The 288,358-nt window shown below is 36.5% G+C and overlaps 4 protein-coding genes across 7 annotated transcripts; all 4 read right to left on the bottom strand.

Annotated features, from left to right (window-relative positions):
* Nucleotides 1-8,072: 8,072 nt before the first annotated feature.
* On the bottom strand, nucleotides 8,073-33,811 carry LOC131148829 (anthranilate synthase beta subunit 2, chloroplastic-like). Of its 4 annotated transcripts, none has more exons than XR_009135071.1 (9): nucleotides 33,547-33,811; nucleotides 33,281-33,447; nucleotides 26,487-26,557; nucleotides 26,295-26,332; nucleotides 25,799-25,909; nucleotides 25,157-25,256; nucleotides 18,038-18,173; nucleotides 8,567-8,733; nucleotides 8,073-8,390 (listed from the first exon to the last, which is right to left on the bottom strand). XR_009135071.1 is itself a non-coding variant. In XM_058098761.1 (8 exons), exons 1-8 carry the CDS (start codon nucleotides 33,656-33,658, stop codon nucleotides 8,629-8,631), a joined length of 840 nt encoding a protein of 279 aa, XP_057954744.1. In that variant the 5' UTR covers nucleotides 33,659-33,811; the 3' UTR covers nucleotides 8,412-8,628. The 4 variants fall into 4 exon arrangements, 2 of the variants coding, with proteins under 2 accessions (XP_057954744.1, XP_057954745.1); XR_009135070.1 differs by having other exon boundaries at nucleotides 8,073-8,406; nucleotides 33,547-33,808; XM_058098761.1 differs by lacking the exon at nucleotides 8,073-8,390 and having other exon boundaries at nucleotides 8,412-8,733.
* Nucleotides 33,812-75,010: 41,199 nt separating this feature from the next.
* On the bottom strand, nucleotides 75,011-86,724 carry LOC131149068 (protein trichome birefringence-like 16). The gene is made up of 6 exons (XM_058099134.1): nucleotides 86,359-86,724; nucleotides 78,866-79,098; nucleotides 78,551-78,742; nucleotides 78,231-78,404; nucleotides 77,744-77,939; nucleotides 75,011-76,314 (listed from the first exon to the last, which is right to left on the bottom strand). Exons 2-6 carry the CDS (start codon nucleotides 79,017-79,019, stop codon nucleotides 75,486-75,488), a joined length of 1,545 nt encoding a protein of 514 aa, XP_057955117.1. The 5' UTR covers nucleotides 79,020-79,098; nucleotides 86,359-86,724; the 3' UTR covers nucleotides 75,011-75,485.
* Nucleotides 86,725-89,634: 2,910 nt separating this feature from the next.
* Nucleotides 89,635-227,276, bottom strand: LOC131149465 (uncharacterized). Its single transcript, XM_058099917.1, has 35 exons — nucleotides 226,966-227,276; nucleotides 213,849-214,016; nucleotides 213,632-213,721; nucleotides 212,499-212,635; nucleotides 212,321-212,408; nucleotides 212,005-212,087; nucleotides 211,781-211,887; nucleotides 211,200-211,352; nucleotides 199,144-199,208; nucleotides 184,571-184,658; nucleotides 183,555-183,633; nucleotides 183,359-183,467; nucleotides 181,960-182,019; nucleotides 181,686-181,804; nucleotides 172,012-172,393; nucleotides 171,747-171,931; nucleotides 171,579-171,651; nucleotides 161,262-161,412; nucleotides 161,013-161,182; nucleotides 160,488-160,838; nucleotides 152,878-153,045; nucleotides 152,426-152,719; nucleotides 152,061-152,237; nucleotides 137,459-137,722; nucleotides 131,741-131,839; nucleotides 131,390-131,574; nucleotides 114,949-115,284; nucleotides 109,555-109,708; nucleotides 109,329-109,439; nucleotides 108,982-109,149; nucleotides 99,114-99,240; nucleotides 92,185-92,343; nucleotides 91,973-92,085; nucleotides 91,838-91,897; nucleotides 89,635-90,224 (listed from the first exon to the last, which is right to left on the bottom strand). Exons 1-35 carry the CDS (start codon nucleotides 227,158-227,160, stop codon nucleotides 90,021-90,023), a joined length of 5,472 nt encoding a protein of 1,823 aa, XP_057955900.1. The 5' UTR covers nucleotides 227,161-227,276; the 3' UTR covers nucleotides 89,635-90,020.
* Nucleotides 227,277-248,345: 21,069 nt separating this feature from the next.
* On the bottom strand, nucleotides 248,346-250,054 carry LOC131149254 (early nodulin-like protein 18). The gene is made up of 2 exons (XM_058099540.1): nucleotides 249,610-250,054; nucleotides 248,346-248,986 (listed from the first exon to the last, which is right to left on the bottom strand). The coding sequence occupies exons 1-2, from the start codon at nucleotides 249,845-249,847 to the stop codon at nucleotides 248,472-248,474; spliced, it is 753 nt and encodes a 250-aa protein (XP_057955523.1). The 5' UTR covers nucleotides 249,848-250,054; the 3' UTR covers nucleotides 248,346-248,471.
* Between the last annotated feature and the right edge of the window lie 38,304 nt (nucleotides 250,055-288,358).

Genomic DNA, 288,358 nt, shown 5'->3' with positions numbered 1-288,358 from the left:
CTGCAGTAGTAGACGCACTGAAAATTTGGAGGCATTACCTATACGGCGAGCAGTGCGAGATTTTCTCTGACTATAAGAGTTTGAAGTATTTCTTCACCCAGAAGGAATTGAATATGAGACAGAGAAGGTGGTTCGAGTTGATTAAAGATTTTGATTGCACTATCAGTCACCACCCAGGGAAAGCAAACGTGGTAGCTGATGCACTGAGCAGGAAATCTGGAGTATCAGCGTCGGCAGCTATGAAGATCCAGCGTCCGATCATGATGGATATAGAGAGACTCGGCATTGAATTGATGGAGAGTAATACTTCAGTATGTATTGCCAGCCTAGTGGTATAGCATACTCTGCAGGAGAGAATTAAAGCTACCCAGAAAGAAGATCTAGAATTGCTAGAGGTGATGGACAGAGTGCAGAGTGGTAAGGGGGAGGAATTAAGTATCGCAGATGACGGAGCTTTGCGGTTCTGTTCTAGATTATGTGTTCCTACTGATACCGAGATCAGGAAGACCATTTTAGAGGAGGCTCACAAATCTTTGTATACGGTTCATCTCGGGAGTACGAAGATGTACAGAGATTTGTGAGAGTCGTATTGGTGGAGTGGTATGAAGAGAGAAATCACCGAGTATGTAGCCCAGTGTTTGACGTGCCAGCAGGTGAAGGCTGAGCACCAGAGGCCGGCAGGGCAGTTGCAGCCGTTATTTATCCCGGAGTGGAAGTGGGATCACATATCGATGGACTTCGTGACAGGACTGCCGACGGCGTTACATGGCCAGAATGCCATTTGGGTGATTATTGATCAGTTGACGATGACCGTCCACTTTATTCCTATCAAGATCAGCTACTCCCTAAGCCGTTTAGCGGAGATTTACATTCAAGAAGTAGTTCGTTCTCATGGGGTGCCTATATCTATTGTGTCAGATCGAGACCCGCAATTCAAGTCACGATTTTGGAGGAGCTTACAGGAGGCTCTAGGGTCTCAGTTATCGTTTAATACAGCATTCCATCCTTAGTCAGACGGTCAGACTGAGAGGACGATTCAGACACTAGAAGATATGCTCCGTGCATGCGTTCTAGATTTTGGGGGTAGTTGGACTCAGTTCATGCCATTAGTAGAATTTGCATATAATAACAGTTACCAGTCCAGTATTGGAATGACACCGTTTGAGGCCTATATGGTAGGAGATGTCGATCTCCTTTGTATTGGGATGAGATAGGCGAGCGGCGTGTTGTGGGTCCAGAGTTGGTACAGCAGGCATATGATAAGGTTCGGCTTATTAGGGACAGGATCAGTGCAGCTTAAAGCCGACAGAAGAGTTATGTCGACAATCGCCCCGCAGGAATTTAGAGTTTGACGTGGGTGATCACGTGTTTTTGAAGATAGCTCTGTTAAAAGGAGTTATGAGGTTTGGTAGGAAGGGTAAACTTAGCCCTAGGTTCATCGGTCCATTTGAAATTTTAGAGATAGTGGGACCGGTGGCCTACAGGTTAGCTTTACCACCTTCATTATCCAGAATTCATGACGTATTCCATGTATCGATGTTGAGGAAATACGTCCCAGATCCTTCTTATATCATCACTTATGACGAGTTGGAGCTTAGTGATTCACTAGTGTATGAGGAGGTACCAGTACAGATTCTGGATAAGAAAGTACAGGAGCTACGTAATAAGAAGATTCCTCAGGTAAAGGTTTTGTGGAGGAACATACGGTAGAAGAGGCTTCTTGGGAATCCGAGGAGCAGATGAGACAGAAGTATTCGCATCTATTCCCAGAAGTTCAATTCGGAAAATGTAAATAGTTAAGTTATATTTCTTATTGCAGGTACATGTAATGGTTTAATTAGTGTAGCATTTTAGTTTTGGGAGAGTTTTCTTTTGGTATATGTGATCTCCCAAGGCTTGAGTTGTAACCACGGTATTCCTCTGCCACAAGTGAGGGTAAGTAATAAAATAAGTAGACCATTTTACCTTATAAGGGATGATGAATTACATGAATAGTAAATTTCGAGGACGAAATTTTATAACAAGGGGAGAATGTGACAACCCAATTAAAATGAAATTTGAATAATTAAGAGGGAGAGAAATAGAAAAAAAAATAGAAAGAGGCCGTAGACTGGAGCGTTCGTCGACGAAATTGCATTTGGGAGTTTTGAGTTTCAGGGTATTGATCAGGAAATCATACGGGGGTTAGCCTAGGATATTTTGGGGGTTTCCTCAGTAGCCAAATAAGGGAATAAACTAAAACAGTTATTTTATATGCAAGTTATTATTAATTATGAGCACATTTATTTTCAGAAAAACATATGCTATATTTGTTTATCATATATGAAATGTATGTTTGGAAAATACTACTACTATGATTAAAAAGTATATGTATGTATAAGATGCTAGAAATGATGATTTTAGAATATGAGGTATGACTTTAAATGACATATGTGTGGCATGAACATTATTTTTATGTGAAGTGAATCATGATATGAATGATTTTACGAGTAAAGCATATTTTCAGGTATTTTGAAAAACGAGTTATGCTATATTGAGTTTGATGAATATATGATAAATGAGTTATTTTCAAAATGTAATACTTGAAACAATTTCGACACGAAGCTGTAATTTATGTTATCGGCATGAGGCTGTATTTTATGTTATCCGCACGAGGCTGTATTTATGTTATCGGCACGAGGCCGTATTTATGTTATTGGCGCGAGGCCACGTATTTATGTTTATGGCACGAGGTCGTACTTATGAAATTATGAACGATGCTATATTACCATGTACTATATGTTATCAGAACCCGGATGTTAGTTTAGTTCAGTTTAGGAGCTCGGTATTGTAGCTATATGTAGATCAGATATCTACGTTCAGATTAGTGCTAACAATCCCACGAGGGGATGAAAGATGGATAGTCGATGTGGCTTTCAGTAGAGTGTGGACGTCCACCTGGCAGTCCGGACCAGGGTGTGGCGGGCCCGTCGTACTTACAGATATATTTGACCCGGCAGTGGTCGGCCAGCCATTATCGGGTCCCGCCTTTGGGCTGCACAACCCGTCATGGGGGGTAATACATGACACCAGCTAACTATTCATCTTGGGTATATTTTCAGTACTATTCAGCTATAACAGATGTTTTATGTATGATATGACTTATTAGAAGATATGAAAGCATGTGAATACTCAGTATGATATGGTGAATTTTTATGAAAATATGAAATGTACTGTATATGTATAAATGCCTTAAATGTTCATGTCACCACACAGCTGTATTTAGTTTATTTTCCCTTACTGAGAAGTGTCTCACCCCCAAACTTAATTAATTTTTCAGGAGCCCTTGAGAGATCGGCGGGTCAAGGCTGCCATTGAGCTAGTAAGATTACCCTGTGAGGAGGGTAAGATTTTGTAATAGGGTCGGTGTTATTTTGTGTTTGACCCTAGAGATATTTTGATGTATAAGAGGATGTATAGAAGTACAGTTTTATAATGTTATAAAAAGCTTTGGTATTATGCTTTATGGATGAATGTTTGGATTTTATATTTACTGTTGCGTAGATTTCCGTTGTGTTTGACAGGTGTCCCTGTTACCCACAGGTTTGGGTTGACTTTTGATTTATTATGTTATATTTTATTGAGGGTCGTTACACTCATGGTAACTGTGGTGTTGACAGTCAATTGAGCCAGTGAGAAGGGTAGTTTTGCCCCCTGGGTCTGGACCAGGGTTATGGTAGGCCAATCATACTATAGACACATGGATGGATTTTCTATTTTGATCTAACCGAGTAGGCCAACCGCGATTTAGATCTAGCCTTCAGGCCGCACAACCTCGACCATGGGGGGAAGCATGGCGTGGAGAATATTCTCAGGGCAGCCATGAGTTACAAACGCAGATGTATTGGTTACCGAGGACACTCATGTGCTGGATGATGAAATGGAAATGAAAGAGAAAAGAAAGAGTGTGAGTATAATAACATAAATAAATAAGGCAAAGTAAAACTCTCTGCCCGAGGGCTTATTGAGTAAGGTGAGTGCCCTGATTAGTATCTATTGTAGCAGCACCTGAACTATTCGGGCAAGGTTACAAACGATATCAGAGTAAAGGGGAGCTACATGTATGGGCGTGTAATCTCCCCTATCATCGAGAACTTTCGCTGATAAATATGGGTTGCATGTGCATGAATTGAGAAATGAAATAAAGTTATAAAAAGATTGTGCTTTATATCTATATGATTATGAATACAAATTTGTATATTTTCTCAGATGGTATTATCACTGAAATGAGTATATTATGATATAAAGAAACTCATACTGCCACACTATAAATAATTTATTCCGTCTTACTGATATGTGTCTCACCCAACTATCTAATATTTCAGGAAACCGTGACAAATCAGGTGATAGAGCTCCGTGATAGAGGGGAGCTGGTACCCTGATAGACAAGGTGAGTATTTTGTTTAGGGATAAATGAAACCTAGTGTATATTGTGGGTTTTTGGGGATGTTTATGGTTGTATAGAACTCTGGGTAATTGTGTTCTGGATGATTTATAAATATTGACTTCCGCTGTTAGGATTGTTTGTATGACTGTTTACCATGTACCCCACTTTGGGCCGGGTTATGTTTAAATGGTATCAGAGTTGTTGACGTGACCAATGTTTGATTCATATTTATTATTTACGGAAAAAAATGGTATGAAAATTCGGGGCGTCACATTAGTTCTCCATACTAAGATGAAAAAACAAATAGATTCTAGAGAAAACCTTCAAGTCTCCAACCCCCCCATCTCCACAAAAAATTTTAACTTATATATGTCCCTCCACAAAACCCAAAAAACGAAATAATAAAAAATAAAAAAAAAATGCTGAAAAATTTCCTCTGGTTTCCGGGCTTGGATTGCGGCCCACTTTTGACCTAGTAAATGTTCGGATTAAAGAAATATTATCTCACAATTAATTGTAACTCTTTAAGTAAGTTTTCCAACGCCACTTGAATCATGCTAATTTGATATTTGATGAGAGAGTTATGATTAAAATATGGAAATATGTCCAGGCTATCTGCTAGCGAATTTCGAACTTGGACGGGCTTGAATTGCGGCCCACTTTTGACCCAATAAACGTCCGGATTAGAGAAATACTATCTCACAATGAATTGTAACTCTTTTTGTGAAATTTCCAATGGCACTTGAATCACACTAATCCGATATCAGATGAGAAAGTTATGATTAAAATACGGAAATATGTCCAGACTGTCTCCTAGCGAATTTCGAACTTGAACTTCTTGCAATTTCCTTTTGTGATTTTTTTTTTCTTGATCCAAATTGCTCTCAAACCCCATGAGAGTCCTCCTTTGAATTTGAATGGGCTTTGACTTGCTCTTTTATAAACTCTGAAATTAAACATAAAAATTTGCTTAGGAGTATCCCAAAGTAAATAGAAACTCAATTCAAGAATACACATTAATTCCAATGATTTCTATTCACTTTTTAGCATTTTAGTCCAATAATAGGGTATTTAGAGAGCACTTTCGTACACTCATCACTTGTATCACCAATTTCTTGTTAAGAATATTTTTGAGCGATCTAGAAACGAACATGAGAATGGTGAAAGGGTAGCTAACCAGAGGACAGGGGCAAGTCGCGTGAGGTGCAAGGTTGTAGCGTGATTGGCCTTTAAGCAAAAAGAATGCAAGGAGATTGTATAGGACAAGTTGTCCTACTGAGTTGTGAGCTGCTTAGTGTATTTTATTTATTTGATTTTATGAAAAATCTCAAGGAAGGTTACTTTAAGGAGTGAATATAGGTCACAATTAATCGAACTAATTAAAATCTTATATTGTTCATTTTATTGCATGGATCGTTTACTTTTATCTCAGCTTTGCGATGTTCTTATTATCTCAATGCTTGATTTTTAAAATAGGAGACCTAACCAAAATAGAATTTGAAGGAATCAATTTCATATATAAAATTTGTAAACAATTTTTTCTATTGCCCAATTCACCTCCCCCACCCACCTCCCTTGCACGTTACAAGACCAACAAGTACATTGAAAAAGTTGAGTGGGGAAAGATTACAATGACATTGTTGACTTTTACAAGAGAGTGGTGTGGCCAACCTTGGAAGGGCACGGTCTTCATGGTATGTCATGAAATGCGTTAAATGTAAACATGGATTCGATGTTAGGATTCCCAAATCAATTGGGGTTTTATTTAATGTTATTGTTCCCAAATTAATTGGGATTTCTAATTAATGTGTTATAATTCCTATGTCAATTGGGATTCTATTTAATGCAGGGATTTTTATTTAATGTGTTATGATCTCAAAAGCAATTAGGATTGATTCTACTAAGAACTTGGATTGGGATATTTTACATTCCTAATAAGAGAAGAGGTTCCTTATCCTATATATACAACACTTTTTTCATTCAAGCAATAACATAGTTATAATCTTTGGCTAATTTGGAGGCATATCACCTTGAACTGATCAATCTTATTTTCTCTTTTTATTTTCTATCCTTAAGATTTTCCCAAGTTCTCCAGGGTTTTATCGTTGAGAAATTGGGAAAACTAAAAGGATGGAAAGTAGAAAAAGAAAATAGGGTTTATTACTTCGAGGGGATCTATCTCCAAACTAGCCAAAGGTTATGAATTATGTCATTGCTTGAATTAAAAAGTCCTGTGAGGTTACATATATATAGGGTAGGGAACTTCTACATCTTATTAGGAATGTAAAACATCCCAATCCAAGTCCTTAATACACTCAATCCTAATTAATTTAGGAATCGTAACATATTAAATAAAAATTCCAACGTTAAATTGAATCCTAATTGATCTGAGAATCATAACACAATATATTGAAATTCTCAATTAATTTGAGTGTCCTAACACTTAATTAGAAATCCAATTGATTTCAGAATCCTAGCATTCAATTATAGAGATGTCATAGGATGTGCCTTCTATGTCATATTGAACTTGTGGTGGATCTCAACAAGTGGTGGCAATTCACATGTATGATTCTTTAAACCTGGATGGCTACTCATGCTAAAGCAATAATGTGACAAAAAATTATGACTTCATGGGAAACACTAGATAAGCATCCTATTAAACACTAAGTAACCACCCCAAGAAGCGACAGGGGTAAACTCTTAACATCCTTGAGAGGTGTCTTAAGCTCCCATGTGAGATTTAGAGCCCCAAAGAAGATCCATTAAAGAATGGGGTTGCACGTCACACACAACTCGTAGGTTGAGACATTCAACCTTGTTAACCCTTGGATATACTACTAGATAATGTTATCTTATTCCTAGTTAGATTATTGAACGATGTTGATCATTTGTATCTCTATCTCGAGTAGTGTATGGCTTCAATTCCATAACTCTCGACTTATTGGAGGTTATTTGCAGCTTCCTTAAATGGGGCTTGTGTTGTGAGGATTATAAATTTGATACCCTTACTATTCGAGTTATGGTTCTCCAGTGACAATTTAAATTTGGCTACATAAGTATTTCCATGTCTTTTGATAAATAGAATTGGATAGACCTTGGAGAAGTCTTATTGTTGCATGAAGTGACTACATTAGATTTTAGGCAGATTAGGGCAAAGATGATTGTTGTGGCTTAAAAAATCTAGTGCCTCATGACGCTTTGCCTTTATTTAACTTGAATGTCCTTTCTCATTTACATCATTTGACCTAGTTGTCTTTGTTTGTTTAGTCCAGCCTGAAGTGGATTAAAATGAAACTGATTATATTCAACTTAGCCCCACACAATGAATAAAGACAGCAGTCATCCTCGCATTTGGAGTGAAGATCAAGAAAAAGGAAGCATGAATGATTGTTTAATGGAATTGCCCTACTTGCTGGCTATTAAGGCTTGAAACATATTCCATTTTAGTACATCAAACATTTGACGAGGGTCTCCAAACAAGACTTGAGAGTGGAGGAGATTCAACCGAGCCTGATCATTAATAATCTCCTCTTCCTCAACAAGATATTAATTGATATGTTAGTTCTTAACTAGGTTAATTAATAGGCATCTGACTGAGCTGAGATGCCCACGCAGCCTCATCCAAATCAATTAAGGAGCGCTAAGCTTTGACCGAAATTGGATCAATAATTAAACCTTAATACATGAACTGCATCGAATTAAAATGTACTGACCAAATTGAATCTAAATTATAAGTTCAATAACAAATCTGTAATTAACACAACACTTGCATGTAAAGAAGAGTGTGCAAGTGTTAGGGGATTAGACACCCAACCTCACTCACCTTTAAAGGTGCATTTTCTGACAGTTCCCTAATCCAAGATGATCATTGTGCATGATCAGCAAAAAGTTGTACCCTGCCAATACAGAAATTGAGCTGGAAAGTTGAGGACTGATTTGGTTGGGTTGATCTGTTACCCTCCCTCTGCAATCCGACAAATCTATATGTATATAATGTATAAACATTATTATATTTAAATTGCAGGAAACTGGAGTTCAGCAGTGTACAAATAACATATTAAACTATAGCTAGCTCCAGTGTTTATCTTAAAAGAAAGAGGCAGTGAAAATGCACAATGAAAAGGGAAAAGGCTTGATGACCTGCAAATCTTTATATGCTACATTCATCTTCTGTTTTTTTTTTCATCTGTACAACAGTACTTCTAACTCTGGGAGCCAATCTCCCTGTTCTCTATCAATTTCACAAAATTGCGGACGATTGTCTTGCCTTCACTGGTGATAATGCTTTCAGGATGAAACTGAACACCCTGCAATTTTTTCACTCAGATAAATTTACTAGAAAAAAAATAAAAGATTTTTATTAAACAAATGAGGATTTCAAAAGACAAACCAGGGACCAAATTCTTAGCAAATGTTTGACCTCCTACACTGCTCTCTCTCTCTCTCTCTCTCTGTGTAATCTCGGTTTAGTTCTGAAAGTAACTGTCTCCATAAATTTACAGTCATCATCTCCCTTCTCACACTTTATTTAAAAGGTTATCTTCCAATTAATCTTGGTGTCTCACAATAAGAAGGCGGATTGTGAAATAAGAAATGCACACATTTCTTAAAATATATATATATATTTTGGCCTATTGTTAAGTGGTTAAGAGAACAGTGCAATAAAATAATATAAATGCGACACAAGACTCCCACAGGCCACATCATTGGAGTTTTGAAAGGACAAGGTCTTGTATCTCCATGCTTGGAGAGTTTTTTTTATTTGAACCTATGATGTCCGGATAATAACCTTACCATAGCAGTAAGGCTCGCCAGCTCGCCCTAAAATTAATAAACAAATATTAAAATATATATTATATATACCCATCATTCTGCACTGATAATCAAATCAAACCAAGCAAGACTATTGCCTCAAACTGAACCAAACAAAGGTGTTTATATATTTAGAAATGAAAATCAATGGTTTTGAGGCCAAGTTGAAATAAAGTGGACCACATTATCAGGTGATGCAACTCTTTCCCATGCTCCTTCACTCCTTCCCAGTAGTAACCAGAAAAAATTTGGCATGCTTTCTAATAATTCAGAGTAGACCATCCTTTTTCTACTTTAACATCTTGCCATCTGATCAGGAATTATGTACAGACAGAAACATAAAAAAACATTTGTAACAAAAAAGAGGTAAAATAAAAAAATGAAGATATAAGGCATGACACACCTAATAACACATAGTTCTAAGATCAAACTTGAAAAGTTTGTCACAATAAAATAAACAGACATGCTGGTTTGTTAGCAAAGAGAAAAGTCCTTGAGCTTTTGAGGGGGATAAAATCTATTTGGATAGACAGAAAGGGAAATAGTTGTCTTAATAACTTGATTCTTCTGTCAATTTTGTGAAGAGAGTGTTCTGTGGATTCTTATAGATATAGGCCATTTCTTCTTTGCAGTTTGGTTACTCTCTTGGTGCCCGTTTAGATTATATATATATATATATATAGAGAGAGAGAGAGAGAGAGAGAGAGAAGTAGCAGCATATGCATTCACACGAACCTCAAAACTACAGTTCAAAGGCACAATCCTTATACCATATGCAACTTCTTTTATTCTTTTCAGACAAAAGACGAAATTATATAAGACAGATCTACAATATATCAGAAGACAAGAAATCTTCCTCAAAAAATAAAGTAAAAGCAAACTAAAACAACAAGGTTCTCTGGTTTTGTTGCACATCGATAAGCTATAACCCAGAAACAAGCTGTCAGAATACCACTACCAGGTTACCTAAAAGTTTAAAGCGTTAGGTTGTGGACCAAAAATGCATATTGAACCTTAACACTCCACTGCATACAATCTGTATAGCAAGCCTTAACACTCCCTCACATGTGCAGCCCAATGCATGTGGAGAGAGAACAGTCAATGACATCAATTATTGGAAGCAAGGTAATTTTTTTAACAGAAGCAAAAATCGCGGGCAATGAGACTAGAACCTAGGACCTCAAGGCAAGCATGGCTCTTATATCATGTTGTGAACCTGAAAATCTAATAAGATGAAGAGAGTACGGTGGAGAAAATGAAGGCTATCAGATGATGCTAGAAACAGCAGGAACAGCACCTACTCAGAAACAGCACCGAGTAGAAAACAAGGCACGCACAGACCAGAACTTTGGAAGCATGCTAAGGCTTCAACAAGCAACCAGTAACATAAGAAAACACAGCACCACAATACACCAACTATTGTATAGTCTGTGGAGGCTGGCACATAGGGAGAAAACTATGCTGGAACTTCAGAAGACCAGCCATAATGTCACAAACACCATGGGTTCTCGAAGATCAGCCCTGAAGCTCATAAAACAGAGGCTGACATCGACTGGATGTAGATGCAAGCACAAACAGGAAACAGGGAAGTCAAACATCTATGACAACCCCCAAGGACAACAGACAAACAGGTGCAGGTAGGACTAAACCATCCCAGAATTTCACACAACCAAAAACAACAAAACCAACCTGGGGGATGCATCCACCAGCAACTGCTGTTAACACTAACAGCATTCACTGCTTTCGCATCAGCAGCAACTTATAACCATATATATTGCATCCAATAATGGATGCACATAGCCCAACCAACAAAACAAGGGGCTATAATGATTCTTAAAAAATATGGGGCATCAGATTTATTAGCTGACTGAGGAAGAAAACAGAAACAAGAAAAGAAAATTTTGTCAAAAGCCAATTTAGATCAACAGCAGCGAGAAACTGGCAGTGAAAGAGATGCATAATTGTAACAGCAATGGATAGGAGAAATGAAAAGCGACCACAAAAAGTAGCAATTAACAGAGAGAATGAACAGTATTAGCAAACTATTAAGGTACCACTTGGTATGAGTAAAAAATTCAAAAACCGAAACCAAAAATGGAAAGCTAGAAATAAAAACTAAAAACAAGAAGTGTCTGTGAAAGTGAGTAAAATTCGAAAACCTGAAATGACAATCGCAATCTAAAAACTAAACCCAAAAATCACAGAATTGCTTCAAGGGGAAAAAAAAGAACCCTTGGCATGAATGTTTGAATTGTTATTAGCTATGTAGTGTCCCAAAAAAGCCCACAATAATAATATGAAAATTAAACATATGGAGTTGCTTTAGAATGTGGCGCTGTCGTTTGCTCACTGGGGCAAAAAAACAAAAAATCACAACAAGAATCTGGGAAAAAAATCTTGCTCATTCACTGAAGAAGACAGGCAGATTGGTTGACGGGAGGAAAGGGACCATGGTTGTAGGACGTGTGAACCCCTGAAGTACAGCCTATGAACAATAACTGCTGCAGCGTATTAAGGGCAAACTCTTGGAAGCAGAAACAAATCCAAAAATCATGATTTGCAGTGTGTTGATTTGAGAGTGAGAGAAAGAGGATTACCTGGTAGTATACAGAAGAGATGTCCAAGTAGGACTTGAAAGGAGAAAATGATTATTGGGAAGAAAAAGGAGGATGTGAAGTGCAATTGCCCTATCATTTTTCATGGAAAAAAATAAAATAAAAAATGCACTTCAATGTTGCATTGGGGAGATTCAAAGTTGCAACATTGGGGCATTATTTAGAATGACCGTTCAAAACAAGTTGCATCAATGAGTGAAAACCACTTTTTTGGTTTTCATTTGTTGGAGAAAAGAGGAGAACCATTTGTCAAATGTAACTTTCATTTTTATTACATTTCCATAAAATTGAGTACAAGATATAGAGATACAAGAAACTATTTTAGGAAGCTATTCTATGTCTGTTCAATATTTACGGCTATAATCATGTTTGACCCTTGAATGAAGGAATTCCTAAATCTAAGATTTTCATAGCTGGCTAATTGCGGGACTCACGCCAACACTCCCCCTCACGTTGGTGTGTAGATATCTCTAACACCTAACTTGTCAAGTGAGTCATTGAAGTTTCTGCTGGAAACGGCCTTGGTAAGAATGTCAGCTAACTGATCTTCAGATTTAACGAAAGGGAACTGAATGATCTTCTCTTCCAGGTTCTGTTTGATGAAATGTCGGTCTATCTCCACGTGCTTGGTGCGGTCATGTTGAACTGGGTTGTGAGATATGTCGATGGTAGCTTTGTTATCACAGAATAAATTCATTGTAGAGTCAGGAGGAAAACCGACCTCTGTTAGCAAACCTCTAAGCCAAAGAAGCTCACATAATCCTTTTGCCATGCCTCGGAACTCAGCTTCAGCACTGAATAATGCTACTACCTTCTGCTTTTTACTCCTCCATGTAACTAAGTTTCCTCCAATAAATGTAAAGTAGCCTGAAGTAGACTTTCTATCCAAGATATTCCCAGCCCAGTCCGCATCCGTGTACCCTTCAATCTTCAGATGAGCATTCTTGGAGAACATTAGTCCTCTTCCTGGTGATGACTTCCGATAGCGGAGAATTCGAATTACGGCACCCATATGGTCTTCACTCGGATTATGCATAAATTGGCTTACCACACTTACGGCGTAAGCAATGTCTGGACGAGTGTGAGATAAGTAAATGAGCTTCCTCACTAGTCTTTGATACCTGACCTTATCAGCTGGCACCTGGTCCGAATATTCTCCAAGCCTATGGTTCTGCACAATCGGCGCATCCACAGGTCTACACTCTAGTAATCCCACTTCCGTTAATAAGTCTAGTACGTATTTCCGCTGAGAGAGGAATATGCCTTTTCTTGACCTCGCCACTTCTATTCCCAGAAAATACTTAAGCCCTCCCAAGTTTTTCATTTCAAATTCAGTAGACAATTGTTCTTGTAGCCTCGAGATCTCATCAGCGTCATCCCCAGTAATTATCATATCATCCACATACACTATTAATGTTGTCACCTTGCTTTGTCGGTGTTTTAGGAAGAGAGTATGGTCAGAGTTACTTTGGCGATAGCCATACTTCCTCATAGCTGAACTAAGTCGGCCAAACCATGCTCGCGGTGACTGTTTTAGTCCATACAATGCCCTCTCCAGTTTACAAACAATTTTGTTCCCAGCTGATCCTGTATATCCTAGCGGGATATCCATGTATACCTCCTCGTCAAGGTTGCCATGAAGGAAAGCATTCTTCACGTTGAGTTGATGTAGTGGTCAGTCCAAATTTGCTGCAAGAGATAGTAATACTATAACGGTATTCAATTTAGCTACTGGTGAGAAGGTTTCTGAGTAGTCTATGCCATACGTTTGGGTAAAACCCTTCGCCACAAGTCTCGCCTTGTATCGGTCAATTGACCCATCACCCTTGTACTTTATAGAGAACACCCATTTGCATCCCACTATTTTTTTTCCTTCCGATAGTGGGACCAACTTCCAGGTATTATTTTTCTTTAAGGCTTCTAGTTCTTCTTGCATTGCTTGCGCCCACTTTGGATCAAATAACGCCTCTTCAGCTCTATTGGGAATATGGCAGGAGGATAGTGTTTGAGTGAAAGTCTTGAGCGGCTTGGACAAAGCTTGAGTAGATACATAATTTGCAATTGGGTATTTGGACTTCCTTCCTTCTTCATCTGGGCTATATCTGTTCGGTGGTTTCCCACGATTGTGTCAAAAAGGCAAAACATAACCAGTAGAGGAATCCAAAATATTAGCATGTAAAGGTGCAGCAGGAGTACTTACCTCAGGGACATTCTCAGGAGGAGGAGGGTCTTCGGGTACTGAGGAGTGAGGGGACTGAGGGTACTCTGTATTTTCTGCTTCTTCATTTCCATGTTCTTCGGCTTCTTCATTCCTCAATTTGACATATTCAATCTCTCGTGGTACCTCATGCGGTTCAATCTCTCTATTTCCAGTTCCATGCTCACCTACGGGGGCCATCAACCAACTTGTCTCTTCTACTTGAGTCTCCCCTTGAAGGGAAGAATTGGGTACCCGTGAAGGATAGAAATGCTTGGACTCAAGAAATGTAACGTCCATGGTGATATAGGTTCGGTTGGTAGTAGGGTCATAGCAACGGAAGCCTTTTTTATGTAAACCATATTCCAAAAATAAGCACCGAACGGCATATGGGTCCAGTTTGGTACGTTGATTCTTGTGGAGGTGGACAAAAGCAACACACCCGAAAATTCTAGGAGGAAGCATCAATATTGAGGGAAGGGATATATGAGTAGAGAGGATTTGTAAGGGGGTTTTAAAGTGTAAAATTTTAGATGACATACGGTTGATTAAGTACACGGCAGTAGTCACAGCATCCCCCCAATAGCAACTCGACACCATTGCTCCAAGGAGTAGGGCACGGGATGTTTCCAAAATATGCCGATTTTTCCTCTCGGCGACACCATTTTGTTGTGGTGTTTGAGAGCATGAGGTCTCATGGAGGAGGCCATGTTGTTGGAAATAGGCCTGAAATCTTTGGTTGATGAATTTGCCACCATTATCTGAACAAAGAATTTTTATCTTGGAAGAGAATTGAGTCTGAACCATGGCATGAAATGCTTGAAAAATGGTGAAAACTTCGTCTTTGGTTTTTAGCTGATAAAGCCATGTCATTCAAGTACAATCGTCGACAAAAATTACAAACCAACGGTGACCAGAGGAAGTAGGTATTGGGGATGGTCCCCACACATCATAGTGTATCAATGCAAATGGAATATTAGTTTTATTCAAGCTAACTGGATAAGAAACTCGTTGGCTTTTAGCCTTGATACATGTATCTCATTTAAAGTCCACATTCTGTAAATGGGAAAACAAAGATGGGAGTAGATGCCGGAGATAGCCAAATCTGTCGTTCATGGAGACTGGTTTGATGGTGTGTGTGATTTGCTTTGCCTGGACTGAAGTCATCAAGGTAGTACAGTCCCCCCCCCCCCCCTCTTAGTACCACGCCCAATAATCTCCTTACTGAGAACATCCTGAAGAAGACAAAAAGTAGAGTATATCAGCACAACACAATTAAGTTCTTCAGTAACTTGACTCACAGACATCAATTTGTTGGAAAGAGATGGAACAAGAAGTGTGTGAGTTAGAGAGAGAGAGGGAGATAGGGGCACGGTTCCAGCCCCTATGACTGGGTAAGTGGCCCCATTGGCATTGGCAATGCAAATCCTCCATGGCTGAGTTGTGTTGGAGAAGTCATTTGGATCAAATGTCATATGATCCGTCGCTCCGGAGTCGATAATCCAGGCACCATCATTCCGAGTAGTAGAGGTGCAAAAAACTTGACCACAATTACCTTGATTTGGGGTTGAGGTAGATGGTTCAGCCACGGGAATAAGAGAGAGTTGAGATTCAGCCGTGGCCACCACTGCTCGACCTAGAACGTCTTCAGTTGCAGGAGCATCTCATTTCTTTCGGGCTTGTAATTCGTGCCACCAGTCTGGGTAGCCATGTAATTTGAAACAGGTTTCCCGAGTATGTTTTGTACTCCCACAGTGAGTGCATTTATTCCCATCAGAATGACCTTTGGATTGTGAGGAGGACCCAGACTTTTGTGACTGGCCAGATTTCACGCCTTTGATGGCCATAACAGCACCACTAGCCACTGCTTTTGCTCCAGATATCATCACAGATTGTCGGAGATCTTCCCTTCGAACGTGAGCATATGCCTGCTCAATTGAAGGGAAAGGTTTCAGGCGAAGAACATCGCTCCGAACATCATCCAATTGATCATCTAGTCCATCACGAAAAGTGTATACTCGCTCCTCTTGTAAAATGGAGCTGTAGCTTTGTATGTCAGTTGCACATTTCATTGGATTCGATCGACGAAAATCGATCTCTCGCCACAAACCCTGTAGATCGTTATAGTATTTTTCTATAGATCCGCCTGCTTGTTTCATTCGAGATACACGACGTTGGAGCTCGTATACCTATGAGGTGTCAGTTCCATCGAAGTATGTTGTGGCTGCAGAATCCCATACCTGCTTAGCCGTTGGGTAGCGAATAAAGTTCACGACCAAGGAATGATCCATGGAGTTGATCAACCAGCCTTTCACCATGGCATTCTCAGTGCACCACTTACGAAAGGAGGGGTTGGTTTCTGGTGGTTGGGGGTAGCCTCCATTGATGTATCCCAGTTTGTCTTTTCTTGAGATATACATCTCAACAACCTGGGACCATAATCCATAGTTGGAACCATCCAACTTGATGCTGATTGGAACCATCGGAGAATCAGTGATGGGAAAGGAAGAGGTCTGGACCCTTGACAAAACCTCCGTCATTTTTTATGTTAGATTATCCATGATTTTTTTGGAGTCAGCCATGAAGGTCGAGCAAAATCTTGACCCCTGCCTGATAAAAAAACATGGAACCCAAGATTATGCTCTGATACCATGTCAAACGTAACTTTCATTTTTATTACATTTCCATAAAATTGAGTACAAGATATAGAGATATAAGAAACTATTTTAGGAAGCTATTCTATGTTTGTACAATATTTACGGCTACAATCATGTTTGACCCTTGAATGAAGGAATTCCTAAATCTAAGATTTCCATAGCTGGCTAATTGCGGGACTCACGCCAACACCATTTTCTTCTAGAAATCTGGGCACAGCACAACCAGCATGTTCTTGAACATGGCTTTTGCGTTTTGAGGCAATGAAAACAAAAAATGAGCAACAGCAACAATACCAAATGCATCCTAAAAAAATGAGTGGTTTTAAGCAGTTACTATATTTAAAAGCAAAAATAAATAGACAGCAGATAAAAAAAAATTCCCCTGTATATGGAAGAAAAAATTTTCTTACTCTAGAAAGTTTGCGCACTATTTTCTGCAAAATATAGTCTAATCACAGATTTTTGAGGCAATCAGAAGCATGGTCTTAAATTTCCACGAAATTGTCGAAATTTCCGATTTCCATCACCGTCGAAATTGAAATGGTAGTCGATTTCCGTCTTGCATAATTTCCGTCAAAATCTCAAAGAATCATCCGAAATTTATCGAAACCTCGAAATTTTAGCGAAATTTGTCAAAATTTTAACTATGCAATGAAATTTTGTCGAAATTCAAACAAGAGATTCAAGAGTGAAGTGAAATTTCTCTTTTAATTTATTTTATTGAAACAAAAGTTTATCACAAGTGCTTTTGAAATTATATGAAAAAATAACCTTATAGCAATATTTTATTTAACCATTCATGTCTAAATTATCAATATTTGTTTAATAAATAATTTTTAAATGATTTATGAATTTCATTTGCATTAACTGAATATGTTAAATGTACATTATCTTACAAGCATGCTTGATACACATACTATTTTACGACTTTTCCACTTCATACAAAACATAGATGTATTTAATTTGTAATATATTAGTCTTAAAACTTATATTAATATGTTTGTTAACCATTTCTAAAGTTTCACAAATAATTTCATGCTTTACTACTAGTTTCCGTTATTTTTTCAAATCGAAATTGAAATTGACATCGAAATCGAAATTTTCGTACTTTTGGAGCTTCGAAATTTGAGTCGAAATCGAAATTTAAGACCTTGATCAGAAGTAACCAAATTATCTTGTCTCTAATAAAAGTGGTTAATCACTAGAAAGTATTTGTAAACACGTGTAAAGTTTTCTGATACAAAATCTTCTAATTCATCAAATTACAGTCAACCTATAAAAAACCACACAATGCTCATGGCTTCATCACTTAAGGAAACCACATTCATACCTGCAGATGCTTATATTTTTTGTGACGAGCAGCCATTATTAATCCATCTTCCGTCCATGCTGTAACCTCAAGTACTTCACTAGGAAAACTATCTTTGTCAATCACAAGGCTGTGATATCTACCAACAGTGAACGGACTGGAAACAAGTACACAGGCCATATCATAAACCATGTCACAACCTTAACATAATACAAATGCTCATGTGTCCAAGGTAAAAAATACAGGTTAGACCGCTAAGAGTCCTACAAGTTATGCTACTAGATCAACATATTATTGATCTGTTTCAAACTAAATAAACACACAGCATAGATTTTCAATAGAAATAAGGAAGTTAAAGAGAAAAATCTCATATAGTCTTGATATGTAATGTAAAAACTTGCAATTATATTTATAGCATTCTAGTTTAGCAAGATAGCAGGCACCTAAGGCAACAAGAAGCAATGTTACAAGGGGTTGAAAAAGAAGCAATAAACTAGGATTAGATTAATACAAAGCAATAGACTAGGATTAGATTAGCAACTTGGAATATAGGGACACTTACAAATAAAAGCATTGAAATTGTGGACACAATGATTAGAAAAATTAATATAGTTTGCCTTCAAGAAACAAAATGGGTGGGAGAGAAAGCTAGATAAATTGATAAATTAGGATTCAAACTTTGATATACTGGAAAAGAAAGACATAAGAATGGAGTAGGAATTATTGTAGATAAAAATTTAAAAATAGCATTGTTGATGTAAACAGAGTAGGGGATAGAATTATAAAAATCAAGATGGTATTAGGCCAAGAGATAATAAATATCATTAGTGTTTATGCTCGTCAAGTAAGCATAGCAGAAAATATTAAGAGACAATTTTGGAAAGATATGGATAGTATTTATTATACAAGGCATACCAAGGATTGGGAAAATATTCATAGGAGGAGATCTGAATGGACACGTTGGAAGGGATAATAAAGATTATGAGAGGATAAATAGAGGATATGGATATCGAGACAAAAATGAGTCTGGGGAGATGATCTTAGACTTTGCTATGTCATACAATTTTATTACAATGAATACTTGCTTTAAGAAGAGAGAACATTTAATAACCTTTCAAAGTGGACAAAATAGAAGTCAAATAGATTGTTTTTAACTAGGAGGGTAGGTCGTTTATCATGCAAGGATTGTAAAGTTATTCCAGGTGAAAGCCTAACAACACAACATAAAGTTTTAGTGTTAGATATATGTATTAAACAATGGAAGAAAAATGATAAAATAAACCAGTGTAAGAGAACTAGGTGGTGGAACCTAAAGGGGATAAAATAAACCAGTGAAAGAGAACTAGGTGGTGGAACCTAAAGGGAGAAAATATAATAAAATTTAAAGATAAAATGATCAAAGATGGGGATTAGACTATAGAAGATGGGATAGATACAAATACTCTTTGGAGTAGTTTAGCTAACTTTATTAAAAAATAGCAAAAGAGACTTAGGTGAATCAAGAGGATGATTCTCAAATAGTAATGAAAGTTGGTGGTGAGATAAAAATGTTCAAAAAGTCATAAAGATAAAAAAAAATTTGGTATAAAACGTGACAAAAATGTAGAAACATAGATAACTTTGAAAAGTATAAAAGGTGAGAAAATATGCAAAAAAGGCCGTCAGTGAAGCTAAACACAGATCATTTAATAGTTTGTATAATAGATTAGATACAAAAGATGGGAAAAGACATATATTTAAACTTGCTAAAGCTAGAGAAAGGAAGAGTAAGGACTTAAGAAATGTAAAATGTATAAAAAGTGAGGATGATATTGTCTTGGTTAAGGACGAAGACATAAAAGATAGATGATGAAATTACTTTAGTAAGTTGTTTAATGAAAACCAAATAGAAGGCTTAAACTTAGAATTGACAAATGAGGAAAAGACTAAAAATATGATATTTATTCGCAAAATTAGAGTAAAATGAAGTTAATTTTGCACTAAAAAAGATGAAAAATGGAAAAGCTATAGAACCGGATAACACCCCAATTGAAGTTTGGAAATGCTTAGGTGATAACAAAATTATATGGTTAACTAATTTATTTAACACAATTATAAAAACTAAGAAAATGCAAGATGAATGGCGGAAAAACACTTAAATACCTATATACAAAAATAAAGGAGATATTCAAAATTGTAATAACTATCGTGGAATTAAACTTATGAGTCATACAATGAAACTGTGGGAAAAGGTGGTTGAACAAAGATTAAGGCTAGAAATGAAGGTCTCAGAAAGTCAATTTGGTTTTATGCCTAGGAGATCAACCACAGAAGCTATATCTCTTTTAAGTAGATTAATGGAAACATTTAGGGAAAAGAAGAGGGACTTGCATATGATATTTATTGACTTAGAAAAAGCATATGATAGAGTACCTAGGGAAGTTTTATGGTAGTTTTTAGAAGAAAAAAAAAAAGGTATATGTAGTAGGTATACCAATGTCATTAAGGATATGTACGATAGAGTAATGACTAGTGTAAGGACTATAGATAGAGAAACTAGAGAATTTTCAATCACCATAGGTATACATCAAGGATCTGCTTTGAGCCCTATCTTTTTACTTTAGTGATGGACCAACTGTCTAAGAGCATTCAAAATGAGGTTCCATAGTGTATGTTGTTTGTGGATGATATTGTACTAATTGATGAAACTAGGGGCGGAGTAGAGGCTAAGCTAGAATTATGGAGAGAAGCTTTGGAATCTAGAGGCTTTAGGATAAGTAGAAATAAGACAGAATATATGAAATGTAATTTTAGTAATGATAGAAGGAATATTGGAACAAAGTTAAACTTGATGATGAAGAAATAAATAACACTTGAAGATTTCGATACCTTGGATATATTATGCAAGCTAAAGGAGAAATTGAAGATGATGTAATGCATAGAGTTAAAGCAAGTTGGACAAAATGGAGAAGTGCTTCAAGTGTGCTTCGTGATCGTATAATACCCTTAAAATTAGAAGGAAAGTTTTATAGAATGGCTGTAAGACCAACTATGCTACATGGATAAGAATGTTGGGCGACGAAGAAACAAAATATTCAAAAAGTAAAAATTGCCGAGATGAGAATGCTTAGATGGATAAGTGGTATAACATTGAAAGATAAATTAAGGAATGAACATATTCGTGGTAAGTTAGGTGTAGCTCCTATAGAAGATGAGATAAGAGATGGACGACTAAGATGATTAGCGCACTTACAACGTAGGCCACATAGTGCGCCAGTGAGGAAGAGTGAGTTAGTTATTGTGGGGGAGGAGTAGAAGTGGTAAGGGTAGACCTAAAATAACTTGGAATGAGATAGTGACTAAGGACTTAATAGCCCTAAATTTGTCAAAAGAAATGGTCTATGATCGCATTAATTGGCGGAAAAGGATTCATATATCCCACCTAGTGGGACTTAAGGCTTGGTTTTGTTGTTGTTGTTGTAATTACTCTTATTTCCTGTATCTACTCTCAACCTTCTATATGCGTACATATTATTTCCTAACAAAGCCTATTTTTTAGGGAAAATAAGTTAAAATTTTGGTAAAAGAAAAGAAAAGTGCAAAAGAGAAGGGAATCTCTAACCATCAGTGATTTGATTATTTCAAAACAAAGCGAGGATTGAGAATTTATTTAACGGACAAAAAGGATATTTGACACCAGACAAAGGTCTTTTTATTACTATAGAGAATGAGATAAGGAAGTTGTGAATAATATAGATTTTGATGAAAGAAAAGGAAAATTCTAACAATGATGTAAAATTTGTTAACACGCAGTGATGTCGGGCAGGAAAAGAAAAACAGAAACCGGGGGGGGGGGGGGGGGCGAGAGAGAGAGAGAGAAGAATACATGAGAAGAAGAAAGACACACAGCCAGACAGAAGAAGAGGAGGAGGGGAAACAGTTTTGGAATTCTTCTGGAATTCTAAATTCAAATTATAACAGTACAAAAGTACTTATGAACCCAACATAACAACTAAAACATATAATTGGAAAAAACAGCCACAAAGTACTTAACATATTGATTAAACTTATAAAATATCTAGGATCTTCCAAACTAAAATAAAAATCCTAACTTTTAAAGCTATAGCTGACAATCCTAGAATATAAACATCTAAAGTTGGTCCTCCATTAAATTTCCATTTGTTAGAGAAAACTCGACCTCAATTTCTGAAATGGCAGTCTCTTTAACTAATTGAGCAGGAACAAAATCAAACATGTAGGCAAATCAAGAGGTACCACGAACTACATTGCATCAACAATCACCATATGAAAGAATATCTAAAAGATCCTCCAACTACAACTAGCATAGAATGCTACAATGTCCTCTGATAAAATAACAAATTCCCCAAACAAGATATCAATTTAACATCCAAATTTAGGAACAACTTAAGAAAATATGTGTTGAATCCATATTCTAAAAAGATGGAAAATGTTTCACTATGTTTGATTAAAGAAGAAATGGGGGGAGAAAATGCAAGGGATGGAGGCACATCTTTACTAGATGTAGGAGAAATCATCTCAGGGGTTTTGAACAATAGGTTCCATGATTAGAGATTTTTCAACTAACTCTGGCAAGAAAGGGCCTAAAAATTATTTCCATTTTCCATTTACCTCTTTTAATTTTCCAAAGAACAATAAAAATTACAACTTATTTTTTTAGTTTTCGAACTTTTGTTAAAGAAGTAGAAAATATAGAGTTTGTCTAGTTATGCAAAACAGTTTTTTATTTTCTATTTGTAGATCAAAATAATTACAAAATCGATAAGTTATTTTTCAATTTTCAAAAATTATATAAGTGCTTGGATCATGGATTTTCGGACTTGGATTTAGATTTGAAAGAAAAGACAATTATACACTATATTTTGTCATAATCCACCCAAACCCAAACCCAAAATCCAAATTCCATGCTTCTAAACACAGAGTAAGAAATTAGAGATCTAGAAAATAATAAAAAGATGTTTTCCAAATTTTCTATATAAATTTAAAAGTTAAACAAGGTGGCATTAGAAATGGTGTTATGGTGGATAGCTAGGGAAATCGCTCAGCTTCCAAAGCCAGGTGGTAAGCCTCAAATAGAGTGGTGGGACATTTTTGGTTTTGCAAAATAATAAGCTTTCTAATTTCATCTCTCAACCTTTTCTTGAGCATAATTATCACTCTAGGTTTCTCACTAAGAGCACACCAATGCGTGAGATCTTTGAACCCAAGGCAATAATTTATGACACTAGAATAGAGCTGCCTATAATTGCACAGTTGGTCCACTAATTGCTCCCTATAAGAACATGGGGCATATTTCTATCTTAAAATACATCTCAATTCAGACCATAAGGAAACAAGTGGTTCTCCAATATAATTTTTGTCCCTTTTCAACTTTTTGCTAGTACTGCTTTGCCAAACCTAGAAATTTTAATCTAGCAAAGTAGACACTCTGGACACAATCCATAGCAATAAAAATAATTTTCCTTGTAATTCAACCAATCTGAGAAAAACCATGACTTGGACAACCATCAACATCACAAGGGCATCTAGGTTTTGACAATTGTAGGGAATTGCCGACTAGGTGGGAACTAGACGTGTGCAATTGACTCACATTTTTTTTTTTTTTCAAGTGGAGACCAAATACAGGCCTATGCCCTATGCAAATTCAAACAAGTATCAATCATATAAGTAAAAAAATATCAATTTCTGTGGAGTCCAATTAGTGTAAGTTTATGCAATGTTAGCAAAAGGTCCTTATGCCGACTTCATAACCTTAAGAGATCTTTTAATTATCTCTCTCGAATTGAACCCAAATGCTCCGTCAATTTACCTTAAATAGGAAACTGACAACACTGGATCTTGCTCCAAAATATCAATGGCACGATGACAGAACTAAATTTATCTACCAAAACATATAAAAAGCACTACAAGCTAACATCAAAATATTGAGGAAATCCAATTTATCATGGCCAGATTCAACTTTCCTCAGTTCTTGAAGTTGCACAAGGTTCTGGAAGTCTGAATTTATCATCCAAAATGCGAAACAAACTCAATCAATCAGTTTTCTATCAAAATGCTTTAAAATTTCAGGGAAAAAACCCAAATCTTGAAGGATGCAACCATTTTCTCGTAGGTATGGAAATAGCAGAAGGTTCTTGTTCTGTTTCACTTGAGCATCCTGACACACTGGGTACATGCGCCACCAGTGACAGTCCTCCAGCTATGGAGTTTCAGCTGGTGGCAGATTGAGGGGCATTGAATCTGTTGGGGGTGGCAGTGAATCAAAATAAGTCCAGCAAATGTGGGATTTTCACTGGGTCAGCTGCAATAACTTTAGGTGGTTTATGGGGCCTTTCCAGTAGTCGGACAACAGTGAAACTTTAGGCAGAGTGTATCTGGAGGTTCTACCTTTAATAGTGATGGTGATTGCATGAAATTATGACTAGAACGTGGAATTCAAAACTGAGGAGCACAGCTTTTTTTAGGAAGTAAGGTTGATTGAACCTCCAATATTCATTGGTTTCTTTGCCTAAACCATGGGAATTCTCTGGTTTGAAGCAATGTTGGAAACAATGGAAGGGACTACAAATATGGCTGTGGCATTATAAGACAACAATGGTTGCAATTAAGTGATTGAAGAACAATTACAGACTGCAACAAAGAAGACTGTGGGACTGGATTGAACTTTGCTTTGATAACAAATTGATGTAGCATGGGAACAAAATCAAAAACAGAGAGAGAAAGAGAGAGAGAGAGTTAAGGGAGAGACAGAAAGAGAAGGAAAGAAGAAGGGAGAAGAAGAAAGACACAGAAAAACAGAACAGAAAATAGAACAGAGAGAGAGAGAGAGAGAGAGAGAGAGAGAGAGCATACATCCAAGTGAATTGGGCATTCAGATAATTCAAGCCTAGACGGCATAATAACATTTCTGATAATTATGCTTGCATAATAACATTTCTGATAATTATGCTTGTTTTATTCATCCCACACATTAATGATCATATTTGGAGTAATGATTTCCTGTTTCAGTGAATGAGGATTATCCATGCTCACATAGATCCAACAAAAATTTTGTTCTGAATAAATTTCATCCCTTGAAAAATAGATGACAACCAAATATTGTTAAGAGAAATATAAACTTACTTCGATAAACCAAAAAGCAAACCATCTTCCCCCTTTTCATCATAATATACAGGGGAACTTTTCCCATGCATAACACCAAAAGGAGAACGCACAACCTTCCCTGCAAAGGGAGGGAAGAACATGAACTGAATTAGAAATCACAAGCTACCAGGTTTTCTGGGAAAAAAAAAGCTAGAAGTAAAATAACGATTCATGAATATGGAAAATTTTACAGAAAGTAATCCAACCTAGCACATCAAACCTCTTGGCCAAATATTTACGTCATTTGTATAAAAATTTGACCATTTTGCTTATAGTTTGAAGCAAAATTTTCTCCTCAGTGATTCAAACATGACCACATCTTTTTATAACAGCTCTAGCTAACATTCTCGCATTCTCAAAATCTCAAACCATACAACTAATACATACTGCACCAATTTTTTTTCTCTCTGAACTCTAAACAGAAACAAACTATCACTGGTAAACACTGCAGATCTATAAAAAAGTGTTCATTATGAAGGCAATCGCACAGATATACATTGTTACAACCCAAAGGGGTGTGCATGCATGCACACTCATAATACACACTCATCGAAGTGGCTATAAAAAAGTTAAATACATTGTGTATTAAAAAAAAAATTGAATACATAATGCAAAACTCACCTCCAAATGCCTCACCAATGCACTGCAAACCCATACACACACCAAATAAAGGCACAGTAGGTCCAAGTTCCAAAACAGTTTGCAGTGATATCCCAGAATCTTGAGGTGTACCTGTAAAAGGAAAATGTGACTTGTTAAGATTTGAAATACACTGTTGGCCAACAACCCAGCAACTTAAGCTTTTAGGTAAACAGTAATTTAACATGGTATCAAAGCCATGGTTGCCAGGAGGTCCTAGGCTCTAGTCTTATAGTCTGCACTTATCATAAGTTTGCTTAAAAACTATTGCGTTCCTAAATCCCAATAATAGGTGTCAATCATTGTTTATCTCTCCACATGCTATCAGGTTGCATGCATGGGGAAGTGTTAAGGCTTAATGTACATTGCTGGCCCATAACCTAACAACTTAAGCTTTTAGGTAAAGCAGTAATCTAACATGACCAACCTGCAGCATGTTGATTGACATATTAAAGTGCAATGTAGCTAGAGCTCTCACCTGGCCCAGGGGATATAAGCACTCCTCTTGGATTTTTCCTATGAAAATGAATAAATAAATAAAAGTTACACAAAATTACATAAAATCACTTCTGCAAAGTACTTCAATATGATTCTTTCAGCACCCAAAAGGCCATCATGTTATATGCACAAATTAATGACAATTTACCCATTAAAACAGAATGTTTTTTACCCTTTCAGTTCCTCTACTGTAAGCTCATCATTTCGGTAAACTTCAAAATCGCACCCTAGCTCTCCCACATACTGCAGAAAGCATACAAAGTACAATTACAGTAATAAATTTAAAAAAAATCAACACTGCTGTAAACTTATATGAAGGCCATTGTAAAAGAGCAAATAAAATCCAAGGCTATCAAGTGCAATCACAAAGGACCAGGTAAAACAGATTAGATCTAATCAGATAACCTGTGGGGGATCAGGGAGGTTTAAAAAAGATATGAGAGAATGCAAACAATAGAGGACAAAAACTCCTCAGAAAAGAAAACTAAAAAAAATATCAGCAAAAAAAGAAACAAATGGGACTGCCCACCATCCATAAAAGACATAAAATTTCTGCCCAAAAAACTCCTTTTCAACCCCTTCCCATTATAGTCAATAGAGCACTGCAAATTAACTAATTACGGTGGTCCCTTTTAGCCTTACTTTTACCGCCCTCTGATGGACATCCTTCCCCTTTGGGCCAACTAGCCGCAAACACTTTTTTTCCAGCAACCATTGAAAAAGAGACACAGGGACAGGCAAATACCAGAGAGCTGGCCAAACTTATCTCTTTCCTCGGCAATTCTATCATTCCCCGATATAGAAGTATCACCCAAAACATCTGATGAAACTGAGTCAACCCCATATTCTTATCAAAATTCATCCAATAGCAATCCACCATCACATGCCTATTGCAATTACTATCATCATCAGAAGCATCAGCCCAATTCTTTTAAAGTTCAACCTCTCGCGCCTCCCAGCCTTCTCATCTGACAAAACTTTCACCTCCATGTGGACTCTTACAATAGAAAAGCTACCTGCGCTGTTCCCCTCTAAAAAAATTCATTGTCATCACATCAGAATTGGTTCGTTTCTTCAAGCATTTTTCGACATCTCAGCATCCACTTGAATAAGCTAAACTTTGGAACATCCAGCCCCAGCTGATTCCTAAACAACCGCCAAAATGTTCCCCACACCTACTTTCGGTTCTGTGATCTCTGTCACACTTGATTGTGTTACTAATTGACTTACAAGTGGAATCCGGCTGCTGTAGACTTTGATAGTGGTTCCTCTGATTCTCTGCTGAACCCAAAAACAAAAATATAACATCATTTGGAGGTCTATTTGAAGATTCTAAATGCTTGCTGGTCTTCCCACGGGAAGACCCATCTTCAATGGCCTTGCAAGCAGGAATATCACCTCACCAGAAGCTGGATAGGATCCTTATTCCTTACTGCTACTCGAAGAACCAAGAGTAAACCCTCATTGCTGCAACTCATGCTTAAAAAAATCCCAATACAAATTCAACTCATTTAGATGAAGGCTGAATGGTGGTTCAATTGGCATAATTCATGATCCATAGTTTCTTACTAGAAAATTTCAAAAAAAATTAAGAATGGAATTTCCGGACTTTAGGTGATTCTTTCATATCATAACGTGATAATTATAACAAGAACAGAAGCACACTTTACGCCCATTTAGTTCATCATGCAGGTTCATAAGCCACAAGAACTCACCCCTTCTTCAGCATTGACTTCCACCACACAATAACTTGCTCAAGTTTCAATTTTTCCAACAAAAATATCCTTTTCGCAATTAACTCTTTTGTTTTTTGTTAGATTACTGCTTCACCTAAAAGCTTAAGCTTTTAGATTGTGGGTATATCAAGCTTTAACACTTCTCCACACAAGCAGCCCAATTGCACGTGAGAGATAAACAAATGACAAATAACACCCATTACAAGGAATAAAATTATTTTTAACCACCACACAATCAACACGAGCAACAATACTAGAGCCCAGGACCTCTTGGCAAACATAGCTCTAATACCGTTTTAAATTACCACTTTACTTAAACTTAAACTATTAGATTGTGGGCCAACCATGTATATCAAGCTTTGTGGAGTTCCTTCACCTTCTGATCATTAAGATTTCTATTAAAATGAAAATCCCAAGAAGCAGAGATCCCAACAATAAAAAAAATAGATAAAAGTTTAGTCCTTCAAATGAAAACAGCATAAAAGTTTAGTCCCCACCAATATAATAACTTCTTGTTGATGTGTTGTGCACCAGTGCCACATCAGACTTCCGTTTGGCCTCCAGTACTTCTGAGTCAATAGTCTCAGTATTGTAAAATTTTCAAAGTTCAATCTGTCCAATAGGAAAAATAAAATAGCAATAGGGTAAAATCTTAGTCCACCCTTGTGCAATTATCCTATTTTAATATAATGGAGAACATATTTAAATAACTAATGAATTTCAAGAGCAAATTAATTCTACGACTCAGTTTTAAATTTAACTTGATCTGGTTGCTAAATCTAAATATTGCATTATTTTAATTGTTTGATATCTAATATTTGAATATGTGTTGTTTTTCAATTTTAACCTCCTAAACTGTCAAGGACATGACTGTTTGGTAAAACTTGCAAGCAATTACAAAAATAAGTTTTAATTTTTTTTTTATAGCAAAGGAAATTTCATTAATAGGGAAAGAATTTATGGGGAGGGAGAATAAGTTATCTCTCGAAGAAAATATACTTCAAACCAAAAAGAAAAAACTAAATCCTGCTCCTCCAATCCTGTTCTAGAAAAAAACTAAAACAACAAATATCAAACCAGTCAGTTCCTCCAATCCCTATTTAAATCTAGAAAACTAGCTTCCCTAAAAAATTCCAAACCCAACACACCATAAAGAAGTCATATACTGAACCTTTTCCCACAAACCAATGACCAATTTAACTTCTTCCCAAAAAGTATCCATGCATTATGCTCCAGCCATATATCCCATAAGACTGAAAATTTGGGACTCTTCGATAGAGCTGCACTATCCTTCCTTCTCCCAAGGCCAGCAAATGAGATGGTTGACAAGTCTTCCACTGAAAAGGGGCAAACCCAGCTCTCTTTTATAATACCAAACATTTTGTTCCATATCCTCCATGCAAAATCACAATGTAGAAAGAGATGGGATGTTGTCTCGGAGTTCCTATAACAAAGCATGCAAACACCTAGAGAGAGCCTTCAAAACAGAAGTTTTTAATTAAATATAAATAATATTTTCTTGTCATATAATTAATTAATAATTATAAATAAAAATAATATAATTATTGTTTGACAAAATAAAATTTATTATTTTAATTTAAACCACTTGGGTTTTTTGTCATTTTCATTCTTCATAAGGGATTAATTTGAAAAAGAGACCCCTAAATTTCCCATTACTAAATAAGACATGGTTTACACGCCAGATTTGGTTCAGATGAAATTAAGAAAATTAAAAAAAAAGGTCACCAAATGTTAATGTGTGGCTGGTTCACTTATTTACTCAACTAAGCCTCAATTCAAAGGCCATGTAGATCAAACACCCCCATCATCTGAAAAACTAAGTGTTAAATTTCTTCCACCTTCTCCATAAAAAAATTTATCTAGAAAAACAAAGCCCTAGATTATTGACCTTTTCTTTCCATTTAATTTGGAAAAAGTACTTCTAACAGTCTTTTTTCTTCAGAGAGGATGGATTTTTACTGGCCAGTTGAGTGTACCAGAAGAAACAGGAAACAGGCACGCTAAAAACTGAAAATAAAATACAATCAAACTTGGATGAAACATTCTAATGGCAAAAAGCCCTTCAATAACAAAACATCAGAATATAAGTCAAAACAGAATGAGAAGAGATTCTCCAGAAACAATTGCAACTCCTCTGTGACCAACGAGTAGAAGATGAACTGACCAACTAACTTACAGCTTCTAACCCAAAGAAAAAAGGCTTCAAAAAGAAAATCAACAGAAATTCAACCAACTGTAAAATGCACTTACTTCCCTCAAGGTTTCATGAAACAACACTAAGCCTCCCTAAAGGTTTTCTTAAAAACAGAAACGCCCTTAACTTTTAGATGTATCCTGAAAAAAACCTCCCTGACCTAAAATTTAAGCGTGCAGTCATATTTTAGTAGTTTCCTAACAAATAACAGCAACATAGAGTTTATGATAATTTATATGCTAGACTAGATACAAAAGAAGGGGAAAGAGACATATAAATATGCTAGAGCTAGAGAAAGAAAGTGCAAAGATTCAGGAAGAAGACATAAAAGAGACGTTATGAAGCTACTATGATACGCTGTTTAATGAAAGCCAAATTGAAAGCTTAAATTTAAAAGTGAATTGAGGAAAAAACTAAAAAAACTTAGATTTATTCACAAAATTAGAGTTTCTGAAGTAAAGATGGCTTTAAAATGGATGAAAAGTGGGAAATCTATAGGACCAATAACATCCCAATTAAAGTTTGGAAATGTTTTGGGGATAAAAGAAGTATATGGTCAACTAACCTATTCAACACTATTATAAAAACCAAGAAAATGCGGGAGGAATGGAGGAAAAGCATGTTGATACCTATGTACAAAAACAAAGATGATATTCAAAATAGTAATAATTATTATCATGGAATTAAACTTAAAAGTGATACGATGAAATTGGGGGGAAAAGGTAATTGAACAAAGAATAAGAATAAAAACAAGGGTCTCAAAGAGTCAAGCTAGTTTTCTACCTACATACAAAAACAAAGGTACCATTCAAATTATAATCAGAATTAAACTTATAAGTCGTACAATGAAACTGGGAGAAAGGGTTATTGAAAAAATAATAAGAATAGAAACGGGGTTCTTAGAGAATCAATTTAGTTTTATACCTCGGAAATCAACAACAGAAGCTATTTATCGTCTAGGAGACTAATGGAAATGTTTAGGGGAAAGAAGAGACTAGTAAATAATTTTTATCGACCTAGAGAAAGCCTATGATAGAGTACCTGGGAAAGTTTTATGGTGGGTTTTAGAAAAGATGGGGGTATGTAGTAGAAATACCGATATCGTTAAAGATATGTGTGATTAAGTACTGATTAACATTAGGACTGCAGGATGAGAGTCTAAAGGATTCCAATCATAATAGGTGTACATCAAGGAACAACTTTGAGCCTTTATATGCTCGCTTTAGTGTTTGATGATCTCACTAGGATGTATGTTGTTTGCAAATGAAATTGTTTTGATTGATGAACGTAGGAGCGGAGTAGAATCTAAGTTATAAACAAGGAGAACAACTTTAGAGTTTAGAGGTTTTAGGATAAGTAGAAATAAGACAGAATATATGAAATGTAATTTCATCCATGTAAAAAGGAATATTGAAGATAAGACTAAACTTGATAATCAAGAAATCAATAGCACAAGTAGATTTTGATATCTTAGATCTATTATGCAAGCAGAAGAAGAAATAGAAAAGGATGTAATACATAGGATTAAAGCAAGTTGGATAAAAAGGAGGAGTGTTTTAGGTATGTTGTGTAATTTTAGAATAAAATTAAAATTAAAATTAAAAGGAAGAGTTCTATAAGATGGCTATTAGACCAACCATGTCATATGCATTAGAATGATAGGCAACTAAGAAACATATATGCAATAAGTTATGCATAGCATTAAAAGATAAATTAAGGAATGAACAATTGAACATATATGCAATAAGTTAGGTATAGCACCAGTAAAAAATAAGATAAGGAAGAAGCAGCTTAGATGGTTTGGGCATTTGAAACGCTAGGCAACTAGTGCACTAGCGAGAAGGAGTGAGCTAGTTGTTGTTACTAGTATTAGAAGTGGTAGGGTAGACCTAAAATGACATGGAATGAGATAATGAAGAAGGATTTAATAGCTATTAATCTAGTCGAAGAAATGCCCTCAATCGTGTGAATTGGCAGAAAATGATTCATGTATCCGACCTCACAGTGGGGCTTAAGGCTTGTTGTCATTGTTGTTGTTGCTATTGTTGTTGTCGTATTTTGTTACCGAATCACCTTTTTTTTATGCAAGGTCAACTTTATTTAAAAGCAAAATAATTCACTTTACCCTTGTTCTTAAAAGTAGAACTGTATGTAAATGAATTACACACAAGTCAATACCTTGTATACGTAATGGATCTTAAAGTATTGTTTCTGCATCTCCCTAACCCTTATTGATATGGACATAGTTATTTGCACATAAGATCCTCTCTTATGGATCTAATTCAAAATTAGTCCTCTCTCGTCAACTAACTCAAAATTTCTTGAGAATCTATTTTCAAAACTAATAGGATGGTTCATTGCAGGCACGCATTTCTTTTACAATTACAATAGTATGCAGAATAACTCACTAACCCTTGTTCTTCAAAGTAAAACCCAGTGAATGAAAACAAATTACAACCTCGATTTAGTGATTTAAATATATATATAAATTATGTTTATGGAAATGGACATAGTTTTGTCCCCTCCAGACTCCCTTGACTCAGTACTAACTCAAAAATTCTATGAATTTCTCTCTAAAGCCAACAATGTGTAATGACGAGAGATGATGAGCGAATAACTTTGTTCCATTGCCATAAAGCATAATTTATATACATTACCGAACAATGTGTAATTTATTTTTGTTTATCAATTCTACTTTAAAGAACGTGAGTAAGTAAATAACTATGCTTTTACATAAATAAGTTAATGACATAAAAATGATGATTTAATGGGAAGATAGAAATTTTAAATTAAACTTAATATGACTCTACGCCTCAAACTCTGGCTTTGAGAGTTTTTGTCAAAATAGTTGAAATCTTCGACATTCAGTTTTATTTCCTGAAAAATTTCGAGGAAGCAAGTGGATTATACCCAAAATGCATGCATTCGAAAAGAGAATAATCTTCACAAGAAATAAATTTAATCTTGATGGAACTAAAAGAGGAGGGTGGAATGTGACAAGAAAAATCATCAAACCTGGCAAAGATTGTAAGTAAAACTGTCGTAGTTATCTATAACGATAATTGGATTGCTCATCTTCTTGCCAGAAACAGGAGACTTCGAATTCTGCTCCGTGATTGCCACAGATGCTCTGGGTACGAATGCCTTTCTCTCTTTGGCAATCACTGACCCATTGGGACGTTCTGCACGGGGAGCGTAGCATTTCATCAGTCATACATACACACGAAACACATGAGTGACAGAGAGAGAGAGAGAGAGAGAGAGTAAGCTAATGGACTAACGAGGTGGAAGAGAGAGCTCGGAGAGGGCGGGAGAGGCTGCCTGTAGGGTTCTGAAGGGCAAAAAGCGTTTGGGTTGAGTAGAGGGAAATTGAGGAGAAAGCACAGCTGCCATTGTTACACAGCAGACTCTTTTTTGGAGAAGGGAGTTTCTGATTCAGGCGGATCAGCGGACACCGGAGAGCGTTCCGTCCAGCCGGCTTAAGTATAGCTCTAAAACGACAGTGCAAAGGGGGGACTTTTGACTCTTAGAGATGCTCAAAACACCGGTTTGACGTTGCGTAAGATATTTAATTATTATTATTATTATTTTTATGCACGTCCAATATATTTATGTTTTACGATTTATCCATTAAATATTATGATAAAAATTATAATTCAAAAAGCTGTTTTCTTTTTTATTTCACCTCATCTTAAGAGGGAATTGTTCAATTTATTTTAATTAATTAAGTTTGAAATTATTGAATTAAAAAATATATTTTTATTACATTATCAACTAATTTGGTATGCTTTGTAAAGCATACCTACCAAAGTGAGTAAAGAAAAAAAAAATTAAATTGATTAATTTAAGAGAATTTCTAAACAAATGCACTTAAATTAATGTGTGGGTACATGCATTGGAAGGAACCATGATTTTATAATACAATCTTTTGTGAGGATAAGTTGTAGGAAATTCTTAATCTTAGATGCATCTTCCTTGATTCCAAAACACTTCAGGCGTAAAAGCGAATCTATGCAAAAGTTAAATCATTTTACTAGGGATCGGCAATCATGGTCCTTTACTTGTAGGTGTCTTCAGTTGTAAACTCGATGCCTTCCTATCACTTATCTCAGCCTTCGTTTGAGGGCAAATTTTAAGGGTATTGGGGATACCATGGTTGATGAGTTTAAAAAGAAATTCGTTGGCTAGAAAAAAGAACTTTTTGTCCATAGGTGATGTTGGAAATGGTGTGATCTCAAGATGATTTTCAAAGTGAAGAGTAAATAAGAGTATAGAGTTTTGAATGAAAACAAAATGCCCAAATAAACACTCTCTTGTAAAAATGATTTTCAAGAAATAAATAAAAGAGAGTTATTGGAGAGTAAAAATATTTGCCCCAAAATGATTTTTGAAATGAAAATGTAGTTGGGGGAACTTTGATTAACTAAAAGATTTAAGAGAAAACATTGCTAATCAAAGTTGCAGTTTAAACAAATGAAGGGGGTATATATAGAGATTATGAGAAATATGACCCCGTTAGGGACCTATTGGGAATTTTTAGAAAAATTTAATTAAGTTTTACCTCAATTACTGCAGTTAAAAATGAGCAACTTGAGAGTTTCGATCGACCAAACTATAAGTTTGGTCACCCGAGCAGACACAATGGAAAAAACAGGTTTTCCACGTTCAAGTGCCTGAATTTTGGTTCGATTTGCTGAACCGAGGCGATTCTCCAAAAGAGCTCGATTCGGTCACTCGATCTAAAGTTTGGTATGCCGAACTTGAACTTTCGGTCGCTCGAGGCATATTTGAACGTGAAGTTTAGGCTACCGAGTTGGTGGAAAAAGTACCTAACACGAGTTCGGTCGACTGTGGACACTCAAGTCGTTTGAGTTCGGTCGCCCGAACCTTAGTCAACTTTTTGACCGATTAGCAGTTCAGTCAATCGAGGCAATTTGACTTACCAGGTTCGGTTGCCCGAAGTCCTTTTGATTTTAGCCTAAGGTCCTATTTTCATATTCATTTAAGTGTAGGGACCTAAGGACCTTTCTAGGGTCTTTTTGAGCTTATACAACCATGTGTGAATAAGCCTACAACAATTTAGTTAAAGGGTATAAAATCTCGAGATCGGTCGATCAAAGTCTACCCTAAGGTCCATCTATAGCCTATCTGAGCACTCAAAACATATAATGCATATGCATGCATTATTATAAACCAGAATAAAAAATAAATGCATTACAAATAAAATAAACAAATGCATTCATCTTCCTTTTGCTCTTCAAGACTCCATGGAACGCGCCAGAACGATGATAAACTTGAAGTTCCTCCTGTATTCCACTTCCCCTTATATGTGTGTTGAATTATAATCTGTTCAATCACTAGATTACACACATAAGTAACACATGTGTTTGTCAGCATCAAAATAAAGATCAGACTCAAAAAGCTAATAATCTCCCTCTTTTGATAATGACAAAAGCACATGAGCAAAATGAGTACAGCCCGAAAAGGCTCCCTCTTAAGAATATGCATAATGTAAAAATAAACATAATAGCTCAAGCATTTTCATGAAAGAAGACACAACAAAGATCATGAATTTAAAATTTTGCATTAAAGCACACGCTCGGATATTTGCCCCTATTGTTTTTTGCCAAAAAAAAAAAACTTCTCTTTAGGTTATAAACATTTTGCTCATTAAATTCTCTCTCTTTTGATGTCAGCAAAAATAGTTAAGTTAAGTGGAAAACATTTTATCATTTAACACAAACTTAGCAAAGAGAACTCCCCACTTTTGAAAATAATTTTTATTTTTCTTATAAAAACTCTCACTCTTTTTGTCATAAGATTTGGGCATAGAAAATCATTCTTATATTTTCTTGAAAAAATATGGCAATAAAGCACACAATAGTATAACTGGTCAATAAGAAATTGAAATGCACATGATAAATAAGATCAGAATAGAATTATCCACAAACCATGACAATTTAAACATATCATAAGACTCATGAAAGATTTGAGTTCAACACACATGACATATGATAGCAAATGTAGGTTTGAACATAAAAGCGATCTAATTAGTTTATATGCATTCCATATATGATCCATGAACCAGCTATACAACACCCTTAAAAAAAATTTATAAACAACATAATTTCATGACATAAAATTTCAATACAATAAAAGCACAGTCATGAAAACATTCAAGCACAAAAGTAAGAAAACATGATATGTTCTATGTAAGTTCATTTCTTGCAAATAAATAAATATATATATATATATGTATATAAGTATAAATACATACATATATATATATATATATGTATATATGAAAATATATCACTTTAAATTTTTCGATAAATACTGGGGGTTCATGCTTGCTGAAAAAGAAACTTTAATTTAAACTTAAGTAAGTGTTATTTTTCTGGTTTATCATTTAAGTACAAATCACAAAGTACCAGAAAAAACCACCATATAGATCCAAAGATATTAAAAAAAAATTAAAGCATGGATCATATGGCAAAACCAAAGTCATTGTGGCAAACAAAAATTTCATTTAAAAATTTTCAATAAAATTGACATGTTTAAGCACAAGCTACAGTGAATATGAAACAGAACTAAGCCAAAGTGTTGGAGAGCAAACCAAGATGGAGATGCTCCCCCTATCAATGTGAATATGTGCTTAGATATTGTTGGCTACCTATACAGATATAATTTGTGAAAATTCATTAAAAGTCCCAATAGTATAAGTATTGATTTTAGATTTTATTGGATAAATGAATATCACTAGTAAATTGTCCTTAAACACACATGCGCTAAATATCAAGCAATAGGTCTTGCATGGTGTTCATCCATACCGTGAACAATTCATATCAAGGAATGATTTAGTGAAGACAGAATATATTGTTCAAGGTACCGAAAAGATTTCGAACTAAAAAAGTAGAAAAAATGAAAATATGAGTCCATGGAGCAGGTAGTTTTAAATCCTTATTGCAAGGATGGGGCTTAAACTCCCCGGTGTAATCTCAAGCACACATGAGTGCATTTGAGGGCACAGATGAATTTTATTCTCACATGTTCATCCCTCTTAATATTACTTAGCATGCAAGAGATTTTAGGCACTAAGTTCTTATTTGTTTTTCCTAAAAGTGGGGCTTAACCCTCCCTGTATATTTAGGTGCACACATACTTGCATTAAAGTTCAAGGATGATAGTCATTTAAAAACATTCCTCATATTTTCATCCTTTCTAAGGATTTTAGTATGCAGCAAATATTGAACATTTAGAACACAACATGACATATTGCATTTCAATTTAAATACATAATAGTCAATCAAGGTTATACTCAAGGGTAATGCAATAGGGGATCAAAGAGGATGACACACCTCAAAACACGATAAGAGTGCGTAAAATGAAAAACTCCCCTCAAGTTATGCAATTATCCAAGTTTATGGACCATCATCAAAATATGGTATCTTTAATTAAAAGGATGATATTTTACCATTTGAGTCCTGAGTAAAAGTGCATAACCCAAAAGATTGGACCAAACGGTGTCCATGAACTAGTCCCTCATAGGATGACAGAATGTGTGCATGGTTTTGATTTACATAGTGGTTTGGATTTGACATGTACTTTACATATATAGTTAATTTGCATGCATTTTCAACAAAGAGTGAGAATAATAATTTCATTATGATTCACTCATCCTTTCAAAAATGTTTGGGCATGCATTAAACTATCTATCCTAATCTATGGTTTCATTTATGGGAAAAATTCTACCGAAACTTTGGCAGCATTTCGTCTGTAAATCGAACATTTTCCCAAATTTTCATGTACCTGAAACCTGATAGATTCAAATAAGCAATATAAAATAATCCGCTTCATGCAGATACCATTCAATTAAAGGCATGCGAAAACCTATATCCACTATTAGCATGCAATTTCCATCAACTGCATCTGTCATGCATGAGACATTCTATATAAGCATGCAATCAAGTAGTTCAATCAATATATCAAATAAAATATAAACTATCCATTAAATAATGCAAACATTTAACAAACACAAGATAGTGGCATTCAACTCAAATAACAGATTTAAACAAAAATACCTTGCTCCCCCTCAATTATGCAATCAAAGAATTTCATATTCAATAACAGTATTTGACATAACAAAATTTTCAAATATGGGGATGAACATATGAATTCCTTAAATTAAATTTATCATTTCAAAATGATTATCGTTAAGCTCAATGATGAGATTAGGATTACAAGATATATAGCGTAAGATTTATTTCCTAAAACTCAATTCTGTGCGTCGGGCAAAATATGCTATATTTAAGACATTCATACTAAAGCATATATAGTATTATTAAAAGAATACTGTCCATTTGAATGAAATTTATTTAAACATACTTATGAGGTTTAATTCCAAAATTGATAATGATATAAGCATGTACTAACCAAAATTATCATATATTAACCAATCATATTTGTATGTATATATATTAAGCTTAGATTGGATAAGATCATTAAAACTCACATGTTGGCTAGATTTTCTTAGGGTTCTTAGTATAACAATAGTGTATATTAAGGTTTAGAATTTGAAGCACAAAACACTATTTGAGCGCTCAAGGCATAACAACCCCTTTATAACAATTTCTAAAATCTTATAAGTAATTATAAAAAAATATTCCTATTTAGCTTCTCATAAGATGGCATGCAATCACGAAAATATTATATGATTCACAATAATATTCTAACACAAAATGCATCAAGTGAACTATAACATGAACTAAGTAATAAATTAGGAGGAGGAAAGATATACCTTTATGTTTTACTCCTCCATAATAGTTTATGCTTAGAGTAGTGTCCTTTTCTCTCTCAATTTTTCAAAATCCTTATGATTCCCAAAATCCTTAGCACATAGAAATATATAAACTTGCAAAAGTATTAGTGACTAAGGCATAGAAAAAGTATACATGACACACAGATGATGTGCATTAAAACACATGTCATGCAAATTTAATTCATTTTCAAATTTGTGGAAATTATGCATTTTTAAAATCATTTTTCAATGAGATATGATAACTTTGACAAACACTTTCCAAATCCTCCAATCAATTGATTTTAAAAAATCATTTTCAAATTTCAAACTGTAAAATATACACAATAAAATCAGGGAAGGATTTGCAATGACTTGAGTCCGATGTCTGTTTTGATGCTGACAAACACAAGTGTTACTTACGTGTGTAATCTAGTGATTGAACATGGTATAATTCAACACACAAATAAGGGGAAGTGGAATACAGGAGGAACTTCAAGTTTATCATCATTCTAGCGCATTCTATGGAGTCTTGAAGAGCAAAAGGAAGACGAAAACATTTGTTTATTTCATTTGTAATGCATTTATTTTTTATTCTAGTCTGTAATAATGCATGCATATGCATGATATGTTTTGAATGCTCAGATAGACTATAGACAGACCTTAGGGTAGACTTCGGTCGATCGACCTCAGGTTTTTATACCCCTTAACTAAATTGTCGTTGGCTTATTCACACAAGGTTGAATAAGCTCAAAAAGACCCTAGAAAGGTCCTTAGGTCCCTACACTTAAATGAATATGAAAATAGGACCTTAGGCTAAAATCAAAAGGACTTCGGGTGATTGAACTTGGCAAGTCAAATTGCCTTGATCGACCAAACTGTTGACCGGTCAAAAAGTTGACTTGGATTTGAGTGACTGAAATCAAATGACTTGAGTGTCCACGGCTGATCGAACATGTATTAGGTACTTTTTCCACCAACTCGGTAGCCCGAACTTCACGTTCAAATATGCCTCGAGCGACCAAAAGTTCAAGTTCGGCATACCGAACTTTAGACCGGGCGACCGAATTGTGCTCTTTTGGAGAATCGCCTCAGTTCAACAAACCAAACCAAAATTTAGGCACCCGAATATGGAAAACCTGCTTTTTCCATTGTGTCTGTTCGGATGACCAAACTTATAGCTCGGTCAACCGAAACTCTCGGGTTGCTCATTTTTAACTGCGGTAATTAAGGTTAAAACTTAATTAAACTTTTCTAAAAATTTCCAATAGGTCCCTAACGATCATATTTCTCAGAATCTCTATACATACCCCCTTCATTTGTTTAAATTGCAACTTTGATTAGCAATTTTTTCTCTCAAAATCTTTTAATCAATCAAAGTTCCCCCAACTATATTTTTATTTCAAAAATTATTTTGGGGCAAATATTTTTACTCTCCAATAACTCTCTTTTATTTATTTCTTGAAAATCATTTTTACAAGAGATTGTTTATTTGGGCATTTTGTTTTCATTTAGAGCTCTATACTCTCATTTACTCTTCATTTTGAAAATCATCTTAAGAATAAGCTTTGAGATTTCTCCATATATTTCCATGGTAAATATGTTGTTGGAGAAATATAGTTTTGCATTCATGCTTTCATTGAAAAATATTTATAGTGTAAAAATCATTTTGAAAACACCCTTACTCTACTGAGCATTTATTTCATATCTTTTGAAAGTGGATGTTTTATGAGCTTAATGTATACATTTCTGCTTGTATGTTTTAGAAGCATTTTCATGTATTAAAATGTTTTCCATGTACTGATTGGATTCATTCCGTTAATTGAACTGGGGAGTCTTAGCCCCGTAAATGAAATTGATTCGGTTCAACCCAAAAATTGAACTGGGGAATCTCAGCCCCGTAAGTTAGATTAGTTTGACTTAGTCTAGTAATTAAGCTAGGGTTTTCCTCACCCCGTAAGGAGATGATGTAAACGGCTTCTGCTTCGCCCGTTTAAGTGAGTAGGTGTAGCGTAATCCTTGGGGGGTATGCCTAAGGTAGGGACGTAGGCTGCTTTGGCCAAACCTTGATAACCAATATCTTGTGTCACTTTCTCCCTATCTCATTTAAATTACTACACTTTAAATTCAGTATGTGTATGCCTATTCATTTACTATTATGTTATTTGCATGCACACATTTATTTTAAATGAGATATGTTGCACATGTGTATGTCTGTACTCACAGTTTAATTATTTTACATACACATTTGCATTATGAATGAGATATGATTTGTGGTGAATCATCAAAATGCTTAATTAGCCAAAAAGTTTTTTACAACCCAATTGACCCCCCTTTTGGGATCACACCATTTCCAACAAGTGATAGACTACCTATCATTAAAAGTACTTTGTACAATCTGCTAGCTTACTTAATGTCTCGTTGCACAATCTTTAGTGCAATGGCCAAGAGGTTAGAGGGCATCTAAATAAGATTCCTATGGGGGAACACAGATGAAGTTTTCAATATCATCTTGTTAAATGGAGATTGGTTAAACAACATTTACAAAAGGGTGGCCTTGGTCTCAGATCCCTTATTATCTTTAATAAGGCCCTTTTGGGAAATGGATTTGGAGATTCATGACAAATAAAAAAACCTCTAGAGGGGTGTCATTGTTGTTAAGTATGGTCTCTATCATAAGGGTTGGACCTCAAAAGTTTCAAAGGAAGCTCATGGAATAGATGTTATATGCTCATGGCATAGATGTTTGGAGATATATCAAAAGGGTATAAGAGAATTTCTTCCCTCTCATATATTTCCATGTGGGGAAAATGCTATTGTTTTCTTCTGACATGATATTTGGTGTGGCGATTCACAACTCAGATCCTCTTTCCCTTCCATTTTTAAACTTGCATGCAACAAAATGTCGTTATTAGCCAACACTTGGAGTTCACTAGTCAAGGGATTATTCCTTTGAATAGAAATGCTTTTGATTGGGAACTAAGTAGTTTTATAGTTTTTTTCAGCAATCTTTATAAGTCTCATTGTTAGACCAGTTTTGATGAGCCTAAATAGGTTTTGAGGAAAGATGGGATATTCACCATTAGCTTTTTCTATAAACACCTTATGCTCCTAGTTGGGAGCACTAAGTTGGGAGCAACACTAACTTCCCTTGGAAGCTAATTTGGAAAATGGTAGCCCCTTCAAAGGTTTCCTTTTTCACATGGGAAGTTACTCTTAGAAAAATCCTTACTGTGGATGATCTTCAGAAAAAAAAAAAAAGTTTCCTCGTCAATGGATGTTTTTTTATGTTTGGAGCCTATGAATTGGTTGATCACACACTCCTACATTGTTCATGGACCTTAAAATTATGGAACTTAACCATCTCCATTATAAATCAAAAATTGGTCATTGGATGTAGTGGGATGTGAATTGTGGGCTTGGAAAGGGATAAGATCTAATAAGAAAGAGAGAAGATCTCTCCCCCTCATTCAATTTGCAATTTTCTAGGTCGTGTGGGAAGAAAGGAATAAAAAGAGCCTTTTAAGGCATTATCTCTCCTATTTAGGTTATTATGGACCATTGGATTGATATGATCTCTAGTTGGCATTTTGGGCTAGTTGAAAGGGACCCCTTTGCAATCCTTGATTTTCTTGATACTTTCCAATAAGGGTTGTTTCTTTCCACTTGAGTAAGATCCCCTAAATGCTTCATTTTACATAATTTTTCTTTGTTGATAAAAAAAAAATGTCTCTTGAACTAATAAAGTTATGGAAATAACAAATTATTCCACCATAATTTGAACTTACAAAATGTTAAAAGATAAATGAAATTTAAACTTTAAAAAGCAAGAGGAAAAAAGAACCTCCATTGAAGCATCTTTTTTTATCTTTCCTTTAGCTTTAAAATTCTTTTGCACAACAGAATAAAAAACAACTTGAATACGTTAAGCATACCTTTTTATCATTAATAATATAAATTTCAAATTCACATAAGTATTTTGTGTACTTCGCCTGTGTAACAAAAATTCTTTGTACACACAACCAGTCCTAAGTTAGGATAAAGGAGCAAGGTTGTGTCAGGTAGATGATAGCCAATGTAAAACTTTGTCAGATCTTATTATCATGAATTCTTATCAAATTTACCTAGGTCAAGGGAATAGACTAGGTCAATGTAAAAGGGAGAGGATAAATAAGTTAGCACAAGAAGTTAAGATTAGATTAGCAACTTGAAATATAGGAACTCTTACGAGAAAGAGTATGGAAATAATGTTTAGGAGCAAAATTAACCTAATCTATTTTCAAGAGACGAAATGGTAGGAGAGAAAGTTAGAGAAATTAAAAATCAAGATTTAAATTTTGGTACACTGACGTAGAGAAACATAAAAACAGGATCGGTATTATTGTAAATAAAGACCTAAAAGATAACGTAGTAAATGTTAAAAGAATATGAGATAGGATCATTAAAATTATAATAGCTTTAGGCTTGGAAATAGTGGACATTATTAGTGTATATGCTCGCTAAATAGGACTAGTAGAAAAAAAAAAAAGACAATTTTGAGAAGATATGGATAGTATTTTACAAGGGTTGTAACGCCTCGAACCTGCCAAGTGGGCTATGGGGTGTTATGTGCCATGACCCTATCTCTGATACCATAAATATCATTCATGCAGTGGAAAATTATTAAACTACCTCAAATAAAATACCAGAGTTTTATATTGTACAACCAAAAAGAGTTTCCATCTGCCCATATTACATAACTAGCATTTAAAAAAAAAAACTTATATGTTACAGTATCTTACATTCACTCACAGTCACAAAAAAACTAAACCTTGCCCAGACTTTCAAGCCCGATCTTTAGAAGGATATGAAAAGTTAATAAATCGCTGAGGTGAAACACTTCTCAGTAAGGATGTAATAAATTATATCAGTGTGTGGAAGACGAGTTTTAGTGTAGTCAAAATATAACAGTTTAATTATTCACCAATAACTGAACAGACACTTGCAGACAGTACTCGCACATGCATCATCATCCATAACACAGAAATCCGCATTCACATATATCACACATATTGCCATAGTACATCCACCATCACAGATCAAACCACAACATATCCACAACCACGATGCATTCAATTCATATACACTATTATTTATAGCGAGAGTTTCCGAGGATTGGGGAGTTTACACGCCCATACATATAACGCCCCTTTGCTTTGATACCTTATGTAACTTTACCCATTTAGCTTGGGTGCAACTACAAATGATACCTATTAGGACACTCACCTTACTCAGCAAACCCTCGAGCAGAGAGTTTACCTCACTTCAATCATACATAATGCCACAGTATAAAATTACATTTAAAACTTTGCTATAATTAACTTTCATTTGCCAACTAGAACCCACACACATTCAATATCAACCATACCACAGAATCTGCATACATATCTACCACATCACATCATAATTACCATACATTCAATTCATATTCATGCATGCACATCCATAATTGAAATGCACATCTATACATCACACCTTTACTGTCTGGCCTCGTCGCTGTGTACTGAGCATCCCTTCCCATCGTTCTCAGTATGTGGCCCACACAGGGACTTTCATATCACACAATTGCGCACTGAGCATCCCTCCCCATTGTTCTCAGCACGTATATCACAACCGACATCCACTGTTACACTTTCACAATGACCAATTCATAGTAATTCAGTAAAACGAACTCCCTAGGCCTACCAACGTTTTATCCCCATTTATATAAATGACAATATAACGAACTCCTCAGGTCTACCAATATTATATTGTGAAATACTCGAATAACCATACAAAACAAATCACCCAAACATATCAATTCATTTACCACAGTAATCACAACCAGTTTATTATGAAGAATTAATCTCATGCCACACGGTTTGAATGTCATATCATACCCCTAATAATTTGACTAGAGAAATTATATCACATAATATTTAGTTTCAATCGGTTGGATTTTGAAAATACAACTAGCATAACGTTTCTAAAATCATAAATTACAATTTAATCAGTTCAAATTTAATTAAAAATCTGGCATAATTTATTCCCCTTACTTGATCTTGAGAAAATGCCTAAAACGATCGGGAGATGAAGATCGTAACTTTACGAAACTGCCACAGAAACTTATTAGACAACTCGAGAGAGATGAGAAAGACGTTCCGGGAGCGAGAGCGGCTTCGGGTGAATGTAGAATTGAGAGAGAGTCACGTGAGGGATGGGAGGGAGAGAGAGAGAGAGAGAGATTCGGAGCCGAGAAAGAGAGAACTGGTTTTTATAATAATAAAAAAATGGCCTAATGTCTATTTATAGGCAAGCTCTCCCCGCACAAAACCGTCGATGATTTCCTAAAATCGTCAACGGTTTGGCCATTTGCCAAACCAAAAATGCCCTTATATGCTCTTGATAGTTTGCCCTGTAGGAAAACCATCGATGATTTTTTTTGAGTCCCACGAAACCGTTGATGGTTTGGTCATGGACAAAACCTTTTCCTTCTCTTTTATTTATTTTTATTTTATTTTCTGGGTTTGGGTCTCTACAATCTCCCCCTCTTATAGAAATTTCCTCCTCAAAATTTGTTAATCAATCATTTGACATAACTATGTTTTTGCCTAACTAACCTTATACCAAAATTTCATCATACTCTATATACACGAATAACTATGTTATCTTAGTATTATTGCTTAACTCAATTCATAAACACATTACCTGCTACTGTGCCACAAGCAATATCTGCTTCAGTTAGGGTAAGTGTGTAAACACGCGTGGGGCCTTCGCGAGGTACTAGATTGTTCCTCTAGTTCTGATCAGGAGTGGGTGCGTTGTTCGGTGGTCCATGGCAATCTCGAGCAATATGGCCGTACCTACTGCACGGATGGAACATAGTACCCCCACCCTGACATTCCCCCCAATGCCTCTGATTACATCTAGCATAGTGGGGGCGTGATGAATTTTCTCAGTAGTCTCGATCAGCCTTATCTGACCTTTAACCCATAGTATCTCTATCTCACCTCCATGAACCTAGTCTTGCATTTGCATGGGAGCTGGAAGGCATAGGTCTCTTCCTCTACTTTGACATCTCTGTAGGCTCAACTCTACTATGGTGGCTTTCTCCACCAGCTTTGAGAAGTTCTGTACCTGTTAGACTACCACCTGCTCGTGGATCCTCTATTTCAGGCCCCTTTCAAATCTTCTCGCCCTTTGGTAATCATCTGGGACCATGAAGGGGGCGAAGCAAGAAAGTTATACGAAGCTAGAAGCGTACTACTGAATGGTGAGGTGCCCCTGAGTCAGGTTAAGAAGTTCCTTTGCCTTCGCATCCCAGGTGATGGCGAGGAAGTAGCGGTCATAGAAGACCTCCTTGAAACGACTCCATGTCATAATTGTGGGTACCGCCCGCTGCTCTTCTAGGAGCTTCATCGAATATTGCTCGACCTCTCTTGTCCACTTGAAGGTGGCAAAGAGAACCTTCTGCTCCTTAGTGCAACTCAACACTATCAGTATCTTCTCCATCTCTTGTACCTAATTCACAACCATGATTAGGTCAGCGCCACCCGCAAAAGTGGAGGGTTTCAGGCAAGTAAATTGCTCGATCAAACAGCCCTGGTTCATAGGTGGGTAGTTCTGTCGCTCATGGTCCCACCTAATATCTTCCCTAACCTATCGAGCTAAACCTTGCAGCAATCTAGAGGTTTCAATCTCATCCTCGCTGGAAGCCCCTAAATCATTATCCCCTCCAGCGTCCACATTTTTACCTCTAGGATCCATCCTGAAGATAGGGCAAAGGCGAGTTTAGAATTTCCATATCTTAACATAACTGATATAGTTATAAAGCAAAGAAACCAATTTAACATTCAAATCCTCAATTTAAACATCAAACACCCAATTGACCTCAATTATCAAATCACAACACCTAAATTACCAAAATTCTCTTTCAGAGGCTTATTCCCATAAATCAACCATCCGAACCTTCAAGTTCTAATTTCAAGTTCCAATCTCTTTGCTTGGAAACATCACCGTCAATGGATTTACCGTGGTTTTCTGAAACTGTAGACTGATTCAGAAAATCATAGAAATCCGTCAACGAATTTCTGCCTCCATTCTACGAAACACTATTCAAAATTCCTAATAGTATCTTAATCTACTCATTCCTATCCTCCTAACTCAAACCTATACTTTGGAATTAATCTGCCCCAAAGTTTGTAGAACTTAACAACCTAAAGCTCTTATACCACTTTGTAATGCCCCGAACCCGCCAAGTGGGCCTCGGGGTGTTATGTGTTCCATTAACTTATCTCTGATACCATAAATATCATTCATGCAGCGAAAATTTATTAAACTGCCTCAAATAAAATACCAGAATACTACACTGTACAACCAAAAAGAGTTTCCATCTGCGCATATTACATAACCAGCATTTAAAACAAAAACTTATATATTCCAGTATCTTACATTCACTCATAGTCACAAAAAAAACTAAACCCTGCCCAGGCTTTCAAGCCTGATCTCCAAAAGGACCTGAAAAAATTAATAAATCGCTGGGGTAACCTTCTTCTCAGTAAGGATGAAATAAATTATATCAGTGTGTGTTAGATAAGTTTTAGTGTAGTCAAAATATAACAGTTTAATTATTCCCCAATAACTGAACCGACACTTGCAAATAGTACTCGCACATACTTTCATCATCCATAACACAGAAATCCACATACACATATATCACACGTAATACCATAGTACATCCACCATCACAGATCACACCACAACATATCCACAACCACAATCCATTTAATTCACATACACTATTATTTATAGTGAAAGTTTCCCGAGGATTGGGGAGTTTACACGCCCATACATGTAACGCCCATTTGCTATGATATCTTATGTAACTTTGCCCATTTATCATGGGTGCAGCTACAACTGATACCTATAAGGGCACTCGCCTTTCTTAGAAAGCCCTTGAGTAAAGAGTTTACCTCGCTTCAATTATACATAATGCCACAGTATAAAATTACATTTAATACTTTGCTATAATTAACTTTCATTTTCCAACTAGAACCCACACACATTCAATATCAACCATACCACAGAATCTGCATACATATCTACCACATCACCTCACAATTATCATACATTCAATTCATATTCATGCACGCACATCCATAATTGAAATGCACATCTCTACATCACATGTAGTAACCCGATCAAATATATATATATATATATATATATATATATTAAATAAATAAATAAAGAGATATTTTGGAGAAGATATTTTGAAATGAGATATTTTGAGATATTTATATATAAATATCTTGGAGGAGATATTTATTTTGATTAGTTAAAGGTAAAGTTAGGTTTTTCTTTATAAACTCTCATTCTCTCTCTCTCTCTCTATCTCTCTAGACACGAACTCCACTCTTTCTCTCTCTAAGATTTTCTGGCCGTATGTTGCTGGAATTGACGATCCGATGTTACTACGTGGATTAGGGAAGGAATCTCTACAGTTCTATGGATTAGAATTTCAACTCAGAGATTTCTGAGTTTTTCCTAAAAATCGAGGTAAGGGTTGGATTTTGCTTTTGGTCCAGTAGATCTATAGTATATAAGATTATATTGAAGTGTTGTTCTTCGAGTATTAGGTTTTGGGGTTTTTGCATCGTTGTTTCGAACCGTCTAGGTTTGGGGTTCGGAAAGCTAGGGCTTGAGTTCCAGGTTGTTTCGGACTCCAATTCACATGCAACTAAGGGGGTTATGTTAATACAGTGATTTATACGATATGAATTGATTGAAATGTTGAAATAAATTTTAGATATTGAGTTACAACGATTTTAGGGTTTTCGAGCCTCGGTTCAATAAATCGCCATTATTCAAAACCAACTGGTCAAATTCAAATGTTATATTTTTAGAATATTATACTTGTCATTCCGGACCTTTTCACTGGTTGGAAATGTTGTTTTTGTTGTTTAAGACCCATACTGTGATATTAACTGTTTATATTTCCTTTCGGGTTGTTTTCGAATGTGGAAAATTGTGTGGCAGGTGTTGATGTTATGCAATACTGGAACTGTTGTGAAAATGCAGGAAGTCAGATTTCACGTAATGATGTGTTTTTTGAAATGATTTCAAAAGAGTGTTTAAATTGCTTAAATTGCATGATATGTTTTAGGAACCCTGGGGACTGATAGTGTAGGCACGAATTCATTGCCAGTAAGGGCACCATACTTTTGATCTATATGAACCCAAGCTGTATTGAGACAGTAGGGGCAGTCAACCCCAATTGTGGGGATTTATACATGATATAGAGTTTGAGGGTGTGTCCTATCATGCATATTTGTGCATTTTTGTAATTGTTGTTATATATTGTGGGGATGTTCATATGATGAAAATGGGCTACGTATTTTACAATTATGGAAACGATGATTATATATGTTTATGTTTTTGTTAAACACATAAATTATGTTGGCCACACACTGTTATTAGCTTAATCGTCCCTTATTGAGAGGTGTCTCACCCTATCATACAAACTGTCTTTTCAGGTCCTTATCGAGGTTGAGATTTGTAAGGACTGGAGTAGGGTAGCGATCTATTTTTAAGTGAGCGTCTCCACGAGCTCGATTTTGTAGGTTATGTTATAGGTTTTTAGAACTTGTAAAATGTTGTAAGACTCGAGGATGCGTCAAGTATCATACAGTATTGTATACGGATGTTGAATAGTTGTATGTATCTATCAGGTGGTTAGAACTTTGGTAATAGTTTGATGGATGTTTATGTTTTCCACTGCATATATATCTGTTGAGAAGTATATCAATTACACATACGTTACTACAGTAAGTTGGGACTGGGGCGTTACATCACACCTTTACTTTCTGGCCTCCTTGTTGTGTACTGTGCATCCCTCCCCATCATTCTCAGTATGTGGCCCACACTTCTCATACGTGGCCCACACAGGGACTTTCATATCACACAACTACGCACTGAGCATCCCTCCCCATCGTTCTCAACATGTATATCACAACCGACATCCACTGTTACACTTTCACAATGACCTATTCATAGTAATTTAGTAAAATGAACTCCTCAGGCCTACCAACGTTTTACCCCCATTTATATAAATGACAATATAACGAACTCCTCAGGCCTACCAACATTATATTGTGATTTATATTCAGGGCAATATAACGAACTCCTCAGGCTTGCCAACGTTATATTGTGAAATACCCGAATAACCATACAAAACAAATCACCCAAGCATATCAATTCATTTACCACAACAATCACAACCAGTTTATTATGAAGAATTAATCTCATGCCACATGGTTTGAATGTCATATCATACCCTAATAATTTGACTAGAGAAATTATATCATATAATACTCAGTTTCAATTGGTTGGATTTTGAAAATACAACTAGCATAACATTTCTAAAATCATAAATTCCAATTTAATCAGTTCAAATTTAATAAAAAGTTGGCATAATTTATTCCCCTTACTTGATCTTGAGAAAAGGCCTAAAACGATCGAGAGATAAAGATCCTAGCTTTACGGAACTGTTGCAGAAACTGATCCGACAACCCGAGAGAGATGAGAAAGACGTTCGGGGAGCGAGAGTGGCTTCGGGTGAGCGTAGAAGTGAGAGAGAGTCACGTGAGGGATGAGAGAGAGAGAGAGAGAGAGAGAGTTGAGAGAAAGAGAACAAATTTTTCTTTAAAAAAATGACGTAATGTCTATTTATAGGCAAACTGTCCTTACACAAAATCATAGATGGTTTCTTGAAATCGTCGACGGTTCGGCCATTTTCTAAACCAAAAATGCCCTTATATGCTCTCGGTAGTTTGCCCTGCAGGAAAACCATCAACAATTTTTTTCTGAGTCCGACCAAACCATCGACGGTTTGGTCCTACCAAAACCCTTTTCCTTTTCTTTTATTTTCTAGGTTTGGGTCTCTACAAGGGTTATAAGGGATATCTTTGTCTGAAAAGATATTCATAGGAGTTAATTTAAATGGTTGCATTGGAAAGGATAACATAGTGGAGAGGATACATAGAGACCATGGATATGGAGGATAAAATGAGGTTGGTGATACAATCTTAAATTTTTTCATGTCTTGTGATTTGGTTGTATTCAATACTTGCTTTATAAAAATAAAAGAGCACTTAACAACCTTCAAGAGTGAGTACAATAAAAGTCAAATAGTTTTCTTCTTAACTAAGAATGAGGATTGTCTATCTTGTAAGGATTGTAAAGTTATTTTAGGTGAAAGTTTTGTTATACAACATAAAGTCTTAGTATTAGATATACATATTAGAAAATAGATGAAAAGAAGTAACATAAATCAACCCAAAGAACTAGATGGTGGAACTTGAAGGGAAATATATAGTAAAATTCAAAGATAAAATGAATATAGAGTATGATTGTATAGTAGAGGATAAAGTTGATGCAAATATAGTTTGGAATATAAAGACAAATTCTATCGTAAGGATAGCAAAAGATGTTTTAGGTGAGTTTAAAGGAAGATACTCAGGTAATAAAGAAAGTTGGTTGTGGGATCAAGAAGTTCAAATAGTTGTTAAGACGAAAAGAGATTGTTATAAAATATGGAAAAATTTGAGAAATATAGGAAATCTTGAAAAAAATAAAAAGCAAGATAAAAATGAAAAAAAGACTTTAGTGAAGTTAAACATAGAACTTATGATACTTTATATACTAAACTAGGTACAAAAGTAGGAGAAAAAAGCATTTATAAACTTGCTAGAACTAGAGAAAGAAATACAAAGATTTAGATGATGTGAAATGATGTCTTACTTAGAGAGGAAGATATAAAAGAGAGGTGACAGAGATACTTTGATAAGTTGCTTAATGAAAACCAAAATGAAAGATTGAATTTGGAAGTGACATGATGACAAGACTAAAAATTGAAGATTTCTTCGCAACATTATAATCCTTGAAGTTGAGACGACATTAAAAAATATGAAAAGTGAGAAATCTATAGGACCAGATAAAATACCAATTGAAGTTTAAAAATATTTAGGAGATAAAAGAACTGTTTGGTTAACTAATCTATTTAACACTATTATAAAAATCAAGAAAATGTTGAAAGAATGGAGGAAAAATACATTAGTACCTATGTACAAAAATAAAGGCGATATTTAAAACTATAATAATTATTGTGGAATTAAGATTATGAGTCAAACGATGAAATTATGGGATAGGCTAATTGAACATAGAATAATATTATAAATGAATATTTCAAAAAATCAATTTGGTTTTAAACATGGAAGATCAACAATAAAAGTTATTTATCTTTTAAGAAGTTGAATGGAAAAGTTTAGGGAAAAGAAGAGGGACTTGCATATGGTTTTTATAAAAACTTGGAGAAAGCTTATGATAGAGCACCTAGGGAAATTCTTTGGTGGGTCTCAAAAAATAAGGGATATTATACTAGATATATGAAAGTCATTAAGGATATATATGATAGAGTAGTGACTAGCGTTAGGACTGTAGGAGGTGAATCTAGAGATTTTTCAATTACAATAGGTGTACATTAAGGTCCTACTTTAAGTCATTATCTTTTTACTTTAGTAATTGATGAACAAACTAAAAATATCCAAAATGAGACCCCTTGGTGTATGTTGATTGCAAATGATATCATGTTGATTGATGATAGTAGGAGCAGAGTGGAATCTAAGCTGAAACTTTGGAGAGCCACATTAAAGTCTACAGGGTTTAGGATAAGTAGGAATAACACATAATATATGAAATGTAATTTCAGTAATGTAAGGAGTTGCTAATTAAGAGATTAATATCACCAGTAGAATTCGATATTTTGGATCAATTATGCAAGATGAAGGGAAAATTAAAGAAGATTGATGTAGTACATAAAATTAAACACGTGCTGGGTAAAATGGAGGAGTGCGTCAGGTGTGTTGTGTGATCATGGAATACCCTTAAAATTAAAAGGAAAGTTTTATAAGGAAACTATAAAGCTAGCTATGCTTTATGGTTCAGAATGTTAGGCACCTAAGAAACAACATCTACAAAAAATAATAGTTACTGAGATGCGAATGTTAAGGTGGCTGAGTGGTTTAACATTAAAAGATTAAGTAAGAAATGAACATATACGTAATAATTTAGGCATAACACCGATTGAAACCAACATAAGGGAGGGACAACTTAGATGGTTTGAGCATTTGAAATGTAGGCCTAGTAGAGTACCTATAAGAAGGAGTGTGTTAGCTTTGGTGGCTACACTATCATGGTTTATATGTTTTGATGATATTAACCTATATGTCGTTCCTAGTGTTCATCCAAATTTATAGATCATATTAGTACAGGTACACGTACATGAAGTACTAGATCAAAGGTAAAGATAGGATCGAGTTGACGTTCGAATAAGAAGATCAAATGGACCCTCACTCGGAAAGGACTCAAGCATAACCAAAGGAAGCTTTTTGTTTAATTATATGCAATGGGTGTGTGTTTGAGGTAGTGTATTTTGTAACTCTTGCGATATTGATTCTTGCATGATTTATGAGCAAGAGTTGAAAAAAATTGCATATGCATATTAGGACATTTGAGTTTATAGGTTTTCACATAAGTCACAAACTCACATTTATAGTTTTCAAATATAACTCAAAGAGTTTGTAAAAACAATCATAAACTCAATTTTGTTTTTCAAAGGGACAAGTTGTCAACATCTTGGTTTCATAATCATTTTCATACTTGGTCCCGGTCTTATCAAAGCATGGTTAATGTCCTAAAGCTTCAAAGAAGTCAAATACTTTCAATAAAAGGACATAAAAGTATATAAGATATCAAAATGATTTTTCAAATGTGTTTTTATTAACAAGGTATCTTATATTCAAGGGGAAACTTATTTAGACAAGTATTAAACTTTATTAGATTTAATATATTTCATATACTTTTGTCCAAGAATGTTTTAAGTCATCAAAAGGCTTTTTGACAAGGAAAAATCAAGCAATCGTCGTTTAATGTAGTGTAGCCTCGAGTCCTGAACACTTTTCGGTATTTAGGGCATTACTTTTGGTAGGAAAGTCCTGATAGGATGATCTTGGTGTTTATAGAATTCTAAAAATAAATCCCACAACTTTCATGTTGATGAATTTTTCTGATTTTGGGTAATCGTCGACGTATGCAGGAAACCGTAGACGATTTCAGAGAGCCTAGAAAAATCATCGACGGTTTGGGATGGTGATAGAACACCAACGGGCGAAAAATAGCTAGTTTTTAAAATATTTTTTTTTAATAAAACCCCGTAACGGCCATAAAACGGCTAGTAGCCCATTTTTTCCTATAAATACAAGTTCTTAGACTTGTTTAAACATGGTTTTGATCATTCTTAGTGAAACACATCTTTGATTACAAAACCTAAGCACTTTGCATTTAGTTATTCATTTCAAATGCTCATTCTCTCTTGCTATCTAATCTTGTGTGAATCATTACTTGAGAGATTAAGTGTGAGGTTTGCTTTGCATTTGATATTTGCTCAATCAAGGAGCATTTTTATTGTAATCATCTTCTTGTTGTAAGGTTCTTTGTGAACCATTGTGAAGGTTCTTGGTTAACTACTTGGTTAAGGCTCTTGGTGAGCACGATAAGGATTTGTTCTCGCGTTTAGGGTTTGGTACCCGAGTTGTAAGACTTCTCCTCTAGTGAAGGAGTATCCTTAGTGGATTGTGGAATCCTTAGTTTGGTGCTAAGGTGTGGACGTAGGCTTGGTGCCGAACCACCTAAAAATACTAGTGTTGATCTTTCTCTACCCTTCTCTTTATTTTATTTGTCTTGTGCTTGATTTACATTATATATATTGTGATATAATTGCTTGAATCTTTCCAAAAGTTTTATTTTGTTGAGAAAAGCTAAATACACTAAAAGAGTCTATTCACCCCCCCTTTTGGACTCCATTGTATATACTTCTGAGGTAATTTGGAATGAGGTAGTGAGGAAGGATTTAATAGCTCTTTTACTTAAACACTATATCTGGCACCTCGAACCCAGAAATGGGCCCTAGGGTGTGATTTAGTAACCTAACATGTCCCTGTATTATACAACCATCCATGATACTACACAATATAAGGGTCCAACTCCATAGGGTTCACGTATACCCTATCCACAATCACATACATAATACACGCAGCAGAATAATTCAACTTAATACATTCATAACACAATATCAGAGTCTATACAATACCAGGATCTAGTCCCATAATACAATACATACCCTCGAGCACCTACATAACCCAAAATGACAACTTGGCCAAAGATCCGTACTTACACAAGTACTTAGACAATGCTAACCAACAACCACACACCTGAAACGCTAGGGCGCTAGTGTCGTCTACTTGAAGGACTTGAAAAATATTTGTATGATAGGGGTGAAACACCTCTCAGTAAGGGAGAAAAAGGTTATATCAGTGTGTGGATACATGAGTGTTATTTCAACAGTAAAATATAAACATTTCACAATTCCAATATTTTCACAATGCAGTTCCAGTATATCTCACAAAACACAATCGATCTATCATGTGTCGTCACACTCTTTGGTCTAAGTTGGCCACATTACACGATGCCCCTGATAACCTAGCATAGCATAAGCTCCCACGGCATTGTACTAGTGCTAACATGGTGAACTCACACCCTTCGGTAATCAATCGGTATAGAAAGTGATATTTCACACTCTCAGCCTACGGTATTATTCCGACCCGCCTCCACATCTCAACCTTTGGGGATAAGCAGGCGCGCTTCAATTATCCTCGGCGTTCGGGCTGATTTTAACTCGTCAACCTATGGTAGTTAACCAACTCAGCATTTTCACAAAACCTAGAACAATTTGGAACTCCTCTTCCTATATCTCATTTCAACAACTCGCAGCCTACGATAGTTAACCGACACACTTTTTCACAAAACACATCATTTAATACATCAGCTCATTCCACACTTATTTAGGTAAACAAATAATCTCATATCGAATACTCCAAAAATGAAGTTTAACATAATCAAGGCATGGTCATCTCTATATTACAATTTAATCATACATATAATTTTCCAACAGAAATGGAGATGATACCCGAAACCTCAATTTTCCCAAAAACTGTAAACCCAAAAATCCTGTAATTTCACTTGATAGATTTTCCCAAATAAGTAACCAAAACATCCGTAGAATCATAAACCATAGTTTTACCGATTCAGATTTCACAAATAACTGATATAAACAGAAACCCCTTACCTTTTCCCCGAAAATCAATACACGAACTATACGACTCCAAAATAGTGAACCAAGTTCCCAAAACCTAAAAACCGAAGAACTAAACTTTAATACAATCCCATATACTATACATGTACCAAACTAAAAACAGATTTAGACCCTTACCTCAATTTTGGGATAAAACCTAGAAATTTTCGAAACGAAGATCTGATCTGCTATAAATGTAGAGATTCTCCTCCTGATCCTCGTAGCAACGTCAGATCATTGATTCGGGTAATAGACAACCCAAAACCTTACAGAGAGAAAGTCTCCTTTGAGTTTTAGAGAGAGAGAGAGAGAGAGAGAGAGAGAAGATTTTTTGTTTTTTAGCAACTAAGTAAGAGAATAAGATATTTATAGACCTTTGACCTGGCCAGACTCATCGACGAAGTGGAGCGCTCGTTGATGAGTAGAAGAAGAGCGTTCGTCAACGACAGCGTGGCCTCATCGACGAGCCTGAGATTTCGAAATTCCTAAATTTTCTCGGTATTCACTCATCGATGAACCTCTGAATTTCGTTGCCAAGTTGTAGAAGAGACTTCGTTGAAAAGAGAAGGAGCCTCGTCGATGAGCCCTGTTGTTTTATCTTTTTTAAATTCCTTCCCTTTTTTTCATTTATTTAATCCAAAATTCTCAGGTCAGGTTCTTACAACCTCCCCTCCTTACAAAAATTTCGTCCTCAAAATATGCAATCTCTCACTTGTTAACTCACCAATATACCTAAACGCATACTCGACTCTAGGAAGAGTCGCCGACCACCCACATAGCAGCCCCGTCCCAAATATATTACATACCCTCACTTATGGCAGAGGAATACCGTTGTTACATACACAACGTCTCGGGAGCTCACAATATCATAAAACTCTTCCAGAGACTAACCACACATCACTCTAAATAACAAATACATCACATACTTACCTAAACTGTTCCTGTAAACATCACTCCTCAGAATAGTTCTGGATATTTTCGGCGTATTTTTGTCTCTAATTCCCAAGAAGCTTCCTTAACCACATGATTCTGCACAACACTTTCACTAACCGTATCTCCTTGGTACGCAACTTCTAAACTTTCTAGTCTAGAATCTAAACGGGTATCTCCTCACACGCCAAAGCAACCCCAATATTTAAAGATTCATAACTAATCACGTGCGATGGATCTGACACGTACCTCTTAACATAGATACAAGGAAAACATTGTGGATCCTAGAGAGCGTTGGAGGTCGTACAATCCTGTAAGCTGCCAGACCCACTCCTTCAAGTATCTCAAATGGTCCAATATACCTCAGGCTCAACTTGCCCTTCTTCCCAAATCTCATCACTCCCTTCATCGGAGTAATCCTCAGGAATATCTTTCCCCCACCTCAAATTCCAATTCCCAACGACAAACATCCGCATAACTCTCCTATCGACTCTAAGCTGATTTTATTCTATTGCTGATCAAACTAACCTTCTTAGAAGCCTATTGTATGATTTTTGGACCCAATACTTGTCATTCACCAACTGACTCCTCCAACCATACAACGCCTCAAACAGTGCCATACCAATACTAGCTTGGAAGTTATTGTTATAGGCGAACTCCACCAACGATAGGAATGGCATCCAACTACCACCAAAGTCTAACACACAAGCCTGTAACATATCGTCCAAGATCTGGATTGTCCTCTCTGACTGTCCATCAGTTTGGGGGTGGAACGCTGTATTGAAAGTAAGCTTCATCCCTAGTGCTTCCTGTAAGCTCTTCCAGAATTGAGAAGTGAATCTTGGGTATCGATCTGAAACAATGGTCACCGGTACCCTGTGCATTCTGACTATCTCCTGCACGTATAAATCTGTTAGCCTACTCAAGGAGTAGCTAACCTTCATTGGTACAAAGTGAGCAGATTTAGTCAAACTATCCACGATCACTCAGATTTCATTCTGCCTGTGAATTGCTGGTGGTAACCCGGTGACAAAGTCCATGGAGATGTGCTCCCATTTCCACTCTGGAATGCTCAATAGTTGCAACATCCCTGTCAGCCTATGATGTTCAGCCTTTACCTGCTGAGACATCAAATATTGTTCCACAAATCGAGTAATCTCCCTTTTCATTTTACTCCACCAGAAAGATTCGGGCAAATCCCGATACATCTTCGTGCTACTCGGATATATCGTATACAAAGAATGATGTGCCTTCTTTAGAATTGTCCTCCTTATCCTCTCATCATTTGGAACACAAAGTCTGGTTCCAAACCTCAATAAACCTCCCTCGGAGATGTTAAAATCTGTAGCCAACCGCTGCTGCACCTTCTCTACAACCTCGACTAACTCTTCATCATTAGCCTGTGTGGCTTTAATCCTCTCTAATAATGTCGGCTAGATCCCTAAGCTAGCAATGAAAGCCTGATAATTACCATCTACCAATTCCATGCCAAGAATCTCTAGATCCCGTCTGATATGATGCTAACCTACTACTGCAAATGCTCTGACTTCCGACTCAACACATCAGCTACCACATTAGCTTTCCTGGATGATAGCTAATGGTGCAATCGTAGTCCTTGATCAGTTCCAGCCACCTTCTCTGCCTCATGTTCAACTTCTTCTACGTGAAAAAGTATTTGAGATTCTTGTGGTCCATGAAGATCTCACACTGTTCACCATACAAGTAGTGTTTCTAGATCTTCAGCGCATAAAGTATTGCCGCCAACTCCAGATCATGCATAGGGTAATTCTTCTTATGCTCTTTGAGTTGCCGAGAAGCATAAGCAATAACTTTCTCCTGTTGCATTAGCACACATCCCAAACCCTTCAAAGATGCGTCACTGTAAATCACAAAACCACCATCCTCAGATGGGATGGTCAACACGAGAGTAGTGACTAGTCAATGTTTCAACTCTTGGAAACTCTGCTCGCACTCTTTGGTCTAATCAAATCTTACATCCTTCCTCATTAACCATGTTCATTAGGTCCATAAATACTGCTGGAGCGTTAGTCAACCCAAAAGACATGACTAGAAACTCGTATTGACCATATCTGGTCCGTAAAGCAGTTTTCGTCACATCCTTAGTCTTAACTTTCACCTGATGATGCCCTGATCGTAAGTCAATCTTCAAAAAGACTTGAGTTCCCTGCAACTAGTCAAACAAATAATTTATACGAGGCAATGGGTATCAGTTCTTCACTGTTACCTTATTAATCTCACGATAATCAATGCACATTCTCATTGACCTGTCCTGTAATGACTCAAATAATAATTGTATTTAAATAATAAAGAGGGAGGGAAATGGAAACAGAAACAGAAGGAGGCAGTAGGCTTCGTCGACGAATGCTTCGGGTTCGTTGATGACATTGCGCTTTTGATGTAATAATCCGAAAGATTTACATAGGGTTTCGTCGATGAGCTCATAAGGAGGCCTCGTCGATGAAGCCACCCCTTATCGATGAAGCCAAGCCTCATCGACGAGAAGATACCGAGAGGGGTTTTTAAGCAGTTTGAAATTCGTTGACGAGGAAGGAGGGTTCGTTGATGAAATTCCTTAAGGACTCGTCGACGAGATGACATGTCTCGTCGACGAATTCGGCTCTATAAATTGCTAAAACTCAGATTTTTCACAAAATTTCAGCGCAAATCATCTCTCTCTCTCTAAAACGCACCCCTCTCCTTCTCTCTTCGATCCTGGCCCCGTCTCTCGCCGGATCGACGATTTGAAGCCACCACAACGCACCTGGCGAAGTTCTCTACAAGTCTGTCAGAGCAGATCGTCAATGGAAGTGGTTTGAAATTCATCCCAAATTTAGGATAAGGTGTTTTATTCAGAATATGCTTTCCTTGCAGTTATAAGAAATGTTGTATGTATGAAAATACTGATGTTTTGTTCTGGAAGATGTCGTTTTCAGGGTGTTGAGTGGAGAACCCTGCGGGCGTAGGGCTAGAGTTCAGTGAGGGCTTTTTAGGAACTAAGTAAGGGAAATATGCTATGATAGGAAATTTGATTATATTAACAGAAATTTTACAGTTGCATGTATACAAATTATTATATAGTTTTTACAGAATATGATATTATAAAGTATGTGTGGCCTGAGTAGATATTTTTGATGTAGAATTTTATATAGATTTCCCAGTATATGATGTTATACAGAACATATAAATATAGCCAGATATTATACAGACAGATATATGTACATATACACTTTTATTCAAATAGTTTCATAGATGTATATATATATAGTATCATATCCCTATGGAAAGATTATAGAAAGATACAACTTATAGAGCACGGTACTGTTGCTATATACAGAATATAGTGCAACCACATATCTCAAATAGTGTGTGGGTACCGTCAAACCGTGCTTGGAGAGGATGCAACTCCCCAGTTCACTGGGTTGAGGGGGCCAGTTTGACGAGGTAGTAGTTAGTCTTGAGCTTAGGAGTGGACGTAGTTTGGCCGGACTAAGGTAGTGTAGAGTATGATGACTTACCTGGAGGGCCGACCAGAGTTAAGTCCCGTCTACGGGCCGTACAACCCTGTCATAAGGGATCAAATCATGACATACAGAATCCCAGGGAAAGAGCACAGTTATGTATAAGTATATGTATACAATTTTATAGTTTTTGTTGTATATAGTATGATATAGCAATATGAATGATAGAAAGTTCAGATGATACAAATGTTTTAAACTACTATACATGTGTTTTACAGATTTTCTAGCTCATGCAGTTTTAAATATTAATATTATAGTTTTTCAACTTGGGTGCCACACGCTAGTAATAGCATATTTTCACTTACTGAGCATTGTCTCACCCCATTACTTTACCATTTTTCAGGTGAGCCAGTTAGGCGAGCAGATCAGGCTCGCGGATAAAGAGTTGACTTGGTTACTCTGGTTGTAGGGTAAGTTTGTGACAGGGTTTAGTATTTTTGGGGTAGATGATACTGGAGGGAGTTATTGTATATGGTCATGGTTTGAATGTACTGAATTTTGATATTGAATTGTATATATGGTTTTATGACTTGTATATCCACTGCGTAGATATGAAAAAAAATGATATAAATTTTGAGGTCGTTACACGTCCTTCTTCTTCATAAACAATACTGGAGCTCCCCAGGGCGAAACACTAGGTTTGATAAAGCCCTTATCCAATAGTTCCTGCAACTGCTCCTTCAACTCTTTAAGTTCCAATGGGGCCATCCGGTATGGAGCTTTAGAAATCGGTGCCTTGCCGGCAGCAATTCAATAGCGAACTTCACCTCATGATCAGGAGGTAAACTAGGTAAGTCTTCTGGGAATACGTCCGAAAATTCGTTAACCACTCAGATATCTTCGAGCTTCAAATCATCCTGAGGTGGTTCCTTCATACAAGCTAGGTTCCCCCTGACACCCATCCAAGAGTAATCTTCTCGCCTGTATTACAGACAAAATCTGTGGCATCGAACATAGACACGATCCTACGAACTTATACTCCATTTCGCCAGGAGGTCTGAACACCAACACCTTCCTATGATAGTCAATCACAGTAAAACTGGAGGATAACCAATCCATCCCTAGTATAACATCAAAACCGAACATATCGTACACTACTAGGTTCACAAGTAGCAGCCTTCCCTGAATTATCACTAGATAGTTCTCTAACATCTTCCTACAGACCACTACATTCCCAGATAGTGTAGCCACAGACAACCCCTCATCCATCACTTGGGTTTCAACCCCACACAGTTTCATAAAATTTATAGATATAAAGGAGTGGGTTGCTCATGAATCAAATACAATAACAACTTTATTTGAAAGTAGTAACATGGTACCTGTCACCACGTCGCCCACGTGCTCAGCATCTACTAGGGTAAGAGAGTACACTCTCTCTTGAGCTGTGTTTCCCTGAAAGTTTCCCCGAGGCACTTGATCCTTTCCTCGGCTTTGACTCGGTGCTAGCGTATCGTTCATCTGCATACGACAATTTGGGATCCTATGGCCCGATTTGGCACAACGGTAACAGTTACCCCAAACGGCTGACATCATGCCATCTTTTGTACTTGGTACAACGCGCGTGATATGGATCCCCCTATAGACCCCGCGGTTTCGCACCTTGGCGATTACTCGCACCATAATTCCTCTCCTTCCATCGCCTTTGACGAGAACTAGTCTGAGAACCAGAAGGCATTAACCTCTTCTTTTGATCCTGTACCACCTCATCCTCCAAGAGACCAGCCTCAACCACAGAAGCTTTATCCACTAGAATAGGAAACTCCGAAATCTGCAGCATTCCTACTAGTCTACGAATATCCTTCCTCAAACCCTTCTCAAACCTTCGAGTCTTTTCATACTCGTTTGAGATCAGACACGGCGCAAAGCGAGACAACTCGATGTATCTAGCTGTGTAACTCTACACTATTAGGGTCCCTTGGGCCAGACTCGAGAATTTGTTTGCCTTTGTGTCATGGGTAGAAGCCGGGAAGTATCTCTCGAAGAACACCTCCTTAAAACGGCTCCACGTCATCCTAGAGGGGTTGTCCCTTTGCTCCTCAAGAGAACTTACAGCCATCCACCATCTCTTAGCTTCTTCTTCCAGCTGAAACGTAGCATAAAGAACTTTTTGCTCATCTGTGTAGTGCAATACATTCAAAATTTTTGTCTTTTGTACCTAGTTTTCTGCCACTATCGATTCAAATCCTCCAATAAACATAGGAGGATGTATGCGAGTGAACTTCTCATTGGTGCAACCTGTAGCAATAGGTGAATGCTCACATCCCCTAACACTTCGCCCGATCTCTCGCATAATCTGCCTAGTCAAACCCCGAGGCACAGAAGGAGACCCTTCACTCGCAGTCCCTTCTGAGCTACTATCATAGTTGCTATCCTTGGGCTCCATTCTAAAAATAGTATAGGAATAGATTAGCATTCCTATTTCATAGAGAAATTAACACAATCATTGCAGAATAATCATGTTAACTTCTAGACTCTCAGGCTCAGGTCTGCCTCACTGCACTAACACAAAACCATCAATGGTTTGCCGTGATTTTACTGAAATTTTCATTCTAGGAAAAACACAAAACACTGTCAATGAAGCCCTGTCTAGTTACAAGACAACCCTCGACCTACTCTACCCATTCCCTACATCCCTATACTCTGGTATGTTCACCTAATCACATCTAACCAAGTCTACAAGACCTAACAACCTGGTTAGCTCTGATACCAAGATGTCACGACCCGAACCCGGAAATGGGCCCTAGGGTGTGATTTAGTAACCTAACCTGTCCCTGTATTATACAACCATCCATGATACACAATAGGGTCCGACCCCATAGGGTTCACATATACCCTATCCACAATCACATACACAATACACGCAACGAAATAATTCAACTTAATACATTCTTAGCACCATACCAGAGTCTATACAAAACCAGGATCTAGTCCCATAATACAACACATACCCCCGAGCACCTACATAACCCAAAATGAAAACTCGGCCAAAGATCCATACTTACACAAGTACTTACACAATGCTAACCAACAACCATGCTCCTGAAACGCTAGGACGCTAGTGTTGGCTACTCGAAGGACTTGAAAAACATTTGTATAATAGGGGTGAGACACCTCTACATAAGAGAGAAACATGTTATATCAGTGTGAGGATACATGAGTGTTATTTCAACAATAAAACATAAACATTTCACAATTCCAGTATTTTTACAATACAGTTCTAGTAGTTCTCACAAAACACAATTGATCTATCTAGTGTCGTCACACTCTTCGGCCTAAGCCGACCGCATTACACGGCGCCCCTGGTAACCTGGCATAACATAAGCTCCCATGGCGTTGTGCCAACGCTAACGTGGTGAATCCACACCCTTCAGTGATCAACCGATATAAAAGGTGATATTTTGTACTCTCAGTCTACGGTATTATTCTGACCCACCTTCATATATCAGCCTTCGGGGATAAGTCGACGCTTCGATTATCCTCGACGTTTGGGCTGATTCCGACTTGGCAACCTACGATAGTTAACCGACTCAACATTTTCACAAAACCTGGAACAATTTAAAACTCCTGTTCCTATATCTCATTTCAACAACTCACAACCTACGGTAGTTAATCGACACGTTTTTTCACAAAACACATCATTTAATACATCAGCTTATTCCACACTTATTTAGGTAAACAAATAATCTCATTTCAGATACTCCAAAAATACAGTTTAACATAATCAAAGGTATGGTCATCTCGATATTACAATTTAATCATATATATAATTTTCTAACAAAAACGAAGATGATACCCGAAACCCCAGTTTTCCCAAAAACTGTAAACCCAAAAATCCTGTAATTTCACTTGATAGATTTTTTCAAATAAGTAACCAAAACATTTGTAGAACCGTAAACCATAGTTTTCCCTATTAAGATTTCACAAATAACTGATATAAATAGAAACCCTTTACCTTTTCCCCGAAAATCAATACACGACTATATGACTCCAAAACAGCAAACCTAGTTCCCAAAACCTAAAAACCAAAGAACTAAACTTCAATACAATCCTATATACTACAGATCTACCAAACCAAAAATAGATTTAGACCCTTACCTCGATTTTGGGATAAAACGCGGAAATTCTCAAAACGAAGATATAATTCATTATAACTGTAGAAATTCTCCTCCTAATCCTTGTAGTAACGTCAGTTTGTTGATTCGGGTAATAGACGGCCCGAAACCTTAGAGAGAGAGAGAGAGAGAGAGAGAGAGAGAGAGAGAGAGAGAGAGAGAGAGAGAAGATTTTTGGTTTCTTGGCAACTAAGCAAGATAATAAGATATTTATAGACCTTTGACTCGGCTAGACTCGTCGACAAAGTGGAGCGCTCGTCGACGAGCAGAAGAAGAGCATTCGTCAACCACGACGTGGCCTCGTCGATGAGCCTGAGATTTCATAATTCCCAAAATCTCTTGGTGTTCACTCATTGACGAACCTCTGAATTTTGTCCCCGAGTTGTAGAAGAGACTTCGTCGACGAGAGAAGGAGCCTCGTCGACGAGCCCTGCTGTTTTCACCTTTTTAATTCCTTCCCCTTTTCTCATTTATTTAATCCAAAATTCTAGGATTGGGTTCTTACAATATCAATTCAAGTGCATGCACTCATACATACATGCATGCATGGATAAATACCACACAAAACATTCTTATGCACACATATGCATGTATGCTGGCCCCTAAACCCATGCATGTACCTCCATGCATCATATAAACATTTATACATACTCTCTCTCTCTCTCTCTTTGTCTCTCTCTCTCTCTCTCTCTCTCTCTCTCTCTCTCACACACACACACACACACACACACACACAAATACATACACCTGATATTACACACACACATTTTTATATAATATACATACACATTTATATATAATACTAATAAATGAGTAGTCATAATTTTTTTTTTACTTAAAGGGTGTTCTTATTTCTTAGACTGAACAATTTCCTCATCAATAAATTATTTATAAATGATGCTACCAAACTTGTTAAATTGTATTTGACCTATCAATGATAGGGAATAAAAGTTGATCACCCAATACCATATCTAACTTAAATTTTTGCCGACGAGTTTTCCAATCTCTAGATATCTAAGTTGAGATCATCCTCCAATGAAGATTATATATATATAAATATATTAATTTAGAAATAAAACAACATTGCAAGAGTTTATTTTATTTCACCCTCTATTAAATAAGAAAAAATAGATATTCTTATGATAAAATTTTAAAAATAATTACTCTAAATATTCCTTGTTATGAATTTACTATTTGCTCTATAATATAATAATAATAATACATTTGTTTATTTTTTTAAGCTACCTCATTTTATTTCAAAAAATAAACATTCTACTAACCAAATGTAAGATTTTTACATTCACCATCCATCACCAATTATCACAGTAAAAAATTTAGCAAGTACCGAATGTGGACAAGCATATATTGCATGATTTGCAATATACATTGATAAGATACATTATATAAAGTTGGGTTCAATCACACTTTAAAAATAATAATTTTTTTTATATATATTTCTTATTATAAATTTATTAATTATTTGCTTCATAATAATAATAATAATATATTTTTTATGTTGGGGATGTGGCTCATATTGAGTGGAACATATGCACCGGGAAAAGTATAGTAATGCAAAGAACAAGGAAGCTGGTTGCGGTAACAGTCGATGGTTTCCTTATAACCGTCGACGATTTCGTTCGGTGTAGGTTACGGTTTTTTGAATTTGGTGATCAGTAGATTGGGGAGTTTGGAGGATTTTCCTCCGGGGATTACTACATGAGTGATTTAGATAGGTTCTAAGACTTCTGTACGCATAAGGGTTCGTTTATATATATATATATATATATATATATATATATATATATATATATATATATTATTTTATAACCCTTGATCTAACCTTGACATTGTGATAGTGAAAATTCAGTCGCTGCTCTCGTGGACGTACGCACATTACCAAACCACGTAAATCCTGTGTCTTTGATTATTGCTTTCGTTGATTCTTTTAGTGAGTGATTGTTTGTTTCGTATATTCATCATTGAGTGTTTGCATTACTTATTTTGGATTCAATTGTGTGGTTTTCGTTGTGCATTTGCATAAAAAAATTAGTATCAAAGCAATTGGTTGTAATGAATGGGATCTCTTCAGTGAAATTTGATGTTAATAACTTCAATGGAATGAGAAATTTCAACTTTGGAAAAGGAGGGTTAAGGACTTGCTAGTGCAGCAAGTATGGTGAAGGCACTATATGGAAAGAATACGGAAGGCATGGACAACACGACTTGGAAGAAGTTGGAAGTGAAAATTGTGTCCACTATCAGGCATTGTCCGACTAACGATGTGAGGTATCACGTCATGGATGAGGAATTGTCGGCAGTAGTTTGGCTTAAACTAGAAAGCCGGTACATGTCCAAGTCATTGACGAACAAGTTTTATATTAAGTAAAAAACTATGTTGGCTTAAGATGGCAGAGGGTTTAAACTTGAATCAGCACATCAACATATTCAATTAGATCATTAGTGATCTGAAGCGAGTTGATGTGAAGTTTGAGGAAGAAGACAAAGTGTTGATGCTACTTAATTCCATACCTACGTCTTCTATATACAAGAATCGTCGCTCTGACATGGAGGAAAGAAACCCTCGAATTGGAGGATATCACAAGTACATTATTAGGGTTCCATTAGAGGAAGAAGACTAGCGATGAGAGTTCACAAGGTGAAGGGCTCGTGGCAAAGGGTAATCAGGATCATGGGAGAGGCAAGTTCCAGGGTGGATTGAGCAACAAGAGGGCTTGATCCAATTCCAGGAAGAGGAAGGATGTGCAATGTTTTAAGTGTGAGAAAAAGGGGCACATAAAACTTAATATTGTCTTGAGAGGAAGAAGGCGAATGCTGAAAAAAAAGAAGGGTCATCAAACACGACGAATGTAGTAGAATAAGGGGACTTTGAGAGCGATGACAGTGATATGCTCTCAATTTTATTTGGGTTAGATGAGTATTCTTGGATCTTAGACTTGGCGTGTTCTTATCATATGACGCCCAACAAAGACTAGTTCATTACGTACAATTTGGTGAGTTATGGTTCCGTTCTGATGGGAAACGATGCTACATGCAAAAGTTGTCAGGATGGGAAATATTAGAATCAAGATGTATGATGGTGTAGTGAGGACGTTACGTGATGTTAGACACATACCGTAGTTGACGAAGAATCTGGTTTTGTTAGGCACTTAGATTGTAAGGGGGTTTAGTTACAAATTTGAAGGTGGGGTAATGAAGGTGAGCAAGGGCTTTTTGACTATGATGAAGGCGAAAAGAGTACTAAGAAATATATACACACTGCTGGGTACTACGGTTGTAGGTGAAGCTGCAGCCGTAGAGTTTGAGTTTGACAATATTGTTTTGTGGCACATGCATAGGTGAGCATGGAATGAAGGAACTCTACAAGAGAAATCTTTTGAAGGGGGTCAAATCATGTAAGCTGGATGTCTACAAGCACAGTGTGCTTGGAAATCAGAATAGGGTTCAGTTAATGAAAGTCACGCACAAAAAGGAGGGAATAATGGACTATATTCATTCGGACGTTTGGGGGCCGGTAAGAGTGGCATCATGAGGGGGCATGTGTATTTCGTGAGCTTCATTAATGATTACTTACAGAAGGTCTGTGTGTAATTTATGTGGCACAATTCGGAGACATTTGCCAAGTTCAAACTGTAGGAAGTTGAGGTGGAAAACTAGATCGGGAGAAAGATTAAGTTCCTCAAGATAGACAATGGAATTGAGTACACGAACTCGAGTTTCACATAGTTTTGCGAGCAACATGACATAAACAGACATTTTATAGTACGCTAGACACCACAATAAAATGCTGTGGCAGAAAGAAACGAACCCTAGCTGAAAGGGCTCGGTGCCTCAGGTTAAATGCTGGACTCGCTATGAATTTTTGAGCCGATGCGGTTAGTATGACTTGTTTCTTGGTAAACAGATCACCAAGGGAATCATGAGATGGGAAAGTTGCCGAGGAGGTGTGGACAAGTAACAAGGTAGACTATTCCAGATTGAGAGTATTTGGGTGTCTAGCCTATGCACACATTCCTGATGAGGAGAGATCAAAACTTGAGGTGAAGTCTAGACGATGCATCTTTCTGGGATATTAGAAAGGTGTGAAAGGGTTTATGCTATAAAATCTAGTGGCAAACAAAGTGGTGATCAGTAGAGACTTGGTTTTCAATAAGAAAGCCATGTTGTGGCGTACTCAAGAGGAAATAGAGAAACAGGTGTCAGAAAATTGCTGTAGCAACAAGCATGTGATTCATGTGGAGTTGGAGACTCACGGTAGAAATGCAATGAGTTCTAACTCGAGAGATCAGCTGATAGTGCCAGTTGAGTTAAAAACTTAGGGTGGAGATGATGATGTTCAGAACAAAAGGAGTTCTAGCTCAAATAACTAGCAGCTATGTCGCAGTATAGCTGTACACATACCCAGATGCATTGTCAAGCCACCCCCAGGTACGGTTTTAACAAACTGGTGTCTTATGCACTTAGCACTAGCAATGGGATCCTACTACCTTTCAAAAGACCGTGCACATCCAGGAGAAAGGTAGCTGGATGGGAGCTATGGTGGAGGAGATTGATTTGTTGCATAAGAACCAGACGAGGGACTCAGTGGAGCTTCCAGTTGGGAAAAAGGGCGATTGGATGCAAGTAGGTGTACAGGAAGAAATAAGCAGTTTTAGAAAAGGAAAGAGATAAGTACATGGCTCACTTGGTAGCAAAGGGATACTTGTAGAGGAAGGGAGTTGATTATGATGAAATCTTCTCCCCTGTGGTTAGACACACTTCTATCAGGGCAATGTTGGGACTAGTTATGCAATATGACATGCATATGGAGCAGATTGACATAAAGACAACGTTCCTCCATGGTTATTTAGAGGAGCTGATTTACATGACACAATCAGAAGGGTTTTGCCAACCTAGAAAGGAGCACTTAGTTTGTAAACTAAAGAAGTCGCTTTACGGGTTGAAGCGGTCTCCGAGGCAGTGGTACAAAAGGTTTGACACCTATATGATCCGTATTGGCTAAAAAAGGTGTGAGTACGATTGCTACATCTATGTGAAGAGTCTTTAGGATGAGTCTCTAATATTTCTGTTACTTTATGTTGATGACATGCTAATTGTTGCTAAAGACATGACTGAGGTAAATCCGTTGAAGACTTTGTTAGGAAAAGAGTTTGACATGAAAGACTTGGGTGCAACCAAGAGGATTCTTGGTATGAAGATTAGTAGGGACAGAGCTGTAGGGAGACTATGGTTATCTTATGGTAGCTATGTGGAGAAGGTGTTAAAGAGGTTTAGCATGACTAATGCTAAACCGGTGAGCACACTATTGGCGAGTCATTTTAGGTTGTCTGCCACCTAGTGCCCTAAGATGGATGATGAGGTTTGTAATATGTCGAAGGTCCCCTATGCTAGTGCAGTAGGGTGTCTAATGTATGTCATGGTATGTATGAGGCCAGATCTGGCATAGGCTGTCAGCATGGTGAGCAAGTTCTTTTCGAATTCGGGTCGACAACATTGGGATGTGGTCAAGTGGATTCTCAGGTACTTGAGGGATACAATCAGATATGACATTATATTCAGCAGCCAACAGAGTAATCCATTAGTGGTAAGGTTTGTAAATGTTGACTATGCAAGAGACTTGGATGACAGGAGGTCTACCACAAGGTATGTATTCACCCTTGTGGAAGGCCTATTTGTTGGAGGTCTATGGTGCAGTCGCTCGTTGCCTTATCTACTACTGATTCGGAGTACATGGCAGTGGCTGAGGCTGCTAAGGAAGCGTTGTGGCTTATAGGGTTGGTCAAGGAGTTGGGTGCCCAGTAAGGTGGAGTTCAGCTGTAATGTGATATTCAAAGTTTCATCAACTTGGCAAAAAATCAGGTGTATCATGTGAGGACAAAACACATTGATATGAAGTTTCACAGGATCAAGGAACTGATTGCTGCAGGTGAACTTCTACTTAAGAAGGTTCACACATCTGACAATGCAGTTGATATGTTGACGAAGCCGGTCACAACGGACAAGTTCAAGCATTGCTTGGACTTGATCAATGTCTCCAAGTGTTAGACGGGAGACAAAACCCCCAATCTACTATCCCGAGTGGAGCAGCAGGTTATGATTTTAGATTTCTCCTAAGTGGTGAATATTTGCTAAGGTGGATATTTTTGGGGATGTGGCTCATATTCAGTGGAACGCATGCATCAGGAAAAGCATAGTAATGCGAAGAACAAGGAAGTTGGTTGTAGTAACTGCTAACGGTTTCAGTTTAGTCAGCAGGATTCAGCTCTTAGCATAAAACCGTCGACGGTTTGGCTAAAATCGTCGATGGGTTTGTTTGGCACAGGTTACGATTTTTTGAATTTGGTGAACAGTAGATTGGGGGATTCAGGGGATTTTCCTTTGAGGATTGCTACAAGAGTAATTTAGATAGGTTATAAGACTTCTATACGCATAAAGGTTCATTTATATACATTATTTTGTAACCCTTGATGTAAGCTTGACATTGTGATAGTGAAAATTTAGTCGCTGCTCCCATGGACATGGACACATTGCCAAACCATGTAAATATTGTGTCTTTAATTATTGCTTTCGTTGATTCTCTTCGTGAGTGATTGCTTGTTTCGTATATTCATTATTGAGTGCTTGCATTACTTGTTCCGGATTCAATTGTGTGGTTTCTGCTGTGCATTCACATTAACATTTTATTTAAACAATCATTATTTTATTATAATCATTTTATTCCAAAAAAAAAAAACGATTAAGTAACCAAATATAACATAAAAGTATTCACCAGTCATTGTCTGTCATATTACCACTTTACCTAAAAACTTCATACCCATGCATTATTACCTATTGTGAATTGAAATATGAAGTTCAATTACATAATTTGGAGATGCACTTCTCTGTATCGATGCAAACAAGCGCTCCATGCCAAATTTACAATGCAACTAATTTTGAATTTATACTATGTATCAAAAAAATAAATCGTACTAGCTTTAGAATCCTACAAACTCCAAATCCTAATATCATAATTTTGAATTTTTAAAATTTTTAATTGGTTCAATTCTTCTATCTTAGATTGCTATCAGTACTTACTATTAATTAGTGTATTTTTTTTTTAAACTTGATTTGAGAAGTAGATTTAATTTGTTAATGGTAAAGAAAAAGATAGGATGGACAAAACAATATCATGTGGACGTGCCAAAGTAGTTATTAGGCACGAGTATCAATCATGTGGACTTGCCTCAAGTATATTTGAATCATACTACTGGCATGTTTCCTATTTTAAATTTTTTCCTTTTTTTTTTTAAAAAAAAATTATAAAGAAACAAATACTTATTAAAAACAAATCCTTACTTCCCTATTTAAAAAAATTAATAAGCATATTTAGATACAATTAAAGAATGCATTAAATGCATTTTTTCCCAAATGAATGGAAGCAGAAAGAAAAGGAAAATTTTAGTTTTTATTCTTATTTTTATTTTATTAAAAAGTCAAAATTAAAAATGTAAACATTTATATTTGTGCGTGCGTGTGTATATGTATATATATAAAGCAAATCCTTTCCTATTTTAAATGTTTAATAAATATATTTATTCAATGCAATAAAAGAATTTATTGTCTTGAAATGATTAAAAGTATGTTCAAAAGTAAAATTTATTTGAAAGATTTATGAGCAAGAGAGTAAGTGTACACTTGAAAGATGAACTAAAAATGCAAAGTACTTGAAAAAGATTTTCAATTGAAGATCAAAAGTTTGGATGTATATGATAGATGTATGTCACCTTTAAAACAAGTCAGAAACCTTACATTTATAGGCAAGATGATGAACTAGTTGTTTTATGGTTGTTGGACTTTCAGAATAATTTATTATATTCAAAATTAGGCATTTTCTAGCTGTTGCGGGTAAAATTCCACATATTTGTTTTCCCAAATTGGGATTTGATTGCTCGAATTCCTTGGAGATGGAAATTGTGAAAGTCAGTAGCAACTTTGGTTGCCTGACCTCTGAGGTTTGATTGTCCAAACTTCCTAAAATACAAATTGTGCTCATTTAGTGGCGATACCATTGACAGAACTTCCTAAATCCTCAAGACCCTTAGTTTTTCATTCCAAAAATAATTTTGACACTTTGAAATAATTTTTGTACTTTTAGAAAATAATTTATCATTAAATATAGAGTGCTTAGGGTCTAACTAAAGTCACCTATGAGTTTCTTCACATAATCAATAGTAGTGTACTTACATAGGTCCTATTTGCAATATACATGAAGAACAATTTTGTTAGTCTTCAAGCTTGATCTTTATAAGCTCAATTGATCATATCAATAGTCTTCAAGTTTGGTCTTTATACGCTCTATGATCATAGCAATAGTCTTCAAGCTTGGTCTTTATACGCTCCATGATCATAGCCAAATATAATCATCTTGTATGTTTCATGACTTTCCAATTTGTATATTTTATTGTGCTTAATACTTTAATACTTGTGTACACACTTAATAACACAATTAGATGTCATGGTTTGTCAATATCAAAATGCAATGAAACTTTGATAGGCCAACAATGTGTAGATTATTTATGATTTTTTTTTCTATTTATGAAAATCAATATATATTTTTAGTTCATGCATCGATTTTAATGAATTGTTATTAGATATTAGATAAATCAAACTACAAATTTAATTATAAGATGGTTTCAAAATATTAATTATTGTATATAGAGTAGTTTTAAAATGTAACTTATGAATAAAATTTTGCTTTCATAATACATACAACAACAACAATAACAACAAAACCAAGCCTTAAGTTCCACTAGGTGGGGTTGGTTATATAAATCATTTTCCACTAATTTATGCGATCATGGATCATTTCTTTTGATAGGTTCAACGCTATTAAATTCTCACTCACTATTTCCTTTTAAGTTATTTTAGGTCTACCCCTACCCCTTCTACTACTCCTGATAGTAAATAACTCACTCTTCCTCATTGGCGCACTATGTGGTCTATGTTGCAAGCTAGTGTCCATACCATTTGAGTCGTCCCTCCCTTATCTTATCTTCTATAGGGGCTACTTATAATGGACCGCGAATGTGTTCATTCCTTAATTTATCTTTCAATGTTATACTACTCATCCATCTAAGTATTTTCATCTCGACAATTTTTACTCTTTGGATATTCTGTTTCTTCATCGCCCAACATTCTGATCCATATAGCATAACTAGTCTTATAACTTTCCTATAAAACTTCCATTTTAATTTTAAAGGTATTCTAGAATCACAGAGCACACTTGAACCATTTCTCCATTTTACCTAATTTACTTTAACTCTATGCATTACATCATCTTCAATTTCTCTTTTAACTTACATAATAGATCTAAGGTATCGAAATCTATTACAAGTGCTGTTTATTTCTTCATTATCAAGTTTAATTTTGCCTTCAATATTCCTACTATCATTACTAAAATTACATTTCATATATTCTATCCTATTTCTACTTATCCTAAAGCCTCTAGATTTCAAAACTTCTCTCCATAATTCTAATTCAGTCTCTACTTCGTCGCAAATTTCATCAATTAATAGAATATCATCTACAAACAACATACACCGTGGAACATCCTTTTAAATACTCTTAGACATGAGTATAAATCATGTGGACATTGCCTCATATTTGAATCTTACCGTTAGCATGTTTCCTATTTTAACTTTTTTTCCCCTTTATTTTTTTGAAAAAAATTTTAAAGAAAAATATATATATTAAAAACAAATCCTTACTTCCCTATTTAAAAATAATTAATAAGGATATTTATATTCAATTAAAGAATGCATTAAATGCATTTTTTCCAAATGAGTGGAGGTAGAAAGGAAAGGAAAATTTAAGTTTTTATACTTTAAAAATTAAAAAAGCAAACATAATACATATATATATATATATATATATATATATATATTAAAGGCAAATCCTTTCCTGTTTTAAATGTTCCATAAAAATATTTATTCAATGCAAATATGCAATTAAAGAATTTATTGTTTTGAAATGGTCAAAGGTATATTCAAAAATAAAAACTTTTCTTCCTCATTTCACTCTCTATACTAATAAGAGATACTATACAAATTAAAAGATTCAATCACATTCTCTTTCCCATTCATAATAGATTCCAACACTAGCATGATACAAAAAATCCAAAATTTTCTCCCGCCTAGCTTCCCTTACTCCACCCATTCTCCCGATTAAAGCATGTATTTCTCTACTGCACTAATTTTATAGGAAAGCCAAATTTCACTTCCATAGAAGTCCTAAATCTATGGGAGGGCTGACCAACTAAAACGATATTAAGAAACAAATACATAGTTAACTGTGATACGAATACAACAACTACACCTGTGGAAGGGTGGGTAGAAAGGACGAGCCTATGAACCATTTAATGGGGGAAGTTCTCAAGGGATCAGAGGCCTGGAATGCAAACACCAACCCTTCAAGAATAATTTCCAAATACTGCTTTTGTTCCAAGCAGTGAAAACTTCAAGAGATTCTCTCCATTTAAAGGCATCCTGTGTGAACTCTTCATACAAGCACCAAGCAAGTTGAGCTAAATCTGTGCAAGGAGGATTTCATTCCATGTATCAGGAACACCGGGCAAGCACCAATGCAAGCAATCCTGCATTCCTGTGGATGCTCTGATGCTGTATCGGGAAATATGACCCTCATCACGCAGTTGGGATAGAGCTGTTATGTCCAGGAGATTAACCTTGGTTCCCTTCACCGCCCCTGCAACAATGGGATCACTAGACTCGTCCTGGGAAAGCTCTTTCCCTACGGACAAAGGAGTGGTATTGTCACAGCTCCCTCCAGTGTTCCAATCCCCATTAACAAAATGACGAGGTGAGATAGTTCGAAAGAAAGCTGTCAAGCCTGGATACTTGGGAAGTTGCCAATTTACCCAGTTGGCAATACTATAGATTGTTAAGTTCTTCGCACCTCCAATTTCTGCAATTTTCCTATTTGTGTTGGGAACACCCCCAACATGCATCACCCACCGATTTGCCCTCAGCTTCCCTCGGTTCCAATGGTGGCCCGTGTTGAGAACCAGGACATGAAATCTGTGAATGAACCGGTGCAGGAACGCCGGTGGTCGATCCAGGTGCATGGCATAATCAGTGTTAGGGTTTGTGATATTAAGTGGCTGCAGGTCACAGAGGCTGGCTGACCAATAATAGAGAATGGTAGTATTGGTATCTGGGAAACGATAAGCCCACCCATCAGGGCGTACAGCACCTCGAGCTTTGACAAGACCATACTCGATTCCCACATCCTTCACATCAGGCCTTTCTTGGCCATCTGTTAACATGCACATTAGAGACTGGAACTGCTGTCGGCCTAGTGAATCACCAATGAAAGCTAGAGTTTTGTCTTGCATCCTGGATAATCACAATTAAGAGTGTCATCCAACACAAGAAAATTCACGCACGTAAATAATAATAATACAAGAACAAAAAGTGAAGTCACTTTCCACATAAATGGTGGGTAGAAGATGGCCAAGAGGTCAATGATAGGAAAGATAAGAAGATGCATATGCATCACATAAGTGCCATGGATCATCAAACTATCACATTTAATAGTGCAGGAATGGTATGTACTCGAAGAATTAGATAGGAATGGCAAAAGCTGCTCCTAGAAAAGGAGCTGAAACCATTTTAGTAGCATCCTTAATTTTTTGAAAAAAGTTGATGATTTTTTATAAGCATCCTCCGAACTTTAACAAAACTGCCAATAAAAAAGGCAAGCAGGTTCGGCATATACACCATCCATCATGTGGCCTTTCGATGGAACTATTAACTAAAATCTAGCTCAACTTCCAAAGAAAGAAATTATGCCTGGCCTGAAAATTTTAGACTATACGCACTCAACAAAGGTCAAGTCTAAGATGACTAATACTCCACCCTACATGTTCAGATTTATATTTGAGGTGTAAAGTTCTCATGCAGGTTGGCCAACTTAAACTAAAATTACAAGAGTTTTCAATATATTTTTCATTAATATTAAGTATCTTTCAGCTGAAGTGATACAAGATATCAATATATCACAAAACCATTATTTATCCTGCTAGGTATGTTCACCCAGATATGAATCAATTCAGGTTGCTTAACACATCAACTCTACAACAACAACAACAAAACCAAGCCTTAAGTCCCATTAGGTGGGGTCGGCTATATGAATTCTTTTCCGCCAATTTATGCGATCATATACCGTTTCTTTTGACAGATTCAGAGATATTAAATCCTTACTCACTATCTCTTCCCAAGTTATTTTAGATCTACTCCTACCCCTTCTACTACCCTCCACAGTAACTAACTCCCTCTTTCTCACTGGTGCACTATGAGGCCTACATTGCAATTGTCCATACCATCTGAGTCGTCCCTCTCTTATCTTATCTTCTATAGGAGCTACACCTAACTTACCGCGAATATGTTCATTCCTTAATTTATCTTTCAATGTTATACCACTCATCCATCTAAGCATTCTCATCTCGGCAACTTTTACTTTTTCGATATTATGCTTCTTCGTCGCCCAACATTCCAATCCATATAAGATAGCTGGTCTTATAGTTATCCTATAAAACTTCCCTTCCAATTTTAAGGGTATTCTACGATTACAAAGCACACTTGAAACACTTGTACATTTTACCCAACCTACTTAACACATCAACTCTGGCGGCAGCAATTCATAACCCAAACCTGACATTTTAAAGAAGTCAATTTGAGTCATGCCCAAATTGCTTCAAAAAGAAATCAGAAAGTTGGATGACATGTTGTACAAAAATGCTTCCAGGAAAAAATGCAAAAATACCTTTTCAAGAACTTTGATGCTCTAAAATCTTCCATTTTACAATTTTGTGGCTGCCACCTCAGCTTCTCATAGACAAAATCAGTCCGTTGAGTCAATCGGCAAGCCCACATCCCTGACAGCCATTGCTTACAGCCGAACCCAGAGTACAAAGGCCGATTGTCGTCTATAACCCATTTTCCTTTGGCATAGTTGCAAGCTGGAGCAGAGATCAAATAAAATAATGGGAAGTGAGCAGTAAAATTTTTTATTAGGATAATTGTCGAACCATTTTTTTGGCACAAAAGTAAGATGTTTAGAATTGCTTTAATTTGAAGGTAGTCCATTGATTGAACACTAAATTGACAAGCATGTAAACTGTCTTTCCCTTTGATGTCATTTCATACATACTAGAATATAACTTTAGGTAAATCTTCTCCCACATTTTCCAAGAACGCTGAACTCAAAAAGAAAACCATAAAATCTCCGAAATAGGAGAGAAAAATTCTACCTTGATCACCCGCTAGCGTGATAACTTTATTATCTTTCTTAGTTACTGAAGAACTTGTATTTACAGCACTTATTGGTGCTACATCATCTATGCTTATTTCTGCTTGTCTTGAAGGAATGCGTTCTGGCATTTGCTTGTGTATTGGTTTTTCCTTTGGGACACTTGCAGGAATATCTTCATCAACACAACAAAATACACAAATTATTTCCTACCCAATCAAAATATGTATACTCAAGATGCCAGAAGCATAATCCAAAGACGGAGCAATATAATTTGCTAACAAGTTATCCTGGAAACAAGAAACAAATGCCAGATGATACCTTTCTCCAAAGCAGGGGTTGCAATTAAACCACTGTTATTATTGGCCTCTTCATGAGAGCTTTTTGCAGGACTTGCATCAAAATGCTCTTCTTTTCGTTCATTAGTAGCCACTCTTTCTGTGGACTTGGATATATTTTTTGCATATGGCTCTGTGGTTCTTGAGCTCACTGAAGGAGCACCCATAATCACATCTACACCACATATACATTAAAGGAAAAGGGCAAATAAAAAACAAATTTCTAACAGAAAACAATAGTTCATGCCATTTGAAAAATGTGGCATGCAAGTGAAAAGGTATATAATTGGAGGCAAACCTGAAGACAACTTTAAGATCTGACTGTGAGGTGGGAGAAGGGAAGTAAGAAGTGGGGTTTTCTCCCATGTCCAAATAAAAATGGTTGTGCAAACAAGAGCAATGAGGGTAAGAGAAAGTTGTGTACCCCTCATCCCATAAAAGCTTCCTTTCATTCTTTAGTACATACCAAAATATGAACCTGAAGTTGGGGAACCACGATAAAAGGATATTGTGTTTCTTATAATGTATGGTCTGCAAAAATGGAAAAAGAAGTTAAATAATTAGAAATAACAGGTTAAGAGACACAGATTTGCACAAAATGTGTCACATTCAATTAGCTTGGCTTGAGCACCGAAGCGCGGGTGCACACATGCATGTGTGTGTGTGAGAGAGAGAGAGAGAACAAAATCTATTAAAACAAGAGTCCTACATGTAGGCTTCATATACAGTGAGCATCAACTTAATCTAAACCCTTAAAAATTATGTCTTGGGCAATCTACGTATATAAGTCACTCCTCCATTCTTTTCCTATGTGGTACAACTTACAAAATGGAATTCCCAACAGTCATGGCGCCCAAAACACAATTCACACAAAATCAATTTATATGTAAATTGCTGATAATTCCAAACCTTAAGATGTGGAAAAGGAAAGAGAAAATACAGTTGAAAGGTGGTAAGCATACCATTTCAAAAATAGACTAGAAAATAATCCTGTTATCCATTTGCCCGGACCATACAACACTTCCTAATTTCCCTTAAGCAACTTCATCTAATCCTCATTCAAGATTCAACTACATCAATTTAACAAATTCATCCCCCAAAAATATATGGAGAGTTTCTGTAGTCAGTAAAAGAAGTTCAGCGCATCGCAAAACAAAATTTAAATCCCTAAATTAAACACTCAATAGCTCAATTCATTCAGAGCAATAAATATTTCCCACATAAAATTGCCCCAGTGAATAATCACAAGCATCAAATCCATCACATTCCTTTTGACATCGCTAGTAGGGGAAAAAAATCTATTTCTTCAACCAAATTCATACTCCAAAATGAATTTTGAGCTTCTTCGGTGTTTTCAACTCTATTGCAAACTCAGAATACTAAAAAGGAAATTCAAATCACAAAATTAAATATTTAATAGCTCAATTCATTCACAACAACAAAGAATTTCCCACATTGAAATGCCAAAGGGAATTATGACAATCAAAAAACCAATTACATTCCTTTTTGACACTTCAAGTTTAAAAAAGAAATCACTTTTTCTTTTATAGCTAGGCAAAGAAATTCTATCCATGATGAATACTACATTAACACAATACGCATACACTTCAACACACCTACACACTCTCCTCGTAAAACTCAACTTCGATCTTGAATCATATATTTCATTTTTATAAATGAAGAATCATAGTTTGTAAAGATTTAGCATTTATCAAAAAATTTAATCATCTATGGCTAAAACATAATCACTGCGAGAAAGCAAACGCAAAGAGTAAAGAGATGAATCAAAGGAGGATTAGGAAGATTATATCACCTCCAAATCTGCCAGTTAATTAATAAAAAAAAAAAAGATCAAATCGAGACTGCATCCCAATCTATCAAAATTGATATTGAACATGAGTAAAACATTGAATTTTCCGCTAAAAAAAGATTAAATTTGAATAAAATACAAAGGGAGAGAGAGACCAACCCGAGATGGAAACAGGAAAAATAAACCCGAGATATCTTAGAAAGAAATAATAATAATAAATTAATCAAAGAAAGAAATGGGAAATAAATAAGGGGATGGTGTCGGTACTATGGTCACCACGTGGCAGAGGAGGAGGAGAGGAGTCTATATGGGAGATTGCAGGGAAGGAGAAAGAAAATCGCGAGTATTTTACATTTTGAGAGGAGTCTATAGTTTGTGTGGCCACATGTACAGGCATCACAGTTTTTGTAGTTTGTGATGCGAGACGCATAGGCTCGGCAACATTTACCGTCATCCATCCATGCATTCAAGTGACCGTAGGATATATCGCGCCCAACCTTCGCTTGCAACATACTCCCTCCGTAACTGTTGACGAAATGAAGTGTGATCCCCCATGATTCCAATCGATTAAAAATTACGTTTTTCTTTTTTTTAAATATGGAGTAATGCTACCATTCAGACTGTGACTATTATGAGCCTACAAGACAGCAAGAGAGTGGGCAGATATATAGAAAAAAATTATTCGATTATGCATCCTAACTACGTCATATTTTAAATAACCAATCATATACTTAGATTTTAAATGGTTTTGATAATGTATTTTAGTGCATGCATTTTGGGACTAAGATTAGACAAATCCAAATCAAAACCTTGAAATCCATGTTCCAAAATTAAAGTTCAAATTAACTATCATCCAATTTCTCGGATACACAAGCCTATCTACCTCCCTGTCTATGATAGAACGCATGTTCCTTAATCATCACTAATACTAGAAGGGCAATGTTGAAACTCAAGGTCAAGGTCATATGGCAGCAAGAGAGAGGGTCAAGCGACATCGCCCCACATGTGCTCTCCTCTCTCCTCATGCCATGTGGGTTTGTGATGGTAACGGATTGGTGAAAAATAGAATTGCTCTACATTTATGCTAGAAAGGAGATTTCTCAAATTTGGTTTGAATTTTTAAATGTGCAACATCTATATTTACAGACTAAAAATTTCTAAAAGATATAATTGTAAATTAACTTGAGGAAAAAGCATCCTTATTTTTAAAAGTAAATTTCTACAAACCAACATTCCTTCAAAAAAAAATAGAGTAAATTTTCATACTATATATATAGAAGCATGAATTGTATTAATCATCTTATTGAAAAAAAATTATTCATATCTTTTGTAGACCAAATATTCTTAGAAGAAGTAAAATTTTATAATATTTATAAACAGTAAATTCAACTAAAATTAGATAAACAGTAATCTCATGCAGCAAAGGCGCAAAGTAGATTTAATATGATAAAAAGATGAGAACTGGAGGAAGAGATGTTGGTGGATGAGGGGGAAATCAAGAGTCATATTTGCAAATTTTTTAATCCTTGTACACAGAACCAGAGTCTTGGAGACCAACAGCTGATAATAAGTTCGGAAACCTGAGCCTCTCCAAAGCCCGATTGCTCGAGAGACCTTTTGAGGCAGAGGAAATCATTTGAGCCCTTAAGAGTTGCAATTGGGGATAAAGCATCCGGTCCGGATGACTTTAATATGGATTTCTTCCAAAGTACTACGATTTTCTCAAGTAGGACATCATTGGGGTTTTCCAAAGACTTCCATAGAAGCGGCAATTTTGTGCCAGTATCAACTCAACCCTTATCTGCTTCATTCTTAAGAAATCAGGGGCTAGCAATATCAAAGTTTTTCACCCAATCAGCTTGATCGGCAGCTTATGCAAAATCCTATAAGAAGTCCTGGCAACTAGGCTCAAACATGCAATCTTAGGAGTTGTTGGTAATCACCTGAATGCCTTCATTATGAGTAGGCAAATCATGGACGTTGCTCTGATAGCCAATGAAGTTCTTGATGCCTATACTAAGGATGGGAAAAGAGGAGCAGAGTGTAAGCTGGATATGGAGAAGGCTTTTGACCATGTTAAATAGAGAGCTTTCTGTTATACATGCTTAGAACAATGGGTTTTGGGGAAGCTTGGTGCAAATGGATCTGGCAGTGTATATCAACACCATCTTTTTCAGTTTTGGTTAATGGTTGCCTTACTGATTTCTTCAGATTGTCTCATCCCTTGCCCCCCTTTCCCCCATTCTGTTTATCATGGTCATGGAAGTGCTAAGTCTTACGATAACTAGTGCAAAAGAAGGCAACCTTTTAAAGGGTCTTAGCATTGGAAGGGACAATGATTCTATGGAAATCACCAACCTCCTTTTGCAAATGACACTATAATTTTTTGTGAGGATAAGCTAAAGCATATTTGTATCTTAGATGCATCCTCCCTGGTTTTGAAGTAGCTTCAGGCTTAAAAGTGAATCCATGCAAAAGTGAAATCATTCATTGGGGACTGGTGATTGTGGCCCTTTAATTGCATGTATCCTTGCTGTAAACTCAGTGCCTTTCCTATCACCTATCTCAGCCTCCATTTGGGGGCAAAATTTAATGACAAGGGCATAGTTGTTAGAATTGAATGATTCTCGATTCAAACCATACGATTCGTACCGAGAAGGGCATAAATCAGTTTGAATTGCATGAGAGAATTGCAAATGGCAGTGAATCACCTGGTGATTGGTGAATCGAATCAAACCATATGAATCATAAGATTCATATGCAACTCCTCTATTTTGAAACTTTTTTCTATTTTGATTGTGGCCTTCTATTTGCTATTTACATGAGTTTTGTCCTCCAAGTGAGAAGAAAGAAGTGTGTTGGTCCTCTCATTCAGCACCTCTTATTTCTGCCATTAGATAAGATTACAAGAAAACCAGAGTTAGAGAAGGAAACCTGTCTTGAGAAGAAAACCGAAGTCAATTAGGTAGGTGAGCTTTTGGTTGGCACATAGCCCTCTACACTCCTCTAGATTTACAGATCCGATTTTTGTTAGTTTTTATATTTTAGTAAGTTTTTTTTTATGTTTTTTTATTTACTTCCTCTTCTTGTTTTAATTATTCAAGCAAACCCATGCATTAAAAATGACTTTTCTCATTAAACACCATGACGTTTAATTTTTTATTGCTTTTCATTGCTTCATTCCCTCATAAATCATAAAGTTCATTTTTTCATTAAGTTTTTCTAAAATCATCTCCTCATTTTTTTTTTTCAAAGAAAGCATACACATGAGTTTTTTTTATTGTTAAACATGTAAACATACACCATAAGCATGAAGTTCAATTTTTTTAAAAGTTCTTATGGGTCCTTATATTACTTTTTAGTGTATTTTTTGAACTCTTAGAGTTAGTGCTTTAGTTTTGACATCATATAACAAGAGTTATAGTTTCATAGAAACTAGCCTAAATTGATACTTGATAGAGATGGAATGGTTAGATCATGGTACATCTAACTTATATGGATAGTTTCCTAATATATCACATACATTAGTTAAATAGATTGTGGTAAAATTTAGACCTACAAAACTTGCTTCGAAGGCAAGTGTCATTCCAATTATCAACATGGATGATCCATATTTGTTGAAATATCAATGTATTTTACTATTTTGCTTGTTGCACATATATAAAAATCATTAGGAATCAATTTTTCAAATTTTGCACAAAATCTACCGATTCGATTCTACTCTCAATTCATGAATTTGGGATTTTGATTCACGATTCAAATCTTGATTTGACAACTATGGACAATGGTATTTGGGACCCCTTTGTTGACAGTTCAGAATAGAAACTCTTTGGTTGGGAAAGGAACTTTGTATTAAAAGGTGGCAAACTCACTCTCATTAAAAGTATTTTGTCCAATATGCTAATTTACTTCATGTCTCTTTCCCCTATCCCTAGTGCAGTGGCCAAGAGATTAGAGGGTATCCAAAGAAGATTCCTTTGGGGGAACACGGGTGAGGTTTTCAATATCATCTTGTTAAATGGAGACTGCTTAAACAACTTTTACAAAAGGGAGGCCTTGGCCTCAAATCCTTTATTATCTATATAAGGCCCTTTTGGGGAAATGGTTTTGGAGATTCATGACTAAGAAAAATCACCTCAAGAGGGATGTCATTTCTGTCATGTATGATCTCTATAATAATGGTTGGACCTCAAAAGCTTTCTTTGAAGCTCATGGTACAACCATTTGGAGGAATATCAGAAGGGGATGGGAAAATTTCTTCCCTCTCATATATTTACATGTGGGGAGCAAAGCTAATGTCTCTTCTTGCTTGATATCTGGTGTGATAATTCACAACTCAGCTCCTTTTTCCCATCCATTTTCAGACTTGCGAGCAACAAAGATGCCCTTTTTAGCCAACACTTAAGAGTTCACCAATCAAGGGAGTGTTTGGGATATTCCTTTCAACAAAAATGTTTTTGAATGGGAAATTGATATTTTTACAGATTTTTCCAGCAGTCTCTATAAGCCTCATTGTCAGCCCAGTTCCAATGAGCCCAAATGCGTTTCGAGGAAAGATGGGATCTTCACTATCATCCCTTTCTATAAACACCTTATTTCCCCGTCTGGGAGCAATACTAACTTCCCTTGGAAGCTGACTTGGAAAAATGAAGCCCCTTCAAAGGTTGCCTTTTTCACATGGGAAGCTATTCTTGGAAAAATCCTTACTATAGAAGAGCTTTAGAAAAAAGGTTTTGCTCTTGTCAATAGATGCTTTCTATGTTTGGAGTAAGAGGAATCAGTTGATTACGTACCCCTACATTGTTCATGGACTAAGAAATTGTGGAACTTAGCCATCTCCATTGTAAATCAGAAATGGGTCTACAGTGGGAGGTGAACTACAGGATCGGGAAGGGATCAGACCTAATAAGAATGAAAGAAGATCTATCTCCCTCATTCCGCTTGCTCTTGCCTGGGTCATATGGGAAGAGAGGAACAAAAAGAGCCTTTCAAGGAATTCCTCTCCTATTCAGGCTGTCATGGACAATTGGATTGCTATGATCACTATCAGGCATTCTGGGCTAATTGAAAGGGATCCCTTTGTAAATTGCAATCCTTGATTTTCTTGATACTTTTCAATAAAGGGTGTTTCTTTCTTGTTGTTTCTTTGTACTTGGGTGGGGGATCCCCTTGATGCCTCATTTTACATAATTTCTCTTTGCTGATAAAAAAAAAATAATGTTACTTGAAATAACAAAGTTATGTCAGTAACAAATTATTCCACCATAATTTGAACTTTCAAAATGTTAAAAGATAAATGAAATTTAAACTTTAAAATGCAAGGGAAAAAGACCCTCCCCTGAAGCATCATTTTTTATCTTTCCTCTAGCTTTAAAATTTTTTAAACATAAGAGAAGAAACAACAACTTGAATACATTAAAACTGCTTTGGAAGCATGGATTTTGAACTTGAATTTAAATTTGAGTGGATTTGGACAAATTTCAATGCAATTTTATATTACATCTTATCCAAATCCAAGGCAACTCCAAATCCAAGGACTCTCTAAACATAAGAAAGCATATTTTTTTTATCTTTTATAATATATATTTCAAATTTGTTAACTTTAGCACCAAAATATTTGTTATGCTTTTCATTTCAATTTTCCAAGCCTTTAAAACAACGAACTTTAAGCAATGGGGCCAAAAACGCACCTTGGGAAATTCAAAGACTGATGCAGAGAAAGCTTTAAATCAAAAACACCAATCCACAAATTATCGACAAAAAAAAAAAAATTGAAATAGCAAAAAACAGAGATAAAAATCAAGTTAGATCCTTCATCAATCTCAAAATAGATTGATCGAGATTAACTTAGAAATTGCCCAGATTAAACAAAGATGAAGATTACAACTTTCAAAAAAAAAAAAAATGAAGATTACAACGAGAAATAGATTACAGTGAACAAATCCTCAGAATAGATTACAGAGAGAGAGAGAGAGAGAGACCTGGTGAGAGGCGGCCGAAAGAGGGATCGAGGGAGACCGTAGGGGTCAGGCAGGGAGGAGGGCGGCGAGCCTGGCGGCAACGGGGAGAAAGGCCGAAGGTCGTCGAACTGCGGCAGGGAGAGAAAAAAGATCGAAGTAGAGTGAGGGATCCGCGGGTTTCTTGATCTGCGAACAATAAGAGGAGGAGGTTCGGTGGCTCTAAACGGCGTAGGAAACGGACGGCTTCGGCAGCAATGAGGTGATCGAGCTACACAGAAGAGGAGGGTAGGGGCTAGGGAGGGAGAGGGAGAGGGAGACAAAGAAAAGTGTTCATGGGAGAAAAAGGAGGGGACGGGTCACGAATGTCAACATATTTTATATATATATATAATTATGTTTTTAAATATATATGTTATTATATATACTATTTTTAAATATTTATATATAATTATTTAAATTTTTTTATTATATCTCCATTATATAAAAGTGTGAAGGATTACGTGAAAGTAAATTGTTTTCTTGTGCTTACCAATTTTACCCTTATTTCACCATTATTAGAATGTGCTTTCTTGGGCACTTTTGTGAATTTGTATAAGGAGCCGTCTCCTCTCTACTTTACAGCTTCTCATTGTGCACTGTGCACATTAATATTTCTAAAGTATTTCATTCAAACATTTTACATCTCCGTCAAGAAAGCATCTCACATCTATGGCTGCCAACAAACAAATCGCTCATGAAAGGCTCAAGCGCTCGGCTTAGTAAGAGCCCCTTTGACCTTGTTTATTATTCAAATGAATGATTCCCAAGTCCAATTTCTCAACTTGTTTAGTTAATGAGTCGAGCTTGAGCACAATTTAGATTGATTTGTTTCAGTTCATAAGTAACTCAATTAGGCTCAATAATGAGCTTGATTTTAAATTTAGTACTTAAATATTTTATTTATTTGTCTGTTTTTAAATTAACTATTGCTTCAAACACAAACCAGCCAAACTATTAACTTTAATACTTAGCATTATTAATTAAACTACTTATAACCTAAAATTTGGTAGTCGTAGGCAACAAAAATCAAAATTCTAAAACTATCCTTGCGTTTTAATTATTATAAAATTAAAATTCCTTCTATATCCCAAATCCCAAAACATAGTAGTCCTTTCATCTTCCATGTTCAGCCATTGATGACCTCCCAACTCCCATGACTCTTCAGCTAGATCGGACAGCTATGACACAAGATATCTAGTAGTTAGTGTTAGACCTTCAAAATCCCAAGCATCTTCTTATCTTTACGGTTTTTTGGCTAGATTAGGCAACTATGGTGCAAGATATCTAGTAGTTGGAGCCGCACCTTTGAAATTCCAAGCATCTCATTTTATGGGCATTTGGCTTAGTTGGATGATCCTTCTTGTTTGTAAATTTTAACAAATTTATTCGTTTGAAAACTCCAAGTCCATATAGATTTTGGAGAATAAGGGATTTCACTAAAAATATTCAAACTTATTTTATTTTATTTTTTTAATGTAATTGCCTCCTTAAGGTTTATAATGAAAACTTGTATTTCTACCTTTTGTCTTCTCACTTTTCCACCATGGTTGCATCGAACACAAGTCTCCTCAATTAAAGAGGTTGAATGTGACTGCTGGTCGCAGTCTCTTTGGATTACAATGTGCATAGTAGTGTTCTCAAATTTTGGAAGATTCTCCATCAAACTTCCAATCTTAATTCACCCTAATATATTTGAAGGGGCATAGATGGTCTTACAAAATGTTAGCAAATACCATTTACTAAGATTTTTTTTGGATTAATCCATACATTAAGTTAGCTTGACTAAGTCATGAAAAAAAAATTCACGGCTGATTAGATTGTACATCATCTATTCTTGGGTTTGAAGTTGACAAACATTTTCAAAGCCCAAACTCAAATGAGGTAATGTTCAATATACTAGTTAGTTAGAAGATTAGTCACTAGGGTTTTAACAAATCAGAAAAATCCCATTACTAGTATCAAATTGATCATACTAATAAACTCTGGATTATAATTTTTTCTATACAGGGAATGTACAAATTTGTCTCCAAAGTGACAACTCAAATTCTCAATGATTAGAACTTCACACTTTCATATAAGAAGTTTCAATCTTTTAATCTTGGAAAAGAGAGAAGAAATGTTATAGAGTATGGACTACCCTCTTGTTATAACTAAGCTTCCTATATTTACAATTAAACCAAGAAAAAAACACAAAAGTTTTAGTCAGTTTGTTTCAACAAAAAAAGACACACATACACACACAACATTTATCTAAGGGCATGTTTAGTTCAAAAAAAATAATTTTAGCATCCATTTTCAATTTTCTAAAGAATTACATAACTACTACAATTTTTTTTACATATAAATTTTAAAAGTATCCTTATATTGCTTTCGAATTTTTCTGTACAGCAACTGAAAAAGTGAAAAAGAAAATGTTTTTGTAATTTTTTGAAAAACATGGAAAAATAATATAACTACTTTTCTCAAATGAACAAGACCTAGACTTTCCTTGCATTAGAAACATAATTCTTCATTTGCATATTGTGCAACAATAACAAGTAATCGAACATTTCTACCAAATATTTTCAAAATCAAATTTAACGTACCTACTATCAATCGCAGTAGTCCCTTGCCATTAGTGCCCAGACATTCATTTGATTAATTCAAAATTCGATAGATTATCAATTTTGGAAGGAGGGAATAATGTTCTTTTGCCTTATACATAAATGAAGAATAGTCCAAAACCATACATTCCTTAATGAAACATAAACCTACAACAAATTACATTGCACTAAAGGTCAGTTTCACTCTACCAAGCCCCCCATACATTTTAAATGTCCATTGCTTCACGAGTGTTACCATCTGTCTTGTACTTGTTTTTTGAGTTTAACCACATAAAACACAGTTAAATATCAAGCTCAAGCATGACCAGTAAAATGGCCACTTAAACACACATGACATTATTTTTAATAGACTGGTTACATTTAAACCCCATTAAAAACTAGAAATTTTTTTTAAAAATTATAAAAATATGCTTTTTCCTGTTCCGCTATGGAAGAAAGTGAGAAAGAAACAATATATAAAAAATTAATAAACAAAATTTTAGTTCTATGCATCATTAACATTTAATTTTTCTTAATTTTCATTCATATTATAACATATTTTCAATTCCAATCAATTCGTTTGATGGCAATGAGAATACACATAAAAGATCTGAGAGACAACAGCACTGGAATAAACAAGCAATAAAAGGGAAAACAGAAAGCAGACACTGAAATGTAACAACCAGGCAATAATATGCCTGATGTGTTAGAAATACCATGCCCCGTTCATATAAATAAGAACGTTATGCCAGATAACATAAATAAAGCTGGGAAGAATCTGAGATTCATATTGCAAACTAAACTGTTCAAAAAACTAATTTGGCAGGGTGAGTTTCAAGCAGTTAGTTCCAATATTTTCTTACAAAACCCTCAGCACCACTCCGCCCCTTTCCTCTCTAATTGCTTTCATGTATACAGTAAGCATTGTGTACGATACGAATTGCTCTATAGATGTTCACTGCTCTCAAATATATGAAGTACTATCATGCTAAATATGAAGCAAAGGCAACTCATTAGTCATCCGTTTCTGAGCCATTGGGTAAACTTCACACCTCAAGCAACTCAGATTGTTTGTACATTTTCTTGCTCCAAGCCTTGGATGATGTCAATACAACTTTTTAACAATGATCTTGCCTGCTCATTTTTTTCTAGCTCATACTGATGAAGCAGCTCATCCTTAAAACCTACACTAGTCGGCTGCACTGGCATATGTCCCTTGTACAGATTGGTCACTTCCACAAGGCACTCAGAAGCAGCTACATGAACCTAGATTTAGGAAAGAAGTTACAAGGTACAAAAATGAGACTAATCATAACAAAAGTAGAACTTAGCATTCATTACATATGATGACTAAGATAGCAAAGTACACAAAGAAGCATTTAGAAGTGGAATGATCAATATATTTTTTTCCAGCTATTTAAGATGTTATCTGGGGACATTATTGGGTGAAACATGAAAGGGGAATATTCATCTGGATTATGATTTAATATAAACTTCAAAAGTAACTTTAAAAATTAATTGTTACTAATCTCATGATCACAAATTTATGTCTGGGCTAAACACACCCATCCTTGAAATTTAGACTCCAGGTTCTGATTTTCATTATGTGGGATATTGCAGGCCAAAAAATGTCCAAAATTAATGAATCTTAGGATTACAGAATTTTGAGTGTGTAAAGTGAAAAAGCAAATTCAGATACAGAGCACTAGAAGGAATTCAACAGGGAAATCTACTGCTATGACTGAAGATAATCATCATTGCCATAGTCTTAAATTTCGATTTCGATTTCGACTCAAATTTCAAACTCCAAAAGTATATAAATTTCAACGAAAATTTCGTTTTCGATGTCAATTTCGATTTTGATTTGAAAAAATAACGGAAATCAGTAGTAAAGCATGGAATTCTTTGTGAAATTCAGAAATAATTAGCAGACATAATAGTGTAAGTCTTAGGACTAATATATTACAAGTTAAATGCATCTATGTTGTGTATGAGGTGGAAAAGTTATAATATAGTATGTGTATCAAATATATTTGTAAGATAATGTACATTAAACATATTCAGTTAATACAAATGAAATTCATAAATCATTTAAATATTATTTATTATACAAACAATGATAATTTAGATATGAATGATTAAATAAAATGTTGCTGTAAGTTTATTTTTTCCTATAATTGCCAAAGCACTTGTAATAATCTTTTGTTTCAATAAAATAAATAAAATAAATTAAGATAGAAATTTCAATTCACTCCTAAATCTCTCATTTGAATTCCTAGGAAATTTCATTGTATAGTTAAAATTTCAACAAGTTTGCTAAAATTTCGAGATTTCAATTAATTTTAAATAATTCGTTGAGATTTTGATGGAAATTATGCAAGACGGAAATCCACAGCCATTAAGATTTTAAGGGTGACGAAAACCAGAAATTTCGACAATTTTGTGAAAATTTAAGGTTATGATCATCACATACTTATTTTACCATGTAGTTCAAAGAATTCAAATGGCATCATTGAAGATATTTATTTTTGACCATGTAGAATAATAGGATTATGTCAGTCTAAAATCATCACATCAAGCCACTTGCAACTATACCAACTGCCACAATGTCCTGCTCTCTCTACAATTTTTTTTTTTTTTAAAAAAGACAGATAATGAAAAAAGAAAATTCACACAAGCACAAAATCTTTAGGCCACTTTAATGCAACCAATTTACAAGGAGCTCCTAACGATCAAGATGGCAGCCACAGGCAAAGCAGTACAAGGAAAAAAGGTGCAACAAAAAGGTCTAAGCAATTGCATTTGATACTCTCCTCGAGATGAAGGTTTGCTAAAAGTAAAGTTGATGCAGAACCAAACAAGAAAAAAAAATGACATACCTGTGCTATCTTCACTGTGCTTATGCATTCAACTACTCTAGGCGACACTGTGTGGAACAACTGTTACAAGAAGAAAGACAAGTCTGAAAATATGTATTTAGGAAAATTAATGACAACTGTCAAGTCTGACATTACCTCATGGACTAAAGATATTCTGCTGGCATTAACTGAGGATTCCCAAGAATTATTTGCAGTGTCATGCAGCCTTGAGCAAAGTTCTTTAATTAACGAAAATATTGACATTTTAACTGCTCAAAATAGTTCAAATAATAAATACAGGGAAAAATAAAACAAGGTGGCAATCATGAACTCTGATGCTTTCAAAAGGAAAACTAGGGGGAAAAAACCTGTCCATGGACGCCCAGCTGAAAAGGAAACTAAGAGAACATGCATCAAGTTCTTCGTCTGTTCAAGAACATCGCTTACATTTGCCACATGGATGCAAGATGTTATGCAGTCCAAAATTTTATGATGGGAAGTGGAAGCATCTTCTACTTCATCTGGCTCTGCATGTGAGTAAATGCTCAGACAACAAGCAGGCTCTAATGCCTTATGTTCAAGAGGTTGTATCACAGTTACACACCTATTTAAAATAGAAAATTACCTGTAATACGGTACAAGTAAATAAGCTAGTGGGTAAGAAAATGGTGAGGCCATTACTATTAGACATGAATACACAAAAACATTACTATTTGTGCACCGGGCTGCCCTTTTTTTTTTTACCATATTCTTATCATTGCATACAGACTCTTAAATTTCCAATATCTCATTGAATATTATTATGCTAATTTTTTGTTAGATTACCACTCAACTAAAAGCTTAAGGTGTTAGGTTGTGGGCCTACAACATATATCAGGCCTTAACAGTTGCCCACATGTGCATCCTGACAGCACGTGAAGAGATAAACAAACAATAAAAAACACCTATCATAGGGAATACAATAATTTTTAAGCACAAACAATAAATATCACCTATTACAGGGGATACAATAGTTTTTAAACACCACAAAATAAACGTGGGCAACAAGACTTGAACCCAAAAGCTCCTAGTAACCAGGTCAGATACCATGTTTGATTACCACTTTACCTAACTCTTAAGCTGTTAGGTTGTGAGCCAACAATATATATCAAGTCTTAACATTATTAAAGAAGGCACTCTCGAATAACTTCATGATATTTACTTTTATGTTTTTATTCCCCGTTTCTTTTTAAATTTGTGGCTGAAGTTCTGAATAAGTTATTCCCATGAAAAAAGAAGTATTGAAGAAATTTATGATATTTATTTTTATGTTTTTATTGTTATGCCTACTAGCTACTTTAGATTCTTCTTGTTTATTTATTTATTTATTTTTTTTATGCAATGAATGCACCTTGTTCATGTGTTATTGTGCCATTATTTCAGAGTTTATACTATAGTTTGGACGATACATTAAATTTTTGTTGTTGTAACAGCATTTTCAATGCAATGCATGGTTGGCAACTAGTTCTCTTTGAAAATGTAGCGAAGATGTTCAATGCAATCAACATATTGTGTTGGGAATTAACAACAAATTCCCGAAACCTATGAGAAACAAAATAGAAAAAGAATACATGTCAAAGAAAAATTAATCACACGCACAAGATAGTATTTACGTGGTTTGACAATTTTGCCTAAGTCTACAGAGTTGCAGGGATTTCACTATTATCAGGAAGAAAATACAGAGTGCGGTGGTACAATACTCTCTCTCTCTCTCTCGCTCTCTCGCGAAGTGTGACGGCTTTAACCTAATCACCCAAAAAACAATCGTTTTATATGCTTCGCACAGGGTTCCGAATGGGCTACAAAATGGGCTCAAAAAATTTTCTCGAGGGCACCACGAGTACGGCTTGGGCCTTATGGCCCAATCCTTTGCTCTATGGACTGAGCCTTAGAATAGAAATCTCTCATTAAAAAAAAAAGTAGGGTCATCATCTAGATCGAACGCAACTAGGCTCCACAAAGCCCAACAAACCTCCCACTTGGAGACTAGTTCAATCACCAATATCAACCGCAAATCCTCCAAATGAACAATCCCTCATCCCTGCAACTCATCCTCTTGTCCTCAAGTTAGAAGACCAACTAAAGCTGCACAAAGCTTCAGCTTCTCAATAGTGACACCCTTAATCAACATGTCTGCTGGGTTCTTAGATCCACAAATCTTCTCAAGTATTACCGGCTTATCTTCAATAAGGTAACAGATAAAGTGGTATTTTGTCTCTATATGCTTCGACTTTGAATGAAAAACTGAATTTTTAGCAAGAAAAATTGCACTCTAACTGTCATTGTGTAGAATGCCCATCTTCTGCTTCTTACCCAATTCTTCTAAGAAACCATGTAGCCAAATCATCTCCTTTCTAGCTTCAGTTGTTGTAACATACTCAACTTCTATATTAGGCAAAGTAACAATCTTTTGCAGATTTGAAGCCCAAGATATAGCTGTACCACCCAGAGTAAATACAAACCTAGTAGTACTCTTTCTACTATTATTATTACTAACAAAATCAGCATCCACATAACCCTATAGTTTCAAACTTGCACCTGTGAAGCAAAGACATGTATCTGATGAACCCCTCAAATATCTCAAAATCCACTTGACTGCCTCCCAATGCTACTTTCCTGGCTTACTCATGAATCTGCTCACAACTCTCACTGCATGTGCAATGTCTGGTCTTGTACATACCATAGCATACATCAAGCTGCCAATAGCTAAAGCATAGGGCACCTTGCTCATATGGTCTCTTTCTTCTTTTGTCTTCGATGACTGTTCTTTGCTTAGTTTGAAATGACTACCCAAGGGTGTGCTCATTGGTTTAGCTTCATTCATGTTGAACCAGCTGAGAATTTTTCTTCACATACTCTAACTGTGAAAATTTCAATGTACCATTAGCCTTGTCTCTAATGATTCTCATTCCAAGGATTTGCTTTGCAGCTCCCAAATCCTTCATTGCAAATTGTTTTTACAATTGCTTCTTCAGATTATTAATCTCCTCAATGCTAGACCCTGCAATGAGCATATCATCTACATAAAACAATAAAATGATGTAAGAATTGTCAAATGACTTAACATAACAACAGTGATCAGCTTCACATCTCTTGAACCCAATTTTATGCATAAAACTATCAAATTTCTTATACCACCATCTTGGAGCTTGTTTTAGACCATACAAGCTCTTTCTCAGTTTGTAGACTAAATTCTTTTGTCCCTGGACAATGAACCCTTCTGGCGGGACCATGTAAATGTCTTCCTCCAAGTCACCATGAAGGAATGCCGTTTTCACATCTAACTGCTCAAGATGTAGATTTTTTCCAGCCACCATTCCCAGTACCAGTCTAATTGTCGACATCTTCACAACTAGAGAAAATATTTCTGTGAAGTCAATGCCCTCCTTCTTCTGGAGCCCTTTGACAACTAATTTGGCTTTGTAACGCTTGTTACCATCATGTTCATTCTTTATTCTGTATACCCACTTGTTGTACAAAACCTTCTTTCCTATTGGCAATTCAATCAGTTCCCATGTCTGATTTCCCAACAAGGAATCCATCTCATCCTTCATGGCTAACTCCCACTTGCTTGAATTTTCATCCTGCAAAGCTTCATCATAACACTTTGGCTCACCACCATAAGTTAACAGGAGATAATTTAGAGCAGGTGAATAACGCTGTGGAGGTCTAATGGTCCAGGAAGATATACGGACCGTAGCTACAGGTGTACTCTAATTTACCTGTGATTCTACATTCTCCTTATCCTCTTCACCCCTTTCCTGGATAGTACTTTTAGTCAACTCATCTAAGTTAACAAACTCATATTTCTATTGATCTATCTCTGTGACATCTGACACTACAGTTAACTTGTCCTTGTACATAACTTGTTCATTAAATATCATATTTCTACTTATGATGATTTTCCCATTTTGTTCATCCCAACATCGATAGCCAAATTTCTCATCACCATAGCCAATGAAATAACGTATTTTAGACTTACTACGAGCATCAGAATCAATATGAACAAAAGAAACACAACCAAAAATTTTTAAGTGAGACAATTTTACCTCTTTATCACTCCAAACCTCTTCAAGAAGTCTGAACTCCATGGGAACTGAAGGTTCTCGGTTTATTAGGTAAGCTGCAGTACTAACAGCATCAACCCAGAAAGTTTTTGGTAGTCCAACATGCAACCTCATACTCCTAGCATGCTCATTGAGAGTTCTGTTTTTTATGCTCTCGGCTACACCATTTTGCTGTGGTGTTCTAGGAATGGTTTTTTCCATTCTGATTCCATGTGCAGCACAATACTCTTTGAACCATCCATCTATGTACTTTCCTCCATTGTCCGACTTCAAACACTTTACTTTCAAACCTGTCTCTGTCTCAACCATAGCTTTCCACTTCTTAAAAGTTTCAAATACATCAGATTTATTTTTCAGAAAACAAACCCATACCTTTCTAGTTGAGTCATCAATGAAAGTAACGTAGTACTTTGAACCTCCAAGGGATGCAACAAGAGAAGACCCCCACAAGTCTGTGTGCACTAACTCCAATTTTTCAGCCTTCGGTGTCCTGCCAATTTTCAAGAAGCTCACCCTATTATGCTTTCCTAAGATACAACTTTCACACATGTCCAAATCAACGTACTTCAATTCTGGTAGTTTCCCTTTTGACAGCAACATCGTCATCCCTTTCTCACTCATGTGACCAAGTCTGCGGTGCCATAAGCTCGTATTGGTACTTGCTTCAACAATTGCAATTGTATCTCTTGGACTTGAGGTCATGCATAAAGTACCAGATTTCTTTCCACAAGCCAATACTCTGGCTTCCTTTGTAACCTTCCAAGTGTCACCAACAAACAACATTGCATGTCCTTCATCATCAAGTTGTCCGATAGAAATCAGATTCCTTCTCAAGTCCGAAATATGTTGTACCTTCTCTAGTAACCAAACATACCCATTGGGTAACGACATTCGGACGTTTCCCATACCCACAACATCTAAGGCTGTACCATCAGCCAAATACACCTTACCAAAATCTCCTGCTACATAGTTCTGTATGATTTCATGGCGTGAAGTGGTATGAAAAGAAGCTCCCGAGTCCAAAAGTCATCAAGTGGACTATCTACTGCAAGAAGTAATGCATCTTGTACCTCTTCTATTACAGCATTAGTAGAATCATTCTCATTCTTCTTCTTAAGACTTTTGCATTGTCTTTTAAAGTGACTCGTTTTCCCACAATTCCAACATTGTCCTTTTTGGTCAGATCTAGATTTACTTATGTTCCGATTATAATTTCTGGATTTTGATCCGCCCTAATTTGAATTTCGGTCATTACGTCTACCTCTTCTCTCAAGGTTTAGGGCAAAACTAGATCCTGAGGTTTCACCTGCATCTCTTCTACGAATCTCCTCAGATAGAATTAAATCTCGTATATCATTGTACTTCAGTTTTTCTTTTCCAGTAGAGTTGCTTACTGCCATCCTCATTGCCTCCCAACTATTTGGCAACGAAGCCAAAACAATCAATGCACAAATCTCTTCATCAAAATCAATTTCTACAAACGACAATTGATTTGTGATAGTGTTAAACTCATTCAGAAGTTGTGCTATTGATGCATTCTCTGCCATCTTCAAATTAAATAGTTTCTTCATCAGATGTACCTTGTTATTTGCTGAGTTTTTCATACATACCAGACAAAGCTTTCATCAGATTTGCTATAGTCTTCTCGTTCACAATGTTGTGTGCAATAGACCTAGACAAAGTTAATCTGATAACTCCTAGTACCTATCTGTCTAGGAGAGTCCATTCCTCGTACTTCATAGTAACAAGTTTTTCTCCTAGAAGCGGCAGATGCAACTTCTTCCCATAGAGATAATCCTCAATCTGCATCCTCCATAATCCAAAATTTATGCCATCAAACTTTTCTATTCCAGACGCCTTTCCTGTTTCCTTTGCCATTGCTCCCACTCGAACCTAACCCTAGGCTCTGATACCAATTGTTGGGAATTAACAACAAATTCCCGAAACCTATGAGAAACAAAATAGAGAAAGAATATATGCCAAAGAAAAATTAATCACACACACAAGACAGTATTTACGTGGTTCGACAATTTTTCCTAAGTCCACGAGTTGTAGGAATTGCACTATTATTAGGAAGAAAATACAGAGAGTGCGGCAGTACAATACTCTCTTGCTCTCTCGTGAAGTGTGATGACTTTAATCTAATAACCTAAAAAACAATTGTTTTATATGCTTCGCACAGGGTTCCGAATGGGCTACAAAATGGGCCCAAAAATTTTCCAAGGGGCAACGAGTACGGCTAGGGCCACTTAGTCCATGAGCGGCTGCGGCTTGGGCCTTATGGCCCAATCCTTCGCTCCATGGACTAAACCTTAGGATAAAAATCTCTCATTAAAAAAAAAGGTTGGGTCATCATCCAGATCGAACGCAACTAGGTTCCACAATGCCCAACATATTGACAAACCAGAGAGTGCAAAAATAAAAATGAAATTTCGGGGCCCGATATGAAACTTAACAATTAAAAAAATGGTTTGAATCAAAGCCGTAGTTTTCTCTGTTTTCTTCTCTTTTTCATCTTTGTCTTCAGAGACAGCATTTGGGTGGAATTCAGCCAGCAGCAACATCCAGAAGATGAGTATCCATAATTTTGCAAAATTGTCTTCCCATGGGAACTCAAGAAAAAACTATGACAGAACAGTGAAAATATTGACACTTTAAATTTGGACTAAAGTAAGCCATAGTTTTCTTCTACTTTTCCAAAAACAGCATGTTGGTGAATCTCAACCAGTAGCCACCTCCAGCTGCAGGACCAAAATCCATAATTTTGACATTTTTGGTTCCCATGGGTATGAAAACAAAGCAAATGCTAAGGCTTGATATATTTTATTGGCCCATAATCTAAAAGCTTAAGTTTTTAGGTAATTGCTTGATCAGAGCCATGGTTGTCAGGAGGTCCTGAGTTCTTGTCCGCTGCCTGTGTTCATTTATTTATTTATTTTTTAAATTAGTGTTCTCAATATGAATGTTATTCATTGTTTGTTTTATCTGTCCACATACAATCAGGCTGTACATGCGGGGTAGTGTTAAGGCTTGATATACATTGTTGGCCTTCAACCTAACTGCTTAAGCTTTTAAGTAAACTGATTGTTTGACACAGAAGCTAGATGGAGGCTCAATGGCACAAGGTTCAATATCCTTATGGTGAATGAAAATTCAAGATTCTTAATGATAAATTGGAGCTGCCTAAATACCTGCTGTACTAGCCTCACTTGCCACGTTTGCTTGTCTGGACTTGATGAGGGTAGCTGAAGTGCACATTTCCAGTAATAATGGAAAAATTATATTGAAGAACTCTGGATTACCAAAGGCTTTTATAACCTGTATAAAATGTTTTAAAAATGGAAGTAAATATCTTTTTCTAGAAATATGAAACACTGCAGATTGATTCTCACATCAAACATTAGAATGGATGCCTCAAAATGTTTATAATTGATGTGGAGACATCCCAAGAATTTAAGCACAGATATTAAACATTAATGGCAAAGATATATCAGTATAAGACCATTATCTCAAGCAATGCTTATTAATAGGCCTTAATTGCATTGACCATATATACAGTGCTAACAATGTAAAAACTCATTTTGCAATTTAATTGCATACATATTTCTCCCAAATATATGACCTGAAGGACATACTGACCAGTGTGGCCCCATTTAAACTTTATATACTCATATATGGTTATTAGCGGACATAACAGTGGAAGCATTAGTTCAAGCAATGCTTATTAGTGGGCCTCAATTGTATAGACTGCCTATGTTAACAAGTTGAAATTCATTTTGCAATTTAATTGCATACAGCTTCCTCCCAGAAACATGAGCTGAAGGACATACTGACCAGTGTGGTCCATTTAAATTCCATATGCTCACATATGGTTATTCATCACACTTTTTATGAATTAAATTATGATAGAAATGTGCTTTCAAAATAAATAGAATATCTACATCAAGAAATGACAAAGATTCCCCATAGAACGATGGAAATGGCCCATGCTTCTTTACCCACTTTCGAGGCTTCCATCCCTTTGGTAAGGCTTGGGAAGTGGAAGAATCTGAGGCCAGCGGGCGGAACAAGGAGAGGGCCTGGCAATCATACCACCGCAGTTGAAGGACATGACAGTGGAAGAGCATTAGTTCAAGCAATGCTTATTAGTGGCCTTAATTGTATTGACTGTGTATGTTAACAAGTTAAAATTCATTTTGAAATTTAATTGCATACAGCTCTCTCCCAGAGACATGACCTGAAGGGCATACTGACCAGCGTGGCCCATTTAAATTCTGTACACTCATATAGTCATATATGATTATTCATCACAATTATTTATGAATTAAATTATGATAAAATGTGCTTGTGATGAAAGACTTTACCCAAAGCAGCACAATTCTACTCCATCAAACTTGGAAACTCCTTTCACCAAAGCCTTAAATTTCGATTTTGACTCAAACTTCGCAGCTCCAAAAGTACAGAAATTTCTGATTTCAATGTCAATTTTGATTTTGATTTGAAAAAATAATGGAAATTAGTAGTAAAGCATTGAATTCTTTTATGAAACTTTAGAAATGGTTAATATATGAGTTTTAGGGCTATATATTACAAGTTAAATACATCTATGTTGTGTATGAGGTGGAAAAGTTGTAATATAATGTGTATCAAACATATTTGTAAGATAATATGCATTAAGTTACATATTCAGTTAATACAAATGAAATTCCTAAATCATTTAAATATTATTTATTATACAAATAATGATAATTTAGACATGAATGATTAGATAAAATGTTGTTGTAAGTCTATTTTTTTCATATAATTTCAAAAGCCTTCAAAATACTCATTTTGTTTCAATAAAAAAAAATAATAATAATTAAGAGAGAAATTTAATTTTGTGCCTAAATCTCTCATTTGAATTCCAAGGAAATTTCATACTTCAGTTAAAATTTCGACAATTTTTGTTAAAATTTCGAGATTTCAACAAAGTTTAGATGATTCATTGAAATTTTGACGAAAATGTTGTAAAATAGAAATTGACTGCCATTTCAATTTCAAGGGTGGCAGAAATCAGAAATTTTGATGGAACTTTAAACAATTTTGTGGAAATTTAAGACTGATTATATATATAAAAAAAAAAAAACTTACAACAACATTTTATTTAACCATTCATGTCTAAATTATCTATATTTGTGTAATAAATCATACTTTACTGATTCATGAATTTCATTTACACTAACCAAATCTGTTTAATAAACATTATCTTATGAATATCTTTAATACACACATCATATTACAACTATTGCACCTCATACATAACATAGATGTATTTAGTTAGTTAAATATTAATGCTAAAACTTACATTATTATGTCTGTTAACAATTTCTAAAGTCTCATAAAAGAATTCATGCTTTACTACTAATTTCCATTGCTTTTTCAAATTGGAATCCAAATCAATATTGAAATCAAAATTTCCATAGAAATTTCTGTACTTTTGAAACTTCGAAATTTTAGTCGAAATCAAAATTTAAGAACATGCTTGTATCACCAAATAATTCTTAAAGCCACAATCTTTGCACTTTAGATGACTCAGATTATTGCAGTTCTGTCCACTAGTATCTGAAATATTATTTGTTTTACAGTCTTCACATATCACCACTTTAAAAGCTTTGACAGACGCCACCAGCCTGATGCTTCATCCACATCTTGAATTTTTGCACAGAATGACTACCACCTGCCCCAAGGATTTTTTCATGAATCAATGGAGATGAAAGAATCGAATTTATGTTGAGTAGCCATGACCAGTAGGAATCCAGGAGCTCTAAAATTTATAAGCCAGCATTTTCCAATTTTGCAGATCAAAATAACTTCATCGGCTCTATCACTCAAATAATAAGGCTGCCTACAGTCATGAACAGGTGGGTTGGTTATATTTTGGTTGAAGATAGATGACTGGTAATGGTTTCAGGTTATACGTTGCCTAGAGTAAAAAGAAAAAGTGTGTTGGAAATTTTCAATGGCAGGAAAGACAGGATTGAGCATGAAATGATTTTTCTGAACTCCTAAATATAAATAAGGAAAGGATTTTATAAAAATCAAACAGACGGCAGAAAAAGGAAACCTCATAACCAAACACCTAGCAACTTCAACAGCCATCCTAAACTTGTAAACTCACCATAATAACCTTAATAGAATTAAGAAAAGCTAAATAAAAGAAATCCATCCACCTACAAAAACTCAATGGCAGTTTGGCATTACTGTAAAAATTTATAAAAACAAAAACCAAAAATGAAAAGTAAAAGCCAGAAATATAAGCTAAAAATCTAAAACCAGCAACTTGTTTGGTTAATATTGTGGAACTTAAACAAATTAAAAACTTGATTAAACAAATGCTCATTTTTGTCCTTGAATCAAATAAAAATTGCAAAATATGATTAAAATAATAGAAGTACAAAGTAATATAAATTAAAAATACAATAATAAAAATAAAATTAGTATAATTATTTTAGTTAATTATTATATTTCAAGATTTAGTTTACAGGAATAATTATTACATATGACAATTGAAATATAGTAAAAAAATTTGTAAATAGATTTTATTATTTTTTATTTTTTTGAAATTTTAAGGGCATTTTTTATTTTAATTATATTTTAAATTAATATGATCGTTTCTAATTCAAAAGTAAGGATAAAATGAAAGATTTAATCCAAAAAAGTTAACTCTGGGTACTAAAATATTTCTGCAACAAGTTGCCAAAACAACTAAAAACCATTCAATTTGGTTTTCCGTTTTTTCTCAAACAGCTAAAAAACGTAAAAAAAGAAAAAGAAAATCCACAACGTAAACTAACATGTTTTCATAATTTGTTTCTATGCTGTAAAGAAACAAAAACAGAAAATCGAAAGTAGAAACAATACCAAACAGATGCTCAGAATCTAGTTTAAATGATGGCAGGTTTTGTGCATCCAGAATTTTTCATGCTTCCTCTCCCTGATTCTAGGAATTTAGAAGCGCATCTTTTTTGGGATTATGTTTGAAACTCGGCCTCCCCCTAGATTTTTTTATTTGTCATTTCTCAAATACAGTCCTTTCTTGTTAAAAGAATAATTTGCATAGAAAATTCAGAATTATTTCCCCAACATAGATTTTTTTCTTGAATGTGTTGGACAAACATTTGACGGTAATAAATTGAAGAATATTTCAACATTTGCAAAGACAAGAACATATATAACTGTCCAAAAAGGATCTCCACATAGTGTAAAACAAGTGGTAAAATGCACCTGTGAACACTGAAGATTAAATGCATTGAGGTCACTAAACTTTTAATTTTTGCAATTAGGTCACTCATCTTAGCAGAGTGTAGCAATGTCCCCTTTTCCGTCCAAGACAAATGCCCCTCTATTAAAATTGCTCATGTTGCAGTTCTCAACTTAGCAATGTGTAGAAATCCCCTTCTTTTTTAATTTTTTTTATCTATATAATAATAATTTGACAGATAAATAGAAATTATTGTCTACAACGCTGCCACCACGACCACCAGCACCAGCACCTTCACAGCTTCACCAAGATTCCCCTTCCCATTTCCTGTTCCTGAATGAAGTACTAGAGCTTCTTTGCCACTGATGGAGTCAATTCTTCAGCCAGATTTTCAACCTTAGCTTCTGACTTGAATGGAGGAAATCTTTTCTGGCTGAGTCTTCTGCTTATATTTGATTAATAGCCTCTGCTTGCAAATTAAGTTCCTAAAAATCTTTGTCAAGATTTTGATTGCAAGAACCAATAAATAATCTGCTGGAACTCCAAGGCTAGTATCAAGATTTTGAATGAAAATATTCCCATGTAGAATTCCAAAATGCTCACTCCAAGGCCCCATATGTTAATAACGACCGTTACGTATCAGAAAATGATGGGGCCGTAACTAATACAGACTGATATTGCGGAGAAAATCCGTAACGCCACCGTAATGGTTTGTAATGGACGTTACACCATGTTTCACTGCGTAACGGTTCGTTAAGGACCATTATACTGGCCAACAGTCTGCCACTCCGATTCTTGGCCACTTTGCTTGTCTCCTTCGGGTCCACCTATGATTCCCTGGGTTCCCCCTCTTCCAACCACTCATCCTTGGCAGATCTACCATTCCAAAGACTGAAATCAAAAAATAGTACCTTTGATTTTTTGTTGGAACTTGGAAGCTGAAGAATAAGAAGGATTGTTCGTTGCAGTCAGCCTTCACCTCCTCCATTTCTCCGATTTCGATCTTCGAAGCCTAAGATCTGCCCCCCTCAAGCAGCCATAGCCTCGCAGGCCATCCTTGCAGCAGCTCTGCGAGTTGCCGCCAACCCTGCAGCAGCTCCACAAGTCGTCGGCAGTACGTCTATGTCCTGCAGCAGCTCCCTCCGCCAGTCGTCACCACTCGTCAGTGTTAAAGAGAGTTCTCAAACATAGTGATGTATGCCTCCTTGGGATTTTCTTATTGCTGCCAGCATATCAACATTTATTTTAATGCTGATGGTCACGGACTCCAACATACAATATGGGCTCTTGTGATGTATTATTGCTCATGCAGTATGGGCTCTTGTATTTGCTGCCTGCATGCCAACACGGCAGCATGGTAGCAGCTCAGGAGTGATTTATTATTGCTGCCTGCACACCAACACAGCAGCATGGCTGCAGCTCAAGAGTGACGGCTAAGGAATGCAAAATGTGTATATAAGTCTGTATTTTGGCACAATAAGGTGTGAAGAAAAATTCATAATCAATGGAAATAATCTGAGGCATTTTGTCAAGCATTTACTTTGCATTCTGTTCATTACTTTAGCAGCCAGCCCCATCTCTGTCTTCGAGAGTTGAGAGAGAGACTTGATACTTCGGGGAAATGGGTGTTGATTGTCAACGGAACAGCAAACAGCAAAGCAAAAGATTTCTTTCCTTTCTTCAGCCCACATTTATTTCCTTATACTTCAATTCATTATTTTGTACAGTTAGCATATAGTTAGTTTACATGTATAGGGCGTGACAGATTATAGTTTACTTGTATAGGGCTAGAATCATGTTAGACCTTATTTACTTTCCATGTATAGCATTCTTGTAAAGTCAATATATAATATACAGAACTCAAGGCCAATTCATTTGGCCATTCACAAAATATTTGACGTGGAATCAGAGCCAGCCGACTGCTAGGTTTTTTTTTCCCATCGATTTTTTTTTTGTCTTCTCGGTTTCGTGGCTGTGGTGGTTTTGTTTTCTCTTCTGGAATTTTTCTCTGTTCTTTTGATACTTCTGTGGCTGTTGGCACAGCATGTTTCTGGGTTGCCATTTATTCCTTCAGTTTATGTCCTTGTGATTCTCTGCAAGCAGGCAACAGTTTTCTGTTGCTGTTTGTGACTTTAGGCAAGCAGGCACAGCAGGTTTCTGGTTTGCCACTTATTTCTCCAGTTTCGGTTGCTGTTTGTGACTCTCGGCAAGTAGGCACAGCAGGTTTCTGGTTTGCCACTTTTTCTCTAATTTCAGTTGCTGTTTGTGACCTTCAGCAAGCAGGCAACAACTTTCTGTTGCTGTTTTCAGCTACTTTTAGTGCAGGGAGGCTGTTCTTGGTTTTTCTTTGTACCTGCATTGTTTATTTTGGGCTTCTAGATTTTCTGGTGGTCTGTTTCTTTCGGCACAGTCTGTTTTTTTTGGGCTTCTCGATTTTCTCCAGTATTTAGCATGGAATCCGCACCTGTGTGTGCCAAGTTTACGGGCAACAATTGTTCTACGTGGGCTTTTCAGTTTGAACTTTTCTTGAAGGGAAAAAATCTTTGGAGTCATATTGATGGCACGGATTGTGCACCCAATCCTGATAAATCCAAGGAGTCCGCAGCTTGTCCTCTCGGATTATGTCTTCGCTTCTTGGCTCTGTTAAGCCACATATTGTCCCCAAGTTGCGACCTTATCGCACTGCTCAATCCATGTAGACTTATTTAAAAATAGTATATCATCAAGATAACGGTGCCTGTCGTTTTTAGTTAGAGCATGCGATTGCCATGTTTTACCGTGACAATCATTCCATTCAAGACTATTATTCGGGATTTCTAACTCTTTGGAATGAATATTCTAATTTGGTTACTGTGGATGTTCCTGTGGCTTCTCTTCCCATTATTCAAAGTTTTCACGAGACTAGTCGTCGTGATCAATTTCTTATGAAACTCTGCCCTGAGTATGAATCTTTTCGCTCGTCTCTGTTAAATCGTTCTCCTGTTCCTTCTTTGGATGTTTGTTTTGGTGAGTTACTTCGTGAAGAACAATGACTTAGTACTCAAGTTACTCTCACACAATCTCATGGTAGTTTCGGGCCTGTACCTGTGGCTTATGTTGCTCAACGACGAGGACTGCCTGTGCATTCTAGCACTTTGCATTGTTTTTGCTGCAAGGAATTTGGACATATCGCTACTAATTGTTCCAATAAATTTTGCTCTTATTGCAAGAAGAAGGGTCACATTATCAAAAAATGTCGTATCTGCCCACAGAATCATTAGGCCTAGGCATTCTAGACTTCGGTTAGTGTACTCCCCCACATTGACTTTTGTGGCCCCTGGCTATTCTTCAGGTGACTTCTTTGTTCTTGCACCTTCTCTAGTGAATTACTACACACACGAAATGGTGCAACAAATGCTAATTTCGGCATTATTAGCAATGGGGCTCCAAATGTAACAATTCTACTAATCTCTGGTATGTAGACTTGGGTGCCTCTAATCACATGACGAATAATCCACTACCTTGCGTCATGTTCGGCACTACGCTGGTCAATCTGCTATTCAGACTGCCAATGGTAGTTCTTGGCCAATAGCTGTTGTCGGAGATGCCTCTTCTAAGTTCACTAATGTGTTTCTTGCTCCTTAGCTTTCCATGAATCTTATTCATTGGTCAATTAGTTGATAACAATTGTGCTGTTAATTTTTCTGGTAATGGTTGTGTTGTGCAGGACCAGGTCACAAGGGAGCCAATCACGAAGGGACCTAAAGTGGGGCGCTTGTTTCCACTACTTTTGCCTATTCTAACATGTTCTCCAGTTTCTTCTATTAAGTATTTTGCTTGTAATAATGCTTTAGATCTTAGTATGGTGTGGCATCGTCAATTAGGCCATCCTAATACTCAGATCTTATCCCATGTATTGAACTCTGGTGTACCTGGTAATAAAGAACGTTCTTATTTATCTCTTGAGCGTGCCTCTTGCAAACTGGGTAAAAGCAAAACTCTTCCCTTCCCTTTAGATGCTAGTAGAGCTTCTCAGTGTTTTGAGCTTATCCATAGTGATGTTTGGGGACCTTCCCCGATTAGTGCACATGAAAAATTTAAATACTACGTGACTTTCATTGATGATCATAGAAAATTTACTTGGGCCTACTTTCTTTGCTCTAAATCTGAGGTTTTTCGTACTTTCACTGAGTTTTTAGCGTATGTTGACAATCAATTATCTGCTTCTATTAAGACATTATGCACAGATTCTTGTGGTGAATATGTGTCTATTGAGTTTCAGGCATTTTTGGCTTCTAAAGGCATTATTCATCAACGTTCATGTCCTGCTACTTCCCAATAGAATGGAGTAGCCGAACGGAAAAATCGTCGCCTCCTAGATGTGGTCCATACTCTCTTGCTGGAATCCTTTGTTCCATCCTTGTTCTGGGTTGGGGCTTTGAAAACTGCTACTTGATTAATCGTTTACTTTCTCAAGTCCTACTCATGAAGTCTCCCTATTTCCGTTTATTTGCTAAGCAACCTAGTTACGATAACCTCCGTGCCTTTGGTTGTGTATGTTTTGTTCATTTACCTCCATATGAGTGACATAAATTATCTGCTCAATCTATTCAATGTGCACTCTTGGGATGCAATGTGTTTCAAAAGGGATTTGTTTGCTATGATCCTACATTACATCGTACACGCATTTCTAGGAATGTTATTTTCTTTGAAAACCAACATTTCTTTCCTATGTCCTCTGTACCCTCCTCTCCTACTGTGATTTTTCCCTCCTTTGAGGAGCAGTTCTCAGATCCTCATCCAGTCAGTTCTTGTTTTAAACCAAGAATTGTGTATACGTGGCGCCCCCACCCACAATCTCTTCCGATATCTGATCCTACCATGCCCCAAATTCAATCAGTTGCAGCACCTCCAAAGCCTTTGGTACGTCGCGCTTCGCGAGTGTCTGTACCCCCGAACAGGTATGGATTTCCCTCTTCAAGTCCTGGTAACTCTATTTCAGCTCTTATTGCTGCGTTGTCTAATTTAGATATTCCCACTTCCTACTCACACGCTAACAAGCATGATTGTTGGCGACAAGCTATGCAGAAAGAAATTGCCACTCTAGAGGCCAATCACACCTGGGACATTGAGCCTTGTCCTCTCACCATTGTTCCTCTGGGTTGTAAATGGGTTTACTCAGTCAAGGTCTGATCTAATGGAAGTCTAGATCGTTACAAAGCTCACTTTGTTGCACTTGGGAATAATCAAGAATAGGGTGTCAATTATGAAGAGACCTTTGCTCCAGTTGATTTGTGGAAAAAGTTTAGGAACTCGACCAGAGATGGGAAGGGGAATCTTGGTGAAACTGTGAAGGTGGTGATGGTAGCGACGGTGATCGGCTGCAGAAAGGCACTTGAGAAATTATTCTTGGTGGACAATAATTTTTGTTTATCTTTCAAATAAGAATAATATTATTATTATAGATAATTTTTTTTTTTTTTAAGAAAAAAAAAGAGAACTGTGGGATGCAGGAGTCTCATTGCTGCCCCATAAGAAATTTTAATGGAATGTTGCTTGTCTTGGAGGAAAAGGAGACATTAATAGAATTTGTTATGTTGAGTGACCTAAGTGCATAAAATTAAAGTTCAGTGACCACAGTTGCATTTTACCCAGAAGAAAAGAAAGAATAGAAAGCCAGAGAAGTTGCCTATAACTGCAATTGAAGAAAAAGGTGTTCCGGGAAGCTCAAATGCATTGAAAAAACAATAGTATAAAACTCTTCAGCTCAAAAAGTTGAATATTATCTCAGTGAAAGAAGCATTTGATAAATTTCAGAAAGCAATTGCATGATTCATTACCTGCTCTATACATGAAAGAGCTGCTTCACGGTATTTCTTAACTTTCTTTGTGCATGCAGAAGATAACGCACTCAAAATTGCATTTGGTGCGGCGGGATCTTCATTGGAAATTGCTTTATGGCAAGATGTACTAAGAGCAGCTATTGCAAATAAAAGGCTGTCCTTTCCCTGTCAAGCTCTAAGAATTATTAATAAAGCAACTAAGACACAAAGCAATAATATTTTAATATCTTAAAATAATTAAGAAATAAGAACACAAGGATGCCAAAATATGCAGTAGAACTAAGCCATTTTAAGTCGTACTGAACATCAGTGCATAATACAAACACACACACACATGTACCTACCTCCCATAAACGACCAGGAATTTCTTTCATTACTGAGCTGAGAAGAATGTGATTGTAAGGAGACAGGGATTCACCCAAAACATCACTAAGCTTGCTAATTGCCTGTGCTGACTGCATATATGATAAATTGGAGTGAGAAGAGGTCAACAACAAAAATCATAAGAATAATGCAGGACCAGGAAAAACAAGATTACTAGGAAGTAATAAATGCAGAGATAAAGCAGACCTTTCTTTTACTTGCCCATGATGATGATGATATACTCTCACAAACAAGAGAAACAATTTCCCCCATATACAGCTGAAGAGTGATCCGCTCACCACTGGTATTATCCTCCCACAACTCCTCAAATAGGTTAGCAACATATTTTTCATCCTCAAATCTGCATAAGACTCTGTGTTAGGTTATACATAAAAACGTAATTTCATCTGCAGAACCTATCTCAGTTTCTGGATTAGTTACAGAGATTAAAAGAATGATTGTTATGTTTTTGATTAAATAACTAAGCAATTTCCTAAATTAAATTACAGTTATGGAACACATTTTACATTGGCTGGTTCTAGAAAGATAAAAGATTAAAATGAATTTAGATGGTAAAAGGGAAGTGGAAAAATCTAGGAGGCCCATCTACAATCTGGAGCTTTGGATTGACTATAGCAGCAGAGGTGAAGGGGAGCCTAGGAACAGTAGAGTTGTCACCATGCAACTTGGACATCACAGGTTAGAGGCGTGGAAATAGCCCCTTGCAAAAACTGTAAAATAAGGCTGCATACTTTAGACCCATTGTGGTCCACCCCTTGGACCCTCAAATGCAGGAGCTTTGTGCACCAAGCTGCCCTTTTATAGCAGCAGAGCTACAATTTCCAGAAGCTGCAGTTGAACCCCACCAAAAAAAAAAAAAAAAAAAGTCATCCTGGTCATGTACCATGGTGCCTAACTTCTTCCCATGCACATAACCAATTGGTGCTTCATGGATTATAAAATCTCATGCAATTTGTTCAGCACACTTCCAGTCTGAAGTCAGTTGTTTTCTTGTCTACAGCCAATGCATGCTGGCACCCTTCTTATTCTGATCAAAGTATATATGAAGATCAATGACACCTTGAAATTTTGTTCGACAATGTCATTTATATGCAGCTTGCTGTTTATTGCTTTCATCTGCCAAAATCACTTAATATAAATTCCTCTGTTTAGTCATCACAGAACCGACCAACTCATCACAAATTATGTAAACTCTAAGGTCAAAATTTCCCACTGAATTTTTCTTCCAACTAGTAAACTTCACTTTTCCTCTTCACGTGTTTATTTCAGCAGCCCCTAGTAGTCAGCAGCTCTTCCTATCAATCTAATTGCAATTAATTTGATCTAATTATTATGTATTTCATAAATGAAAATTACTTTGACAGTATTTGTTCAGTCAATGAACTCAGGTTGTAATCAGCTGATGTAGAATTCTATATACACACATATATAATATTACAGAAAAAGAAGACTTATTGAGAGAAGAAAGAATAAACAAGGAGGATAACAGAGCCTAAAAGAGCAAAAAGAAAAATAGATCATATACAAAGTACAAACTAGCAATAGATGTAAATCAAGCTAGAAGAAACAACCAATCTAACCGTACATCAGAAAAACCAACACTAAAGCAACCGGACGAAAAAATCCACAGAGAAGTAAAAGAAAATCCAATTCCAGATGAAATTTCTAGACAAAACCTAATTTCGGAAAACATGGGCATTTCTCTCCAGCCAAATCACCCAGACAACAGCAAAAAAAAAAAAAAAAGACCACCAAATCCTCTGAAATCAACCAATAGTCCTCCAAAGAACCAGGGCATACCCAACACTCTCAACACACCAAAATCCATGTTCCACAAAAACCAGCAATCGAAAAATGAAGAAAAAACATCAGCATTTTTCTGGCCACTTCCATCACATCACATGCACATCAGCAGAAACAGCCTTGTAAGGTCTTCTGATCTTTAACATATTGTTGGTGTGGAATCCATTAAGAATGGACATCCACACAAAAGATTTAACCTTAGAGAAGGTTCGCTTCCACAAATGACTTGCAAGAAGAAAAGAATATGAGGACCAGTAATTTGAGAATAGAATGACACGAAAAAAAATGCTAGAAGAATCCAAATTCCGAACCCTAACAACCCCACAATTAGAATAACAAAAATGACTCCAGCATTGTTAGAAGTAAATAAAGCTCCTACACCTCTTTATCATTAAGATTTCTAGAAAAATGAATAGTCCCAAGAAATAAGGTCACCGTCACAACTATAAAAGAGATAGGTTCATCATTAGATAAAGAAATGAAAAAGATAAAACAAAACAAGTGAAAGACACTGCTCCCCACGCCAAAGATCCTTCCAACAATGAGCTTGACAACACATAAGAGGCTCCTGCATGAGCATGAAACAGGTCATCAGTTCCCATATGACCCTTTATCTTCCCCATTTTGGATTGAAGTATCCTTGATGTCAATGGCATCAAAAGAAGGAAAAGTAGAAGGGTCTACGACTCTACAAGTTCATGACTAAGTCTTCAAGAGGCCAGAGCAGTATAAACACCTGTTAATCAACCTTTGAATTTAATAAACAGCCAGAATAGGAGAAGGGTCCAAAATTTAATTGCCAGTACGGCTCTTAAACATGTGGAAGTCAATAAACACTCTCAAAAGAAGGTCTGTGGAGAAGAAATTACAGAATTGAATAATGATTTCAGCCAACAAAATCTCTCTAGAATTTTCATTGATGTTACACATTGACATTTGACCTAAACAAGGAATAGGGAAGAGGAAGAACATCATTTCCTTAAATATTGAGCTTTAAAACCTTATCCAAACTGATGAAGTAGTCTCTCACAGAATTGTTCACCCCAATACTATTTGCTTCAAAATATCCTTTAAAAACTTGTAGGCACAAAAAAAACAACCCATACCAAAAAAGTGTCTTAAGTTAAAATTAAATTCCATAACAAAAAATAATTCAACAATTAGAATAAAATCCTAATTCCTAAGTAGCATATCTTCATTAGAATACTTGGGGCCACGGAAGTCCTCATGGGCAGGCTTGCAATACATGGGTGCGTACCAACTTGACCCAAAAGCTTCCAATCATGTACATAAGCTCCCATCCTCCGCTTCATTTTTTTTTCAAAGTGGGACATGCTCACAAGTAGAATTCTCAACAATCTTAATTAGAATAAAATCCTAATTCCTAAGTAGCATATCTTCATTAGAATACTTGGGGCCACGGAAGTCATGGGCAGGCTTGCAATACATGGGTGCGTACCAACTTGACCCAAAAGCTTCCAATCATGTACATAAGCTCCCATCCTCCACTTCATTTTTTTTTTTTCAAAGTGGGACATGCTCACAAGTAGAATTCTCAACAATCTTCTCTTCACTTGTCAATTCCAACCGCTCACCTTCGAATGAAGGCCATTCTTGATCACTTAATTCATGCAACCAACTAGGAGCCATTAAAACCATGGGATTCCACTCATCTATAGGATTAGGAATTTGTAGGATCCACCACTCCTCTTCAACGGGATCAACAATCTGGAGGAACAAAAGCACAAACACTCGAGTTGAACTCGAACCATGTTAGTTGACCACTTTACCTAAAAGTTTAAACTGTTACATGGTATTAGAAATGAAACGGTAATCTAACATGGTACCAGAGCTGGTTACCAAGAGGTGTTGGGTTCTAGTCATGTTGCCCGCAATTTGAATGGTGCTTAAAAATTATTGCATTCCTTGTAATGGTTGTTATTATTTATTGTTTTTTTTTAAATCTCTCCACAAGCTGTCAGGCTGCTTGTGTGGGGTGGTGTTGAAGATTGATATACATTGTTTCCCCACAACCTAACAACTTAAGATTTTAGGTAAATTGGTTTTCCAATGTGGTATCAGTGCTAATTACCAAGAGGTCCTAGGTCTAGTCTTGTTGCCTGCATTTTTTGTTTGTTTGCTAAGCATTATTTGTCCCTACAATGGGTGTTGTTTATCATTTGTTTATCTCTATATGTGCTTCAGACTGCATGTGCAGTAGAGTGTTAAGGCCTGATATACACTATTGGCCCACAATCTAATAGCTTAAGCTTTTAGGTAGAGTGGCATTCTAAAAATCTTAAAATGAAAACAATTCCCAAATCTCATTTATCATTAACATCTCACTCACAAACACACATACAGGAGGAAGGTTCAAATGGAATGATGCAAAACTATTTAGTTTTGCAATGTTTTTTATGGACCCAAAGTATTAGAAAAATAGATCTTTGCTAATGGAATAAAAATCTACCTTTATATTTTGCAAGTCAATTGAATTTGGACTCCCACTTCTTCCACATTTTTTGAATTAGGCACTCATGGAGCGTCCAATCATAAAATGGCCAAGACTAGACCCTATTCTTCATTCAATGGAGCTCAAATTTATTAAAACAATCCATGATGTCAAAATTGGATTGAACAGTGAAGCTGCCATTTCTGTGGCTTCATTAGGCCCATATAAAGCAACATAAAACTAGATAATTTTACATCCTGTTATTTGATCTCTATAGCTGGATTATCATATCATGGATTGTCTATTGGTCAAATTTGGGCACCATCCAATAAGAGACAGGTATGGCCTAAAAATTTCAAAAGATGCTCTAATTTTGAAAATTCAACTAGGGCCATTTGTGAAGTTAGGTATGATATAAGGTTTCAATTCAAAGGTCAGGATCATTTTATTATACCTCATGTGGGCCTGACAAGGTGTCACCAAGCTTGATGACGCCTGTTTATGGAACATACACACACACATATCCACTCCCCCGAGCCCGTCCACACACGTCGATTGATTACAAGAGTATCATGTCATTAAGGGTTATTTTTTCATTACTACCCTACCCGAAAACAAGTTTCAGCTATTGATGTAGCCTCTTGTTGCTACCTAACAAGACATTCTCCAATAATTCAATGTGACCAACAAAATTAAGGAAAATGTAGCTCTCTAATGTATCAAAGCAAACCAATCTCTCTGCAAATTTTCTAGAGAAACACCCGTAAACTACCTGTTTTCTGAACACCATAGAGATGCAAGAAAAGTCACTATGTCTACCACCATTATTATTTGATGTTACAGCACCCTTAAAAATCTGGCATTTCTTTCCAACCAAATATACCAAATAATGGCAAAACCTGAACATCTCCACATAACTTTCCTCTCATTCCCCTCCCGAAACCTCTAAAATTAACAGCACAAAAATCAGGCATAGGACATATCAAATATTCCCAAGAAAAATCAAAACAAGTCAATTCCAAAGAAGAAGTGCAATGGAAGAACAAATGTGAACAGCGAACAAGTCTACTTACACCGAAAACAAAGATGCACATATGATGGCTGTGCTTTTATTTGCACACACACACACACACATTTGTATGCTCCAGCTTGAGGCTGAGTATTACGTGTTACCATCTTACTAAGGGTACTATTGCCCTTTTTTATGTATATGAGGTATATTAAAATGGGTGACCAAATTATCTAAAGGCTCTCCAATTTTAAGTGACAATTTCCACAGCAATATCGCAAAATAGCAGAAAAAGAACAGCATATCCAACTCAAACCTAGATAGAAAAATAGCTGGAACTATGATAGCATGATATCCACTCAGAACATCTGCAGCCATCGAAGAATAGCTTTTCAGTAAGATTGCACATGAAATTTGAGCATTCCGGTCACCAGCATGCAAAGCCACCGTGTCCTCAATTAGTTTCTGGGCCTGAGAAGGAACTGCATACTTCAAAACTATTGCACAAGCACTCGCAAAGGCACGCTTTGCTGGGCTGGCTTTCTCTTCCTCAACAACTGGAAGCATGAGCTTTAATAGCATGCTTGTAAATGGTTTTATATCAACCCTGACTTTTTGAACTAATAAGCTAATAAAGTTGGCAACACCGACCCTGCAACAGTAGCAGAAAATATCAAAGAGATCAGTACCCATTGATTCATCTAGTATAAGTTCAAGAACAAGGATAATCTATTTTCATAAAAAAATTTCCATGCATAGCCCATGTAGCTGACAATTTGAGCTTTTGTTCAAACAATTGTTCTTTGACAATAAAAATTTATGCATGTGTGCGTGTGTATATATATATATATATATATGTATATATGAATGAATGTATGTGTTATTTCACTTCTGAATAGCTTTTCAAAAAATTGTTCACAAACCAGACCAGGATAAATATTTCTTCTATTACGTAGATGCCAAGAAGTTTCAGCATATCAGAATCGCAAAATAGTGCCTTCCAGATACTTATCACTTATTCAACAATTTCTGCATGTCTCTAAATTTCTTCTGCTTTGCAATGATTTAAAAAGAAAATATGCCCCTGTTCATATTCGTCATCAACAGTTCAGCAACAGATAGCTGGATAGCATCCATAAAAATTATTATTTTATGTTAATCTCTCAATTAGCAGGAAAAAAAGCAAGTGCTTGCTCATTTTAAGTGGACTACAATTGCTAAAACTAGTTATACATTGTTGGCCCACAACCTAATAGCTTTAGCTTTTGGGTGAAGTGGTAACCTAACTACCATTACTTAATATATATTGTCAGAGTTTTAAACTATGGTTTCAGGTTGATCTATTGGTTGCTTAAATGAAGTTACCATGTATTAGTTAAAAGCTTAAGCCAAGAGACAGAGAAGCTGAAGCAGCACTTAAGCATCTTTTAAGCCCAATATCTAACCAATATCGGATTTAAACTCCTTAAAAGCTACATGTCCATGCCAGATTTATGGATGCACTTGAGTCACTTGACAGGCTTGGACATGGCATTGCACGTTGAGTGAGATTTAGGAGTAAGGCTGATTACCAAGCTATGGCACATACAATCAGCCAGTTTACTGAGGTCTCATGTTAAAACTGACTCTGTTTTGGGAGAATCAAGAAGCTATGTTAACACCAACCATTTGCTATATTGGAGCACAAAAACATACGGAGACTGACTAGCATTTTGGAAGAGACATGGTCATGAAGAAAGTTGTGGCTAGCACATTGTACAGTCCTGATTATTCACAAAATCTTTGTTTAAACCTGCCTCCTTTTCTGATTATTGCATCAAGTTGGGGTTGGGTGATATTTATGTACTCCCAGCTTGAGGGAGTGCTAGAGTGGGGCAACGTCATAAAAAATAAAAATAAATAAATAGATAAAAAAAAAAAAAAAAAAAAAGCCAGCCTGGTGCGCCAAGCTCTAGTGTGTGCTGGATCTGGGGAACGAGCGGGTCACGACGGGTCTATATTACACAGCTTTAGCTTGCATTTTTGCAAGAGGCTGTTTCTAGGCCTCGAACTCATGACCTCCAGGTCACCCAGCAAAAACTTCACCATTGCACCTATTTTCTATAACTGTTTTAAGTGCATTTCTGTCATCTGCTTATGTATATACCTATAATGGTTAACTGATATGTCTGAGAAAATTCTCTCATCTGGCTGAATCTCCTGTCGCCTTCTTCCCCTCTTTTTCTACTTTTTAACCCTAACCTTAATTCTCACACTACCTTAATAATCAAATTAGATCTTTCAGGTTTGTTAACCATTATTTGGTCATTTAACATTATTAGTATGTGTTACAGTTATGTTATTAAGTGTGAGTTAGTAAAGGCATTATGGTCATTGGTATTGTACTTGACATATGTTATAAATAGAGGGAGAGACCTATCATTGACTTTAGGTCTTCCATTTTTTACCCAATTGTAAAACATTGAGCTAAACACTGAGCAAGATTTGACCTAAACACTGAGCTCAAACGAAAACCAAACTCTAAATCAAATCCTAAACCTCAAACCTGCTGCTGTAGAAGGATTATCTGCACCATCAAAGACTAGAGGCAGAGTCCAGGAGCTGCTGTAAAATGCTGTAGCTGCCAGAAAAATCCTAGACGCTGCTGTCCTCTTCAGAAACAGAAAGAAACATCTTATATTATGCAAAAATAACCACACAGCAAGCCTCAGAACCTGCCGATCTTGTTTCCTGTGAAATTTCATAGCCGGAGAGTGCCCCATGCGCCGGCCAGAAGCTGGAAGCTCTGACTCCAAGTGCTGATGCATGAGATTTTTTTTATCATGATTTCTGCTCCCATCCTTTTTAGAATGTTCTAAATACCTCCATACACCATAATATATCAAATCATTTGTTAAGTATTTTGTTCAAAAAGTTCAACTTTTTCATTGTTCACTCGAAGCACTGCGCAAATGATTGTTTGGTACTGTTAGAGCTGTGTGCTGGTTTCGTGTAAGGTTTGTGTGTGTGTGTGTGTGGAAGCCTTATGCAGGTTTAGTTATGACTCATTCATGGGTTCACCTTGTTTGTGGTTGCTCCAATTGTTCTGGTGCTGTGTGTTGGTTTCTCGGGGCTGTGCCTAAGTTTCTTGTTGCTGTGGAAGCCTAGTGCTGATTTATTTTTTACTCGCTCATGGTGGGTCATCTTGTTCATGGTTGTTCCGATGGTTCTAGCAATTAATCTTGTTATAATTGGTCTAAGTTTGTGAGTGTTGGCTTGGAGTTTATAAATCCCAAAAGTATGGTTTCATCATTAGTCACTTGTTTGAGTCAACTGTGTACCTTGACTATCAGAGGAGGAGTACTCAAGGTTTCTATAGTATCAATTGTCTCAACAAACATCTTATCACATTGCATCTTTAGCCCAAAAAGGTAATCCTCCAATTTGTATGTCATCTAGTATCTCTCTCACTAGTCCTTGGGTTATCAATTTTGTTGCCACTAACCAGATGATAAATGCAACCAAATTCTTTTTTGCACCCTAAAATCCTAAAAATCTACCTCAAGTTACCTTTGCTGATCAATCCACTACTACAATTAAGGGGATAGGAACAATAAATCCTACTCCCTCCATCTCTCTTTCTTCTATTTTATACATTCCTAAATCCTCTTTCGATCACATGTCAGTTAGTAAGCTTACAAAGTCACCAAATTTTCTATAACTTTCTTTCCTAATTCTATGATTATTCATGATCTGTAGACAAGGAAGACAATTGGCATAAGACGTGAAGCTCATGGATTTTACTACTTCGACCCGCTCTCTCCTCCCATTTCCTGCACAGCCATTGCTACACCACTTCAAATCCATCGTCGCCTTGGCAATCATTCCTTGGACAAGTTGAAACAGCTAGTTCCTACCTTGACTTCTGAGTCTAATATTGAGTGTGAGTCAAGTCAATTAGGAAAACATCATTGTGTTCCCTTTGCTTCTCAAGTCAACAAATAGCTGGTTAGTCCTTTCATGCTAGTCCAATCCATGTTCTTGGGGTCCTAGTCATGTCACATCGAAGTTGGGGTTTCAGTACTTTCTTACATTTGTTGATGACTACTCTAGGATGACTTTGTTGTATCTAATGGAAGATTGTTCTAAGTTGTTTAATATCTTTTATGCCCTCTGTTCTCAAATAAAGACTCAGTTTCATATTCCAGTCAGGATACTTCATAATGATAATGCTAAGGAGTACTTTAGTACCTAATTCACTACCTCTAGGACTAATTTTGCTATGATCCATTAGTCCTCATGTGCCCACACTCAATAACAAAATGGAGTCATAAAGAGGAAAAACAAACATATTCTCGAAGTTACTCGTATCCTATTGTACCAAATGAATGTCCCCAAAGTTTTTTGGAGTGGTGTCATGCTCATAGCTTGCTCCCTCGTCATCAATAAAATGTCATCCTCTGTCCTTGGTGGTAAAATCCCATATTTAGTTATCTTCCCTAAGGCTCCTTCGTTCTCCCTTCCTCCTCTAACTCGGTTGTGTCCTTTGTCCATCAGCTAACCCTAGGAACAGATAAGTTGGATCATCGTGCTATCAAATGTATTTTTCTAGGTTATTCCCATACTCAAAAGTGATATCAATGTTTATCAAAAGTGATATCAATGTTAACTTCTATTTTTGTGCTTGTAGTTCCCTCGTCGGATGATCTTATTTCCCATGATGTTGATCCTCCTATAGCTGTTCAGAAAGGTAAATACACTTGTACCCGTGGTCTTAAATTTCCACGAAATTATCGATTTCCGTCGAAATTTTCGATTTTCGTAAGTTGTAACCAAGGTCTTAACTTTTGATTTCGACTCAAATTTCGAAGCTCTAAAAGTACGAAAATTTCGACGAAAATTTCGATTTCGATGTCAATTTCAATTTCGATTTGAAAAAATAACGGAAATTCATAGTAAAGCATGGAATTCTTTGTGAAACTTTAGAAATGATTAAAAAACATAATAATATAAGTTTTAGGACTAATGCATTACAAATTAAACACATCCATGTTTTGTATGAGGTGGAAAAGTTGTAAAATAGTATGTGTATCAAACATATTTGCAAGATAATGTACATTAAAAATATTCAATTAATACAAATGAAATTCATAAAACATTTAAATAAAATTTATTATACAAATAATGATAATTTAGACATGAATGGTTAAATAAAATATTACTGTAAGTTTATTTTTTCATATAATTTCAAAAGCACTTGTAATAAACTTTTGTTTCGATAAAAAAATTAGGATAGAAATTTCACTTCACTCCTAAATTTCTCATTTGAATTTTGACGAAATTTCATCGTATAGTCAAAATTTCAACAAGTTTCGCTAAAATTTCGAGATTTCAATAAATTTCAGATGATTGGTTGAGATTTTGACGGAAATTATGCAAGACAGAAATCAACTGCCATTTCGATTTCAAAGGTGACTGAAATCAGAAATTTCGATAATTTTGTGGAAATTTAAGACCATGGCCGTAACCCTTGAAATCGAAATGGCAATCAATTTCGGTCTTGCATAATTTCCGTCGAAATTTCAACAAATCATTTGATAGTTATCGAAATCTCAAAATTTTAGTGAGCCTTGTCAAAATTTGAACTACACAATGAAATTTCCTTGAAATTCAAATAAGGGATTTAGGAGTGAAATGAAATTTCTCTTTTAATTTATTTTATTTATTTTCATTGAAACAAATGATTATTACAAGTGCTTTTGAAATTATATGAAAAAATAAACATACAACAACATTTTATTTAACCATTCATTTCTAAATTATCATTATTTGTATAATAATAATATTTAAAAAATTTATGAATTTCATTTGTATGAACTGATTCACTAAATATGTTTCATGTACATTATCTTACAAATATGTTTGACGCACATATTATATTACAACGTCTCCACCTTAAACACAGCATAGATGTATTTACTTGTAATATATTAGTCCTAAAACTTACATTATTATGTCTATTAATCATTTCTAAAGCTTCATAAAAGAATTCCATGTTTTACTAATGATTTCCATTATTTTTTCAAATTGACATCAAAATTGAAATTTCCATCGCGTATTTTTGTAGCTTCAAAATTTGAATCGAAATTGAAATTTGAGACCTTGCTTGTACCCAACATCCAATCCCTACCCCATTTTGGGTGGAGGACTGTAATGGTTGAAGAGATGTGTATGCTACATGATAATGATACTTGAGATTTGGTACCTCTTTCTCCTAATAAGTTTGTGGTTGGTTGTAACTGGGTGTCCCAAGTGAAAGTCAATCTTGACAATTCTATGGCTCGTTTGAAGGCCCATCTTGTGCTAAAGGATATACTCAAGCGTATAGTTTGAATTATTCAAACACATTTTCTCCAATTGCTAAACTTGCCTTGGTACATGTGTTCATCTCCTTAGCCACTACTTGTCATTGGACTCTACATCAATTAGATGTGAAGAATGCTTTCCTACATGGTGATCTTTATAAGGAAGTCTATATGGAACAACCACGTAGGTTTGTTGCTCAGGGAGAGTCAGGCTTAGTGTGTCGGCCTAAGAAATCATTATATGGATTAAAACAATCTCCTAGAACATTGTTTGGCTGCTTGAGTGTTGTAATACTCGAGTTTGGCCTTCGACAGTGTGAGTTGATCACTTTGTATTTTATTGTCATACTCCATTTGACAAGATTTTGCTTACTGTGTATGTGGATGACATTCTGAACACTGGTGATGATGATCAAGGCATCTAGGACGTAAAGATTTTCCCACAAAGTAAGTTTCAAACCAAGGACTTGGGACCGTTGAAGTACTTCTTGGGTATAAAAGTATCAAGACCTCGTACGAGAACCATTTTTTCACAAAGGAAGCATGTTCTTGACCTTTTTTATAAGACTGTGTTGTTGGGGTCTAAACCTATTGATACACCCATGGATCCCAATAGTAAGTTAGTGCTAGATATTGGTGATTTGTTGCCTAACCCAAGATGGTACTAGAGACTTGTTGAAAAGTTGAATTATCTCACATTCACTTGACCAAATATTTCCAAATAAGAGTTGTGAGTCAGTTTCACGATTCCTCGAGAACAAGTCGTTGGGATGCAATAATACGCATTTTGAGATATCTCAAAGGCACAACCTCTTATATCAAGATTGGGGTCACACTCATCCTCAGAGATATGTAGATGCAGATTGGGCTAGGTCACCTTCCGACTGAAGATCCACAACATTGTATCTTTGTTGGTGGTAATTTAATTTCTTGGAAGAGTAAAAAACAATTAGTAATGGCCAAGTCAAGTGTTTAGTCAGAGTATAGGGCTTTGGCTCACACTACATGTGAACGGACTTGTTTGAAGAACATGTTGGAAGAACTGGGTTTTTGACATTCTCAGCCTATGGACTTGACATGTGATGATCAAGCTGCTATTCATATTGCCTCCAACCCAATCTTCCATGAACGGAAAAAGCACATTGAAGTGGATTGCCACTTTGTTCCGGAGAAACTTGTATAGAAGCTCATTACAACCATTCATGTGAAGTCTTATTTTCAGCTTGCTAATTTGTTCACTAAAGCCTTGGGAGGTGCTCGTGCGAAATTCATTTGTAACAATCTAGGAGCATATGATATATATGCTCTAGCTTAAGGGGGAGTGTTAATGGTTATTTGGTCATTTAGCATTATTAGTATGTACTAAACAAAATTGTTGTTGGGATAATGAAGTCCAAAAAGTCATTAAGAAAAAAAGAAACTAGTATAAAATATGACATATCTATATCAATATAGAAAACCTTGAATAGTATAAAGAGGCAAAAAAATGCAAAAAAGACTATTAGTGAAGCTAAACATAGAGTTTATGATGCTTTATATAATAGATTAGATACAAAAGAAGGAGAAAGAGACATTAATAAGCTTGCTAGAGCTAGAGAAAGAAAAATGCAAAGATTTAAGTAATGTAAAATGTATAAAGGATGAAAATGATAATGTTTTAACTAGAGAAGAAGACATATAAGAGAGATGGCAAAGATACTTTGATAATGTAGTAACCCGAACCAAGAAAATAAAAAAATAAATAAAAGAAAAGAGAAAGGAAAAGGAAAAAGAGGAAATTGGTTTGGCACAGGACCAAACCGTCGAGGGTTTCAACTGCGGGGAACGGTTTAAGTGCCAAACCATTGACGGTTTTGTCAAGCACAGGGGTTTTCCTGCGGGCCTACTTACTTAAGGGCTAAGTTATGTTTTTGTTTTCTTAACTCTCACACTCAAATCTCTCTTTTTCTCTCTCTAAAGTTAGGGTTTTGACTCTTTCTCTCTCTCTAGCCCGAGAACTCTCCGCAAGTGCTCTTTGAATCTCTCTCCCTCCTCCCAGCACGTAGGCCGTCGATCTTCGGCGGATTCGTGCGGTTAGGCTTCGGTGGTTTCGAAGGTTTAGGCATTTTTCTTCAGGAACAGGTAAGAGGATTAGATTATGTCAGTTATTTTTAAATATGAATCGATTAAATTGCAATATATGTATACAGAAACGGTATATATGATTTTTTGAACGAATCAGGTATATGAAAATGGTGGTTTTGACTTTTATATGTTTTGGGGAAAACTAACGTGAATGGTTTGAACATCTCCTATTTTCAATAAAATGTATAGTTTAAGTTAAATAAAACCGTGGAGATGCTCATACCCCTACTTTCAGCAACTTATAGATTTTCTCAGACAGTTTACCTTATTTATGATTTATCAGGTGAAAAATTGTGTGGCATGAGTATGGTTTAAATTGGCATGAATAAACAGATTATGTAAACTACTGTGATGTGACGCTCTATGCCGATATGAGAAATGACGGCTATAAGCCGATATGTGATATGACGGCTATAAGCCACAATGTGATATGACGGCTAGAGGCCGGGTTATGATATGCCGATTTTTATATCGAGGCAGGATATGATAGATATGGTATAGAACAACGAACAGCTTATGTTTTGTACAGATTTATAGAAATGAGTTATGATTTCAGTTTTATTATGTAAATTGCCATATATGATTTAAGAACCCTAGGGATATCATATGATGTTATGAGCACGGTACCGTAGCTATGTATTGGCAATGAGTGCAATCACACGGGGATGGAAGTGTGATGCAGGATAGTCGGTTGGAGACCTGGGTATAGTACTACCCCGAGGCAGTGCCGGGGACCCCATCCGATGCAGTTCTGGGTGACCCTTCCCAATGCAGTTTCAAGTTAAGGGTAGGCACATTCATACTTACTACCTTTTTTTTTTACTTAGCCATGGTTGGTCGGCCATATGTTAAGTTCAGCCTTCGGGCCGCACAACCCGTCATGGGGGGAAGCATGTCGAGGAGAAAGCGTGACGACGCTAATTCAGCAGTACAAGGTGTTTTCTTTCAAGCATATATGGGCAGATTTACTATAAATGGGCTATATTGAGCTGACAATATTTTATTCAGAAATTATGTAATTCTAGAGATACAGTTCAGTACAGTTTTAAAAATGTCATTTTAGATATAGTTAAATGTATGAAGATATTTTATTCATACTAAAACTCATGTTAGCCACACAATGACGATAGTCTGGTCTTCCAAGCTGAGAAGTGTCTCACCCTATTATCCATCTCATTTTTCAGGTTTTTAGGGAACCGTGCCTAGCTTACTACGGGGCAGGGATTAGACTTTTGGGGGTGATAGACAGAGCTGGTGAGCTACCAACTGTTACATTTTGTTATTTTGTCGGGTTGTATTATATAGACAAGTAGTTTTATATATGTATTTGGGAACAGTTAGAACTCCGGTAATATGATTGAGGTATTTTCTTCTGCTATATGGTTTTATTTTCAGTAATTATAGGACCACCCGGTTCCCTGGTTAGGGTGAGTGGTAGTATTATGGTATCAGAGGGTTTATATGTTTTACTAGCACTCCGGACCCCACGTGGCAGGTATGGGGGTTACAAATAACCTATTTAATGAAAACCACGTTGATTGAAGTTGGATGTCACAAATAAGGAGAAGACTAAAAATAGACAATTTAATCGCAAAATTAGAGTCATTGAAGTTAAGATGACTTTAAAAAAGATGAAAAGTGAGAAATTTGTAGGACTATATAACAAACCAATTGAAGTTTGGAAGTTTTTAGGGGATAAAGGAAATATATGGTTAACTAATCTATTCAACATTATTCTAAAAACGGGAAAAAAAAAATGTTGGAGGAATGGAGGAAAATCATGTTAATATATATATAAACGATGTTAAAAATTGTAATAACAATCATGGAATTAAGATAATGAGTCATACGATCAAACTATGGAAAAGGGTAATTGAACAAAGAATAAGACTAGAAACAAGGGTTTCAAAGAATCAATTTGGTTTTATGATTGAGAGATTGACAATAGAAACTATTTATCTTTTAAGAAGAATAATGGAGAAGTTTAAAGAAAAGAAGAGGGAGTTGCATATGGTTTATTGACCTAGAGAAAGCGTGAGATAGAGTATCTAAGAAACTTCTTTGGTGAGTTTTTTAAAAGAGGGGGCTCTATAGCAGACATATTCAGGTCATCAAGGATATATATGATAGAGTTATGACTAGCGTTACGACTATAGAAGGGGAATCTATAGATTTTTCAATCACAATAGGTGTATATCAAGGTTCTACTTTGAGTCCTTATCTTTTTACTTTAGTGATTGATGAACCCACTAGGAGTATACAAAACGAGATCCCTTGGTGTATGTTGTTAACAGATGATATTGTCTTGATTGATGAAAGTCGAAGTGGAGTGGAATCTATGTTAAAACTTTGGTGAACCACTTTAGATTCCAGAGATTTCAGGATAGTAGGAAGAAGACAAAATATATGAAATGTAATTTCAGTAACGTAAGGTGGAGTAGTCGAGAGAAGATTAAACTTGATAAAGCACTCATAGATTTCGATATCTTGCATCTATTATGCAAGCATAAGGGGAAATTAAAGATGATGTTATATAAAATTAAAGTAGGTTGGGTAGAATGGAGTGCGTCAGGCACGTTGTGTGATTGCAAAATACCCTTAAAATAAAAAGGAAAGTTCTATAAGACTGCTACAAGACTAGCTATGCTTTACGGTTCAAAATGTTGAGCAACTAAGAAACATGTACAAAAAGTAAAAGTTGTCGAAATGTGAATGAATGATATAACATTAAAAGATAAATTAAGGAACAAGTATACATAATAATCTAGGTATAACACCAACTGAAGGCACAGTAAGGGTGGGACGGCTTGGATGGTTTGAGCATTTGAAATGCAGGCCTAGTAGCACACTTGTGAAGAGGAGTTAGTTGTTGTTTCTGACATGAAAAGGGGTAGGGATAGGCCTAAAATAACTTGGAATGATGTAGTAAGAAAAGATTTAATAGCTCTTAATCTAGTAGAAGAAAATGCTCTCGATTGGGTAAATCGGCAGAAAAGGATTCATGCAGCTAACCCCACCTAGTGAGGCTTAAATCTTGTTGTTAGAGTTATGTTAGCAAATGTGAGTTAGTAAGGGTATTATGGTCATTATAATTGTACTTGACATATATTATAAATAAAGGGAGAAACCTATCATTGATGTCAGGTCTTCCATTTTACCTAATTATTCAACAAGGTTTACAACAATGAATTACTATCCAAGATTATTTTTGTTATCATTAGTCGTTAGACTCATTACACACAAGTGCAGATGCACATTATTGTCCATGTTATTCTTTTGGCTGGCCAAACCCCATTCCTTACCTTCTCCCTCTCTTTTTCTTTCTAACCCCAAACTTAACTTGATTATTCCTATAATTTTTTTTATACGAAAAGAAATGTATAAATAAGAGAGTTTACAGAGATGATGGGGATTCCTCAACAACTGAAAAAATACACAAGAATACAAGAAGAAACCTTAAACTAAGTCAAAATAGCAAGCCAAACCCACTGAATGTCAGAGAAAGCCATACTACCAAAACACAGTGGAGAACGCTCACAAAGACACTAAGCCCAAAGCACCTCCACAGAAGACCCACTGTCTCAAAAAATCCAGGCATTTCTCTCTTACCAAATAACCCAACTAGCAAAAAAAATAGCACAAAATCCTGATTCTTTTATGCCTCCCAAACTATCAAAATCAAACAAAGCCTACAAACTATAGATATTGAACCCCTGAAATTCTCCTGAAAAACCAAATTGTTTGTTCCACAAACACAACATGAAGGGGCAGTTCAAAAATAAAGAGGATGATCCTCGTTACTTGGCACCACACATATATGGAGATATGTATGGTCTTTGAATCTGCAATAGATCATTGGTATTAACTAGTATTAAGAATGGCAATCCATGCAAAGTCTTTACCATTGAAGGAACTTTAGCAACAAGAATAGAATGAGAGACCTCTCAAATGAGAATAGAACAATATATAGGAGAAAACATTTGAGTTATCCCAACCCTAGATTCAATCGTTGCCATGATGAGAATAACACAAGGAATTACACGCTTGAAGAGTGAAGAAAGTTCTACCACCTCCCTATCAATAAGATTGCAACAAAACTAGAAATCTTAAAAAAACATCAGAGCCTTCCAAAAAAAGAGAAAAGAAACAAGAGCCAAAAATGCAAAGAAAGAAGAAAATGGAAAGAAAAACACAACTAAATTTCTTTCCAAAGTTGAACCCAACACTTATCCACAACTTTATACTTGATACAAGGGAAAAATAAAAAGTTACCTGCTAGATGAATTTCTAGGGACTTCCATGTATGCTCTAGCTACAAAATTAGCTCAAACCCATCCTCTTGCAACCCAAATTTAATTTTAATAACCCTATGCCAAAAGAGGATCATTTTCAAAGGGAGCCAATATAACCCATTTACCCACCAATTAGACACCAAATTACCATGACCCAAACCACCCTATTCCGTAAACCTAGCAACTATTAACCAACTTACAAGATGACCACACCCTTCCACCCGTCTAGATGTTTAGACACCTTAGTGATCATTGGATCCCAAAATGGATTTTCACCTAAACGAACTCTTAAATAAGACAAGGCCACTGCAAAATCCCACACCCCACGAGCGCAGCTAATCTAGAAGTCACCACAGGAATCAAATTAATAGCAGCTAAATAACACCACCCTATATTAATCTTAAGCCCAGAAACAAACTAAAAAACCTGCAAAATAGTGAGATTATTACAAAAAAAAGCTCCTACCTCTCCTCTAGGTCTTGATGGATCCACTCAAAGTTGGTACGGTAGAGGATTTCACAAATCTGTGGAGGACAAATTCTACAAGCTGATGCAGATCAAAAGAGAACTTTAAGTCTACACTTGGAAAAAGGTGGGAGTAGGAGGCTTCATTCAATTAGAGGAGAAATCTCAGTTCCATCCCTGGTGGATAAGACTACCTTATCTGCTGCAAGATGAGTATGTGAGTGTGTTATTGTTGTTATCTAGGTTGGAACAGGTCATTCGCTACAGGAAATTTCACAAAATTCAATACTGGGTGGCAATTAAATCAAATATTCGTGGTTTTTCTTTCTGGAGCTATGACTACGATCAAATGGCAAGGGTCAATCAATCTTCATTCCTGACAGCATGGAAGGGGAATGCAGGACTAGATTATTGCAAGAAATGTGAGAGTTCATAGGGTTGGGGGAGACGAGCAAAATCCAGGCTCAACCTTTGGGGGATCAAGATCACCGAATTTGGAAGGAGATGCTTTCTGTTACTTCAGATACAGCAACGGATGGATGGGGTTGCAGGAGCTATGGATGTTAACCAATCAGTAAGTTTTGGAGCAGCAGCAAGCCAGCAACTGATGGTTCAGGAGGCTCTGGGGAAGCCAGGGTTAGCAAGAGGAAGGGGATGAACATGTGTGCGGCAGAAAGTGGGTAAGCCTCGAATGGATTGGCCCAGGGATAATCAACATTTGAATTAAGCAGGCTCAGCTTTTGGAGGACTCACAGGACATTCAAATAAGGCATACAATTGAACCGTCGTCAAACTCAGTTTTCCCTCCAGAAGCCCGGAAGTCTGGGAGAGGATCATGTAGCAGTTTCGTACGATTGAATGCAGAAGAATCGGCCTTTGTCAGAGGACGGGGTAGAGAGACAACATTGCGGTACCTCCTCCCCAACTGGGGTGGTCAACGTGCATGAGCTACATGAGCCATTTTTTAGAGGACTGAGAGATGGGAGGAGGGAAGCATTGAAGAAAGTTGAACTTACCAGAGAGGTTTCTAAGGAGGACTGTTGTCAGGAGGCCCACAGGGTAGATAATGGTATGGCTGTTCACATAGGGAACCAGAATGGTGGAAATAGCAGCAATAATAAGGTGAGGTGTGATAGGATGAAACATCCTCAGATTGCTGAAAAATCAGCAAATTCAGTTAAAGCTTGATATACATTGTTAGCCCACAACCTAAGCTTTTAGGTAAATTGGTAATCTAACATGATATCAGAGCTGGACCATCTAGTTGCCAGGAGGTCCTGGGTTCTAGTTTTGTGGCCCACATTTACTGTGTAGTGTTTAAAAATTATTGTATTCCCTGTAATGGGTGCTATTTATTGTTTGTTTATCTTCCAACATGCTGTTGGACATCACATGTGGGGAAGTATTAAAGCTTGATATACACTGCTGGCCTACAGTGGAAATTTCATGGAAATTTAAGACCATGCCCCTATCAATGGCTCCTCCTCAACACATCAGGGACCAAAATAAAACGAAAAGGGATGAAGATCCCATTGTAAGAGTCTTAGGTTGACAATCGATTATCCTACAAAAGGAAGTAGAACAAAGACAGCCCCTCCAATCTAAGACCCTATCTAAGAACTGCCAACCAACCCTGCCGTAGGTCTTCTGAAAATCAAACTTAAAAATTAGACACTGTTTCTTAAACCTCCTAAGATCCTCCACCACCTCATTAGCTAAAAGGACAACATCCACAAAGGCCGCCTGACAACTAGAAATGACACTTCCTATCATCTCTATCCTATCAGCAAGAACCTTAGCAATAATCTTAGACTCTTGTAGTCAAGCTAATAGGTTAAAAATCGCAAACTCTAATGGAATGATCCGCCCAAATCACATCCCAACATTTTTGGGGGAAAAAAAGAAGCTAAATCAGAACCATTTGAACCAGGAGCTTTCTACCTATCCATACTAAACACAGCCCATTTATTCACCTCCACAAAAGATATACCCACCATCTTGACAAATCATCAGAAATAGGCCACTAGTCCAACCCTCAATCATAGGTCAACAAGCATTCTCCTCATAAAGATTCCTAAAGAATTTAGTTTCTGAAAGAGCATCTGAATCCCTAATCACATCACCCTGATCAGATTCCAACTCTTTTATCACACTTCTACACCTACCTGAAGCCACTCTGAAAAAAATATAGTACTACAATCACTCTCCTTAGTTCACTTAAATCTGACCATTTACCTCCAACTCATTTCCTCCTCCAACAATGACACCTCAAACTCATTCTTAAGAAAAAGTCAAAGCTAACTCCTATGAATGCTACCAACTCTTCAACTGATCAATATTTTATATTTCCCTCAACATACTGGTGCCTTCTTGATCCTCATATCACCAAAGACTCCCTAATCCCACCATTTCAAATCTACTATTAAATCTTTTTCAACCTCTTCATAAACCTAAAGTCCTAAACCCCTCCGAACCTCACCAGAGCTATTACCCCAAGATTTATAAACAAAAGACAGAAAAGAAGGATGAGAAAGCCATATGTTTTCAGAATGGTAACTGGGACCCTACCTTACAGCAGAAGAACCGAAGATAAGAGAGAAATGTTTTGAAACCAAATATAAATCTCTTGACCAATGCTAGGGAAGACATCCCCCCCCCCCCCCCCCCCAAGTCAGTGCAACACAAAAATCTAACCTAACCTAACCTTAATTATCATATTACCTTGATAATCAAATTAGATCTTTCAGGTTTGTGATACAATTCAATCCTCCCGCATGTCAGTCAAAGAAACCCCTCTGAAAAAGTTTTTTGCAGAGCATCATTACCAAACAAAGTGAGGCGGACTAGAAGGAATAAAACAGATGTAAGAATATTGCGCTTTAACAAAATGCACCAAAAATGAGCATTTTCAGAGTCTTTCCCTCTTCCACAAAATCAAAGCCCCAAAAGTGATGAAAATAATCTCTAAAGACAGACAAACCCACTGTTTCCTAAAAATTCCAGACAAATTATCCAACTAATACACAAGAGAATAAAATACAAGAAGAAATGAAAATCAAACTCCACTTTGATAACACAACAGACGCATAGGCAGAAAGAGCTTCATTTGGCCTCCTCTATAACATAATTTAATTTTCATTTTTGAGTTTTGGATGCAAATATTAGGCAAGCAAAGTGCGGCAAAACAGACAAATGTGGACTGGGGAGGGGCTTCTACTAAATTCATTTTTTAATAATTATTTTTGTTACTATGTCATTTATTATTGTTAGTAAAATTCAGAAACATTTTATTATAATTTTCTCGACTCACTATTAATCTAATGACCCAAAGAAAATCTCTTAAATTTAGAAAGACCTCAACAGCAATTCTTAGATATATAAGTATTTTTACACTTTTTTTCTCACATATAATCTCTACAAGTATACTAATATACTAGCTTTTAGAGCAAAAAATATGAGTAAGTCTTAACAGAATCAATGATACTTCCTATTGAAGTATAGAATCAGGTTGGGATTCTGCATACGAACATACCTAGTGTTAAGGCCAACTCCAGATCGAACCAACTGAGCAAGACGAGGAACCAGAAGACCCAATGATTGGCTATCCACAACTTCTACACAGAGATCCAGAGTTTCCCACATAGGAGAGCCTTTTGCAATTGAAATTCGTAAATTTTCAAGCTTCTCTGTTTGTATTCCAACCTTCGCTGCATGTAGCTAAAAGAAGAATAAAGTTAAAAGCATACGAACAGCAACCAGACAAAAAAACACCTTCATAAATATTTCTGCACATCAAAATGCAACACATAAGATCTTAAAAGAAGTGCAAGCTTGAAAAAAATAAAAAGATGCTTAAAAGTTGAATATACAACATATGTTTAACCTCAACATAATTGAGCCCTTGGTCTTCAAGGCTAGATAAACTTTCAAGCATGCAACAAACTAAATCAGGTAAATGTGGACGAATTGCAACCCCAGCACCCTGCCAAAAATAGACAAACTCCAGAATAGTACCTTCGGTAAAATAAGAAACATAATTTTTAACACTACAAATTAGTAAAACTAATCATCCTATAATTCTGACTAGGGAAAAAACAATTACATATAAACGAATACTACTTGATAAAATGCAAAGCTATCTAACAAGTGGACCAAAAAAAACTAATCATCCTATAGTTCTGAATAGGGAAAAAACAAGTAGATAGAGACGAATACTTTCTGATAAACAGCAAAGCTATCTAACAAGTGGACCAAAAAAATAAACTAATCATCCTATAGTTCTGAATAGGGAAAAAACAAGTACATATAAACGAATACTGTTTCATAAACTGCACAGCTATCTAAGAAGTGGACCAAATTTAATATGCACAAACAAAGCATGGCATCATGAGAGACGCAGATGAAACACCGTGCCAGATGAACTAAAAAATATGATAAACATATAACTAATGCAGTAGTTGGAAGAGAAACCAGATAAAGTTTAAAACAAGTAAATCGAGTTAAATATTTACAAATGGAATGGAAAAAAATGTGCTGCCAAACTAATATAAGGCTCTTCTGATTTATTCACATGTGATATCACCCCGTAAATCTCTCAGGTGAGTGGTTACTTTCAAATAGTAACTGAAAAGGAAAACAAATTATGCCATTATATAATTATTCTCCACAACCTTTTGTACACAACAGAACTAGGGGAGGGAAGGCATAGTTTAGATAAGCAGTTAACCTCACCAATATAACAGTAGAATTGTCCATCATTTAGGGGGTAATGAATGTCATAAATTAGACTGCAACAATAGAAGATCCAGAGTTTTGTGAGATTTTTCTTTGATAGAAAAAGAAAATTTATTAAGAATATGAAAGAAGTACAAACTAGTGGACTAGAAGTCTTAACAAATAACGAAGAAAAGAAGAAAAGACAGCCATAAAGTAAGAGAGAGGGAAGTTTAGGTTAAGGTAATTTGGTGCCCAAAAAATGTTTCCTTGGCATGGAAGTAGTCATGGTGTTTTCTCTTAGAATCTAACTCTATTTGGCATTGGGCCATCCACAGTAAATTTGGACTTCAATTGTGTTAAGGCTTGATATACATTGTTGGGCCACAAATTAACATCTTATGCTTTTAGATAAAGTGGTAATCCAACTTGGTATTAGATCTAGGTTGCCAGGAGGTCCTGGGTTCTAATCTCTTTCCGGGTTAAAAAAAATTATCTTATTCCTGGCAGTGGATTTTATTTATTGTTTATCTCTCCACATGCAATGCGGCTGGACTGGGGAGTGTTAAGGCTTCATATATATGACCTAACAACTTAAGCTTTTTGGTGAAGTGGTAATCTAACAAACAGAATAGGTGGGATGCTAAAGTCGGTGCTAACATTACTTAGGCCCTTGGAAATTCCACAGAACTCTCTCCTTTGCCAAAGATCAAGGTTTTTTACATGGGTAGTGATCCTTAATAAAATCAACACTAATGACTTGCTTCAGAAGTGAAGATCAATAAGGCTTTGTCAATGGTTTTACATGTGGGGAGACTTGTTCATGTCTATTTTTACATAGTCCTTTTGCTTGGATTCTGTAGAATAATTTTGTACAGATTTCTGGTTGAGAATGGGTTTTCCTTCCATCTGCAGAGGATTTGCAGTTAGTTTTGGAAGTTTCGGAAGGGGAAAGAAGAGGAATGCATTGCATCTGTACACTGTTCTTGCTATCATTTGGTGTACTTGGTTGGAGAGGAATGCCAAAATTTTTAAGAGTATCGCCACATGGATCACAATTCACTACTTGATTTGGAGCAAAGCAGATTTTCTTTCTTTCTTGCATTGCTTTGGTACCCTGCAAATGGCTTGTTTAGGAAGGTTTCTCTAGAAAATCTGCAACATGATTGGATTGCCTTTTACTTCATTAGATTTTCGATTTTTTGTATTTATTTATTTTTATTTCTATTTGCGCCTTTTTCCTTTTCTTGTTGGACAAAACCTTGTTTTCAATGTGATCCGTTTTTATATATTCTGAAAGCTGCAATGCATCTAGTTGATTACCCAAACTAAAAAATTTATGCCTCCAACACAGATTCCAAGCCCATTCCACCAAGGCAACAGTTCAACATAGAAGCTTAAGCGCTTCTTATAGAGAATGGTAATCAAACATCTAAATGCCTCAAAAGAAAGGTGAGCTGGACAATCATGAAAATAAATATATGGCATCATGTGTCATCAAGACGGTCTGATAAATCAAAATTTTCATGCACGTAAATATTAATCTCTGAATCATATTCTCACTAGATGGTTTATGCATTCCTCAGTTCGGGGCTTTTGGGGAGAAGAAAGAGGAAAGTTCTATGTGGGTGTCGTGCTTTTGAGCATCTGGCCAGAGCATAACACTTAAAACTTTAAGGGTTGTTTTACTATTGCTGCATTGGCTGGGAATAGGGTGATCTTTCTTATATTACTTTGGTGCTCTACAAGTAGCTTCTTAGAATGTCTTTCTCTGACTGACTTGCCTAGAGATTGAAAAGCATTGCTACATTAGCTACATCATGTTGTCAAGTTTTCCCTTTTTCTCTTTTTTCACTTACTGGCCAGGAGGATGCTGTTAAGAGCGTTTGGTAAATTGAAAAAAAAAACATAATCACAGGCTCACAGCAATAGGTCTACCTCTCTATTTATAGTATGTGTCAAATACATCACAATAACTCACACTAACATGAGTATACTACTAAATAACCAACAATACTCTCCCCTAGTTAGAGCATAGATATCATATGCCTGTAGCGTTACATATCAATTCAACCCAAGCACCCCCAAAGCTTTAGTGAACGCATTGGCAAATTGGCATTCGGACTTCAAATGGGTGGCTGCAACGAGCTTCCACACAAGTTTCTCCGCAAAAAAATGACAATAAACTTCAATTAGTTTCATTCTCTCGTGGAAGGACTCAATTGGAGACAATATGTGATAACCACGTTATCATACCCTTTAAGCCATGGTAAATTTAAGTTACTTTCATAAAATTGAATGTTTGTTGCATTTGCTTTTGTATTGAACAAGTTTATACATTAATTTAGTTGATATTGAAATATTCATTTAATTTCTCTTGAATATAGTATCAATGGAGGGAGAGAACAGGTAATAGGGTTAAGAAGAAAGGTCAAACCAGCCTTGCTCACAGGGTCGAAGGACGATGTTGGGAAAGCCATTGTGCTGAGGGACCATTGCGACGTCTCAATAAATAAATACATTTGATAGCATGAGGATCCAACTTACCCACTTTTGGAATTAATTGATGGATAAAGGATACACATGCAAGTACACGGGGAGGTATTAAGAACAAAAGATCTTTCAGCAGGACCAAATAGAGTATTTTACCACCAAGGATGGAGGATGAAATTTTGTTGATAAGAGAGCAAGCATTGAGCATGAAATCACTCCAAAATACTTTTGGGACATTCATTTGACACAATAGCGTACAAACTTTGAGTATATGTCTTTTCCTCCTTGACCTCCACTTTTTTATGGAGTGAAAAAATATTTACTACCATACCAGCTTTAGTCATTAAGGTATTGAAGTATTGTTCAATTTACTTGTTCTAGCATTTGCAGTCTGTTTTTTCTGGCATGCAAATGCTTCTAAATACCATGCTACTTCACATTTTGGAAATCTGCTTTCATTTTTTACACTAAGGCAGTGACATGGAAGCTCTAGTTGTCGATGGTACAATTGAAAGATTTTTACTATAGATCTATGTTCACAAATCATGATTTATTTACCGATAATTGGACAACAAAAATGAGACTTGTGATGCATTATTCTTCTCTTTTTAATATATATATATATATATATATATATTTCATTGTACAGTAAATATTTTTATTGCTCAAAAAGTTGTTGGAAGCATAGTTGTTAGTCTTACGATTCACGATTTGACTCATACAATTCGTAACAATTTCATACCAAATCGATTCAAATCTTAGAAACAAATCTAAAAACAACTGAATCATTGCCAAATCTATCAATTCACCTCGTGAATCTCAGTTTGGATCCATCGACAATTCTAGACCTATCATATCTTGACAGAGCCAACTAGTTTTTTTTTTCTTTTTTTTCTTTTTAGCAAACAAAATTCAATGGATAGAGTAAGAATGTAAACAGCCGACTAGTTTAAAAACCAGAAAATTTTTTTTTTTTCCTTTTTTTTAACACAATTATCTTCCATCCTCATCTGCATTAGTTTTATGCTGAAATAATGAGAAAATACAACTTTAGCTCTTATATTGCCTTCATAAAACCATTCATCACTCTAGAGGAGTATGGTGTTCTACTATTATGATGGAGTAGAACACTCATCTGCTAAGGTGGTACTCATGTTCTGTTGTGCTGCTAAGATTCAAAAGTTGGTTGTTTTTAGTAGTTTGTCCAATTATTATCATTTTTTGAAGTTAACTACCTTTCGTCTTTTTAATTCCAGAAAGTCACAAAACATGCATGAAATACCATTTTAAAAAAAAAATTGCTGATGAACACCAAAAGTTCAGTTCTTTATTAATTTTCCTGATTCCTTCCCTTCAACAGCATAAAGCTCATTTTTTTAATTAATATTTCATGACTCATTCCTTAATTTTCATTTGTTTAGGGAAAACATGCACATGAAATATGAATTTTTTATTGTCAAAATTTAAATGTATGATACCATTTTGCGTGCCGTTTGTGTATCAATATATCCAGGTCACGGGTTCAAGGCATGGAAACAGCATTTTGCAAAAATGCAAAGGCTGCTAATATAGACCCATTGTGGTCCACCCCTTGGACCCCGCATACAAAGGAGCTTTCTGCACTGGGCTGCCCTTACTTTTTTATTGAAATTCAGAATTAATTTTGGAAATTTGTAGTGAAACTTACGTTTCGAATCGATTCAGGATTTGAATTTTGTTATATGTGCTTTCCCCAGCTATATTTGTTATAGCGCACTTTGTTCCATTTGCATTCAACTGCATATGCACCTGTTCGAATTTAGTTGTTTGCCTCTTCATGTGAGGCCGTGCCTTGGTGCGATGGCAAGTGCCTCTGCTCTCGGTACGGGTGGTCTCAGGTTTGAGACTTGGGAGTGGCCTCTCCAAAAATGGGGGTAAGGCTTGCCAACATCCACCTCTCCCAGACCCCACTCAAAGTGGGAGCCTTGTGCACTGGGTACAGCCTCTTCATGTGCGAGAGATGTTGCAGTCTTGCACATGAGTGAAAGTGTTAAATAGCTTGATCACACACATTGTTGACCCACCACCTAACAGCTTAAGCTTTTAGTTAAAGTGGTTGCTTAACAAATCCGAACTTAACTTTGCCTTAAAATGTCCCTTGTAGATCCATCATCCAAACATGTTCACACACTATCTAAATAAATTGTCTTGCTAAAAACCATAGACTCCAACATGTCACAAATTTGCTCAGAAGTACGGACTACCCATAGCATGTGGATATTCTACATCATGAAACCACACAGAATATTTTACAGGTGCACACTTTGAACTAATTTAAAGAAACCAAGCATATCAAGCCTCATCAATTAAATTATATAAGAAAAACCCGTGTCAGCAAAGCTTCATAAGCACTGACCTTAGCAAGCTTCATAACCATGGCAATAGATGCCTTACGGATACTGTCAACTTTACTCATTATGCCCTCTGCTAATAGGAAAGGAAGAACAATACCCATTGCTTGGCTTGCTTCTGTTACATCTGTAAGTAAGACATCACATAGCCTTATTGTCAGTGAAGTTAGAGCACGGCATAATTTGTCACCAGAATTTCGAACAGTTTCTTTTATATCATCCATTGCACGAAATGCTGCAGTCCATATTCTTTTCAGATGCTTCCCAACCTACATGGCAAGAAAACATTGTATGAGATCTTTGAATTTTATGAATTGTTTGGATTGTTAAAGAAATAACTAACCTATATCTGGACATTCTAAACAGCATGCCAACTAACTTTTGTCATGTTCCAAGATATTATTTGAATGCAGGTAAGTAAAATTCATAATATCATTAGGTATAAAATAACAGATGAATGCTATTGGAAGGCCTAAATTGTAATTGTCAAAACTCAGATGTGCATTTCCGAAGTCTTTGAAAAAATAGAAAATGTCTCAATTCCTAATTTTCTATTTGATCTTATAATTCAATGCTATAATGAAATATAACTTTCTTAAAAAAAAGGCTCAAATTAAAATTTCAGGACATATTGGAGATGGTAGACCTTGGTGCATCAGTAAGGTTGCTCCATTAAGACAGATGCAAAAAACAGCCTCTCCGCATGCAAAGGCGAGGTTTTGTACATAAGACTGAACCTTGTACCCTAGGCTTTTTTTGGGGGGTCAAATACTGATTCTGAAGCAATTATACTGCACCTTCAGCATGCAGAATACTGAATCTGGTATGTCAAAGGGATGAAAGATTTGTACTTTCTCAAAGTTATTATTACATTTTTTTAATTATTTTTTTGATTAAAATTTTTTAGAATTATTATTAACTTATTATATACATAAGCAGAATTCTTTTTACTTGTATTTCTTTGGAGACGGGATGGAGGGAAGTATGATAGAGTTGGGAAAATATTGCAAGTGACAGGCACATACATGTCTGAAGAGGTGATCGTTTAGGAGATGAGGAGCTGAAGGCAAAAGATCAAATTCAAATGGGCTAAAGATGGTGACTGTGGCTCCTCTTACTTTCATAGACAGGCTAAATAATGGGAATACAAGTTAAAACTTGATTAGGGAGTTCAATATGGGGGATCAAAGTGTCACTACTGACCATCGTCAAATAGCATCCATTATTACTTATTTCTTTCATAATTTGTATTCGAAGGAGGACCATTGTCGACCGATGAAGAGAGATTTGAATGGAATCCTATAACCGATGATCAAATGCATTGGTTAGACACCATTTCACAAGGAGGAAATGAGGAGATGGTTTTTTGGATTGATAGGGATAAGGCACTGGGCCTGGATGGTTTTAACATGACTTCCTTCCAAGATTAGTGGGAGATTATTAAGGGTGATTTGGTGAAAGTTCCTAATGATTTTCATGGAACGAAAATCTAAGTAAGAGCATTAATTCCTCATTTTATAGCCTTGGTGCCTTAGAAATCCAAATCTTTCAAGGTTGAGGACTTTAGAACTATTAGTCTTGTCTCTAGTGTGTATAAGATTACACTAAAGTATTAGCGTCAAGTGCGGTGCTCAGCGCTACTATCTCTACTGCTCTGAGTGCATTTGTTGTGGGGAGGAAAATAGTGGATGCTATTTTGGTAACCAACTGGGTGATGGAGGATATTTGTAGGAATAAGAAGGGGGGGTTCATTTTCAAAGTAGACTTCAAGAGATTTTATGATAGAGTGAGCAAAAGCTTCTTGGATAAAATTTTTGCAAGAAATGAATTTGATGAGGGTAGGTGCCGGTGGATAGGGGCTGTTTGTCTTAAAGTGTGGTTTTCAATGATTGTGAATGATGAACCCAAATCTTGGTTAACTACTTTAGGGGCATTAGACAAGGAGACCTTTTATCTCTTTTTCCGGTTTGTCCTTACAATGATGTATTAAGTAGGACGGTGGATACGACTATGAAGAGGGGTAAGAACTTAGAAGTGAAGCGAAAGAGTGTGGTGGTTTCTCATCTTCAATTTTCTGACAATACTATTTTCTTCTTAGATGATCATAGCCCTTCATTTAGTCTCATCTTGGGTATTCTCCAAATCTTTTCGAGAGTGTTTGGGCTTAAAATAAATATAGGGAAGAGTGGTTTAGCAACCTTAAAAAAATGTACACATTGAGAAAGCTAATGACAAGGCTACTTATGTGGGGTGTGGTTTACGGTATTAGCCTTTTGACTTAAGGATCCTCTGGGAGGGAAGCTGCAGATTTTCGGAATCCAGTAGTGGAAAGGGTGACAAAGAGATTAGATGGTTGGAAGGGAGCTCTTTTCTCTCTTCAGGGTAGCATAACTCATATTCAACCCTATCTTTTTAGCATTCCATTGTATTTTTTGTCCGTTTTAAGATTCCAACAGGGTTTTCTAGTAAATTTGAGAGAATCATGAGAGAATTCTTGTGGTTTGGTGTGAGGAGTCGAGGGGCCATCCACCCTTTTAGCTAAATAGTTTGGTGTTGCCCCTAAAAAGATACTTCCCTTTGGCAGAGTTATAAAAAGTAAGTTTGGGTTGGATGAGAATGGTTAGGATACCATTGCTAGTTTAAGATGTTCTTTGGGGCGTTTGTGGAGGTTTATTCTCTATTCACTCTTCACACTAAATTTGAAGAGGGGAGGGGTTCCCGGATTCATTTTTGAAAGACCCTTGGCTTGGGAATGTTTATTTTTCCCACATCTTTCCCTCGTCTTTTCATATTAAGCTTTGAGCCAAATAGAGTTATTTCTTTCTTTGCTATCAATTTGAGGTAGTTCTTCAGTTTCTTGGGATCTCCAATTCAGGAGATCTCTGAACGATAGGGAGATGGAGGAGTTGTCATCCTTGTTGTCCTTTTGAATAATTGTAACCTGTCCTCGGGGAGGAATATTTGTTCAAGGTCTTTGGATCAGTTGGGGGGGTTTTCTTGCAAATCATTCTTTGAATTCTTGATCCATTCCAACTCTTCATACCTCTCTATCCTATTATATGGAAGACTAAAGTTGCCCCAGAAATTAAGGCTTTTACATGGTTGGTTGTGTGTAGTAAAATTAATACCAATAACTTCTTGTAGATCAAGAGACCTTTGAAGGCTCTCTCTCCGAATGATTGCAAGCTCTATTATAGGAATTCCAAGACAGCATCTGATCATCTTTTGCATTGCAAATTTTCTTTGAGAATTTCAAACAAACTGTTTGGTATCATGGATAAGAGTTGGGTTTGTCCTTTTCCAGTGGAAGATTTGTTAGCCACTTCCTTTGCAGGTTTTTCATGAAGGATAGGGCAGCATTGTGGAAGTGTGGCATATTTGCAGTCTTATGGGGTTTACGGTTGAAGCATAATGCATAGGTATTTTCTAGGAAGAAGTTAAAACTGGGTGCTGGTGTGAGAAAATATTTAGTATATGGCTTCTTTGTCGTGAAACAATTTTGGAAGTTTATGGGGCACTAGTTTTCCAGTTTTGCAAAGAGATTGGAGGAACTTGTTGGCTTGATCTTTTTTCTCTTCATTGTTCATAGATCTTAATTTCTGTTTTTTCCTGGATTTTTATCAGGTCTGCCTTATTCTCGCTCTTGTAAATTTGTTCCCTATTAATGAAATTTTCTTTCGCCAAAGGAATAAAATAAAATGAACTGCTGGTATGTGTTTGGACAACATAAGCAGCATATTGTATGAACTGAAGTAGCTTCACAAATAGAACTCACTTATGAGAAAGATGTGAACAGACACTGAGGCACATCAATATATTCATGAGAGGTTGTGCATGTACATGCATGTAGATGGTAATAATTAACAAGTAAATCAGTTTAAATATTTCAAAGAATTGGGTTTGAAGTCAGTCTAATAAAAATTTACAGGTGAAAAAAACAATCCATCATGTATAAGGGGAAACAAAAGAAATGTGATGCTACACCCAAAAAAATAAAAAGGAAAAAGAAAAGTATGATGCAAGCTAGGTTTTCTTTATATAGAAAAAATAATAAATGGTTAAATGGTTTGAGCATTTGAAACGCAGGCCAAGTAATGCAACAGTGAGAAGGAGTAGAGTTATTTATTGTTTATGTAGTAAAAGGGGTAGAATAGACATAAAATAACTAGAAATAAGATAGTGAAGAATAGTTCTTAAGCTAGCCAAGGAAAATGCCCTTGATAGTGAAATTGGCAGAAAAGGATTCATATAGCCAACCTCACCTAGTTGAACTTAAGGCTTCTTCTTCTTCTTCTTGGTTGTATAAAAAAGAAGAATACTAATCAGTAGATAAATAATAATAATAAAAAAATAAGGACAAAAAGTGCTCCAAATGAAGAAAGTGAAAAATTAAAACATCAAAATAAAAAATAAAGCAAGCAACAAAAGTTGCCGATTTCAACTCCAGAGTATGTTTTAGTAGAGTCTTCGGCAAAAGCATTAATTCTAATTTCATTACTTTAGCCCCTATGGATTGGGCTTCAAAAGTTGCTGATTTTCAACCTATCAGTCCAACGACAATGTTTAAAAAAATTGTTGCAAAAATGCTTGAGGATAGGTTGAGTCAAGTGATACGAGATACTAGATCCAAGGCTCAAAGTGCTTTTGTTGAGGGAAGACAGATTGGATTATTTTTTTGGCCAATGAAGTAGTGGAGGATATTCGTAGGAGAAATAAGAAGGGGGTTATGTTTAAGTTCAATTTTGAAAAGGCTTATTATAGGGTAAATTGGAAATTTCTTGGATAAAATCTTTACTAACAAGGTGTCTGGGAAAAGGTGGCAGGGTTGGTGAGGCGGTGTTTGTCTAATGCTTTCTACTTGGTCATTATTAATGGGGAGCCTCAGGAGTGTTTTAGACCTTCAAGAAGGATTACGCAAGGGGGTCTTGTATCAGCTTTTTTGTTTGTTTTAGTTGTTGATACTTTGAACGGGTTGATTATACAGTTGTGGATGCTGTGGAGAAAGGTTATGTGAAGAGGATTGGATTGGGTAGTGAGGGGGTGGTTGTGTCTCCTCTTAAGTTTGCAGATGATGCTATTATTTTCTTAAATGATGAAAGAGAGTCTTTCCTGTTTGGATCTATAAACAAATTTGGGTAAGAGTGGGATTGCTACTATTAATCTTAGTAGCCGCAGGTATTTGAAGTTAGTTTCCTTAACTGAGTGCAGCATTCCAGAGTGACTCTTGTTTTATTTAAGAACTTCTTTGGGGGGTAATCCTAGATCTATTGGGTTTTGGGATCTGATAAGGAAGTGTCCAGCGTTTAGATGGTGGAAAGGTGCTTTATTTTTTCTAGGTGGTTGCCTCCCTCTTTTCCAGGCTCGTCTCTCCAGTGCACCTCTTTATTTTTTTGTCCATTTTTAAAATTCCTGCTGGGGTAGCTAGGAAAATTGATACTCTGAGATTTCCTTTCAGAGATCATTTGGTTAGTTGGGAGGGTGTGTGTAGATCTAAGGTGCAGGATGGTTTGAGTCTCGGAAATTTGGTGTCTAAAAACACTGCCTTATTGGGTAAACAGCTGTGGCATTTTCCTTTAGAAGGAGAAATTCATTGGCATAAAGTTATAAAAAGTAAATTTGACTTGCAGTCTAATGGGGTATGCTAACTGGGGTTTAAGATGCTCTATGCAGAGTCATTGGCAAAGTATCGCTCAAATCAGATTTATCTTTCGATTATTCCTTACATTAAATATCTTGTAGCTTTGAGGGCAATGGGTCTTGGATACTCTTTTGGGAAGATGTTTGCGTGAGGACTTAGGTGCTTTCCATTTCATTCCCTCACTTATATCATCTTTCTTTAGTGCAGAATAATGCCATTACTTCTTTAATTCAAATTGATCAATTTCTTCTTTAGATTTTCATTTTCACAGGCCACTAAATGAAAAGGAGTTAGAGGAACTATCTTCTTTGTTGGTTCTCTTGGAGAGCTGCGGGCTGCCATTTCTCATGTGAGAGGAATAGTAGCTGGGATTTGGATTCCTCATCTCTCTATTTTTCAAAATCTTTCTGAGCATTTGAAAAAAAATTTTAAATACCCTTCATCGTTTTATATGGAAAGCTAAAGTCCCCTATAAGATCAAGGTGTCACTTGGTTGGCTACTCTTAATAGAGTTTTTTTTTTTTTTTTTTTTTTAATAATAAATTAAAGTATATTAGATAGGGAGAATGAAGGTACAACGAGCAGGGGCAAGGAGTTCACTAAAAAACTAGAAAGCTGTTCTTACTGGAGTTAACACCAACAATCTGCTGCAAAGCAGGAGGCCTTCAAAAGCATTATCTCGGGATGTTAGTTTCTTGTGTTTTGATTGCTCAGAATATGCTTTGAATCTATTTTTGCATTGCATTTTCTCTAGGGGACAAGGAATAAGCTATTTGTTGTTTTTGGGGAGGATTCGGTTTGCCCAGATTCAGTAAAAAAGTATTACATATTCCTTTACAGGTCCTGGGGGAAGGTGGTGATGATTTTGTCCAGTGAACTTGTGACATTTTTGCAGTTTTAAGTGGAGTTTGGATGGAAAATGGAAAGAGGAATTCTGGTACTTTGCTTTGGGATAGGGTTCAGTACTTGGATTCTCTCTAATCTTTTGCAACTGGCAGTTTTAAAGAGTGCCTTTCTCAGATTTTCACAGAGATAGGAAAGCTGCTTTATTTTGATTGTTTTCAAGTTTATTTTGGTGTCTTATTTTTTATAGGAGGATTTTTTTCTCCCATTTGCACATTCTTTCCTCTTCAATGAATATATCTTCTTTTTCTATCAAAAATAAATAAATATATAAATAAAGCAAGCAATAAAGCAAAGCTTTCAGTTCGCACTCGATGTGAGTTGAAGGAACTCCTGCAACCACCACTAAATACCAAAGAAAAACAAACAAAAAACCATTCTATCCCTTGAGAAGGGGGAAAATCATCCCTAAGGAACCTAATATCTCTTCCCAACCAGATGAATTAAATAATAACAAACAAAAACAATAAAATGAAATCATACTCCTTCCTCCAGCCAAAAGCCAATATCCCAAAAGAAACAACCCCCCGCAGAGATCAAGATCAAACACACCCAACTCTCCTCCCCATGGCTAAAGTAAGAACTCCACAGCTGCTAAGCAAAAGGGCAATGCAGAAAAAAATGGGCATTAGATTCAGTCTCATTTCTGCTAACCAGTGTTTTAAATGGCAAAGGCGTAAGGTGAGGCGTTTTACCCTCCTTCAGGCGAGGCGTAAGCCTCAAGGCGTTGAGGTGTAAGCATTTTGGGACTATTTTTTAAAATAATTAATAAATAAAATCAATTATATATAGTAAAAAAAATGAGAAAAAATTTAGAATAATGGAGAAAAAAGTAAAAATATAATTTTTAAATATCATATAAGCCAATTTTAGTTAACAAACATAAATAATTAATATTAAAAAATAAACATAAGCCACGTTACCAAAATAATAGAAAAGCCAAATTAAAGCATCATCCAATAGAAAAATCCAAATTGAAGTCGTCCACTAATTTCTAAGAATATAAAACTAAATGAACAGAGGCAGATCAAATTGGAAGGTCCACAACTCGTCGGAGAGAGACGAGAAGCTTGGAGGAATCGTCAGAGAGGGAGAAGGCACTCCAAGAAAGCTACGGAAGCATCGTTGAGTCGTCGGAGAGGGAGAAGGAGCTGGAGGAAATCTACGAAAGCTTCATCGACTCGTCAGAGAAGACTGGAGGCTTCGCCGAGAGATCTAAAGCTTCGTCCAGAGGAATTGTTGAGAGAGGAGAAGATTGGAGGCTTCGAAGAGAAAGCAGAGGCTTCGTCGACTCGTCGGAGAAGAAGAAGCTTCGCGGGAGAGAAAGGGAGGTGAGCATACGCCTTGACATTTGAGGTGTAAAAAGGCGAGCCTTCTCACCCGATGCATACGCCTTTGTGGAATTATGCATTTCCACTTACGCCTTAGGGCATTTTAGGCTCAAATCGCCTCAAGGCGCGCCTCAATTACGCCTTTTAAATCACTGCTGCTAACGCAACAGAAATTGGGAGATAGAGCCTTATTAGGCCCATGGCATTAAATTTCCACAAACTTATCGAAATTTCCATCAAAATTTCTGCTTTCCATCATCCTCGAAATCGAAATGGCAATCAATTTCCATCTTGCACAATTTCCATCAAAATCTCAATAAATCATCCAAAATTTATTAAAATCTTGAGATTTTAGCAAAACTTGTCAATATTTTAACTACATAATGATGTTTCCTTAGAAGTAGAATCTGAGATTTAAACGCAAAGTGAAATTTCTCTCTTAATTTATCTTCTTTTTTTTTAAATTGAAACAAAATTACAAGGGCTTTTAAATTACATGAAAAATTAAACTTTCAATAACATTTTATTTAATCATTTATGTCTAAATTATCTTTATTTGCATAATAAATAATATTTAATTAATTTATGAATTTCATTTATGTCAACCCAATATGTTTAATACACATATTATATTAAAACTATAACACAACATAGATGTATTTAAATTATAATAAATTAGCCCTAAATTATTATCTCTATTAAGCATTTCTAAAGTTTCATAAAAGAATTCCATGCTTTACGACTAATTTCCTTCAAATTTTTTTTTACAAATCGAAATCAAAACTTCCCTCAAAATTTTTACACTTTTGGAGCTTTGAAAATTTAGTCAAAATTGAAATTTAAGACCTTGATTAGGTCTCCCCATTTGCAAACAGTCGTTATTGTTTATCTTATTGGGAACCAAACACCAACCAAAAGCATCAACTTGGAAAGGAACCTTAGCCTTCCAGGTAAACTTCTCCAAAGGGAAAGAAATATCAGAGGTTTGGACAAGATGCAAACCAAAAAATTTACCAGAGAAATAATCGAAGCAACCAATAATGTCTCTTGTCAGGATCAAAGGAACGAACCTTGGCATGAATCAAGAATAGAGTACTCAAAAGAGCTAAATGCACCCATTTTTCTATCATTAAGAAAATGAAAGAGCTGAAGATTCAAAGAGATAACAATCATCTCAAGTATTGAGAAGTAGATGCATCATGGATGGAAGAAAAGTTATAGATGAAGAAAGCTATCTCAGATGGTTTTGTCTAGACCAATGTCAGACCAATTCCCTATTATGTTAGACTCTAGCAAAGTTAAGTGAGGCCCCTTTCTGCTTATGTTAGAATATACATGGCTTGGTTATTAAAATTTTCCAATCTTTGGTTAAAAATATTTTAAAGTGAGGATGCTGATAAGGGTCGGGAAGGTTTAAGCTCAAGCATCATAAGAGTTTAAAAAGTGAGATATTGAAGCTTTAGGAGATATTAGGGTTAAGGAGAATAACATTCTTCATAAGCATATATATGTTGGACAGGAACAAAGTAGAAGGGGATCTTGAGGAGAGTGATAAGTCTAAGAGAGAACTAAATTTATATGAGCTTGAGGAGGTGATTTATATGTAAATGAGGACTTGGAGACAACTAAATTTAAATGGATTAGGGAAGGTTCTCGTAATTCTACGTTCTTCCATAGCTTGGCTAATAACAACAAGAGAAATAATATGATTATAGATTTGGAACCAAGGGGGTTGAGGTTTATATGAGTTCTTGCTTGATAACGAATAAGACTACAAATATCCCTTTTTTTTTTTTTTTGCTAATTTTTTGTGGTGGAGGATGTGTGCAGGCCTACGTTTGAGGGGTTTGACTATTCAAGTAGAGTAACGTGAAGCAATTGTGTTTGGGATAGATAGGGATTAGGTGTGGGTCCAGATAGGCCTACCGTGGCATTCTTTGAAGATTGTGGGGGTCTGGTTAGAGAAGATTCAATGAAGATTATTAATGAGTTCTATTTTAGTGGCACTTTGGAAATTTACTCTACTCTCATCACTTGGTGCCTAAGAAGAATGTCTACTAAAGTGGCAGATTTCCGGCCTATAAGACTAGTTACTGGTCCATATAAGATTATTAGGGTTATGAAAGATAGGTTGATTTCTGGTAGGTGACACTATTTTTTAGGCTCAAACTGATTTTGTGGAGGTAAACTGATTGTGGATGCTATTTTAGTAGCTAATAAGGTAGTTGGTAATGTTTGGAGGAGGAAAGAGAGGGGAGGTTGTGTTTAAAGTTTATTTCAAAAAGACTTATGACCAAGTTAGTGGGAATTTATAGATAAAGTCTCATGAGGGAGCGATTTGGTGAGAAGTGGTTGTCACGTCCCTATTTTCGGCACATGACTGGCCATGACTCCATCTAACATCTGATGTGGCCACCAAGCGTAGGCAAGAATTTATTTTGCAAAACCATCATTTAAAAGAAGCCAACTAAGGCAAATATTTGTTGAAACATAAGATACATATATTTCATAAAGCAATTGAAAGAATAGAAGTTTTATTTTAACTGGCAAACTCTTTACATTGAGTTATACTTTATATACAACACTTTTCATACTTCCTAGACTAAAACACAACCAACAACAAAATACATGCTTAGTATCTCTAATATCTTCTTGCCAACTTGTAGTACATGTTGAAATGGCAATCCCTTCTAGAACTTAATAAGTAGGACTCTCCTTTGATTTGAACCAAAAATTGTCAAGAAGTAAAGCGAGCAACCACGCACTTAGTAGGCATTCTTAATTTCCCCTTATTCAATTAAGGATCTCAATACTTTAAGTTATGCTTTCGTATATGCATGCATAATCATATGGTGCATGAACACACTGTTCTAAGCAATATGCATGAAAATACTCTTTATTCTGAGCAATCTCTTTATCTACCATCACAAACATTCAAAGAGCATGCATTTCAGCATTTTTTTGTTTTCAACATAGCAGCGCTGTCCCAACCAAGTGCAATTTTTATCTCAAATCAGTGCCAATTTCCAGCTTGCCCAACCACTGCCTTACACAAAAATACCCTCTAAAGGTTGAGGGCCTTTCACCCAAGGGAGACAATCCACTTGCTCAAATCCCACAAGATCACAAGCCACAAACAGCACATGGTGCCAGCAATTTCACACAATAGCAGTTAAATGTATGAACACACAAGCTATTCCATAGCAAGTCAAACCATCATCCTTACGAGGTGATTATCAATCACATGGAAATTTCCCAACTCAACAAAATCTCTCTCTCTCTCTCTCTTGTTTTAGGCTGTACAGCAGGAAATTACGGTATGCTTATTGTTGGAAACAGATTAGAACAGCAGCAATCGCAGTGTTGCCAGCTGTGTGCCAGGTGTCTGCTGCTGGTGTGCAGTGCTTCCAGGTGTTTGCTGCTGGCAAGGTCTAAACTTTTGACTTCGAATCAAATTTCGAAGCTCCAAATGTACGGAAATTTTGACGGAAGTTTCAATATCGATGTCAATTTCAATTTCGATTTAAAAAAATAACGGAAATCAGTAGTAAGGCATGGAATTCTTTGTGAAACTTAAGAAATGCTGAACATACATAATAATGTAAGTTTTAGGACTAATATATTACAAGTTAAGTGCATCTATGTTGTGTATGAGGTGGAAAAGTTGTAATATAGTATGTGTAGCAAACATATTTGTAAGATAATGTGCATTAAACATATTTAGTTAATACAAATGAAATTCATAAATCATTCAAATATTATTTATTATACAAATAATGGTAATTTAGACATGAATGGTTAAAGAAAATATTGTTGTAAGTTTATTTTTGCATATAATTTCAAAAGCACTTGTAATAATTTTTTGTTTCGATAAAAATAAATAAAATAAATTAAGAGAGAAATTTCACTTCACTCCTAAATCTCTCATTTGAATTCCGAGGAAATTTCATTGCATAGTTAAAATTCCAACAAGTTTCACTTCGAGATTTTGATCAATTTCAGATGATTCGTTAAGATTTCAATGGAAGTTATGCAAAATGGAAATCAATGCCATTTTGATTTCAAGGGTGACGGAAATCGGAAATTTTGAAAATTTCGTGGAAATTTAAGACCATGGCTGCTGGGCTGCAGTGCCTGCTAGGTGTTTGCTGCTGGTCTGAGATGCTGCCAGGTGTCACACCTGGTTACAGCATGCCCCTACTTTGAATTTTTTTTTCCCCTTCCCCGTACCCATATATTGTTAGATTACCACTTTACCTAAAAGCTTAAGCTGTTAGGTTGAGAACCAACAATGTATATCAAGCTTTAACACTCCCTTGCACATGCAGCCTGATAGTACGTGGAGAGAAACACACAATAGATAACACCCATTACAGAGAATACAATAATTTTTTAAACACCACACAAAAAATGCAGGCCACAAGACTAGAACCTAGGACCTCCTGGTAACCAGCTCCAATACCATGTTAGACTACCACTTTACCTAAAAGCTTAAGCTGTTAGATTGTGGCCAACAACGTATATCAAGCCTTAACATACGTTATTTATGTTTTAGCATGGCCTCATAATTTCCTTTCATTTAAGCATCTCCTACCACTAATACATTGAATGGGATTTCCATAACTTAATTAACGAGTAACATGGCTAGTACGCACATGTTCAATGCAAAAACAAAACAAAATCATGCAAATGTGTCAAAAATAATTTAAATTTACCGTGGCCTAAAGGGCACGGTTATCACAATTTTTTTTTTGGGGGGGGGGGGGGGGGGGGAGGGGTGGTTGGATGAGACAGTCTCCTATTGCCTAGGCAAGGGGATCCACTTTATACTTTTTTTTGGTTCTTGTGTTCGATATCTTGAGTAGATTGGTTCATAGGGCTGTATATAGAGAGCTAGTGAAAGGAATTAGGGTGAGGAAAAAGGGGGTAATGGTATCTCATCTTCAATTTGCGGATGAACTGTCCTTCTCCTAGAAAAGATCAAAAGGCGTCTCCTGTAAATGTGCTCTATTTTACAAATGTTTGAGAGGGTTTCCAGTTTAAAAGTTAATTTGGGTAAGAGTGGCTTAACTTGTATTAACTTGAGTGATTCTAGATCTGCTCAGCTATTTCTGTTAGCTAGGAATGCTGCTTTAGATTGGCTTTGACTTATCTAGGTGTGCCTTTGGGTGGTAATCCTAGATCGTTTGGGTTTTGAAATTCTATAGTGGAGAAGGTATTGAAGAGTTTAGATGGTAGGAAGGGTGCTACGTTCTATCATGTCTTTCTATTTCTTGTCTATTTTTTAATTCCTGCAGGGGTAACTAGAAATATTGAGAGAGTCATGAGATATCTTGTCTGGTTAGGGGTGAGGGAGAATAAGGATCATTTGGTCAGTAAGGGGATTGTTTGTAGGTCAAAAAAGGAAGAGGGAACTTGGTGTCTAAGAACATTGCTCTAACAAGTAAATGGCTTTGGCAATTTCCTTCAGAGGGTAGCCATTCTTCCATGAGGATGGACCATCAATCAGAGGTTCTTGATTCTTTGGGCAAGTATGCTTGCAGGTCCTTTTCTGTGCTTTTGACCCAAGAAATGTATCGTTTCTGCTTCATTGTTTTATTTGAAAGTCCAAAGTCCCCCCTAAGATTAATGCTTTTATTTGTTTAGTTCTTAATAGAGTTGACACACAAAATTGCAGAGAAGGAGGCCTTTTTAAGTCCTTATCTCCTTGAGTTTGTTCTTTATGTTTTGAAAGTTCAGAATATGCTTGTGACCAAATTCATTGTTCAAGTTTTGGAGAGAGTTGGGCCTGTTTGGAGTCAGTGTTAACTATTTCTTTAAAGGTTTTGGAAGTAGTAGAGATGGTTCTGCACTGTGGAGGTGTCGGTTTTTCGCTGTCGTGTGGGGCATTTGGTTGGAGAGAAATGCTCATATTTTCTCAAGAAGATGTCTTGCTCTATGCTCTGGGATAGGATTCACTTATGACACCGTTGTTTGCATTTCCACCTGGTTGTTTTAAGAGGTCGTCTTTTCCTAATCTTCAGCTTGATTGGACAGCAGTGTTTTGACGTTTTGTCTGTTTTTAATTTTGGGTTTTTCCCCCCCTCTGATTTTTTCTTGAATTTTTTCTTCTCTTCCATAAAATTTCTTTTCTATTGGGGAAAAAAAATGTCCTCCCAAACCAACCACAGAAGCATACAAAGCTATGGGTTATACACAGCATTTCAGGGCAATTATTCTTGATACACATCATAATACTCAGATGGTTATGATTTTTTACAGGCATTTAGTTGAGAATATGGTGGTAAGGACAGAAATCTACAAGTATGCTGAAACTTGATTGTCTAGCAATTTCCTTAATGATGAACTAGAAACATTTTTATCCACTAGAAGGAGATTCACAATAACAAATAACTACAAACCATTACAATACAAAAACAATATTAACTACGATCAATGATAGCATTTTCCAGTAGACAGGTCAATCGAAGCGTGGCACTTAAGCAGGCCATGATAACAAAATCAGTAAGGCAAGAAACTGGAAATATCATAGCTCACAGTACTTCACAGAGTCTTCAGCATTATGATATCAAATGTTGTAAGACAATAAACCAGAAATATCATAGTTCATACTTCTTTAAATGGTCTTCGGCATCTAGGCTTATAACTAAAATATTCATAAATAATCATTCATGCCAATCATTGGATATCACGTTGGTCTGTGATTTCTCATGGATACAGCACTGGTCTTATCACCTGATCAAATTTGCGTCCTTGAATTATATCTGCAAGAGCAAGACAGGATGCCTCACGAGAACGCCAAAGCCTAGAACCACATTGAATCAATAAATCATCAATAACAAGGTCCAAGTGATCGTCAATGGTTTTCTTTGAGTCAGCCACCAGCGACTTCCAAATGTGTGCCATTGCATCCTAGAAATGTACCAGGAACTAAAAGCAATGAGGAAAAGGTACCACAACTTAATGATTAAACATTTATTGATAATTTTAAAAATTCATAGGAACAAGACAATCGTGCATCACATCAAGATTAAAAAATCTGATTTATTGATACATATAAATTAAGTAACAACGTTCGCATCAAAAATGATTGTGTATACCTGCACATTCTTATCAGGATCATACTGGTAACGAACAAGCCTAGGAACCAATAATCTCAAGTGTGGCTGAAGAGCATCCCCTGCTTGCTTGGCAATCTTAGAAAACCCAAATGCAGCACCCCTCTTCGAATTTAAAGAAGCTTGATAATTAGCGAGATCCATAAATTTATAAATTAAGTCTGGCTGCCCCATATCATTTGCCAGACTGCAGAGCTCCTTGTATGTACTAAGTTTTTCTCCACTTGGACTTTGACCAATAGATCCCTCTTGGAACACTTCAGAATCTTCCACAAGCTGTGAAACAAAAATCTGAACACTTCAGATTCACAAAACCCCTCATCACTACGATCCTCCCTCAGGTCCTGGGCTGGGGAGGAGATATTTGGTGGGGAAGGGGAGGGGGGATATGAAGTGGAAGGACAGGAGAAAAAACAAAATTCAGTACTCCTCACCTTCACTGCTCTTTTTCTCTTCCCTGAACCAGTCAATGTGCTAACAAGTGCATTTACCAAATTTTTCTTCATTGATGCATCACCAATTTCATAAACAATGCTCATGCCTTGGGATGCCAGCTCCTGTGTAAGTTCATTCTGCTCACCAAGCAAATGTGAAAAAGCTTCCTGCATTCATATATGAAATGTTAAGCTTGCTCACATGTCCCCAATTCATATACTAACCAGGAATAAAAATTGATGGGCGTAAATGGCTTTCATGTTTACCAGTTCCTCAAGATCATTAATCTGAATTTTTTCCTAGATAAGAAATAATGTGGGTTTTCACGCAAATAGATGTAAATCTTACATAAACTAAGCACACTTTCTTTATACTGGTACAACTAGATGATGTAAAACAATTAAATTTTATGGCATTACTGAAATCCCAACACCAAGATTTACAAAAATTGATTTATGTTTCTGATGGGCCAAAATTTTGAATGAATCACTGAACAAGTGAAGTTCAAAACATCAATATACACAACATTTTGTTAGAAATCTTGTCAATAGGCTTCTCAAGGTCACAATATCCAAAGAAAACCATGTGTGACAAAACATATAGATAAACTCACGAGGATTTTATGGTTCATTATAACCCTCAAATGCTGCAGAAAAAGTTATTTCACTAGAGGCCGTATGTGAGCACAATATAAACATGATATTCAATAAATTTTAAGTAATCATCATGTAACCTAAATAATTTTTTTTAATCTACATTGATTATTATACTATTTGATATCTAAAACTTCAGACTTGTCTGCTAAATGCATAATATATAATACTTTCTTTATTTTGGCACATGCAATTACAATACCGCATCTAGCATTGTGATTCTATTTTTTAAAAGTTAAAATTTTAGAATAAGATCTAGTATGCGCATCTAAGCCTTTGGAGAGATATTTCTTTAAAAATATTTTTCCGTCAGATCATTTGATCAAAATTTCATACATGAAAATGAGACTTCATCTATAGGCCCATATAGAGGTCTTTTTATATTTCTTTCCAATATATTATGGTACTTAGGCAGGTCTACAAGAATTTCTTTCCATGTAAATGAATTTTGGGAAGACTGGATGTTTTACCAAAAATGACATCAAACTTAAGTAGGCCCATACAAAGATATTCTTAAATGAACTTAAAAAATAAGGATATTGTTGAATAATATACTTAGGAATAGACCAAATATAATAGTTTTTTTCCCTTTTCATTTTGCCTGTGAAACTATTAGAAAAACTGTACATCACAAAATTAGCACAAAAACAAAAAAAAAGAAAAAATCATAGATGAATACACATACTGCATGGATGAGTTTTATTTCTCTAAAAATTTTTGAAGAAAAAATACTAACCAGGTTTGGCAAAAAGATGCGGACCTCTATGAGGTTCAGTTTAAAAACGGACTTCCCACGAGGTTTAGAAAATTCCATCGAATTCCCTTCACATTTGATTCTTTGAGATACTTATATACCCCTTCCTTGAGCTTGTATTTTTTCCAAAGCTCAAGGATGTCTGTATTTTTGCCAAAATTTAGGTAGGTTTGTGTAGTTTTTAAAACCTTTTTTGTCAAACTTCAAGGGAGTTGTATGGAATTTTTCAAACCTAACTGGAGGTCAGCATCTTTTTACCAAACCTCAAGAAAGTATCTTTTGCTCAAATTTACATGTATTGTCTACACAATGGTCATGAAACCAGATTGGACCAGCCAATACCTGGCCGGTTCAGTCAACCCTTCAAACAAAAAATATTGTGAACCGTTACTGACCCGGGTGCCCTGGTCAAAATCAGATTGAACCTGAACCGAAGTTAGCTGCAGGTCAACCTGGCTCCTCATCCAGCTACTCAGTTACCCTTTCTAAAAACATTTGAAGGGCCAAGTGCAGCTCCAATGATTTGAACCTATATCCCCATTTCCCTAGTGCAACTACTGTACGTGCACTGCCACTGTACCATTTCTGTTGTTTGTTTCATTGCCCAGGAAACAACAAATAAATAGTTAAACTCACCAAAAATTAAATTATAAATTTTAGTTGAATGAAAAAAATTCACACCATATATAAACTAAATTTTAAATATTTGTTTGACTTCTTAATATAAGAAGCTTAAGAATTTTTTTAAATACAAATTCTATCTAAAAGCTGTTAGTAACTATACTTTTAACTGATTAATAGATGATATGACCACAGTTTTGCAAAATATTATCTCGGATTGGTGTATAATTAAATTATTATTAGACACACACACATAATGTCATGCTAACATCACCAGTACGACCACTGATTTAACCAACGGTCCAGCCCAACCAACCCAGTGTCTTTTCTGGGTTGGACAGTGGTCCGGGCTTTAAAACCACGGTATGCATATTTATGAATCATACACACAAAATTCCACATCCATGTAGTGGCATGTGCAATTTTTTAAAAAATAAAATCAAAAGAAAATGCATAGTCATTTAGAATGTCAAAAGAGGTAGATTTCCACTGTAAAATACCAAAACTAAAAAAGAAAAGGCAAGGGCCCATTTACTTTTGGAAAACAGTTTTCATTTCCATTTTAGTTTTCCAACAAACTACAAAAATGTTAGCTAATTTTTCATTTTTACAACATTTGTATGAAATAAATGAATAACAATAAACAGTTTTGACACTATTTGCTTGTGAAAATAGTTCTATTTTTTATTTTTCAAATAATTAAAAAAAATACTATGTTTTCCAATTTTTCAAATTTATATAGACAAGTTGGAAAATATTTTCATTATTTTTCTAGATTTCCAACTCTTACTTTACATATGAGAGCATGGGATTCAGATCATAGACTTTAATTTGTGTGGGCTTCTTCTAAGTGGGTGGGGGAGAAAGCTAGAGAAATTGATAAATCAGGATTTAAACTTTGGTACACTGGAAAAGAAAAACATAAGAATGGAGTAGGCATTATTATAGACAAAAACTTAAAAGATAGCATTGTAGATGTAACTAGAGTAAGGGATAGAATTATAAAAATCAAAATGGTATTAGGACAAGAGATAATAAATATCATTAGTGCTTATGCTCCTCAAGTTGGCTTAGCAGAAAATCTTAAGAGACAATTTTGGGAAGATATGGATAGTATTATACAAGGCATACCAGGGACTGAGAAAGTATTTATAGGAGGAGATCTGAATGGACACGTTGGAAGAGATAATAAAAATTATGAAAGGATACATAGAGGATATGGATATGGAGACAAAAATGAGTATGGGGAGATGATCTTAGACTTTGCTATGTCATATGATTTTAGTATAATGAATACTTGTTTTAAGAAGAGAGAAGAACACTTAATAACCTTTAAAAGTGGACAAAATAGAAGTCAAATAGATTTTTTTTTAACTAGGAGGGTAGATCGTTTATCATGCAAGGATTGTAAAGTTATTCCAGGTGAAAGTCTAACCACACAACATAGAGTCTTAGTGTTAGATATATGCATTAAAAAATGGAAGAAAAAGGATAAAATAAACCAGTGTAGGAGAACTAGATGGTGGAACCTAAAAGGAGAAAATATAATAAAATTTAAAGATAAAATGATCAAAGATGGGGATTGGACCTTAGAGGATGGGATAGATTCAAATACTCTTTGGAATAGATTAGCTAGCTCTATTAAAAAGATAGCAAAAGAGATTTTAGGCGAATCAAGGAGAAGATTCTCAAATAGCAAAGAAAGTTGGTGGTGGGATAAAGATGTACAAAAAATCATAAAGACAAAAAGAATTTGGTATAAAACGTGGCAAAAATATAGAAATAGAGATAACTTTGAAAAATATAAGGAGGCAAGAAAAGATGCAAAAAGGGCCGTTAGTGAAGCTAAACATAGATCATTTAATAGTTTGTATGATAGATTAGGTACAAAAGAAGGGGAAAGAGATATATTTAAACTTGCTAAAGCTAGAGAAAGGAAGAACAAGGACTTAGGAAATGTAAAATGTATAAAAAGTGAGGATGATATTGTCTTAGTTAAGGACGAAGATATTAGAGAAAGATGGGGAAGTTACTTTAGTAAGTTGTTTAATGAAAACCAAATAGAAGGCTTAAATTTAGAATTGTCAAATGAGGAAAAGACTAAAAATATAAGATTTATTCGCAAAATTAGAGTTAACGAAGTTAAGTTTGCACTAAAGAAGATGAAAAATGGGAAAGCTATGGGACCAGATAACATCCCAATTGAAGTTTGGAAATGCTTGGGTGATAACGGAATTATATGGTTAACTAATTTATTTAATACAATTGTAAAAACTAAGAAAATGCCAGATGAATGGAGAAAAAGCACTTTAATACCTATATACAAAAATAAAGGAGATATTCAAAATTTTAATAACTATCGTGGAATTAAACTTATGAGTCATACGATGAAACTATGGGAAAGAGTAGTTGAACAAAGATTAAGGTTAGAAACGAAGATCTCAGAAAATCAATTTGGTTTTATGCCTGGGAGATCTACCACAGAAGCTATTTATCTTTTAAGAAGATTAATGGAAAAGTTTAGGGAAAAGAAGAGGGACTTGCATATGATATTTATTGACCTTGAGAAAGCATATGATAGGATACCTAGGGAAGTTCTATGGTGGGTTTTAGAAAAAAAGGGTGTATGTTGTAGGTATACCGATGTCATTAAGGATATGTACGATGGAGTAATGACTAGTGTAAAGACTATAGATGGAGAAACTAGAGAATTTCCAATTATCATAGGTGTACATCAAGGATCTGCTTTGAGTCCTTATCTTTTTGCTTTAGTGATGGACCAATTGACTAAGAGTATTCAAAAGGAGATTCCATGGTGTATGTTGTTTGCAAATGATATTGTATTAATTGACGAAACTAGGGATGGAGTAGAGGCTGAGTTAGAATTATGGAGAGAAGCTTTGGAATCTAGAGGCTTTAAGATAAGTAGAAATAAAACAGAATATATGAAATGTAATTTTAGTAATGATAGGAGGAATATTGGAGACAAAGTTAAACTTGATGATGAAGAAATAAATAACAATTGTAGATTTCGATACCTTAGATCTATTATGCAAGCTGAAGGAGAAATTGAAGATGATGTAATGCATAGAGTTAAAGTAGGTTGGGTAAAATGGAGAAGTGCTTCAAGTGTTCTATGTGATCGTAGAATACCCTTAAAATTGAAAGGGAAGTTTTATAGAACAGCTATAAGACCAGCTATGCTATATGGATCAGAATATTGGGCGACGAAGAAACATAATATCCAAAAAGTAAAAGTTGCCGAGATGAGGATGCTTAGATGGATGAGTGGTATAACATTGAAAGATAAATTAAGGAATGAACATATTCGTGGTAAGTTAGGTGTAGCTCCTATAGAAGATAAGATAAGGGAGGGACGACTCAGATGGTATGGACACTTGCAACGTAGGCCTTATAGTGCACCTGTGAGGAAGAGTGACTTAGTTACTGTGGGGGGCAGTAGAAGGGGTAGGGGTAGACCTAAAATAACTTGGGAGGAGATAGTGAGTAAGGATTTAATATCTTTGAATCTATCAAAAGAAATGGTCCATGATCGCATAAATTGGCGGAAAAGGATTCATATAGCCGACCCCACTTAGTGGGACTAAGGCTTGGTTTTGTTGTTGTTGTTCTTCTTCTTCTAAATCCATACAAATCAAAATCAAGCCCCAAAATCCATGATTCAAATATTACCTCATATAAAATTTGGAAAATTGGAAAAGTTGTCTTTTTGTGATTAATTTAAAATCTATAAAAAAAAAATAAAAAATTGTTTTAATTCGCACATGAAACAAACTCTATATTTTCTGCCTTTTTGCTACAAATCTTGAAAATTTTAAAAATAAGTTAAAATTCTTATAATTATTTGGAAAACTGAAAATTGGAAAATGAAAAATGTTTTCCAAAACTAAACAGCCCTAAAATTTTCTAATATTGCATTTAAAAAGATATTTACCTTTCAACAAGTAAATACACACAACTGCACTCAATCGTAGGATTTCAAGGATAATAATTGAAACCTTAAGCATCAGAATTGTTTTTATTCTTATTTATCAAAAAATAAATTTGTTCTCTAATAAATGAAATACTAATAAAAATATTCTTATTAATTGCAAAATCACAAGACTAAAGAACTTTATGTGAAGTGAATTCCATAAGAAATTAATCAAGTCCAAAAAAGAGTTCAAGTTAAGCACCATCAAATTAATCAAGTTGAATGACACAAAAAAAATTTTATAGCTTATAATAAAAAGGATTATTACAGTCTTTTGTCTTACCGCTAGGTTTTATACATTTTTTAAATAGTAAAACTGATACAAATTAGAAAAGGAAGAAACTAAACACCGATTGGAAGCTAATAGAAATTAAACTGGGATCAAAGGCAAACTGTAATAAAACATCACAGTTCCAGGTGTATCATATACCATGACTTGGAATGTTTTATAAGTTCTCTTCAGAGAAACATATTTACTCTTTCTTCTTAAAGGGTTGTCTGTGAATTCACATCAATCCCAATATACACAAGATCAAGTGGGTAAATGTTTGCGCCATGGTTTACATGCAATTCTATTTCTATCGCAATCCAAATGTTAAGATTTAAGCTTTATTTTTCTTAACTTGTTGAATTTTCGGATAATACTCAATTTTTTATCCTCAAATTTAACTTAGTATTACATTAATAGTAATTTTTTTGAATATAAATAGTCGTAGCATACTTTTTTTTCTTAGGAAAATAATAAGGGGAGTTCAAGGAGAAATTTGAAGGTTCCAGCATAACTAATTATTTATCAAAGGTCATCTCACCTGTATGTCTTGACAACTTAGGAGTTCTTCATGAACTAATCAGTTTTAAAAATAAAAATCATAATGCAATCCATACTATTTTATCCATAATTTTTTTACCAACAGGCCACAGGCGAAATGGAAAATAAAATAGCACTAAGGGCAAAAGGGAAACAAACTAACATAGCTTTTTTTTCAGTATTTGGTTTTGTCCAGATTCACATAAATCTGAACTCCAAGTTCCCAAAAAGCATAACGAAGTAGGTGTAATAGAACGTATCCAAGTCTAAAATCAAGGCCTAAAATCCATGGTCACAAATGCAACTGAAGTGCTATACATGGAAGTCAGAGGGGAGTCTTAAATTCCAGTAAGGTTAAATTTGGAATAAAAAGGAAATAGAAGCAATTTGCAAGTGCCCAAAATGGCAATCTAAAATTTATGTTGAGTTTGGATCATAAAAATAGTAAAAAAGTAATTTTCGGGCGCCTAAAATGGTAAGAGCGAACTTTTCAGAATTAATTAAGTTGGCCATCACAATGGAGCTGCATCAAATTCGCAAGATTCTCAATGAACAAATGTGGGGGGGGGGGTGGTGTGGGGGTGCAAAGTTGAAGAACCTCAGCTTAACAAGTGCAGCTTTTTATAAAGGGGTAATATAAACTATAGAGTTACAAACTCCATTTTTAGATGAATAATTGATTATTTGATTGTCTAAGATATTAAATCAATACAAGCTTCTTCAAAGAACATTGATGAGATTTTTAAGTTAGTAATTAAATTGAGGCAATAATGTCAAACCTGAATTTCAGGGAGCAATTGTTGGATGGTAGGATGATGGCTACAATACATTGTCAGTGATAGTAGCCAAACAGTTCCAGCACAGCGCTCTTCTTTCCTGCTACTATAGAGGAGAACATCAAAAAGTTTTCTAGTAATTGCCTCTCTAATCATAACATGCCAATCTTCATTAGCTTGATTTTCATTCTTAGATCTATATCTCAACAGCGATGATGGTACATCTCCTGTTAGAAAATTTGAAATCATGGAAAGTGAGCTGTAATTTGTTTTGAGAATCACATCAGCCGTCACAGGAACACCACCCCACAGAAACGAGAGAGCCTCCCCAGCAGAAAACAGGATATCCTCAACCTGCACAGTTCCACCACTGCAGACTTAAAGGGTTTTCCACTTCTATATATCATCAAAACCACACAAAAACACAAGCTAAAGACTTCGTGCACTCCAACAAAACAATAGAAAGCATTACTGCCAGAAAAGAAACTGAAAAAAAAATAAATAAATAAATAAAATGAAGGCAACCACCTTTGACCGGCAAAGACCAAAAATCAAATCAAGAGCAATATTTAAATGTGAAGATGATGTTTCTCGCAAGCCGATATGCCCCAAAGATATTACAATTTTTTGAATCGCTTTAGCATCATCACCAGAGAGTATCTTGCTCAACTTTTCACGCAATACCATCAAAATGGCCACTGAACATTAAACAGTAAAAGAATGCGGTAAGAACATCAACAATTCATAAGTTTTAATGAAAACTAAAAACATTTTTACCTGAATTAGAATCATGAACAAGCAGAGGTAGGGGAGCACGCAATCCAATATGACCAAGCGCTTGCATTGCAATGGAAGCCAGTGTTGCAGTTTCAGAATTAACAACATCAATCAAACATTTAACTGTGCTCTGAAGCAATGTCTCTGGGATCTGCAGTTTAATGGATATCAGATATTATCTTCTGTGTAGTGTTAAGATCAAATTTTAATAGTTGAGATTAATAATTAAATATAAAATGCTCTGAAAAAAAAAATCAATCAAAGAAAATAAACAAATCATGTTAGTTGGGGTTTCTTAAATAACGTTTTAGGCAGGAAGAGCTTTGGGTTTAAGTGGAGCAAGTGGATTTGAGGGTGTCTTTCTTCTGTTTCTTTTCCTTTTTTAGCAAAATGGAGAGGCCAGGTCGAAGTCATGGCCTATAGTTTCAAGGGGTGTTGGACAAAGGATCCATTATCCCCTTTTTTATTCACTATTGTGATTAAGAGAGGAGTTGACACGAACCTTGTAAATGGGAATAACGTGGGTCATGGGGATTTATCCATCTCATCTTTACAGCTTACAGATTTTTTTATAAGAAAAATATATGTATTAAGAAAGAAAGAAGGGAGATTACAACCAAAGTGAGGACAGGAAATCCTCAGAATAAATAAATAAGAGGAAGAAAATAATAATCTAGCAAGAATTAACCAAGAAACCCCTCTTCTGCACTGTAGTTTCTAAGATCAGATAGACACAAGCTGATCTTATTCATCAATTGTTGAGCTTCTAAATACTTCCCAGCAATGTCCTCAACAGGGGTGGGTGGAATTCCATTCATGCACAGTTGCTTCTTATCCATTTCATCATCCTCAAAAATAGAAATCCCCTCCAATCCTTCCATCGGAGGTGGTGGCACATACAATATATTCTCCCAAGTAAATCCGATAAGTCAGAACCATACCTTTACTGTACGTAAAACTCATCCAAAACCAACCCACCGTCGCAATTAAACTCACTAACAACTTCACTGTCATTACCCTAGATTTCCCCCATATCTTCTTCTCCTTAGCATCTATAGCACCCTTAACATTTTGATCTTCCACAACACATAAATTTTCTTCTTCATTTCTCAGTAAATTTTTTTCATTATCCCACCAGGGAATCTCTTTCCCATCTGTACTGCCTTCTGATTAGCATAAACCTTCTGGCCCTAAACTTACCAGAGTAGGTTCCCTTACCAATAGAATTGTCGCCCAAAACAGCAAGTTTGCCCTGAATCTTGTCTACACAAGCTACTTTGTCTTTACTAAAACTACAACCCCCCCTTCAACAGCCACCACTGGAGGCTCACTGGGTTCTCTCTTCATCACGGAGTTCCTTTCCCACTAAAGCTATAGAAACATCAACCAAATTCCCTGACTCGTCAGTACCAAATCTGGCTTTTACCTATTTTTTCCCTTCAGGATTAACTTGATTGATCATACCAGTGAAGAAGTAGCCGACTGCTCTTTCACCAACGGTTGTAATAGAGTTCAACAGCTTTTTGCTACCATTATGAGGTTTTTGAGCATGTATTGTACCCTCTGGTACATCAACAGATTTAATTTAGGCCCCAACATCTTGCAAATGGGTATTGGGCCTACTTTGGAAAAGGAAATTCAACTGACCCAAGGTCTGCCCATTAAAGTTATGCAGTTGGTTTTGGGCTTGATTGCTAACAATTAGATTTTGCAAAACTTGAGATGGATGTTGGGCCTGCTTGAAGGTAATTTTACTGAAACCATGGGCTGCCCATTAATTTTATTTTTCAGATCTAGCCCATTAGCGCCCCAAATCTGACCGAAGTGCAACATAATGTTCAGAATACCAGGTCCACCCCATGCCAAGCCCATGCAATTACTCTTGAACTCCAGGCTTTAACCCTTCCCACATCACAAACCTTAGCTTCTACAAAGTTCTCTGGACTAGTGGTCACCACCACATCCACCAGAGATGGCAACACACCTCCATTGGTGCCACAGCACCAACCACCTGCTGGAACTTTGGTAATGAACCTCCCACCAACACATCCTTCCAAACCCGTTGATAAATAAATCGTAAAGATTTATTCCAAACCTCCCTCACTCGGAAGGTTGGAACCTTCTCTGTATCTACAACTGACTTCAAATTTGAAACAAATCTAGCCAGACCTCCTCTTTCAATTCCCCTGGAATTAGGACAGAGTACCTCTCGCTATTCGAGCACACCCCCAATTCCAAAAACTTACCTTAACGATTCATTCTAATCACCACCCAATATTGAGTTCTGCAAAATCTTTCTGTAATGAGTGAATCCAGTCTATAGAAAACCCAAGACAAATCGCACACCTACTTTGTAACCAATATAGTGATCCAATCCATCGACTCCTAAGTCAAGATCTCTCCTCCAGATGAACAAAACCTCCTCCCCCAACCTTTTTCAAATGCAGATTGAAGTTCTTGCTTTCAATACGCAAAGATTTGAGGAGATTCTCCTCCATGCCAACCTATGATCAGGCCCATGGATAAGGAAGGAACAAGTGAGAAAGCAAAAGCAAGAGCTAGTGGGGCAATTTTCTTAAAGCTCATATGGCCATGGCAACATTTATTGTTCACAAATTCTAAGAAAATCTAGAGGCCGAGAATCAATTTTATCAAGAGTGGGAATTGTAGGAATTGGTATTGTGTTGCATACTCTTTCTTCTTTTCTTAGAACAGCACATTATGGTGTTTTGAGTTTGCTCTTTACCTATTTAGGTGGTATTGCACCTTCTTTTGAGGCTCAGTTTATGAAACTGTTTGTTGAGATTGGATGGGTGGAAAGGAGTTTCTTTTACATTAGGAAGTCATATTACTTTAATTCAGGCCTATGTCTCTTCTATTTCAGTGTATTAATTGTCACTTTTTAAGATATAACTATATAAGTGACTCTGGCTCAAAGATTAGAGAATCCATCAGGGATTTTTTTTATAGTTGACTATGGGAGGGAGGGATAGAAATCATCTTGTAGGTAGGGATTTGGAGAGTAAACCTATCAGGGAAGGGTGACTTTTTTGGCCAATAAACATTTCCTTCATGGGAAAATGGTTATGGAATATCTCTTTAGAACCTTACTCTCTTTTGCATGAGGTGACTTGCAGAGGGTTTAAGCTTTCATAGAATGGATGGGGAGCTAAAGTTGGAGTCAATATTACCTATGCGACTTCGTGGAAATTTGTCCCATAGATCTATAATTTTTACCTCAATGTTTGATATAAGACTGGCAATGGAAGAGAATTCATTTGCGGGAAGGTCACTGAGTCCAGGAGGCTCTTTTGGCAGGAGTGTATCCCCATTTTTTCTCTATTATATACTCTTTATGATACTCTTAACTTCTGATTTTCTTTTAATTAAGAGCAATGCAGTCATGGAACTTTGATTTTGTTAAAAATATAGATGAAATAGAAGAATGATATTATCCCTTTATTGAATGAGCTTTTGATTCTTTTCATACTTACTTTCAGAGAGAGAGAAGAAATTGGGATTCAGATTCCTCTAGGGACTATTCTTGCAAATCTTTCTTTTTCCAGTTGGTTCATGCTCCTAATGCTAAATTTTTCTTAACTTCTTTTATCTGGAGAGCTAAAGTTCCCTGAAAAATAAAGGATTTTACTTGGATTGTGAAAATCAATACTAATGACTTGCTTCATAAGACAAAAACAAATATGGCACTGCAGTCAATGTATGTGTCCCTCCCTCTGTTTTAGGACTGTTAAGACTTGTTTGATCTAGTCTTATATTGTCTTTTTCAAGATTTTTTTTTTCCAGGTTAAAAAAGAAATATTATATTAAGAGAAAGAATATAAAAAACACAGAACAAGAAACCACTCAAAACAGGAACAAGAAAAAGTCAAGTAACACAATGAGCAAAGCAAACCTCAAAACAAAAATGAATGCAACAAGATTGCCAGTCAATCTGAATATGAGACATGGAACTCTTGCAAACACAGCAGCCATCAACGCCCAACAAGAAGCATAAAGAACCATCGACTACAAAAGCAAAAGCCTGGAAAAGGTCTTACCCTGAAATATTCTAGAATTCCTCTCTAACCAAGTACACCACACCATGGTCACTAAAGCATGGTGGCTTGAAATTCTAGCATCTTTCCTTATGGAAAAACCGCAAAATCTAGTAATAAGCAACCCCTCCTCAGTGCTCAGGCAAACCCAACACTCCTCCTCAGCAATGTTAACAAGAAATTTCATAATTTCCAAGTAAAATGACAATGTAGTAAAAGATGAGCAATAGTCTCACTATTTAGACTACTCCGCTTGCACAAAACATATAGATGAGGTGATAGAACCTTACCAGGCCTCTCCACTTCTACAAAGAATCACTATGACCATAATGAATAGTGGAAAATGGAAATATTGTACATGGAAAGGCATCACAGAAGGGAATATTCCCCTTCCACAAGTCCTTCCAAAAACGAATTTTGGAACCATCCAAATAAATGGAAGTGGGATAAATTTAAGAGAGAAATTTCCATGGACTAGTAAGAAAAATATTCCTCCCCACTTTAGCGTCCCAAGACTCCCAACCATTCCTATGGAGCTCATACTCCTAATTACCTCATGCCAAGAGATCAACCTCAAAAAGAAAACACCACAACTGCTTCCCCCCTGAAGACATGTTCTTGTACACTAAGTTCCTCATCCCCAACCCCTCTTTAGGTTTGGGCTTCCTCACAACAACCCAACTAACTAATGGTCCCTACCCTCCCCCCTATCCCTATTCAAAGAAAATCTTTCATCAACTTACCTAAACTCTAAGCCACCTACAAGGAATCCTAAAAATGGACAAAAGATAAATAGGAATCATAGACAAACAAGCTGAAACAAACGTTATACAACCACGTAAAGACAACCACTTCCAAGTTCCATCCAACCTTTTAGCAACTTTATCAAAAATGGGGTTCCAAAAAGAAATCAAAGGCTAGTTCTAAATAAGTCGAAGGCCAGTCTTTTACAACCAGCTGAAGAAGCATAATGAGAGCACAATCAAATTTGACCCAACCAAACCAGATTGGGACAAAGAGGTTACACAACCTCAAAGATCCGTAAAATAGTTCAAGCATTCTTAAAACCCAAAATCCATCTTTTATAAATTAAAAAGTATAGATGGAAAAAAAAAAAAAACAAAAGCCTATATTTCCTGCCAACATTAATTTCTACTGAGAAACCTAAAGAAACACAGAGAAACAGTGGCCAACTCAAAACATCCACCACTGAAAAAAACAAAAAAACAAAAAAAAGGGGGATAAAGAATCACCCTGAGCTCTCGATGCTGAAAACAAGCTCTCAGATGGCCATTAACAGTCACTCAAAACATAGAAGACAAAAAGCCTCTAAGCCGCTCCTCCAATTAGACCAAAAACCATATTTACTCAAAATCGTGTCCAAGAAACCCCAAACTCTATGTCTCTATCATCAAATTTTTCAAAATCCAATTTAACCACAATCCCCTTATTAATTCTAGGGCTGCAAATGAACCAAGCCATTCGTGAGCAACTTCGTAGCTTGGCTCGGTAAGGGCACATTCAGCTCATTCATTTGTATAAGTGAATGATCCCCAAGCCTATTTTTGAAGCTCATTTATTTTTGTTGCTTTTTGTTTTGTATGTTAAATGAGCCAACCCTAAACAAGGTTAAGCTCAACTCATTTAGGCTCATGAACAATCCATTTATGAATTCATTTGGGCTCATTTACAGGCTTGGATGAGCTCTTGCTCATGGAATTGTTTAAAGGCCCAAATAAGACTGGCGATAAACATGTCAATTTACAACCCACTCTTTTAGTCTTCATTTTTCACTCTTTCCGTAATCCCTATATTTCCAGTTTGACCAACCCAACCCTAACTCTACACTTAGTACCAACATTTGCAAATTCATTCACATTCTAAACTTGCTATCACTAGTATGATAAAAGGATTTCAACACGGAAGCAATACCACATAACTCCAAGTTTATATTATGTATGTTCATTTAAAATAAATAAATCAAATATGCATGTGCTTGAAAGAGTTTAAAGCCCCAAGACTCATCGTCTAGCAGTGGCCATGCTGGTTTTAACTTAGATTCAACCATCGTGTGGTATCCAAAGGTGTTCCTTCACCTACTTAGGAGTTCCTGTAACTGCTAAGCCTAGGTTGGTACATTTTGTGGACTGGTTGAGAAATTTTCTAAGATGTTAACTTGAAAGAGCACATTCAGTTCTTCTGGTGGTCAAATTATCATGATTCAAAATAGGTGGTCACATTACCATGATTTATGTGTCACATTACATCTCCTTGACAAGATTCCAATTCAAGAACTGACAAAGACAAAAAACCTAGTCAGAGATTCTCCATGGTTTAAGATAGGGGATAGCAAAGTAAATGATCTTGTTACTTTGAGGAGAGTTAGTAAATCCAAAATCAAGGATGATTTGAACCTCAGATACTTGGTAACCAAAAAAATTGCTCTGGAAAAATAGTTGGAGCACTTGCCATTCGAACTCAAGTCCCTTTAGGAAAATGTTATAAAAGCAAATACAGCCTAAAAAATTAATTGGATGCTAGGGTTAAGAGTTTATGCCACTAGCCAATTCACACCAATCTGGAATTTTTTTTCTCAGATTCCTCATATTTTCTGGGATGAGATATAAAGCTGGTGCAGGATTTTTTTTTTGCTTTTTTGCAATTTTTCTCATTTTCTTCTCTTAATAAATTTTGGAAAGACTTTTTCTATATATATATATATATGTTGATATAGGCGAAGAAATTACAATCTGAACCAGGACAAGAAATCTTCAAGAAAATAAAAATTAAAAATGAAAAAGAATGAAAAGAAAAGCCCCTCTTCTAGGCCATTCCCATTATAATTCACCGAACACCACAGGTTAGCCAATCCCCTCAGTCCCTTCTTTATCTTTCTTTTATGCCAATCCAAATGAACTTCATTACCTACAGGATCAGATAATCATTGATCCCATCTCATCCAGCAACTGTGAGTTACTAAGTCCATCCCATTAATCTCCTTCACAGGAGTAGGCAGAATCCCATACTTACAGTACTGCTCCTTACCCATTCTATCATCCTCAAATTTGGGAACACCCTCCAAAACTTCTTTCAGTGATGGGTGAACATATGCTAAATCCCCAAGTAAGCCAGACGAATCAAAATCATAGCCATACTGTTACCAACTCATCAAGAAGCAAATCACCATCATGATCAAACTAGATGATGTTGTCACTCTCACAATCAGACATGTCATCCCATTTTTATCCTTTCCTTTGCTTATACCCTCATCTATATCCCTCTTTTTAGCACTCAAAGAATCCAGAAAACACAAGCTGCCCTCATCATCCTGTCTTAAAGTTTACTCTGATCCCCCATTAAAATCACCTAATTTGCACTCAAAACCTTTTTTCTATATCCATAGATGCCTGCCCAGCCCTCTGACAAGTGTAAACCTCATTGCTAGTATCATTTGCACAAGAACTTCCCTTATCATTGACCCCATCCCCTACATCATCACCTCTGCCCTGAAATTCCTCTTGTTTTTTTTATAAAAGAAGAAGCTATATATATATATATATATATATAGAGAGAGAGAGAGAGAGAGAGAGAGAGAGAGAGAGAAACAAAGAAAAAATAAAAATAAATAAAAATGGTAGTAAAAATAAAGCTACACAAAAACCAACCAAGAAAGCCCCTTTTAATCCCTTTACATCATAATTCACCAAACACCTTAAATTTGCTATTTCCCTCTGACCCTTCTTAACCTTAGATTTATCATCTATCTAAATGTCATTTCCTCCACAATCTCACATGTGTAAACCCAATTCATCCAATAAATTTTGAGCTTCAACATTTTTCCTAGAGAACACATCTAAAGGAGAAGGCAAAATTTGATCCATACCCAATTGCTTTCCATCCATATCATCAATTATCAAAAATAACAAATCCCTCCAACCCTTCCAAAGGAGGTGGCACATAAATTAAATCCCCAAGCTTATCAGATGAATCAGAAACATAAGCATACTATTCCCGAATCTCATCCAAGAGCAAACCCCCATCACTATCAAAGTCATTGCTGTCCACACTATCATTATCCAAAAAATCTACACCTCAACCCGCTCTTTTTTTCCTTGCGATCACCCACCCCTCATTGGTCCCCCAACTCTGAAAAATTGGTTCTTCCATTATATTCAAACTATCACCAGCATCTCTCCTTAAAACTTTTACGGTCATCTCAGTAGAAGTAACTGGCTTTTCTTCAAATTTTTTACTCATTTCAACACCCCATATGCCTCATATTTCGACAAGGGTAAACCTTTTGACCCCTGAGCTTATCAGGTTTTTCTTCCTAACCATTTGATTTTCCCTTCAAAACATCATTATTCACCTGATTCTCGACTTCACAAGAATTGGGATTTTTTATTGAACCCCTTCCTTTCTTGACCACTTTAGAAGACCAACAGGAGATCCCTTCCTACTCTAGTAATCTCTGGCTCCAGAACACAATCATCGACTAAAACTCCAGAATTGTTTGGAACAAGATTTTCCTGCATCTCCTCTTTCCCTTTAACCCTTTCAGTACTGTAGCTTCTTTCTAATGAAGACAGCAAACTCTCTTCCCATCAAGAATCTGCTTAGAAACTGAGCATTGCAAGATAGGGTTTGTACTGGGAATCTGCTTGGAGGACAATAAACCTGCTAAGCCCCTTGTCTGCCTACACCAGTTAATGGGAGAATGCTGGGTTAGAAATGCAGGAATCTTCTGAACTTCTTCAATTTGACCTCCAATTACTGGTAGTTGCTGCTCCGGCTGGAAGATCCTTCAGTAACAGTTTCACACAAGTGCTCTCTTTTTAATCCATCATTCCCATCCAAAGATCCCTAGTCTTTAGAAACTCCATTGGAAGGATCCTCTTGGGCCTTACTTGAGATCTAAACAGCTACTTAAACATTTACACCAGCCTCTTGGGCCCTGTCCACATTGTTCAAACAATGGGCATGTTTAAAAGAATGTCCCATCTGAGAATGACCCATCTCAGAAGAAACCTCTTTTGTTTCCAAAGAATGGCCCAATTCATTTTTACCAAGACTATGATCCGATTTAATAAGTTAGCCCAACTTAGTTAAAAAACAAACTGGTCCTTTATCAATTACTTGGCCCAGGTCCAAGACAAAAACAAAACTTCCTGGCCCAATATTCTTTGTTGCATAACATGCATCTTCCCCAAGCAAAACCCTAACCACCTCTACTAGCTTTCAAGCTTCTTTCGAAACCCCAGATACCTGGACTGTATGGACATTCTTCTCCGATCAAACAGCCGTGGTTTCTGGCAATGAAGCCCTAAGCTCCTTTAGTTGCAACTCAACCCCATACTGAAAGCAGATTTTGTCTTTCCCATACTACACACCCTGATTCCAAGCTTGAAAACAACTTTTGCGACTTCTCCTTTACCAATCTTGACTTCCATCACCACCTAACTCCACAATCTGGGAGCCGAAAGACTCGCTTCACCTTTTTCTCCAAATTCAGTATGAAATCCCTTAGCTATCTTACAAAAATCATTCGTAAACCTTCGTCATCCACCACTTTTAACGCCACCAGGGACAAACACATAATTCTTACCTTTCCACCCATCCTAACTCAAGAAATTTCCCCACCTTTGTCCACCTAATCGACAACCAATGCAGCATGTTCCTTAGAAGACCACTTTGATATTCCCTTTCCATCCTACTGAAGATTCATAAACCATTAGCAAACCAGATTACGGACTCCTCCGAGAGTCGTACACACCTATTCCGAGAAATATTGTTCTCCAACACAAACAGATAAGGGATCTCCCCCACCTTGTCAAATCTAAGATCGAAGATCGAAGGTCTTTCCTTCAATCTAAATCGAACGAGTTTTCATCATCTACTTCTGCAAGGCCATAGTTCAGTCTGTGAAAAAGAGAGAGAGAGAAAGAGAGAAGAGTTTCATGGGAGGCCATCGTTGCTATTAGAACTATTCATCATCTCATAACGATGCACTGAAATTCCATGTACCCCTGTTTCCTAACACTTTTCCTTTCTGTAGCTTTCTCCCAAAAGACTATCATTTCTCTTGTATTGTTCCTTCTTTTCTTAAGAATCTTTAATTTTAAAACAATACAGAAAAACAGACAAAAATGCATACTTTCATCATTTTACTTATGAAACCATTCACTCATATTCTAAATCTCCTAGAAGTATTTAAGCAAAATCATCACCCTACAGATTATGAAACAAAAATGATATGACTTACAATAGGTGTTCTTGACATGCAATCTGCAGTAACGTATCCTAATGCACACAACGCTCCATGCAGCATTTCAAACCTAAAAACATATAAATAATTTCTAAGTGAGGAATACTCTATGACCATATAAGAAAGTCCAATTTTTTTCAAATATATAAAGCACAAACTGCAAACCTTAGCTCGTGGGCCCCACTTATAGAGGAAATCAGTTTGCTAATAAGGTCAGATGACTCCAAAATAGGAAGAGAACCAGAAGCTATTCCAAGGAGACGTGCTGCAGATTCGCGAGTATCCAAGTCTACGTGACCCAATAATTGCTCTAACCATGAAATTTTCACAGCATAGCGTGCTGCTAAAATCTAGAGGGAAAAACAATGTCAAAAATAAAAACGTAACTAGGATAGATAAAAAAGAAAGCAAAGAAATAAATGGTAAAAACCTCCGGAATATAAGTTCCAATTGTAATTAATGCTTTGGAGGCACTAGCATGCAACTCGACAGAGCCTTCAAATGCCATAGCATGTTCTAGCAGCAAACACATTGTTTCCACTGAAGAAGAAAATGCAGATGTTCCTACTATAGAATTGTTTTGCTCCACATCTGCTTCAAAGCACTTCATCAAAAATTTAATCATAGCCACATACATTTTTGATGGAAAAAGAAGCTTTTGTTCCCTCATTTCACTGGAATCTAACAACTTCGGCTGCTGCTCAAGAATATAATCAAGCATGTCCCCAAGTTTAGGGCATTTAAGATTGAATTTTATGCTAGCTGTCTGTCCTCGCTCTTTACCAGGAAATAGGCCATTGAGTGCCATCTCTCTACACAAAATGAGAACAGAAACTTGTAATTAACAAAAGGGAATTTAAAATATTTATTAAAAAAAAAAAAAAAGAACATAAGAAAAGGAGTTTTCACTTCACAGAGGTTAAATAAAGCATTATTAAACAAAAATTACATTAAATTAAAAAACAATGATAATGCAGTGGACTCATTAGACAAAGCGTATCTGCCAACCTTCACTTTTTTAGCATTCCACAGCATTTACACATTTTGAAAAAAAACTAACAAGAAGCTATAATAATAATTCATGGTTCTTCAAAAACTTTGAAACTAATTGGCATAATTTTTTTAGACATAACACATGCCCAGCAATTAAGAAAATTCTAATCATGCCCAAAATGCCAAATGAATTAGGCAGATTGCAAGATGAAATGATCCAAGGACAGGAGAGCCAAGAAGGAGAAGCAGCATGGAAGCAGCAAGTGGGTTAAAATGGCACCCTTCCATTGAGATGATGGACAGCCAAGAAAGAGATGTGGGACAGGACCATTAAGTGAGTTAAAATAGCAACCTTCCCTTCATATAGCTTGCGTTTTAACATGAAGTCTTCAATTCATGAATCCTGCAATGCCAGTGGGAGGTCTTTGCTTTTAAAAACCTGTCCAAGCTGCAAGGACTGATCTTGTTTGAGCATGATCATACATCAGCTGTGTTAACAGTGACAATTGTCTTCTCCAGAAGGAGAATGCATCTTGGTTATCATGAGGTCTGGGCAAGAGGAACCCTCTTGAATTCCAAATAACCAGGAGTTCCTCATCTCTAACCAGCAATCCAAGACCAAATTCATTCAAGGATATGAAGGCAATAGCCTGTGACTGGATATGAAGGCAATAGCCTGTGACTATCTGCCTATGGAGAAGAAGCTATACATTTTCAGCTACCGCGAGTTCTGCTGCTAGGGATCATCCCCCTAGCCCAGTAAAATGTTAAAGAACTAGAGCTAAAATTAAGGGGTCGGAGGAATATATGCTACATCAGGCATACCACCTTTTGGGGGCACCATCCATCCCATTTGATGTTTTCCTATTCAAGGCAAGGGTTAAAGCCTAATAGCATCACATTTTATACCCTGAGAAGCAGCGACACATAACATGGATAAAACATAATATTGGCACCGCGATATGGAAACTTCAAAAAAAAAAAAATCTAGCATAGAATATGGCAGGGGCACATCAATCAATAAATTACAAAAATTGATAAATTAATAAGTATATCAGCTGAATCATTCATAATGATAATAACTTCTTACACTGCTTTATTTGAAAAGCTAAAGTCATTTCAAAAGCAAAAGCTTTTAACCCAGACTGTGATCCATAATATTAATACTAATTACTTGCTTCAAAAGCAAAGACCAAAATAAGGACATGTTTGTGTCCATTGCTTTAGAGCTTTCATATTGTCATTTTCATGGAATATTTGGAATAACTTTTTTAGCATTCTTGATGAGAACTAAGAATTTGGTTTGACCTTCATCATTGACTGGAGATGCACACAGTTCTTGCTATCATTTCATGCATTTGGCTACGGAAAAATAACTGAATTTTTGAAGGGGCATTTGGCCTGCAACATCTTTCAAGCTTCCCAAGAATGCAATGCCCACGGCATCTCATTCCCACATTTGTTTTGAGCATGGGATTCTAACATGCAGCAATGTTCACATTCCTAGGAATGAAGCATTTCTATGAAATATGGCCATTCTAGTCCCACCCTCCCCCATGGGTAACTTTCGTGAGAATCCAAGCTACTTTTAAACCAAATTGGCCCACTATATTGATGGGTTGGACAACAATGCCCCTATATTATGGTATTACCACACGATTATATATTTAACTTAATAAATTATTAGTCGGGTTTTAAGGCTTGGTTTTGTTGTTGTTGCCGTTGTACTAATTTCATATAATAGCTAATAATTAGACACTATATTGCCCTCAATTATTTCAAGTTAATTGATTATTTAAGTGTTAAATTTTTTAAATTATGATTGCTGCAAATTCTAAGATATGAATTTAATTAAGTACATCTTAATAGGTTTTTTGCGTCAATAATATAATTATTCTTTACATATTGATTATACACACATCAAGAGTATAATGGACATTTTATTAAAATGTCTGCCAGGATTCCCATGTTGAACCAAACATTGGCATGGGAATCCTCTATGCATTCTTGGGAATCTACGACATGAACCAAACAATAGTCCCATGTGGCAAGCATTTGATTCCGTGGGAAAATTTTCTATGTCGCGAACCAAATGCCCCCTAAGGGCATTTTTACATCACAAAATTTGGTTTTAAGAAGAGTGGCTTTTCTTGCATCTCTATGATTCTCCATAAATAGCTTTTTCAGAAATGTTTCTCTAGAAGACTTGCAGTGAGATAAGGTTGCTTTTGCTTCACTAGACCTGCACTGAAGTTACTTTTCTATTCCTTTCAATTGTTATTATCACTACGGATGCCTTGTTCCCCATGCTGTCTAGATTTTCTTTTGTTATCCTTCCTTCCTTTCACCTTTTTTCTAACAAAATTCTTTGGGTATTAAAAAGAAGTGCAAATGGATTTTGAAGTGAAGAAAAAGTACGAAGATAAGCAAGTTAACTCTAGGGAGATGACAAAAAAAGTTCTACGGAAATATTCAGGGGAAGTTTAAGTATAATGTATGACCCAATTGTTCAAAAGGATGATAGAAGTGAGAGGGTTAGTTTTTGCAAGGAAAAAAAGAATTGAGAGGACATCTCAAACAATCATAGTCTCGACTCCTGTGATTTTGATCGTGATGGGGGTTTGCTTTTGGATGAGAATCTGAGCAGTATGTGTATGTTTTTTATCACCCTATATGCTTAGGGATTTAATGTATTCGTCGCCACCTCCAATGAAAGGATTGGAGTGGATACATTTTTCAAAATAATGGTTTGGATTCAACCCAAATGGGCAATGAGGGAATTTTGTACACCCCTGTAGAAGAGATTCTGAAAAAAAATCTACAAGCTCAGCTCACCATGAGTTGGAAAACTTGGGTTTACGCGTCTGATTATGGAGGAAATGAGATCCTACTAGATGGTGGTAAACTAAGGTGAAAAGGGTCAAAAGGAATTAGCTAACTTGAAGTGTTTGGTGAATTACAGAGGGAAGGGTTTAAAGCGGGGTTTTCTTGGTTGATTATTGTTAGCTTTCATTTTTATTTTTATTTATTTTATATTTTGTTTCTGTTATGTTCTTTTCAGGATCTTGTCCCCCCTCCCCCTTGGGATGTAATTTCTTTCTCTCTCTTAATATAACTTCTTTTTTATCAAAAAAATGAAAAGTATATCCACTCAAATGCGCCAAGATGGCCAAAAGAGAAATGTTAGACTACCAAATACCTAAAAGCGTAAGCTATTGGATTGTGGACCAACAATGTATATCAAGCCTTAACACTCCCCCACACATGCAACCCAACAGCACATGGGGAGATAACAACAACAACAAAGTCCCACTAGGTGGGTCGGCTCCACGTATCCATTTCTTCCAATTTATGTAACTATGGGCAATTTCTTCCGAAAAATTCAGGGTTATTAAATCCTTCTTCACTATCTCATTCCAAGTTATTTTAGGTCTACCCTACCCCTTCTACTACCCCTCAAAATAGCTAGCTCACCTCATTGGCGCACTATTTGGCCTACATTGAAGATGCCAAACCATCTGAGTTGTCCCTCCCTTATTCCGTAAACCCACGATAAATAAAACCCACTACCGGGAACACAATAATCTTTTTTAACACCACATAGTAAATGCAGGCAACGAGACTAGAACCCAGGACCTCTTGGTAACCAGCTCTAAGAAAACACATGGCACTATAAAGAGGAATTCAAAAAGTATATTAAATATAGTGGAAGAGCGAACCCTTGAGCGGGCAAAGTTGATTAAGGAAAGTAAGAGATGGGAGATGTTTCAGATGAGGACAGCATAGGGAGTAAAGATTTTTTAAGTGAAAAAGGTCTACTTTTATTGATTGGCTCAGGGATTCATCTTACATACCTCGTCCTCCCTTTCGAAGGTTTAGAAGGTATTGATCTCTTTGAAGATGAGGCTCATAGAGGTGATAAAAAAGTTAAGAAGGTTAAGGGAGGAATTCTGCCTACACCTGTTCAAGACGATATTCCTGGGAAGAATATTGATACTCAGAGCTTGTTGGATGACTTGGGCCCAGGGTTATCCGATCAAGGAGGTAATGAAGTCAGGCTTGATGGTGGCAAGTCCAAAGTGAAGAAGGTCAAAGAGAATTTGCTAATTTGAAGTTTTCGGTGAATTATGATAGGAAGGGTTGGAATTGGGGATATCTTAACTGATTATTGCAGTTGTTTATTTTTTGTTCTACTTTTATTCTTAGTTTTTCCTCTCTGAGTTTTCTTTTCTTTTCCTTTTTTTTTTTTTTTTTGGAGGATTTAGTATCCTCACTTTGGTCATACATTTTCTACCTCAATATATTTTCTTTTATTAAGGGGGAAAAAAAACCCAGCTCTAATATCATGTTAGATTAACACTCTACCTAAAAGCCTAAGCTATTAGATTGTGGGCCAAAAATGTATATCAAGCTTTAACAAGAAAGAAATTGCATATCAGAAAAGTTAACCAGCCAAGGAAATCTGGAATAATTACTCCCATAGTTCTAACAAAAAGAGTTCCAAGAATATCATTTTTTTCAAAATATGTACAGCCTTCTCATTTTTTTTTTTTTTCAAAATCTGTACAGCCTTCTCCTCCTCATCAAAAGTTCTCCCATTTCTTGCCCTCCAAAAATCACACAAAGGGGCCATTTCCCAGTCTCTAATTTTACTAAAAATGATAAATTACACAACACCATAAAGTTTGACCGAATTGTACTTCACTTCCTGAAGTTTAAATTGTGACAGTTTGTCCTTAAGTTTCAATATTTGCTTTGATGAGATCCATGAATAGGGACTTCGCCTGAATATCGCAACAAACCTGCAACAGATGCAACAAGGACCATAAAATCTGGAACTGATGCCAGCAGGATCAATTTATTGCAGCATTTTGAAAATCCTGCAGCAAATCTTCAATTTATTGTGATCAGATTCAATGTCTCTTCAGTTATCTTGAAACTTTCACAAACAAATTCCAATTTACTTTTGACAATAGAAATATTGCAGTTGCAGTCAAAATGTCACTCTCAGGATTAAAATTACCTGGCTTAAGTCAATTTATCTTCAGCAAATCTGGAGTGGATGCTAGAAAGATCAGAAAATCAGGAAATGATGCAACCTGGATCAAAATCTTCTCTCACATGGGCTTAACCAAGGTGGATTTAGGAATTTTGCAAACTGAAGGCTGCAAAGGCAAGGGCTGTTGTCTCAATCGGCTAAAATTGGCTGCAACAACTGGGAGGGGTTCAATTGCTCAAGGGTTCCAGCATTGTGCGGGCAAATTTAGGAAATTGGTGCAGTGATGGAAACGAACAATAGTGGAAAGGACTTCAGGGATGGTGAAGGGCTGCAACAATCACAGATAAATTCGATGGCATGACTGCTGGTTCTGACAGCAAGGAATCCCGCAAGCATTGAACTCCTGTTCCAGATGACAAAGCTTCTAAGTAGAAGCAACCTTGTTTTTTTCTTCAATGCCTTTTCAGAACTGGCAGCAGCCAATTTTTTTCTTTTTATTTTTCTGGCTGCCTCCTGCTTCTTTTCTATTCTTCACAGCAACAACACTTTCTTTTTTTTTCAATTGAACAGCTCTGCAGATTTAGGGGATCTTCTGAAGCGGAAAAGAAGTATGGCTCTAGCATGTGGCTGAAGGGCAGCTATGAAAGGCAGTGATGGCTGTGGTGGATAGCTGGATTGATGAGGGGCTTGAAATGGTTGAAGATGGCCTGGAATGGAGGTGGGATCAAACCTGGACAGTGATGATGATGGCAACAGAGGATCTTGTGCATGGAAAAAGTGAGCTTTGACACCAATTGAAATAGGACAGCCAAGGAGGAAAAGGAGACGAACAAACACACAGATAAGAGAGAAAATAGGGAAAGAAGTGAGGATAAAGAGAGAAGAGAAGAGAAGAGAAGAGAAAAGAAAGAGAAAGTAAAAAAAAAAAAAGTGAAAACTGGGAATTGGAAAAAGATATCTAGAAGTGAGGGAGAGGAAAGGAGAGAGACAGTTGCAGAGAGACCAAGAGACAGAGAGTGTGGGACTGTGCGTGTGTACTCGTAGATCCAATTAATCATCCAAAATTTAACTCTCCATATCCATGAGCCTATCCTTATAGGCAAATAAGAAACCCAAAATATAAAATAATCAAAAATTACAAAATAACCTCAAAGTAAGCAAATAAAATAACCACAAAGTAATTACATACCAGCATAAAACTGCAAATTAACTAAAATATCCAAAGCAACACTAAATTAACTAATATTTCAAAAATATCCATTTTCCTAAACAAAGAAAAATCCTTGATCTCTAAATCTTTGAGTAGAACATGATTGCCTAGAATTATTGATAGGCGCTACACCCTCAAAATTTTGTTCATTCGCCAAGTTATTTCCTACAAAGCTCACATTTGATTTCTTTTGACAAAACCCCAGCGTTCAACTCCCCTAGCCCTTGGACAAAATAGTCAGAATTCTTCTAAACAGCTTACCCATCACCAGAGAGGATAACTTCATTCGGTTGAAGATGAATCCAAAGATGAGTGTTTTCCAGTTCCAATTGCATTAAAGGCCTGGTACCAGAAACAGTTGAAGTATTTGCCTAATCTGCCTTAAAGCCCAGAGTGTTGTCCTGGGCTTTTATGCTATGATGAGTGTTTTCCAGTTCCAATTGCATTAAAGGCCTGGTACCAGAAACAGTTGAAGTATTCGCCTGATCTGCCTTAAAGCCCAGAGTGTACAGCTCTGAAGCTGCTATCCTTCCCAATTATGCCTTGAAGCTGCTTGACGTGTACAGCTCCATTTGAAACATCAACCTGGACCCTAATCGAGCCTGTTGGCCCATAAGCTACCTGAGCATATTTAAATTATCTCTACACCTAATTGGCTTCCCTTTAGGGTAAATCTACCCTAGCCAACAGTTGGCTCAGCTGTTCAAATCGAAAGAAAAAGAAATAATACCCAGCTCACTCCAAAAGAGCTTTCACAGCCAGCCCAGCACCATGCAACTCCTCTTCTCCCATTGCTGCTGTATTAGCAAACCCTGCCCACAGACCCTCTTCTCTTGCTACCAGCTTCTCACACTGACAAGTGTCAAACCACCACAATTGAAACATTGGCTACCATTTTTTGAGGATGGTGCCCAATCAACTCCCTTCCCCACATCATTCCAACCAATTTCTTTCTTCACAATAGACAATCTTCTTCCCTGCCACACAGGAACCCTCAACTTCTCACAGTTCACGGGCAACTGAAATGCATCAACTAAACCTCTCCATTGACACCAGGAATGATGGCACAAAACCCTTTCCCCTTTACCCATCAAGCTCGACCCTAATTCGAAACATTTTCCACTTCCCATTGACTAGTGAACCACCCAATAACAGAACTTCTTGAAACTCTTTCAATGAGTGAATTGCTCCAAACCAGTGTTTTAAAAGGCGTTCTTGAGGCGCACCACATTTTGGGCCTAAAACGCCCTAAGGCATTAGTGGAAATACAAAACTCCTAAAAGGCGTATGCCTCAGGTGCAAAGTCTCACCTTTTTACGCCTCAAATGCCAAGGCATATGCCCTTCAGGATTCTTCGTTTATAACATAAATTAAACAGGGCAAAACCCAGAATGCATCGAAAGCCCCACCTCCCTCTCTCCCATGAAACTTCCTTTGTTCTGCTCCCTCGATGAAGCCTCCAGCGAGTCTTCTCCTAGATGATAGCCTCTGCTCTCTCTCTGACGATTCCTCCAGCACCTCCTCTCCCTCCGACGACTTGACGACTGCTTCCAACGATTCCTCCAAGCTTCTCATCTCTCTCCGACGAGTCGACGTTCCCTTCCAAACTCTGATCTGCCTATGACGACTCCTTCTCACGTATTTTTTCCCTTCGACGAACCCTTCGGAGCTGTCGTCTCTCTGCAGCGACCCTCAGCAGTCTATCGCCTCTCTCCGCGACCCTCTCACCCTCTCGTACTCTCTACCACTGTGTTGGCTGCAGCTGGCTTTTAGAAATTAGAATCTTGAGACATTTTTAATTTGGCTTTTTCATATGGCTCATGCTTATTTTTTTAATATGTATTATTTGTGTTTGTTAGTTAAAAGTTAAAACTTAATATTGGCCTATATGATATTTTAAAATTATGTTTTTACATTTTCCTGTATTACTTTAAATTTTTTCACATTTTTTTTATTATATATAAATTGATTAAATTTATTAATTCTTTAAAAAAAATATAGTCCCAAAATGCTTACGCCTCAACGCCTTAAGGCTTACACCTCGCCTTACACCTTCGCCTTTTAAAACACTGCTCCAAACCAACAAAGGCGGGTGAAAGACAGTCTAAAACCAACGCGCCACTGTCATCAAAACCCTCATCCTCCAGTTCATCCAAGGATTTTGCTCCAACACAAACATAATCTCCTACCCAACCTTTTCGGTCTTAGATCAAAGGACTTGCCTCCAAAACAGACTGTTTTCAAATGGACAACCTCTGCCATTACAACCAGGCAACACCACCATGAACAAGCATTAAAGGCCATAAGACGCCATAAGAGGGCATCAAGAGGCGAGAGAGAGATATGTGAGGGGAGCAAAGAAAGTGTTACTTAGCTAAGTTCAACAAGTACACACAAAGAAAAAGGAATTATATTAAAGAATAAATTCAACACCATACAATAAATTATAAGAAAATTACATGATTTCCTTGTCCTTCTAGATATGGTGAAATTTAAATGAACATCAACTAGTACAAAATAAATGAATGAGAGAGAGAAGAGAAAATATAATATTAAAGAAGTAAATTTCTTTTCATCAACAAGTCAAAATCTCAAAAGAGCATAAAATATGCACTAATATCCCTAATCACCCACACCCGTAAGTCCTCAAGCCACCACCCAAAAAAAGTAAAGGAAAGAAAATGCACCATAAAAAGAAACAGCAAAACAACAAGTTAGTATTGAGCACATATCAATATAAGCCATATAAATCATGAAAAACACGGAACTGTGAATGAGAAAATCCAAATAAAGAGTTGCTTCCATGTCACTCAACGTGGCATGAAAGTCTTGTGCGCAAAGTGATGTATTTTCTGCTTTATAACGAAGCATAAATTTGGTTAACTATGAATATATAAGCTACCTTATATCCAACTTAGGATCTGCTGCCCCAAGCATGCAAATAAATCGGCTTGGACAATGCTGTAAATCAAATAAAGATGTTGCCCATCTTACAGCACAGAAGCGTGCTTCACTTTGTTCCTTGCAAGCACAAATATAATAAATGTCTGAGGTGCACGAAGAATTAGACTAGAATGCATGGCAAGCATTCCAACAAAGAAACTCCAATACTTAAATAATAGGGCAGGTTGAACAGTAGGAAAAAAAAAAAAGTGCCAATTGTAAGAGGGCGGTACCACTTGAGAATTTATTAGCAGAAGAGCCTCCAAATCCTTTAACACGGTTGCTGGTGCACCCTGATGCTTAGGTTAGAAACAACCATAAAGAACTCCATATATAAAAGACAAATGACTATTAATGCAACAATTCAGAATTTCATACTAGAGTAGTGGAATGTGTTCAGGAGGGAATAGGAAATATTTAGTGCAAAGATTATACAAATATCAGACTCAAGTATCACAGTACAAAGCATTACAAAACTAATTGGGCAAGCAGAAGGCATAACAAGCCTATTCGAGGAAAAAAAAAAAAAACGAGTTTGAGTTGATTCTGAGAAATGATGGAAGTTGAAGAACAAAAAAAGGAAATAGACCGTGCAAGAAGAAATCATCAATACCATGCAGCACCATCCATATGGCTGTGCAATTCTACCGAATAAGAATAAAAGCCATCTGATTTTCAATTTTTCAACCAGGCTGAACAAGTTATGGGAAGGGCTAAAGCAACCAGCCAAGCTATATGTTAACGATTGTTGCTAAAGAAAAATTAGAAAGGAAAGATTTAACATGCTCCCAGAGAAGAGAGAGAGATTTAACCATATTCAACAAACAATTTTTGCTGTAATGGTTTTTCTCATTAAATTAAATTATCCTAAACATCATGTATTGGAAGGCCAACCAAACACAGACAAAGACATCCAGCTTTGTTGAACTCCTATGAAAATGTAATCAAACATGTTCACCTTTTTGCCTTCTTTTCCTTCCTAATCAAATGACCAATAAGTTTGGATAGGGAGGAATAAATGTTGTGTCCATGGGAACAAGAGCCACCACAGGGAAACAGGGAGATATAGAAGAGTCAACATTCAGAAGTGTTTGAGTGTCTACGGAGTCCATAAGTAATTATGCGTATAATTTTCTCGAACTATATAACAGAAGCACTAAATATATGTCTCTCTTGCTAAATCAAAGACAAAAATAAACACAATTACATAAAGCCAGTATTTAAGATTAAGAAAAGCTTAAGTTGCAAAATTACATTGCAACTCCATTTTATTTAATCAAAAAAAAAAAACTCTTGGGCCTAAAAAAGTTTTTTTCTTTTTTTTTTAAAAATTTTGGTAAATTTGCAATGATGGGAGTGAGGTTATACCACAGAGGAGGTGAGATTCTGTAACTGTTGGGGCAAGGTTTTATGTTGGAAGTTCTAAAAAATGGTTTCAAATAGGGTGTTCCCTTCCCCACCTCCCCACCCCCAGGGTCCTATCATTATATAACGCAACCAGAGATACACCCAATTCCTGTTCACAAGCTAATTTCCTACAAATTGAACAATTAAACAGCCTGGATAACCCCAAAAAAAAAAAAAAATAAATCAAGAAAGGTATCTGAGTTTAACTGAAGTCAATTGAGCTACCTTGTATGCAATGGCGACGGAATTGGTTGCCTCTTGAACAATTAGACGAAGAAATTGAGCCTCAAACTTTAAAGCATCAAAAAGCCGAACTGCCATGTCAATCTTATCTCTGAAAGGAGCAAAAAATGCTCATTGATTTATTCAATCAGGGGGAAGGTAAATAAACCATGACAAAGCATGTCAAACAGGCCAATACCTGAAAAGTTGAGGCAAGCGCTGAGCAAGTAATCCAATTGCTTGAAAGGCAAAAGATTTAGTGTCCCTTGCAATAGCATCTGATTTAAACAACATTACATGGATCAATAGGAAACTTCAAAAAATCCTTCTGACTACAGCAGAGTATAATAACGGATTAGTCTATGGGCCACTGACCATGCATGCTGGATCAATGTGGTCATAAAACTTGTAACTGACTCAATGTTGCCACTATTTTTGGTTTGTGTCCAAATTAACGAAAATTATGCAGGAGGCACCTGAGCGTGTCATACACATGCCGGTTGCTGCCACATTGCGAGTACGACACTCCCAAGAGCTCTAGAACAATTTGAGTTAATTTGCACATAAATCAAACAATAACTCAGGCCAATTAAAAGTATAGTGGCCATATTTATGGTTTTTCATAGAAAAAGAAGAAATATTATTTAAAGAAAAAACAATGTACAAACAAGGAGAATAAGGAATCCTCCTAAGAAAATCAGGGGAAAATAAATAAATAAAACAGAAGATAACAATCAAAATAATGCAGACAACCATTCATGCTGTACATCCGGTAAGAACATCCCCTTATAACAACCTGCTGCACAGCCCATGAAGAACCCAAAAATCCTATCCAAAACCAAAAACAAAGGAGCCCTCCCCTAAAAATGTGAGTATTCCTTCCCATCCAAATATCCTACAACACAGCATATAATGCACATGTCCATAACTGACCTGTATTTAGTCCAACCAAAACCTAAAAATGAAATGGGCAACATATCTTCCACCAAGTCCCAACAAACCCAATCGTCTCCAATAATACCAAGTAACTTGTTCCATATCTTCCATGACAAAGAAAAATGCATAGCAAAAAGTTCAGTGGTCTATATCTTAACCCTATACCAACATTGATACCCCTCCACCCACAACAAAAAAGTTTAAAAACAAAACAAAACAAAAATGGAAGAAGAAGAAAGAAATAAAGAAAGAAAGAGAACCTATAGCATTGAGGCTGACCTGTTTCTGAAGTAGTATAACTATTAAGGGACTTCAAAATTGCTGTTAATATAACAGGACCCATAAGCTTCAGTTGTTCCATTTTTGCCTGCATTGAGAAACAGCATAAGTAATCACACCAGGGAAAAAGAATGTCAAAACACAAATTTTAAATGTTTCACAAAATTATAAAAATATCAACATGAGGCATGGTTGTTAAATCGTGAGCATGATCCTAAAATCCTACTCTACTAAAATGATCCTAATTAAATTAGGACACAAAAATTTACTTTCTGGTTCATTGGTGATTATTAAGTGGTGCGAACTTTAAGAATGAAGACAGGTAAATAAAACATTGATGCGTTTAACAATAATAATGATATTGATAGTGATGATTTTAATGATGGCCTTGATTAAGTCATTGATGAAAGTCTTAGTGATATGGATACCAATGAGACAAATGGTGGCTTGGATGCTGACATTTAAGGTAGAACCTAGCATGATAGTTAGCTTTTGTTTGTTAAGAATAATTTTGAAAAATAAAAATGGATATTCATGTTATATGATTGTTTGTTGACTGATTTGCGTTAAAATTATGCTCTTGTTTTTTGTAAGTGATTATTTCATTTTCTTTGTAAGATGGTTTGATTAAGTTAGGAATGTAACAATTTGAAGACTTCATATTTTCTTCTTTTTGCAATATGGAGGCCCTACCATAGATACTTGTAATTTTTTGAGTCTTCAACTATGACAACCATGCCTTTAGGCCACAGTAAATTTAAATTACTTTGATAAATTAGCATTACTTTGCTTTTTTTTGCATTAAACAAGTTCATACTAGTCGTGTTATTCATTAATTGAGTTGTGTTAACTGATATTGGAAATTCCATTTGACTTACCTAGTGGTAGGAGGGGCTTAGATGAAGGAAATTATGCAGGATACGCCAAAACATTAACAACATGAGAGTTGGGGCAAAGAGAGAGAGGGAAAAAAAAATGGGGCATGCTGAAACCAGGTGAGACACCTGGCAGCACTACAAACCAGCAGCAGCTGCCTAGAAGCTTCGCAGACCAGCAGCTGACACCTAATGCACAGATGGCAGCACTACAGATCAGCAAAAGCCACCTGGCTGCACCTCAGACCAGCAGCAAGCATCTGGCAGGCGCCGCACACCAGCAGCAGACACATGGCACACAGCTGGCAACGCTGTAGTGGCTACTGTTCTAATTGTTTCCAGCAATAACCACACCATAAATTCCTGCTGTGAACCCTAATTCTAGAGAGAGAGAGAGAGAGAGAGAGAGGGAAAAGTCTGCAGGAAGTCGGGGAAATTCAGGAAAATCAGGAGGAAATTCAGAGGGAAGCTTAAACTGAGTTTGAAGAAACTGGAAATCAAGTAGGTGTTCTTAATTTTCATTTATTCATCTAGGGTTTTTGGGTATGATAAAGACGATGCTTAGAATAAAGAGTGCCTTCATGCATGTTGCCTAGAATAAAGAGTGTATTCCTGCACCTTATGATTATGCATGCATGTAAGAAATCATGTCTTAAGTATAGAAATCCTTAATTCCTAAAGGAGAGCCGCACTTGTTAAGTTGTTCAAGAGACTTCCATTTTTAACATGTATTACAAGTTGGCAGGAAGATGATAGGGATACTAAGCATGTATTCGGTTAGCAGTTAAGTATGTAGACTCGAAAGTGTGAAAAAATGTTGTACGTAAAGTACAGCCCAATATAAAAAGTTTGTCACTAAAAGTAAAACATTTTAAGTTGCTTTATGAAATATATGCATGTAACAACATTCACCCCTAATTGATTCCTAACTTGTTTCCAAATGATGCTCTTGTAAAATAAATTCTTGTCTAGGCCTAGTGCCTCCATTGGATTAGATGGAGTCATGGCGTCACAAACCAAAAATAGGGGCATGACATCAACACTTACTAGCCAATTTTGTAGGTTTGTATCATAGAAGTTCATGAAAAAATAATACACAATGCATTATTAATATTTAATTATGTATTTACTAGAAACTTTCGATCCTAGAACCAATTCTACAATCTGATCCTGCAAACCATCCTAGCAAGCCTACATAGGATACCAACAATTGGCTCCTCCACTACACTTGTAATTACCATCTGAATCTCTTGTAAGAAGTTTCTTAGTTTTCTCACCAAAAAGAATCTCTACTATCTTAGAATTTTTCCCCCATTCAACACTCATCCGCACTTCCTTTTGACAAGCACAAACCTTCTTCCTCCTATAATTTACAGAATTTACTCCCATACCAATAAAATTTTCATCTGACAATTTCCAATGAACCTTCCTTTTTTGCATATCCAGCAGACAGCCTGCTGACTATCCTCTCCTCTAGAGGAGGAGACTTTCCCTCTACCAAAATAGAATCATCAACAAACCTGAAACTGCTGTTTTTAACCTCTTGGTGGTCGCAAACCTACTTCGTAGACAAGCTACTAGCATCCTGAATTTTCTCCAAAGCTTCATCAGTTACACGCACGCCTTGGAGAACAGGAGAAGGAATTTGGCCTTCATTCACAATAAAATTTTGCCCCTGTAGTCTAAGCCCCAGCAGAAGCACCACAGACGTCATCAAATTACTGAAGAAAACTTAAAAGAAAAGGAAAGAAAAACTCAAGGGAATCAAACTAACAACAACAACAAAACCAAGTCTTAAGTCCCACTAGGTGGGGTCAGTTACATGAATCCTTTTCCCCCAATTTATGCAATCATAGATAATTTCTTTGGACAAATTCAGGGCTATTAAATCCTTACTCACTATCTCATTCCAAGTTATTTTAAGTCTACCCCTACCCCTTCTACTAACCCCCACAATTACCAACTCACTCTTCCTCACTAGCGCACTATGTGGCCTATGTTGCAAGTGCCCAAACCATCTGAGTCGCCCCTCTCTTATCTTATCTTCTACAAGAGCTATGCCTAACTTACTACGAATATGTTCATTTTTTAATTTATCTTTCAATGTTACACCATTCATCCATCTAAGCATTCTCATCTCAACAACTTTCACTTTTTGGAAATATTTCTTTTGATAGAAACCAAAATACATAAACTTCAAAGTCTAGAATAAATCAGCAAAAAATGTTCATGTTCAATGCTCCTCAAGATGGTGGTCATGTCCAACCCCAATGCTCGTGTAATGAGGCCTTGAGGACCACACTTCACATGCATAGAGAACATTAAAGTGTTCTTTTGGCCTTTTAGACCACTCAATGTGCATGTATGACCACATAAGATATATTTTCCTTAGGTAGAGATTACTTCCCTTAGCATTTCATATATGAACTATGCTAGATGGGACCACTCTACGTGCATGTATGACCACATAAGATATATTTTCCTCAGGTAGAGATTACTCCCCTTAGCATTTCATATATCAACGTATGCTAGACGGGTGCATTTGAGCTACAAATTTTATGTGTTAATTGTTATCAAGCAAGAGAACAATGTTCTATGTATCACACTAATCTCCACATTCCAAGCTTTTAAGAAGAAGATGCATTTAACTCATGTTCAAAGAGATTGGAAGACTTTTCTTTGTTAGTTTTGACTTTTGGTTGTGTTTCTAGTTTTCTTATCCTTATGGATGGATTCATTGTCCTCCATCTTTGTATTTTATCCTTGGCTTCAGTTAATTTGAAAATTTTATTCTGCCTGTTGCATGTTTTCAAAACTCATGATCATTATCTTCTCACTCAAAGGTGTCTTGCTCCACTTTTTTTCTAAAGATTTTTATTTTTGGGGTTAGACCTAATAAATTTAAGAACTTTATTGAAAGAAAGAGAGAGGAAAAAAAAAACAAGAAAGGGACAATTAAACATCCTCCTCGTTTAAAAACAACAGAGAAGGAAACAAAGAAAATCAATGAAACAGAGCTTTCCAATCCTGCTGAAAAATAAGACATTCTAAAAGGCTCCAAAAGTCCAGAAGCAAAAGCTCACAAGCGGGCAAAAAACATTATCGAAAGAAGATACTAAGGCAAATGTTGACCCTTACTCACTGTCTGGCTCTAGAATTATGTTTAAGAAACATAAACGACAAGAAAATAAGGAGAAAATTCATTTTTTATTGTATTTTCGCCTGAAATAAAATACTATTAAAAATAAAAATTTGTTCTAATATGAATAAAAATTAAGAAAAATCACAGCTTAATGACGCGCAAACTCAATTGAAGAGGGGGTTTCTTGTTTAATGTTTGTTAGATTTAGAATCCCCCCCCCCCCCACCGTTCTAGCTATGAACATTACTATCCTCTCATAATTGTATTCTTTCTCTTCTCCGTCTAAATAATCTTCTTTTGTCATAAAAAGTATGACGTGCAAAATCAAACCTCCGTTCAATGATTTACTATCTTATTCCTTCTCGACTTCCTTGATAACTAAACACAAAAAAGTGGATTTTTCATATTTCTTATCCTTTACCTAATTTTTTCCCAAGTTCCAACAGGGGCTTAAAAATTATCAATCAATTGCTACATTCATTACTAATAACATGAGCTTACGCCTTAGCACCATCTCTCACTCATTTTCTTTTGTTTTTGAACCTAGGATCCTTTCAAAGATGACCATCATGCCTAAATAAGCAATTGGGTAGCTTGGTCACTTGTGCTGGCTGCTGGCATTAACATGGAATTTTCTGGCATCTATATCCATATGCTTTTACCATAAGTTATCTAGTTGCACAAGTGTTATTCAGAAGGATGTTTCATTATCCATATGGGTAACCAAGCAGATCCACTCATCCTTATAGGTTCAGTCCTGTCAGGTGGGCTGTGATAGGAAGTCTCTCTCTAATTAGAAGGGGAAGAATAGGTTCATCACCCTATCACTGAGGAGTATGTTCCTTTGCTTTCCATGAATAAGAAAAAAAAAATTACGAAATAAAGCTAAAACAGATGATGGCCTACAAGACTATCCCAACAAGGAGCGATGCACTGAAATATGCAGTATTAGTAAAAATCTAAGGATTTTTACTCTTGTTATTGGTTATTTAGTGGTATTACTGTATGTTAGTAAGAGTGAGTTGCAAGGGTATGATGATCATTGTGATGAATGTGACATACATGACATATATTACAAACAGAGAGAGAGACCTATCTGTGTGATTGGGTTTTTATTAAAGCCTAAGTGCTGCAGGCACCACCAAATCAAGCCCTAAACCGAACAACCTTGTGCATTTTTACCACCATAGGAGTGTTGTCCACCAATTGCAGGCCTGAAACAGTTCCACGAGCCACCAGAAAACTCAGTAGTCGCAGAAAGTTCCTGGACAATGCAGCATATTCAGATTCATAAAATCCGTCGAGATTTTGCAAAACTAATACCACAACTACCCACAAACATTGCTGATCTGTGGAACCCTGAAATCCCATTGCTGGAGGTCCCCCATGCCCTGACGCTCCAATCAAAGAGATATAGCTCAGACGCCACATGCCAGTGTGTGGGGCTTCATAAAGCACCATTTTCCACATGGTTAGATTTTTTTTTTTTTATAACAAAAGATGATATCATTAATAGATTAAGAATTTACAAGAGGGAGACTGAGGAGTCTCTGGAGACAAACTGAGACATCCCAAGACTAAACAAAAAACATTTAAAAAAAAAAATACCCAAGAAAAAAAAGAGATTTTCAAGATAACATCTTCCTCCAATCTCTTTGAAACTCCTGAAAGCTTGCCACTTTAAATAATCCATAACCAACACAGCACAGAGAGTCCGAGTACTTCATTTTTCCCAAACCAGCATCTGGTTTAATTTTTTACCTGAAAAAATCCAATACCTACAGTCCATCCAAAAACCCCATATTACTGAGAAAAAAGCCACACTTCCATAAAGTTGTCCTATCCTTTCTTCAACCAAAGCCTAGGAAAGACATTTCTAAAAAGTCTTCCACTGAGGGAGGACTAACCCAGCTTTCTCCCATAATGCCAAAAAGCATATTTCATATACTCCAAGCAAATTCACATTGCAAAAGAAGGTGAGAAGTTGTCTCATAGTTCTTGTAACAGAGCACACATACATCAGGAGAGGGAGCCTTCATAGGTCTCCTAATTCGCAACAAGTTATTAGTATTTATCTTATTAAGCGCAACCAGCCAAGTGAAAGCCTTTATTTTTGGGGGAACCTTAGCCTTCCAAAGAGTAGAGTATAGCAGGGAAGAAGAATTGGAACGAATGGTCCAAAGACCAAGAACGAATGTCCCACCCTGAAGAAAGGTACTCCCACTCAATAAAGGTAACAAAGATGCCAATTCCTCCATCTCCCTATCACTGAGAGGTGAAGATTCCAGGAAATCAACTGACTACTCAAGTCACCAACAAAAAAAAAAAGAAATGACTTTATTCTGCTCAAAACTTAGACGAATGAGACAAGGGAAACAGGTGAGGAATGGTGCATTTCCCAGCCAAGGGTCTTTCCAAAAACGAATATGAGAACCCCTCCCCGCCTCAAGTCTAGTGTGAGGGATGCAAGAAGGATAGATATGAGAAATGGAACTCTATGGACTCCCCAAATAGAATCTTAAATTAGCATTGGTATCCTACCCATTCTCATCCATCCAGAACTTACTTCTTATTACTTTATGCAAAAGAGGCAATTCTTCTAAAGGGAAGCACCATAGCCATTTAGCTAGAAGAGCAGTGTTTTTAGACACTAACTTGCCAAAACCGGACCCCCTTTCCTTTTTAGATCTACAAACCTCATTCCAACTTACTAGATGGTCCCTATGACTCCCGCCATCAGACCACAAAAACTCTCTCATAATCCTCTCCATCCTGCAAGCAACCCCCACTGGAATCTTAAAAATAGACAAGAAATATAGCGGGATGCTAGCAAGACAAGCCTGAATCAAAGTAATTCTAACCCCAATAGAGAAGAGGGCTCCCTTCAAACCATCTAATCTCTTTGTCACCCTTTCCACTACCAGGCTCCAAAAATCTACCACTCTAGGGTTACCCCCCAAAGGGACACCTAAGTAATTCAAAGGCCAATCCAATATATCACATCCCTAACACGCTCAACTAGAACATTCATAACCGCTAAACCACTCTTACCCATATTATTTTGAACCCGGACACCCTCTCAAAAATATGAAGAATACCCAAGATTCTCCTAAAAAGAGACTGTGATCGTCTAAAAAGAATATGGTGTCATCAGCAAATTGGAGATGCGAAACCACTACACCCTCTCCCCACTTCTAGGCCTCTAACCAAACCCCTGTCCACCACCCTATCCACCATCCTACTCAAAAAATCTGCTACAAGGAAAAAAATAAGGGGGGGTGGAGGGGAGGGGAGGGGATAAAGGGTCTCCTTGTCCAATACCCCTCGAAGCACCAAACCAAGATTCAGGCTCACCATTCACAATTACTGAAAACGACACATTGGACAAACAACCCTTGATCTGGCAACACCAAAGCATACCAAAACCCTTTCTCGCAAAAACTCTATCCAAGAAACTCCAACTCACTCTATCATAGGCTTTCTCAAAATCTAGTTTGAAAACGAAACCCCTCTTCTTATTCCTACGAATATCCTCCACCACCTCATTGGCAACTAAAGATCCACTATCTGCCTCCCTCCTACAAACGCACTTTGAGCGCTAGAGATGGTATCATCAAGCACCACACTCAACTTATTAGCTAAGACTTTAGTAAAAATCTTGTACACACTAGAGACAAGACTAATATGTCTAAAATCCTCCACTTTAATAGAATTACATTTCTTTGGTGGCAAGGCTATAAAAGAGGAATTAATGCTCTTATTAAGAACATTTTCAAAGAACTCTCTAAAAACTTTCAACAGATCATCCTCTAGCATTTTCCCACAATCTTGAAGGAAGCAATGTTAAAACCATTCGGGACTAGAGCCTTATCCCTTTCCATCCCAAAATCCACCCCCCTAACTTCCTCCTCATCACTTATCAGCAAATATAGGGTTCCAATCTAAGCCCTCTATCATCGGCCTACAATGACCCTCCTCCGAATACAAGTTCTAGAAAAAAAAATTGTGATAAAAGAAGCAATCTGACATCGATTATTAGACATTATTCCATCCTCCACATCTAACTCCCTACTCAAATTCTTACTTCTTTTCCCATTAGCTAGTCTATGAAAGAAAGAAGAGCTGCATTCACCATCCTTAACCCATTTGAATTTGGTCTTTTGTATCCAACTCCTCATTTCCTGAAATATCACCTCTTCTAAGTCATTTTTCAGGGTAACTCTCCTAATCTCCTCACTATCTATAAGATTAAAATCCTACTCCTTCCTATCTAATGAAGTTAACTCGCACAAGATATTAGATTTTCTAATTCTAACATCACCAAACACCTCCTTGTTCCAAACTTTTGACTTCTCCTTCAAGCGTTTCAACTTCCAAATGAATCAGAATCCTCCCCAGCCCACTTCCAATTGCTCTCCCCAAGAGTCCCTAATCAAAGGATTGAAGGGTGCATGATCCAGCCACCCTTCCAATTGCTCTCCCCAAGAGTCCCTAATCAAAGGCTTGAAGGGTGCATGATCCAGCCATATATTCTTAAACCTAAAATGCGTAGGACCCCAAGACACCTTTCTAGATTCAAACAAGAATGGAAAATGATCAAGCATAGTCCTAGGAAGAACACAATGAGAAAGGTTCAAAAATTCATCTTCCCACTTGCTGCAAAACAAAAACCTATTAAGTCTACTAGCCACCGCTCTAGCCCCACCCCCAAAAAAAAAAGGCCAAGTAAACGGAGCATTCCCCAAGGGAATCTCTCTTAAACCACAATCTTTGGTAAGCAAATCAAAATTCTGCATGCTAGCAGCTACTCTACAACCCCCTTTTTCTTCTTATTGGGAAATCTCACTACATTAAAATCACCTCCCACAATCCACCTAGGGGAGCATATGGTTAGATTATAAACCATTATATCGAGCCATGGGTAATGGATATTAGTCGAAACATTCATCCATTTACTTGTTCACTCACGGTGCTCCGTTAATGATCCTTGGGTACCATTGGGGGTTGTTTGTCAATTGCAACTAAGTTCAATGATGATGCTTATTAAAACCAAGAAATTGAATGAAATTAACTAAGTGCAATGGTCTAAGGCTGTTAAAATCTATTTGACTGGCTTAGGCAAGCCCAAACACTTGTTCAAGTTTGGACCCTGTGATGATAGATGGAAAGAAGTATGGTTCAGAAGATGCATTGATTGTCTCCCTATTAAAAACTCCAGGTTGCACGAATGCATATGCATCTGGATGTATGCAAGAAGATTTAGGACTATATCAAACTCCTATACTCTAGTAACATAACCCACATGTACGATATATGTTCAGCTAAAACAAGAAGACAGGGGTATCACTGAGTGTTTCATGGAGATGAAACATGTCCATGAGAAACTCAACATTGTGCAACCCATAAGAGCAAATGTATTTGAGCTGCAAAATCAAAGGGAGCATTGATAGTTCCTCAGATCCTAGCAAGTTTGAAACCCATATTTGAAACTTTTCAAAAGATAGTAACTCTAAAACATTGTTTTAAAACTCAGACTATCTGATCTGACCACATACCAGTCACAGGAGCAACTCAATCAAACGGAATAGAATCGAAAAATTATGCAAACCAGCATAGACATGGTGGATCCAGTCCAAACTAGATTTGAGTTTACACCAAAGTCGATACCAAGCCAATCCTGTTCTTTGTTTAAAAATGAAAATTTCTGTTGGTCATGCTGCAAGTGAAACCTAATTTGAACCCATGACCTTAGTGACTTGCCAATAACCAGTTGCATTTTTTTGATTTAAATATGGGTTAAATAATACATGCAATGCAAATAACAAGCAATACACATAAACACTAAGATAGCATGCACAGCAGCTTCAAATATATATTTTTAACTAATACTAATACAGATAATAAATAATAATAAGTTTTAAGGAATATTTTGGAGAAAAGAGAAAAATGGTAAAAATTTTATTCAGATGGCTATTAGTAATTGCTTTTGGCTTTCATTAGCTGATATAAATGATTTTAATCAACATCTACGTAATATTTATACACAATCCATGTAGTACTATCTTCTCTATTTTTATAGCAAAAGAAATTTCATTAATAGGGAAAGAATTTAAAAGGAGGGAAAATAAGAAATCAACCAAAAAAATCTGGAACAAACCAGAAAAAAATTTAAAACAACAAAAATAAAAAATCAAGCCAACCAATTCTTCCAGACCCTAATTAAATCCTGAAAGCTAACTTCCCTGACAATTTCAAACCCAACACACCATAAAGAAGTTAAAAATTGAATATTTTCCCACACTAAATACGAATTCTGCTTCTTCCCAGAAAAAATCCACGCATTACATTCCAACCATAAACCCCATAAAACTGCATACTTGCCACATTTCCAAAGAGCTGCCCTCTCCTTCCTTCTTCCAAAGCCAGTGTATGAAGTGACTAACAAATCCTTCACTGAACAAAGGCATACCCAACTCTCTTCCATAATTCCAAACAATTTATCCCAAATCCTCCATGCAAAATCATAATGCAAAAAGAGATGGGAAGCTGTTTCAGAATTCCTACAGAGCATGCAAACATCTAGAGGGAAAGCCTTCAAAGTCTCCAAATCTGCAGCAAGTTATAGGTATTAATTTTGTTAAGCACAAACAACCAAGTAAACACTTTAATTTTTGTGGGAATTTACCTTCCAACTAAAAGGATAAAGTGGAAAGGGAGAGTTTGAATAGGTCAAAATTCAAAGAATGATTTACAAGAAAACAGCCCCGAATGATCTAGATGCTAAGAATGAACATCCCTGCCCAAGGAAAATTTGCAATTGTTAAAAATGGACAAGGACGAAGATGACAACACCATCTCCCTATCATTTAGAGGTCTCCTGAAATGAATAGGACCAGTAGTTTGGTTGAAGAATGTAATGGAAGAACTTGGTTTTCCCAGTTCTCAAAATCTCACCCTATAGAGTTGATGTGTGATAATCAAGCAGCTGTTTATATTGCCTAGAGAATGGAACACATTGAATTTGATTGTCATTTTACTCAGGAGAAACTTGGGCAAAAAAGATCATCGCAACCACTCGCGTGAAATCCAAATACCAACTTGCTAATTTGTTTCACTAAAGCCAGGAGCATACAATTGAAACCAATACTCCATCTCAAGGGGAGAAGTGTTGTCAATTATTTAGTATTATTACTGCATGTTAGTAAGCATGAGTTAGTGAGGGTATGATTGTCATTGAAATGTACATAAGCCACATGACATATTATATAAATAGAGGGAGACCTATTGTTGTGCTTGGGTTTTCCTTTGCAGAACACTGAAAAAATCTTATAAGTTTCACAGTTCTTGCTATTATTTGGTGCATATGGCCAAAGAGAATGCCAGAATTTTTAAGGGGGTTGTTACTTCTACTCAATTGGTAAGGAGCAGAGTGGTTTTTTCTTGTGTCATTATGGTGTTCTCCTCAGAGATTGGAGCACTTTGATTTATTAGAGGTTTATTGGAATTTAATTTTTTTTATTTCACTTTCGTTGTCTTTTTGGAGAGGATTCCTTGTCCTCCTACAGTCTATTTTTTCTTTACTGTAATTGTTTCCTTCTCTCTTTAATAAATTTCTTTTTCATTAAAAAAAATAAAAATATAGTCACGTTTCTTCACATGAAAGTAAATCTCTTTAAAAGACAGCCAAAACCTAACTAGGTTGACAATATGAGAATCATTTTTAAATTCAATTTACATGGAAAATAGCAAATATATTGAGGTTCATTGTTTGGTAAATTTTTTTATGTTTCATGCTTATAATATAATAAAATCATCACAAAACTACCAGAAATGGAAATTTCTATTTTGCTTCCAAGCATGTTGATTCATTCCAATTTGTCTCATCCTCTAAAAGTGGTGGTTGCAAATGAGTTACTTCTTTACAGGATTAGATGACTTGATCAGGGAGGACTCTAATATGGACTATAATGTAGGCTAGATGTTCTTAGGTTAAGAAAGAAGGGCTTTCCCAAGCCCAAAATTCATTGATTCAAGTTTTGATGAACTGACCCTTCTGACTAGGTTTTAGGAAAGAAGATAATTTTAGGCTCAAAATGTATAGTAAGGGGATGATTTTAATGATAGTAGTAGAAAAACGGAATCTTTTTTATTTAAACCCTTCCCAACATTGTTCACCAAACATGTCAAATTAGCTAATTGCCTTCGACCCTTCTTCACCTTAGATTTACCAATATCAAGCCTAACTTCATTTGATCTGACAAATTGGGGCCCAAGTTATCCAACAAATTTGAGTTTGAAGGTCCTTCCCAGAAATTTCTTGAGCCGGAATGGGCAGAATCCATATTATTCTTCTACGCTTTGTTAGAAACATCATCCTTACTAGAGGAGGCGGGCACATAGAACAAACCCTCAAGGCAATTAGAAGAAGAGTAGGAAGAATAACCATGCTAATACCAAATTTGATCGAAAAAGAACCCCCTACCACAATGAAAATCACAACTGCCTACACTATCATCATTCGTAATATCCCCCCATCTCTTACAATCCTTGCAAGTATTAGCACTCTTCCCAATTGGCTCCTTCATTATACTAAATAGATGAATCTCTCCTAAGAATTTCTTTGTTTTCTCACCAGATGAATCTCAATTTTCTTCAAGACATTTCCTCATTTGAAAACCCATTTGCACTTCCTTACAACAAACATAAACCTTTTGACTCCTCAAACTATCTGAATTTTCTCCCTTACCAGCCAAAATTCCTTCAGAACCAACAATAAAATCCTGAATATCATTCTCACAAGAATTAATAAGCTCCCCCAATTTCATCCTTGAAACCCCACCCACTAACATTCTTCTTCTGAAGAATCTGAACAGGAGAAAAATCACCCTCAAGAATATTAGCTGAACTTTTAGAAACCCACCTTTCTAATTTCACCTCCTTCTCTTCTATTTTTGAAACAGCTACTTCCCTCCTCTTGACTACCATGGATCTGATTTGACATCAAGCGAAGCACAGAAGCAGTCGCAGCTTACTTTTGCTCCAAAGGTGACAAAGTCCCATCACCTCACAAATTTTAAGAAAAAGACTATGGGCTTCATTCTGATTGGGGAGTCGACATTCAATCGGGATATTAAAACCAATAGGAATAGACGTTTGGGCCTGCCCATTCAATTGGCCCAGCTGAGGCTTAACCAAAGGGTTTTCTTTCTCATTAACCAAGCCCAAAGTAGAACATAAATTTGACTTTAATCCTCCTTAACTGACAGGCCCATCAGAGGTTTTGATAGGACTTTAATGCTGTCAAACAACCAGCCAGGTCTAAAGTAATCATCAAAGACCCAAGCCGAACTCACCCAACCTTCATCAACCCTTCGTCCATGCAAGAAACCCCCCAAGTCTGAATCCTTGCCCTTAGCAACTTCAACTGATCGAGCGAAGCACGCCAAAAAAATAAAGCTTAGAAGTCAAATGAACAACAGCAACATCAGTACTTCCTGAAACTACCTGGCTTCAAGAACAATTCTTAATGATCATTTTGCCATCTTGACCAGCAGTGCCACGAAGAAGAAAGCTTACCAGAGCACAAAGTTCTTCCTCAAATCCAAGCAACCTATCGCCTAGACGCCTATGGACCCTTCAGGAACAAAGATAGGGTACCTTTTGCCTCTCCATACATGCCCTAATTCCAAGAACTACCTGCCCTCATCACATGAATCACCATCCAATAGTTGACAAAACCCACCAGAAAGCTTCGGGAACCCTTGCTTAGCCTTCCAACAAGAGATGAAATTCCCACGAGAACCATGTTGCAGCAGCCAATTAAAGTCTAACCCATTGATTGCATTGCCCATTCCTATAAAGAACAAACAAAGATGCAGCCTTCCCCAACATTTCCCACTTTATCCAATCTCAGATGAAGGATTTAACAGCACCATGACAAAGCACGATAGCAAAATGAGAAATGGAAAGATTTTTGCACAAGAGAGAAATCCATGGCAAGAATGATGAAAATGAATTAGCAGAAACAAAGCTTGTGTTTGAGGGGAAAAAAAATCATATGTTCATTTTAATTTTGATCTTCTCCTCAATCTCACAAATGCTAGGAAACCCAAGTCTAGGTAAAAGTGGTGTTGTGGCTAAATGAAATAAAAGGGCTTCTCTTTTCTCGGTCATAACCTCAAGTTCGTAAGGCTTGCTGTATTTTTGAGACAAAAGGCTAAGATACAACCAACAGAAGGTTATCAATCATTTAATCCCAACTCTAAACATAATAATATTAAAATTTTCTCTTACAAAAAGCTCTAACATAAAGCATAGAGACATGAATATATCATTATGTGTTGATTTATTTTTATTTTTTTGAAAATGAATTTTCATTAATATCTTGATTCAGCTTACAAACTTTATGCACCATATCTTTATAGAATTTAATAAATAGAATTTCTCCATTCATTTAATTTCTAATGATTTATTTCTCAGCTGTTTGCAATCCATCCTTGAATCTAGAAATGAAAATATTAAATCCAATACTAAACCATAACTCAAAAGCCACTTACATGCTTGAAAACCCAAACAGTGAATTCCATTCCCAACTGCTTCAATCTTGAGGTGGTACCATTCCCTATCACATGCCCAAGTTTGGGTAAAGAAAAATAAGAATTAGCATCTGACATAAAGTACAAACAAAACTATGATAATGAAATAATAAATGAATCAATATGCATAAGAAAATGAAAAGTTAAACGGTATCTATGAATTACCAAAAAATAAGTATTAGAACAGAGTCTTATTAAAACCAAGGAATATAATATACAACAGGAATGGTATTCTTGGGATCTTCACTTCCACAGATCGTTAAATGATAGGTAGACAGTAGAGTTTTCTTCTTTGCTAGTCTTATTGAATGACTGCCAGATTTCTTTGGAGGATAGTCAGACTGGGTCCTCGGATCCTTTGGGGGTTTACTCTAGCAAATATTTTTGAGAATTTTTTACTAGCTCTAATTCTTCTTTTCCTCTCTATAAATCCATCAAGGCTTTTATCTGGTTGGTTGTGCTTGATAGAATTAATACCAGTAGATTGATGCAGAACAGGAGACCTTTGAAGGCTCTCTCATTCTCTCTCCAGACGTGTGTACTTTGTTTTGACTGTTCATAATCTGCATCACATCTTTTTATACATTGTGATTTTGCTTGAAGGGTATGGAAGAAGTTATTTGGTTTTCTCAGAAAATGTTGGGTGCGTCCAGATGCAGTGGAGGACTTTTTGACAGTTCCTCATGCAGTTTTGGCAAGAAAAAGGAGAAGGCAGCACTATGGAAATGTGGTTCTTTTTGCAGTATTTTGGGGGTTGTGGATGTGCAATGTGCATATTTTTTCAGCAAAGAAATTGTTGTATTTTCTGGTTAGGGAGAAGGTTCATTATTTGGCTTCTCTTCAGTGTGTGGATCATGGGAATTTTAAGGAGGTGAAATTATATAGTTTGATTTTTAAAAAAAAATTACAACCTAAATTTATGAATTAATAAACAAAAAACAAAATAGATAAGGTAATACAAGAAGAAAGTAAAGAATGTACAAAGAGGTGAATATGATATCCTAAGAAAAAAGAAACCAAACCAAAAAATACTAGAACAACATCAAAATAAAACCGCCTTCCAATCTTGCTGAGGATCCAAAAATAGTGCCCCCTCTAACGGCCTTCTGCAAGAGACCATAAAGAAGCCAAATACTGAATCCTTTCCCATAGTAAAGAACAAGAATTCTTTTCCTAACAAAATATGAATGTTCCCTTCATACAAATTCCCCAAAATACTGTATAGACTCATAAGTCCACAAAATCAAACCATCACCATTCTTCCCAACTCCAGTAAAAGAGAGATGTAATAATTCCTCCACTGAAAATATGAGTGTTCCTTCATACAAATTCCCCATAATACTGTATAGACTCAAAAGTTCACAAAATCAAACCATCACCATTCTTCCCAACTCCAGTAAAAGAGGTATGTAATAATTCCTCCACTGAATCCGTACAAACCCAATTCTCCCAAAAAACATCAAAAACTTATTCCAAATACCATGAGAAAGAAAAAGTGCAAAAAAGGTTATACTGCAGATTCTGAACTTTCAAAACACAAGAAATAAACATCCAGAAAAATAAGGAGGCTGTGCAGGAGGAGTTTTTCAGAATGGTGGGGGTACTGAATATTCTGACTATTGCCATAAATACGGAAAGATGAGATGAGCAAGGGGAATGTTAAGGTTAAGAGGTGGTGACAGTGGTTGCTGAGTGTAACTGATAGAGGGCTTCTGCCGGATCATGGTTTCAGAGATGATTTTGAGAGCAATGGAAATAAAAATTTAATGAGGCGTCAGGCTCGAGCTCCATGGACTTGAGGGAGTTTGACTTATTTATTCAGTTTTGGGGGGGGGGGGGGTGCGCGCTTTGGACTATGGGAGGAACTCTAAGAAAGCACAGGTTGGTATTCGCCATTTGAAGGAAGCTGCAGGCCTTCAAAATGCTGAAATTGAGGAAGGATCTTTGGCTATTATTCCATATAACTCAGATTCTGTTTTTATTGGTCCTGAGGTTACTTTGATAAAGTCTTAGGTTTACCTCAAATGAGATATGACTGCTCAAGGGGTTTCTATATCTCTCAGAGGCATTCTTACCATTCCAGGTGATGTTCTAAGTTATAAAATATTTCTATGTGTCAGAGGGAAGGAGCTAAAAGGGCAGGGGATCTAACTATGTGTCCTTTGGAGGGTGAGAGAGGCAAATGAGATCCACAAGTCTTTATAGAGGACATGAGGTTTTAATTGGCGTCCCCTTTAGGAAAGGAGCTTAGAAAGGAAAAAAGACTCAGAAAGTGTTGAAAATTTTAGAATCTTCAATTAATGATGGGAGAGGGAAAGGGTAGCTTAAAGGGGTAAGACTGTTAGAATATTATGTTACTGAACTTGAATATTAGAGACTTAGGTGATCGCAAAAGGTTCAGAAAATGATGCTGAGATACTCTCCGAATGTGCTGCACCTTCAGGAAACTAAATAAGAGGGTGTAGATGGGAGTATTTAGGGAGATTTGGCCTGGTAGACGAAGTTATCCTATCTTCTTGTGGGGCATCTGGAGGTACACTAGTAATTTGGGACACTCAGGTGGCTACTTTGGTGGATCTTATTAGGGGCTTCTTTTGCTTGCCTCTCTTGCTGAAGGTGAGCAGAAGAGGTCAATAATGGGTTACTTCAGTTTATGGTCCTTCTAGGTCTTAGCTTTGGGAGGAGACAGGGGTTGTGTATGGGTTGTGCTATCCCAGATGGGTAATTGGGATTGGCTTTAATGTAGTTAGATCCCTGCAGGAGAGCAAAGGGGGTGGGACATTTAGTTCTAGCATGCAGTCTTTCAATAGCTTCATTAGGGACTGATTTGAGAGGGATTCCATTACATAAAGCTTTATTTACTTGGTCAGTTTTTTTTTTTTTTTTGGGGGGGGGGGGGGGGTTGTGAGCTACTCAGCTAGATTGATTTCTATTTAGTAACGAGTAGGAGAAGGAGTTTCCTATCTCACTCAAGAGATCTAGCTAGATCAATGTCTGATCATTTTCCTGTGAGTTTGTAGTCTAGGAAAGTTGATTCAGGTCCTACTCCTTTGCAGTTCGAAACTATGTGGATGGATCATCATGTTGTTGGTAATTTAATTAAGGAAACTTGGACTAGGTGTCATGTTGTTGGTGAGAGGATTTTAGATTTATAAAGAAATTTAAGGGTACTTAAAAAGTGCTGAAAAGGTGGGACTTTCATATGTTTAGAGATGTAGAGCAAAAAAAAATTTTTTAAATAAAATAAGTATCTTGAGTGAGTTGAGTGTGTTCGATAGGAAAGAGATTTCTAGAGAATAGGAAATTAGGTAAGTTTGAATAAAAGAGGTTAGGAGTTGAAGGCAAAAATCTAAGTTTAAATGGGTTAGAAGAGGCATTGTATTTTTAAGTTTTTTCACAACGTGGAGATGAGCAAATGAGGTGCCATTATATTAGAGTATTGGAGTTGAGAATTGGAGAGTTACTTTCCCATGTTAGGTTGATAGCAGAAGAGGCTAATGATTCTTCAGAGATATGCTTACTAGGAAGGACTTGGAAACGTCAACAAATGATGGAAGAGTGTTCATTCTACCCTTATTACTTTAATGCCAAATGAAAATAGGTCTATTTTGACCAATTAGTTTAGTTCCTAGCATGTACAACATCATTGCTAAGGCCCTTAATAATAGGCTGAGTTCTATCCTTAGTAATACTATTTTTTCTTTTACAATAAAAAAAGTATATTAGATAGGGAAAAAAGAAGGTACAACGTGTAGGGACAAGGAGTCGGCCAAAAAATAAAAAAATAAAAAAGAAACCGAAGTCCGCACCATGAAACTAGATAAAATTAACCAAGAAAACCCCTTTTCAGACCCTTTCCATCATAATTTACTGAACTCTTCAACTTTGCAAATCCTCTTTGACGCTTCATTATGACTTTTGCCACCATCCAAGTGAACCTCATTTCCTCCAATATCACTCAACTTTAAATCCAACTTGTCCAAAAGATCTTGAGCTTCTAAATCCTTCTTGGGAATTTCCTCCACATGATCCCTAAGCTGTGAATTTTTTACTAAACCATCATTTCCAAAAATAGATACTCCCTCCAAACCTTCCAACGAGGCTGGATGAACATAAAAGAAATCCCTACTTCGTTGCAAGAATCAGAAGCGTACCTATATTGTTTCCAAATCTCATCCAACAATAAACCTCCAACTCAGTCAAAACTCGAATCATCACTTTCTGAATTCAATATATCTCCCCATTTCTTAACCTCCTTTTCTTTCCTTTCCACATTGATGCACCAAACCTCCTTCTTAATAGGAGAATCTCATCCAACAGCAACCTCCCACCACAGTCAAATCTGCCAAAATTCAAACACAAGATATCATCAATCTCCCCCATAGCTGCTCCTGGGTTTTTGCATCTTACCTCCCCATTTTTCAAACACTTCTAGCTCCAAACTATTAATATTCTGGACATGTACCAGAGTTCGATCAGCACGATTTGAAGTTTGGAGTACTGGACTCTGAACGTGAAGTTTAACCTCCTCCTGAGTAATACTATTTCTTTTGCACAAAGTGTTTTTTGTGGGAGAGAGGCAGATTGTGTATGCTATTTTTAGTAGACAATGAAGTGGTAGGATGTTCATCGTACAAAGAAAAAGGGCATTGTGTTCAAATTAGATTTTCTGATTTTGAGAAGGCGTGTGATTGAGCTAGTTGGGAGTTCTTGGCTAGAGTGCCTTTGAGGAAGGGGTCAGGTGTTACGTGGAGGAATTGGAGAAGGGGCTGTTTATCTAATGGCTAATGCTAATTTTTTGTGATTATTAATGGGTGCAATAGTGGTTATAGATCTTCCAGGGGTTTACGCAAGGAGATTCTCTTTCCCCATTTTTATTTGTTTCTTATGGAGGATGTTTTGAACGAAATGATAGAAAGGGCTGCTGATAGGAAGTTGTGAGGGGGATCAAGGTGAGCAGAGAGAAGGCGGTACTGTCTCATTTGCAGTTCACTCATGATACAATTATTTTACTTGATGGCATGTTAACACATTTTTTAACATCCTCACAATTCTTCAAATTTTTTAGGTCTGCGGAAAAAAAAAAGTGGTGTTGGGTCAGTTAGCTTAGCTCTGAAAGGATTGTGTAGCTGACTTCCTAGCTAGATGTGGTATTTTAAAGCAGCCTTTGGCTTCCTTAGGGGGTCTTTTTGGGAGCGAAACCACACTGTTTAGCTTTTTGGGATCCGGAACTAACCAAGGTTGTGAAGTGGCTAGAAGGTTGGAAATGGATGTTGCTCTCTTTAGGTAATAGAATCACACTCATTTCACAGCAGCCTTTCTACTATTCTTCTATATTTTTCCTGGTCTTTTTAGAATTCTTGGGGGTGGCTAAAAATCTTGAGAAGGTTATGAGGGATTTCCTGTGATGTGGTCAGGTGTAGGGGAGACGAGATCATTTGTTTAAGTGGGACGTGGTGTGTAGGTCAAAGGAGGATCGGGATCTAGGTATTGGTAATGTGGTGTCTTAAAGCACAGCCTTTTTTGGTGAATGGTTATGGTGGTTTCCTTGGAGGTGAGTTACCTTCAACACAAAGTAATACAGAGTAAATATGGCATTCATAAAAATGGTTGGCATGCAAAGTTGGGCTTTAGAAGCTCTTCCCCTGACAAAGTTTCAATTGGGTAGAGGCAATAGTATTAGGTTTGAGGGGGATGAGGCAAGTTCCATTATCCTGTTCTTTTGCTTCTTTATATGATCTTTCTTCTCACCACAATAATGTGATTTCCTCATTTCTAATTTTTTGAGAGGATTCTTTTCTTGTGAATTTCATTTTAGAATGCCTTTAGTGGATTAGTTGTCATATTTGCTTATTGCACTGGACGGTTGCCATATCTCTGGTTGGAGTAATAATGGTAGGGTCTGGTCTTTGGACTCTGAGCTTTTTCAAGTAAATCCTTCTTTTCTCACCTTATCAATGCTGATGTGGTATTTCCTCTCTATTGAGGTATATGGGAGCCTAAAGTTCCTCTTAAGATAAAAGTGTTTGTCTGGCTGGTGGCACTTAATATAATTTTTTTAAATAGCAAAAGTGATTTCATTTACAGGGAAATTACGAGGGAGAAAAAGAAATCTCCCAAAAAAATCTGGTTCAAACCAGAAAAAGGAAAAACTAAAACAACGTGGCAGTTAATATAGTTAACAGCAATGATCTGCTGCAGAGTAGGAGGCTACTAAAGCAGTGCCTCTTGATATGTGTTCTATGTGCGGAAAAAGCTCTGAAAATGTGACTCATTTTGGGGCTTGTGGAATTCATTTTTTTGGAGCTTTTGGTGGAGAGTGAGTTGTCCAAAGTTAGTGGAGGACTTCTTGCTTGTTTCTTTTACTGGTTTTGGGAAGGGAAGGATGTTAAGAAGCTGTGGGGGTGTGTTATATGTGCTGTGCTTTGGGGAATTTAGCTGGAGGGGAATGCTAGAATTTTGAAGATACCGTTGCGGTTTCTTTGGGACACAGTGTGATATTTGGATTCACTTCACACTTATAGTGCAGTCTGTCTTTATGGGCTGCTGCTTTGGGATGTTAACTGAGATTGGGTGGCTTTATTATGTTGATGTATTTTTTTCCCTTTTTCATGTGCAATGACTTCTTGTTCTCTGCTATTGCATTTATTTCTCTCTTGGTTTAAAAAGCTTTTTTTTTCCTATCAAAAAAAAATTTAAAGAAAATTGTGTAGAAAAGGAGATTTTATTGCGAGAAGAGAGACACGGAGAGGAGAATAAGATATCCTAAAAAAAAAATGAAAGTAATGAAAAGGAAACCAAAATAAATAAATAAATAAAACAAAATACAACAAAAGTCAAGCTAACAAAGCCATTCAATCCCATTGGAAACCTGAGAACCAAGCTCCCTCAAACAGCCAAATAATATGCTCACAAAGAAGCAAAGAAAACAAATATTGTTTCAAAGAACATGCAAAGGCAAGATACAAGCATTTCCCTCTATCCAAATGGCCCAAAGCAACATATAGACAGCAGACAACCACAACCGGCTTGCTGATGAGAGGATTCGAACTGATGAAAGAGGGTGTAGTGGTTTCTCATCTCCAGTTCACTGACTAGCCCTTCTTTCAGGAAAATCTTGGGTGTTCTCCAAATATTCGATAAGGCATCTGGGCTTAAAATTAATATGGGGAAGAGCGGTTTAGCAGCTTCAACTGTGCCCATTGAGTGTGCTAGGGAGTGTGCAACTAACGTGGGGTGTGATATACTAGATTGGCCTTTGACTTACCTAGGTGTCCCTCTAGGGGCTAGAGCTATGAATTTTTGCAATCCAATGGTGGAAAGGGTGATGAAGAGATTGATGGTTGGAAGGGAGCCCTTTTTTCTCGAGGAAAGACTAACTCTTATTCAGGCTTGTCTTTCTAGCATTTCATTTCTTGTCTGTTTTTAAGATTCCAATTCGGATTGCTAACAAACTGGAGAGAATTATTAGAGACTTTTTGTGGCCTATGTGGGGGGTCATAGGACCACTTAGTGAGCTGGGAAGAGGTTTGTAGGCCTAAAAGGGAGGGGGCTGGGTCTTGGTAAGTTGGTGTCTAAAAACACTTCTCTTTTAGCTAAATGGTTATGGCGCTTCCCTTAGAAGATTCTTCCCTTTGGCGTTAAGTAATAAGAAGTAAGTTTGGATTGGATGAGAATCATTGGGATATCAATGCTAGTTTGTGATGTTCTTTGGAGCATCTGTGAAGGTCCATTTCTCAAATTTATCCTTTATTCACTCCTCACACTAAATTTGAAAAAGGAAGGGGTTCTTTCACAGATCGGTTTTTGGAAAGACCCAGGGCCGGGAAATGCTTCTTTTTCCACATCTTTCCCTCTTTCAATTGAGTTCTAAGTAGAATAGAGTCATATCTTTCTTTGTTGACAATTTGAGCTGTGGTTTCTTGGAATCTCAATTTTAGGAGACATCTTAATGATAGGGAGATGGTGGAGTTGTCATTTTGTTACCCTTATTGAATAGTAGTGACCTTTCTTCCAAGAGGGATGTTCGTTCTTGGTCTTTGGATCAGTTCAGAGTGTATTCTTGCAATTTTTTTCTTGAATTCTTGATTTATTCCAATCAATGTCTTAAAAGACTCACCTAAAGCTCGCCTTGAGGCTTGCCTCAAGGCAAGGCATGCCTAAAATGCCTTGAGACTCAACCCAAAATGCCAAATCCCAAAATGCCTAACACATTACATGCTAAGGCTTACACATTAGCACAAAAGGCTCTTTGTTGAGGCTTACACTTTTAGAGTGTGAGATTCTTAAGTTAGATTTGGCTAGAAAATTTTTAACTCCGTATATACATTAAAGGATTGTCGTATAATACGAGTTGATTTCTAAAACTTTTGAACCTCAACCTTCACAAAATAATTGAGAGTTGTATCTTGGATCTTCAAAATAATTTGAACTTTATAATGTTCTAGTTATCTCTTGTCATGATTTACGTAATGCATTCAAGTTAGCAATTTTTGAATGTCCAAAAAGTAGTTTGCAAACTACATTTGATTTTTTTTTTTAACATTATATTCATGATTGTCTTAACTTTTTCTTTATTTGTAAACTATATGTAATTTATTTGCATATTTTTATCCAAAAATAAAATTGTCAAAGGCTTACGCCACAATGCCTTAAGGCTTATGCCTCGTCACTTAAGATTAGAACACCTTTGCCTTTTAAAATAATGGTTCCAATTCTTCGTTTCCACTCAACCCTATTACATGGAAGGCCAAAGCTTCCAAAAATTAAGGCTTTCACTTGGTTGGTTGAGCTTAATAAAATTAATACTAATACCTTGCTGCAAATCAAGAGACTTTGAAGACTCTTTCTCCAGATGTACATGTGCTCTGTTATAAAAACTCTAAGACAGCTTCTCATCTTCTTTTGCACAGTGAATTTTCTTGGAGGATTTGGAATTAGCTTTTTGGTATTATGGGAGAGAGCTGGGTCTGTCCTTTGGTGGAAGACTTTTAGCTACTTCTTTCGCATGCTTTGGAAGGAGGAAAGATAAGGCAGCATTATGGAAGTGTGGCATATTGCAATTTTATTGGGAATGTGGTTGGAGCATAATGCGCAGATATTTTTTGGGAAAAAAATAAATTGGGTGCTAGTGTGGGATAAGATTCAGTATTTGGCCTCTGCGGTGTGTCAGGTTTGGTTTTTTCTTTTTTCTTTTTTTATCATAAAGGAAGATACCTTAACAAAGAGAATGTACATACAGAGTGAGGATACTAGATCCTCAAAAAGAAAAGGAAAAACAAAAGCAAAGAACAAAAATAAAAAATAAATAAAAAGCTAAAAAATTATCCTAGAAAGCCCCTCTTTAATCCCTTCCCATCATAGTTCACTGAACACTTCAAAATCGCTAATTCCCCCTGACCCCTCTTTGCCTTAGATTTACCACCATCAAGCCTAACTTCCTTTGTCCATGATCGCCCAAGCTATCCAACAAATTCTGAGTTTGAATATCTTTCTTTGCAGCTTCTTGAACAGGAGTGGGCAAATTTCCATTTTTTACCTTTAGCTCTTCTTTAGAAACATCATCCTCAAAATCTTACCTTCTAGAGGAGGTGGTGGCATATAAGATAAATCACCGATACAATCAGAAGAAGAGTTCGAAGAAAATCCTTGCTGCTCCCAAATTTTATCCAAAAGTACACCCTTGTCACATTCAAAACCACTATTAAGTACTCTGTATGCTATCATCCTCTGAAACATCGCCCCATCTCTTACCATCCTTACTTGTATTAACCCTCTCAACAATTAGCTCCACCACTAAACTTAAAACACTTTTAGAATCTCTCTTAAGAAATTTTTTTTTTTTGTTTGTCACAAGATGGATCCCAATTATCTTCAAAATTCTTCCTCCTTTCAAAACCCAATTGCACTTCTTTACAATGTGCATAAACCTTTCGATGCAAGAATTAAAATTCTTAGAAGAAGATTCCCAAACTCAAATAAGTAAAATTTTTAGCAACCCACCTATCTGATTTCACCTTTTTTTTGTTTTCAGAGCAGCTCCTTCTCTCCTCTTAACCACCATAGATCTTGTTTGAAGATGATTTAAGTGCTGAACTGCACACATCTTTGTCCTGTTCTGAGAATAGATTAATTCCCATAACCTCACAAGTTTTCATAAAAAGGCCTTTTTTTTACCGGAAACCTAAGCACTTGGACCTGCCCATTCAATTGGCCCAACAGCCATTTACCCCCCCGAATTTTCTCCTGTCTAATCTGGCCCAACATAGAATCAAAATTCTGATATTGGGCCTCCTTAACCAACAGGCCCATCAGATATTTTAAAATGCCTTTATTGCACCCAAACAGCCAGCACATGTCTATATTAATTGACAAAAATCCAGGCCCAGCCCACCCAACCTCCGTCATCCCATCGCCCATGCAGAAACCCTAGTATCCTCTGGTCTAGCCTCCTCCACCAGAAGCTCTCCCTTAGCGACGTCAATTAAACGTGCAGAGCTGTCAACATGATCTCCTTTTGCATCTTCCCCCCACATCGAACATAAACCACCTCTGGCACATCCTTAGAGATAGAGCGAACTCCATCCTTAAGAATCAAGCAAACTCCATCGTTATGAATCAAGTGAGCACCAACTTTAGGAAGCAAGCGAACTCCATCAGCATCAGTTTTTCCTGATACTATCCGACTCCAGGATTGAATCTCATTACTCTTTTTACCATCAACTCCATCAATGACTGACAGACAAGAACTCAGCAAATGATCAAACCCTTCCCCAAACCTAGACCACCCATCACCTTTGGATCCTTCAGGGACAGACAGAATATCTCCTGCCTCTCCATCCGTGCCCTAATTACAGGAATTGCCCTCCCCTCATCCCATGAGTCACCATCCAATAATCAACAAAAACCACCTGAAAGCTACGAAAACCTTTGCTTAAATTTCCAGCAAGAGGTGAGAACCCCTGTGAGAATTATTTTGCTGCAGCTGAAGAAAAACTAACCCACTAATTTGGCTGCTGATTCTTCTCAAGAACAAACAAAGCTCCAGCCTTACCTATTTTAGCCAATCTCAGATCGAAGGATTTCCCTATTGATCTAGACTGAACAAATACCATGGTCTCAATCAAGACAGTGAGGAGAGTGAGTGAGAGTCCACACGAGACAAAGAGAACCATGACTAACCTCCCAGCTTGGATTTATCTTATGTTTGTACCATTGTACAAGGTTGGACTTGCAGCTTACATCTGCAACACATTCCCCACCCACTTTTAAAACAAAAGGAGAAAAAAAAAATTATGAGACAGAGAGGGGGAAGGAGGGAGGGAGGGAGTCGGGTTTGGATTTTTCAAGGGTTCTAGTTTTCAGGAGATACAAAGAGATTGAAGATTTCTTATTTCTCTTTGTTGTTCTTAGTTTTTTATTTGTGCTTCGTCCCAAATCTTTCTCGGGAGATGTCTTATCCTCCCTCTTGTAAATTTTCTCCCTATTAATGAAACTTTCTTGTGCTATCAGGAGAAAAAAAAAACATAAAAAAAACAAAAAACAAAACCACAATCAGCTTGCATCCGTAGCCTCCCAAAGCCTCTGAAAGAGCTCATTGGCCTTGAAGGGAACCTTAGCTTTTCATTTGCAATCAACAAGATAGAAAGAGGTAGAATCCCACAACTTGGCAGATAAGCAAAAGTATAGATCACATCTAAACTCAAATTAATAGTGCCTAAACTACTCAAACTCTTGTTGATCCTTAACCGCAAAACTCTCTCAAAAACCGAAAAAGGGTAAGTGCATTACAAAAAGATAACCTATCTTCAGAATAAAACAAGATGATGTACAACCCAGTACAAAAACTCAAGCAAATAAAATAACCTATCATCAGAATAAAAGAAGATTATGTTCAAGCCAATACAAATACTCAAGCAAATAATGTTGCAGCAAATGACTTCAAGGAACCACAAAATCTGGTCTCGTTGTTAAGAACAGTTTGATTATGAAGCAGAAGGAAAAAGCGTGCTACTGACCATAAATGCAGCCAAAAATGCACTGCAAAGTTGATGGGAAACTATTTGCAGCCTTAATAGATCGGCAAAAGGTAGACATCAGTCTGGCTCTCAAAGCAAAATTCCCAGGATTAACTTTGGACTCTGGGGCAATATTTTCAGCACCACCAGTACCTGCATAAATTGTGAAACAATAACATATTGAAGATGTGCTAGACAGAGCACAAAGAAAAATAGTCCTCGACAATATCCATCAATTCAAAGTAAAAACTGAATAATAGTATGGGATGGAGTACCAAGTTACCAACCAAAATTCAATAGGAGCTAGACCATACACACACACACACACACATATGCATATATATATAAATGTAAACTAATAGACCACAAAAATTTACCAAATATATTTTCTTCTCCAGACCACCTCCCCCAACCCCAAAAAATAATAAGAAGAAAAAGTAAGAACAGAGATGTTTGTCAATGATTCAACATTAAAGGAGTTCATAAGATTTAAGATGGCCTAAATATGAAAATGCATATATATTTTTTTCCAAAAAAAAAAAAAAAGGCCACAGAAAGAAGCATAGCTCCCATTTCCATACCATTGAATAGTAAAAACAACTTGCTTATTAGGTTTGCATCATCTAAATTAGCATTGGAAGCTGCCTTCTTCAAAAGCTCCTCTCCCCTCTTAGCAACAGGCCCTTGACTTGAACAAAACAGCAATTAAATAACATCATAATCCACAACTATAATGCATGAATGTTTATAAAAATAAGAAAGGATGTTGGTTTCAAAGTAAATACAGTGGGAAATTGAAAAATACCAGTCTGCATAAGCAGCCACATAAAGAGGGTAAACAAACTCAGAAGCCAGTTCCATAGCTTCAACAACATTCAATATCCCTAACTGTTTTTTATACAAGAAAGAAAAACAATAGATTAAGAGACAGAAAAAGGACTACAAGGAGGAGGACAAGGCATGCTCCAGGAAAAAAGACAAGGTCTTAAACTGTTGCAAAATTTTAAATAGCAGAGTATACATCATTAATATAAGAATTACACGATATTACGTAAAAGGCAATTGTCAACCGGATTGACATAGCCATTTAGATTTTCAATTATCTTAAACTTGTGAATCACCTTTCTTGTTAAAAGCACATCACTTGTCACTGGATGCTTCCCTGTAACACGGTTGCTTTGAGCAATTGAAAGGCCTGGTGTGCATCCTCTGGAAAAAATTGATTTAGGAATAAATTTACAATAGACAAGAAAAACTCTGAGAGGATGTATTAATATAATTGCAAATATAGTTCCAGACCCTTGAGATGGTGGAGTGTACAAAACTGCATGAAGGCAAAATTCAAGAAATATCTCACAGCCTGGAGTACCACAGACAGATCTATATCTCACAGCAACTTCATCATCAATTTTACTTGAATGACATTCTCCAATCACCTGAATCCAAGAAATCATTTAAAACCACGAACAGCCCATGTGGCATAGAAGATAGCATAGTTCTTCAGAAATAATGTTAGGTCAAAATTGAAAAAAGAAATGAATCCTAGAAATTTTGAAGGAAAAAAAATTAACATCCTAACGTCTCAACAACTACACCTACGGGTGTTCCCCTCACCTTCATGAAATCAACTACCTCTAATACAATCAATAAAACAACCAATATGTCATACATTAAGGTGACATACATGGAATTGTGGAAGCATGAAACTCCCTGGAAAATCTTATATATCAATAATTAAATGTCAATATGGTCAGGTCACACGTACTTAAAGAACCAACAAGAGCTTTTAAATGAGTCAAAGCTTTCAAATTTAGGCCCAATTGAACTCCTTAGTTATACATTTATTAAAATATATTGCACTACTACCATTCCAGAGACAAAAGGCCAAACTTTCCAAACTACTTACCTTTCTAAAAGTTTCACAAACTTCAAAAGGCACTTCCGAGAGGGAGTTAAAAAAGAAAAGTGAGAACAAGCTGATGAGAGATGAGGCCAAAGCCAGAGTTTAGGGCTATGCCAAACTCAACTTAGAAACATCTGCAATATAAGCTGCACTACCTAGTCCCCACCCCAGCACAACAAAAACCCTCCTGGGCCTCCGATACACAGGTATGTGGCCTCTTGGATGATAATGAACTAGCAACATATCGATGTGTCGTATAAAATTTAAATAATCAACCTATATTAAGAAGACATCAATTAAATAATATATTTTGCACGGTTCATGTAAAAATAATTTATATGGCAAATACTATGCAGCAAGAATTAGAAAAAATGGAATAAAAAAGAGGTCTGCAGGCTATAAGCTTAGTTAAACTGACTTCTGCACCAAAGTACTAAGCAAAGGGTACAACAGTGCACAGAAATTGGGAAAAGAGAAAAGAAATAACAACTTGTTATTCCAGTTGATATACTTAAATGTTAAATCATACCTTTATAATGATTCTTAAGATTATCTCTCGGTGTTGAGAAGGAAGCTTTGAAATGTTGGCCACAAAAATAGGCGCCATGTTTTCCTTTTCCTATAACGAAAGTGTTGGGTATCAGAATCAATTGCAAAAATGCTTCTACGGCAAGCAGCCATTCCAAATTAATTTGAATACAAAAACTTCTCACAACCAATTTCAAGTACCAAAGAAACACACAAACCTCCACACTTATTTGTTCAAAAGCCATCTCAATATACACAATACAGAAGTTCTTAACCATTGGAGCAGCGTCATCTCGCACATACATGCTCCATAATTCTAAACATGGCAAACCAATTTCCTTTTGGTGTTTCAATCGCTTATTCACATGACTCAAGATCTCAATAACCTACAAAGATGATAGCAGAAATTAGTGACATAGAAGATTCAATGACAACACACAACAGTTAACGTACTGCAATTGAAATACCATCGATTCAGAAAAGGTTGGATGTGCAGCAGAAAAAGAAGTTAAGTATGGAGCAATACAAGTAACAAAGGCAGATCACACTTAGCGTTTAAAGCAAGTGAGAAAATTTAGAAATATGCATATCAGTCACTTCATCAATATCTCCAGCCAGCTTTATCTTTCTATTATGTTCCCTTCTCTCCCATTCTTATTCACTGATCAAACGAAAAACCATACTAAATTGTTTCAATTAGAAAACATAGGATCTAAGAAACAGCATATCTTCCATAGGTGCTAGCTAACTTACCAGTTACGAAAGATCTTTTCATTCATTCAGTATATCACTCATTCATCTTTAGTGTTCTCATTTCTACTACATTTACTTTTTGCCTTTTTGGATATATTATTTCTAAGGGTGAGTCCTTCCCCCCCTCCCCTCTCTTTCTTTGGAAGAGCTTCTCCTTTTAAAGTAAGAGCTAGGTACATGTTCTGTAAACAGCTTTTTCAGCTTTCAAAAAGCCTGCCTTTAGCTATTTTTTTTTTTTGGGTGGGGTGGGGGGGGGGGGAGACTTTTAGAAGTTAGAGATTTGGAGCTTCCAAAAGCTAAAAGCTAGCTTTTCCTAACCAATTATTTTTATCTCATGGGTATCCTTAGTTTTTTGAAAATATTACAAAATTATCTACACATTTATTATGTTTCTAAAAATGGCATATCCATTTTGGTCATTTTACACATTTTTTTATAAATGTTAACCAACCACTTTACATAAAAGCTTAAGCTATTAGTTTGTGGCCTAACAACATATACCATGCCTTAACACTACCCTGCACGTGCATCCCAATTGCATGCAGACAGAGAAAAAAACAATGATTAACAGCCATTAAGGAGAACCTAGGACCTCCACGTAACCATGGCTCTCATACCATGTTAAGCAAACACTTCACCAAAAACTTAAGCTGTTAGGTTGTGGTTCAACAAGGAAATGCCTTAACAATTTCAAACATTTCACAACCTTTTTACCAAACATTCAAAATCAACTTTTTTCTTTCTAACAACTCCTTTTCGCATATGCATGCAAGAGGTGGTGGTTGTGCAAATAATTTTTGCAACAACATGAATTAGCTCTTTTTCATCAATTCCTTTTCATTAGTCACATAGGAGAAACAAATAGAGGATACTATCTTGGTGGCTAATGAGGTGGCTGAGGACATCTGTAGGAATAAGAAGAGGGGATTCGTTTACAAAGTAGGATTTGAGAAAGCTTATGACAGAGAGAGCAGGAGTTTCCTCAATAAGGTCTTCATGAAAAAGGGTTTTGGAGAGCGTTGGCATAGGTGGATTAGGGGTTGTTCGTCTATGTTCGGTTTTTTGTTATTATTAATGGTGAACCTAAATCTTGGTTTACTAGTTCACCTAAATCTTGGTTTACTAGTTTGAGAGGCAGTAGACAAGGAGACCCGTTAGCTCCCTTTTGTTCATACTTGTAGTTGATGTTTTAAGTGGGATGGTGGATAGGGCGGTTGATCGAGAATTGGTTAAAGGATTAGGTGTGGGGAATGAGGAGGTGGTGGTTTCTCATCTTCAATTTGCTGATGATACCATTTTCTTTCTTGATAATCATAACCTTTCATTTAGAAGAATTTTGAGTATACTTGATGTTTTTAAGAGAGTTTCTTGGCTTAAAATGAATATTGGAAAAGTGGTTTAGCAGCCCTAAATGTACCCAATGAGAGAACTAGTGATTGGGCAACAAACATCGGGTGTGGTTTATTGATCTAGCCCCTAACTTATTTAAGGGTCCCTGGGAATCCTAGAAGAGCAGATTTTTGCAATCCATTAGTGGAGAGGATTACAAAGAAATTAGATGGTTGGAAGGGTGTCCTTTTCCCTTGTGAGGATAGAATTACGCTTATCCAGGCTTGTCTCTCTAGCATTCCGTTGTATATTTTATCTATTTTCATAAATCCATTAGGGGTCACTAGCAAGCTTGAGGGAATTATGAGAGATTTTAGTGTCTAGTTTGAGGGATTGTAGGGAACATTTAGTAAGTTGTGCAGAGGTTTGTAAGTCTAAAAATTAGGGAGGACGGGTTGGGTCTTGGTAACTTGTTGACTAAAAACACCACTTTTTTAGCTAAATGGTGGGGCCCTTCCCCTTAGAAGATAATTCCCTACGGCTAGAGTTATTTGCAGTAAGTTTGGGTTGGATGGGAATGAGTGGGATACCAATTCTAGTTTGAGAAGTTCTTTGGGAGTCCATGGAGGTCTATTTCCCAAATTTACTGAGGTCTATTTCCCAGATTTACTATATTTTCACCCCTCACTCTAAATTTGTAGTGGTAGGGGTTCCCGGTTTCATTTTTGGAAAAATCCATGGCTTAGGAACAATTCTTTTTCCCCTTCTTTTCCTCGTCTTTTTAGATTGTGCTCTAAGCCACACAAAGTTATCTCTTTCTTTGTGGACAATGGAAGTGGCTTTCCAGTCTCTAGGAATCTTCATTTGGGAGACCTCTAAATGATAAGGATATGGTTGAGTTGTCTTCCTCGTTGTTTGTATTGAATAATTGCAAATTATCCTTGGGTTGGGATGTCCGTTCTTGGTGTCTGGATCATTCGAAGATGTTTTCTCGTAAATCATTCTTTGAATTTTTGACCTCTTCAAACTCTCCCTTTCCCCTTTATCTTGTTATTTGGAAGGTCAAAGTTCCCCAAAAAACTAAAGCCTTTACTTGGTTGGTTGTGCTTAACAAAACTAATACAAATAACATGCTGCAAATTAGGAGACTTTCGAAGGCTCTCTCTCTCTAGAGGCTTGCATGCTCTATCATAGGAATTCCAAAACAGCCTTTCATCTCTTTTGCATTATGATTTTGCATGGAGGATTTGGAATAAATTGTTTGGTTTTATGGAAGAGAGTTGGGTACGCCCCTGTTCAGTGGTAGACTTGTTAAGCACTTCTTTTGCAGGCTTTGGAAGAAGGATAGGGCAGCTCTATGGAAGTGTAGAAAGTATGCAGTTTTATGGCACTTATGGTTGGAAGGGAACGTGCCACTTTTTTCTAGGAAGAAGATGAATTTGTATTTGGTGTGGGAAAAGATCAAGTTTTTGACTTCTTTATGGTGTCTCAGGATTGTAATTTTCAGGGAAGCTAGCTTTCAGGATTTAAATAGGGATTGGAAGAACTAGTCTGATCAATTTCTGATTTTTGTGGTTTCAGTACTTTTTCTAGTTTGTTCCAATTTTTTTTGGAAGACGTCTTGTTCTCCCTCGTAAATTAAATTCCTATTAATGAAATTTAAAAGATAAAAAAAACAATATAGTTGGTCTCATGACTGTCTTATAGAACGCCCCTTTTAATTTTAAAGGCATTCTACAATCATGCAGCACATCCAATTCACCACTTTCCCAAATTTTTTTCAGTTTCTCCTTCAAGTTGCTCAACAAATCCAAGGCACTGAAATCTACTACTATTGCAAATCTTAACCATCAAGTTTAATATTTTCTACATCATTCCTCATAGAATTACTGAAGGTTAATATTTCCTGTACTTTGTCTTATCTCTACTTATCTTAAAACATCCAAATTCTAAAATTTATCTCCATAAAATTCCAACTTAGATTCAACTCCATGTCTAGTCTCATCTATCAAGACAGTGTCGCCTATAAACAACAGATACCATAGAACCTCATTATTCGATAGGGCTACAAGCGAACCAAGCAGCTCATGAGCAGCTTGGGAGCTTGGCTCGATAAGAGCTCATTCGGGCTCGTTTATTACATAAATGGGCAATTCCCAAGCCCAATTTTCAAGCTCAATTAGCAAACGAGCCAAGCCTAAACACGGACAGGCTCAGCTCATTTCGGATCATGTGTAGCTTGATTAGGCTCATTTACTAAGCTTGGATTAGACTCATTAAAAGCCTCAAATAAATTTTGGAGCGGGCTTATTATTATAAACTGGTCTAGGCTACACATGGGCTTGGTTAACCCAAGGCAAATTAGCCCAGTCCAATCCCAAGGCAAAGGGCTAAGAGCCTAAGACACTTGCACGCTGCACGCTTAAGCTTAAAGCTTAATAGATCAAACAAAAATGAAACCTACAGAATGATTCAAGCCTCCACTCCACTCTCTCTCTCTCTCCTCTCCAAACTCCAGTGCTGCCACCATTCTTTCTCGATCTCCTCTGTAGCTTGACTCCACAACCAGAAAGGAAGGTTTGGAGCCTCTCTAGTCTCCATGCCCACCGTCACAAAGTCACCACACGACCTCCTCTCCACATCTCTCCACTGCCTCCGGCCCTCCACAAAGGTCGAAAGCCCTCTTTGTCCATGAATCGTGAGGTGAGTTTTCATGAATCATTTTTTCAATCACTATTTGGAATATTCTTTTTAAATGGTCTAGATCTGGGGGTAGAGAAAGCTCATTCGCTGCAGATAGTATATAGCATATGCTTTTAGATGCTTGGGGGGTATCAATCTGTTTTATATTTGCAGTGTGAATTGAGCACAAAGGATTGCCCATGGAAGCACCAATAAATAGAATTGCAATGAAGCACTGACTTTACTAGACCATTCTAATTGCAGACCTTTTGTAGTGGCAAGGATGCATCAGTAATCTGTTGTGGAGGTCTTTTTAATTGATGGAAGGAAGATTGCATCGCAGCTATTCCCTGCTTTTCTTTTTTTTATTTTTTCTTTTTTTTGAAGAATTGCCCAAACAATTTTTTTATCAAGATGCTGCAAGCCTCAGTTCATAGCATAGATAAATTGATATGCAATGGAATCAATTTTGGGTTTAATTTATTCTGCTGACGCATGACATTTGTTGGTTCGACTTATTTTTTGTTGTTTTGCTGGTCTGGATTTATCTACAAGTGATTATCTCTCTTTCACAGAACCAATGCATTTGCATTGTGTTAAGAATTTAGTTTGTGTAGGTGCATATAATACACTTGTGCATCTTGATGATTCCCGAGCCCAAGCCTAAGCTCGATCTTGCCAATGAGCCAAGCCCAAGCTTGAGCTCAAGCCGACTATTTAATTCTCGAGCCAAGCTAAAGCCTGACCTTCTGAGCTCTAACCAAGCTATTACTATGTCGAGCCGAGCCTGAACATGTTAAAGCTCAGCTTGGCTCATTTGCAGTCCTAATTTTGGGTAAGTTCATCCATAACTTAAACAAAATCGTGCGGAGTCAAAGTAGATCGCTAATGGTACAGACTCAAGCCCCTATACCTTTCCATTAATCTTCCCAATAAATATATAGCCTTGATAGTTGATCTAGCAGACATAAAATTAAAACACTTTTCTAAAACTCCTTTTCTAACCTTAGTCTTTATTCAACTACTCTTTCTCAAAGTTTTATTGCACAACTCAAAAGTCTAATTTATGATAAGTGTTGCAATTTTTGAACATCTCACTCATTTTTAGGTAGAAGTGTAACGATTAGACAGTAAGACCTCATAATTTTGATAAAGAAACTAGTCAACCATATCACCCAATTATCATCTAAACATTTCCAAAGTTTAATAAGGATGCCATATGGTCCAACACCATTTAGGTTTTTCATTTTTTTAACGAATTCATGTACTCTAAACTCTGTATTTCTCCAATTCCTCATTTCACAATTCAAGTTTAGGTCATCTACTTGGTTTTCAATTACTGTGTGTTAAAATAAGTCCATCATCTGCCTTTTATAAAATCGATAACTTGGCAACATAAAGATCTGACAAGATTTGGGTCCTTATCCTTTCGCTTAGCTATGGTTCAGCTAACTACGCATAACCAAAATGAGGTTCTATGATGTATGTAGTTTGCAAGTGATACGTCTTGATAGATAATACTAGAGGAGGAGTAGAATTAATTTGGAATTATGGGGAAAGAATTAGAATCCAGAGTCTCTAACTTTCTAATATAAGTTGAATCAAAATAGAATAAATGAAAAAAGTTAGAATTTAAAGGTTTTAAGATTAACAGAAGCAGGACAGAATATAGAAAATGTAATCTCAGTCATTCTAAAAGGAATGACTGATAAAATATTAAACTTGGTAGTCAAGAAATTCTCAATAGTAATAGATTTCAGCATATTGCATTTTGTATCTCCTTGGATCTATTATGCAAGTTCAAGGAGAAATTGTTGGATGTAATGCATAGAGTTAAAGAGGATAGGGTAAATTGGTGAAGCACTTTAAGCGTGTTGTGTTGCCATAGAATCCCATTAAAATAAGAAGGAAAGTTAGACCAGCTATTAAATATAGATTAGAATGTTAAATAACTAAGAAACAACATATCCAAAAAGCAAAGGTTGCATAAGTGAGAATACTAAAATGAAAACTCTAAAAAATAAAACAAGAAATGAAGACATCCATGGCGAGCCAGTTGACGCGTGCCATCCAGCAACTTCAATTCTCGATCCCCTAAAACTAATATATAGGCATATAATGCTAGAGAAATAATGAAACTAAATTAAGAAATCTAACCAAGCCAAAATATCACTTCCCAAATGATAACAACCTAGAATCTTAAATATATAACCTAGAATCTTGCTTCCTAAATAATAATATCCTAGAATCTTGAAGATATAACCTTCATAAAATTACCCTAAATAAAACAAACGAAAATATAATAAAAAGTAGGAAATTATCCTGTTCACACATTGTATCATTCTTGCCCAGTTAGAAAGAATTCAACATGTCAACCTTGAATTTTAAAAATTCAAAGGATGAAGAATAGAGACCACAAATAAGCTTTGAAGGAGATCAAGGCAAATTGCTGACTTCAAAATGTAGGATTGTATGATGACAGAGCTCATGGAGTTGTCGTTGGCAAAATTACTTGGAACAATGAATTCAACAAGCTGGGGTTCATGCTCCCAAGAAAATGATTCTTCACTCTCAAGTCTCAACAGTAGCTTCCTCAACTACCTTAACATGTGGTGCCACCCACTTAATGCATGACCAACACCGAACAAAATTAATTCTCAATTCCAATCTCCTCAACACTATTACAGAGGAGCCTTTTATATAAACTTACAATGCTTGCAAAAGAAGGAAACTGATTTAAGAAACCTAAAATAAATTAAAATATTAGTTTCCTAAAAAATAATAACCCAGAATCTTGCTTCCTAAAATAGTAATATCCTAGAAACCCAAAATATATGAACCTAACAAAACTACCCTAAATAAAAAAATAAAAATAAAAACTAAATACGATTAAAAAAAAAGGAAAGTAAAATAGATACTGTTCACATGCTACTTGTAGGCATCATTTACCACGAACCCTGCAAGTTTAAGTGAAAACTCACTTACAACTCTGTCAAACACTGACAAGCTGACAACTATGGCGATCTGAGTTGAAATCGGGCAACCTTGTCAAATAACATTGATGACCATGTCAAATCATAGTTTGCTCTGATACCACTTGATGCAAGACCAATGCCCAACAACTTCAATTCTTAATTCCCCCCTCCTCTAACTAATACTGGAATGCATAAGGGCCTATTAGGAGGCTTACAATGCTTGGAAGAGAAGCAAACTAATTTAAGAAACCTAAATGAACTAAGGAGCCATTTGGTATCACCATCGAAAATTATGAAAATGAAAACTAAAAACAAAAACTAAAAACTGAAAACCAACAAAATGGTTTCTTAGTTTTTCTAAAATTAAAACAAATTAAAAACTTGATTGAGCAAATGCCATTTTTTTGTCCTTGAACTGGGAAAAATTAAAAATTTTGATCAAAATAATATAAATATAAAAAAATGCAAATTAAAAAAATATTATAGTAAAAGTAAAAATATCTATTATAATTATTTTCCTTAATTATTATATTTCAAAAATCGTTTTTCATTGCTACGAGAACAATCTTATTATACATGACAATTAAAAAATATTAAAAATGGTTTCTAAAAAGACTCTCATCATTGTTTTTTCAAATTTTTAGAAATGTATGGCTATTTTTATTTTTAATTATATTTTAAATTCACGTGGTCATTTTAGTTTACTTTCAATTATAAATTATGTACAAAATGAATTATTTAATCCATAAAAGTTAATTATAGATATTAAAAAGTATTATGGCAATAGGTTGTCAAAACAACTGAAAACCCATAAAATCTTGTTTTCAATTTTTTCGAAAACAACTAAAAAACAAAAGCAAAAAACTAGCAAGATATAAAAATGCATTGTCATAATCTATTTCTCGTACAAAACAAAATGGAAAACAGAAATGATACCAAACAGCCCCTAAAATACTACTTCCTTAAAAAATAATGCCCTAAAATCTTGCTTCCTAAAATATTCTAGTATATTGACGATATGACCCTAATAAAAATATCCTAAATAAAACAAACGAAAATACAATAAAATTAAGAAGGGAAAATAGATCTTACAGGCATAGCACATATGGAACATAAGATAATGGAAAAGTGGTTAAGGTGATTTAGCCACTATTGATGCAAATCAATTGATGCACTGATGAGTTTGTTGTTATTAGTGACAGCAGGAGCAGAAGGACAGACATAAGATAACTACGACCAAGATAGTGAGAAGATTCTGTAGAACTACAATTTTTTGGGGATAATGTCCTAGATCGTGCCAAGTGGCAAAAGAGAATTCATGCATCTAACCCTACGTAGTGGGGCTTAAGGACTTTGGTATTGCTATATCTTTGTTTTATATATTCTTTAACTAACACGTTTTTGTCCTCACTTTTTATCGATTTTTTATTGCCTAAGTCCCCCGTTTTCTTTCTCTAACCCTAGCAAAACACATCTTTAGTGTCTAATATTTAATTTATGTTTTGAATATCTCCTTTATATTAAAATATAGATACTACAATGTTTTCCTCCATTTAGCTGGCATTATCTTAGTCCATATAAATTTTATTAAATAAATTAGTCAACCATATTGCCCCATTATCTCCTAACATTTGCAAACTTCAATAGGGATTTCGTCCAGTCCAACAACTTTTCCATTTTTCATCTTTTTTAAATCATGCATAACTCCATGGACTCTAAATTTGTGAATGTCTCAAATTTTTTAGAACTTTCCTCATTTTTCAATTTTTGTGTTTAGGCCTTCTACTTGGTTTTCATTAAAAACTTTCTTTTATATCTTCTTCTTTAGCCAACACACTGTTGTCCTCACTTTATACATTTTAGTAAAAGAAGAATTTCATTAATAAATTAAGAATATACAGCCAGAAGAATATAACATATCCATAATAGAGTGTAGAAAATCAGGAAAAAAAAAAAACAAACAAACAAAGAAACAACCTGAAAAACTTTAAAATAAAAACGAGAGAGAGAGAGAGAGAACAAGCTCAGACTAACAATCCAACACATAATGCCAATCGAAGCTCACCCCCTTAAAATTCCCCTACCCCACACACCAAAGAGAAGCCAAAGAAAGTATCTTTTTTCCCAAACCAACAAATCTGATGACTTTTCCCCTAGAAAAATACGCGCATTACGCTCTATCTGCAACCCCCAAAAGACTGCAAAAAAAGCACATTTCCAGAGCACTGCCTTTTTTTTCTTGCTTCCAAAACCTACAAAAGAAACCGCCAAAAAAATCCTCCACTGCCTCTGAATTCACCCAACATTCGCCTAAAATACCAAATAGCTTATTCCATACCCTCCAAGAATAAATCATAATGAATGAACAAGTGTCATGCAGATTCTGTACAATTAAAACAAAGAACACAGACGTCTGGAGATAGAGCCTACAAAGGTCTTCTAATCTAGAACAAGTTATTGGTATTAATTCTATCAAACGTAACCAACCAGATAAAAGCCTTGATTTTAAAGGGGACTTCGGCCTTCCAAATGGATCTATAAAGAGGAAAAGATAAATTAGACCTATTCAGAAAATCATAAAAAGATTTGCAAGAGTAACTCTTGAAGGATCCAAAGACCAATACTGAGTATCCTCATTTAAAGAAAACAACAGTTATTTAACAAGACTAACAAAGAGGGTAGCTCAACCAACTCCCTATCATTTAATGCTCTACGAAAGTAGAAGGCAAAGGACCACCTAGATCAACAACAAAAGGAGAAATGGAACCATCATGCATGGTCTTAAATTTCCACAAACTTATCGAAATTTCCAATTTCAGTCACCCTTGGAATCGAAATGGCAGTCGATTTCCTTCTTGCATAATTTCCGTCGAAATCTCAACCAATCATTTGAAATTTATTGAAATCTCGAAATTTTAGCGAAACTTGTCAAAATTTTGACTATACGATGAAATTTCGTCAGAATTCAAATGAGAAATTTAGGAGTGAAGTGAAATTTCTATCCTAATTTATTTTATCGAAACAAAAGTTCATTACAAGTGCTTTTGAAATTATATGAAAAAATAAACTTACAGTAATATTTTATTTAACCATTCATGTCTAAATTATCATTATTTGTATAATAAATTTTATTTAAATGATTTATGAATTTCATTTGTATTAATTGAATATATTTAATGTACATTATCTTGCAAATATGTTTGATACACAAACTATTTTACAACTTTTCTACCTCATACAAAACTTAGATGTATTTAATTTGTAATGTATTAGTCCTAAAACTTATATTATTATGTTTTTTAATCATTTCTAAAGTTTCACAAAGAATCCCATGCTTTACTATGAATTTCTGTTATTTTTTCAAATCGAAATCAAAATTTTCGTCGAAATTTCCGTAATTTTGGAGCTTCGAAATTTGAGTCGAAATCGAAAGTTAAGACCTTGCCATCATGTCTAAGCTCAAGCGAAAATGCGCAGAAAAAAGTGGACAAACTACATTCCCCAACCAAGGATCTTGCTAAAAACTTACTAGCTCTTCCTACCAGGAGTTTATTAAGTGAATGAAGAGGGGATAACTCTGAGAAATAGCTTTCCACAGACTCTCCAAAAAACATCTAAATCTCAAATTAGTATCCCACCCATTCTCTTCTATTCCATACTTACTCTTAACAACTATATGCCACAGAAAAAAATTTCTAGGAGAAACCACAAAAGCCATTTAGCCAAAAGAGCAGTGTTTTAGACACCAAGTTTCCAAAACCCAAACCACCCTCCATTTAGACCTACCCACCACTTCCCAACTTACCATATGATCCCTAAAACCCTCTACCCCACCACAAGAAGTCCCTCATTATCTTCTCAATCTTGCTAGCAAGTAGCAACCCCCACCGAAATCAAAAAAATTGAAAGAAAGTAAAAAGCGATATTTGAAAAAACAAGCTTGGATGAGCATAATTCTACCATTGAGAGAGAAAAAAGCACCATTCGACCCCATCCAATCACTCAAAAACCCTTTCCACAACAAGACCCCAAAAGCTAACAAATCTAGGTTTACCCCAGAAGGAACATTTAATCTAGCCAACGTCTCAAAGTATTTCTTTCTTTAGCTTGTGCGAATTTTTACATGCCTTTCTCCCCATTTTATTTAAAAAGGGCAGCCCAATGCACAAAAATCTCGCATGTGCAGGGTCCAGGAAGGGGCAAACCATGATGGATCTATAATATGTAACCTTACCTTACATTTTTGTAAGAGGCTATTTCCACACCTTGAACACATGACCTCCAAATCTTGAACACATGACCTCCAAATCATACGGAAAGAACCCTAACATTGCGCCAAGGTTCTCCTTCTCTCCCCATCTTTAAGTTCAAATTCATCAATAGCTCCTTTCGCATCTTTTCTTGCCTTTATGTCTTTCAAAATTTCCCTACTTCCACATTGTTGCCATGTGTTAAATTACATTCTTTTTTATTTTAACTACCTTCTAGATGTTCTCACCCAGCCACCAACTCTCCATTAATTTTTCATTAATAAAACCTCTCTTTATTTTAATCTTACTTTGTATTCATTAAAAAAACCTCTTTTCCTGCATGCCCAATAGAAGTAGCCATGCCATTACAAACGTTCTTGAAATTATACCACAAAATTTGTTATGGTCCATTTGGATGCAATGCCTAATTGAATGCACCCATTGCATTTCACATAACATTATAGCTAAAAAAATTATCATCCCTAGAGTCGCGAAGACAATGGCAGCCATCTCATCCAAAAAATCAAGAAGCAAAACAAAACAAAACCAAAAATAAATAAATAAATAATAAAACAAAAAACAAAAAATTGCATGAGAGGTTTAAAAAAATGCCCTTTTAAGAAAATCTGAAAATGGTTATATACAACCTAGAGAGGAGTGAAGTTTTTCATGTTCTTCAATGGTGGCCATTCAAGAAGAAAATTGTTCATGCCATGTTCAGTATTGACTGCATGCAGTAATTCAAATTCAAGATGTCCCAGCTGAGCCTCAATAACAAGCAAAAATCTAGTCTATGTTATATGATGTAGTAGCTTCAAAGTCATTCATGACTATCACAAGTATTTATTGAGAATTTGCGAACTATTTTTCAGAAACTCCCATACTGTTTTGACTTATTGTGAAATAGCGACGCATTTTCCTTCTCTTTGAGTTTTAACATACATTGCATTTACGGCCACCAATCCACTTCCAAATGCTTCAAATAATTTCAATACTCAAACGAACAATTAAATGCTGAATAATTATCAAACCCCAATTTGTTACTACATTCCCAACCAAAACAAGATTCAAATGAAAAACTTTAAGATTCCAATACTATCAAGACTTCCACAAATAAATCACAATAACATATAATATTCTCAATTTCAAGCGACAACAATCGAAAAGGCATTTGAATTGATTTTGATATGACAGCAGCAACCTGAAGGCAATGTTTGACAAACAACCCCACTTGGTTTCGAAATCAAAAGCTGCATATAATAAGAACCAAGGAAGCACTTCTAAAATCCTAACCGAACAGTACCAATTTATGCTTTTCCACTCAGGGAGAACTAAAGAGAGAGAACCTTTTTCCGGACGGCCATGGACTGGGAGGACAGCGAAGAGATGGAGAGGGGAAGAAGCTTGGAGAGCAAGGGTTCGAGCTTGGAGTCATCGCAGAGAGCCAATCGAGTAAGCATTCGATCCAGCATTTCTTCCACCTCTTCGTCCGATTTCTTCCCCACGGAAGGAGAAGCAGCAGCTGATGACGATTCCGCCATTGTTCCCTCCTCTTCTGTGTATTCTTTTCCAAGGCAACGACTCCGAAGATGATGGGCGAGAGACTCAGTAGTCCGTCTACAGCTTGCTTTTATATTGCTTGGAACTTTGAACAACTCGCGTCTTCCCTTTTCTTGCCGTCGGTATTTTTAAAGATTACAATTGAGAATTGTTGTAAAATAATACTGAATAAATAAACGGGATAATCAGAAAGTGATGAAGACAAACAAAAAATAAATAAATAAATAATGAGATCGAATTTATATGGTTCGGTTTATACTTACTTCATGGACGGATGATATCAGTAATCCACTATGTTAAAGATAAATTACAACAGTATCTGGGTTTGTACAAATTTCTCATTATCTTATCTTATATTTCTTAGTTTTTGTGTATTTTTCTTCCCACGCTCTGCTCTCTGCTCATTTTGTTTATCTTATGCATGCATTCTTCTCTATGTATGCACTATCTCATTTCTTATTCGTTTCTCATCTTTATATAACTGAGGAGCAGTTAGTGATGGTTTAGATTTATTATCATAATGGAGGTAGGTGTATGATAATGGATGAGAGAGAAGAGGAATGAGGGAGACGGGATAAGAGAGACGAGGGAGATAGCTGGGGAACTGATAAGAGGGAGCAGGTGAGAGGTGATTGTCAGTCATGTGATTGACAGTCACCATACTTTATTTTATAACACTCCCCCTTGGCTGTCAATCATACATTCACTCCTTCTGCTAAAATCTTTAAGATGTCTCATTTTGATAAGATGTGTCGGTCTCTTGAATGTTATAGTTGGCAAAGTCTTGGTAAATAAATCTTCTAGATTATCACTTAATTGGATCTGTTGTACATCTATATCGTCATTCTTCTGGAGTTCATGCATATAGAAGAATTTCGGAGAGATATGCTTTGTTTTGTCACCCTTTATGTATCCTCCTCTTAGTTGAGCTATACATGCGGCGTTGTCTTTATACAAAATTGTTGGAATATCCTCGATTGATTGAAGACCACAATTTTCTTGAATATAAGAAATCATTTATCTAAACCACACACATTCTCTACTAGCTTCATGAATAGCTAGTATTTTAGAATGATTGGAGGATGTTGTTGTAATCGTCTATTTCACTGATTTCCAAGATATAGTAGCTTTTCCATAAAGAAATACATACCCAGTTTGAAATTTAGCATTGTGATGATTAGATAGATATCTAGCATCTGCATATCCTACTAGTTGAGATTTGGAATTAAACGAGTAAAATAGACCCAAATCAGATGCACCTCTCAAATAACGTAGAATGTATTTAATTCCATTCCAGTGTCGCCGAGTAGGAGCAGAGTTATATCTTATTAGTAGATTCACAGCAAATGCAATGTCAGGTCTTGTACAATTTGCCAGATACATCAAAGAACCAATAGTACTTAAATATGGTACTTTAGGACTAAGTAATTCATCCCCCTCATCACAAGGTCAAAATGGATCTTTTTTAACATCAAGTGATCGCACCATCATTGGAGATCCCAGAGGATGAACTTTATTCATATAGAATTGCTTCAATACCTTTTCAGTATATTTAGATTGATGAACAAAAAATTTCACCATTTAAATGTTCAATTTGTAGGCCAAGACAATATTTTGTCTTTCATAAATCTTTCATCTTAAATTTTGTCATTAAATAATTAGCAACTTTAGTAAGCTCTTCGGAAGCCCCAACTAAATTCAAATCATCAACATAAATAGCAATTATAGCAAATCCGAATTCTGATCTTTTAATAAAAATGCATGGACAAATTAGATTGTTTATGAATCTTTCTTTCATTAAGTACTCACTTGATCGATTGTACCATATGCGCCCAGATTACTTTAATCCATATAAGGAACGTTGGAGTTTGATTGAATATAAATTACTAGGTTTTGCTTCAGGCAACTCAAATCTTTTAGAGATTTTCATATAAATTTCACTATCCAACGATCCATATAGGTATGATGTTACTACGTCCATAAGATGCATGCTCAGTCGTTCAGCGACTACTAGTCCAATTAGGAATCTAAAAGTGATTTCATCCATTAGGGGAGAATATGTCTCCTCATAATCAATTTCAGGTTCTTGTGAGAAACCTTGTGCCACAAGCCTTACTTTATATCAAGTAATTTCATTATTTTCATTTCGCTTGCGCACAAATACTTATTTGTATCCAACAGGTTGGACATTTTCTGGTTTCTGGACTACAAGTCCAAAAACTTTTCTTTTTAAAAGAGAGTTTATTTTTTATGTGATAGCCTCTTTCCATTTTGCCCAATCACTTTTGTATCAACATTCATCTACAAATTTTGGTTCAGGATCTTCATTACTTCTGGTAATGTCAGTAGCTACGTCATATACAAATGTATTATTGACAACAACTTTATTTCTATCCCACATTTCTCCTATGTAATGTATTGAGATCTCATTATTAGTTCCAAGTACCTGTCCCTTTTCAAAGGATGTCTCTTTAGGAGTTTTCTCTTCAAGAGATTCCTCTACAGGAGGTCCATTTTCAGGAGGAGATTTCTCTTTAGGAGATTCTATAATAGGGATTTCATTTTCAGAAGAAATGAATTTGTGAATGTTGATTGGGTTACTTACCTCTACACCTTTTCTTAAGCATTTACAGATTTCAATTTTTTTTCTGGGAGTCTTATCTTTTGTACCAACAGGCCTTCCACGCTTAACTTGCGACTTAGATTTATTAGCCGGTTGTAGTCCTTCAGGGACATCAATATGCGCTGGAGTATTTGCAGCAGGTATATGAGATATATGAGATTTTAGTATTGCCTTAGTATCTGCAAAAGAATCAGGTAATTGATTTGCAATCCCTTTCAAATGTATAATCTTTTGAACTTCAAGTTCACATCGATTTGTACGAAAATATAAATGAGATAAACTCATGGCATTCCATGTGATTTCATGTTGTGCTTTAAGCACTAATTTTGCAACCCCTAATGTAGGGAATACCGTTTCATCAAAATGACAATCTTGAAACTGTACTTTAAACAAATCACTTGTTAAAGGTTCAAGATATCTAATAATAGAAGCAAAATCAAAACCAACATAGATATCAAGTTTATGTTGAGGACCCATTTTAGTTCTTTGAGGAAGGGCAATAGGAACATATACTGTACAACCAAAAATTCTTAAATAAGAAATATCAAGTTGTATGGGCGAAAGATTATTGTAAGCAGTTGGTCTTATACAAACTAAACATGCAGCATAAAGAATAGCATGTCCCCAAACATATATGGGCAATTTGGTTCTCATAATCATATGTCTAGCAATAAGTTAAAGTCTCTTAATAAAAGATTCGGCTAAACCATTTTGTGTATGGGTATGAGCAATAGGATGTTCAACATCTATTCCAAGTGACATGCAATAGTTATCAAAAGTTTGGGATGTAAACTCACCAGCATTATCCATACGAATCGATTTAATTGGATAATCAGGAAAATGAGCTCGTAATCTAATCAATTCAGAAAGAAGTCTAGCAAAAGCAACATTTCAAGTAGAAAGCAGAGAAACATGTGACCATCTAGTAGATGCATCAATTAAGACTATAAAGTATCTAAATGGTCCAAATGGTGGATGTATTGGTGTGCATATATCACCATGAATTCTTTGTAAGAAATTGGGTGACTCAAAATTTACTTTCGAAACAAATGGTTTGACAATTAATTTCCCTTGAGAGCAGGTAGTACACATGAAATCTCTAGACAAAAGAATCTTCTGGTTCTTTAGTGGATGACCATATGAGTTCTCAATGATTCTTCGCATCATTACATATCCAGGATGTCTAAGACGATCATGCCAAAGTGTGAATAACTTTAGGTCATTGCACTTCTGGTGCAAGACATTATATGATTCAACTATTTTAATCTTTGTATAATATAGTCCAGAAGATAAGGTTGACAACTTTTCTAAAATTTGTTTCTTCTCATAAATAATGGAAGTAATGTAAAGAAATTCTTTACTATCTTCATTTGTGGTTTCAATATGATACTCTTTGAGTCTTAAATCTTTAAAACTTAACAGATTTCTTATGGATCTGTTAGAATATAAAGTTTCATCAATTTGTAATAAAGTACCAATAGGTAACTTTATATTAGCTCTTCCGGAGCCTTCAATCATATTTGCAGACCCAGATATTGTATTAACATTTGTTGATGATATTTTCAAATAATAGAAATCTTTTCTATCTCGAAGAATTGTGTGTGTTATAGCAGTGTTAGCTAAACAAACTTGTTCCATAAACATCTTAGGTTCGTTCAAAGCTTTAAGACAATTTTCACTACAACAAATATTTTAAAAACTCATTACTATAATAAAAGCAACAATTTATCAAAATATAGTATTACTTACTATGTCCTAAAATATTACATCATTATTTTCATCTGGGTTTACAAGGAAATCAGCAATATCAAGATACATAGAGTTGGACTGTTCAGTATCAAGGTCCATTGGAACAATATTATCGGCAAAATTTGTTTCAATTTCTTTACTCTTTTCCTTTTCTTTTATGGATGCTTGGTATAAATCTACCAAGTGTAATGGGCCAGAAAATTTTAATGGTTAAATAATTAGGAAAATGATAAATGGAACGGATAAATAAGGAATAAAGGAAAAAAGGAAAAATTTTGAAAGAAGGGAGCAGTAGACCTTGTCGATGAGTTTCATGTCCTTGTTGACGAGTGTTCTACTAAAAATTGTCGACAAAGTTCAGTTCCTTGTCGACAAGAAGATCCCGAACAACAAATTTCATATTTTAAGACTCGTCGACGAATGAATCTCCTCATCAACAAAGTTCTTCTGTGACTCGTGTTGACCTTATAGGTCACACTCGGTTTTGATAATGACAAATACTTAGGTATTTGATGGTTTTCAAGTGTTTGTACAGGCTTAGATGAGCATCTCAAGGAATTTCTCACACCCCACCTCATGCCACTTCTCTCTCTCTCCCCATTTACTCGACCAATATTTGGCCGATTGTAAAATGGAAGGTACCGTTGGATTTCTAACTCTACCACCGATATTTATACCAGAGTGGATTTGTCATGGGAGCGGCGTAGGTACCATTCCTAGGGTAAGACAACTTTTCCCTAATTTCTTAATTTCTTTTCAAATTTGCCGCTGTATCGACGATCAGACACCACCACATGATCCTAGTCACGATTGTCATCATTTTGGCGTGAGTAAATTTTCAATTTGGGTTTTCTAAGCCCCACTCCAAAGCAAGAGTGGGATTTGGGGAATTAGGTAAATTGGTTATATTTGAGGGTATAACTATTTATTTAGAATTTATGACCCTAGGAAATATTAAAATAGTATTTTATTTAGGGTTAATTTAATGGAATTAGGATTTTTGATTCAGGGTTCGGGAGAGCGCCACAGACATTTTTCGGGATCCTGTCGGCGTAGTTCAGGATTCAGGTGAGGGGAAAAATATATATTAGACCAGATTTTTAATGAATTTAATGGAAAATGAATTATGTTATATATACATGTATATGTTTCGGTATGGGTTTAAAATGCCAACCATTTAAATTATGATTTTCGAGTCTAAGGTCGTTTTATTAGTTATGTATATGTGAAAATGAACTGATGAAAATGGAAAATATTTTCAAAATAATCATGTAAGAAATGAAGGTATATTTTCAGTCAATAAACATTAAATATTAGTTGGTTTATTTTATAAACAATATATGAATTTTACTGCTAAAATGTGTGGCATGAGTGGATAGTAATGTTGTTTGAACATATGTTATATGTATGAGATGCAAGCTATGTAAGAAATGCACTATTAATGAAATGTTATAAGGACCATGTTGCTTGTATTTGATAATGCAACCATGTATGCAATGACAGCTAAAAGGAGCTGTACGATAATTGATGACAGCTAAAAGGAGATGTGTTAGTAGATTCTAATGCATATCTATGTGGACTAACTGATGTACATCTAAAGAGCAGCTATAGTATGAGTGAATGAAATGAAAATGGAATGAAATGGCAATGAAATGACAATGGAATGAAATGTGAAATATGAATGATGTAAATGAGAATGAGTCACTTAAAGTGAAATGAAATGAAATGTTAAAACTATGAATATGAACAGATGTGAATGGTTGAATAATGACAGAAAGAATAATGTATTATGATATTAGAAGTATTTATGCTAATAGAATATGTTACAACTAGAGCGAGGCATACTCTTCGCACGGGGGCTTGCTGAGAAAAGTGAGTGCGCTAGTAGTATCAGATGTAGTAGTAGACTGCATAACACACTAGGGCAGAGGGAACTTACTTATATGGGCAGGTAGATTTTCCTATCCTTGGGGCCTTCGCTGGTAAACCTTTGTTTGAACTGTTTGAGTACGAGATCAATCTAACACTAGAAGGTTTACTGAGTAAGGTGAATGCTCTGGTATGCTTCAGTAGTGACCTTCGGGTTGCCAAATGTATCAGAGCATAGGGGTGCTATTTGTGTGGGCAGATAATCACCCCTATCCTTGGGTAATCCCGTGGGTTAAATATTTTGCATGTGATTGATTAAGTTCAGAGAATGATTTCAGAAATTATGTTAACGATTTTCAAATGTTAAATACTATGTTGTTATATAAACTCATGTTAGTCACACACTGTTTTTAATATATATTGTTTCTTCCCTTACTTAGATGTGTCTCACCCGAATACAAATGTATTTTTTTTCAGGACCTCCTCAAGATCGAGCTTAAAGAGCTCAAGGTTTTATAGCATTTTTGGGAGATATAAGAAAAAGGGTATAAACATTTTAATGATGTTTTTTTGGGAATGTAAATATTTTATGTTTTATGTCTTCTGTTTTAAGGTTGATAAAAAAGAATGGTTGTGAATACTGGATGTTTTTGGGGATATGTATATATGTTGAATACAGGTGGATGATTAATTTATTATGGTCGATAGACAGGTATAGGAAAACTCTAGTATTATATCATTGATGATTATATTTATATTTTTCGCTGCGTATTGATTTATGGATTATCAGGATTTTATCAAGTATAATGCACCGAATTAGGTTTAAGGGTTTGGGGCGTTATACATCACCTGTTGGGTGACGCTGCGCAGTACCGCCTCAGTATCTCCAGCTCTTATACTGGAGGGTCCTGCTCTATCACCCTAGTATTCGTACCACTGCTCCCTGGGTCCATCCTGAAAAGACAAAGAACACCATTTAAGGACCCTATCTCCTATATAAATCTAATTTATTTCATCTTATCAAATTCTCATATTCACGATTAACAATTCTCCCTGATCTTAATTCAAAATCAAATCCTATAACCTAGACACACGACCCGACAATAGTTTACTATGACTTTCCTAAAATCGTCACCCTAGGAAAGACACAGAAACCACCACGAAAATCCTGTGCCGAAACTACATAACAAAACCACAAATCCTTTCCTATACTCTGGTATTGCTTCCACTACACTCTAAAGTCTACAAAACCTAACAACCTAGGTTCTGATACCAAACTATAACGACCTGATTTTTCATGCCCTTTTTTTTCCTACATGAATTAACTATAAAATTTCATTGTTCTAATACCTTTTAATATAAATTAAACCATCATCACTGTAACGACCTGCTATTTAAATGAGTTTTTTTATTTTTTATTACTATGACATTTAACATGCTCTGATACCATACTGGATAAACCCAATCATCAACTTAAGCAGCGAGAAGCAGAAATCACATAAACATAACCATATGTAAATATATACAATACCAGAATACTAAATTGTTTCCCAAAAATATACATGTGCGACTATTTCCCAAAATACCCTCAATTGGGCTGGGACATACAAAAATACTCCAAAAACATACTCACTATCTACTGACAGGGCAGTACTGAAGCCCCTCTACCTACGAGTCTGATCTGCTCGCCTACCTGGATCACCTAAAAAATGTTGAAGTAATTGGGATGAACCAACGCTCAGTAAGACGAAATATGCTATTACTAGTGTGTGGCAAAGAGTTATAATATTATGAAAATCTGTTTCTATAAAATCATGTATAAGTGGATCTGTAAATACAGTGTAAGTAATAGAAATCATCCTCTTTTTCCATGTTGCTTAACATGTCAGTAATTTAGGTTACTAGTCAAAATACTTTTAATGTACATAAGTATATTCTTTGTCTCTGTAAATCTGTACATACATAATAATAACTAAAAACTTTCCCTGTGGATAACTGTGTGTCATGATTTAACCCCTCATGACAGGGTTGTGCGGCTTATAGGCGGGATCTACCCTGGCTGGCCGACCAAGGTAAACCACTATACTCCCTCGGTCTGATCTACCCTCCTCAACCCATATCTGATGGGGAGCTTGTCCACGTCTAGGGCACTATATGATCGACCTACTACCACGTATTATCTAAATAGGTGGTTGCACTCTCTAAACTGTATGTAGCTACGGTACCGTGCTCTGTAACTGTATGGTCCAATAGGGTCTGATAGTATATAATACATCTATATATACAACTATCTGATTTACCATGATTCTAAAATAGTTGTATTAACCATGACAATGAAATAAACTGTAACGAACTGGGATTGTATCATCTGTATCTCTGAATTGAACTATAATCTGTAAGTCATGGAACTGAAAACTGTATAATCATGGTACTGTATATTGTATAATCATGGTACTAAAAACCATATAATAATAGTACTGTAATTACTATAAAACATAACTACTGGTTGTATATTCTGTAAATCATATCCTGAAAATATTGTAGAACATGTTTTTTTACTATACCCATATCCTCAAGCCACACAGAAGTTTTAAACATATTATATATAAATAATAAACTATACAAATTTCTATCGTGAATAATCATCTGATAAAAATATATAATTTATATTGAAACATAGTAAAATTTGCCTAGCATAGCATATTGCCCTTACTTGATTCCTGCTAAAATCCCCCTATTGAGACGGGTCCTACACCCGCAGGGTTCTCTACTCAACACCCTAAAAACCATAAATCTCATAACAAAATATCAATATTTCTTTGTCTGCGTCATTTCTTACAACTGTCAGAAAGCCAAAAATTAAATAAAAGACCTTAACCTGGATTTGGGATGAATTCTAACTTCGTTTCACTAACGATCCGCTCCGGTAGACTCGAAGAGAACTCCGCCAGGAACGTTACGGTGGCTTCAGATTGTCAATCCGGCGACTGACGGGGCCGAAATCGAAGAGAGAAGTGGGAGAGACTGTAGGAGAGAAAGAGAAGCACTGAAATTGGATAAAAATCTGAGTTTTCACTATTTATAGGGCCAGATTCGTTGACGAGACACGTCACCTCGTCGACGAGTCCTTAAGTAATTTCGTCGACGAACCTTACCTCCTCGTTGACGAAATTTAGACTGCCCAAAACCCCTCTCGGTATCTTATCTTCGACGAATCTTGTCTTCGTCGACGAGGTCCTCTTATGCCTTCATCGACGAATTCCCTGTGTCCGTCGACGAGGCCCCTAAAAAATTCTCTTCCTTTTTATTATTCAAATAATATTATTATTCAGGTTGTTACATTCTCCCCTCCTTACAAAATTTCGTCCTCGAAATTTATTGTTCACGTAACTCATCATCCCTTAAAGGAAAATGGTCTACTTATTTTATTACCTACCCTCACTTATGGTGGAGGAATACCATGGTTACATGGATAGTTTTGGGGGATTACAAGCATAAAAGAAAATTCCCCCAAAACCAAAATATTACCTATTCTATACACTACATTACAATTCCACTATGCTAAACAAAATAAAATTACTATTACTTTAATCATACATCACTGTTGTATTCACTGAACAAGTGGGGATATTTCTGTCTAATCTTGCTTTTAAGCTCTCACGAAACTTCTTCAATTGCGTGACTCCTCCACAGGACTTTTACTAACGGTATCTTCTTATTGCGCAATTCCTGATCTTTTCTGTCTAAGATCTGAACTGGAGCTTCCTCATATGCTAGATCACCCCTGAGTTCCAAGTCTACATAGCTGATGATATAGGAAGGATCAGGGACGTATTTCCTTAACATAGAAACATGAAACACGTCAGGAATCCTGGATAGAGATGGTGGTAAAGCCAACTGATAGGCCACTGACCCAATCTTCTTGAGTATCTCAAATGGACCAATGAACCTAGGGCTCAACTTACCCTTCTTCCCATACCACATGATCCCCTTCAATGGTGCTATTTTCAGGAAAGCATGATCACCTACTCCAAATTCCAGTTCCTAACGGCGAGTATCGGCATAGCTTTTCTGCTGACTTTGTGCTGCACTGATTCTATCTCGAATAAGTTGAACTTTATCACACGCTTGCTGAATTATCTCTGGTCCCAAAACTCACCAACGATCCGCTTCGGCAGACTTGAAGAGAACTTCGCCAGGAACGCTGTGGTGGCTTTAGATCGTTGATCCGGCGACTGACAGGGTCGAAATAGAAGATAGAAGTGGGAGAGATCGTAGGTGTCACGCCCCGAACCCCGAAATGGGACCCAAGGGTGAAAATGTAATCCGACCTATCCCTGTATCTGATAAAACATCCAAAGATACAGTACAAAGGATGAGAGTCCGACCTCGTGGGGTTCTCAGGCACCCTAAACACGTCCAATCACAATCATATATGCAGCGGCAAAAAGGTCATTCTATAACAGCATATACAGTACCATACCAGAGTTTATACAAGAGCAGAACATGGCTCTATCAAAACGTACAAATGGGTGCCCAAATACATCTTAAAATGGCAACCCACCAAAAATACAGTCCTAGCACTTACCCAAACGCTAAACGCAATACATCGGCCACTACGCTCCCTACACTAGGACGCTAGCTCCAGTTACTTGAAAGACCTGTAAAAATGTATGTACAGCAAGGGTGAGACACCTCTTAGTAAGGAAGAATACAAGTTATATCGGTGTGTGGCATTTGAGTGTTATCATGATGCAATATACACGCAGTTAAATGCATTCCAGTACTAGTTTCCACAGTACAAACACACACACGTACACATACACATGATCAGCAATCCTAGTGTCATTACATCCTTCGTCCCGAAGCTGACTTGCGACACACGGCGTTGGCCTGTAGTCCCGTGAACACGGCGCCACCAGCACATGGCTAGTCCCCGACTCCCATGGCATCGTACCGACGCTAACTGGTGGATCCACACCCTTCGGCCTAATATGCCGGTATAGGCTCACGCCTTCGGATATAGAGCTGGACACTCTTGCCTATGTGGCAGGCGATAAACACACACCCTCAGATATAGAGCCGGACACTCTCAGTACCTAGAAAAATTCGGAACCCCGTTCCTAATAGCATTTCAACAGTCACACACACATGCATGCTCATATAACCAAACAAACCACACCCATTTGGTAATCTAAATCATGGTTTCCAAACAAATACAGTTTAAACACAAGTCAAGGCACGACCATTCCAATAACACAGTATAAATCACCATATATGCTTGGTTTTCAACAAAAACCAGGGATGCAGCCCGTCGCCCCCTTTTTTCCAAAACTGTAACAATGAAAAACCCATAGTTTTTCTCATTAGATCCCCCCAAATGAGTAGCCAAAATACACACAAGACCGTGAACCACAGTTCCACCGAGTCCAATTTCAAAAATAACTGATATAAACACAGTTCCCCTTACCTTTTCCCCGAAAGGCAAATCCCGAACTCCAAGGTCCCTAAACAACGAACCGAGTTCCAAAACCTACAAATCACAATACAGAATATGCTCACAAGATAGTTACATACAAAACTATCGGATCAGAAAAACATACAAATCACAGTACAGAATATGCTCACAAGACAGTTACCTACAAAACTGCCGGATCAGAATTGAAAACTGAGCCTTACCTCGATTTTTTGCCAAAACCCGAAGATCTCCGAAATGAGATTCTGATCCGTAGAAATTGCAGAGAATCCTTCCACGATCCTCGTGGTAACTTCAGATTTCCGATTCTAGCAACGATCGGCGAAGAAATCTAGAGAGAGAGAGAGTAGGGAGAGTTCTAGAGAGAGAGAGAGATATATGTTTGAAGTTTCTTAGTGAGTAAGTAATGAAAATTCCTATTTATAGCCCTTTGACCTGGGCAACTTTGTCGACGAAATGGCGCACTTGTCGACGAATCTTCCACTGACTTTGTCAATGAATTGGTGGCCTCATCGACAAGTTTGAGATCACCGGTTTTTCCTAGACTCCTCGGCTTCTCCTCGTCGATGAGTCTTTGAATTTCATCAACGAGAAGAACAAAGGCTTCGTCGATGAAATCTGGCTTCGTCGATGAAATATGCCAAATTCCCAATTTGCCCCTCTCTTATTCATTTAGACCCAGTTATCACGATTCTAGTTCTTACAGTCTCCCCTCCTTACAAAAATTTCAGCCTCGAAATTTGTCATCTCTCATTCACAGACTCATTCATACAATCAAACACATATATACCACTCTCGAGAAAACTGGTGACCATTACAGCATAGTCCCATCATACACATATTCATACATACCCTCACTTATGGCTGAGGGATACCGTGGTTACATATACAACTGTCTCAGGAGTTCACAATACATACACTCCCGATGACTAACCACCTATCCCAATCCATAGTAGGATCATGTACAAGTGCTCAAAACAACTGTGGATACTTCCGGCATGTTTCGGTTTCCAGTTCCCAAGAAGCTTCCTCAACCTCGTGGTTTCGCCACAATACCTTCACTAACGGTATCTCTTTGGTACGAAGCTTCTGAACTTTATGGTCCAAAACCTGAACAGGTATCTCCTAATAAGCTAAAGTATCCTCAATTTCCAACTCATCATAACTAATAACATGTGAAGGATCCAACACATACCTCCTCAACATGGATACGTGAAACACATCGTGGACCCTTGAAAGTGCTAGAGGTAATTCAACTCTGTAGGCTACCGGACCCACTCGCTCAAGTACCTCGAATTGTCCAATATACCTCAGGCTCAGTTTGCCCTTCCTCCCAAATCTCATCACTCCTTTCATAGGAGCGATACGCAGAAATACCTTACCGCCCACCTCGAACTCTAACTCACGGCGGTGAACATCTGCGTAACTCTTCTGCCGACTCTGAGCTGATCTAATCCTCTCCCAGATCAAACCCACCTTCTTAGACGCCTGCTGCACAAGTTCAAGTCCTAACACCTGATGTTCACCAACCTCATCCCAACACAAAGGAGATCGACACCTCCGTCTATACAAGGCCTCGAACAGTGCCATCTCGATACTAGACTGGAAGCTGTTGTTATAAGAGAACTCTACAAGTGGCATAAACTGTATCCAACTACCATTGAAATCTAACACACAAGCTCGCAACATATCTTCCAAGATCTATATCGTCCTCTCCGACTGTCCATCAGTCTGGGGGTGGAACGTTGTACTATAAGTAAGCTTCGTCCCCAATGCCTCGTACAAGCTCATCTAGAATTGAGAAGTAAACCTTGGATCCCGATCTGATACTATGGACACCGGTACTCCGTGCATTCTCACAATCTCATGTACATACAAATCTACTAGCCTACTCAAAGGATAGTCAACTTTCATCGGTATGAAATGAGCAGATTTCATCAATCTATCCACGATCACCCAAATAGCATTCTGCCCATAAAGTGCTGGTGGCAAACCGATCACAAAATCCATGGAAATATGCTCCCATTTCCATACCGGAATAGGCAAAGGCTGCAACGGCCCTGCTGGCCTCTGATGTTCAGCTTTCACCTACTGACACGTCAGACACTGCTCCACGAACCGAGCAATCTGCCTTTTCATACCAGACCACCAGAAGGGCTCGCGCAAGTCCCAATACATCTTCGTACTATCAGGATGTACTGTATACATAGAACGATGCGCCTCCTCTAAAATCGTCCTTCTGATCTCATCATTGTTCGGAACACACAGTCTGGTCCCAAACCTCAATACACCCCTTTTAGAGATGTTAAACTCTGTAGCCAGTCCTTACTGTACCTTTTCTATAACTTCTGCCAACTCTGCATCACTAGCCCGTGCGGCTTTTATACACGCAAATAAGGTCAGTGGGATCACCAAACCAGCAAAATAAGTCTAATGATCACCAACCACCAACTCTATACCTGAGCTTTCCAAATCTCGTCTGATGTGACACTAAGTTACCATCACAGATACAGCTGTAGGCCCTGACTTTCTACTCAACGCATCAGCCACCACATTAGCCTTCCCCGGGTGATAACTGATCGTGCAATCGTAGTCCTTAATCAACTCTAGCCACCGCCTCTGCCTCATGTTCAACTCCTTCTGTGTGAAGAAATACTTGAGGCTCTTATGGTCAGTGAAGATCTCACACTGCACCCCATACAGATAATGTCTCCAGATCTTCAGTGCATATACCACAGCAGCTAATTCCAAATCATGCGTAGGGTAATTCTTCTCATATTCTTTCAATTGCCGAGAAGCATATGCCACTACCTTACCCTGTTGCATGAGCACACATCCCATGCCCTTCAGAGACGAGTCGCTATAAATCACAAACCCACCATCCCCTGAAGGAATGGTTTACACTGGAGCAGTAACCAGTCGGTGCTTCACACCGCTAGAGCATTCATCAACCCAAAAGGCATGACTAAAAACTCGTAATGGCCACATCTGGTTCGGAAAGAAGTCTTCGTTACATCCTCCACTCTAACCCTTACCTAATGATACCCTGAACGCAAGTCGATTTTTGAAAAGACCCGTATTCCCTGCAACTGGTCAAAAAGATCATATATACGAGGTAAAGGATAACGATTTTTCACAGTTACCTTGTTAATCTCACGGTAATCAATACACATCCGCATCGACCCGTCCTTCTTCTTCACAAACAATACTGAAACTTCCCAAGGCGAAACACTAGGTCGAATGAAACCCCTGTCCAATAATTCCTGCAACTGCTCTTTCAACTCAAGAAGTTCTGCTGGAGCCATTCGATACGGAGCTTTAGAGATCGGTACCTTACCGGGCAGTAATTCTATCGCAAACTCCACCTCACGATCCAGAGGTAAACCGAGTAAATCATCCAGAAACACATCCAAGAACTCGCTGACTACCCGAATGTCCTCGAGTCTCAACTCATCCCACAGTGGTTCCTTCATACAAGCTAGGTACCCCTGACACCCATCCAAAAGTAGCCTCCTCTCCCACACGTTTGACGCACGGGGTAAGTTGGTGCACCCTGGTTTCCATGAGGTCCTGTCATCTGCCTCTGGTCTCCCCTATCGCGACCTCCTCTCCATAGGCTCCTACCGGTGGTAGCTTGAAAACCCTGAGGCGCAGGCATCTTCCTATGACTCTGAGCTGCTACACCCCTTTGAATGCCACTCTCAATAATTGCAGCTCTGTCTACAACCTCTGTGAATGTCTGAGCTCTGAAACCAATTACCTGCTCAAACAGATTTTGCCTCAGTCCCTTTTCAAACTTTCTCGCCTTTTTCTCTTCATCAGGTGCTAGATGCGGAGCAAAATGCGACAACTCGACAAAATGAGCCGCGTACTAGGATACAGTCATCTGCCTTTGTACCAAATGTAGGAACTCTGCTGCCTTTGCACTCCGAACGATAGCAGGGAAATATCGCTCAAAGAATAGATCCTTGAATCGGTCCCACGTCACTGGAACTGGAACCGGCCTCTACTCCTTTATTAGAAGCGTTGCTCTCCACCGGCGCTTCGCCTCCCCCGTCAACTTAAATGCTGCAAATGCTACCTTTTGTTCATCCGTACAAGGAAGCACTGCCAACGTCTCTTCGATATCCTGGACCCAATTCTTAGCTACAATCGGGTCATCTCCTCCAGCAAAGGATGGGGGCTTTATTCGTGTAAACTGCTCAATCGAACAGTCAAGCTCTCCTGAACTCCTGGCCATCTCAGTCATCATCTGCTGAGTGATGCTGCGCAACACATCATCAATATCTCCTCCACCTATGCTGGAAGGTCCTGGCCTATCCTCCCAGCGTTCGTGCCGCTGCTTCCTGGCACACTTAAGCACTTTATCTCCTATACGGACCTATCCTATACCAACTCACAATTAACTACCTTCCATGAACTTAACCCAATATCTAGTTCTGTCACCTAGATACACGACCCGACAATAGTTTACTATGGTTTTCCTGAGATCGTCACCCCAGGAAAAACACAGAAACCATCACGGTAATCTTGTACCCAGACACAGAACAAACCTCAAATCCTTTTCCTAAACTCTTGTATTGCTTCTGCTGCACTCTAAAGTCTACAGAACCTAACAACCTAGGCTTTGATAGCTAACTGTAACGACCTGCTAAATAAACTGGGGGGTTTTTTTTATACCATAATATTTAACATGCTCTGATACCATACTGGGGGTAAACCCAAACATTAACCTAAGTAGCGAGAGGTAGGATTCAATTAAACATAACCATATGTAAATATATATTTACAATACCATACAACACAATACAAGACAATACCAGAGTTCTAATATGTTTCCCAAAATATACACACATAACTGTTTCCCAAAATACCCTCAACTATACTAAGATTTACAAAAATCCTCCACAATACTCACTTCACTGACAGGGTACTATTGAAGCCCCCTATCTACGAGCCTGGTCCGCTCGCCTACCTAGATTACCTGAAAAATGATTCAACACTAGGATGAGCCAACGCTCAGTAAGATGAAATATGTTATTACTAGTGTATGGCAATTAAGCTACAGTATTATAAAAATCTGTTTTCATATAATCATGTATAGCTGGACAGGTAAGTATAGTACAAGTAATAAAATACACCGCCCTTTCCATGTTGCTTAACATAACAATATTGTAGGTTACTATTCAAAGTACTTCTAGTGTACATAAGTAGGTTCCCCGTTTCTGTAAATCTGTACATACATAATAGTAACTGAAAATGTTCCCTGTAGATAATTGTGTGTCATGATTTAACCCCTCATGACAGGGTTGTGCGGCCCGTAGGCGGGATTTACCCTGGCTGGCCAATCAGGAATAAATCACTATACTTCATTGGTCTGATCTGCCCACCTCAACCCATATCTGATGGGGAGCCTGTCCACGTCAAAGGCCTAGGTGATCGATCTACTACCACGTATTATCTAAATAGGTGGTTGCACTCGTAACATAACAAAATATCTGTAGCAACGGAACCGTACTCTGTAACTGCATAGTCCAACAGGGTCTGATACTATATAATATATCTCTATATACAACTATCTGATTTACCATGATTCTGAAATAACCGTAATAACCATGATACTGTATAAACTGTACTGTAATTCATACTTCATAATATTGAGAACTATATAATCATAATACTAAAACTGCATAATCATAATACCAAAATTCGTATAATCATGGTATTAGAAATTCGTATAATCATGGTAAAGCATATTCGTAAAATCATGATACTGAAATTCGTAAAACATATCTTCGTACTATTCTCATAATCTCAAGCCACACCATACTTTAATACATAATTTTCATAATTTAATAAACTGTATAATATTTTTAAAATACCTAACATAACATATTTCCCTTACCTGACTATTGGAAACCCTTATGGTTTACTGGCTTAACACCCGCAGGGCCTCCAACATAATACCCTGAAAACAACATTTTTCAGAACAAAATATTAATATTTTTTCGCCTACATCATTTCCAATAACTGTCAGAAGGCCAAAAATGAGCTAAAAGGTCTTACCCTGAATTTGGGATGAATTCCAACTCGATCCCACCGACGATCCGTCCTAACCAACTTGAAGAGAACTCTGCCAGGAACGTCGTGGTGGCTTCAGATCTTTGATCCAGCGAGGAATAGGCCCGGAAACGAAGAGAGAAGTGAGAGAGGGACGTCGAGAGAGAGAGAGAGGAGAGAGAAAGCGGCGTTGAAAATGGATAAACATCTGATTTTTAGCTATTTATAGGGCCAGAATCATCGATGAGACACGTCACCTCGTCGACGAGTATTTCATTAAATTCGTCGACGAAACCTTGTATTCGTCGATGAAATTCAGAGCAGCCCATTCTTCGCTCGGTAGTTTCTCGTCGACAAAACCCTATATTTGTCGACGAATTTCCTTATGCACTCGTCGATGAAACCCTGTATTCGTCGACGAATTTCCGGGCAATTCCTTGAAATTATTATATTCCCTAAAATGCAATGTCATCGACGAAGTCTACCGCCTCCTTCTGTTACTGATCCATTTTCCTTCCTCTTATTATTTAAATAATATCATTCTTCGGGTCACTACAATGGGGATGTAAATGACGTGTTTGTCACAGGGAGTGTCTTATATGCATATCTGTTAATTTATGTGAATACGGTTAATTAATAAGATAACTTCAAGGGCTTGCTGAAAAAGGTGAGTGCCCTAGTAACAGTAATGATATTAGAGCAGAGAGAAACTACTTGTATGGGTGGGTAATCTTCCCTATCCTCGGCTAATTGTGTGTGTGAGTGTAAATTAAGAATGTTTTCATAAATGTGTTTATCTATTTAGTGAACTGGTTATTTTCTGTACTCTAAATGCATACTAGCCACACACTGACATTAACTTAGTCTTTCCCTTACTGAGCTGTGCCTCACCCCTACTTTACAAACTGTCTTTTTAGGGAATCCTAGAAATCGTGTCTAACAGGCTAAAGGAGCCGGGCTAGTGATGTAAATTTTATGTAGGTAGTGCATCGATAGAGATTTTATTTTTGTTTAGTTTTATGGGATGTATTTATGTGGAGATGGATATATTCGTGTATAAAGATAGTTAGAACTCTGGTAATGTAATTTGAGGATTTTATATTTTATTTCCACTGCGTACATGTGTTTTATGTTTGATAAATAAGGTATCAGGTACACTAACGTCACTATAGTAGCACTCCGGGCCCACGTGGCGGGTTGGGGTAGTTACATTATATATAGATATCTTGTCAATCAACTAAATACCCAGAATTTTCTTTATTTTTCCATCTTCGGAATTATAAACTATTCATTATTTACCTGGGTTTTTGAAAAGATATCCATTGGGGTCCTCAACCCACTCCTGCAGGTTCCCAAAAACACCATATTCCTGAAAATATAATACCCTAATTTTATTTCACAAAACTCTAGTATATTCTCATATAAGACAAAATCTAGGCTCAAATGAACTTGGTAATACTGACAAAACCCAAATAATCTACTTACCCTAGTTTTGGGATAGTTCCCAAACTTCTTAAATCAACATTTTGTTCTGACTATATTGTAGAGAATCTCCTCAGGATCACTGTGGTAGCTTCTAATCGTCAAACTGGAGAGATACGAAGCCGAAAATCTAGAGAGAAGGCAGAGAAACCTTGTAGAGAGAAAAACTAATAAAATGAATTTCTTTCGTTAAAAATCCGTTTTAGGCTATATATAGAGTGCTATCGACGTGGCCTTGTCGAGGAGCCACGTCTCCTCATCGACGAGTCCAAGCAGTAGTCTCGTCGATGAACGCTTACTCCTCATTGATAAGATTCAGGCCCTAAAAATGGCTCTCTCGATAAGTTCTCGTCGACAAGACGCACGTCCCTGTCGACGAGCCCAAGAGTCTGCTCTTCGATGAACACTTCTACACTCATCGACGAGGCCCTACTACACCTTCTTATAAAAATTCTTTTTTCTCTCATTTCATTTATTATTTAATTACCATAATTCTTCGGGTCTCTACACCCCTCCTGATCCACGTGGTAATGTTAGATTGTTGATTTGGGTAACAGATAACCTAAATCCCTAGAGAGAGAGAGAGAAAGAGAGAGAGAGAGAGAGAGAGAGAGAGAGAGAGAGAGATTTTGAGTTTTCTTAACAATGAAGTAACAAAATATCTTATTTATAGACCCTTGAACCAGTCCAATTCATCGGCGATACGACGCCTTCGTCGATGAACCATTCAAGCATTTCGTCGACAAGCTAGTTCCTTCGACGACGAACCCTATTTCGATATTTTACAACTCATTTGATATCTCTTCGTTGATGAGGTTCTGAATTTTGGCGATGAAGAGTGTAAAGGCCTTCGTCGACGAGAACAATGGCTTCATCAACCAAACGTGCTAATTTACCTCTTTACCCTTTAGTTATTTATTAAGTTTGAAATTCTCGGGTCGGGTTCTTACAGAATTCATAAGCCAAGAAAGTACCAAGTTGTTGGCACGCAACCAAACAGTGTGGTTAACATGCTGATCAGTAGGAGGAGCAGTGATCGAACTATCAATAAAGGCTACCTTGTTCTTGACAGTCAAGGCTATGATGATCGAGCGACTCCAAACAATGTAATTGTCTCCTACAAAAATTTTTGAGACCAAGAGAGCACTTGAATTATCACTGAGATGAAGAAAATATGGGCTAGAAGAGTCATCTGAAAGATTGACAATAGATGCAGAGAATTCATGGTAAGAAAGTCTGAATTCAAGTTCATGATGTAATAGGAAGAAATCTGAAAGAAAAAGAAATGATTTTGTGGAAGCAAGATTGATTCTTGCTCTGATACCATCTCAAGAACTTGATGACAAGAAAATAAAGAGAAACAGAGGAATAAATCTGAATTGAACAACTAAATTTATAATGAGCAAACTAGTATTTATATACACTTAAAAGTAATAACAAAAAAATTGAAAATTAACTGATTGTAATATTCTTCTCTACTTTTAGTTTTTCCTCATTTAATTTTAATTTCATTTTATCAATATGAGAGGCTATACTCCAACAATTGTACTCTAACCAATGGACAAGTCAAGCGGATACATCATCATGTATATCCTTCTTCATGCCTATTCATAAAAATGATGCCAAAGGCCTTTCTTGTTTTTTTTAATTATTTATAGAATTGTTCAAATGAATAGGATATCAAGATCGATATGCATACTCTAGAACATCTCTCCTAAAATGAGAATCATCTAACACTAATAATTTGCGTCTTAGAGCTACTATTTGTGTGGATATTGGGAGACCAAGGAGTCAAAGAAAAATATAAACCTTTTCACAAAATTAAAAACTTTTTCATCCCTTCAACCAATAATATCAATATCAAAGATCATAAATTATTACCATTACTAATAATACTACTATTATGAAAAAAATTAAATATAAATTATTTTCTCTCTCTCAATATATATATATTCTATACAATCATTCAACTAGTACGATAACCAAATGCAATGCACATAAAAGGGAACCCAAAAAATGAACCCACAAATCAATTAAACAATAAAAACCAAACCCAACAAAATCAAAATTCCACTCAATTTCCCATCCAATGCCTTCACAGCACCCAACACAGAACCACACCCCGACGATGAATGCTTAGCATCACCGCGCTCCTCCCGCGGATTGTCGAAATTGGAGGAGACGATGGTATCCGGCGCGGCCTCCTCGCCGACGGCGTCCGGGGAAGCCGCCGGAGCAAGGGAGGCGCCGGTGGCCGAGGGGCTCTGATTCTTCAAGCTGGGCGGCAAGCCCTGGCCGTGGGTGACGTTGATTTTGAAGCGCTGGCCGTGGTGGCACTGGTCGCCGTCGTAGTAGGCGGAGAAGAAGTAAATCATGCCCTCTTTGAGGAGGGGAACGGGGAAGGAGACGGGCTGAGGGTTGGTGGCGGAGGGCTCGCCGCCGAGCCACTCGGTGGTGTCGGTGTCCTGGGCGTCGTCGTAGTCGCAGTGCTTGTATGTGGTGAAGTTGTAGGTCTGCACCACCGAGTGGTTGCTGTCGGTGTTGAAAACTGCAGTCATTACAGAAAAGTGAAACATTGAATTCTGGATATAATTATTAAAAATATTATTTTTAATTTCAAATATTTTTATTTAAACATAATTAGAAAATAAAAAATTAATTAATTGCATATAAAATTAAAATTTTATTTATTATTTCCAAAAAAGAGAAGTAAAATTTAAAATCTGTACTTCATTTCCGGAGATCCCATACTTCCCCATTAAGCAATATCTATAAATATAAAAAAAATCAAATTCTTCCAATTAATCATGCTGGTTTAATTCCTCCATTTGGAAGCTTTGAGAATTTCCCCGATGGATTTGGGTACAAAAACAATTGCCACAAAATGAAAAAATCCAGAAAATTACATATTATTTATTTTGTTCTCAAAAAAATTAGCAATAACTTTGATAATTACAGAACAATCTATCAAAACACATATCCAGGGACATCAAATTTAAGGGAGGAGATCAGACCCAAAGCTAATTCATAAAAATTTAACATGCCCAAAACAAAATACCACACAAAATTCAGCTACCATCAAATCAAATTTCCCAAGTGGGCAGACAGAAAATTTTGCTCTGTTAATTCAAATTCACGAGAGAGAGAGAGAGAGAGAGAGAGAGGGCTTACTGAGGAAATCTCCAAGAGAAAAGTGTTTGGAAGACGCCCATTTTTGGTAATTAACAGAGGGCTTTTGGAGGTTGTCATACCAGCCCAGGGAGTCACCGACGGTGTAGTTCTTGTAGCCTTCAACGCATCCTCCTGAAAACAACACAAGGAGATGCAGGCAGCAGAACAGAGTACTGAAGGAGAAGAACAGAGCACTCAGGCCCTGCAATCCCCTGTTGCAGCCTCCTCTCTGTTCCATTAGTTTCCAACTTCAATCTTTAATGGCGTTTGGGATATGTACGTATATCAGCCTATGAAGTGAGAACAACAGAAGATGGACGGAGATAAGGTATATATATGTAGTTGCCAGTGGGTAGTCCTTACTCTACTTTTCTCTGCTCGCTCTGTGTAGGATAAAACAGGGCACATGGAAATAGCATTCATGAATTGATTAGACACCGCCAGCTAGCTCTTCCAAAACCCATATATGACCCTCACTTTTCCATTCATCTGCCAAACTGCTCTGTTTTCCCGTCATCATAAGTTGGTAACAAAAATTTATTTTAGTTTTAATATTTTTTTATATTTATTGATTTATTATTTTTGTTATTCAATTAAATCTGAAAATATTAAATCAAATTACTTAGTGTAACGGTTTTGGGTTCAATTTCTTATTCTGTTGAGATATTGTTCGTTTGGGTTCACTATCTCATGAGTTTATATTACATTTTATCCAAATCTAATACAAGTCTCTCCAAACATAGGATAAGAATTTGTATTTGTGATATATGAAGTAATTATGACTTCAAGTGTATATTTTATATAAAATAAATTAAAAATAATATATATTCTATGAGCCGACGGAAACTGTGAATGGTGAGAGTTTTCTGTGAGATAGTGGGGACCGTAGATGGCAATGAAGATGTATCCGGGAGTCAGGTTGGTCGAATGTCCAACTGATGCACAGAAACCGTTTCCGCATCCGAACTGTATCCTGATCAGCGAGACCTGGGGGCGGAGGAGGCTAATCCGTAAGTTTGGTGCCGCAACAGGGAGTCTGAAGAACTCGTTGGTGGTTGGAGTTCCTATGTTATTCAAAAAAAAAAAAAAATAATATATACTCTTTTGGTGACTATTTTTTGAATCTCAAATGAGTAAACTAATCTCCAAAAGCAAAAGGGGTTTCCAATAATTTCAACTCTCTAACCCATAACCATTAAATTAATTCAAATGACAACTTTAATTGACTAAACTTAACAAATACAAGTTCTTAATTATACAAATTAGAAGTATAGGAATTAAAATAGACTTTAGTTAAAAGTGCAATGAGTACCTTATCATTTTACTCCGGATATATGTTAGTAGCTTCCCCTTTTTTCGTTAAATATTAATTTAATTACTCAGTAAGTGATTAATTGTTGAATTTAAGTCAATATATTTATCCTATATTTAGTAATTTGAATTTTATGTCTTGAAATATAATTTAATGAAATATATAAAATTATATTACAAATTCCGAAACTTATAAATTTATATTCGTCAATATGTGATTAAACTATATCAGAATACTAATTAAATCAATCATAAATAAATAAAATATTTCGATAAATTAATTAATCCAATATTTGGAGAGGTATTAAATTTAAATATGTATTAGTTTTGGATAAAATATAATATAAAATTATATTAAAATTTATCTAACCTCACTCAAATCTAAATATAAGTTTTGAATTTATATTTTGTAAGCCTTAAAAATAATTTTAACACAGTACATTTTTTTTTCTCTAAAAGATGAAATAGAAATTAAAAGACTGTATGCCAGCATGCATGTGATTCTCATATGAGCTAGCGTGGCTAGGTTGATTGGGACAGGGAGCTTAATTGGAAGTACTCTTAGGGCTAGCTGTATCTAATTGGTGGATCATGTGATAAGTAAATTCTTTGTATTTTTGTTTTGTTTTGATGGTCATGGATCATGTGAATTAGTAGCTACTCGATGCATAAACCTAGGGGTGTACAATCGGTCAGTTCGACCAATTCAGTCAATTAATCAAATTTTTTCGGTTAACCACACCTCATAATCAAACCAACCGAATTGAGCTTTTTAACCAAATCGTACCTGACCTTACTGAATTATCGGGTAATTCAGTTAACTGAATTTAACTGAAAAAAATTAAAATTAATTCTAGAAAAAAAAAATGAATGTATTATTTGTATGCCCAAATGGGAATTGCTGAATGAGAAGGGAATCTGAAAATGGCCGAATGGAATAGTGGAAGTTTGGAACCCTAGCTTAAAATCATATAATTTAATAATTTATATTTAATTATTAATTAATTAAAATTCGGGTAATTTGGTAAACCAAATTACATTTTCCCCATAACCAAATCGAAAACCGAATACCCAACTTTATTCTAGTTTGAAACCAAACCGAACTATAAATTAATTGAACCAAACCAACCGGATTATGCTCACCCCTACCATACATAAACCTTAACCCAATTTTTTTTTAAAGTAGAGTACAATCTAATTAATATGTGGTTGTTTTCTTAAGTTTAATTTAATATATTAAAAATAGATCCCCCAATTTATATGTCTGACATTAATAAATGTTGGACAATTACTAATCCCTGATATGATTTTTCCTAATCTAGTTGTTAATGTACTCATATTTATTTGGTGTCACATTAGTCAAGTTAATTATATATATACAGTTTATTAACTGCACTGTTATTATTAAAGAAAATACCAACTTGGTAGCTTGTATGGTATTAATCGCAATGAATGATTAATCTCAACACTCTAGTTACAGGAAATAAATAAATACTTAAATAAAAAAAATGAGTAATTGGAAAAAAAAAATAGTGATAATGACAATGAGTGGATCCCAACACTAAGGTTTTAAGTATATAATCTAATTCAAGTCTCTAATTTATATTCAAGATTCGTAAGTATTTTGCCTAGGGCTTTGCGATCGATTGGCTCGTTGAAAAAATGAAGGATTGAACTGTTTCAATTTTTGTGGAAGACCGAACCGAACCGAAATATCTGATCTATTTATATTAGTTTAGAGAGAAAAAATCAAACCAACCAAATTGTCTATTTTGACGCCGAACTAACCAAATAGTCCTTCCCCACAATTTGTATATACATCTTGCTATTTTCAAAATTTATTCTTTATTTAGTCAAAACATTACATTAAATATACAATTTTGAAAAAAATCTTTAAAAAAATGAAGAATAATTTTGATTTCTTCAATTTAGATCAAACTTTAATTTTCAAAATAAAAAACCTAAACAAATTGAGCAGGTGTATAACCGAACAATATAAACAAATAGGCCGTCCCCATAATTTTTTCTTTTTAAAAATAGATATATTATTGAGTGAAATATAGTCTAGTTGCTAAAATACATTTCAATCTCTTTCGAAACATTAAAATAATATTAACCCTATATTTAGAGAGACCTAATTTGGATTTTTACTAAATTTCGATGAAATGTAATATAAAATTGTTGAAATATGTTGAAATTCACGTAAATTCAAGCATAGATTTCATATTTGGAATTTCAATCTGAAAAAGATTGAATATAATTCTATGCTATATTTTATATATATATATATATATATATATAATCAGCCTTCTTGCATAGCATATTACTTGCACAACACGCTCGAAAACGACACAGATGAATAAAAATACTTTTCTTTTCTTTTCTTTTCTTTTCCTGTGCAGCAAACACTCCAGCTCTCCCACAGGAACTCCCACCAAAGATATTTCATTCTAATAAATATAAATGAATAAATAAATAGCTAATTAATAAGCTTGGAGGGCTGATTAAGATGCAACGCTTTAGGGCCGTTGGATTCGAGCTAACGAAGTTATTGCTCCCGAGGGGGCATAGAAGGAAAATCCTCTCGTCGCTAAAGCAATTCTTTATTCTTGAGGTGTCGGTGGTACTGTGCGAATATATATATATATATATATATATATATATATCTTTAACTTGTGCATGTGGCGGTTGCGGCTGGATGGATGATTGCTTTTGTACCTTGGACACGTGGCAGTGTAAACTCTGAGGTGCGGCTCTTGTACATCATTTGATTTTGCATAAACGGGCATCGACGGTTGAGATTCATCCATCTCCGGAAGATCGATGTCTTGTTGTGGGTGATGTACATGTGTACGGTGCATGATTGCATCTACCTTTTTTGGGTCCGGGGCGATAGGAAGCTTTTTCTGATTCAAGGATGCAGTGACACGTGGGCCAGTAGCTGCTGCTGTTGCTTGGGGAATGACACTCTTAAGAAAAATGTTATTTTAATTAATTACAAATTAAGTTGGGAAAAGGCTTATGGTGTTTTATTCACTTTTTAAAATTGGATTATACAAATTTGTGTAGAAAACATAAAAAAAACGAAGACTCTAAGAAAATATGAATGATTGAAAAATAGAATCATCACCGGTTACTTTATTTATATAAGAAGGAAAAATAGAGAAACATTCTAAGAAATCTACAAATCAGATAAATGAGTCTGAAAGTACATTGTGCATGATGACAGTGATTAATCGACCATTATATAGGAAATCAATCAATCGAAACTCTTATCGACACCTGTTTTAAGAACAATTACTGCTGAATGTATGTGTCTATACCTTAATTAAAAAGGACAAGATAGAAAGAATTTCTTTTTTGATCCTCAATTAAAGATCATCATCGAAGAGTTCAAATGAAAACTCTAATACTCTTATTGGAATAGGGATGACCTCAAGGAAACCCTAAATTTGAAATTTAAAAGAAGGAATGATGAGATTTGATTTGTTTGAAATGACCGATTTAAAGACATCAAATTTGAAAAGAAATATATTTTGGAAAACATAAAATAATGAAAAGTATTTGATTTACAACTCTTTAAAGGGAATGTTTTTGAAAAAAAAAAAAAAAACTTATTGAGGTTTGAAATCTGCTAAAAAATAAGAGTTTCAAAATTAGAATTTTTGAAAAAGTAAGGTTTTGAAAACAACAACTAGGATTTCATCATTTTCCAAGTAAAAAAATGAATTTGGAATAATTTTTTTTAGAATATTTATGAAAAATCAAGATTTTTAAGATAAATAAGAGTTATGGTGTATTCCCAAGAGGGGGGGTGAATTGGGTATTTAAAAAAAAAATTTAGGTTAATTTATCCTTATTTTAATTCCACAATCAGTATAACACAACCTAAGATTTTTCTAAATAAGCATGAATCCCACAAATAATTGTAACGACTCGGCCCTTTATACGGACCCAGATTGCTACAACACATATAGAATACCTGTATCTGATAAACATACATAAATAACCCGCCCTAAATAGGGACATACGGGTGTATCTCATACATAACTGTAATTCAAATGTTGCAGAAAAACATAAACATCCATAGGGATTCTATTAGACATATACCAGAGTTCTAACTGTATCTTTGATACATAGGATCCATACTTAAAACATAAACTGTATTACATCCCCAAAAGAAACTAACTAGGCTAACAACCCAGTACTAGTACAAAAACTTACTCCTATCAATCAGATTCTAAGCTCCAAAGTCTCATTAGAAGACTAGAATTGATGCCCTGAAGGACCTGAAACAAAGGTTGTAAGATTGGGATGAGACACTTCTCAATAAGACGGAAGATATTACAACAACACGTGATTACATGAGTTTATTCCAATTAAAACAGTTGTATAATTCCACATTCATATTACTGTATACAAATATAATTCAGCATCATTACAAGCAAGAGTTTTCGAGGTTAGGGTAGGATACGAATCCATACATTGTACAATCCCTCCACACGGTACTCAACCCTGTGACCTTACTCATTTTAGTTTTTAAATCATGTATATGAATATTTAGAACAACGACCAGTTTTGAAATGTCATAATATGCCTATTTACCCCGTGGCATAGGTTGTGCACTGATAACTCTGACATGCCTTGTTCGTGCAGGCACTGTCAAGCATCTATTATATTGTCCGACTGCCCCACTTGGTCCATTATTTCTATTGATTTATGCATTTCATGTATATCATTAGGGGACTTTTATGGACTTAGAAATACTTCTAAAATCATGGAAAATATGTTTTATAAAAGACCCAAGAAAAAGAGTAAAGCAGATTTTTAAATTAGAAAAGAAAAATTAAGAAAAAGGGGACTTCGGTAGCCTAAACTCAACCTCAGTCGTTTGAAGATTTTCTTCAGGAACTTGAAGATTAAGTTTGGTAACCTGAAGAATTAATGGGAAACACAACAAGTTGGCCGAGACACTTCGGTCGCCTGACCTTGGTACCCCAGGCGCTTGACTTGACTTCAGGAGCCTGAACTTCTCTTTAGGCACCTGACCCTATATTCCAAGTTAATTTTTCAAAGGTTTAAGGAACTTCGGTTGCCTGGGATTCAACCTCAAACGCCTGAACTTGCGGGAAAACTTAAAATTTTGATTTTTATTAAATGAACTCGCGAGCTATTTCTTTGATCCAACGGTTGAGATCAATCCTAAGGGTAATACACTATATATACTGAATATCTAAACCCTAGAACCAAGCTAAGACACTCAACAAAAGAAGAACATATCTTATTGCAAGAACATAGAGAAACTTGTGTTGATTGCTATACGATTGCCCACACTTCATTCTTCATTCATCTTCTTTGGGCAAATCTACTCCGGAAATCAAAGGGCATTCATTCATTCAACTTTATTTCATTCTAGTATTGAGGTTTGATCATTCAAGTTATTATTTTCAAGAACTTCTCATCTCATTACTTGTTATTGAATATCATTAGAGAAATTGTTTTTTGAGTGTGCACATACATATAAACACTGCTTTTGAAAAGATCATTACTTGAGAAAGTTGTTTAGCTATTGGTTGATTGATTTTTGATTCAAGAGTATGTAAATATATATATATATATCGTTCATAGAGCTTATTATTGCAAAATATATTTTTTGATTAAGTATTAAGAGGAAGATCTTGAGTGTGCATATATATATATATATATATATATATATATATATATATATTAAATCACTTTGATAAGATTACCACTTGAAAAGAGCTTTAGCAATTGTTAAAATATTTTAGATTCAAGTGAGTTTTTCCACTCAAAGACTTGATATTTTTAATAGTACAAATCCACTTGATTAGATATCCTTGGAGTTCTTAAATACATATTTTGTTGAAGGATATTTTCTGAAATAGATCACATTGATTTTTGACCTTTGGAATACATATCTATATCTATATATATATATTTGCATATTGCAAAGGTTGTGTTGTGATTGAATATTTGAAAGAAAACTTTGTGATTTTGAGTGATTTAATATTCAAGACAAAGTTTTTATTAATAAGTTCACATCAAATATATTTGTGCATTTGTGCAAAATGAACTAAGAACCCTAAAATTCTCAAAAGCGTTTTAAATATATCATTACTTGGGAGTTTTGGTTAAAGAGGGGTTTGTGTGTTGAAGCATATCATACATAAAAGATTGCATCGTTTCCATACATTATGAGCTTCAAGTTATATCATATGTTAATGTGTTAGAAATTTGAATTGTACTCACAAGCTTTTGTTAGAAGCATATTTTGAGTGTTATTTTTCAGATTTTATTGTATACACGGTTTAGTATGTGAATCGGTGTTTGAGGAGAGAGTTGTATCTCTTGTAAGCAGCGGAGTAGGAGGGAGGTGTGCCTTTTGTAAGTAGCGGATTGTAAGGGAAGCTCTGTTCCAATTTAAGGAGCAGGGATTTAGTGAAATCCTTGAGTGATTGCTCAAGGCGAGGACGTAGGCCAAGTCGGCCGAGCCTCGTAAAAATCGTGTTTGTCTTCTCTCTTCCCTTTACTCTTTACTTTCAGCACTGCATTTAAATTGTTTATATTGCATGTATAGGTTGGATAGCATTGCACATAAGTAATTGAGTGACAAGAATTCATTGGTAAATATATAAAAAGGGTTTAAGTGGTAAATAAGTGGCAAATAATTTTTAAATACCCAATTCACCCCCCTCTTGGGATTACACCTGATTCAACATACTCTTTTACTATTTTCATCATGTTTCCAAATAACCATAACACTATAATTCTGTACTGTTAATACTGTAATATCTGTATAATTGTAGTATCTTGATGCTATACTGTATAATCTATCTATATAATCTATCTGTATCATCTATCTATATACTCTGAGTGTTATGGCATTTAGGAAAACATGGCATACTGTAAATACTATATAAACTGATCTGTATAAAAACTGTAATGTACTGATTCTGAATTAACTTTAATATACTAATCTAAATAAACTTCTGTGTATGTATATTGATATGGATAAACATCTATAATAAACTGTTTTGAAATACACTTTGATAACATCAATCTTTATCTGTAAATACTATATAGTATGATATGCTGTAAAAAGCTATATAGGTTCTATATCAATTAAATATCTACTCAGGCTACACAAGCTTTGAAAACTCTTATTCTCTAAATGCTGGATAATAAACTGGTATATATAAAAATCTCTGCTAATATCGTAAAACTCCTAACATAACATATTTCCCTTACTTAGTTTTTGAAAAGCCCTTACTGAACTTTGGCCCTACACTCGCAAGGTTCTCCACCCAACACCCTGAAAACAACATCCCCTAGAACAAAACATCAATATTTTCCTGCATATAGCCTTTTCTATAACTGTAGGGAAAACATATTTTGAATAAAACACCTTACCCTGAGTTTGGGATGAATTCCAAACCAACTTCTCCAACGATCAGCTCTGGCAGACTTGTAGAGAACTTCGCCAGGAGCGTCGTGTTAGCCTTAGATCTTCAATCCGGCAAGAAATGGAGCCGAGATCGAAGAGAGAAGGAGTGCAAGAGGTTTTAGAGAGAGAGAGTGTTTGCTGCGCCAAATTCTGCAAATTAATCTTAGTTTTCACTATTTATAGCCTCAGATTCATCGACGAGACACGTCATCTCGTCGACGAGTCCTTAAGGAATTTCGTAGACGAACTTCCTCCCTCATCGACGAATTTCAAACTGCCCAAAAACCTCTCTCGGTATTTTCTCAAAACCTATCCTCATCGACGAGCTCCACTTATATCCTCATCGACGAATCCCCTATGTTCGTTGATGAAAACCCTTCTAATTTTTTGGGTTATTACATTTTTGGTGGTCTAATATGAAAAGAGAGACTGCCTTTTTATTTGTGTAGTGCCTGATGTATCAGGAGGTGAAGGCTGAGCATTAGAGGCCAGCGGGATCATTGCAACCACTTGATATTCTAAAGTGGAAGTGAGAGCATATCTCGATGGTCTTTGTATTAGGGTTGCCTTTGGCAGTGCATGGGTAGAATGTTATATAGGTTATTGTGGATCGATTGATGAAAATCGTGCACATTATTCCAATCAGAGTCAACTATTCTATAAATAGACTGGCAGAGCTTTATGTGCAGGAAATTGTACGACTTCTTGGCATCCTAGTTTCCATTGTTTCAGATCGAGATCCACGGTTCACTTCTTGATTCTGGAAGAGTTTGTAGGATGCCTTGGGATCTCAACTCACATTTAGTACCGCATTTCACCCACAGATGGATGGACAATCTGAGAGGACCACTCAAATTTTATAGAATATGCTACGGGTGTGTGTGCTAGATTTTGGAGATAGTTGGATTCGGTATCTACCGCTTGAAGAGTTTGCATATAATAACAATTATCAGGCTAGTATCAAGATGGCGCCATATAAAGCTTTGTATGGTCATCTGTGCCAATCTCCATTATACTGGGATGTGGTAGGTGAGCAGCAATTTTTGAGATCGAAATTAGTTCAATAGACCTCTGCAAAGGTTGAGCTTATTGGGGGGGGGGGAGGATTAAAGCAGTTCAAAGTCGGCAGAAGAGCTATGCAGATACTCACTGACGGGAGCTAGAATTCGAGATCGGTGATATGATATTCTTGAGAATTGCTCTGATGAAAGAGGTGATGAGATTTAGGAAGAAAGACAGGTTGAGCCCTTGGTACATTGGGCCATTTGAAATCCTGGAAAGGATTGGTCCAGTTGCCTATCGAGTGGCGTTATCCTCAGCATTATCTTGGATTCATAACGTCTTCCACGTATCAATGCTGAGCAAGTATGTGTCAGATCCTTCGCACATGATAACCTATGAACCCTTAGAGATCAGGGATGCTCTGACATACGAGGAGGTACCAGTTCATATTTTGGATCGAAAAATACAGGAACTGCGTACCAAGGATATATCATTAATGAAGGTGTTGTGGTGTAATCATGCAGTTGAGGAGGCTTCATGGGAGTTAGAGATAGAGATACGCCAGAAATACCCACAGGTTTTTAGTGAGGATCAGTGGTAGTCAGGCTAGTATAGTTACTCAAGTAAGTGTTAGTTTATTTGCAGGTTAGGTAAGGTAGGTGTGTATAGTTGTTAGTTGTTTATGATTCCGTATATAAATGGTCTTTGGGGAGAGTTTGGTATGACATTGTAATCTCCCGAGACAATATATATAACCATAGTATTCCTCCGCCATAAGTGAGGGTATCTAATAAACTTGGAACGAGACCGCTATGGCTACCGACTCTTCGGTAGGGATAGCTTATGAGTTCAGGAGGTGAATAGTAACAGCTAGCAAATTTTGAGAACGAAATTTTTATAAGGGGGGAGATTATAAAAACCCAAACCTAGAAAAATAAAGGAAATAAATAAGAAAAGAAGTAAAGAAATATTTTAAAGGGTAAACAGCAGGATTTGTCAACATAGTCCCTGTTTTCATCGATGAAGTTCCTTCTATAATTCGTCGACAAAGTTCAGGCGTCATCGACGGGGAAATGCTGAGAGAAATTTTAGGCTTCATGATTACATCCTTCTGCAATTTGTCGATGAAGGCACCATTTTGTCGACGAAGTTGGCCTAGTCAACGACCTATAAATAGATATTTTAGTTGCTCAAAGATTAAGAAATCACAATTTCTCTCTCTTTCTCTCTTTAACCGGCACCCCTCACTCTCTCTCTATGATTCTTACCGTTTTTCGCTAGATTTGATGATCAAAAGTTACCACGAGGATCTAGGGGAAATTCTCTACAAGTCTAGCGGGGTAGATTTTTTGAATGGGATCTTTCCAGGCACTACTCCAAAACCAAGGTAAGTAAGTATTTTAGAGTTTTATTATTAATTTGAAGTATAGGGAGCTTAGGGAATGTTTAATGAAAAGTATTATGTGGGTAGGGATGATTAATTTAAGGAAAATGTATTTTAGGGTTTTGAGCTTTGAATGCCTTAAGGCGTGGATCTAGGGTTTCAAAAGGCTTTCCAGTAAGGGAATTAAGTTAAGTAAGGAGTTTTACTAAAATGGAACCGATTAAAATGTTATATATATATATATATATATATGTTTGTATATTTATGTTTTCAGTTGTAATTTCAAAAACCAACCGTTCAAAATGGATTTTTCAAACATAGGATATATGATATGGTATCTTGAGTTAAAATGAATGGTGGAAAGTTTGGTTTAACATTATAAATAGGATATACTATATATTGAAATTGTGTGGTGGATGGATAATGTTTCAGGTTTATTGTATAACCGAGTTTATGAAAATGTTTGTGAAATACTGGAAATGTTTGTGAAATATCGGAAATGTTTGTGAAATACTGGAACTGCTTGTGAAATAATGGAACTTTTTGTGAAAACACAAGATTTTTTTTTATGACGGTGGCGAGGGCCGAGATGTGATATAGCTGCTATGAGTCGAGTTTATATGACAATCACGAGGGCGGGGATTTGATATAGCGGCTATGAGCTGAGAGGTATATGACGGCTGAGGGTTGAGTTTTATGACATGACAAATTTTATATGAAAGTAGTGGAAATACAGTTTTTATTACTTAAATTGTATGATATGCTTTAGGAACTCTGAGGACCAGTTATGTTATAAGCACGGTACTATTGCTATAGATTCAGTATTTGACCACGTGCACTCACAGTGTTCTAGATGAAAGTGTAGGGTGGTCTCAGCCAATTAGCCTCAGGAGAGGGTGTACCTTTCCTGGAAGCCCAGACTTTCAAGATGTGATAGGGTAATCGGAATCCCGCAAGCAAGTTTTGGATGCCGGTGTAGTCGAAGTTAGATGCAGACGTATGATTTGACTTTTTTTGGGTTGATTACCTCAGGCTTGGTCCAGCCTTCGGGCCGTACAACTCGTGCCATGGGGGAAGTAAATGGCGTTAGTCACAAGGAATGTCTTTTATGCATATCTGTAGATTTATGTGAATAATGTTATTTATTTACTGAATTTTTTATATCATGAAAATGAGATGAGTATTTTCAGTAGTATAAAGAGAGTACAATGTATAAATGTTATTTTAAGTTAAATGAAGGATGGATGTTTTCTGTAAACACCTAATGCATGTTGACCGCACACTAATGTTAACTTAATCTACCTTACTGAGAAGTGTCTTACCCCCCAATATACAAATTATCTTTTTAGGACCATCTCGAGGTTGAGGTTAGTGAACTCCGAGGCGGGTTGATAGCCAGTTAGATTTTTTTTTTGAGTGTTAGTAAGAACTCTACTATATTTAAGTTGGGTTTGAAGCCCTGAGTATGTAATATGGGTGTATGGACTGAGTTAGTTTTAGTATTGTCCTATGGTTTGTATTATGAGCATTGGGAGACTCTGACGTATGTTAGTATCGTAGAACTCTGGTAATGGATTATGGAGACTATTTACTTATTTCCGCTGCAATGTTATAATGACAATGGTATCAGGTACACATACGTCACTAAAGTAGCACCCTAGGCTCATATGGCAGGTAGGGGCGTTACACAGAAGAATCCATGCATCTAAACATATATATATTGTTGAATTAAGTGTAATCCCAAGAGGGGGGTGAATTGGGTATTTAAAATTCTTTGTCACTTATTTACCACTTAAACTATATTTACCAATGAATTCTTGTTACTCAACTACTTATGTGCAATGCTATCCAACCTATGCATGCAATATAAACAATTTAAATGCAGTGCTAAAAGTAAAGAGTAAAGGGAAGAGAGAATACAAACACGATTTTTACGAGGTTCAGCTGACTTGGCCTACGTCCTCGCCTTAAGCAACCACTTAAGGATTTCACTAAATCCCTGCTCTTTAAATTGGGACAGAGCTTCCCTTACAATCCGCTGCTTATAAGAGGCACAACTCCCTCCTACTCCGCTGCTTACAAGAGATAGAACTCTCTCCTCAAACACCGGATCACACACCGAACCGTGTATACAATAGAATCTGAAAAACAAAACTCAAAAAATGCTTCTAACAAAAGCTTGTGAGTACAATTCAAATTCCTAACACATTAACATATGATATAACTTGAAGCTCATAATGTATGGAAACGATACAATCGTTTATGTATGATATGCTTCAACACACAAATCCCTCTTTAACCAAAACTCCCAAGTAATGATATATTTAAAACGCTTTTGAGAATTTTAGGGTTCTTAGTTCACTTTGCACAAATGCACAAATATATTTGATGTAAACTTATTAATAAAAACTTTTTCTTGAATATTAAATCAATCAAAATCACAAAGTTTTCTTTCAAATATTCAATCACAACACAACCTCTGCAATATGCAAAATATATATATATATGGATATAGATATGTATTCCAAAGGTCAAAAATCAATGTGATCTATTTCAGAAAATATCTTTCAACAAAATATGTATTTAATAACTCCAAGGATATCTAATCGATCAAGTGGATTTGTACTATTAAAAATATCAAGTCTTTGAGTGGAAAAACTCACTTGAACCTAAAATATTTAAATAATAGTTAAAGCTCTTTTCAAGTGGTAATCGTATCAAAGTCATTATATATATATATATATATGCACGCTCAAGATCTTTCCCTTAATACTTAATCAAAAAATAGATTTTGCAATAATAAGCTGTATGAACAATATATATATATACTCTTGAATCAAAAACCAATCAACCAATAGCTAAACAACTTTCTCAAGTAATGATCTTTTCAAAAGCAGTGTTTATGTGTATGTGCACACTCAAAAAACAATTTCTCTAATGATATTCAATAACAAGTAATGAGATGAGAAGTTCTTGAAAATAATAATTTGAATGATCAAACCTCAATACTAGAATGAAATAAAGTTGAATGAATGAATGCCCTTTGATTTCCAGAATAGATTTGCCTAAAGAAGATGAATGAAAAAAGAAGTGCAAGCAATCGTATAGCAATCAGCACAAGTTTCTCTATGTTCTTGCAATAAGATATGTTCTTCTCTTGTTGTGTGTCCTAGCTTGGTTCTAGGGTTTTGATATTCAGTATATATAGTGTCTTACCCTTAGAATTGATCTCAACCGTTGGATCAAAGAAATAGCTCGTGAATTTTTTTAATAAAAATCAAAATTTTAAGTTTTCCCGTAGGTTCAGGCACCTGAGGTTGAAGGCCAGGCGACCGAAGTTCCTTAAACCTATGAAAAATTAACTTGGAATGCAGGGTCAGGCGCCTAAAGAGAAGTTTAGGCTCCTAAAGTCAAGTCAGGCGCCTGAGGTACTAAGGTCAGGCGACCGAAGTGTCTCGGCCAACTTGCTGTGTTTCCCATTAATTCTTCAGGCTACCGAACTTAATCTTTAGGCTCCTAAAGAAAATCTTCAAGTGACTGAGGTTGAGTTCAGACTACCGAAGTCCCCTTTTTCTCAATTTTTATTTTCTAATTTAAAAATATACTTTGCTCATTTTCTTGGGTCTTTTATAAAACATATTTTCCATGATTTTAGAAGTATTTCTAAGTCCATGAAAGTCCCCTAATGATATACAGGAAATGCATGAATCCTAAAATCATTCTAAGTTATGTTGAGCCTCAAATTAAATCATATGAAAATGTAAGTACATGAGTTCTAAATACCCATTCCCAAGATGTTCTTGAACTTTGCCGCTTGCATCTTGATTCTCGTACTCTTTGAGTTCCATGGATCTTTCCAAGATATGTTAGCTTTACTTTGTGACTTCCATGACTTGTTATCCTTCCGTGCATGCTTAATATAGTTCCTGTTCACAAACTCAATATACAGATCAAATACCAAGTGATTTGTCATTATCAAAACAGGATTTGACTCGTAGAGTCAACAGTTTCCCCCATTTTGATGATGACAAATACACGAGCAAAAATATATGTAATGGGTTACGCCAAACAAGGCTATCCCTCAATTAATGCATCAAATATTCAATAAATGACAATATGCTCATGATGTAATAATAATTTTTGTTATTACACTTTCCCCCCTTTTTGCACAATTAGTTTTACCAATAATTTTTGCTTCCATTCTATCATTTTTTCCATTCTATTATTTTTGCTCCCAATTTTCTCTCCCTTTTGACATCAACAAAAAAGGTGTAAAATATTAAAACATGAGTAGACCCTTATGTTCTTCTCCCCTTAGAAATCTTAAGATTTTAAACGTGTCCAATTGTTAATTAATGCAATACTAAGTGATTATATCGTAAGTGATATTGCTCGCCCTGAATTATATCATCTAACATAATTCTAAGCAACCTCCGACTATGCATGAGACCTAATTCGCTCCTAATTTGGATAAACCTATCCTCTGCAAGTGATTTCGTGAATATATCTTCCCATTGTTCATCTGTGCATACAAACTATAGTGTCACATCCCCTTTTTGTACATGGTCATGCAGAAAGTGATGTCGCATTTCTATATGCTTAGTTCGTGAATGTAATATGGGATTCTTTGAAATATTTATCTCACTCGTATTATTATTTTTTTTTTATCAAAGGGTAAAAATATAATTGATCAAGGTAAATAATTACAAGTACACTGGGCATCCCCAGGCTAAACAAAGAACCAACCAAGTAAAAGCAAGATCAACTTTAGAAAAACATCACACCTGGGCATACCCAGGGGCCAATAAGGCCAAGTACAACTTACTCCTTTTAGCTCCTAAAAGAGATCATACACTTTTAATGAGACTAGAGTTACAATTAAGCCGTGTATAAGCCAAAAATATCGTACATTGACCTATATACATGTTTTTTAATCAAAAGAATCAACTCCAAGATAGAGATGGAGTGATTTTCAAACTTTGCTCTGTTTCGAAAATGCCAAATGAAGTACACACAAGCAGCAAATCCAATCTTCTGCGCAGTTGCATGAGTTCCATTCCCTTTGGCCTCCTAATGGAGCCATTTTGCAGCAGCTCTAAGAGTTGACATGGATCTACGAATATCCAGCCAGCATCTTATACCTTTCCAAACTTCAGCAGTGTACCTGCAATCAAAAAATAGATGATCCAAAGTTTCCATTTCTGACTTGCAGAAGCAGCAGGTACTATCAATTCCATCAGCAGTTAGTTTATCACAAGTTTGAAGTTTCCTTTTCATACCAAGCCAAAGACATACAGAATGTTTGGGGAGAATTCCTCTGTACCAGCTCTCTCTAGGCCAAGCCAGTTTCTGGCCATGACCTCTCCAGAATTCATAGCTTAAATTACTCCTGTTTTCCCATCTATTAAGCATGTTAACTGCAGCATTAGTGCCTCCACACTTATCCACCAGCAGATCCCTAATTGATAACAGCTTCTTGAACAAAGGGGAATCATTTTTAGTTGCAGTAACACTCCATATGTTCAGGTCCAGCAAATACATATGATGAATCCACTTAGTCCAGATAGAATCCTTCTTAGCATGGATGTTCCATAAAGCTTTAGATAGAAGGGCAGAATTCCAAGTACAGAGATCAAACACACCCAGACCTCCTTCAGATTTTGGGAGGCATACCTCCTTCCAAGCCACCAATGGCTTTTTCCTGCCACCCCATAGGAAGGTCCTGCAAAGCTTAATAATTTGCTTCAAGATATTAAGGGGCATGGGAAATATAGCAAGCCAAAAACACTCAACCCCCTGAATTATGGAGTTAATGATATCAAGTTTTCCTGCATAAGAGAGTGTGTGAGATGGCCAATCCTTGAACATTCCTGCAATTCGATTAATCAAAGGAGAGTAGTGGGCAGCATTAAGTCTTGAAGACAGTAAGGGAATACCTAGATACCTAAAAGGAAAGGTACCCAGATTCATTCCCGAGATATTCAAAATACTCTCTAGATCCACAGGGCAAATACCAGCTTGATATACTTCTGACTTCAGTACATTAACTGCTAGGCCAGAGCAATCAGAGAATTTATTGAGGCAATTCATTAGGTAGCTTACAGAAGGCAGATCTCCTCTTGAAAACAACATTAAATCATCAGCAAACACAAGATGAGAAAGTCTGAGAGTTTCACACTTGGGATGGAATTTAAAGTCATGTTTGCTCTCCACTGTTTTCAAAAGTCTTGAGAGATATTCAGCACAAATTACAAAGAGCAAAGGGGAGAGAGGATCACCCTGCCTCAAACCCTTGCCACCCTTGAAGAAACCAAAAAATCTACCATTTAGAGCAATAGAGTATGAAGTGGTAGTGACACATTCCATAATCCATGAAATCATCCTATCTGGGAACTTTAGGTGGATGAGCATCTCCTTGAGGAAGGGCCAAGCCACAGAGTCATAAGCTTTCATAAGATCAATTTTCAATAAGCACCGAGGGGAAATCCTCTTCCTTGCATACCCTCTTACTAATTCCTGCACCATATAAATATTTTCCACCATGCTCCTACCTTTAATAAAGGCAGCTTGTGCAGGATTAATTAAGTCATCTAGAACTGGTTTAATTCTCTTAGCTATAATCTTGGAAATTACTTTGTAGAACACATTACAGCATGCAATTGGTCTGAAATCTCTTACTGAAGTAGCATGGCTGGATTTAGGAATAAGTGCAATAGCAGTATGGTTTAACTGCTTAAGTAGCCTCCCACTCTCAAAGAATTCCTTGACAGCCATAATAAATTCGTTGCGTATAATATTCCAAGCACTTTTAAAGAAACCAGCAGAAAACCCATCAGGACCAGGGGCTTTGTTGTCTCCAATCCTGAAAAGAGCATCCTTAATTTCATCATCTGTGATAGGAGCCATCATACTATTTCTTTTTTCCTCATTTAATACAGGACCTCTAGCCAAGATGTGAGAGTCTACTAATGAGTTACAGCCAGTAGACCCCAATAGCTGCTTATAGTAAGTTACAAATTCTTGGGCAACCTGATCATAAGATTCAGATAGGTTCCCATTCTGCAAAGTAATAGAGGCAATATGATTCCTAGCTCTGTTTCTTCGAAGCAGACTGTGAAAGAAAGCAGAGCCCCTGTCACTGTACTTAATGAATTTACGTTTGGACAATTGAGCTAAAAATAGTTTGTTGGCTTCCTCAAGTCTTAAGGCATTCAGTTTCTTTGATTTCAAATCCTCCTGCAGGGACTGACATGAGGGGTTGTTGTGTAGCAATTGTTGGAGGTCCTTCACTTCAGAAGTGGCTATCTCAGCTCTCAATGAGATATGAGAGAAGTTGGAGGAATTCAAAAGTCTCAATGGTTTTTTCAGGATCTGGAGCTTTTTGCAGTAGCAATATTGCAATTTACCAACAAACTCATTTTCCCAAACATCCTTTACAATCCTTATGAAATTAGCATGAGTGGACCACCTGTTGAAGTATTTAAATGGAAGAGCACCCAGGTCCTGGTCAGCAAATAAATTTACTAAGCAAACAGAATGATCAGACAGTATTCCAGGAAATTGAAAAACTGCATGGGAGTTCCAACCAGCGCCAAGCCAACACTGATTAACCACAACTCTGTCCAACTTGCTCCAGACATTTCCATTAGACCATGTAAGTAGACATCCAGAAGAGTTCAGATCAGATAAGCCAACTTCATTAAAGCAATCATTTATGTCCTTTGTTTCATATACAGACACTGGACTGCCATTCCTCCTTTCCACAGGCTTAAGGACAGAATTAAAATCACCAAGGAGCATCCAAGGCATTGTAGAGGAACTGCCAGTCTGAACGAGATCCAGCCACAGTGGTCTTCTGGCAACCAGAGAATTATAACATAAATGAAGCTGCATAGGAATGTGTTAAAGGAAACTAAGCATTTGACAGTGCAGTGAATAGCCTGGGGGCTAGCATGGTGGGTCTGAACCAAGACTTTTAGTGGATCCCAGAGGATCACAATTCTTCCTGCATCATGAAGGTCAAAGTTGTTGAGTTGTTGCCAATTACTGAATTTTTTCTGCATCATTGATTTAAGTTTATCCAGAGACATTTTTGTTTCCAAGATACCAAGCATATCTAGCTTATTTTTTCTAATGAGATCCGAGATCCCATTCTGTTTTAAGGGTTTATTTAAACCCCTGATGTTCCAAGAAGCGATCTTCATTTACCAGAATGGGAGCTGGACCTCCCCCTCCTGATTTGTTGAACTGTGGCACCCCCCCTCTTCAATGCTTTCCTGTTTCTTACTTCTGTAAAACCCTCATTAGGGTCCTTGGAAATGTGTCCTGGTTTCCCCAGGGGTGGAGTTCTTTTAGGAACACCAGTAGCTTGCAGAGCACACACTCCTAGGCCCTCAGACTGAGTCTGGCATTCCTGTTGCACTGGAATCTCCAAGGGGATGGAGGTATCCATTTCTTTATCCAGGTCCAGCTGAGGCTGCACTAAGTTATCCCCAGGGGATTCACAAGCTTCATGGGGCACTGGATCTTTCACACAAGCAGTATCCACAATATGGCCCTCCGGGGGGGATCTCATCTCAGCAGGATCATTCAAATGAGCATTCCCCAGAGAACCCTCTTCCAAAGTCATTTTCTCAGAAGACTCAGGATCCTCCACCACAGATTTACCTTTGTCAATCACCACACTGGCATGACGAGGAGGGGCATCATGCACAATGTTAGCAGAAGGACCCACCCTATCCGGGACAGTAACTGTATCCTTAACCCCAAAGGGACCAGGAGCATTAGTCTTAACCTTTGCAGGTCCCCCCCTGGGCTTTTTTATTCCACACATTCTCTCTGTATGACCCACATACTTACAGTGAGTACAAAATTAAGGTAGATTTTCATAAATAATAGATTGATTTAGTTCCTCATCATCTGGGAGGAATTCCTTAACTGAGTACTTAGGCTCTTTAGCCACATCTACTTCAACTAGGACTCTTGCAAAAGACACTCTAGCCTTCAGCATCGTAAGCTTATCTGCACACAAAGGTTTACCCAATTCAGAGCATATTTTCCCAAGAGCTAAGGGATTCCACATCTCCATGGGGAGGTTCCTCAGTTGAACCCACACAGGTAGGATAGTCCTGTGTTCAGGGCCAAACTAAAAATTCTTTGGCATCCTCTTAATGAATAAGATCCTGCCTCTTATGATATATGGGGCTTTCTACAAGATCCTATCCAAGTCTTCTTCATCTTGGAACTTAAAGACGATCCAGTTGTCAACATGTCTGATAAAGGTAACATTGGCTTTCCATGAGTTCACAATGGCACTAACAGCAGCATTTCCTAGGTATCTACCTGCAAAATACCCAACTAAGCACTTCAAATAGGAATCCTCTGGTCTCGTGAGATCAGACAGATTCAATCTAGCACCCAACCCATCTGAAGGAAACGCAGGGATGGGAGTACAGGATTCCAGAGCTCTATTATTTGCAAAGAGTGCAGACCAAGGGACCCTCGTGTTTTTTCTAGGATTCACTGAAGCTTGCTTCCCAGTCACCTCAGGATCAACCGGATGAACCTTAACTGGAGAAGGCATCACAGGGCTCTGTAACTCCTCAACATCACCCTATCGAACCTTCGCATCATGGCCAGAAGCCAAAGACCCTTTTGGTACATCACCAGAAGGCGAACCCACCAGACCCAGAGCATCCATGATTTTTTCATTTAACACCATCGAGGTGTTAATATTCGCTTCCCTCCCAGCCACATCCGTACCCCCAGATTCACATGCAGACAGCCCTAGTTGTCTTTGAACAAGATCCATGAGAGTATCCGGGGAGAGATCAGGATTTGATTGAACTAATTTCAGTTTTACCTCATTCCTCAATCTGTCATACTCTTCTAAAATTTCTGAGTCTACTCTACAAGACCATGACTCTTTATCCCCACCATTAAGTGCGATGAAGTAAAGAGCATCCTCCAGATTCTGCTTCTTGTCATTCTGCACCTTGACCGGTGATAAGGATCCATTCTCATCAACCTCCATCTCCGAACATCCTGAGACTGACATTTTCAAAATTTCTTAGGCGAGAAACCTCACAACTCACCTTCCTCACAATCCGGACGAAGATAAGCCATAACCCAGTACATCTAGTAGCAAACTAACATAAAATCACCAGTTTCTGCTCCAAATCTCGCTATAGATGAGCAAGAACGATCCAGATTCACACAAGAACAGTAGCACTCCACGGCCAAGTGCCTCTCCCTAGAGAGAGGTGAGAGCTTCTCTCTCTAAACTTGACACGATTTAACAGTGAAACTTTATCTCACTCGTATTATTGCATATAATAGGGATTGTTTCATAACTTAATCCAAAATCCTTCAGTTGTTGCTTCATGTAAAGCATTTGAGCACAACAACTACCAGTCGTTATGTATTCAGCCTCTGCTGTGGAAAGAGCAACTGAATTTTGTTTCTTGGAAAACCAAGAGACCAAGGAATGTCCTAAGAAATGACAAGTACCACTAGTGCTCTTCCTATCCACTTTGCTACCCGCAAAATTAGCATCTGAATAACTAATAATATCAAAGGATGTGTACTTAGGATACCATAACCCAATGTCCACGGTTCCTATTAGATATCTAAGTATCAGTTTAACAGCTAGCAAATGAGACTCTTTTGGTGCAGACTAAAATCTTGTGCACAAACATGCACTAAACATTATATCAGGTCTACTGGCAGTCAGGTATAACAAGCTACCTATCATTCCACAATATAGCTTGACATCTACTGGTATACCTTGTTCATCTTTGTGTAATTTCAATGAAGCGCTCATAGGTGTACCTAGTATTTTTCCATCTTCCATATTAAACTTTTTGAGTAAGTCTTTAATATACTTTGATTGATTTATGAATATTCCATGATTTTCTTGTTTGATATGAAGTCCTAGGCAGAAATTTAGTTCACCCATCATGCTCATCTCAAATTCATTTTGCATGGAATTGGCAAATTCACTGCACAATTTTTTATTTATAGCGCCAAATATGATGTCATCTACATATACTTGCACTAGGAGAATATCATCTTTTTTAGACTTTATGAACAGAGTTGTATCTATCTTTCCTCTTATAAATCCATTTTCTAATAGAAAACCGCTTAGCCTTTCATACCAAACTCTAGAAGTTTGCTTTAATTCGTACAAGACTTTTGTTAGTCTATACATGTGATCTGGATTCTTATGGTTTTCAAAGCCTGGGGGTTGTTCTACATACACTTCTTCATTTATGTAGTCATTTAAAAATGCACTTTTGACGTCCATTTGATATAGCTTGAAATCCTTAAAAGCTGCATATGCTAAAAGCATTCGTATAGCTTCCATCCTAGCTACTGGTGCAAAGGTTTCTCCAAAATCTATACCTTCTTCCTGATTATATCCCTGAGCTACTAATCTAGCCTTATTTCTCACAACTAGTCCATGTTTATCTTTCTTATTCTTATATATCCATTTGGTCCCTATGATTGACTTATCCACAGGTCTGGGAACTAATGTCCATACTTTGTTTCTCTCAAATTGATTTAATTCTTCTTGAATGAACAACACCCAAGATTCATCCTCTATAGCTTCACTCACATTTTTAGGTTCTTCTTGAGATAGAAATGCAAAATGACTAACCATGTTCCTAAGAGAGGAGCGAGTGGCTACTCCACGTAATGATTCACCTATTATTTGATCTATGGGATGATTCTTTATGTATTTCCATTCTCTAGGTGGTTCATTAACCTGATTTTCAGTTTGATCACTTTCAATGGATGGTTCCTTAAGTTTATTTTTCTTTTCTGAATCATTCTCAATTGATAGTTCTTCAAATTCCTTGTTTAATTCAATTTCATCTTCATCGGTTCTTTTGGAGAAGGGATTTGACTCATCGAACACTACATGAATAGATTCTATGACTGTTAATGTTCGTTTGTTGTATACTCTATGGGCTTTACTATCTAAGGCATACCCTAGGAAGATACCTTCATCAGATTTTACATTGAATTTTCCTAAATGCTCATTGTCTCTAAGCACAAAAAACTTGTAGCCAAAGACATGAAAATATGATATATTTGGTCTATGGCCATTCCATAACTCGTACATAGTTTTATTAAGTGATGGTCTAATCAGAACTCTATTTAGCACATAGTAGGCCGTATTCACTGCCTTAGCCCAGAAGTACGTAGGTAGTTTATGTTCGTTAAACATAGTTCCGGCCATCTCATGTCTAGACCTATTTTTCCTTTCAACTACACCATTCTATTGTGGTGTTCTAGGTGCTGAGAAGTTATGGGCAATTCCTAATGAGTTACAATAGTCTTCCATGCCTTGATTTTTGAATTCTTTACCCCTATCACTTTGAATTTTAGTAATTTTTATATCCCTTTTCATTTTGGATTTTCTTGCACATGTTTATAAATTGTTCATAGGCTTCATCTTTGTGACCTAAGAATAGTACCCATGTGTATCTTGAAAAATCATCAATTATGACAAAGGCATATGATTTTCCTCCTAAGCTCTGAATTGAGTTTGGTCCAAATAAGTTTAAGTGTAGCATTTGGAGTGGCCTAGTAGTGGAGATCTCTTTCTTCTTCTTAAAGCTTGTTCTTGCTTGTTTTCCTAGTTGGCATGCATCACAAATTTTATGTTTCACAAATTTAGTCTTAGACAGTCCCTTAACTAATTCTTTCTTAACTAGTTTTGAGATTAAATCCATGTTTGCGTGTCCTAGTCTTCTATGCCAAATCCAGCTAATTTCATTTATAGCAGAGAAGCATGTTACACTCTGTGAGGTTAAGTTGTCAAAGCTTGTGGTATATACGTTTTCATGACGTTCAGTAGTGAATAGTATCTTATTATCAGTTATGTGTTCAACTATGCACTTGTCATGTTCAAATGATACTTTGTAGCCTTTATCACATAGTTGGCTTATACTTAGAAAATTATGCTTTAAACCTTCAACTAATAAGACATCATCTATAATGAGTGAGGAATCATTACCGACTTTACCTACACCTGTAATCCTTCCCTTAGCATTATCTCCAAAAGTAACAAACCCTTCATCCTTGGGTATGATGGATGTGAACTTTGCTTTATCCCCGGTCATATGACGTGAGCATCCGCTATCCATATACCATCTATCTTTTGAGGATGCTGATCTTAAGCATATTTGCAAGACGTAATCAAACAACTAGCTTTGGTACCCAGATTTTCTTGGGTCCAAGGGGGTTAGTGCTAGGTTGACCTTTGATCTTCCATACTTTCTTTATTTTTACATCTTTATTTTATAAAGGACAGTCGAATTGTATGTGACCCAACCTTCTACATTTAAAGCAAGTAGTATTTCTATAATAATTCTTAGTTGGAGCATATGACTTTGATTCTTTTGTAAAATAATCCATGTAAAGATGTCTATTCTTTAGATTTTCCTTTCCATTAAAACCGAGCCCTTCCTTTTCATAGGAATTTCTTTGAGATCCTAGGAGCTTTTCAAAATTGTTTTGTCTTTTAGTAAATTTACAAATAATTTCAGATTTATCTTTCAAATCCTTTTCAAACTCCTCAATTTTCAAATCTTTATTTCTTATGAAGGATGTATGAGATTTATTTTGACATTCAAGTAAGCTTGAAAGTTCTTTGACTTTACTTCTCAACTCGGAAATTTTCTTTGTTTTCTTCTCAAGCATTTTAATAGTGTAAAGGTATTCTTGTTTCATTTCATCATAAGAAATCATATCATTTTCATTTTCGGAATCACTAGAATAATACGGAGATGATGAAAATAATGATTGTACCTCAAGGTCATCATGTGCCATTAAACATAGATTGGCAACCTCGTCGTCACTGGATTCAGATTCTGAACCGCTAGTGCTGTGTGTATCCCAGCCGATTTTCAACACCTTCTTCTTTTTCTTTGAGGCTTTTACGAGCTTGGGGCACTCAGGTTTGATGTGTCTAACTTCTCGGCAGCTGTAGCATGTTGGTGGATCCTCCTTCTTTTTCTTCACGCTAGAATCTCCTCTTTCCGATTTAGAGTTCTGAAATTTTCTATTGAACTTCTTGTTCTTCTTCAAGAACTTCCCGAATTTCTTTGTTAGCAAGGCCATGTCATCATCCATTTCGGAATCACTTCCTTCACTTGAGAAGCTTGATGATGCCTTAAGTGCAGTGACCTTCTTTGCTTTGCTTTGCTAATTTTTTCTCTCGTTTATTGCCAGCTCATAGGTGATGAATGATCCAATAAGTTTGGCCACCGACATCTCCTTGAGATTTCTCCCTTTTGCTATGGCCGTAGCTTTCACTTCCCACACTGGAGGCAATCCCTTGAGTATTTTCCTGATCAACTCATAAGTAGGGTAAGTTTTTCCAAAAGCATTTAAAGAGTTAATGATGTGTGTGAATCTAGTGTACATGGATTGTATGGATTCATCAGTCGTCATTTTAAATGCTACATATTCACTAGTGAGCAAGTCTATCCTACTATCCTTGACTTCCTTAGTGCCTTCATATGTAACTTCTAATTTTTTCCAAATTTCTTTAGCTGAGTTACATGCCATTATCCTATTAAATTCATTGACATCTAATGCACAGAAAAGTAAGTTCATGGCAGTGACATTGATTTGTACTAACTTCCAGTCCTCTTCAGTATATTCATCTTCAGTTTTAGGTACATTAATCTTATCAATTTCTTTCATGGGAATGTGATTTCCCTTAGTCACTTTTTTCCAAACCTTCCAATCTACGTTAAGTAAATATATGCTCATCCTACGTTTCCAATAAGTGTAATTTACACCACAGAAAATGGGTGGTCCAGTGGATGAGTGTCCCTCACCGAATGGAGTTACACCAATGTGTGCCATGTGATCGTTTTACAAATTAACTATCAAGTCTATGTAAATCCACTCTGATACCAATTGTTGAATCAGGTGTAATCCCAAGAGGAGGGGGGGGGGTGAATTGGGTATTTAATAATTCTTTGCCACTTATTTACCACTTAAACCCTTCTTATATATTTACCAATGAATTCTCGTTACACAATTACTTATGTGCAATGCTATCCAACCTATACATGCAATATAAACAATTTAAATGCAGTGTTGAAAGTAAAGAGTAAAGGGAAGAGAGAAGACAAACACGATTTTTACGAGATTCAGCTGACTTGGCCTACGTTCTCGCCTTGAGCAACCACTCAAGGATTTCACTAAATCTGTGCTCCTTAAATTGGGACGGAGCTTTCCTTACAATCCGTTGCTTACAAAAGGCACAACTCCCTTCTACTCCGCTACTTACAAGAGATACAACTCTCTCCTCAAACACCGGTTCACACACCGAACCGTGTATACAATAGAATCTGAAAAACAACACTCAAAAAATGCTCATAACAAAAGTTTGTGAGTACAATTCAAATTCTTAACACATTAACATATGATATAACTGAAGCTCAGAATGTATGGAAACGATACAATCGTTTATGTATGATATGCTTCAACACACAAATCCTTCTTTAACTAAAACTCCCAAGTAATGATATATTTAAAACGTTTTGGAAAATTTTAGGGTTCTTAGTTCACTTTGCACAAATGCACAAATATATTTGATGTGAACTTATTAATAAAAACTTTGCCTTGAATACTAAATCAATCAAAATCACAAAGTTTTCTTTCAAATATTCAATCACAACACAACCTTTGCAATATGCAAATATATATATATATAGATATATATAGATATGTATTCCAAAGGTCAAAAATCAATGTGATCTATTTCAGAAAATATCCTTCAACAAAATATGTATTTAAGAACTCCAGGATATCTAATCAAGTGGATTTGTACTATTAAAAATATATAGTCTTTGAGTGGAAAAACCCACTTGAACCTAAAACATTTAAACAATAGCTAAAGCTCTTTTCAAGTGGTAATCTTATCAAAGTAATTTAATATATATATATGCACACTCAAGATCTTCCTCTTAATACTCAATCAAAAAATAAATTTTGAAATAATAAGCTCTATGAACAGTATATATATATTTATATAATCTTGAATCAAAAACCAATCAACCAATAGCTAAACAACTTTCTCAAGTAATGATCTTTTCAAAAGTAGTGTTTATATGTATGTGCACACTTAAAAAACAATTTCTCTAACGATATTTAATAACAAGTAATGAGATGAGAAGTTCTTGAAAATAATAACTTGAATGATCAAACCTCAATACTAGAATGAAATAAAGTTGAATGAATGAATGCCCTTTGATTTCCGGAGTAGATTTGCCCAAAGAAGATGAATGAAGAATGAAGTATGGGCAATCGTATAGCAATTAGCACAAGTTTCTCTATGTTCTTGCAATAAGATATGTTCTTCTCTTGTTGTGTGTCTTAGCTTGGTTCTAGGGTTTAGATATTTAGTATATATAGTGTCTTACCCTTAGGATTGATCTCAACCGTTGGATCAAAGAAATAGCTCGCGAGTTCGTTTAATAAAAATCAAAATTTTAAGTTTTCGCGCAGGTTCAGGCATTTGAGGTTGAAGCCCAGGCGACCAAAGTTCCTTAAACCATTGAAAAATTAACTTGGAATGCAGGGTTAGGGGCTTAAAGAGAAGTTCAAGCTCCTAAAGTCAGGTCAGACGCCTGAGGTACCAAGGTGAGGCAACCGTAGTGTCTCGGCCAACTTGCTGTGTTTCCCATTAATCCTTCAGGCTATCGAACTTAATCTTTAGGCTCCTGAAGAAAATCTTCAGGTGACTGAGGTTGAGTTCTGGCTACTGAAGTCCCCTTTTTCTTAATTTTTCTTTTCTAATTTAAAAATCTGCTTTGCTCATTTTCTTGGGTCTTTTATAAAACATATTTTCCATGATTTTAGAAGTATTTCTAAGTCCATGAAAGTCCCCTAATGATATACACGAAATGCATGAGTTCTAAAATCATTCTAAGTTATGTCGAGCCTCAAATTAAATCACATGAGAATGTAAGTACATGAGTTCTAAATATCCATTCCCAAGATGTTCTTGAACTTTGCCGCTTGCATCTTGATTCTTATACTCTTTGAGTTCCATTGATCTTACCAAGATATGTTAGCTTTACTTTGTGACTTCCATGATTCGTTATCCTTCCGTGCATGCTTAATATAGTTCCTGTTCACAAACTCAATGCACAGATCAAATACCAAGTGATTTGTCATTATCAAAACTGGATTGGACTCGTAGAGTCAACAGAGTATATATGTATAAGATCCTTATGAAAATATTACAAATAGATACAGATACAGAATACAGAGCATAGTACGATTGCCAATATAGATAGAGTGCAACCACATATCTCAGATAGTGTGTGGGTACCGTCAACTGTGCTTGGAGAGGATGTAGCTCCCCATTTCGTTGGGTTGAGGGGGCCAGTTTGACGAGGTAGCAGCCAGTCCTGTGCCTAGGAGAGTATGCAGTTTGACTGGGCTGAGATAGTGTAGAGTATAATGACTTATCTGGAGGGTCGACCAGATTAAGTCCCGCTTACAAGCCGCGCAACCCTGTCATGAGGGGTCAAATCATGACATACAGAGTTCCAGGGATAAAGCACAGTTATGTGTATGTATGCAATATTACAGTATTTGATAAATATAGTATGATATTAGCAATATGAAAAGTGGAAAACTCAGACAATACAGTTATGTTTTAAACTGCCAAGAATGTAAGATATGCTTTACAGATTTATCCTTTTTACAGCTCAAATGTTATTTAAAGTATATGTAACTTAGTCACCACACACTAGTAATAACATATTTCCAATTATTGAGCGTTGACCCACCCTATGACTTTAACATTTTTCATGTGAGCCAGTTAGGCGAGCAAATCAGGCTTGCGAATAGAGAGTTTACTTGGTTACCCTGGTTATAGGGTAATTTTTTACGAGGTTTTGTGTTTTTGGGATAGATATTTCTAGAGAGAGATGTATTATATAGCTATGGTGTAGAGATATAGATTCCTGGTATTGTATGGTATTTACGGTTGTATGACTTATGTTTCTGCTGTGTAGGTATGATTATTGTGTACAGGATTACCCCGATTCCTTCCAAGGCCCGAGTTTCATAGTAGAGGGTATCAGAATAGTTCATATGTGAAATAAAAAAATAAATAATAAAATATAATAAAAATGATATGAATTTGAGGTCGTTACAATTTTGATATCAGAGCCTAGGTTGATAGGTTCTACAGACTCTAGAGTGTAGCGGAAAACAATACCAGAATATAGGAAAAAGAATTTGAGGATTTGTTCTATGATTTGGATATAGGATTTCGTGGTGGTTTCTGCGTTTTTTCTGAAGTGACTATTTCAGGAAAGGTATAGTAAATATCAATGAGTCGTGTGTTTGGGTTGCAGAATTGGATTTTGGGGCTAGGATTAGGAGGAATGGTTAATAGAGAATTGAAGTTCTAGTTAAATGGAATAAGTTGGGTCTGTATGGGAAATAGGATTCTGAAATGGCATTCTATATATTTGCAGGATGGACCCATAAGGTAGTAGTGCTCACGCTAGTGGGGACGATGGTGCTGGGCCTTTTGACATAGGAGGTGGAGATTTAGATGCTGTGCTACATAGTGTAGCTCAGCAAGTTATGGCTGAGATAGCATGTAGCTCTTGAGAGCAGGGAGGTCCATCTCTAGTTTAGGGATGTACCTAGAAAAATTTATGAAGATGAAACCGCCAGCATTTTCTAGAGCGTCTGACCCTGTAGTTGTAGAAAATTGGTTGCAGGAAATAGAGAAGATTTTGATAGTACTTCACTGCACCGACGAGCAGAGAGTCTTATATGCCACGTATAGACTGAAGGGGGAGGCTGAGAGATGGTGGTCAGCCACCAGATTATTGGAGGAGCAGAGGGCAATCCTAGTACCGATGACCTGGGCCCGATTCAGGGATGTGTTCTTTGATAGATACTATCCTGCCTCAGTCAGAGAGGCTCAAGTACATGAGTTTCTGAGTCTATCCCAGAGATCATTGACTGTCTAGCAGTACGCTGCCAGATTTATCGAGCTATTGAATTTCTGCTCCTATATTGTCCCAGATGAAGTGAAGAAGGCCAGAATGTTTGAGAGAAATCTGAGGTGTGATATTTTCAGACATGTGGCAGTATTGCAGATCCAATATTTTGTAGAGTTGGTCGATAGGGCTATTATAGAATAGGAGAGTCTATCGAGGGAGACTGAGATTCAAAGTCAGAAGAAGAGAACCGCACCCTTGAGTTTTCAAGCGGGTCCTAGCTGAGGCCCTTGGAGAGGAGGTAGATTTGGTGGAGGCCAAAGACAGATAGTAGAACACAGTGGATTTTAGGGAAGACAGCCTCCTGCCATTTGTCCTAGATGCGGATGGAGACACCCAGGTGAGTGTCGATTAGGGGAGAATGTTTGCTATCGCTGCGGGAGGCCCGGTTATATGGCTCGATCGTGTCAGATGCCATCGAATTATGCACCAGCTCCTAGACCGTTTCAAGGTGGATATCAGGTGCCCTGTGGAGGTCAGTAGAGGAATATTGCGCCGGCAAAGGTCTATGTGTTGACGTCGAGACGGATGGAGGCGTGGTCATAGGTACCCTTATTGCTTTACCATATAAAATTGTTATTTTGTTTAATACAGGTGCCACCCACTCTTTTATATCGGCAGGGTATGTTAGAATGACTGGGGTAGAGACTTATCTATTAGATGTAGAATTATCTGTGGGCACGCCGATGATATCAGTGGTAAAATGCAGGAAGGTGCTTCAGAATTTTCCAGTAAGTATTCAAGAGAGAGTACTACCAGTGGATCTCGTGGTCCTAGATATGCATGGGTTTGATGTGATACTAGGCATGGATTGGCTAGTAACTCATCATGCCAGTATTGATTGCCATCAAAGAGAAGTGATTTTCAGACCCCTGGGCGAGCAAGAATACAGATTCGTGGGATCACGCATACGTGCCTCACCATAATTGGTTTTGGCTATTCAGGTGAGGAGACTGTTACAGGGTGGTTGCCAGGGGTATGTCGCATACATAAAAGAATTGCCAAAAGAAGAATTGAGACAAGATGACATACCCGTGGTGAGAGAATTTCCAGATATATTTTCAGAAGAATTACCTGGTTTGTCGTCTTACCATGAGATTGAGTTTATTATAGATTTGTTTCCGAGATCTGCACCAATATCTAAAGCACTGTACCGTATGGCTCCAGTTGAGTTAAAAGAATTGAAAGATAAGTCACAGGAATTGCTGGATAAGGGTTTTATTAGGCCTAGTGTGTCGCTTTGGGGAGCGCCAGTTCTGTTCGTGAAAAAGAAGGATGGGACCATAAGATTGTGTATCGATTATAGGGAGATAAACAAACTGAAAGTTAAGAATAAATATCCTCTCCCTAGGATCGACGATAGGGGACCCGGGTTTATTCTAAAATTGACCTGCGGTCGGGTTACCATCAGGTGAAAGTTAGAGCAGAAGATATTTCGAAGACCGCATTCCGAACCAGATATGGGCATTATGAGTTCTTAGTGATGCCATTTGGGTTGACTAATGCACCAGCAGTATTTATGGATTTAATGAATCGGGTGTTCCATCAATAGTTGGACCAGTTTGTGGTTGTGTTTATTGATGATATACTGGTCTACTTGAGGAGTTTGGAGGAGCACAAGTATCATTTAAGACTGGTGTTGTAGATGTTGAGAGAGAAAAAATTATATGCAAAATTGAAGAAGTGTGAGTTTTGGTTAAGGAAGGTTGTCTTTTTCGGCCATGCGATCTCTAAAGTAGGTATATCAGTTGATCCGAGTAAAATAGAGGCAGTGGTAAGTTGGGAAAGGCCGGGGAATGTTCAGGAGGTTAGGAGTTTTTTGGGATTAGTAGGCTATTACTAGTGTTTCGTAGATGGCTTCACCAGAATGTCAGGTCCATTAACATGAATTACGAGGAAAAATGTGAAGTTTGATTGGACCGTTAATTGTGAGCAGAGTTTTCAAGAGTTAAAGAGGCAGTTAGTTTCAGCTCCGGTACTAGCTATCCCATTGGGGGAGGACGATTTTGTAATATACAGTGATGCCCCTTTGAAGGGTCTTGGATGCGTGTTGATGCAGCACGGCAGGGTTATTGCGTATGCATCTAGACAACTTAAAGAGTATAAGAAGAACTATCCCATGCATGATTTGGAATTAGCTGCAGTAGTGTACACTTTAAAGATCTAGAGGCATTATTTATATGATGGAAAGTGCGAGATTTTCACGGATCACAAGAGCCTAAAGTATTTCTTTACTCAGAAAGAACTGAAAATGAGGTAAATGGCTAGAACTCATTAAAGATTACGACTACACCATTAGTTACCACCCAGGGAAAGTAAATGTGGTAGCAGATGCTCTGAGTAGGAATTCAGTACGACTTGTACTGGCAGTTATGGAAATTCAGCACTCAATTTTGGTAGATCTGAAGCGGCTCAGTATAGAGTTAATAGAGGAGAGTCCTTAGGCATTTCTAGTCTAGTAGTTCAGCCTACACTATACAAAAGGATTAAAACAATTCAAGGTGATGACGAGGAATTGGCAGAGGTAATGACAAGAGTACGGGAATGTCAGAGTGAGGAATTTAGCATATCAGATGATGGAGCCCAACGTTTCCGTACTAAGCTTTATGTTCCTATAGATACTAAGATTAAGAGAACTATATTGGAGGAGGCTCACAGATCCCTATACACGATTTATCCTGGCAGCACTAAAATGTACATGGATCTGTGAGGGTATTTCTGGTGGAGTGGAATGAAGAGGGAGATAGCCGAATTTGTTCAGCAGTGCTTAACGTGCCAGCAGATTAAAGCTGAGCCTCAGAGATCGGCAGGACAATTGCAGCCATTGTTCATTCCAAAGTGGAAATGGGATCACGTTTCAATGGATTTTGTTATGGGGTTGCCATTAGTGCGATAGGGGTTGAATGCAATTTGGGTGGTTGTTGATCGTTTGGCGAAGACCGCTCATTTCATCCCTATTTAAGTCAGTTATTCGATGGACAGGTTAGTAGAAATATATGTTCAAGAGACAGTTTGTATCCATGGGGTACCGGTATCCATAGTCTCCGTCCAAGACCCTTTGTTTACTTCGCGGTTTTGGAAAAGTTTTCAAGAGGCTATGGGTAAGCAGTTAGCATTTAGCACAGCTTTCCATCCTCAGACAGATGGTTAGATTGAGAGGACGATCTAGACACTAGAAGATATGCTTTGTGCTTGTGTGCTTGACTTTGGTGGTAGCTAAACTCAGTTTATGCCGTTAGTTGAGTTTGCTTACAATAACAGCTATCAGACTAGCATCAGCATGGCATCCTACGAGGCATTGTACAGTAGGAGATGTTGTTCTCCTATTTTCTGGGACGAGGTTGGTGAGAGGTGAATGTTGGGTCCAGAGATTGTACAGCAAGCGTACAACAAGGTTTGACTAATTAAAGAAAGAATCAGTACGACACAGAGTCAGCAGAAAAGCTACACAGACACTCACCGCTGAGAGTTGGAGTTTGATGTGGGAGATCGGATATTTTTGAAAATAGCTCCTTTGAAAGGAGTTATGAGGTTTGGGAAGAAGGGCAATTTGAGCCCTAGGTATATAGCCCTTTCGAGATACTAGAGAGAGTGGGGTCAGTTGCCTTTAGACTAGCTTTGCTGCCAGCTCTGGCTAGAATTCATGACGTGTTCCATGTTGCTATGTAAAGAAAATACGTCCTAGATCCGTCCCATATAATCAGCTATGCAGAGATAAAGCTTAAAGAATTTTTAGCATATGAAGAAGTTCCAATTCAGATCTTAGATTACAAGACTCAAACACTGCGCATCAAAGAGATTCAGTTAGTAAAAGTTCTGTGGAAAAATCATGATATAGAGGAAGCTTCTTAGGAGCACGAGGAGCAGATCAGATAGAGATACCCGCAGTTGTTTCAAGAGGTTGGTGATAGCAGGTAAAGTATAAATAATTAGATAAAGTTCCTTTTGCAGGTACATGTGTTGAATTAGTTAGTAGGTAGTCTTTTAGTTTCATATGTGTAATCTCCTAGAACATAAATGTAACCACGGTATTCCTCTGCCATAAGTGAGGGTAAGTAATAAAATCTGTAGACCATTTGCCTATATGGGATGATAGAGGATGATACAGATAGTAAATTTTGAGGACGAAATTTTATAAGGAGGGGAGAATGTAATGACCCGAAAAATTAAAAGGGTTCTCGTCGACAAATATAGAGGATTCGTCGATGAGGATATAAGTGGAGCTCGTCGACGAGGATAGGTTTCGTTGACGAGAAAATACCAAGAGAGGTTTTTGGGCAGTCTAAAATTCATCGACAAGGGAGGAAGTTTGTCGACGAAATTTCTTAAGGACTCGTCGACGAGATGACGTGTCTTGTCAACGAATCTGAGGCTATAAATAGTGAAAATCTGGATTAATTTTCAGAATTTGGTGCAGCAAACACACACACACACACACACACACACTCTCTCTCTCTCTCTCTCTCTCTCTCTCTCTCTAAAACGTTTTCCATTCCTTCTCTATTCGATCCCGATTCCATTTCTCGCCGGATTGAAGATCTGAGGCTACCACGACGCTCCTGGCGATGTTCTCTACAAGTCTGCTGGAGCTGATCATTGGAGAAGTTGGTTTGGAATTCATCCCAAACTCAGCGTAAGGTGTTTTATTTAGAATATGCTTTCCCTGCAGTTATGGAAAAGACTGTATGCAAGAAAATACTAATGTTTTGTTATGGGGGATGTTGTTTTCATGGTGTTGGGTGGAGAACCCTGCGAGTGTAGGGCCAGAGTTCAGTAGGGGCTTTTCAGAAACTAAGCAAGGGAAATATGCTATGCTAGGAGTTTTACGATATTAGCAGAGATTTTTATATATACCAGTTTATTATCCAACATTTATAGAATAAGAGTTTTCAAAGCTTGTGTGGCCTGAGTAGACATTTAATTGATATAAAACCTATATAGCTTTTTACAGCATATCATACTATACAGTATTTACAGATAAAGATTGATGCTATCAAAGTATATTTGAAAACAGTTTATTATAAATGTTTATCCAGATCAGTATACATATACATAAGTTTATTTAGATTAGTATATTACGGTTTATTCAGAATCAATACATTACAATTTTTATACATATAAATTTATATAGTATTTACAGTATGCCATGTTTTCCTAAATGCCATAACACTCAGAGTATATAGACAGATAATGCAGACATATTATATAGACAGATTATACAGTATAGCATCAAGATGCTACAGTTATACAGATATTACAGTATTTACAGTACAAAATTATAGTGTTACGGTTATTTTGGAAACATGATGAAAACAGAAAAAGAGTATATATGTATGTATATATATATAGTATTAGATCCCTGTAAAAATATTACAGATAGATATAGATATAGAATATAGAGCACGGTACCGTTGCTAATACAAATAGAGTGCAACCACATATCTCAGATAGTGTGTGGGTACCGTCAACTGTGCTCGAAGAGGATGCAGCTCCCTAGTTCGCTGGGGTGAGGGGGCCAGTTTGACGCGGTAGCATCCAGTCCTGCACCTAGGAGAGTATGCAGTTTGGCCGGGCTGAGGTAGTATAGAGTATAGTGACTTATCTGGAGGGATGACCAGATTAAGTCCGGCCTACGGGCCGCACAACCCTGTCATGATGGGTCAAATCATGACATACAAAGTTCCAGTGATAAAGCATAGTTATGTATATGTATACAGTTTTACAGTATTTGATAAATATAGTATGATATTAGCTGTATGAAAAGTAGAAAACTCAGATGATACACTTATGCTTTAAACTGGGAAGAATGTAAGATATGCTTTACAGATTTATCCTTTTTTACAGTTCAGATGTTATTTAAAGTATATGTAACTTAGTCACCACACACTAGTAATAGCATATTTCCACTTACTGAGCGTCGACTCACCCCATGAATTTAACATTTTTTAGGTGAGCCAGCTAGGCGAGCAAATCAGGCTCGTGGATAGAGAGTTTACTTGGTTACCCTGGTTATAGGGTAAGTTTGTACAGGGTTGTGTTTTTGGGATAGATATTTCTAGAGAGAGATGTATTATATAGCTATGGTTTAGAGATACAGATTCCTAGTATTGTATGGTATTTACGATTGTATGACTTATGTTTCCGCTGCGTAGGTATGATTATTATATACAGGATTACCCCGGTGCCTTCTGAGGCCCAAGTTTCATAGCAAAGGGTATCAGAATAGTTCATATGTGAAATAAAAAAAATAAAAAAAATAAAAAAAAATAAAAATGATATGAATTTGAGGTCGTTACAAGAAAGATTCCCGCATATCCCTGTGCATCTTTGTGCTCCTTAGATGCATTGTATATAGAGAGAGAGCGATGTGCCTCTTCTAGGATGGTTCGTTTAATCTTAGCATCATTTGGTACACATATCCTGGTGTGAAATATCAACACCCCATCATCTGAGACATTGAAATCTACATTCAACCCATCTTGTATTCCATTCACAATCTCTGCCAGCTCTGCATTTTTCATTTGAGTTGATCTAATCCTTTCCTATAAGGTTGGTTGCACTACCAGGTTAGCAATGAACGGCTGGTGATTTCCTTCCACTGCACCCAACCTTTCCTCGTCCATCCCAACCTCATGATGAACCCCAATTGCTGAAACTGATGCAGGCACTGACTTCCAACTCAAAGCATCAGCTACCACATTCGCTTTTCTCGGATGGTAACTAATGGTACAGTCGTAGTCTTTAATTAGCTCAAGCTATTTTCGTTTCCTCATATTCAACTCCTTCTGGGTGAAGAAGTTTTTGAGACTCTTATGATTAGTAAAGATCTCGCACTTTTTACTGTATAGGCAGTGCCACCAGATCTTTAATGCAAACACCGCTACTGCTAGTTCCAAGTCGTGCATAGGGTAGTTCTTCTTGTACTCCTTGAGTTGGTGAGAAGCATACACAATAACCTTTCCCTGCTGCATCAAGACACACCCAAGTCCTTTTAGAGATGCGTCACTGTAAATTACAAAACCACCATCCCTTGATGGAATGGTCAATACTGGGGCTGTGACTAGTCACTGCTTCAATTCTTGGAAGCTCTGCTCGCACTCACTAGTCCATTCAAACCTACTGCTCTTTCTCGTAAGCTATGTCAAAGGACCTGACAGCCTAGAGAAACCCTCGACAAACTGGAGATAGTACCCTACCAGACCCAAGAAACTTCTAATCTCATGCACGTTCTTTGGTCTTGCCCAATCAACTACCGCCTTTACTTTGCTCGGACCCATTGAAATTCCTTCCCTAGACACTACATGTCCTAGAAATGCAATCTTTTCCCGTTAGAACTAGAATTTCTTGAATTTAACAAATAACCTCTTCTCTCTGAGTACCTGAAGTACCAGCCTCAAATGAGCTTCATGCTATGCATAACTCTTCAAATAAACCAGGATGTCATCGATGAACACCACCACAAACTGATCTAAGTACTCATGGAACACTCTATTCATCAGGTCCATAAATGCTGCTGGTGCATTTGTCAAACCAAACAGCATAACCAGGAATTCATATTGGCCATATCGGGTTCAAAAAGCTATTTTTGATATATCCTCTGATTTCACCTTCAGCTGGTCAAAAAAATCATCTATACTAGGTAACAAGTACTTTTTTTTCACTGTCACCTTATTAATTTCCCTGCAGTCGATGCACATCCTCATCGACCCATTCTTATTCTTTACTACCAACATCGATGCTCCCCAGGGTGATATGCTTGATCTGATGAACCCCTTGTCAAGAAGTTCTTGTAGCTGCTCCTTTAGCTCCTCTAATTTAGCTGAGGCCATTTAGTATGGAGCATTGGAAATCGGTGCTGTCCTCGAATTCAACTCGATGGCAAACTCCACGTCGTGATCAGCAAGCAACTCCGGTAAGTCCTTTGGAAAGACATCTGAGACTTCTCTTATCACTAGGATATCCTCCAGCTTAAGTTCCTCCTTTGGTGCTTCTTTCACAAATGCAATGTACCCTTGGCAACCCTCCAGAATTAACCTTCTTGCCTAAATTGCCGAAAGGATCTGTGGTTCAGAGCACATACACGACACGATGAAATTAAATTCCTGCTCTCCTAGAGGTCTAAACACTACTTTTTTCTTGTGGCAGTCTATACTCGCATAGCTGACTACTAGCCAATCCATCCTCAGAAAAATATCGAATCCATGTATATCAAAGATGATTAGACTAGCAGCCAACCTTCTCCCATGAATCTCCACTAGGTAGTATCTAACCACCCTATTGCATACAACGACCGATCCTGTCAATGTGACCACACCTAGCTCGGCCTTTAACGATTGAGTCTCTATTCTGCACATTTAACAAACCCCCTAGATACAAACGAGTGGGTCGCACTTAAATCAAAGAGCACAACAACTTTATTTGAAAGCACATAAATGTTACATCTCTTGCGTGCTCGGCGTCACCTAGAGTCATAGAATACACCCGCACCTGAGCGGTGTCCCTCTGGTGACCACCTCGGGGTAACTGATT

The sequence above is a fragment of the Malania oleifera genome, chromosome 2 (genome assembly GCF_029873635.1).
Source record: "Malania oleifera isolate guangnan ecotype guangnan chromosome 2, ASM2987363v1, whole genome shotgun sequence".
NCBI lineage: Eukaryota > Viridiplantae > Streptophyta > Magnoliopsida > Santalales > Ximeniaceae > Malania > Malania oleifera.
Note: the sequence above shows the minus strand (reverse complement) of the source record. Positions and strands in the feature narration are given on the sequence as shown.

Coding starts and splice junctions, on each gene's coding strand:
- LOC131149068 (XM_058099134.1), bottom strand. CDS start 79,019: ATGAAAGGAAGCTTTTATGGGATGAGGGGTACACAACTTTCTCTTACC. Junction 78,743..78,865: donor GATCTTAAAGTTGTCTTCAG/GTTTGCCTCCAA, acceptor TATGTGGTGTAG/ATGTGATTATGGGTGCTCCT. Junction 77,940..78,230: donor CACGCTAGCGGGTGATCAAG/GTAGAATTTTTC, acceptor TCTCTGCTCCAG/CTTGCAACTATGCCAAAGGA.
- LOC131148829 (XM_058098761.1), bottom strand. CDS start 33,658: ATGGCAGCTGTGCTTTCTCCTCAATTTCCCTCTACTCAACCCAAACGC. Junction 26,558..33,280: donor TTACTTACAATCTTTGCCAG/GTTTGATGATTT, acceptor TGCTTTCTGCAG/TATGTGGGAGAGCTAGGGTG. Junction 25,910..26,294: donor GCTTATATCCCCTGGGCCAG/GTGAGAGCTCTA, acceptor TTCCTTTTACAG/GTACACCTCAAGATTCTGGG.
- LOC131149254 (XM_058099540.1), bottom strand. CDS start 249,847: ATGGAACAGAGAGGAGGCTGCAACAGGGGATTGCAGGGCCTGAGTGCT. Junction 248,987..249,609: donor TTCTCTTGGAGATTTCCTCA/GTAAGCCCTCTC, acceptor TAATGACTGCAG/TTTTCAACACCGACAGCAAC.
- LOC131149465 (XM_058099917.1), bottom strand. CDS start 227,160: ATGGCGGAATCGTCATCAGCTGCTGCTTCTCCTTCCGTGGGGAAGAAA. Junction 212,088..212,320: donor ATGTGCTTTTAACAAGAAAG/GTGATTCACAAG, acceptor TATAAAAAACAG/TTAGGGATATTGAATGTTGT. Junction 152,720..152,877: donor AGAGAAAAAGAGCAGTGAAG/GTGAGGAGTACT, acceptor TTTGTTTCACAG/CTTGTGGAAGATTCTGAAGT.